This window comes from Stegodyphus dumicola, chromosome 8 (assembly GCF_044657685.1).
Source record: "Stegodyphus dumicola isolate Sdum_Otavi_A_Nest chromosome 8, ASM4465768v1".
NCBI classification, from domain to species: domain Eukaryota; kingdom Metazoa; phylum Arthropoda; class Arachnida; order Araneae; family Eresidae; genus Stegodyphus; species Stegodyphus dumicola.
Window position 1 is genome coordinate 85,579,791 of NC_140775.1, and position 288,358 is coordinate 85,868,148.

Sequence of the window (288,358 nt, forward strand, 5' to 3'; positions counted from 1 at the left end):
GCTCAGAATTTCTTTATTTCGTATTGTAATTTTTTCGATCAAAATTTCTGTTAGTTTGCAGATATTTTCTGGATGCAAGTGAGGGATTTCATTATAAGATTTACAATTATTTTAAAACCTTAAAACAGACTTTCTGTTTAGTTACCGGTTTCTATTCGAGGTTTCGTATTATCTTCTAAAATAGGCTGCGTCCAGGAATAAATAGCTGTCCACAATGATGATTATCACAAATTTATCTCGGGTCAGTAGTGTGAAAAATAAAGATAGTTAACATACATTTTCAGATGTGTAGTCTCAATTTTTTTTACCATTAATTGGTAAAAAACCATTTTGTATTCATAAATTTCTCAGAAGAATACATTTTACGCTAATAGTTTTGCCTTTATGTATGCAAATAATAAAATTACCTCTCTTTTATGCGTTCTCATAAAATTTTACATATTTTATGTATTGTACTTCGAATTTATCAAATTAAATATAACTTCTTGTGAAAAAAGGAAGTGCATTCTCAATTTTCGGAGTCACTGTTTAAACACAAAATAATGTTTCAACTCGTTTTGTTGAAAGGTATCTCTTAAAGGTTGAAATAAAATGCGGTGAAATTTCGCACACCAACCGCCGCTCGTACATACTCAAATAAAGTGACACGTATTTTACTGAACGTAAATAAGCTTTAGAATTAAACTTCAACTCTTTAAGAAGATCATATCTGCAGAACACCAAAATCGTCTGCAACCCTTGGACGGATATCTTAGAGAAACTATTACATTTAATACCTGAAAATAAATTTCATTGTTTAATTTAAAAACGATTATCGAAACACATTCTGGTCCTACTCAGTTCAAACACTGCAATTTGTTTTTGTATTTGCTGAATTTTGCAGTACGATAATGGTAACTCTATTCTTTGTAATTTGTATAGCTTGTGTATGGCAATTAAGTCACGTCCTCCGCTTGTTAGATTTTAGCAGAAAGAATACTTCTGCATAGAATGTTAATGAGTTAAAATTTCCATCATATTTTGGTTCTAGTCGCCCTTTTGCATATTAGAGTACGTAATTAATTACATAGCAATACGACTCATTTCTGAGTACCTTCATATTTCCCTCATTCTACAACAAACGTTATTATCGGTGACGTAAGCGCTGAAAGAACTCACCCTTTCATTCTGACCTTGATTTCGACTATAATACAACTTTTACCAGCCAAATCGTCTTTTTTCTTTTTCTTCTTTTTCTCTTTCTTTTTTCCCCCTACTTCAGCAACTTGGCCTTCGTTTCCAACTAGCTCCCGCCAACACGAAAGAGAAAGAGAGAATGATGTTTTTGGTTGTCGGAGCAGGTGGATGGAGAATTTCTTTAAACGGATTTTAACATCAAATATTGTGTTTGATTTGTTTGACAACAACGATTTTCAGTTTCGAACTTTATTTACGAAGTATTTACGAAATGATACTACATTTTGGATTTAATAGGTTACCATGGATTAGGTTATTCACCGCTACGTATGTGATTGTGTAACTGCGAGTAAGTATTTTTAGATTTGTTTAGTCAGTATTTCTATTATGAGCCTTTCGGTTTACGAAAATCTTACTTAAACGCTAAAGAATATTTTCTTTATTTTCAATGCATGAGCAAACAAGAATTCGCATAAATGCGAAATCAGTAAACTTTCAGATTTTACCAACTTTATGGTAAGTTTAACGAAGCAAGAAATGGGATAAATCTAAGGAGGAAAATAAATGAGAATTTGAAAAAGGAGACGTATCGTAACATAAATTGTTATAGAATAACAAAAACGTTTCTACAGTTAAATGCGGGACAGAACGGTGCCTTTATGAATTTTTTAATAACTTTGCTAAATAATTGAATAACTTTGCTTGATACATTAAGACATTTTATTCTAAATACTAATAATTGGTATCCGATCAATGCTTTACAATTCAGAACACATAGGGACTCAAACATACTCTTCTTTTTATCATTTTTGAGGATTTAACCTAATATTTATATGCCTTTTTGAGAAATCTTCGTTTACATTGAATAATTCGTAAACATGTTCTTATGGTTCAGAAATGCTAAATTTTATAATTATGGTATCCTACATAAAGTCGACTTTAAAAAGAATTATTTCAGTTATCTTTATTTATATAACATTTCATTATGGAAAATACCCTTTGAATTGCTGAATTTGTTCCTAGCAAACATAGGTTATTTATTTATTTTACAGATTTCGAGTAAACGTGATAACTCTGAAAATGGGAAAGAGGGTTTCGTCCATATCGTCTCAATTTCTGTTTCATTCTTCTGTTGAAATTATTTATTTGCAAAAAATTATTTTACGTTGAATATTGCATTAAGTAATATGTTATCAGGAAACATTATTAAATTATTCAATATTTCTTCCTTTCTACAGCATTTTTAGGGGACTCGTACACCTTAAAACCCATAAGATCTTCGAATAGGTGACTGTTGCAAGAATTGGGATAACTTATTTATTTTAAAAGCAATTACTTCCAACTTTTTACAGCTGACTACATAATATGGCTGCTTTCTGAAATAGTCATCAGAAAGTTTGTGTTGCCACAAATATTTTTATAATTTAATCCGCTTTGTGACAACATTTTTCGTCATGTTTCCACCTTGCGCGCACAGTTTAAAATATTCTGTTGCATAATTTAATTCCATATTTAATATATAGCTTTTATAACATTTGGAAACTACTGTGAACCTAAAATTATAATCATTTCTTGTTAACTTTTTATTTTATTTGGAGTTGAGGTTATAAAATGTATTTTATTAAAAAAAAAATTGTAATGCTTTCGTCCATAAAATTTTTCAGTATTAAAATATTTATCATACTTTTGGTTCAGTTAGAAAATAGTGCCCATATAAAGAATTCCATCCAATTTCAAGTATGTACCATTAGCCATTTTTAAAATATCATGCGCGCAAGGTGGAAACATGGCGAAATATTTTGTCACAAAGCAAGGAGGTTAGAATAGAAGGAGGGAAGGTTCAACTCAAACGGTGAAGCTTGGCAGCCATGTTTCTGTTATCGCTGTGACTTGTGCAAGGAAGTCTGTAATTGCAATATTTTTTTTCCTTTCCTTTTTGAAGCATGTCAGCTTGTGTTGTATATGGATGCACAAACAGATTTCGAAGAAGATTCCTTGGATTAATTTTCACGCGTAAGTATTGATTTTCTTTTTTTTTATATAATTTGATAACTATGGTAAAAAATATCTCAATAACATGTTGTTTTCTTTCCAGATGTGAAAAAAAGGACTTAATAATAATCAAAATATGTTAAATACATTTTAATGCTTCTGTTTATAGCTGGCATCTTTGTTCCTTAACATACAATGATGTATGCTAGCATTTAAACTATATAATTTGGAAAATTTTACAAAAACGTTTTAGGTAATTCGTTTGATAATTTTCATGAAAAGTAAGACACCAATTGTTACTATTTTTATGAATTGTAAAGGTGTTCAATAAAGTAATGCTGTTCTTTATGTATTAATTATTATTCATTTTTAAGTTTTTTGAACTGTTAAGAATATAATTTGAGCATTTGATCAAGATAAACTAACTTTTCTGTTGTCAAAATTTTTTTTGGCATAAATTTACAAATTTGTGGGCAGTATAGCGATAAAAGTAAGTAAAATATTTACACAACTGAACATGCAGAAAGATGTGTCCAAAAATATAGGTATAGATATATTTCTGTAATTCAGCTTAATTCAAGGCAATTTCTTTGAGATTCATAAATATGAAACGCACATAAACTGAAATCACTGAATTCACATAAATCTGTTTTATTTTATTAATATTTATAATCTTGTTGTTATAAGGTTGTTGGTTGTGAAAAGAATCTATTTAAAACTTTCATTTAAAAAAATGCAACCTGTGACTATTTTTTTAGATAATTATCTGCTAATAATTTCAGGTTAAATATATTTTAAATGATTCTTTAATAAATTATAATATTGTGAATAAATCAGAAATATCACTTCTTAAAGGAAAAACTGGAAAGTACACCCAACAGGTTGCTAATAAATCCTAAACAAATTCTTGAAATATGCAGAAACATTATTTTTAAAGGCTTAATGTTATGCACATGCATTTAGATTTCGAACTATTTCTTAATGATTTTCTGTACGTAGTAAATTACAGATATCATCTTTATAACTTTAAAACAAAAAACTAACAATAGCGAAGTATTTCATTATAAATTTAACAAATTTTTAGTGGAAAATACATTCATCGAACAGCTTAAAAACACGTACTATTCACTGCCGTAATGCAATGTTTTGAAGTTATAAACATGGACGCCGCTTATTCGGGGGAGTTTCATTCCCCGATAGTGGAGAAAACTGTATACCCCCCTCCTTCTATTCTAACCTCCTTGTCACAAAGAGGATTAAATTACAAAAATATTTGTGGCAATGTAAACTTTCTGGTTACTAGTTTCCAAAGCAGCTATATTATGTAGTCAGTTGTAAAAGGTTGGAAGTAAGTGCTTTTAAAATAAATAAAATATCCCAATTCTTGCAACAGTCACATATTTGAAGATCATGAGGGGTTTAAGGTGTATGAAAGTTTGTTTTAACGCTACAATTGTTCTTTACTATGGCTTATATTTGTTTTGGGACAGCTGTGTTTTTCATTTTTATTTGCAAATATCATTTACTAATTATTAGAGGAATGGCTTCTTTTTTCTTTCATGGTATATACACTTTTGATCGCCTTTTTTAAGCTCAGCTTGTTTTGAAAAATGTTTTGCGAAATGTTATCGGTAAAAGAAATTTATTCAAAGCGTTCTGAATAAGAACTCACATAAATAATCGGACACTTTCAATAAACAGTTTATATTTATTAAAAACATGAAAATAACTGGTCCTTCAATATTTCCTTGAGTATCCTTTAGCTGGAATTACATTTTTCGCGCGTTTTGACATCGATTCAACTAATAGTTTCATGTAAGAATACTCCATTTTTTTGCCATTCCTACATACAAAATTGACTTTTAGTAGAGCTGAAAAAAATATCAAGATTTCTTACTCTTCTCTTCAACTCGTTCCATACACTCTGAACAGGATTTTTAAGTCGGAAGAATGTGGAGGAGTTTTGATAAATTCGAGACAGTTGTATAATAGCCACAAAGAAATATTTAGGGCAATAAAGCTTGAATGTATTTCGCATTCCAAGTTTTCTTGCAGATGCTGCCAAGTTTTCATTAAAGATATTTATATATTTAAACTGATCTATATTAATTTTATAAAGACAAAATTTCCCATTCCTCAAACAGCGAAAAATTCAGAAACCATTATACTTCCACCCCTGTGCTTAATAGTAGACAAGATATTTTCGAAATTCAAGTCGTCATTCAAATTGCGCCTCATAATAATTGGTGTATCGAACCCAAATAAATTAAATATTGATTCGTCTGCAGATGTAACGTTATTTCAATGTGATGCTTACCATATAATTAACGAATTCCAGGCGTATTTGCCTTGTTTTCTTGTTGACGAAGTATTTACTTTTTGCTTATAGCCCGACTTATCCATATATTCTAACGCATTTATAATAGTTTTAGGGTTAAATTTATAGCAAACCATTGTTATAAGTCCGCTGTTAGTTTTACAGCACCTAGGGTTTGGGTCTTATTTGATTGTTTTGTAGGATAAATCTCCAATTTCTTGGGGTTCGCTTGGAATGTTGTCCATTTTAAGTATAGCATCTCTACATATAATAAAAGAAAGAGTCTGCCTGTCTGTGTCTTTCGTTTGCGCTGCGCGTAAGCTAATAGACCCACGGCTACGAAATTTGGTACATAGGTTCATCTAGACAAGAGCCAATGCACCTCGAAGCGAGGTTTTCGAAATTCGAATTAATTTTTTTTTTATTTTATGTTTTGTGATGAAATCGCGTCATTTTGAGACGTAACGGGCTATAGGAAAGCGAGATTTTACTCTACACACTCCATTTTCACATCGTCATGAAACGTACGCACTTAGCTATTTTACAAACTTAAAATAAATTTCGTGTTTCAATAAATCGATTCAATACAAATTTATTTAACAAAGGGAGCTTAACAACTTTTCAACGGGATTTTTCCTAAAAAAGTTTATTTTTAAAAATGTACAGTTTATTTTTCTTTGATTTTTGGACACGTTAAACTTTCGTCCTTGCGACTGCTTTTACAAAATTTTGGAAAAATGATAATATTTTGTATTTAAAAAAAATTTTTAAATGAAGCTTCCGAGTACACTTCTCACATCTCACATCTTTAAAAATGTGATTTTGGCAACAATTTTCCTGTCTTATTGTTCTTGATAGATTTTTGATGAAATCGCATCATTTTGGATAGTTTCATTCTTTTAGAAATATGGGTTTAGCAACAATTTTTCATCGTATTTCTTATGTCACTGTTTTTAAGAGATGGGCATATTTCATTGCCATTTTTTTATATATATAATACATTTTGATTGATGTTTTTTATAAAGTTGTTCTGCAGACTAAAATTGTGCGCGAATTTTTTTTGTTTTTTGAGTTTCTTTCATGTTATTTTTTGCTTATTTCACTGTTTGTAAGATATTGAAAAGTTTTGCATGATTTTTTTTCTTCAACGGAAAGTTGGTTAATTTTTTTATTAGGATAATTAATATTTGTATTAAGGGATATAGCTTATTTCATTGTAATTTTTTTCTCTTGAAAATAGGAGATAAAATATCATTAATTATACTTTGCTTTTCAGAATTTTTTGTTTTTTGTATTCTTTTATGTTATTTATTGCTCATTTCACTGTTTTTAAGATATTGAAATGTTTTGAGTGATTTTTTTAGGAAACAAAGTTCTTAACCTTCTTTATACCATTTGAGTTCTTAAGATTTTGCAAAGGGAAGTTGGTTAATTTATTTATTAGGATAATTAATATTTGTATTAAGGGATATTGCTTGTTTCATTGTAATTTTGTTATACATAATGACTTCTTTTTATGAAGTTGTTCTGCAGAGTAAAATTCTACGCAGTTTTTAAATTTAACGTTTGGTGTTCCCTTCAGCCATTTTTCCGGTACATTTAAAAGTCAGACGAAGGCTGGCAGCGAAGCTGCTAGTAGTTCATATACGTTCAACCAGTGTAATATTAATTTCCTTTTTAGCTTTGCTTGAGTGGCAGCAGCTGTAAAATGTTATTATTTTTGTAGAATAAATTTGTCTGGTTATATTTAAATTTTTGAGAGATTATTTAGGTAGAAATGAATTGATGACTGGACAAAATGGTGTACATTTACTGTCGTATCTAACACTTGGTGACCCTCAGTACGTAATTAAATATAAGAGGTGAGTACTTTATCTAAGAAATAATTAATTTGCAAACCAAAATTATATCTTCATTGCAAACCAAAACCAAAATTCCTAATTGAATTTTGGTTTTGGTTTGCAATGAAGCATCTTGTTAAGAAGCGATCTCCGTTACGAACATCGTTTACTAAGACATATAAAAGTTTAATGTCTCTGTTTGATGAGGAAAATGTAGAAAAAAGTGATGTTAAGATTAAATTAGCTACTTTAGAACGCATTAGTGCTAGTTTAATGACTCTTGATAACGAAATTTTAGAACTTGCCTTAAGTGCAAACGATAATGGTAAAAGTTAGTCTGATGAATTTGAATCTTTAGAAGAATATAAAGTCAAATTTGATAAAGCTATAGTTTGCGTTAATTCTTTTATAGAAAGTAAATCACAGCCAACCAGGAATATATTAAGTAATGAGAAATCATAAATAAAACTTCCCAAACTTGAACTAATGAAATTTAGCGCTGAATTTAAAGAATGGTTGTGTTTCTCACATCAGTTTAAACGAATTCACGATCATAAAGACATGGAATTGGAAGTCAAATTCTAATATTTAATACAATATATGTCGCCAGGTACAAGAGCGAAAGAGATTATCGATAGTATTCGAGATTTGCAAGAACTACCCGTTCTCCTTTCTCCTAATAAACTTAAAATAAAATAACTTTACATATAAAATTCTAAAGCGTCATATTTATTTTCAAAATCCGTAGAACTACAACAAAGATCAGATGGTTGCCACTCTTGTAGTGACAAGCTATGAAAAGAAAATAACAACTGAGGTTGGGTTCTAACAATACTCCCACCTTTTGATTGATGACATATACTTAATCAATCAAAACAAAATATAATAAAAAATGCTGTCCATACAAATATTAAGGCTAAATAGTAAACAAAAGAAAAAATTAAGTTCTTAAATTTCTACTCTAAAATAACTCAGGTAGTGTTCAGGTTAGAAATATAGATGGAATTTTAATTTGTCGTCCAGTTCTAGTCACGACAGTCTTAATGTCCTTTGATAAATCTGCAGCTGAATTATTCTTTGGTAATTTTGAGACTGAACTGTCTTCCCCCTTTGTCTCAGTTTCCTTTGCCTCATCGGACTCCAAAGATGAAGATATTTCGAGAGGGAATATTCTCTGGATTGGTCGAACTAATTCTCCAGACATGGTTTTGACACGAACTACTCGAATGTTGCCGTCTTTTCCGGGATATAGTTCAATCACTTTTACTAGAGGCCACAACACCTTGCGTTTGTCATCACATTCGATAACAACTATATCCCCGATTTTTATCTGTTGAGAAATCGGTACTGTATATGGACATTGCATTAGCAGGCCGAGATATTCATTTCTAAATCTCTTTCTCAAGAGCTCTCGTAAATTCTGTAAATGTCTCAGTCTCTTCTTGAAATCAACTTTATCAAGATGATCCAAGTCAGGAACTCCAAAGACTGGAATTTCACCTAAAAACAAGGACGGTGTCAAAGGAATGAGATTATCAGAGTCCTCTGACACATAAGTGAGTGGTTTGGCATTCACAGTTGCTTCGCAGTCGCGCAACACACTCATCAATTCTCCATAATTCAGACATGACTGGCCTAGGACTCGACGCAAAAGCTTCTTAATCATTTGAACAAGTCGTTCCCAAAGGCCACCCCAACATGGTGCTGCGGGTGGACTGAGCTTCCAATCGATCTTGTTTGTGGTAGCTTCTGTCTCGATGGTATTCCAATTAATCGATCTCAAGAAATTATTGGATCCGACAAAATTTGCTTCCCTTGTCGCTTTAAATTATCGATGGCCTCCCTCTACGGGCTAGTAAATCTTCTAAGGCCAAGTAAAAATTCTTGAGCTGAAAGGGACAAAATCAGTTGCAAATGGACTGCCCTGAAAACAGCACATGTGAAAAGTAAAATCCAAGCTTTTCTTTTATCCTTCAAAATTAATGGGACAGCTAAATCAACGCCGACAATCTCGAAAACACGAGCATCTCTAAGTCTGTTTTCTGGTAGAGTAGCAGGCACAGTCTGTAGTCGTTTACCTCCATGTCTCCTGCACCTGACACATGCATATAAAGCTTTTCGAATCGTAGCTCTACTTTTCAGGATCCAAAATTTCTCTCTAAGTGTTGACATCGGTACGTGAATTCCTGCATGAGACATAGAGAGATGTTTATCAATTATCAATTTCTCCACAATCTTATGATTCATCGGAAGTAACATCGGATAAATAAAATTTTCATGGTCTTTCCCTTCAGTCAACACGTAAAATGCCTTCGTCATCTTTGAACACACTTATTGACTTCAGCTTCTTAGTATCATCAGATGAAAAAGAATCATGTTGAATAATCTTCACGATAGATTTCTAAGCCCTTATCAATCAATTCATAAACTTTTAACTCTCCTGATTCTCTTTCTTCTTTCCTCTTTCGGGTATTTCCTATGAATCTGTGTATCCACCCAATCATTCTAAGTATTTTCTTATACTTTGAAAAATAGCCAAAGAACTGTGAAGACATATCACTAACATTGCTTAAAGAAACTATAACTGCTTTACGTTTTTCAGTATTAACCTCTTCTTTATTATCGATTGGGATAGAACGAGGCCGTTCTTCTTCCGGCAGTGCCAACCAAGGTGGGCCCTCCCACCATCTTGATTCAATGAGTTTCTTCACAGAACATCCCCTTGATAGCATATCGGCTGGGTTTTCCTCACCTGGTACATGATGCCAATTTTCACGATCCGATAGGATTCTAATTTCTGAAACTCTGTTATTCACAAAAGTGCTCCAAACTTCTACGTTCTTTATCCAGAACAGTGCTGTTGACGAATCGGTCCAGTAATATTCCTTTGAAATTTCGACCTTAAGGTTCTTCTTGAGAAATGATGCTAATCGCACCCTAATAAGACAAGCAATTCAAGTCGTGGTATACTTATTTTTTTTATTTTTTTCAAGGGAGCCACTCGTGCTTTGGCTTGCACTAGGGTCAGTTTGACTTCTTTATTTAGACTTCTCAAATATACTGCACTTGCATAAGATACCTGTGAAGCATCGGCAAACGTATGCAAACTAAAAGATTGTCCTTCTGTCAATGAAAGTAGAGTCTGGAATCTTCACAGAGGATAACAAGGGAAATTCTTTGACCCACTTCAAGAATTTTCTTTTAATATCTTCAGGTAGCTCTGCATCCCAGCTCAATTTAGTTTCCCAGCTATTTTGCAAGTATAACTTTGGAAGGAGTGCAAAATGGCATGTGAAACCTATTGGGTCAAAAAATCTCTGTACAATTGATAGTACGTTTCGTCTTGTCACTGAGAGATCAATCAAGTTGATATTAGGGATGTCACAAAGCAAATAATCTTCATATTTATCCCACAGAAGACCAAGTACTTTCAATGGTTCGCTCATTGTAGATTTTCCACTGTTCAGTTCTGTTTGCTCCCACTCTCTTAAATCAAAGTTAGCACTCGCCATTAACTGAGTTGATTTTGCAATAAAGTATTCTGCTTCTTCATTCGAATTCACTCACGTGACACAGTTGTCAATATAGAAGGAATTTTTGAATTTTGTTGCTACTTCCTTCAAAGAAGGTTCACATTGGTCTAAATGAGAGTTGATCACTGCTCCTAAAAAAAGGACTGCATTTTAGTCCAAAGACTACTCTGCAATGACGAAATTTTCTTATTTCCTTCTGTTCCGAGTTTTTCCACCATAGGAATCTTAGGAAATCACGTTCAGATCTTTGAACAGATATTTGAAGAAAAGCTCTTTTAATATCTGAGATAATCGGTATTTTTCCTTGCCTAAATTCAAGAAGCAATCTAGGTATTAATTAAATTAAATTTTGACCTTTTGCTAAACAGTCATTAAGTGACAGGAAATCTTTTGCTTGCACGAAGCGTCAAATACAGGCCTTACTGCTGTTGTACAGTTATCTTTAAAGACCGGTCTGTGGGGAAGATAAAGATTGTTAGCTCGTTCCTCTTCTTCTGTTACTTCTTCTATTACTCCAAATTCGAGCCATTCTTCGAACACTGCATTGTATGTTTCAAATTTATCTTTCAACATGAGCTTCTTTGTCGTTAAATCCATCGCTTTTCAGCAACTTCTCGGTTACTTGGTAAAGCTTCTTTATCGTTGATCCAAGGTAAACTGACTTCATAGCGATCATCCACCCTCTTCAGAGTCTTGTGAAAGTGATCCCACACTGCTTCTTCTAACTCTGAGTCAGTTTTACTTTCTTTGACATCTATAATTCCCAGTGTTTCTAGCTTCCACAAGTTTTCTATGTCACTGCTGTGAGTCAACATCTACGTTATGGTTGAAGACATGGACAAGGAGTTTCTATCTGAAACGTTATCTTTTATCTTTCCCATGATTGTCCATCCAAGTAGTGATTCCACAGCAGTCAGCCCATTTTCTAATTTCTGAATTCTTCCGGTTAACAGAACACCTGCTACGTCAGCTCCAATAAGAACTTCTATTTTCAAATTCTTTTTTCCTACATCAGATGCATGGATATTCTTCTGTCTTAGTTCTTCTATCCATGGTCCAGGCTGTAAACTGACTACTGGTCCACAAATCTTCGACTGTTCCAACAAGAACTAGAAAAATCACCTCTTAAGCTTCTAACGTTCATTTCATAGCGTTTGTGAATTTCTCTCTTTGTTGTTACTCCTCCAAAAAGTGCATGGATTAAAGATTCAGATCCAATTGCGTGGCACCCTATGTCTACAGCAGTCTCCTTTAATATGTATGAACGTTGCGATCCTGTATCGATAAGTGCCCTTACTGTCTTCTGCTTTTTGTTTGCGTCTATAGTGTTTGAAAAAACACTTCATCTAGGAAATTAGTGCTCGCAAGTGATAAGTCTTGTGTTTCCTCTTCTTTATTCTTTTCAACATCATTGCTCTTTTGATTGGTGGGCAAATCCGGACGCATGACACCCCAATGTCTTTTCGAGCATATCAAACATCGTACATTTGTCTTGCTTTGTTTGGCCCTGTGCCCAATTTTGAGGCAGAAGAAGCAACGCTTCTTTTTCTTAATTTCATCATTCTTTTGACTCAGAGGCATCTTCTGAGCAACACAGCAATCTCTACTTTCATGAAATTTTTCACAAAATATGCAAGAATTCTTCTCACTATAATTGGTTGCTTTGTTTTGGTCTGAGAATAAATCATTTACTGCAAGCACGAAATGTTCACTCTGGTACTTTTTATCTTTTCTACTTTCTTTCTTGGCACCCGAATCGATTAATTTAAATCCAGCTTTTGCCAAAGAAATTTTCTGCTCTCCTTCCACTTCATTTTTTAAAAACAATAATAATTGTTTCAATTTCTCAGAGTAAGAATTTTCAGCTGTAATTATTGATGCATGATTTCTAATCCAAACTCGTAAAATTTCCTCAGGAATGCAAGATTCCACGAGCGGAAACAGCATTGCAGCGTATTTATCGCTTGTCATTCCTATTGACTCCAACGAACGTAAATACGACTCTAACTTGTCATACAATTCTGATATACTGCATTTTCTCTTTTGATCAGTGACATTTTTAATAATCAAACCTAATAATTCCCGAATATAGAATTCTACCAACAAATCTTCCCTGCCAAACCTATTTTTTAAGCTATAACTTTTTCATAATTTTCGGCAGTTGCAAGGAAACTGTTTACAATATCCCGTGGTCTCGTACCGGGTACGGTCGCTTGAATGAGATAATGCATCTGATCCTCGTTTTGAATTTCTTTATCTTCATGTATTCGCCAAAATTGTCCCCGAAACGGTAACCGATCTTTAATTTCGCTACCGAATTGTTTTAACTCTATTTTAGGTAATTTCAGTTTCCGTTTGTTCGAATTCGGCAGAATACTGCTAGTAGATTGTATCATTTGGCGATTAAAGAATAATTCCGTTTTTTACTCGTATTAAATCGAATTTTTCTTTGTATTCTTCAATTTTCGCCCATTCATTTTCAAACTGATCATTTGAAGAAAATTCTGAATTTAACATTTGAGTATCAAATGCATTAAGTTCAACAGATAATAAATTCTAAAGTAACAAGTTTCGTTTTCAAAAATTCTTCATCAGGAATTTCCTTTTCTAATTTCTGAAAAATTGCATTAATTGTTCTTGTAAAAGCCGCTCTGACAGGTTTTCGTTTCTCAATTAACGATTCCATTTCAATAAAAATAAATTCAATAAAGTCAAATAGAATTAAATTCTATAAAACCAATAAAATTACCTTGACTTGTTTTACCAATCACTTCCGTCGTCACCAAAATTGTTCGAGATTTGCAAGAACTACCCGTTCTCCTTTCTCCTAATAAACTTAAAATAAAATAACTTTACGTATAAAATTCTAAAGCGTCATATTTATTTTCAAAATCCGTAGAACTACAACAAACTACAACAAAGATCAGATGGTTGCCACTCTTGCAGTGACAAACTATGAAAAGAAAAATAACAGCTGAGGTTTCTAACAGATAGCTAATCCACCTACGGCAGAAAATTATTCAAAAGCGACTGAAAGCCTCAAAGCAAGATTTGGCCGTGAGGCATTGTTAGTGGAATACTATGTTCGTGAACTATTAACTTTGGTTTTAAAAATGCAACCAAATCAAGGCTTAGTATCACTCAATTATATGATAAACTTGAATCCCACCTCAGATCATTAGAATCCATTGGGATGATCTCAGAAAAATATCCTGCAATGCTCTTCCCTCTGGTAAAGTCGTGTATTCCAGGAGACGTGTTGAGAGTTTGGTTGAGAAATTCAGTAAATGAAGAGAAATCGTATAGTGCAAGACTGAGCCAACTTTTAAATTTTCTAAGGCCTAAGGTCGAAGGGGAAGAAAGAATAACTCTAGCAAAGTCAGGTATGAAGCAAAGTAATCCCTATAAAAAAGTCCATAAGGATAGAGAAGATATTACTATACCTACTGCAAGCAGCTTGGTTTCGGAAGCAAAAGAAATGAATAACAATAATGTTGTAAATTGTATTTTCTGTTAAAAATCTCATCAAATAAAAGATTACTACAAAACACAAAATTTAAGTCATGATGAAAAATTGAAAATTATGAAAGAGAAAAATGTTGCTTTACATGTTTGAAAACAAACCATCGAGCTAAAAATGGTAAAATTAAAGTTCTATGCATGTTTTGTGGCAGGAAGCAATACATTGTTTGTTGTCCAGAATTTAAGCAGAAATGAAATGTTCCTGTCGAGTGCAATCAAACAAATTCTGAAATTAGCTCTCTTTCTTCACCAGGCACTTCAGGAAGAGTTTTGCTTTAAACTTTAGTGGTTGCCATTCAGCATGAAGGAAAGAAAGTTCATCTTTGAGCGTTGATAGATACTGGATCTGAATATTCCTATGTTTTAAAATCAACAGAAGAATCTTTAGGAATAAGATCAGAAGCTCATAAATTTAGCACATGTTGTGTTTGGAGGAAGGACATCTGATATGAATCATACATGTTATAAAATAAATGTTGAGAATCTGCATACTGGTTATAGCTGCAAAATTCCTGTGTTAGATCAGCCTATAATTTGTGGATCTATACCTAGTCTACAGAAAGGACCTTGGATATCAGAATTAGCTGGAAAGGGAATTCATATCACAGATGTTGATTATGTCAACCCACGGATTAATCTTTTGATAGGCTCAGACTTTGCAGGAAATATTTATACAGGAAAAATACAGAAATTAAGTACAGGCATTTTTGCCATGGAAGCACTGCTCGGATGGGTTTTGATGGGTAAATCGCCAACAACTGGAGGTGAAAATTCTATTGCTGCTGTTGTTACCTCCTTCTTAACTCACAATGAAGGTGTCAGAAACCTTTGGTAATTAGATTACAGATTTTGGATTGGGATTATAGATCCTTTTGCATTGAAATCTAAAAGTGAAATTGATAAGGTCGTAAATGATACTTTTATAGGAAATTTAAGAGAAGATGAAGATGCTGATTATTTAAAATGGTCAAGAAAGAGAAGTGCCAAAAGATGTTAAGAAAGAAATGTCTTTTTTGAAGAAGTTTAGAAATGATCCAAACCTGGATGAGAATAAGAAAAGTTTAAGAGATATTACTCGTATTTTAGATAAGAAGTGTAAAGGAAAATATAAAAATGGTGAGATTCCGACTTATGAAGAAACAGATATTGCAGTGTCAAGTGATGATGAAAAAGATATGAAAAGGCAAGAATTGTTTGAACGTAAGTATATTTTCCAATTTGAAAACCGGGATTCAAAATTCATTAAACGATATCCAAAGATGATTGAAGATTCTCTTAGACGTATTGATAATACACTTTAATAACAAAAAAAAAAAAGAAGAAGCGTGAAGAATACGTTGAAAGAATAAAAAGGAAGAAAAAGCAGAAAAGAGAAGATCTAAAACATTTGAAAGATTTAATGAGAAAAGACCTTGAAGACAAATTTTTAAAGCTGAAAGAAGTGCCTGGTCAAAATGAATTGAACCTTAACGAAGATGATATTGAAAGTGATTTTGATCCTGAAAAACTTGACCAGATAATGAATAATGAAAGAGCTTTTTAATGATAATTATTATGTTATTCAAGAAGAAGAATGTCCAAAATTTCCATATGATGAGGAATTTGATAATGAAGATTAGGACCATTGGATTGGACCAAGTAAAAGTGACGAGTGTGGTGAAGAACAGCTTGAAAAATGTGCTTCTGAAACATCAGGTGTTGAGATTACAAATTCCAAAATTTATTCTAAATCACAGGTTCAGAAAGAAATAATTGAGTCAACTCACACAGGAAGGATAAAGGTTAGAAAGAAATCCTAATTTCATAAAGTAATTTCTAAACCTAAACCAGTTTGTGATTCAGATGGCAAAACGTTTGATGACTCTTTGAATGACTCTTTGAATGAATGCTGTAGATTAGATGATGAAATGATCGAGCTATAAAGATGCCTTCTAGATTCAAGGACTTTTGAACTTTAAAATAAACTTTTAAGTGTACTTTAAAATAGACTTTTAAGTGAACTTTAAAATAGACTTTTAAGTGAACTTCAAAATGGAATTTTAGGTTATATTTTAGTTTAATTAAATATTTGTTTTGATAAAATCCTGTTATCAAAAGGTAGGAGTATGTTAAGTATAGCATAGTTCATATACATTCAACCAGTGTAATATTAATTTCCTTTTTAGTTTTGCTTGAGTGGCAACAGCTGTAAAATGTTATTATTTTGGTAGAATAAACTTGTTTGGTTGTATTTAAATTTTTGAGAGATTATTTAGGTAGAAATGAGTTGATGAAAGTACCAAATGGTGTACATTTACTGTCGTATCTAACAGTCCTCACTTTAATGCACATTCAAGAGTTCTACACAGTTTAAATTGTTTTATAACAAAACAAAATGGTTGAACGCTTTATATTAAGAATTAGTTGGATATTTTTAGTATTTTACCCATATTTAAAGCAAAAATTATTAAAATTTTAACAGAACTTATCGCTAATTAGAGCATTCTTCCATGTTCGTTTCTAATATGGAACGGTAATATATTTTGTTAAACAAATAATAATTCCCAAATGCAGACGATAATTCTTTGTGATGTATTTTCGTTTAAAACAAAAAATTATGACAAGAAACATTGTCTACCAAAATATCTGTGCAAAAGATTCGAGTGTCCGAATTGCTGTCTAAATTTCTGATTTACACTTTTTGCATATATTATTTTATTACAAGGAATATTTTTATGATACTTTTAAGCAAGGCTTAAACATGGAGGGAAAATAGTATATTAGGAAAACATTTGAAACTTCAACCATTTGAATGTTTCAATATTTAGTAGTTTCAATATCTGGTACAAGATCTATGCAGATATATTTCAAAAATACAGATGTCCGAAAACAAATGTGAACCACTCTAAATGATAATTCGTAAATTTTCCTGTTGTAAGTTTATTGTGGTAATGGAATTTTCATTTCCTTTCAAATTGAAATGCTTTTGGGAAAAAGCTCAGTTAATTTCGTTCGTCACCGCATTGTCAATATTTAATTCTCATTCAGCTAATTGTAAATGGAATATAGTAATTGCTGGTCAATATATAGATTGAAACGTCAAGTTTTAAAATTAAAAAAATGCTTATTATGACACAAACTTCGATACGAAAAATGAAATTTTATTACGGAAAACAGAATATGTGTAATTCGTTTAAGAGTCCAAAAAATTATTTATCTCCTATCTTATACTAAAATAGTAATAATAATAATAAAAGTAAGCTTCAAAAAAGTGTCTGATGTATGGAAGAAGTGCTTATCATAAAAAAACAATAAAACTTTTTGAATATGAAAAATTATACAATTAAAAAACATGAAAAATAAAAACTTTCCTTTTCGCTACTTAAATAAAATATCTAGTTTTGCCGATTCGTCAAACCAAATCTTTCTTGCTTAAAAAATTAAAACTCAAAGAATTTTATTTTTAAAAACTTGCGGAGGTTTTTTTATGCATTTCCTTTTTTATTGCACGTAAAATAATATAACCAAAATTGTATTTAAAGTATTAAAAACATATATTATTATTCGCGCAAAATTAAAACTATAAATACAAATAAAAGTCTTGCAATATATACTGTGTTACTACAAAATTCCATCATAGCCTTAAGCTTCTATTCCAAAATCAGACGACAGCGCTCACAGATAGTATCTGTAGAGTTAGAAATTTTGTAATGACAGCATATAAGAAATGCATTTTATTTATGACATTCAGCAATAAAATAATTATTGTAACAGATATTGTTAAGAAGTACAAGTAAAATGAATTTCAAAACGATCAATTTAAGATAAAAGAAGCAAAGATTAAAAACAAATAATCGATTGGCAACAGTGTCGATTTATATCTATCATGATATTATTTAAAGATGAAAACAATAAATACTTCAAAAAGGAAACTGAGAAGAAAAGACTGCTTACCTTCGAAGTTTTGATAACATTGACAATATGAGGTAAAACAGAAAAAATGGACCTGTTTGGAATTTATTACTTTACCAAGAATTTTTTTTAAAAAAAAGTACCAAGAATATTGTTCAAGTAAACCTTATTAAAATGCTTTGCAGTGAAATGAATTGAAAAAAAAAGCCTTTTATTTTTAAAATATACCAATGCTATTTATAATACGCATCTAGGTGTATATAACAACTGATGTTTTCAGAAGTTAGAACTTTCTACGTTCAGAACAAAAGAGAAACAAAAGTAAACATGGGACGGTTAAATATAGATAATGTTTTGCTCTAGTTTTCGTATTTCTTAGATTTTGCTCTTGACTGTGTTAAGTAGAAAAGTCTGGGAACATAAATAGTGTGAAGACAGAAGGTACGTTAAGGACGAATAGGGAAAATAAAGTCAAATTTTGATTGTCCACATCTACAGACATTTAAAGCACATATACTTTTGAATAACTTATGTGCAGCCTTAATTCGATTTATTTCATATCGAAACGTATAAAGATTTTTACAATCTGAAAAGCAAATCTCTTCATCATTGCATTCAGTTTCTGAATAGACGTCATTTTGCTACCTGCATTTGCTCACTTCGTCTTTATGTAATCTAATCTGATAATTGTCAAGGTATTTGAGACATTATTATTATATTGAAATTATGATAAATAATTTTACAATAACTTAAATACATTCTGTAACTGATATTGTATTTATGGTACTGTTCTGGACCTGATCCAGAAATGTATGTATGTGTGCATGTATGTATAGGTGCATGTGTTCATATATGCATATATATATGTAAGCGGGGATGTATATGTGTGTGTGTATACATGTACACATATATGCACATGCATGCATACCACACGCGCATACATTCATACATTTCTGAATCCAGTTCTCCTATTGTTGGATTTCAAATGAATGTAGTTTTTTTTAATACGTGCTTCAATTTAACTTTACTTACTTTCCTTTAATTTTTTAATTTAATGTCGTTTGTCCACTAATAATTATTGTTAGTTTAATTTCTTAGAAGTGGCTACAAAGCAATTCATAGAATTAGGAAAATATGTTTCTGTAGTTAAGTTAGGTTTATTAAAGAATAATGGCATGTTATTTACATGAGTTATGCTTTACTTGAGTTAATAAATGATTACTTTAAATATTTTTAGTAGTCTCTTAGAGTCCGTGATACGCTGGTAGCGTAATTGTTTATTGTGACGCGTAAGCGAGCATTTTATTGGTACCCTCGGCGGGACACAAGACACGTAAGTTTGGAATTCTAAAGTATAATTCTAAAGAAGCTATTAAAATTGAAACTACATTTAAATTTCCAAAGCTTGAATTACGAAAATGTTATGGTGAAATTACGGAATGGTTATTTTTTTGGAGTCAGTTTGAAAAAATTGCAATATTTATTACAAGCGACTGTTGAGGGTTCGCGTGCAAGGGAGGTTATAGAAAGTTTTCCTCCTACAGCTGCTAATTATCTCAAGGCTATAGAATAGTTGAAGGCTCGTTTTGGTAGAAATGACTTGCAAGTGGAAGTTTATGTGAAAGAATTGTTAAAATTGGTCATGAGAAATGCAAATTCTAGTAGTTCCTCTAGTAATTTATGTGCATTATATGACAGTTTGGAACAACAAATTCAGGTTCTGGAAACCCCTGGTGTCACTACAGATAAAAGTGCTGCACTTCTTTATCCTTTAGTTGAATCTTGCTTGCCTGAGGATCTTTTAAGAGCCTATCAAAGAAGTGCAAATGTTGACCATGGTTCGGACCCAAAATGTAGACTGGACAGTTTATTTAAATTTTTGAAATCAGAGGTAGAATCCGAAGATCGCATAAGTTTAGCTATGGCTGGTTTTGGTTTGAAGAACGAAGTGACCTGTGAGATTAAATCCAGTAAAACGGTTCACGAACGACCAATCAACGGCAGCAAGTTTGTTGAGTGCTGTTTTCCAGGGGAAAACGTGATTCATTTAATTGTTTTAAAGCTCAAAAAATGCCATTTTCTGAGAGGCCAAAGACTTTTAAAAGATAAAGGGCACTGCTTTCGCTGTTAAAAGACTGTCACTGGGCAAATATATGCAGGAGTTTTATTAAATATGCAATTTGTCATAAAAATCACAGCGTAATTATGTGTTTAGAAGTACTTAAAAATAAAACAAATGTTAAGAAGCTTATGTTAAACAGCAATGAAAACGAAACTAGCAAGGAAGAAAGTTCTGTGAATCTTTCTAGTGTTAGCAACACACCACAAGCACTTTTGCAAACCCTGAAATTAAAATTAATTGGAAATAATTGTACACTTTGTGTTCGATCTTTATATGGCACAGGATCGCAAAAATCGTATTTAAGGAAGCATTTAATTCCTACTCTAGGCCTGATACCTTCTAGACAACAGACTGAGCCACGCCCTTTTTGAAGCAAAACGAACACCCGAAAATCTGTATAATGTCTACAAAATTAAGCTAAAGAGTTTAGACGATAATTTTACTTGTACTCTTGATATTTATGAGCAAGATATAATTTATGATGCTGTACCTTCTGCCTTAAATGGGCCATGGATTAAAGAGCTTCACTCCATGAATCACCATTTTATTACATTAATTGGCTGTTTGACGTTTCACAAACAGAAAAAGAGTACTTTATAGTGGTATTGTATAGAAACTTACCTGGGCTGGATACTAATCGGTAAAACACCAGTGAATGCTGAAAGGGAAGATACGGCGGTGACGATTGTAACAATGTTTGTGAAAGATGCCAATATTTCTGACCTTTTTTCGTTAGACATCTTAGGAATATTCGATCCAGTCGAAGTAAAATCCCGGAAGGAAAAAGAATTTCTTATGAAGAAATAGTTTCAAGAGACTCTAAGAATTAAGGATGATGAGCGGTACGAAGTTGCCTTACCTTGGAACAATGATCATTTGCCTCTCCCCACCAACAAAGATATAGCGATAAGAAGACTTGAAGTCAGAAGAAAAAGGTTTATAAGGTATTTTTCCCACTTCCCAAGCGAGCCTTCGTGGTGTAACGGTAGCAGGCTGGGCCGGTATTCCAGAGGTCCGTGGTTCAATTCCCGGGGAAGGCGGTTGCATATTTTTCATCTTTTCTGCTTCCAATTAACCTGATGACTCTACAAGCGGCGCCCGAACTAAAAGGGTTGTGGATAATGATTCTCCGCACCCAGGATTTGGCGACTAGGTCCCCTGAAACCCTAATCGCCCTTTAAAAAGGGGAGTATATAAGGTATTTCTCCCACTTCCCTAGCGTGCCTTCGTGGTGTAACGGTAGCACGCTGGGCGAAAAGAATATAATTCAGTGCCTAAAATGCAAAGTATGTGTACACGACCTATATGCTGGAGTCGACAAGAAAGTGTAAAAATATCTTTGTGATCATTGTTGTAATTAATTGCATAAATAAATCTAATCGAAAATTAACTGTAATTGTATAAATAAATTTAATTAAGAAAAGCAATTATAATAAAATTTATAATAAATTATAAATTTTATTATTAAAATTTATAATAAATTATAAATTTTATTATCACTTTCCAATTTTAAACGTAGTACGACTTAAGCTATAGATGGTACGACTTAGAATATTGGTTGTCTAAGTTGTATTGAATTCGTGTTCATAAATTTATTAATTTTATTCAACAGAGTAGAAACAGAGTAGTTTTGAACAAATGTGAATTCAGTCAATTTGATAATTAGTTTCTTGAAAACGAAAATAACATAATAACAAAGACGTTGGCCTTATGATAGCTTTAAGTATAAATGCTAAGTACTTCTCCCGCTTCCTTAGCGTGCCTTCGTGGTGTAGTGGTCAGAACAGTGAGCCGGTATTTCAGAGGTCCGTGATTCGATTCCCGGCGAAGGCAGTTGCATATTTTTCATCTTTTCTGCTTTCAATTAACTTAATGACTCTACAGGTTGAATTCAGAAAATTTATTTGATGCCTATGGATGATCGAAATAATAGATGATGTCATAGATGCGCATTTACACCTTCCTGGGATCCAAAATCCAGCTGATGTGCCTTCTCGAGGATGTTCCGATAGACAACTGTTATCAAGCAAATGGTGGAAGAGGCCCACTTGGATATTAGAATCATCATCTAACTGTCCCGTCACAGAACAAAACTTTGATGAGCATTCTATAGCTAAAGAAGAGAGAAAAACAAAATTTGATGGCCATTCTTCTATCTGTTCTTTAAGTTACTCAGACACTTGTAGCCGCAAAACTGATGAAAAGAAAAATAATGGATACAAATATCACGTATCAAGTTGGCACAATTATTATTTTTCAAGCTATGACAAAGTGATACGGTTGATTGTTTGGATAAAAAGATTTATCTTTAATTGTCTAAATGCAAAGTCTTCGCGAATTATTGGCGAGTTTCCTTTGGATGAAAAGACAAAGCATAAAGTCAGGAAAAAGAAATTTGGTCTCATCCAAATTAGTTGAAATGTATTTTGCTTTTGCTGAACAAACACATTTGCTTCCTGGTGCCTTCACAAACTATCCACATGACCTTCCTATTCGTTTTCTGAGTGATGGATGTGGTAGAAATGTGACTCTGTTTCTTGTTATGAAGAGATACAGTTGCAATTTAAAAGAATATTTGAAAAGAATAAATGTTTATGGTCACACAGTATTGCTACTGTTTACTCAGCTTTTAGAAGTTTTAGTGCTCTTTCAATAACTGACTTTGGATGCTGTCTTGAAGGCCTTTAATTGGTTTACAATTCATATAATTCTGAGAAACGTGGAAATATAGCATCAAAAGCACCACCAGTAATACAGAAATTGCTCAGAAGTTTCCTGCATAAAAACCAAGAGTGGAAGAAAAGACAGGACTATCCAAAGACTAGACTTTATGAATATTTGGACTTTAATTTAGTTCTTTAATGTTTTTCTTTTTAATTTAAGTTTTTTTTAACATTTTTAGTAGAAACAACTTAAGGTAGGAGGATGTTGGATTTAAAATGAATGTAGTTTTTATTTTATTACGTGCTTCAATTTAACTTTACTTACTTTCGTTTAATTTTTTTTATTTAATGTCGTTTGACCACTAATAATTATTATTAGTTTAGTTTCTTAGAAGTGGCAACAAAACAATTCATAGAATTAGGAAAATATGTTTCTGTAGTTAAGTTAGGTTTATTAAAGAAGAATGACGTGTTATTTACAGGAGTGATGTTTTACTTAAGTTAATAAATGAATACTTTAGAATATTTTTAGTAGTTTCTTAGAGTCCGTGATACGCTGGTAGTGTAATTGTTTATTTTGACGCGTAAGCGAACACTGATAACAGCAGTATTTATTACTCCCTCTACTATTATTACTTTATTACTTCTAATATATTAAAAACTGGAGTAATAAATACTAGCAGTACAGTATTTATTACTCCAGTTTTTAATATATTAGGATATAATTTTGTCTAGCGTTAAAACTGCCCTTTCTGCATAATATTAAAGTATTTTTATGTCGTACGTTTAACAGATAAATATTTAATTCCAAAAATATTCCAAGCTTTTCACTAATATTTTATTGAATTTAAGAATTCATAATTCAAGCAATTCATAATGCTTGAACGTTGATAGAAAAGATAGGGTGTCATCCAAAAATAACAGTCATTGTTCTTGCAGAAAAGGGTCATATTTTGCACTTTCTGTAAATGTACACTGCGAAAAAAGAGGGGGACAGTTCTATACCTCCCGTTCTACTGGGCCGATTGACGAAATTCAAATTGCTTTTTCGTGACTCGAAAGCGCGACCGAGGATATGTATAAGTTTATTGTTCAAATATAGGTATTTGGACACAAAATCGAACTTTTTCTAAATGACAAATTTTTTTCCGTATTTCGATTCTACGACTCAAAGTATGCCAGACTCCCAAGTTTTGTAAAAATCGCAAGAGTAGCTTTTAAAAACTTAGCTCCTCAATGCTAATTCAATTTGGTATGTACATATTAATATCTTTTTTTTAGACACTTATTTGATTCTTTCCTACACAGTGCGAAATTTAGGTTCATTCCAAATAAAATTCTCCCATTTTTTATAATTTATTTTTAAAATTGTACTTTAAATAATGTTTATAAATTTTTCGAAAAATATTTTGAATTATAACCTATAAAACGTTTACAATCATGTTAAAGTAGATGTATTTCTAAGCATATCTGCAAAAACATTTAGCCTATTATTCAAAATTTCTGAAAATATACGTACTATATTGGTGCGTTTTGCAATTTGGCATATTTATTGAAAGCGACAAGAAAAATGTGGCTTTGTTAAAAATTACTTGAAAGTAGCAACGATGTAACTTTTTTCCTGCTCATTCACAATTGGAAGGGGAAGGAAAATAGGTTGCGATATATTAAGAAGTTCACCAAGTGAATTATTCTTGGCTCAAATTCAAAAAATGCGCAAAGTTAAATTTTAAGATTTCTCCTTAAATTTCACACCATATTTTACGAAATTTAATATTTAGGCATAATTTGAGTTTTAGAATTGAAATATGGGAAAAAATTGCTATATTATTTCAGAAAAAATCCCACATTGTGTCAAAATGCCTGTATTAGAAAAAAGCTATATAGAAATCTAATATATAACCAAAGTCGCACTTTCGATACATGGAAAACGCAGTTTGAATTTCGTTAATCGGCCTAGTAGAACGGAAGATATAGATCTTTTCTGCCCCCCCCCCGTAGTCTACATTAATAATATAGAACTCGATATATCGATAACATAAATTTCCCTTTTGTGTGAGACCCTTGCTAACAGGCATTTCCAGTCAGTCTTAATTTTTAACTCTTGGCAGCTAAACTGCGGCCCTTCTATATTATGAGTTTATGACTTTCGTTCAGTTAGCCGTGTCTAGCATGGGGCTCGTTGGACACCTCAGAGGAGCCCCTTAGTTAATCCCCTTCATAATAAGGGACTTTATAGTTTATTACTTTATTAAGCCTCTTTTTTATCCCTTAGAAGCATGCAGGATGACCATATGTAGAACGCCATTTTTCTGAATAGTAATTTTCATTAGATTAGTTGAAAAATGTGATGAAATATCTTGACGTGACGAATTCGTTTCAACGTTTTTAAGTTTAACAGTATAATGATTCTTCAAATCTAAGTTATAAATTTTGGATTAGAATCTGAGGCACTAATTATTCCAGACATCCCAAATAGAAGCATTTTCTGCTAATTCTTGTAAAACACAGTCTTTCAGGTGGCACGCCTTGTTGCCTAAATGTATTGGAGCTTAAGCTATTTTTTTTTAAACTCTGCAGTACGGATTAAAATTCTTTTCAATAAATTATCACCTTTTAATACTAAACATATAACTAATCCATAAAAAGAATAAGAAAGATGGATAAGAATACTTTTGAAAAAATATTGTATTCTGTTTTGGAATTACCATCCAAGCAAACGTTAATCCAGACGCATAATAAGACTTGCATCACCAATGAAATTATGAAACTTTATATAAAAACACACCTTTTTAAGAATGGAATATTTCTTTTGAACTTTAAAACATTCGCGAAAATAAAGGGCAAGTAACTTCACCCACCTGCCAAATTTTTTCTCTTCTCTGCTGCGCTTTGTAGTTGCAAATTCGAATCAAATTGCAAAACATAAAGTGAACGTGTTTCAAATATACTTACTGCGCATTTTTATCTTAGTAATTTTAATATAAAAGTAGTTGTTTTAAAAGAAAATAGAACACTTTTTCTCCCACATGCTTTGTCTTATTATATTCAAGTATTTTTAAAGTGAACAACTGAATTTGGATGTTCGCGTTCGTAAAAAATAAAAATAAATCTATTGGCACTAGTTTCTAGTTTGTATGCCTTCATGATATTTGAGAATATGTAATATGGCAGTGTAGCTCGCTGAATCATCTTTTTATCTAATAGATTTTCTATAAGATGTGCACCAGCAAATTTTAGACGAAGTTGTGTGATAATAGATGTAATTAGAACTGCGAAGCGTAATGTTTTTAATTTTCTGAAAGCACAGAAATTATCGATTATTCAGTAGAAATATTTTTAATTAATACTCATATCCAAAAAATTTCTTAGTATTAAAATAAAGTTATTACAAATGTATAAATAAGATGATATCTCAGCAGAGATTTAGTTCTGCAAATAAGTGTTACCTAACCGGAGACTTAGTTCTATAAATAAATATTTGATTTAATATGTTATGTCTTCTAAGATTTCAAAAATGGTTTTTTCCGCTTAAAAATATTCAATTATATAATATATTCATTGCTAATGCAATGAACTATAATTTTCAATATGTGCATGAGTAAAATCTTTTCATTCTAGTTTTAATGAGAAACTGCTTAGCTGAATGAAAAAATATGCGGAGTAATGGAAAAGTTAAGTAGAAGCCAACGAACTAATCTCCATTTACGTTAAACAATTAATAAAAAATGGCTTGTTGTTTTATAGTATGTGAAATATTTTTAAAACATTAGATTTATATAATTAAGTAGAATATGAGAAATCCTTATGTTTGTTTGTGCTTGGTCGCATTTCTGCGAGGTATATTTCTACTGTTGTGACTTATCTTGGTCTGAAAGTTATATCATATCTGTATGAACGTAACATCAGATCAAATATACTAATTTTATCATGGCTATCATATTCCTTTATAATATTTCATTTCCTCCTAAATACAACATCTGCCGATCTACCGGGACTCTATAGACGAATCTACTGTAAACCCTTTGTAGTATTCCATTTTCTCCTAAATAGACGATTCAGCTATTTGACTGAAAACTCTAATCAAGGAATCAACTGTACAAGCTTTGTAATATTTTATTTTGTCCCAAATAAACACTTGTTTAATTAGGCTTGGGGCCGCGATTCGCAGTTATATTTCATTTTCTCCTAAACAAACTTCTCCTAAATTAGACTGAGGATTCTACTGACGAATGAACCTTGTACGGTTTGTAATATTTCATTTCCTCTTACGTAAACGGCATAAGAAACAAGGCCCTGCGGTTGGCCTAAGCTCTAGCACTTTAGGATCACATAATTTTAAACGCCTCTGTGCACTTATTAAAATTATGCCAAAACGCAAATATCCATGCTTTCTCCGGGATTCGAACTAGTGCCCAAGACTATGTCAACGATTTCTCTACCACTGTTTTGCACAACAACAGGGCAACGGTGTTTCCCTAAATTTTGTATAATGGATATTTGTCTTCATATTACAATTGAATATTAATTCTAAATCATATTGCCCTTTGATCAATGGTAAATTCTGGAAGGAATTTTGATAAAGTTTTAATTTTTATGTAAAAAAACTTCAGTTTTACTTTCAAACAGATGTTGTTGTTAAGTGTTGGAACAAATTCTTCTGATCTGCATATAATTCAAATCAATTTCACGAATTGGTTACAGGCAGATGTTTGCGCAAGTCATTGAGTACGGTTTTAGGTATCTTATAGGCGACTAGAGTCTTTTATTCTTTGCTCCTTCCCCTAATCTCTCGCGAAGGCTTTCGATACGACGGTTGTATAAGTTCTATACCGCAAAGATACTACATTTAAAACATCACAACTTCTCCGTAAACTAGATTCCAGCCCAATGATATGGCAGCTTGTATACTAAGGTGCACTATACCTATCAGAGTACAGTTATAAATAAATCAATGGATATTATGTATACTAACTTTTATTTAAAAGGTAATGCAGCTCACAGTGGAACAATGTATCTTATTTTAGAATATTTAAGTAATAAAAATTAGAAAAATTGCATCATATGACGAATAGAAATTAGAATATTTATTTATGCATTGTTAATAAACCTATATTTGTAAGGAGTGTTGTTTTAAATGTACACTGGTTTATGGCTGAATTTCTACCTCTATCCTGCATATACATTTGCAAACAATTTTTTCCACGAATGCAAATTACACAATCACTAGAATTTTATAATAAATTTGTTCTAATTACTTTAAAATAAAAAAAAAATTACAGGTTTCGGAATTTAACGATTGCTGAAAAGGATTTGTTAATTTTTCTTACGCTCTTCCTGAGATCGCAATCTATCATGTTGCTGTTGCGCTCACGCCTGCTAACCCCATTTTTTTCTTTTTAGCTTTATTTTAAGCACCGCATATACAGTTCAACAGCAAAATTACAAAAATTTTAAAACAGCATACCAGTATATATTTAGGATTCCCGATGGAGCATTAAATATTGCCATATTTTTCCTAATTGTTTTCAGTCTTTTCTCAGTTCATCATATCAATACTCAGTAGTTTAATAATATAATTTCGAAATTTGTTTTGGCTTTTTATTATCAACGTTTTGTTTGTTAACTTTATTTATTAAATATCATATTCTTCCCACTTACACCCCATAAAATTCAATTCAACTGCAAAATAACAATCTATTTAAAAACAACATATCTTCAGAATTTCCGACAAACAGTCTCGCACGCTGGAGATAAAAATATTTTATTCTGTACAGTGGGATCACTGCTCACCTTCGTTGAGTTCGTAATAAAAAATTCATTGAAGGTTTACAAAATATAAAGTATAAAATTCGAAATTCAAAATTCGGGCTTCCAGGTGCTCATGTTCGGGGAGGGAGGACAATGTTATTCAAAATTTGATTTTAGTTTTATCACAATGCAAGGAACATACATAATACGTATAATACAGATTCTTCATTATTTAATTTCTTTAAAAATAATAAAGGGCAATAAAATTTGTCGGCAACAATTTGACAGGGGATTCACATTTATTGAGAAACGACGCAAAATCCTATTTCGAGACTAACAGCCCCTTTTGCACTGAAAATTAAATTGTTTGACACTCGATCCAAAGCTTTGCACAGAGCAACTGAATCGTGGACGCTGTTTTCATCGATATGAGCTGTCTAGGCAATATCTCCTTCTCAAAACAGTATAAACTAGTTACATAACAGTTCTTCAAATATGGACTAGATAATCATATATTGAGACGAATGCGCTGTTAAGCTCTCAGTATAGCAAAGCTTAATATTCCAGTAGAAAGGAGGAACCTTAATACGAATTAAAACCGAAATATTTTCTTACATTCCGAAAGTTCAATCTTTCGTGAACAATCTTCTTTAAAATCAGGAAATAAAATGCCGCAGACCAAATCCTTCGTCTATTAAAACAAAATAGAACTTTCTCCAGTAGGTCACAATGTAAATAATCACAAGAAAATCACTTGCCTCTTTCCCATGCTCTCATTTTGAAAAAATAACACATGTACAACTGATTAAACAATGTTTTCTTTTCTATCCGTGGTGCGAAAATATGTTATGGATGCTTACGTATCTCGTGGTAAAAATGGTTCATGATATTTCCTTAAATTATTTAATATAAAAAAACCTAGAATAGATAGTTATTGTGTTTCAATTAGCAGATTTCGCGTCTGCAAAATAAAAGGCATAGAGAAAGAAAGACATTTATAGAGTAAAATAGAATTCAGAGGTGTGGTAAGAAATCTCTTATTCAAGTGATCCAGCGAAATCAATACACACTATGTGGCATTAATTTACGTTAAAATAATATAGCAAATTTTTCTTCCTGTCATTTGGCTTTGTAGTTTCAAACAGCTCAAGCTAAACTTAAGTTTGTATGTTTTCTTTTACTTGTTTTCTAGGAATTCATTTTTTAATTAGTAAGCATATCGTAGCTATTTAGCTCAAAATTATTTCAGATGTTGAACCGAAATCCGCGTATCAAAATCAGATGACATTTTTTATCTTATGGGATTCTTATTTTTTAATTTCTTAAAACATTTGTTTTCTACCCTTTGGGAACCTAAAATACTAGAAGAAATTTGAGATGTCAGAAACTTTCAGATATTTAAAAATTTTTAATGTTTATTATGATTTTGTGTCAGTTCTTGTATATCTTTCTTAATAAAAAGCGCTAAAAGTTTAGGCTTCTCGTAAAAGATGCACATTATATCGCATAAAAACTTCTATTGTAAGGAAATATTTTTCACTCTGCAGAAATGACAACTAACCCCCCCCAAAAAAAAATATGATGGCACTAACTGTCTTAGAGAATTTATCAAACCCTGGAAACAAGAATATAGTATCGCACAAGGAGAAATTTACACGCTAATACGAAGCTTTATATAATCGTTATGTCCTTCCTATGGACCTCGTTGAGGGCATTCTCTGGTGGGAGGTGAATGATAGTATTTTGAACCGGATTCATATCATGGGAATCAGATTCGTTTCAAGGATTATCATGGTTTTATACTTGAATAATGTTTAATAGGAGTTAGTTACCTTTAGAAAATCCTCCACAAAAGCTTTCTTTTCCTTAGGTAAATAGCTTTGGCATTTTTTGCCTTACCCGTTGAATCACTTGGATCTCTGTAACATCTAATATTCTGCATCTCACACAAGTTTAAGAATATTATCATTTTGGAAAGGTTTCTAGACTCATTTATATTTCAACATTTATCTATGAAAGAACGCATGTAGAGCCATACAAACTGTTCAGAATTTAAAAAAATGTGATTGTTGGTGAATCTTTTAGAAATCAAACGAAGTTATTACGCCTTATAGAATTATTGCCAAAGCAGTATGAAAAATATATTACTTCCTTTTTATACATGCAAATCTTTTCTATTTTTGTTTCATAAAGAATGAGGGATATATCGCTTGAAGAAATGCATTGACTTCAATGACTCTTTTATTGAAAAGTACTGAATAATAACTACTCTCTAAAAGGAGATCCGTTTACTATTTTTTATTATGAAATTAATCACTAATTAAAAAGAAGAGCTGATTAAAAGGCTTAATTAAAACGACCTTTGGACTACACCGCAATTTCTGACAACGAAGCTTTTTCTTCTTTTTTAATTTTATATACAGTTCCTGAGTTTATCTCATATCATTAAGGAGTCAGTGTAGTTAAGTTTCTGAAGTAACTAGAGATATCTTCCGCAGTAACCAAGCTCATCTTTTATGATGATTATATGTGATATAATACTATTCTCCTTAACAAAGAAATACCACTGAGATTACATTAACAAGAAAATTCAATTCGACCGTAAACAAAAACGTTCTAGACCAGCTTTAACAAAGCACTGCTATCATTATTTAGTTCTTCTTTCCTTATTCTCTTCGATGAGAGATCAATAATAGTACTATATTTTACAGATCGATAAATTAAAATGTATAGTAGATATCAATTGTCAAAGTTCGTGTTTCAAAATAATGCTAAGAAAACGAGCTATTTTGTTGAAATGGAATAAAAGTTTGATTATGCTTGAGAAGGGAAATTCTATTTGGTGAGAAGAGCTACATTATTCTAGATGTTCCGCATTAGATAAAAATGGTTCTTTAGAACTAAGAATAATAGGAGAAGGAAAATAGGCAAATAACACGAATTACAAACTATAAAATATTTAGATAATGATAAAAAGTTACTGAATAACTAATTGTTCTTAAACAATAAAAAATTGCAAATGCAACGTACAGTTTTTTAAATCAAACAACGACAACGTAACCTCCCCCCAATTCGACACATATCACTTTCATTATATGGTCTTAATATTTTATCAAAAGTTAGTCAAAATGCTTATAAAATAAAATGTTATATCAAAAGTTTTAAAAACATGGTAGGCCAAAAGTTATATAAAATTTATTTATTTAATTATCAAGAGTCTTTCATGTTCTGCTTAAGAATATAATTTTATTATTTAAGTGTTTTTTATATGACATTAAATGTTTGACTTCAGATTAACCATATTTCTTCTACAGTATCGGAAGGCAATAGCTTCTAAAAGTGTCAAAAGTGTCAAAGACAAAAATTGCTAGAATTGAGGTATATGTTTTCGATGGTCATGTTTCGAGTAAATAAATGTGTTTATCTGAAATTATTTGTTTTACAGAGGTTGATATTTTGCTGTATTTAAAAGTACACCATCCTGCCTGCAAGCCAGTCAAACACTGCCACAATAGGTGCAGTAACGTTAAATTAAAAAGCAGAATATTTTTTAACGTAAGGACAACACATCTCGAAAATATGTAGTACGATCATGAAGGTTGAAGTAGAACTGCTTCAAATGGTAAAGCGTGTAAAATAGAGGGACATTTATCGAATTAAATGAGGATTCTGCCTTGTTTATATGCTATAATTAATGATATTCTTATCTCCATGCAGATAAAAATATGCTTCACTGTGCCACAAAATATTTTAAGGTCGATAATCAGCGGCTTTAACAAGAAATTATGAAACAGATAACAAAAATTTTAACAAGAATCTACCCAAGAGATGAAGAATGTTGGGAGATGTGCCAGAAGATTTAACTCCGCCTTGTGTGCTTAAATTACCTGTTTCATTTGATATCTTTTCTTACAAAAGTAAGACTTTAAAGAAGCAATTATTTTATTTTCAAAGCTGTCTTTTTCTCCTTGTCAATTCCAAGTGGCTTTCCATCATTTGCCTGCTGAAAACCCCGGTCTCTTTAGTCTTGAAGATAATTTTTCTCAATGCCCATCACTTAAATTCTGAAAGGGCTCAGATTTTAATGATCGCGCAAAAGGCTTAGTTAAGGTTATTTTACGCTTGATGCCGCAGTCTACCAGTCTGGTGTTGCACTCACGCCAGCTAACCCATTTCTTTTTTCTTTTTAGCTTTATTATTGAGCATCATTTTATTCACACTTACGCCTTATACAGTTCAATAGCAAAATTACAAAAGTTTTAATAACAGCAAGTGTTTAGAATTCCCGATGAAGTATTACGTGTTGGCATACATTTTTCTATTTTTTTTTCAATTTTTTCTCAGTTCATCATATCAATGCTCAATTTGCTAGCTAAGATGGCTTTACAAAACGTTTTTTTTTTTTTTTTTTTTTGGTCTTCTTAACATTAACGTTTTGCGTGTTGACTTTATTTATTAAATATCACGTTCTTGGCTCTTGTCCCATAAAATTCGATTCAACAGCAAAATAAGAAGATATTTAGAAACAGCATAGCTTTAGAATTTCTGGTGGACAGTTTCACCCGCTAAAGATAAAAATGTTTTATTTCGTGCAGTGTTGCCACTGCTCACTTTCAGATCGTTGAGTTTGTGAACAATTCATCGAAGTTTTACAAAATATGAAATATAAAATTTAAAATTCAAAATTTGAGTTTCCGTATGTACATGTTCGGGTGGAGGACTAGGTTATTCAGAATTTGATGGCCTTAGGTACCATCCTTTTTTCACAGTATGAGAAACGTACATACACTCATGCAGATTCTTCATTATTTAATTTCTCTAAAAGTAAAACAGGGTGATAATATGTCGTGGCAGCAATTTAAAAAGTGATTCTGACATTTAAAGTGATACGCCGCCAGATCCCATTTCGAGACTGATAGCTCATTCGGGTTAACGTCTTTTGGGGCTGAAATAAAAAAATGCCACCACAGAGTTTGTTAAGGCATTTTATGCTCTCGCTGAGATCGCAGTTGCAGTTTATCAAGTTGCTCTTGAACTTTCTCCTGTTAACACACGTTCTTTTTTGCTTTTTTTTAAAATTAAATATCGCTTTTTTTGCACTAATGCCACTTAAAATTCAACAGCAAAATTTCAAAATTTTGAAAAGCAGCATATTTTTAGAATCTCTGATTAGAGTGTTAAGTATTGCCATTATTTTTAGTCTTTTCTCAATTCATGATATCAAGGTTTAGTTTTCTTAACGAGGCGACTTACGAAATGTTTTCTGTATTTTTAAATTTATCATTAAACATCAATTTATTCTCGCTTAGGCCACATAACTTTCAACAGAAAAATCGCAAAATATTTAAAAACAGCATATCTTTATAATTCCTGATAGTGTACTAAGCGTTACTGTACATTGTTGAGCATTCACTATTTTATTTCTTTAAAAATAATACATTGTGATAACATTTGGTAGTAGCGCATTTGTATTTGAAAAACTATATGGACAAAACGTTACGATCGAGACTAATAGCACCACATTTTGTGCTTTAAAAACACTTCAGTAGTGTCTTATAGTAATATTATGTCGACGTAATATCTTTGGTTTGGCGAATAAGCTTTACAAGAACGGCAAATCAAAAATAGCCAGTAAAAACCTTAACAAACCGTTTTGGGCGACCGTTAAAATATGAAATCTTTCAGATTTTGTTCTCTAAATCTTCTCTTTTGTATTTTTCTACTGAAAATATAAGTTTAGAATTTTTTTTTTTTTTTTGTTGTTGTTGTTACTCGTAACTCTACTGTCATACAGCAGCTTCTGTGAAATAGTATCCTTTTATATATACATTCATTCTTATTAGTTTAAAATTCACGTCCGCGCTGTAAATCGTAAAAATAAATTTAACATCTTATCTGTGATTCTTATCTGTGATTTATTGCTTACATTCTTATCTGTGATGTGGAATTTTGGAAAGTAACATATAATGCCAAATATATTATTATTGACAAGCAATCCACTGAGATGAAAGTGCTACCATGGCAACGTTATTGCTATTGACGAGAGCTTAATATTTTTTAGGCATTGATAAAAAAATAGATGGAAAAGAAGCTCATTAATTTAAGCTTTAAAATTAGGAAAAACTCAGTCGGAACTTGTATTGATTTTGAATAAAAGCCTTGTTTATTTGAGGGACATTTATAGGAATCTTTGGAAGTGTATAATCCTTTTCTGTTAAATTACCCTGAATATGAAACTAATTTTTGTATAATTTTGAAACATTCATAAAATATTTTTAAAAAATTAATTTAAAGCTGAAAATTTTATATTAAAATATTAACTATTCGTTCATAGGTTGAGTCAATTGCTACAACTAAAGCAAAGAGAAGCAAGCAACTTTTGCTGCTTTTTATTTATATCATTTAAATGTTTATAGCCTATTAAGATTCAGTTTTTTTTTCATTAGCTATTTAGTTTCCATTATTCTTAATTGGCAGCATTTATAAAACATTTCTTTAAATTAACTTCTTTTCAAATTTTCATCTTTGGTTTGGCAAAAAATTTAATATATTATTATTTTTTCCTCATTGTTTCGAGAAATTTTAGACTATTTACATTTCCTTGTAATTTTTTATGGGTATTACACGAAAAATTCAGATACACTGTTATTTATTAAAACAAACAAACAAAAAAAATAAGAATAATTATAAAATAAAGATATAAATTGCAGCAACGAAATTTATTGCAAGAAAATGTATAATACTAGGTATAATTGCAAGTTTATAAGAAAGATAAATAAGCCGATGATGATTTATAAGAAAGATAAATAAGTATTCTGTATACCCTCGATTGTACATTGCATAGAAATGACGCTAGATTGAGGAATCTCATTCCATGTAACGCTTACAGTTCTTGAATTTTGACTGCAGGCAATTAAAATTAAGTCGCTTCCATATATGTCCTGTTAACGAGAAATCGAGCTAATAAGCAGGCCATTGAAGAAATGCTGTAACTTGAACCCATAGGCAGCAAGCAATGGCCAATAAAAGGAAAACATGAAGGCGTCCACTGTTCTGTAGAAAAAAAAAACACAAGGATTGTCTTTGTAAAGATGGTTAAATATTAAATTTCCAAGATGCCCTTTTCGTATTGTTTTTTATTCTCTGTTCCTGTCCTTTACTTTTACCTGTAATATGAAAATGAAAATAAGTCTTTAATCATTAGTCCCCCAAAACAACAGACCGATTGTATGGCCAGTACGACCTCGTGAAATGCTTCCTTCTAGACATCATTTGTCACTATAACTATGAACAATAAAATGACCAGCATAATGCATGCTATTTAGAGTAAAAACGGGCTCCAAAATATCATTGGCTGCCTTTCAGCTTTCCCAGCAGTTTTATTTTTATCATCATCGCCACGTTTGATGTTTGCTTTCTAGAATGAAGAGTAATTTTCAGCCAATGGCATACATGTGTTTTACCTAAGGCGACTAGGCATGAAGAAAAATTATAAGCCTTTTTAAGACGATAGCACATAGACAGTGGTTATGGTCGTCTTAGAAAGAAGAAATTCAGTACAAGTGCGTATGTTCGCAGAAATACTGGTTTTTTTTTTCAGAATTTGTCGTCTTAAGATGGTAGTAATTCTTTTTTATGTGGCAGTGTCTATGTATTTTGAATATGAACATTAGCGATGTTATTTGACTATTCGTAAACATTGTTGCGCGCGTACGGGTTCGTAATAGATTGAATGCACAAGTCCCATAATAGGTTAATAAAATTTATTTTTATTAAAAAAAATATTTCAGAACTCTCGAATTTTCTACAGAAATATTCGTACAAGTGTTCACAGTATCACACAGTATAATCAGTAGTTAACTTCAATCTACTAAAAGCGTTAAACGCAGCGCAATGCAAAGCGCATCTATAGAGAAAGCTAACTGGGATTTATCTCATTTCAATCGAAAATACAACTCGCAGCAACAATAACTAAGCAACTGGGCACTCAGATGTTGTCTCTCCGGCCTTTTATAGTTTTCAGCCGAGATATTTCTAGTACTTTTGCTCCTCGAAATTGCTGGAAAGCAATAAGAGTGTGGAATTACAGTTACAGCTAACATAGTGGTCAATTACATTTATTCAATTTCAATATATATTGCGGTGACACAGGGACCGAAGCAAAATGCCTCCAAATGGTCGCCAAGAGTTGCCCATTTAATCAATGTTAAATGCACTTGCCCCTGTATTCTTACTTTTTCGGCATAGCATTCTCTTAAAATATGTCTCGCGCTATATTACACAGAACAATTCAAAAACTTTTACGTATAATTCTATTAAAATTACCTATCTAAGTACAAAATTCGTAACACTACAATAATGGTTAAAATGCTCTGAAGAATTTGCAAAAGCTGGTACGAAAAGTCAAAATCAGCTTACTGTGATAATCTCTCTCTCTCTCTCTCTATATATATATATGTGTGTGTGTGTGTTTAATCTGATGGATGTTATAAAAATAAATAATTCGTTATTTAAGCATTTTGTCTCAAATAGAAAACAAGGCCGGCAAAATGGATTACTTCATATTTAGCAGATCATTAATCCTTTTTGAAATTATGTAATATTCCATTTTGAAATAACGGTTATGATGTCTCTTGCTTATACAAATGAGACCGTGTGAAATAGATGTAACTTTTATCATTATTTTTGCATCTTTTGAAAATATATTATCCTAAACAACATGATAGGTAAGCAATCGAGACAGCTGATGAATGCGTTATCATAGATCTCATTCAGAAGTTGATTGAGCATGCTGCCTAATGATTTTTTGTGTGAGGATTAGTTTTCCGTACCTCTTTTCTTTCCATAGTTTAAACTTGAAATTATTGCATCAATATAGTATTTTACTTTGCATTATTTCACATACCTAAGAAGCCTTTTATGAAGACTAACTAAAAAATATAGCTCTAAATTTTAGATTAATTTCTTTTATAAGAATAATGAGAAAATTAAAATTTCTTACGACCCCCCCCCACATACCCTCCAATGCAGTTAGCGGAACACCTGAAAGGCAACTAGTCGTTCTCGCATAGAGTAGGTGAGAGCGAAGCTGCTCTCCAGTCCCACGAAAACTTGGCTGTACTCAAATAGCGTGCGGTTTCAGAAGAAGTAAAATTGTGTTTCGATTAATGCTTTTGAATATTTCTTAAAATTATACTTGAAAGTGGAAGCCATGAAATGTTAGGAAACTAGTCCCTCTTCTCCTAAGACGACACGCCACTGGTCGTAGAATTGAATGGTGGCATATAAGCCATCATGCAAAATCCGTTTTGAACAAACATTCCTCTTAATTGTTGCTTTCTTTGTTGTAAAACTATGTGGATGTAAATGAATGATTCATTATAATCATGCAGAACTGGTAGTTTAGAGCTTTTTGCAATGGGTTATGTTGATAGTGTGATATCAGTAGCACAAAATTAGACTAATACACTGGCAGAAATTTTGAACAGTTCCATATTTCCTTTCTGTTCTCCCAAAGAATCCAGCTTCTGTTGATGAATGAACACATTCAATTTGAATATGCGTTGAAATTATAATAATTTGCATCTTCCGCGATAGTTTATCCATCTTCTTACCAAACGTTGCAATTGCAGTGAACAGTGAGCTTTCAAGGTGCTGCAATAAGAGTGAACAATGATTTTTTATTCCTTTGATCTTGCAATGAACTGGGAACACTCATGGCGTTGCAGTGAGTGTGAACATTGAGCTTTCATGACGTTGCAATTACAATGAGCAGTGAGCTTTCATGGTATTGCAGCTGCAGTGATGACATTTCAGAAATGAGAGTTATGCAGAACGAATGCACTCATTTTCGGGAATGCAAACGTGAATTAAACAATGTTCTGAATTTAGAACTAAAGAAACTATTCAGATTCTCTTAATAGTTATGCATTGCTTCTACCTCAAAGTGACCTAGATGTTTTCGAAGTTAATGCACGAAAAATCAATTTTGGCGAATTTAAAGAGAAAATCTTTGAAGCAAAATTTTATTCTTTCAAAGAATTAATGTTTTTAGGTGGCCCGGTGGCGCAGCGGTTTATATGAACATTCCGGTTTATATGAGGCTCGGTGGCGCAGCGGCTAGCGGATCGCGCAGCAGCACCACAGGTCTAGGGTTGGATTCCTGGGCTGGGTAAGGTAGACACAAACTTTCATCCCTTGATTTCCCTCACTTGGGTCGATTAACTGAGTAGCAAGTTCGCTTGGGGACTAAACACTGGGGGTCCTGTGACAAGATGACCACTTGTTCAGGGCATACGCTTACGCACTCCGAGGCCCACGGTCAAGAAAGCAGATTTCGGGCACTGCACGCCTTGTCCCATTAGGGCTGTTACGCCACTGAGTTTAGTTGCTTTTTATTTTCATCTACATATTATATTTTCACTGAACTACCCAAAAAGATACATATTATAATGAATTTTCATATTATAATATAATGAATTTTCATTATATTATAATATGAAAATTCATTATAATATGTATTTTTTATATTATAATGAATTTTACATATTATAATGAATATTTTACATATTATAATTAATAATATGTAAAATATTTTATACATATTCTAATGAATTTACATATTATAATATGTATTACATATTATAATGAATTTTCACTGAACTACCCAAAAAGACCACATAATTTTAAACGGTTTCTGTCTTTTATGAAAATGTTTGCCTTAGAGAATAGGACTTCCGGTGGTATTCAGTGCCAGTGTTTATTTATGGGTCAGAAATATTATTTACTTTTAGAAGTAGTCGTCATACAAAGTTTCACGTCATTTACTGCTGCAATAAACACTGTTTTGTTGCAGTTGCTGTTGTAAAACGCCTGTAGAGGGCGCTCTACCTTCTCTATTTCTTCGAGTTATTGAATTTTAACTAGATGTACGTAACTAGATATATAGAATGTTTGTAAGGTAGTCGTCGGCCGAACAAAATGACAGGCAAGAGAGCATTTATGATTTATTTCAGTAATATTAACCATTAAATAAATTAATTGTTGTTGTGTCTCTGAAGTGAGATTTTATCGTCTATTTTTGTAAACCTGAATTACCAAAGAACTTAACCGACTTTGATATTAAATCATCTTTATTGGATTTGCCTTTAGTTGCTCCCAGTAAGAGAAATTCAATTGTTAATGCTACGAATTAGAAAGAAACATAATTTTTTTGATCATTGGAAAATCCTCTTTCCATTTTTCTAAATTTCAGTTTTACACTTGGATATTCCTTTAATTTGTTCGGTACTTTATAACTTTTTAAATACAAAATATCATTGAATAATTTATTATTCTTCTAATAATTTATTATTTTATTTCTTATTCGGAATTTATTTCTTATTCTAATAATTTATTATTTTATTTCTTATTCGGAATTTATTTCTTATTCTAATAATTTATTATTTTATTTCTTATTTCGGAAGTTAAGCTTTCCTTCACGTGTTTACATTTTACAATATTTTTCAAACAGATCTTCGTTTAAAATTCTTCAAACGACTTAATTTCTCTGTCGATTTTCCAAGTACGAAATAAGAATTTCTGGAATAGAAATCCAGAAATGTATTCACAAACCACTCATTTTATGGATTTTGCGAGTTCTGAAAAACGCATATCTAAAAGGTACGATTATTTGTTTATTGAATATATTTCTGAACCTACAAAAACATCTTATGCAGTGGCATTAACAAAATTCATGTCAGCTATATTTGCAAAATCCTAAAATATTTACAGTATGCGGAACATCTTCTAGAACATATCCTGAAACTGAAAAATGCATTGAAAGGGAGGTTTATCTGGCCAATTTTGGGATGTCTGCTCTATTCTAACTGTGTAGATTATAATATAAGAAAGAATATGAAAAATAAACAATTAAATAAATTTCTAAACTGGCTGTAATTGAAAGAGAACACGTTACCATATTGCTGAAATACACGCTGAACTGAATTTCGAGTAAAAGCATTCTTTTGAAAGTAATCAATGTGGACTTGAATTATGTGTGGTTTCAGAATGAATCTACGTTTGGGATAAAAATGTTTACAAATGATCGCTAATTCATACATACAGTTTTTGTTCAAATTTTTGAGAATTCGTTTTAACTGCAGAATGTTGCCCTTTGACTTTCCCTCCTACACAAAATCGTTTACACACCCTTCCATCTTACTGCCTAAGTCGATGACGTAAAGCGTTGCCACGAAGTCGGAAATGGTTCAAGCAAGTGGAGTTTGGAATTTAAATAAAAAGAATTGTCCATAATCTCCCTATTCATTTCTCTGATCTCGTCGTACGTTCTTTAAATGTGATAGGAAGTCCTTGAAATACTACATTAAGCTTCGCGAAACTTTCAAGTGCTATTTGCGGAAGTTTGTTGCGTGTGTGGGAGAGAATATTCTAAAAATAAATAAAACTATATTCAGAAAGAAAAAGGATATGCAAATTCGAAATGAGATTTTAAAATATGCAACGAAATGTAGCCTGGAATTCTTCGAGCTCAGTGGTATGAGAAAGAGCTCGGATATTGGATCTTCATACTTTTTAAATCATCGGTTTAAAGTTACCAAGAACACTGAATTACTTATGTTATTTAAATAAAAAATTATTTTCAAGTATTAATAGTTGTTTTGTTATTGAATCATATATTTCAGGAATATAATATATGAGCAAAACGAACAAAAACAAATAATAACATACAGTGAGTTTTCTAACATGAAATTTTTCTGAGTTATAATCATCTGCTAAACCATTTGTTTTTTGACTTTTTCTGGAACAGTTGTTGAATTGGTCTTAAACGAAATCGTAATTTTTTTGTGTAAATTCAAATTTATCAAAAGCCTGTCCAATTAATAGTATAATTAAAAACATGCTAGAAATGTTTTAAAGGTGTATTTTTAGCTAAATATATACTTTCAAATATAGACCTTTTCTACAACACAGATATTCCTCCATTATCTGGAAGCTGCGTAAGGTTTTTCTCTTTTCTTATTGCGTGGCTTTGTGGTGTAAATGGAAAGCATATCGAGATAGCAATTGGAAAGTTGAGAATTTGTGTCCCGTCTAGGGCACTGCGCATTTTTCAAGCCTTCTGCTCGAAATCGAAAAACTAATGATTCTACAACTGAGTATTTCCTATAAATCCGCTCATGAACCGAATATGGATCAAAGAAACAATTACCCGAGCGTCTCCTTTTCTAAAATATAAAGTGTCAAAAAGTGCTTAGATATTAAAAAAACTAATGTGTAAGATTATTAGGAATATTGAAGGAGGTTGATGCCTAGTCTGTGTTGAGTAGGAATAATTTATGAAGATCCCAATTTCGATTTTCCAGTACATTTCACAAAACGGGGCTCAAAACAATGTACTCGCATCTTTCAGATTCTCACTCTGAGGCTATTAAATTTTAATATTCGCATATTAGGCTTAAAATATTCAAAACTGAGGCCAGTAAAGTTGGTATCACACATCCATTTATTTCAGACGAACAACTGTTTCAAACATTTTTTCTACCTGTTGATTAAAAGAAAGACGTACAATTTTATCCTTTCTTTAGGAAAAAATTGCAAGTTATCCGTTTTCAATAACCAGTCAGCTATTAGCATCAAGCTTCAGTTATCAGACATCATTTGTAATTTAGTATCCCTTTACAAGGTAACCCCAAGATGATCCACGGTGATTGTCTGTTTCATGTCAAAATTAACAATCACCTAGATTTCGTTGAAGCGTATTCAAACAATTTAATTTATTGTAACACAGGTTATAAATTTCGCCTAAGACCGCGACTGTATTTTAAACTTCTAAATTCAAACCCAAATTTGTCCTTGCTCTATTCCACTTCATTCGAGACCAGAGTTGGAATCGCCAAGACAGACAAACTTTCCTTGATAATGCAAAGTCGACTACCAAAAAGCTCTCACGCATAATATAACATTTCGCATAACTATGCGCAATTTTTCTAAATTTATAGTAAAACTACTTGTCAAATTCTGGAATGAAAACACTTCTCGGCTAATTTGGAAAATAGGAAAAATGTAAATTAAACAAGCATTTGATAATTTAAATTTAAACATAAACACCGCAATTCTAATAAATACCCTATAAATTATTATTTTTGCTCCGAGCTGGAGACAAATTTCAATAGTGCATATGCTTAGCGGTTATTCAATAACGGAACTAGGTTAAATTTTATTGGCATCAAGATGGGCATTGTTTGAATTTCATTCGCTGATAAATCGTCAACACTAGTCATCTATTAATAAAAGGAGAATTTTCTACGTCATCCGGGTTAAATGTTAGAAAATGCTGATAGCCTAAAGACATTGGCTGCGTTTTTGAAGAAAGAATAGAAAATCCTTTGCCCATTATCTTTTCTGTCATTACGAATTGTAAAATAAGGAATCAAATCTCCACTTCAACTTCCAAAAGCACATGTATTATCCTTTTCTTTCCTCTTCGTGCTTTATAGCTGAAGTCTCATAATGGAATGCATTAACCTCATGGCTGATTTCACTGCAGTTGCTATTTCCTGCAAAATTAGCTCCTAGGGAGCAAATCTTTGTAGACGTGGATGCATTTAGAACCACTTCGCAGAGCTTAAACAGGCTAATAAATCTCCTTATCAAATATACAAGCCGTCAATAATGGTGGAGTAAAGCAAAGTTCAACTTCAAAGTTTTCCATTATTATTATTTTTGATTTATTTTTCAATTACAGCATACACATATGCAAGAAAATATTTAAATCTCATAGTTATATGTTTTTCCTCCCGGTCTGGTTCATTTTTCTTTAAGCCAAATAACCGAAAATATATTTGTCGTTTTAATGAGTTATATAGGAGCCGTGAAATAGGGTGCTATACTTGATCATTCAGACTACCCTTTCTCGTCTTTCAAAAACCTTTGAAATGATATTTCGATATCGATACTCCTTTACATAAAGATTATTCTACATGATTATTAATGTATACTGCTCACCATCCAATATGCAATACGGCGAAGGACAATAGATATCAAACTCAAATTTTTTTCATAAATTACACATAGCACCACTGTTAATTGATTTGAAATAGAACTTTCTTTCAGGTGACGAAGACGAATGAACCACTAATGAGCAGTAATCAGTGTTGCTTCCACGTTTGTCAATAACCATTGCTACCGGCACTGAGTGGAAACGGCTTTGGATGTGTTGCTGGGGGATGTCAGTTCATGCTGCCTCCAAACGTAGCCAAAGTTCATTTGGTGTACCCACGGGTGTGGCAGGCCAGGCCAGGTATTATTCAGTTATTGTCCAGACATGATCGATGGGTGATAAATCTGGGGAAAGACAACATAGGGTAACAATACAATATGGTGAGAAGAGAGCTCAAACACTGTGTGCCATGTGTGGTTGCGCACTTTCCTGCCGAAATTTCTAGAGACATTAGGTTATTTCGAAACAGGAGACTTGAAAAATAAGCCATGTCCTCACCGGGAATCGAACTACGGACCTCTCGAATAGCGCCGAGCGTGCAGACCACTACACCACGAAGGCATGCTAAGAAGGTGGGAGAAATACCTTATATACTCCCCTTTTAAAGGGCGACTGGGGATTAGGGGACCCAATCGCCAAATCCTGCTGATGGAGAATCGTCGTCCACCACCTTTTTTTTTATTTCGGGGGCACTGTAGAGTAATTAGGTTATTTCGAAGCAGGAGACTTGAAAAATGAGCCATGCCTTCGACAGGAATCAAAGAACGGATCCCTTGAATAAGAGCCGAGCGTGCAGACCACTACACCACGAAGGCATGCTAAGAACGCGGGAGAAATACCTTACAATGTGGCTGCAAGCAAACCCTGAAAGTAAGGACGGATAACAGTTTGCGAAACCTCAGATATATAGCGTTGGCTGATAAGAGTGCTGATAAGGCATACTAGGTGATGCAGGAGTGAAACCCAATACCACGCCACACCATAACACTGAGTACAAGACTAGTATGACGATGCTTAATATGAGAAGCTGTCTCCAAGCTGTCTCGAAACGCTAACCCGACCATCGTGGCTCTGCAGTCAGAAGCGTGATTCATCCCAAAACTGACCGTCATGCCTTTCGGATACTCATGTCCGCCGTTCAGTGCATCAAGGCAAACTCAAACGCCTGTGATTTAAAGATAAGCGACGAATGAACGCCTAACGGGCAGTCCAGTAAACGACAACGAATTGTTCGTGCAAACTGTTGTGTTGCAGATTGAATTCCTTTTTGACGTGGTAGCATTCCTTGTGATATGAAAGGGGGCAATGCGCTCCATCAGTGCCATGTGCACAAAATGCTCTTGTGGAGCCATGCGAGGAGGCGGTTGCAATCGCTCCTGTCCGTCAGTTGTTCCCTCCTGCATCCAGTGATTCCACCATCGCATGATTGTTGCTTGGTTACGTACGACACGATGGCCGATTTCACGAAAGACATAATCTATATATGTTACGATTGCGCTTCGATCGAACTCGAAACTTGTTCGAATTATGCTTGTGTTTTTCTACAAGGCATCCTGAGGCTGCACACACAAAAATATCACGAGAGAACAATTCACGTTATTAAAAACGGCAGTTTTGCTTCCCCTTATATACGACTGTAAAGAGGACTGCAGTCACCCATGATGTGCCTGTGCGCTGAAACCATAATCAACTGAATTTTCCATCGCAATATACATATGATGTAAGTTGCATACTGTTTGGATGCTTCCTTCACTGTATTGTATTTTGTACGGCCAGCAATTTATTTCTATCTTTATTATGCAGTTCACATTTGAAACATTTTTTGTTAGTTTCTATTAGACGTTTTCTATTGGTTTAACCTATAAAAACATGTTCTCCTCAGTATGATTGATACTACAAAAAAGCTGAAACCAAATACCTTGCTTTAAGACACTTCATGCAGAACTTTTCATGTACATTAATAATTCGCAACTTATCTGTTAAATCGTGTAGTTATAGAATACGAGTGGTGATTTTTGAGGACCGTTTGATAATAAAAAACAAAAGAAAGAAAATTTTCAAAATCCAAATTTATTTTCAGATTTCACATACGTTTTTCTAATTTTCAACATAGTTGTCAAGTTTGTTTAAACACTTATCATACCTTAGAACTAGATTTTGAATACCCTCTTCATAGAAATTTGCCGCCTGCTCCGATAACCAAGAAGTGGTTCCCCGTTGCATGAAGTCGACCAACAAAGCACCGCACCTATTCCAAAATACGGACGCCATGATCTTGCGCTCAGACAGAGTCTGTTTGGCCTTGACCCTAACAGGAGAGAGTGCGTGTCTCCACTCCATGCTCTGTTGTTTCCATTCTGGCGTGACATGTGAAACCGAGGTTTCTTCTTCCGTTACAATCCGACTCAACATGTCGTCACCTTCTTCGTTATAATGAGTCAAAAAATTCAGCGAAAGCTGAAATCTTTTGTTTTTCTTGTCCTCCGTTAGGAATTTAGGAACACAACGGGAGCAAAAAAAATCTTAACTTTTCAGACACAATCTTGTACAGCACTGACCTAGATACTTGTGGAAATTCGTTTGAAAGAGTGCTTAACGATGAAGCGTCTGTTCTCAAGAATTTTTGCTTTAACTGAAGCCACCAATACCGTCTGTGATGACAGATAGGTGACTCATGGGCGATCACAGATGGGCAGGACGTTGTTGCAGCCAGCTTTGAAGTCTCTGGCCCACTTACACACTTTGCCTTGCACTTAATATATTTATATATTAGTCGAAATAGTCTATTCATTATTATTTTTTGTGGAAATTCTTGTGATTTCTCGCGAAATTCTGCAATTGCAGATTAGAATTAGGATTATTTAAATTATAGCAAAACCTCCGATGGCTCTCCTGTCTGAGAAATGGATATCTTCTTGGGCGACTTTTTAAAGGAAAATGGCTCATATTTACATGACGTATAGAAAAAATCCACAAAAAGTCCTATGCAGCCAGTCCGTTTGCTAAGATATTGGAACTCAAGTCGAACTACCAGTATTTAGCGGTTTTTTTCCGCTCGGTGCCAATAAAGGTCATCGCCATATGTTAATTTTAAAGCAATAATTTAGCGAATATGAAAATTATAGAACTTATATGAATATGAACTTAAGCTCTATTGGGAATTTTAAAAATCAATGTGCCGTTTTAAATGTTTTGCAATTTTGCTGTTTAATTTTATGTGGCGTAAGAGCGATGAAACTGATATTTAATGATAAAGTTTAAAAAGATAAAAAAAAGCTGTGTATGCCATCTTGTTAAGAAAGCTAAACGTTGATAGGATCGACTGAATGGCAACATTTAACATTCTAAAATACGCTGAATTTAAAATTTTTAATTTTACTTTTCAATTTTATGTAAGTGTAATGAAAGAGTAAGTTTGTAGAGACATTAGGTTATTTCTAGGCCGGAGAGATGAAAAATCAGCAATCGCCTTCGCCGGGAATCGAACCACGGACCTCTGGAATATCGGCCCAGCGTGCAGAACCACTACACCACGAAGGCAGGCTAGGAAGGTGGGAGAAATACCTTATGAGTTTAATAATAAAGTTAAAACGAAAAAAGGGGACAGTTTCCAGGAGTGATTCCAAGAACAAATAAGAAACTGCGAGCTGAGCGACAGCATTAAAAACTTTAACAAACTCTTTGGTGCGAGTTAAGATCTGAATCATTTCAGCCATTTTTTTCTTTTTTTCACTCCCCCCTTTTTTTGTGTTTGTGTCTGTGTGTGTGCAAGATCAATAATGATTTTAGACCATTTTTATATGCAGCGAAACCTAGAATGTTCAACTTTCCAGAGAGAGAAGTGGTATATGAAGAATTATCAGTTGCATAAAACCAAAATCGTTATTTTATGTATTAAACGGTGATTGGTTTAATTTTATTTGTAATGATTTTCTTCAATTATTCATTGCAGCTCCCTCTATATTTACCGTTTTCATCATTACAGAACTCTTGTAGGACTAATGGTTATCTGTGAATGCATCTGCGCAGGCGTTGAATTCGTCTTGGTCCTATCGATATTTAATTAGCCAAATCGGTGATAAAAGTAAAAGAGCAGGACACGCTTGGATGACGGCAAGAGAACTTTGATCAATATTTCCTTTTAAGCAAAGGATTCCGTGCGTCATAAATGAAAAAAAAAAATGAGTCAAAAAGGAGAAAAAAGAGTAACAGAACAAGATCAAACTTCACTTTATCGCGTCATTGTCACAAAAGACATAAGGCTAAACCTTATCGGTTATTCCTTTCCTTGTAACAATGAGGAATATTTTTCGTCGCCTTCCAGAATTGATATTACGACAGGGGTAACTGATTGATTGGGTATCATTTTCTTTGCGAAGTACGCGACATATCTGAGTGCATACGTCTTTGAAGCTAATGAATGAGACATGTTTTCTCATGACTGTGAGATTTAATTCTGTAGCTCTTAATTTGTGAACAAGTCAACGATAACCGTTTTAATTAGCTGCTGTAATAATATTAGTTACTACAACTAATATTCTTTCCTTTCATCATTCAACTTTCAATAAACTTGTTGTTACTTTATTAGTTTCTCTAGTCTTAGTTACAGCTTTCTATTTTAATGAAGAGAGATATTTTCATTGTCCTTTATTTAATTCATTTTGGCCCTAATTTGGATTAAGATTTTGAAACTTAGGTCTTATATAAAACTGCCGGTGTGTTTAATGTTTCGTAGATTTTTTATTTTCAGAGGAACATGATAAATAATTCAAAAGATAATTTCTCTAATCAATTTTTAAACGTTTCTTTGACTGATAATAATGAAATTTGTTTTAATCTAATTAATTAATTTTAATAACCATGAAATTAATTTCAAATAAATTAATTAATTTTAATAATCCTGAAATTTATTTGTATCATAAATGAAAAAGAATCCGAATTTTTCAGTCTAGGACAGCAAGTCCTAAGTTCTTAGAAGCTGAAATGCATTCATCTTCAGATTAACGCCATTTTTACAACAACACATATCTGAAGAGTTGTAGAGTTTCCACTTATACAGTGTCCCTGGAAACCATTCTTTTAGCAGTTTTTCATTTATAATAACGTTGTATTTTTCAATTATTACATGCTGGAAAAACGATAAACTGAAATTCGCCGCGCCAATTTGAGAACAGACATAATCTGCTTTGTCTGCATTTCCGAAACAAAACTGCATAGATTACTGGTGTTTCCCAAGCAGACGTTAAGGGTTCTACGGCAGATTAGAGAACAACGAAATATTGTTTTCTTTTATATACGTATTTAACTCTGTTTGAAACAACTTCTAAAATGAATGTAAGTTCAAAACATAAAATAAAGTGGTTTAAATTGCACGAGTAAAACATTTAGTAATGTAACACGACACCAGATAGATTACGCTGCCAACGAAACAACAGAATGTATTTCTATAATGTTTCTGTTTGTGCTCAGAAATAAAGAGATATTTCAGTATCAGTTATATATTTTAAAAGTGCTGGTTCTCTTTAGAATTTTGTAAATCTTTTTTGAAAAAAAAAAAAAGAGCTCAGATTTTGGGAAGAGGTTTTGAGCCAGGAATATTATGTGGACAGGAACACTGCTGTGAATATTACAGCAGCTTCTCAATCCAAAGTTGAGATTTATGATATAAATAATGCGAATTATGTCATGAGCATTTCTAGTTTACGTCAAAAAGAGTATTTGTGGTTTCTTAATCGAAATAAACATTTAGACACAGACTAACTTTTGTTTTGTGTTCGTTATAGCAGTGTCCAGCAGGATTAAAATAATGTCAGACTTTAAAAGAAGTATTAATACGAAGTTTGCTCTAATTTTGAAGTTTAAATTTGCTCCTTTTCTACCAAATAATTTTTATTCCTGTTCTTGCAAACCTCAGATACAGGCTAAAGAATACTATTCAATCAAATTCTGGAACTTAAGGTTAATAAGATGCACCGTTGTTGAACTGACGCTGTTTTTCCTGAAAGATATTTTGCACTTCATCTGAACTAAATGATTCTCTGTTATTTGTACATTTTATTATTTGGAGACTGTTTATCTACAATCTTAACTGTTACCTCTGATGCAGCTGCTCCCTACTATCCTCCAAGAACCATTTAAACTGTGATTGATTAACTTTTTAAAATTTTTTTTTTAATCGTAGGATAGTCGTATGAAGATTTAATGAGATAAGCAAAGCAAAAGTATAAGTCTAATCAATTTCCGGAATTTAATGCTCTTGCGAAACGAAACTTATACGACTAATTATACCACTCATGAAAAATGGGCTTACATTACGCGCCAGCAACTACTACTACATTATGCGCCAGCAACTAATAAGAATTTTTTGGATCTTTAGCGAGCTATAAACAAAATCCATAATTTTATTTAATAATGCGATTAATTCCCTTGAAACTGTTCTGAATCGAGTAGATAATTAAATACGTTTTTCAGCAAAGGCTTTGAATATAACATTCTCGCCATTTCTCTGTATGAAACGCTTATCTTAAATACGCCACGTTACTTTTTCTGTGATGAGAGAATGAAGAAATAAAACCAAGAATTGCTAAATCTTTGTCAAATGCGCATCATTTTTAATTATTTTTTAATTCTAATTTTTTATTGTTTGACAGGGAGAAAGCATAACATAGAGAAAGCCGGTATGCTTCATAACAATTTTTGTGACTTCTTAATGGCAACTAGGCTGCTAATAAAATAATTTCAGTTTGAACAACTTCCATGTAGCGGTTTCATCATTATTTATAAATATGACTGTTTTATTTTAGATATCAGTATTCTAAGTTTAGAGCCACAAATCTTCTAATTTTAGATGGACGTGCTGGCCACTTACACCCCCAGAGGGTGTATGAGGAAATGTGAGAATTGCTTGAAAGAAGGAAATTAAACTGTAATTAGAATTATGACAAAGCTGCGCAAACAACCAAAGGGTCAAACCTTGCCTAGCATGAAAAAAAATTCTTAAGATGTGCAAAAATATACTTAGTTGTACATGAATCAAAATTTCAGAAAACAAATTTTGAGTGTATTACTGTTGGATGCATATTTAATATTTGCATTCCTTTTTTTTTTCTTTGTATATTTTATTTCCTCACTGCTTAATTTTATGTTATGATTTTTGCAATAATCTTGTTACTGGCAACGTGCTTTATTTACTATTAAGTTTGTGTGAGTGGCAACAGTTGTTCATGTTTATGTTTCAGTAGAATAGCGTTCTTAGCCGCACTGCGCTGCAGGCAATTTTTCTCTTAAATATTTCATCTTTTAGAATAACAATAAAGTTTATTATACAAAGCTGATGCCTTTTAGTTCAAGGCAACTATTTGGTTCCCCAGGTGAGGCATTTAATGCTATTTAATGTGTTATTATTATATGCTTTAGAACTGTGTTTAACGAACTTTTAAGTACTGGTACTGTGATCGTCTGCGTGACGTCAGAAAGATAAGCGGAAATATTTTTTGCTGCTTAAGTATCTTGTTGAAGTTATTTGTGCTTATTAATCATTATTCATGGTAATAATGACAGAATTAAGTGAATCTGATCTTAAAAGATTAAGAGGACGAACGAAATCTACCCTAACGCGGCTTCACAATAGTTTCAGTAATCAGTTAAGTTTAACGGAGTTAAAAGCACGATTAGAAAGAATTGAACAAATATTTAAAGAATTTGATCAATATGATGCTGCTTTACCCGAAGAAGCTTCTGAAATTGCTGAATTCGAAGCTAAATATTTTGAAACGAAAGTAATGTATCAATCCGCCATTGAATCCGTAACGGCCAGAAATGTTTTGATTTCAAATCCCACTGCAGTTGAGGCTAGCTTTAAACTTCCGCGTTTAAACATTCCGAGTTTCAATGGTAAATATACCGATTGGCTTAATTTTAAAGATCTGTACATGGCGACAGTTCATACCAATCAGTCATTAGCGAAAATTCAGAAATTCCAATATTTGATAGGACTTATAAAAGACGAACCAGCTGCTATTATTAAGCACATTCCGATTTCCGAAACTACATACGATGAGGCTTGGGACAAACTGATGAATCGTTATGATAGAAAAAATCAAATTGTAATGTCGCTTGTCAGAACATTTCTTGAGCAACCCAAAATTACTAGCGCTGATTCTGTTAATCTAAGAAAACTATCTGATACATCTGATGAAGTTATCCGTGGATTAAAATCTCTTGGCGAAAAGGCTTCGTCTAGAGATGTTTGGCTAATTTATTTTTTGTTAGAAAACGTCGATCCGGAAACGCGCCATTTATGGTCACAAAAAAATGGTGGTGAAGAATTTCCTACCTTAGAATGTTTTTTGGAATTCTTAAACTCAAGGTGTGTTTCACTTGAAATGTTAAACACTCATAATAATGAAAAGCGAGTATCGCATAAAAATCAGTGCTCTGTTTCGAAGAATGTTTCACATAATAATAAAAATTCTGTTCTAAAATGTCAGCATTGCAATGGTTGTCATTTTTTATCAAAGTGTTATAAATTTAAAGGTGCAGATATTACGACTAGGAAAAATATCATTCGCAAGAATTTATTATGTTTCAATTGTTTCGGAAATCATCATTTAAAATTTTGTTCATCGCAGAATGTGTGTTCTATTTGCAAAGCAAAACACCATACTTTACTGCATGAAGATATTAAAAGTAATAACGTAGTTGTGTCAAATTCATCTCCATCTGATGAACAAATTTCTAATTCAGACGAACAAAATAATATTTCGAGTTTTTCTATTCAGGGTCAGAGTACTTCATTTTTATCAACGGCGGCAGTAATAATTTACGATTCTGCTGGTCAAGGTCACGAATGTATCATTCTTTTTGACAGTGGAAGTGAAGCTTCTTTCATCAGTGAATCATTTATTCGACAATTAAATATACGCAGACAAAATGTCCGTATTTGCGTAAAGGGACTTAGTGATTCTGAAGCAGCTTTGACTCGTGGTTATGTAAATGTAAAATTGTTTCCGAAATCTGAGTTGAAAAAAAATGGTATTTTAATACAAGCATATATTCTTAAAAAATTAACTTCGCATTTGCCTTCAGTAAAGATTGATAGCAAGGACCTTGATTATTTGAATTCAATTAATCTTGCAGATCCGAATTTCAGTACGCCCAAACAAATAGACATGATAATTGGAGCTGACTATTTCTTTTCTCTGCTTCAGCCAGGGCAGATTGTTGGCTATAAAAATGTAATTGCGCAAAATACTATTTTTGGTTGGGTTGTATCAGGCAGAATTAAAACAGAAGGCAATACTCCGCATCCCATTAGTGTTAATCGCATTAGTTTACATATTGAGGATAACGTCGATGCAACACTTAAGCGTTTTTGGGAGTTGGAAGAATTAAAGTTCCAAAATCATAAATCAACGATTGAAGAAGAGTTTTGTGAGAAGCATTTTAAAGAAAATTATCGAGTAAACGGAAATGGCAGATTTGTTGTCCGACTGCCCATTTTCAGTAATGCTGAAGAGTTAGGCGACTCCAAACCTTTGGCTATTTCTCGTCTTCTATCCATGGAAAGAAAATTTGATTTAGATAAAGAACTTGGTAGGCAATACAAGGAGTTCATGCAAGAATACGAAACTTTAAATCATATGGTTCCAGTTGTTGAGAATGAAGAAAATAAGCAAGTATATTATCTACCGCATCATGCTGTTGTTAAACCGAGTAGCTCTACCACTAAACTTCGTGTAGTATTTGACGGTTCATGTAAACCTAAAAATTCAGTTTCTTTGAACTCTGTTTTAGGGGTAGATGCAACACTACAACGAGATATATTTTCAATATTGCTCAACTTTCGTATACATAAAATAGCTTTTTCTGCTGACATAGAAAAAATGTATCGCCACATTTTAGTAGATACTGAGGATCAACATTTACAAAGAATTGTTTGGAGAGAATCTGTTAATTCAAAAATGCAGACATATAAATTATGTACAGTTACATATGGCACTGCATCTGCACCATTTTTAGCAACACGCTGTTTGTGGCAAATTGCTTTGGATGCAGAACAGGATCATCCTCATGTATCTTCCGTTCTTAAAAATGATTTCTATGTAGATGATTGTTTATCTGGAGCAAACAATTTAGAGGAAGCAGTTGACCTATGTTCTAAGCTTTCACAGCTATTAGAGAAACGTGGATTTAATTTAAGGAAATGGAGATCAAACTGCTCAAAGCTTCTCGAAAATTTATCCATTGATAATCATGAAGAAGATGACCTGGAAGTTCACTCAGATGAATGTGCCAAGACTTTAGGGCTGTTTTGGAACTCTACAGAAGACGTATTTTTATTTAACATTTCTATGGATTTTGGGACTGAAATTACTAAAAGAAGGTTCATTTCTCAATCTTCTAAAATCTTTGATCCTCTTGGCTTGCTATCACCATGTACAGTCAAGTTGAAAATGTTTTATCAGCAATTGTGGTTTTTAAAACTTGACTGGAATGCCCCACTGCTTAAAGAATGGGAAGAGAAGTTGCAGCGACTTCAAGAAGATCTTAAGGCTCTCAAAAATGTTAAAATTTCGAGGTGGCTTCAAACTACGTCTAACCACATCTATCTGCATGGTTTTTGTGACGCGTCAGAATCTGCTTACGCTGCTGTTATCTACTGTGTTCAACCAACATCTCACAGAAATGAAGTCAATTTGGTGGTTGCTAAAACCAAAGTTGCTCCCATTAAACAAGTGTCCATACCTAGACTGGAACTCCTAGGTGCATTGCTCCTTGCCAGATTAATCAAAGCTGTCCGTAAAGCCTTCTCCAGTACTGAAATTTCCTTTCACGCTTGGACTGACTCTAAGGTTGTTCTCTGTTGGTTAGCAGCTCATCCTCGAAAATGGAAGCCTTTTGTGGCAAACAGGACTTCAGAAATATTAGATGCTATTCCCTATCAACAGTGAAGCTATATTTCGTCGAAACAGAATCCTGCCGATCTTCCTTCTAGAGGAATCGATCCTAAAGTTCTACCGAACATATCCCTATGGTGGCATGGGCCATCATTCTTAGCGTTCGACAGTTCAAAGTGGCCTCTACAATGTTCTGTCAGTAATGAGACTAACAGTGATGTTAACTGAACTGTCTTAACTGAACAAAGGACAAAATCAATTTTTTGTACAACAGCTTATTTGACTAATGACACTCTGGACAATTTATTTCAGAACTGTTCTTCTTTATCTAAAATAGTTAATGTAATTTCCTTTTGTTTAAGATTTATTTCTAGGTGCAAAGAACGGGTCTTTGGTTCTGAAGATAATAGGTTAAAAAGTCCTGCAGTAGTACCTTCATCTAATGAAAGGCAAGCAGCTATGAAGTTGATCATTAAATGGATCCAGTTTGTGCACTTCCATAAAGATATAAAGGATCTCAAAAATAATTCATCTTTAAGTCCTAAAAGTGTTTTAAGCTCACTTTTTCCTTTTCTAGATGATGATGGTGTTTTACGGGTGGGAGGTAGGCTGCAAAATTCTGACTTGTCATTCAATGCTAAGCATCCCATAATTATACCAGGTCAACACAGGATTGCTTTGTTGCTTGTTAAACAATATCATGTAACTTATATGCATGCAGGGCCCAGTTTACTAGCTAACATTTTAAAGCAAAGCTATTGGATTGTAAATGGTAAGAAACTTATTCAGTCTTTTATCCATAAATGTATTGTTTGTCACAGATATAAATTGTCATCTAATAATCAGTTAATGGGAAACTTGCCAAAACAAAGAGTAATACTTGAGAGACCATTTTTAGCACAGGTATTGATTATGCCGGTCCTGTAATTTTGAAATGTTACAAAGGTCGTTGCTTTAAGACCACTAAAGGTTATATAGCTTTGTTTGTATGGCTAGCTACCAAAGCTTACCATATTGAGGTAGTTAGCGACTTAACTGCAGATTCTTTCATTGCTGCTCTTAGGCGATTTGTATCGAGGCGTGGTACACCTCGATACTTATTTTCGGATAATGGTACGAACTTTGTTGGCGCAAAAAGAAAATTGTCCGACTTGCAAACTCTGCTACTTTCACTTAACAGCAATTAATTGATTTTAAATTATTTGGCTGAAAATACTATGGAATGGAAAATGATTCCACCTGCTTCTCCCCACTTTGGTGGTTTGTGGGAATCAGGGATCAAGTCCATAAAATTTCATTTGAAAAGAATGATAGGAGAGACAAAGTTAACATTTGAAGAATTAACTACTTTACTAACTCAAATTGAAGCTGTGTTAAATTCACGCCCCTTATCTAAAACTAATCACAATGATGTAGGTAATTTAGATGCTTTGACTCCATCACATTTTTTAACTGGGGATGTTATTACTAGCATCCCAGAGCAGGATTTTTCTAATATTCCCAAGCCCACTTTATTAAAACGATGGGAATTATTACAGCAAATGAAACAAGGCTTTTGGAAGAGATATTATAAGGAGTATTTAAATTCCTTACAACAAAGATACAAATGGAAGCAACAGCTTCCAAATTTGTCTGTAGGTGATATTGTATTAATTAAGGAGGACAACATGCCTCCTGGTGTTTGGCCTTTAGGTCGCATTGTTGAAATCCATCCAGGAAAGGATGGCAATGTTAGAGTTGTTACAGTAAAAACTGTTAATGGTTATTTTAAAAGACCTATAGTAAAACTTTTACCATTGCCATTGCATCGGGAATGATCTATTGTTAATGCAATGGCAAGGGTGGGAGTTAATGTTGGATGCATATTTAATATTTGCATTCCTTTTTTTTTTCTTTGTATATTTTATTTCCTCACTGCTTAATTTTATGTTATGATTTTTGCAATAATCTTGTTACTGGCAACGTGCTTTATTTACTATTAAGTTTGTGTGAGTGGCAACAGTTGTTCATGTTTATGTTTCAGTAGAATAGCGTTCTTAGCCGCACTGCGCTGCAGGCAATTTTTCTCTTAAATATTTCATCTTTTAGAATAACAATAAAGTTTATTATACAAAGCTGATGCTTTTTAGTTCAAGGCAACTAATTACTAATGTAGCTCATTAGACGTTTAACTCTTTCATTGCTACGGACGAGATATCTCATCTTTCAAGAATATTTCCCGAGCGCTAGAAACGAAATAACTATTTCCGTATAAAAGCTTTTTACTTCCTTGTACAAAGTAAAAAGGAAGCATTCTAATCGCGAAAAGTTTCATTCATCATATTTCAACGAAAATATCCATTTTGACGGCTATCGAATGCAATTTAACGATGCTTCTGCGTGACAGCTGTACGTAAGGACAGAATAAAAGACTCTTTTTTCCCCCAAAAAATTATAAAACTGATTTAAAATGAATTCTAAAGATAATTTTTCGTGGCGTCTGTACGTATATACATACGTATCTCGCATAACTTAAAAACGAGTAGCCTCAGAACTTTGAAATTTTGTATATAAGACTACTATAACATTTAGATGTATACCTCGTATTTTGGTTGCAATCGACCGCACCAAAAGTATATAAATAACCGGCTCAGTGATCTCAGTTTCTTTACTCTTGCATGTTTGTAAGTTGTGCATTTTTTGCTTTAAAAATGATTGAATTATGTTGTTCTGATCTTCCGGCTAAGGTTTTTATGCCTTTAGTAAATCTGCATGCAATATTTGTGGAGTTATCAATAATTTAAATTTGTTTAAGTGCAGCTAATTTTGCGATGGCGGATATGTTTGTTTACATTTTAAACTTGGCAAAATACAGGATTTGTTGCCAATCTAGAGAAACTAAGCTTCGCAACAACAAAGATAACGCCTTCTTTTATTATTTCGAATTAAATCATGTTTAATCCATTCTGGAATTTATTCGAGGAAATAAGCGCTTAAAATTTGTTTCGTAATTTTTAATATATTTATAATTTATATTATAATTTTAATATTAATTTTGAGTTTTTATGTATTTTTGCCTTGTCAGGAAGTGAGAACTGAATTAACTGAATGAGAAATATTGAATCGTCTGTAAAAAATTGTTTCTTTTTTGTTTTGTTTACTTAATTTCTTTTATACATCGGTTTAGATTTATTATAGTATTTGAATAGAATATGTGGCAACGATTAGATAATTCTTCAAATGATATAAATTTATATGCATTCTGATTTATAATATGAACGAAATGTAACGCTATTAAGTGAAGCTAGCGCCAAGGTGTCGCTGTGGTAAACAATTATAGTGAATTTTAGAGAGTGCATTTAATCTATTGTGGTTTATGCGCTATTCGACGAAGTATATATAATTCAATTCAATACGCTTAAATGAAATGCAAGAAAAAATGCGCATAATTTATTATTCCGTGCAAGGAAGTCATGTGGTGTACACATCAGATTTTATTTCTTGTGTTATTGCAGCGTGTCCAGCGACTCATTTATTAACTTTACTATTTTGTTTTCAGAAAATTTACAAAAAGTAGAAAAAAGGCATGCCATCGCCTCCATTAATCTGTTAAAAAATAATATACGTCTCAATTTGTCATTACTGTTAATAAAGAGTGCGACAAAACAAACGTTATTTTTACTATAGGATATTAAAATCTTAGATTATATGCGATCGTAAATTGAGATACGAACAACACGTGGTTTTCTTTCTCACATAGAAATCGTAAATTATGATAAAACATTCACGTGCTCACATGTCCATAAATTATGGCTAGAAGTCAAAGCGTGCTATAATGTTATCTAAAAAATTAGTAATTACTTATCATTTGTTAATACCGAAGTAAATAAGTGATATGATAGGAGAATAAATAACTGATACTTAATTTTACACTGTTTAAATAGCCTGCGATATGAAATTCATTTTCGATATTGTAGGCATCTTGCCAAAATCACGAATATCATTGAATATCGTCTTTGCACATTTTTAAAATATTTTTTTATATTATCCCCCAAAATGAGGCATATTTCCTCAAAAGTAAAACGGCAACGTAATTTCTAAAATATTATTTAAAAACCAGAATTAAATTTGAATATAAAATTATTAAATGGGGTTTTCGCGAATCTATTTGAGGATTTGGTGCACTGCTGATGGTTATATGGAATCTTAGTTCACTTATATAGAACGTATGTGTGTTTGTTTGTACATCTGCATGTACGTTTCTATGCCAAATTTCTGTGTGAAAATGAAGCAGGAATTTAAGATGTATAGCTATTTAACAAAAACCTAAGAAAACTCTATTAAGTGTTATAAAGCAGACATTGTGAGCATTTAAAATTTTATTTTAAAATATTAATTATATATTTTAGATCATGAATGTTGCTTAAAACAGTTAAAACATGTCATAATTTCAAACGGGATTTCTAAAATAGTTTACGAAAGGAAATAGAATGATTATTTACTGTCTTTTAGCCTAAATTTCTTTAAAAAAATGTGATGTAGACACCGCTTGACTTCCTTGTATGGCCTATTAAATTATGCACATTTTTGCTGCACTTCGTTTAAACTTATTTCCTCGAATTATTCTAACTTGATTAACCGATCTATCAAGTCAAGTTGAAAATGACATTAAAAATTATAGATTTTGAAATTAAATATCCTGTTAGTTTTTGTTGTATGATGTCAAACCTCTTGTAATTTTATTTTTTTCATACCGAGTGTAAAACTTTCCTGAATATATGTATGGAAACCAAGAGACCGCATTTAAAGTTAGATTTTGTCATTTGTCGAAAAGTACTTTTTTACGTTTAACAGTACAAAAACATTAATATTTTTATCCTTTAAAACAATTTTGTAATTGGAAGTATATGACTACGAGCAACGATTGCGAAAATACAGGAAAGGCAAGTACCTTTAAACTGGGTGAATTTATATAAATTTGGTACTGCCGATTGCAGTGAAAAAAGGAGGTGCACAGCTAGATGTTACAGCAGTCCCACATTCAAGATTTCAACGTTCTACTGCTGAACGTTGAGTAATTATTTAGGATGCATACGTACGTACAAGGTCACGAAAAAATTCCTTTTAAATCCATCTTATAACACGTTTTGGGAAAGAAAATTCTTTTATTCTGCCCGTACTTACACACGTCCCGCAAAGAAATAGTCAAAATGGATATTTCCTTTGAAATAGAACACCTGAAGGTTTTCTCGGTTACAATGCTTCCTTTACTTCGTACAAGGAAGAACGAAAGAATAAATTCAGCATTTTTCAATGCTAAAAACTTTTAGGAAGCCCATCTTCCAGATTAACATGATACTCAGAGTCCGGTCCATGAACTTAAAATAAGCATTCAATTGTCTTGGCTTTAGGCCTTGTAGAACTAATTATCCAATCAAAAACTAAAATCAGATATCATTCTTGAAACGGGGGCGACCAGCGGCCGAGCGGTAAAGTCGCTGAACACTGGTAGTTCGGTCCGAGGTTCGAATCCCGCGAACGGGCGGGCTGCATGGGCGTTTTCGTGGTTTTCCCCATGTGTAACGTGTATACGAGCCAGTTTCCCTTAGAAAGTCCTCCACAAAGGGAATCCGTCCCCTTAGGCAGATAGCTCTCATGTTCTTTGCCGTAATTAAATTAAATACACATTCTTGAAAAGGATGCTTATTTTGTTCTAATCTTAATGTTGCCACTTAAAAGATGTTAAATTGTAGATATAGGACTTAAAATATGTTAAACTATAGTGCTGTTAAATTTATCAATAATTTTAATGTTAAATCAAGGAATTTTAAGCTGTGGTAAGTAGGAGAATGTCACGCAGTATTTTGACCTGAAGTAAAACCCTAACTTGTCTTTCGCAATTCATAATTTGATCTTACGTTTCTGTATCATCAGACGATGCAGTTAGTAAGCTAATCTCTCTATGGGCGAAAATCTGTTTATGTTATTTAACCTCTTTAGTTGGTAGGAGAAGAAAGAAAAGGGAGAAACGGATCGTTGATTTAAAAGATTATTCACCAACAGCAATTTTTCAATACTATGGCAAGCACCTGGAATGAATGGAACAGAAATCCCTGAGTATTTCTGGAAGATAGTTTTGTCTGATGTGGAATATAAATATCTCGTATGATGTGCATAAGTTTACATCGTTTTGAAGTAATTATGCTGACTCTTCCTTGAATGATACTGGTAACTCAGAGTACTGTGGAGCAGCCACATACTGTGTAAGTAGCTGAAATATGTTCACACAAGGAGGGGCCGCTCAAGTGGCACGCATTTCTATCGTGGATATCGATAACAGCTTTTAACCATTTCAAAATTTATTAAACATACATAATTACATACATAATAGTATAATAACCTTTAAATAATTGATTTCAACCATTACATAATTTTTAAGAATAATTGTGAAAATTATTTTTAAGTTCTACTAAGAACTAAATTTAAATACAATATTTCCTTCCCTTTTTTATATTATTTTGCTCTGTCTAAAAATTAAGAGTACGCGAAAGAGGCTAGATTAACTGCAACTCATGCGTATTGCATTGAAGACGGCATGTTGCCTCGGAAAGTTTACTACTCATTTGTATTTGTCGTAGATAACAGTAATTATAATTTGCTATTCGGGTTGTAAAGATCTTATTTTGTTGTAACCAAATATTTTTTATTTTAAGAAACTTTCCTTTCCCTTCTGATTTCAATTTCCTGCTAGAAGGCAAATTTAAATGACGTATATGCAAACCTGAATGAGTTCGGAAATAGTATTTATGTAGCAGAATCTAAGAGTTCGTAGCAGGAGAGTTAGTTCTCAATTTATGCCGCATGTTTGAAAGTAGCTAAAAATTTTGTGATAGCCCCTTACTTTAGGCTTTGCAGTGGTGCAGTCGATTTAGTGGTTTAGATCAGTGTTTCTCAACCGCCGGTGACAAGAAATATTTGCCGGTCGGCGAATTTGCTGGTTATTTTTATTTTCATAATTTATTTATGTGAAAAAATTGTGCCAGTGGGTCGAATTATTAAACTTACCGGTCCGCGAGAACGTACCGAAAGATTTTACCTGTTCTTGGAGTAAATCCAGTTGAGAAACATTTTTACAGATTGAATAGGAGCTAGTCGTGTAGTGTTTTGTGCTCAAGTTACTTAGCCACATGTGGTGGTTAATTTGTGAGCACCGAATGAGTATATGTGTTCTGTTCAGTTTAGTAAAAAAAAAAGGTTGTCATTACCTTTCTGAAGTCATCTATTTTCTTTCAAGACATAGCGAGAATTCGCTACTTCACTTCAGTAGGATCTACAATTTATGCTCCCAAAAAGAACAAGAAGACTCTACAGGGTTTTTTAGTAACTTTAAATGATTAGTTCATTAGGTATAATCAGTTGTAATGTTTACAGAAAATTGTTTTTGGTAACTGGAATATTACAATACAAGTCACCTTGTATTTAATATTTTAATTTGACTCGAACTTTTGTTCCGAACTTTGCTCAAGCTACGGAAATTTAGTTTACAGTTACCATTATCAGTCCTGTGTAACCTTCAGGCCGACGTTTTAGTAAAAATGATCATTAATTAATTTTAAACATTCATCTGAGTTTTTGGTTATTCTACTCAGAAGTTACGACGGATGACAAGTGTCTGTACGGTTGTTCTAGGAGGGAAAGATAAAGTAATGCAGAAAGCCTATTAGTTCACAGTGTTAGCCGAAAGTGAATAGAAGTATTTTGTATTGTTCTTTCCATATTTTACTGTTATCCGCCAGGGTGGGAACATAAAGTGTTTTTGAGATTTTAAATCGTTCATGCGTGCAAGTAGATGTTAGTCAGGATGACAATTTGCCAATACCAAAGAAATAACTCTAAGTGAAATACCGTTAGGTAAGCATATTTGCAAGGCAATAACATAACAAGAACTGTTGTCCATGTCACAAGCCATGATTACAATGGTATCGCGTTATACGTTATTAATTCATTCCAGAACCTTGGCCATATACCAGACTGGACGTATACCAAACGAACGTTTCTGATATGAAATAAAAGAAAAATAGTTAATCTGTTCTTATAAAAAGGCGTATTGTTATTATTGTAACAATGTTTAATGCTAAAATATAGATGCAATGGATGAAACTGTAATCTACATAAATGAACTACTGCATATGACACTGTACATGAATGCTTTCCTACTATCCAAGGCTCTAACGTGTCTGATCTTTTTTCAGTAACTGATTTCATCTCCTTCGCAACGTTAGCCGATTTAGTGGCGTTAGCCGTTTTTTGTAATCATAGACATCTTCATAATCAGCCTATGGTATCTAGTAGCACTGGATACGTGTGTTTTCTTCATACTTTTTAGCAATTACCTTTTTCACCTCCATTGTCATTCTGGCAATTTTATTCGTTGCTTGTCTCTTCTCATTAACTTTCCTGAATTTAATTATTAATATATTTAGAAAGGTATACGCAAAAAACACAAATTCGCTTCAGAATTCAGATTTATAGCGCGGGTTGTTTAATGAACAATAGCAACAGGTGGATTGTCGCTCATGGTCATTGTCCCGAAAGAAGTAAATAAGTGTATTACGTGCAGTCGTTACTCATCGAACTCGAGTCGTATTCCAAACAAATACTATATCCAAAAAACGTCTTCGCCTCCAAAATAGGACGTGTACCAAGTTGGACGTATTTCAAAGAAGACGTGTATCTAGGAACTACTGTATTTTATTTTTGAGGAATTATTTGACAAAAGACCTTTCCGTAACCAACCATGATTACAAGAAGATTTAGTGTATAATAATTCTGGCGACATTAGACGCATGATGTGACATTACATCATAGTACCAAAAGCATGTGTCGACATATATTATCCCTGGAGGTAGATGGGATTCACTTTGTGATATAATGTAGATTTTTCAAGATGAGACAAGGCAAAATTCTGAATCGGTGATTTGTGCAAAGAAAGAATAGGTGATTTGTGCAAAGATTTGTGCAAAGATTCGAAAAAAAGTGCTTTTCATTCGAATTTGAATGCAATGTTTATTCACAATGAAGGGAAATTAGTAGACTAATGCAAACTGTATACACAGAATGTTTCAAAATATTTTCATCACTAAATAGCTCTTGAGTGATCGGTGGTAGACCTTTGATTCTAGTTTAAAACTGGAAAAAACAAGCTGAATCAACAATATTCCAAATTATGATTAGACGTGGGATATATTTTGATAAAAAATAGTAAACTTTTTATTCGAGGTCCGTAAAAGAAAAAAGTATTTATGAGTATAATATTTTTCATAAATGAACAGAAGAAATTTAATACGTGAGCAAAACTTCTTGATACATCCTTGATTTGAATTTTTGGGTACCATATGTAAATACGTTAAAGATAACTATGTACGTTAATTTTTTGTTTGCAGGCTTGTAAAACACATTTGTCAAAACAAAGCTTCATATTATGCAAAAATTTGCAGAATTATAAAAACTCTGCGATTTTACTATAACCTATGTTAATGGGAACAGAATAATTAATTGAGACAAGTACATAGGTGATGCTATAAAATATTACTATTGTAGTCCAGCAATACACAGCCACAAGAACACGCACTCATTCAATAATGTAGTCATCTTCATGGTCAATGACCATCTGTCAAAGGTGTCGGAGGAGGTCGATGCTTCGCTTGTAGAAGTGTTATATTTCTTAGTTCATGAAACTGTTTAAACTCAAAAAGCAGAATGTTCCGGAAATATTCAGATTCGTGCACTTGACATACCCTCTTGTTTCATCTGTTAAATAGATAAGTTCAAAATTAAAATAAAAAGCATTTTCACGCACGTAAAACTATAAACTAAGCAACTACACGGGAAAAACGAGAGATAAATTCTTGGCAATTAAGAGCAAACCAATAACAAATCACTAATAATTTAAGCGCTTATCCGTTAATATAAACAAGTTTGAGTCTCCTTCAATAAAAATGCTACCTGAATTTTACCTATCATAAAATTCAAAATTAAATGATTCCTAGAATCAATATTTTCATTTTGTGTGACATCAGCTCAAGTTATATTAGTTTTGACAATTTCTATAGGGATTAGACAGGCATTTATAGTTTTTTTTAAATATCATAAGGAACAGTTTGCTGATTCTGAAACTCATAGGGCCTATGACAACATTTTAATTCTGCATAGTTTCACTAAAAGACGTCATGTGACTGATATTGCCACAATGTGTATGTTATTTGATTCCTTGCTTAATTTTGTACCGGTGGTCTGCAACTTATCGTTAAAGAGAAATTTATTTGTGCTATGTTTACTTGTATCCATTGAAGAAATGTCCTGTATCCATTGAAGGAATTAGCGGATGTTTCCAAATGCAACGAGGCTCCCATATGTCATTTTTCTTTGCGTATCGATTTGCTTTTTAACATAATGACGGAGTAAATCAGCAGCAAATTAACTTTGGAAATATATCACGAAGAAACTTCTGAAACAAAACTAGACTCAATACACTCTAACAGGAAATCTAACATAAATCTCTAACATAAACATTTTAAAGATTCTAAATATCGTCGATTAGTACGTCTAGAAAATACGTTTTATTTCTAAGAATATATGCTGAGAGATATTTACAAAATTAGCGCCACGTGTTATTTAAAGAACTTATGCAAATATTTATTTCATTTATAATTTTCTGTACTAGTTAATCTTCTACAAAATTCGACTAACATAGTGGAACTTTATACTCTTGCAGCTGTGAGGACGATTTCAGATGAGTAATTTGAGATTGTATAAAATCTATCACATATGAATCGTTGTGATTGTGAGTAAATTTCTGCAGTGTTAATTGAGTAATTTGAGTCAGCACCGAAGACTTCAGTCTGGACTGAATCTTTGTTACTGCGTGGAAGATTTGATAAGATTACATAAGATCATCCGAAAATGTGAGGAAAATTTGGCAAGGTTCATTTGAGACTGTGAGGAACGCTCCATGGTGATGTTTTGGGTCTGCGAAGAAGTTCCACTGCGTTAACTGAGTTTTCTTTTGAGGGGGGGACATGGTTCCATAGGCTAACAACTAAAATTGTTGAGCCTTCCTTAATGTAGTGGAGTTTTATTCAAATGAGGCCCGGTGGAGCAGTGGCTAGCGCATCGCGCAGCTGCACCACAGGTCCAGGGTTCGACCCCCAGGCTGGGCAAGGTCGACTTAGCCTTTCATCCCTTGATTTTCATCCCTTGGGTCGATGAAATGAGTACCAAGTTTCATTGGGGACTAAACGCTGGGGCTCCTGTGACAAGATGACCACTTGTTCAGAGCATATGCTAACGCACTCCGGGGCCCAAGATCAAGAAAGCAGATTTCGGGGCATTGCAGGCATTGGCCCACTAGGGCTGTTGCGCCACTGAGTTTTTTTTATTCTAGCACTTAGATCTGAATTATGCAGCATTTAGCGAATACTCCCAAATCAAGTTTCGGTGATACGATGCGATTTGTCGATGGTACCTTTAAAGCAATAATGTTTGATTTAAATGATTCATCTCTTTATTAAAAATTGCAATTTCGCCAAAGATTCAATGATGTAAGGTAATGCAAAAATTGCACTCACAGTTATAGAGCTTAAGGAAGTTATTTACTTTATTTCAAAATATACAAAATTTTCGTAAATCCTGTTTGTTTATGACGCTGAACACTAACTGTTGATCATAAAAAAATCAAGATATCTTTCTGATTAAAATTAAAATGTGGTAGAGTTCAATTATTCACTGCATTTGCTTAGAAACATTAGTTTATTTTTGCTGTTTCTAAGTTTTCCATTGCATCAATTTTTGTTGTCTTAAAACTGCGTTAATAAATTAAATTATATTATATTTAATAAATTAAATTATAAACTAATCTTTTTACAAGTAATTAAAGTTATGCAATTCAAAATCAAAAATATAAAAACACTATTCGTACGTAATTTTTGTTTCTTTTATAATTAAAAATATTCAGAGAATTTTAAGTCATTAATTTAATACTCTGCATGCTGAGAAAGAGGCTCGTTAGTATTAATAATTAATGAAATAATCAGGAAATAGTAAGGCTAACAACGCCATCAGTTTTCCGTGTATCACGTATCCTTTTTTATCACGATATTGAAAACATGGTTACTTCATTAACTATTTAAGGAAATAAAAATTTCCTTTTCTTAATTTATTCTGTCAACTTGATTAATCTATTTACTACGTTTCACGTAATCTGCTTCTAAAGAATAGGCCCATTTCAATGAGAATCTTTAATGGCTGTTTCAACTCTTTGAATTGGCGCTATAGAAAGATAAAATAAAGAATTGTGTATTTCAAATAAGCGTTAGAAGTCGAACTACTCTAACTATGATAGAACAAATTGATTAAAAAATTATATTAACGTCTTCCTAGAATTAACTTAGGATGGTAATAATGTTATCATGATAATTAATAAAAAACAGGCTTGGGAAGTTTATTTATTAGTTTAACATTCAAAGTAATATAAATTTTTAAACTTAATGCTGTAATGGATTCACATTAATTATCAAACTGTATCATTATTTATTTTACATGTTTTAAGGGGAAGGCAGAATAAATACGTTTCGAGCAATAAATTAAAATTCAAGCTGCATAACTAACTCAGAAAATCGGTAATTCAAAAATAAATAATTAATTCCTTATGAATGTATACTATGACGGGCATTATCTTACAATTTATAATTTCTCAAGCATGTGTAGTACATATAGGTTTATAATTTTACTTTATGCATATAAAATATACTATAGTATTTAAACATTATGCATAATATTCCATCAAATAATACTATTTTGCAGAAACTAATCAAAATGAAAGCATTTTCTAAGCGATAATAGTGCAAATTGTTTAAACGATCATATATCTGAATTGTACAAAACGGTCTGATGTTTTAAATTCAAGTCCATACTCTGGTATATGTACAGAAAATGGTCCGAATTCTGTACATAAACCCAGATTTTGTAAATAGTCAAATTGAATACTTTTCCACATAAGCATGGCGATATGTGTCCTCTGTATAAGTATAGAAATTTATAATTATGAGGATCCTGTTATGCAGTCAGAATAGAAATACCATCAATAATCAAATAATCGTGCTTTCTAGAAAGCATTTCTTACTAAACTCATACAGTTAGCATGAATGGTTTGTGAATGAAATTTTGTTTTTTCGTTTAAAATGTATATCATATTTAAAATCAAAATGGACTGTATAATTCAACCAGCAAAATTTGAATGGATCAAATTCAAATACGTGGAGAAATAGGAGGATGTACTAAAAAAGTTTAAAACTTGCTTTTTTCCTATGCCGATTTTTCCTATTCCTTGTACCAGGATGTTTACTCCTTGTTTTCTTTTCTCTCACGATGTTTTTTTATCACGTTTTTTTATCACGATGTTTCCTTCTTGCGTTGTTTTCTTCGCGACGTTTTTGTCCGCGTTGTTTTCTCTTGCTTTAAACTACAAATTTTGCAGTTGCTAGCTGAAGGAAGTTTTACTTATACCATGAGAGCAGGCAAGGAATAATTCTATGATTCCTTTTAGAGTGATGAAGTAAATTAGAAGGTCCAAGAGTTTTAATTATGCACCTTATTTGCTGATTTTCCTTTTCTTAATAAATATTGTTTTTTTTTTTAAATAGCGTGATTAATTTGTTTCTTATTAAACGTAGATTTCAAAATTTTCTTAAATTATATACTTGTGCATAAAATTATTTTTTGCTTCTCATTGGTATTCGTATATGAAAGATCCGAGAATCTTTTATAATTGAGACTCGTATTGGAGAAAATTTATATAACATCTCATATCTGAATTCTTAATATTATGCGACAGACAACCGCTGTGTTTTGTGACTGATATTTATTTCCTTGCAGTATAAAATCTATATTTCTCAGAAATATTGAAAACATGTGGCCGACTTTTTAGTTGGCCACATATTTTCAATCAAAACAAAAACAAAATCACATCAGAATTTTCGTCTCTGCACGAAGTTCTGAACTATATATAAAGGATGACAGTATAAAGTATGCATTTATTCTGATATTCTTGTCTAGTTTATTATTATTTCATTTATAAAGAAGAAACGGAAGTAAAAGATGCGTCAGTCTTAATTGACAGATTTTTTAGAAGCAATTTCTTAGTATTCACTGCTGATTTGTCTGGAAAAAGAGGTCAATAAAAAATTTCTTGCGTGTTGAATGCAATGATTAAATATTCAATACACAGTCGCGATTCTAGGAGTGTCAACGACATTGGGTGACATTTAACCTTGAAGGAAGCTGAGACAAAATTGTTATCTCATTCTCAGCAGGCTTTATCTGCATCTTTCTGTTCATTCCAAAGTCTCAAATAGCAGTCAAATTTGTGGGTAAAATAGGAATATTTTATTTCCATAGATAAAGTTGTCGGCTTTCCACTTCGTTTCTACAATATTCTGTTTGTACTGGAAGTTTGTTTATTGAATTTGTCTTTATTTTGTGATGGCCAAATCATTCAAATATAGTTTTATTGCGTAACAAATGTGCTAAAACAATTAGTGTGCAGGTAATAATCTTTTCTTTTTGGTTTGAGTTATATTGTTTCTGACACTATCTATATTATTCCGATGGCTTCGGGATTCAAATTCACTTTCTGAACTATCAAACTCTTCACCAAATTAGTTATTACAATTATTATTAGTTTCCAAGTGAAATTTGGTTTTCATTTCTAGGCTTTAAGATATTGAAACATGTTTTCAATAGTCACTTAAATATCACTGTACTGTATTTATTTGTGTTTGAGCAAAGACTGAAATCAAAAAGCAAGTCCGTTGTAGATTTTCAGTTAGCATACGTTCACTTTTAGTCACCTCCCACTTTATTCGTTCTTTAAGGTAAATTGACAGTTTAACATCACATGTACCATACGGTCAATAAGAAAAAGGGAAGAATGCTTTCATATAGGATTTTCCAAACGTAACTGAGTCCTTATTCACATTACAAATGGGGAAAACTACGAGAATTTCACCCAGCCAGTCCATTTGCCTGACATTAATCTGTTGTAGAATTAATTTCCTGCAGTTCCTTCAGCGCTCTTAAATTACTTGACTCAACGTGTAAGCTCAACGTGAACCTGCTAAGATTGGATTTAAATTTAATTTTATTAAGTCATCACAGAGTATGTTAGGGCTATCTGCCTAAGAAAAAAGTCTTCGTCGAGGACCTTCTAAGGAAAAATGGCTGGTATTCACGTTGCTAATGGAGTAAACCACGAACAACAGCCCGTTTAACTGGGAATTGAACCCAGGTCGAACTCTTAAGTTTTCATAAGAAAATGACATTTTTTTCTTGAAAATGTCATGTCAATAGGCACATATAAATTATAAATGATAAAGCAAAAATTATAAAACTAATTTAGTGTGATTTGATTTTCCCGTGAATTTACGTACTTTTAAATACGATTTTATTCGCTAATCGCAATTTCAGTAAATACATTTATAATTCAACTTAAAAACTTCATCAGAATATTAAATATAATTTTATGAAAGAAGTAGAGATGACTCAATTGCAGATCAAAGATATTTTTAATAACTATGTTGCTATTCGTATTTAAATTTTCAAATGTTTAACCCAGCTCTCATTTCTATGTGTAGGAACCATTCTTTCTCACATCTTTTATAGCTGCATCTAAAATTTACCATATTTGATTAACAGTAGCTACAAATTTTGCCTTTTAAACTATTCTTCCAAAATAGTTTAGAAAGCAAAATTATTCACGAAATGTTTTAATTAAATAAGGAAAATACCATATTTTCTCTCATGACCTGAATTGAATTATATATATTTGTTACAACTTCAATATCTGTATCGCAGTTTCACGACTGCCTTGTCTAAAGGAAGTACTGATAGACCGAAGTAAAACTATCAGCCAAGCATTTCCTGAATTCTTCTTAGAAAGCAGCATATTACTTCCTTCTTTCGCAGCTGAAGGAAGTGTAATAACGAAAAGCTCGGTGAATTTGAAGAAAAAGCTTCTTGACCTTCAAAGATTTTATCTTGATTATTTGTCAGTAGCTATATGGTATTCGAGGAATGTGTTCGTAAACAAAAGCTACTTACTAAATTCCGAAAAAAATTATACTCCTTCCAAGTACTGTATATCGTTCACAATGCACTTTTGACAATGTCTGTGCAGTTACTCAAAACAGCGAGCCAGATCTTGTTTCGGTATCACATGGAGAGCTCTTATCACGTTGTCTTAAATGCCTGTAATATCCAAAAACTGTTCTCCTTTTAGAGATTCTTGCAGGTATGGAAATAGAATGAATCAATATCAAATAAAAATTATTATTATAGACGAACACAAACATCCTTACATATATGATGATTTCATCATACATAAAGTAAAACACTTCATGTATGATGCTCCATACATGAAGCTTGAAAACATGATAGAGTTAAATATTTCTTTTATTTTGACTAAACATTTTGCGGCCACAATAAATCGGCATAATAATGGCGCCCGTTCCAGAACGTAACATTTACAATTTTGATACCGTTTTGTTAAGAGACAGCAGCGCAACAGCAGTTAGGCCGAAAAGCACACAGCAACTGCGAGTGTTTTTTTTTTTTTTTATTTGAAAGCACACAAACTTCCCGTACACCACAGATGTATAACACGGGGCTTACAGAAGTAAGTTAACTAAAACATCAAAAGTTGCATGCAAAAATAAGACGAACAAAAACAGAGAACAACAGTCTAGACTTCACGTAAACAGATAAGTTAACTGGTCAAGTCACTCCGAACATTTTCAAATCGTTCTGCAAGCATAATCTAGGGCCATCAAATGTAGGGCATGAGAAAAATGTTCTACATCCTGAGGTACTCTTTTTGAACATTCACATAAATTGTTTGATCTTAGATAAAAACGAAACAGGTAACTTGCAAATTTACGATGACCAGATAAAAACTGAGAAACTTTAAAATTAATAGAGAAGAAAGACTCTGAATGCAGTCTCTGGTAAACAGAAGGGAAGAACTTTTTGGTGACATCAACATTACAAGATGAAATATATTCCTCATTCCACTTAGCTAAACGCTTCTTATAATGAAAGGACTTCCAATAGCTCTTTGGAATGCCAATGTTGATATTAATGGGTAAATTTAAGGCATCTTTAGCTAAAAAAAATCAGCTCTTCCATTTCCATGGAAACCGTGATGAGCACACACATAAGCAAAGCGGATACCAATTCCTATATTTATAAGCGAACTGCCAGTTAATAGGGTTTCGATAAATAATTTGTCGCAGCTGATAATACTGCTCAAAAGGTGAAGAGAAGAAAGAGAATCAGAACAAATAAGGTACCTTGAGGATGCTGTCCCATTATCCTTGATCCATCTGACAGCAAGATAAGTACACAGAAGTTCTGCTTGAAAAACTGTGCATTCATTCCGTATACGGTGTCTAAAATAACAAACCTCGTAATGGCCTTCAAAAAGAACAAATGCAAAGCCAATCTTGTTGCTCGTCTTGCTGCCATCTGTAAAGCAAACCAGATGAAAACTCGTTTCAGTAGTCTCTTTATAATCACAGGAATTTATGGGCTCTACAGTAGCTGGATGAGGAAAATCAGGGTAGGGAACAATTCCATTTATGCTGTCTTCCAAAGTATCAATTGCCAAAGACTCGAAAATATTATTTTTACATTCAGTTTCAAAATCAATAGGCGGAACTCCTGCAAGAACAAAATTAGCCTCATAGCTTAAGGTTCTATAACCACTTATAAGGTATTTCTCCCGCCTTCTTGGCATGCCTTCGGAGAGTAGTGGTCTACACGCTGGGCGCGTGTATTCCAGAGGTCCGTGGTTCCATTTCCGGCGAAGGCGTTGCTCACTTTTCATCTGTCTTGCTGCAAAATACCTAATGTATCTACAGTAACGCCCGAACTAAAAAGGTGGTGTATGATGATTCTCCACACCCAGGATTGGACGACTGGGTTGCCTAAAACCCCCAGTCGTCCTTTAAAAGGGGAAGTATATAAGATATTTCTCCCGCCTTCTTGGCATGCCTTCGTAGTGCACTGGTCTGCACACTGGGTGCGTATTCCAGAGGTCCATGGTTCTATTGCCGGCGAAGGCGTTGCTCACTTTTCATATGCGTTGCTTCAAAATACCTAACGTCTAACAACTAATAATACGAAGAAGAAATCTCCTTTGAATTTTTCTCAAATTTCTTTTGTTAATCTTCTTTGCAAGAACATATCCCCAAGCACGACAGTCATAAGAAATGCACTGCTTATACATCAGTTTCTTAACATCGTAGTTTACTTCAAAAGTATTTTTGGTAATTCGGTGAAAGCCATTAATGGTTTTTTTCGCATTTAGCAGAAAGGAATTCAGTGTGCTTCTTCCATGTTAATTTTTGGTCAAGAATGATACCAAGATACTTAACATTTTCTACAAATTCCAACAGAGAATCAACGAGTATCAAAGGAGCAATATTTTGTTCACTAAATGTGCTGGAAACAATCATAGCTTTACGTTTTGAGGGATTGAAAGTGAGTTTATGAGAAATCGCCCAGTTGGACACAAACTCTAGCACTTCTTGTATTCTCAAAAGAATGTTATTCAAAATCTTTCCTTGGAAAATTAGAAATACGTCGTCTGCAAATGCAATTTTTAAACAACAGTCGAGATGACTTAAAAGATCATTTATAATTATATTCCAAAGAGTAGGTCCGGACACAGAGCCTTGAGGACAGCCTTTTTCTAGAGAATAAACTCTAACTTCGGTCCCAAGCTGCATTTTTAAGATAGATGGCCTCCAAGCATTATCAAAAGCCCCTTTGAAATCCAAGAAAATAAGAACTGTTGTAAACTGCATTTTCTTTCCATCCTGCAAGATATTACAAAGACGAATAATGGCATCTTCAGCAGACTTCCGAGGAGTAAACCCGAACTGATAATCATTATAAAAACATTTCTGTCTCAAATTACCAATTTATTATGTTAATGAAGAGATTTTTCAAAACATTTTTCCAAAATGCAAAAGACTAATGCATCTAATATTATCAAGATAAGGAGTTCTTGTATCTAAAGTTTTAGGAATCAAAACAACCCGAGCCCTCTTCCATTATGCTGGAAAAATTCCTAATTGTAAACAAAGGTTAAAACGTCTGTGCAGAAAAGTGCTGTCGACCGCATGAAAGGTATTCAGAAAGAAATATAAATTCAGAGTTGGTTAGTTTGGCTTTTATTGGATAATTAAAAAGCATTTTAAAATTATTATTGGCTGTTTGAGTTGACATTTCTAAAAGAATGAAACTATCATCAGAGAGCAATAATCAATCAAAATTGTGCTTTGCGGATGACATCGTTCAAAGTATACAAACCACTTTACTTTTAGCTAATAAAAAGAGAGAGAGAGAGAGACCGGATTTCTTTATGTCAACTGCCCTTGGGCCTTAATTCTGGAACCAGCAACGTTGCTCTTCGCAATAGCTCGGTCAATTATAAAGTCTAAGAAAAGGGAAATTCTTTCTGTTGGGTGGCTTCGCGAAACATATGCGCGTCAGAATAAGGAGATTGCAATGTGCGTGCTGCTTGTATAATTAATAATATTTTATCTTTTATTTTCAACAGTCAGCAGTCCAGTATACAAAGCATTGAATGAAAAACTGTTGCTAAAACCACATTTCTAAAAGAATGAAACTATTCAAAATGATGCGATTTCATCAAAAAGGATAAAATTTAAAAGAACCTGATTCGAATTTTGAAAAATCGCTTCGAGGTGCCCTGGCTCTTGTCTAGATGCACCTATGTACCAAATTTCGTAGCACTGGGTCTGTTATCTTATGCGTAGCACGAACGAAAGACACACACACACAGACAGACTCTTTGATATTATTATATGTAGAGATTTTATACTAGTTTGTCTTAGAGTTCATAACTTATAATATTTAGTAAATTATAATATATTAGTTCATAACTTATAATTATTTTTATTTACAGCAAATCATATATTAATTTTCATAAAAATTTTTTGAGAAAAGAAGTTGTTGGAAGAATATTTCATTTGATGCGTGAATAACTGACACTTGATAACCAAATGGCTATGTTATCAAGCGCATCGAAAGTATAACTTTTTCTATTACGAAATTAAAATAGCGTGACGAGAAATCTAAAGTCACGGTATATGTCAAGCTAAATATAGCATGACCTATGACTGCAAATATACTTTCCGTGCGCTTTTCCTTCATTTCTGTCAATTTACAGTGCATTTTCTATCACATAAGTATATCTCGCCACTTTATTTTGTGAATTATACTTTCTTTAATTGCTGTTTCAGCTAAAGCCGAAATAAATTAATTAAATTAAATTCAAAAGATGTTCCGAATTACACGGTTTTAATCAAAGCACTCAATAAGTTAAAAATAACTTTTTAACTATCATAAAATATTTCATCATATGAAACTGAAATTAAAGTCGTAAGAATCTGTCGGTTATGTGCGTAAGTTGTATGGTTGATTTTTAATGAAAATTGTCTAAGAGAAATTTTAATGAAAATAATCGTTCTCACGTGTGTATTTCTAGATTATCCGTCTGCCTTGAAATTATGTAATAACTTAATATTTCGTATATTGACGTCTACAATTTTATTTTGAGTCTCCTTTGGTTAAGAATATTATCATGGTTAAAAAACTATTTTTGTTTTTATCGCACATATTTAAAATCGTAGAGTTAAAAAAAACCACCTTTATGTATTTTTTTATACTTTTAGTCGTTAGAATGCGGAAAAATAATAAAGAAATAAAAATCATGGCCTCTGAGCGTAGAAAAATTATTTCTTCTTATCAGTATAGCAATGATGTACTCTTGACATCATCATATATTCAAGATCTTTCGATTGATTCGATAGCTTATATTTACGTACAATTTGTTTAAATTTAAGTTTTATTTAGAAATACAATCAAAATAATAATAATAATAATCAAAATAATGTCATAATCAAAATCAAGAGTATGCCATTATCGACAGATTAAATATTTTGATTAAAATAACTATTATTGCAAGCAGCCGCAGATGGAAATCGAAAGATTTTTGAAACACCGTCAAAGTTTGTGCTAGATATTCTCAAGAACTGTCATTTCTAAGAGTATCTTTTGATTTAAATGGTTTCGATTAGGTTATGAAGGTAAAATCCAGCGACACTTAGTTTTACCATTAAACAAGGATATATGAAAAAAATTAATCACTAAATAAAAGGTATTTTATCGAACTCTGAAAATATTCCTAGCTAAACAGTCTAATATTCCTAGCTAGACATACCCAAGAAGAGGAATACCTTTTCCTAACGGATCAGTCTTAATATTCCTAGCTAGACATACCCAAGAAGAGGAATACCTTTTCCTGACGGATTTTCTAAAGGAAACTGGATTGGATTCACATTCTACTTGAGGAAAGTCACATAAATCCCAGGCAGCCAGCTTTTTACGGAAATCTGAATCCGGATCGAGCTAATAGTGTTCAGCAATCTTATCTGCTCGATTAGGTTAGAGCCGGAAATTCTCCTGTGGTGTATCGTTTTGCCATGTCAAATACGTGCGTTTGGAAAACTGAAAAAAGTTCGGTTCGATAGAGTTAGGATCAAATATTCATAAGCTGACCCGTTTCAACAAACAAAGGAGAAGTTAAATAAAATAGTTTAATAATAAGCATGTTCTAGTTCAGTAATAAACAGTTTTATGGCCCGTAAAAAGTTATTTACTTAGCAGGATCTAATCTCTGACAACTCTAACAAATAATTGAATTATTTCTACAAATTTATAGATAATATTTATTCCATTTAGTAACTTCAGTTAAAAATATGAAAATTGGTTGTTCAAACCACTCTGGCCGGTTATGCCATCCGGCGATCGTTTTGTCATATGGGAGCTGTTAAAGCTTTTTTTCTGCAAAATATTAACATGAACCAATTTTTAACCGAAAATCCTCCGGCAAGGTACTCTTTCTAGTACGACAGCCCTCGTGTGCTGTAGTTAATTATTCAATTTTTAATTAATTTAAATGATTACAGTGTCAGATGCTGTCTAAAGTAGTTGCATGACAACTGAAATTTTAAGGTATTTATTTTTTCCATTACTTATACTTTACAGGAAGTGTTCCAATAATATGAAACTCTTAAAGATCTAGTATTAAGTCTTAGATCGGGGGTTCTTATGTAAGAGATGAATCAAATAAGGTAAATTTTCAGTCAATGAAAGTTTTCTCGTGTCATGATTCTTAGAAAAATACACAAAATTTAAATCTTTACATGCGTTAAATTCAATAAGAAAGTCTTTGAAAGATTTCTTTTTTCAAAAGAAATTTGTGTTTGTTTTAGCAAGGCTTTAGAAATAACTATCAGTAAGATATAAAATCTAAATATCTATTTTTCATCTTTTTTGTGTGTGTGTGAGTATATATTAAAATATTTTCTAAACTTTTCTTATATTATAGACATAATATTTGAAATGCAGATATCTTAAAATATAATGGCCTCAAAATGCGAATTTAACGACACTTCCGATCATCACTATTCCCTGCAGAGATATATTTAACTGAAGGGCACTTCACGACTGGAAAACTAAAATTCACCTACGAATCGGCAAACACCTGTCATATTCCCCTGAAGCAATTGGTTCTCAATCATTACGTCATCAAGGTCGAAACATATTTACTCCTAATCGCATTGGTGCAAATGTACTTGCTTGCCAGTTCAGCCTTTTTCCGAACTACAGCTGATTTCAACAGGCTTTACGATGAAAAATAAAACTGGAAACGGAAAAAAGTACTTGTGTTGGGAGATCTTTTTTAGAATTTTTATTTATTGACGTGATAAGATATTCAGTTTGAGTGCAATCGTCCTAGGTTTTGTTTATTTGAAAACATATCTGAAGTTTTAGTTGCTCTTGCACTGAAGTGTGTTGCTAAAATGTTCTATAAAATTATACATGTTGAAATCTCAACATTAATTTAATTGAACTGATTTACCATCTAAAGTGCAATTATGATTAAAAATAAAACATTTAAAACTGTTAATCATTACTGTTATTATTCAAAAGTGACTCAGTTATGCTGTCGTATTCTTTATGGTAAGTGTGAAAACATTAAATAAATTAAGTTTCATATTGTCAGAGATTTTTGCAAGGAAAATATATGTATTCTATACTTGTATTTATGTGCTGGCAGCAGATTTTTTATTTAACGTAAATAACTAACATACATTCCTATTTTTTATGCATTCAACATTTGGAAATGATCTTATATAATGAATATGTTTTCCTACAAAGTATTTATCTGATTTTGAAAATGGGATTTTTCAAAATTCTATTGAAATGAAATCATAAAAATTGTTTATGTATTCCACTTTTCGATTTTGTTATTATATTACAATTTGGTGCAATAGATATGTTTTATTTAGAAGCCATCACAGAAATTGTTAATGAATTCCACATCTCAATTTTGTTACTATAAGTTTCGCAATGGATACATTTTAAGAATTCATAATTAGTTTTATTATTTTTTGCAGTGTATTCCAAGATTTCTTGGAAATTTTAATGTTAGAAAAATGCACGATTGAGCAAAGCATTAACTCATTGAACTTTACTTTAAAAGCAACCATCAACTATTTTACTTAACGTACTTATTATCGGTGTTTTTTTTTCAATTTTATAATTATAAAATTATCACTAATCGAATCAGTGAGTCCAATTATAATTAGTCACATTGATTAAGTGTTCTTATTTTTTAAATTCTATGTTTTGTATTTTGTACTTTAAATAAAAATAAATTTTATAGTCGACTTATGACATTTTTGTCTCACTTTTTGTTTTGTTACAAACAAATGAATTATTAAATTGTTTCTTAATTATTTGAAAATTTCAATGATATTAGTATCAACGAAGTATTTTGCAAAATATTTAATACACTTGATGTTACTAAAACGGATTTAATTATTAGTATGTCTCAAAATATTTTACAGTGTGTAACTTTTATGGAATAAAACTAGAATTAATTTTTCCCCACCTTTGGGTGAAATAAATGTTTGCTTTTGTTGATACGAAGATTAGTACTTTAGTGTAATTACTAAATTAAATGATAGCATGAGAAAAATGATGGCTTTCGTTTTATGAAGTAAACCAATACCATGTAGGTAACAAATTCCACTGAATATGAAATTTCAGATATGGCTAATCATGTAGACATTTAAACAATAAATGCATATTTTAACTGAAAAAAAGATGTTTCAGAATTTATATTTTAAAATTTCTGTTCTCTTTCCTTTTTCCGATTCTTTTCTTTTTTCCAGTAAGCACTACTTATCTTTAAGAAGAAAAACAATTCCGTTGCTCCACTTCTTGAAATTTTAACATGTGTCTCAAGATATATTGTCATATAAAATAAGCATGTTTTCTTTCATTTACGACTATGATTAGCATACAAATTACTTTTTTATCTTTAATGTAGTTCTAAACTCTGCAATTAACTGCACATCATCATCATCATGAAGCAAACCATGAATCCCTTCAACATATAAACTATATAGGATATGTAAGAAAGAACATTCAAAATTGAAAATCAGTTTTATCTTTCTCGTTATCCAACCGATAAAGGAAAGGATTCGTGAGCTTACGTGATATGAAAGCAGACACGATATGACCGTCATGCATTTTTGATGCGAAAATGAGACCCCCCCCAAAAAAAAAAACGTAAAAGCAATGACACAGCAAAACGAGGCCACTCCTCGTGGTCATGCAGAAAAGGGGTTAACCGAAGATTCGTCAGCAAATTTATATCGCACCCTTAGAAAGAAATATTTTTAGAAATTATAATTTGAAAACATAACATGTTTCTAACTTTATAAAATGCAACGAACTCTCATCTTCTGAAAAATGCATTGTATGAAATTAATCCAGTGTTCGAACATTTCGTAGAAAATGCTTGTAGAACAGTTTTATATAAAATGTTTAAATTATTACCTAATCAGTTTCTTGGTAACGTTTATCAGAACACACATATTTGTTCCAATAATCTCGCCATTCCTGGAAACACAGCGGTAATGCTTTTTCTTCTTTTAAACAATTCTAGGTATTCGAATGGCGAGTTCATGAAGAACTTGTAGCTTTACATAGATTGAATTGTCCGAAACGTTGACCCCGTCAAAACATTTCTATGACAGAACAGTAAGGAATGATAAATTAAAGAATGAGAAATTTCGCAAATAAGATTGTTTTGGACTGCAAGTGATCTCGTCTTAATGAAAAATATCCAAAATTCTTTATTGAAAATGCGACATCGAGCCAAATGCTTGAAAGATGCTTTAACACTATTCACTCTGCAAGCACTATATACAAGAATTATACTGTATCAAATGATATCACTTTATAATTTTCTTCAACAGCAAATACGCTAACGCCCTCTAACAGCCATTCAATTATTGCAATTATTGCATGTTTTACGAACGTGAGATGACTGGAACTTTTTAAACCGAGGGATGTAGAGATTTCTCTCATAGATCGTGAACGTTCGTATGAAACTTTTCAAAAATCGAAATGGCACAAATCATAAAAGTATCTACCATTAATTTATCTAGAAATATTAGAGCGTTTGAGGCCTTCATTAATTTAAAAAATAACTAACGAAGCCTAAAACAATACTAATATGCAATAAATCATGATAACTATGTAAAATACTTAGTATAGTTTTCTAAGGAATTAAAGGAATTCCTCCAATCTATTCTTGATGTAATGATTAGCATATCGGTTTTTCATCTGAAGATCTCATGTTTGATTCCTGTGAAAGCACACTGTATTTTTAGATTTCCTACTTTTAAACTCCTAAATTTACGATTTCAGCTTTCACAGGGATGAAAATGAGCGTAATCTAAGCATAGAAATTGACGCTAGTAATGATGATGTATTAAACGGAGTTGGCAGAGGACCTGGAAAGTACATAGGAATAAATATTTGCTAGGATAATATAATTTTGTCAAACTACGCTAAATAATTTATCAAAGGGAAAGAATTGTCTTCGTGAAGGTTTTCCCAACAAAAGCCTGCGAAAGGAAACAGGAGAGATTCCCTAAGATGACTATATATAAAAGTTTCAGTATTTTCAAGAACATTATTAAATAGCCAATTCATGGTTTTTAAGGTGACAATTCTCATATAAGACCAAAATAATCTGAAAACGTATATTATCATTTCAAGAAGTTTCGTTACATTTTATTCCAAAAAAAAACCCCTCAAGTTGGCGATTTACTAATCTTCAACAATTTTGTTGCTCCGCAACTGAATGGATCGATCCATTTCATTCAACAAAGAAGGATTCAAAAATAAATACGAAATTTTAGTTTTACAAAAGATGTACATATCGATAAAAATCAATTTATTTCTGAGGGTAAGGAAATATTTCCTATGATTCTATGTAAATAAAAAGAAAAAATAAAATTTATTGACATAAGATTCCAAATAAAAAATTACTTTTTCATATCTTCAAACTCTTATAGAAGCAAATGTACACAGATAAACAGTTTCGCCGCATTTAGATTTCCGAGAACAAGACTAGCCACACATTTTACAATAATCTTAAATATCTATGGCAAACAATGAATGCTTGAAAAGAATCAGCGTTTAGTCTCGCCTTTCATATGAAATTCGAAGACATTAATTATATCTTCTGTTTATAGTAATCTAACTTAATGGGAAATGATGAACATTTTATACTCAGTCTGTAGAGACATTAGGTTAATTGGAAAAGCCGAGGATGAAAAATGAGCAATCGCCTTCACCGGGAATCGAACCAAGGACCTCTGAAATACTAGCTCAGTGTGCTGACCACTACACCACGAACACACGCTAAGGAAGCGGGAGAAATACCTTATATACTCCCCTTTTTAAAAGGCGACTGGGGCTTTTTTTTAGGGGACCCATTCGCCAAATCCTGAGTGCGGAGAATCGTTATCCACCAGCCTTTTAGTTCGGGTGCCTTTGTAGAGACATTAGGTATTTTGGAAGCAGAAAAGATGAAAAATATGCAACCGCCTTCGCCGGAAATCGAACCACGGAACTCTAAAATACCGGCTTAGTGTGCTGACCACTACACCACGAAGGCACGCTAAGGGAGCGGGAGAAATACCTTATAAGTCTACACTCAGCATTTATACTTAAAGCTATCATAAGGCCAACGTCTTTGTTATTATGTTATTTTCGTTTTCAAGAAACTAATTATCAAATTGACTGTTTACTTTTGTTCAAAACTACTCTTGTTGAAAGCTACTCTAATTCTACTCTGTTGAATAAAATTAATAAATTTATGAACACGAATTCAATACAACTTAGACAACCAATATTCAACTTAGACAACCAATAACTTAGACCATCTATAGCTTAAGTCGTACTACATTTAAAATTGGAAAATGATAATAAAATTTATAAATATATTTTATTATAATTGCTTTTCTTAATTAAATTTATTCATACAATTAATTCTCGATTAGATTTATTTATAACACAATTAATTACAACAATGATCACAAAGATATTTTTACACTTTCTTGTCGACTCCAGCACATAGGTCGTGTACACATACTTTGCATTTTAGGCACTCAATTATATTCTTTTCGCGGTCTTCCTTACAAATATTACAGGAAAACGAGCAAGATGTGAAAAATATAGCTGACTAGAGGGTAACTCCTTTTGCCAGAGGAGGCGCAGTTAGCGTGATCTAACACCTGATATTTAAAAAGTAAGATTTAATCGGTGGTACAACTTGTGCAACCTTACGCCATTATGGTTATTCCATTATTATATTGTAATTATTCTATTACAAATATTTAATTCTAATTTTTTCCAGTTTTTTGATACAGTATATTGAGTTATTTAGATTAAGTACTCAAGGGTTATTTGCCTAAAACGAAACATGCTTACGTGGAGAACGTTCTGAGAAAAATTTAATTGCATCTTCTTTACACATTTGGGAAACCACGTAAACTCCTGTGCAGCCAATCCGTGTGCCAGGATTTGTACACATATAAAACACAAGGTTATGTAGCTATTATTATGATGAATTCGATTTAATTTAAGGGCACTACACCGCAAATCTGAAGCTTGCATTAATTTTATTTTCATCTTAAAATTTCTATGTATTTGTGTATTGCTAGAAATCACAGTATGAATACTCATCATGTAAGAAGAGACGGAGCAAGTAAGTTATCTTGAAACCTATTCGAATTTTTAATGTATTTGGAAGCTCTAATGTGTTTTGAATCTTGAATCTTTCAAACCCTGATGTAAAAATAATAAGAAAAATAAAAAAAAGACATTACCCAGTTTTGAAGGTCATCAATTAAAGCAAAATTCGAAATCTGCGGTTTATGAAAAGTAAATCTAAGAGTACAGTTTAAAAAAATATTAAAAAGATACGAACGAAATTTAATTAACGAAAGTACTAATTAAAACTCTTGAATCTCAAGGTTCATTTTTTAATATAATTTGATAAGAATATTTGAGTGACAGTCCAGATGTTTTACGTGTTTTTCGACTCTCTTTAAGTTAAAATAAATGTAGAGAGGTAAGAACATTGTTTCAAGAGTCAAGATATATAAATGTTAAATTGGAAACACTATATTCTCTGTAGAAAATTTCAGGACCCTCATGAGATGTTATTTGTGACCCAGGTACACTGAAATAATTCTAAATTAATTCTTAAATACAATATCATTTGGTTAGGACACTTGATGTATCAGCCTATATGTGTGCACAAGAGTTTAAATAAAAGAAAAAGTTTCCTACCAATTTAAGGAAAGTAAATACTGTATACCCCCCAAAAAAAAATCTATTGAACAAAATTCTGCTCGTACAAAAAAAGAAACCACCGATATTTTTAAAACCTAAGCTTGGAAACACTTGTAAGGGTTTCCTTCTCTCGTTTTTTATGTTAATTGTTTGATTTTGCAATAAAATTGTGTTTTTAATAAACTGACGCTGTAGCCAAACTCTAGAGTTATCAAGTATATTTTGAAGCAGAAAATGGGAAGATCAGCTATGTCTTCAACAGGATTCAAACAGCGTATTTTCCTTTTGCTAACTAGTCATGGTACTAGTTACACCTCCACAGCACTTGCGAGGCATTCCTCGTATTCTTTTCCACTTAAAGGGTGACTGAGAAAGACAGAAAAGAGACCCATTCTGCCATGTAGGCAAATAATTAAAAAAATTTTGGAGTGAGAAACGTGAGACAGCCATTATGCGCTCGTCGTAATTCCATTATGGATATTCGGATTACTAGTCGGCGTGCTGTCATTTACATCATGACAGTACATGCAGAAGAAAGGAATTATTCCTCACAAAATATCGATGCGTAACAATTTACATTCATCTTCTGGCCGAAGTTAAACATTTAAAAAATAATTTTTTCTTGGCGTCTTCGTGATATTTTGCAACAAGTTTGAATGCTATTTTAAAAAATAAGTTTTTAATATTCTGTAGTCTCATCAATCGCAAAATTTCTGATTCTACTTATTGTATTCGTTATCATCTGCATCCAGAATAAAATTGTTTTGTGACAATTATTCTTTTGTATAGTTTGCAGATTACAAACCTTTTTTCATTTGTATTTTCCCTCGTTTTTTGGTAAAGAATCGAATCTCGAGAAGCAAGTGCTCACCTGAGCTAGTTTGGTACCTTCTGCAGTAACGAAAGTTAAGGACGCCGCGGCGGCTTGGTTAGATTTCTAAATGGGGAGCATGTACTACGTGTACGTTAATGTCTTAACGCTCCATTTCCAGTGTAACCCTGACAAAGAACTTAAAAAGTAAAACGGAAAACAGAATTAAAGCCACCGTGGCCGGAATCAAGTGCATGTTTTTACGGGTGCATAACTTTTTTTTATGGTCCAAACTTTAACGGGAAGAGAGCCAATGTGATTTGATGAAGCCTTTTGGCAGACAGCCCTGCAAAAGTGCCTTCCTCGCGAAATCACGAATTCGAAGAATAAATTTAGTACGACGGCAAGTAGGACTTTTACGAATCTATTTATTATGGTGAATGATTGCTAGGCAATTGAAAAATCAATATCGATGTGATTATAGATGAGTGGGATTTATTAAAGTTATAGTGCGTGTGTGTGATTATGGCAAAGCCTCGAGGGCTATCTGCCTAAGAGGAGGGATGCCTTCGTGGAGGACTTTCTAAGGGAAAATGGCTCGTATACACGTTACACATGGGGAAAACCACGAAAACGCCCATGCAGCCAGCCTGTTCGCAGGATTCGAACCTCGGACCGAACTACCAGTGTTCAGCGACTTTACCGCTCGGCCGCTGGTGGGCTATTAAAGTTATAGAAAATGAATTTCATGTGCTATTTGATTTTATTCTATTGGTTTAAACTGTAACTTGAATATTTTTATTCACATCAGAGATGTTAAATTACGGAGCTCGATGAACGCTACATCGTATGCAGAAATTGCAGATTCTGGGTAAAGTTACCATTTTCTGAGTTAATTTTGGGTATTTAACTAAAGATTAATTTCAACATTAGAAACAATTAAAACTTGCAAGTTTATTCTTGCTCCCTGCATAACAAAAAAAGTTATTGTGGTGAAACAGAATGGAATGAAAATGCAAGAAGCTCCATCAATAAAGTATTGAAAAATAGATGGCGATCGTTCTGCACGAGGTCCGTATTGAAGATGGAATTATTTTTAAATGTATTTGCAAAAATTTTCACTCAGATCCCAAATACTATCTGGTTATATCCGAAAGTATTAGAAAACTCAGAAAAATAGTTTCTATGTTTTTATTGCATCTTCTTTCTCTCTTCCTCGTTACTGAACAGGAGTCATTCGACTCCTGTCCATATCTTGGCAAACGGGCTGTCTGTATGAAAGTTTTCAAGTGTAGCATAAATATGTTTTTTCCGTGCGTAATATAAGTACGAGAAAGTTCTCTTAAAATGTCCTCCACGAAGGCATCCTCCTCTAAGGCAGACTTTGTAGTGCTTTGCTCTAATCTAAAAATTCCAGTCTCCTTTTTCTTCTATAAATTAGTAGTATTTTCAACTTTAATAATTACTCTTTTAAAGCTCCCGGACTTTTTTAATCCAGGATACAGCCTCTCACAAGACTGCAAATCCAGGACTGTCCATGACAATCCCAAATGTCTAGTATCTCTAAACTCTAGGACCATCATTAGATTATAATTTAATTGATTCACCTTTTTAACTGAATTTTGGGATTAAAAATTCGAAATTACAGAAATTGTTATCAGGTTTTACAAATCAGTTCTTTTTACGTTGTTAAATAAAAGATAAATTTTAATTCTAATTCAGTATTAGAATATTAAGCAATTATATAATCATATCAAATAATACCATATTTATTAGCGCAATTCTGACAACTGAATTTTATCATGTTTAGTAATTAGACTAGACGCGGGATTTTTTTTTATTATTATTATTTTATTTTTTGATACAATAAAAGAATTTCAGATCAATGAAGTCAGAAGACTAAATAAAGCTTTTCACATGTAATTAATATCAGTAATTTTTTGTACTAGAGATACTTTTCTAAAATTAAGCAACAAACGGAAAATTGATGACAACTCAAGAAGTATGAAAAAAAAAAAAAAAAAAAAAAAAAATAGATAAAGCTAGGTGATAATATTTGTTATACCCTTTGTAAGGTCTACTTGTCTAACTTCTAAGCGAGACTACTACTAAACTACTACTTACTTTAATTTGTAACATATTCAAATTTAAAGAATTTTAAACTAATTTTAGCCGATTTATTGCGAGTTTTCAGTTTGTTTCGAAACTTTTGGAAATCTTGTAATTGATGGGTGACAGTGATAACCATACTGAGCAGAATAATAGTTAGCAGTGCCAGCTGCCATATCGTTTACCCAGGCCTTTGTCCTGGAAAAGAAAAGGCATGTATGCATATTTGTAAATGTATAGTGCGTTTAAAGGCGTACTTAAACTACCGTCAAACTGAAAGTTCCCTGAAATCCTTGTTAGTATAGGACCTTTGGATTCGTTACTCAGAATGTTCTCCTTCAAAATTTCGGAGCGAACTTCTACTGTCACCTATAAGATGCCCAAGGCCTTGCATAACGGCAGACGCTACCTTCTCCCTTTTGTCTACAACGAATTCGTAGACCTACGTTATTGTGAATTATCTCATTTGTTTGACATTGTTATTAGACAAATCAGGAATTTTGTCGAAAAAGTCAAAATTTTCGCTTACAGCCTGAGCATCTTCCGATTTGCCCATCTTCATCCGAACTTTGTAGTAGAATTCCCCGTCTAACTGAACTTTGAATTTCCCACTCCTCTTCCTTTTTAATTAACGTCTTTAGAAGTCTTTACTCAATTATATTTTAAGTGCTTGCTACAAAGATACCATACACTCACAAAAATACATGCCTTTTCCGAAAGTCGAACCTGGACCCAATTCTATGCATCCAGCTTCTCTACCCCTGTACGAAAAGGTACGTATTCATAGACTTGATCTGCATTTTATTCTGTTAAGGACGATTAATAATAACAAGGAATGGGATAACAAGAGATAAATGCATTTCAAAGCTTGTTTTCTTTATTTGCCATATAAAATATTTCGCAAGTAAGTGAGGCAATTATTTAGTTACCAGTTTGAATTCTGATAAAATTCATCTTATTATACTTGCAAAATGAACATTTCCAAAGAAATGAAAGAAAAAAAAATTACTTCCTATATCGTATTCCATGGCCGAAATGTAGAAATTGCCAAAATGAAATCCTAAAAAAATTAAAAGAAAGGTTAATTAAAAAATTAAATCATTTAAATGACTTTAAAAGAGTTCATTGAACTAAAGCAAAAAAATGGTTCCGAATTTAACTTGTTTCACGAGTTAAGGAGTAAAATTAATGTCTTAAAGGTAGGTATGCGTGCCAAAAGCGTGTTCCTTTTATTGTTTTCAGAGAATACTTTCCTTTGAAATTTGAAGATTCAATAATGAAAAGAAGTTAAATTTTATCTTGTTGACGAGATGTACTTTCATTAAAAAAGGCCGACAAATTAGAAAGGGAAAATAGAATATTACTTTCATATTACTAGTTATGATAGTAAAATGTTTATTAATGTAGTAGAACTGCAAGTAAGCGAAATAATTCTAATCACACCTCATGCAGGCATTCGAAAAATCAAGCTAATTTGATTATCTTTTATCTGGGAGCCAAACCATAATCATGCAACGCAGGAGAGAATTTTATTTTCTCCTTAATTGTATTTTATTGAAAAAAGAATTTATACAGTCAAAGAACAAAAATATTTTTATTTTTGTAAAACAAAGTTTAAGACATGTTTAGCACACTGTTTTCGATAAAGCTGAGTAACGAAATTATTTTTATTCGGCTTAGACACAAGTCATTTCTTCGATAAAGCTGAGTAACGAAATTATTTTTATTCGGCTTAGACACAAGTCATTTCTTTTTCAGTCTAAAGAAAATAAATGTTATTTATGATGAACTTAAAATTAAACACATACCATATATTTCCGTGTATAAATCTATAATTTGAAATGTTTTTCAGCTACACTTTAGGGATATGTACCAGCTCAGAATGGTTTATTTACAATCTGATCTCAAAAAGGATATTAGGGTTAGTAAAAAGAAAAAGTGACTTTTGTTTATTTAATCTTAATATACTCGTATATTAATCAAATTTCTTAATATAAGTAACCAACAAGATATTCTCCGAAGCTTTTGCTTGAGGCAATGCGTACCATGAGTCACTTTCCTTTAGAAATACTCGACAAATGCATTGCTACCGTTAGGCAGACTGCCTTGCGTGCTTTGCCATATTCAAATAGCATAACCTTGACTAACCGTATTAATTTTACTCTACTGATTTAATGATTAGCTATCAATTGACTGCCTACTAAGACTGCCTAAGTCAAAAATTATTTATATAAGAACAAAGAGAATTGGAGATAATGTTATTACATATTTAATGTCATATTTGTCATTCTAAATAGACTATTGGGTAAATAAAGAAGCATTAGCCTATTATTATAGCTTTTTCTATTAATTTATATAATTGTGAATATTATGTTGAATAGGCTTACAATACTTCTTGAAGAGTATTGTAAGCCTATTCAAGTGTCGCACTTACCTAAACTAATTTCATTACTTCTCAAAAAATGCTGCTTAAACTGTACATTCTTAAGAATACTATATAAGGATTTATCGCGTTTCCGCATGCGCACTTTCATGATGTAAGTGATTAGAACGTTCATTTAGCAATATGAAGATACATCGTTTGAATCTCTAGAGGACAGAGCTGATTTCTCACATTGCTTTGGCTCTGGAAAAGTAAAAAATGCTCTGCCCTCCGAAGTGGAAACGGGAAGGAAGGTAAATGCTCATCATCTTGATAGGGACGACTGGATCTTGCTCCTCTTTCCAATAACCTTTTAATTGGGGGAGATTGTAAATGTAAATTTTACAATGTAAAATTTTTACGTAAAAGATTATCATTCCCCCCTGCATGCTGTCAGGGTATAAGAGGGTAGCAGGTCCAGCTAACAGTTGAGTAAGATCCGGTATTTGAATCCCTGACATGTTCCCTGGTTCGAAAAATCTAATAGTTCTTTAAAATTTTACCGTGTACTGTCGCCCTGCATAATCATTTGATTAACTTAAAAAGGAGAAACATTTCAAGATACAAAGAAATTAAAACCTATATATTTCTTTTACGCTTTAACCTATATATTTATTTCTTTTAGGCTATAAGTTTCTTTTATAATTTAATTCATGTTATTTGTTCTCAGATACATATTTTGTAATTATAAATTGTTATGATGCAATGTTAAGCACAATCCTGTCCTTTGCGTTTTCATCAAAACTAAGCACTGCTTTTATACGTCAAAAGGCACGAGTGAGTATTATACGAGTACTATTATGCATATTTCGTCTGTAGTATTTAAAGATTATGTTGGTATTATATCATAGGTAGTATATCATAGGTTATAACTTCAAATTTCCTTTGCTTGCAATTAATGTTAGCTTTTCTGATGATGATTTCATTCATAGCAGTTATTTCTGTTTTCGACATTTATTAATTTCATCTGACAAGACAAAGACATGTATTCTTTGTGTCGCTTAACGATGCGTGAAGATTGACGCTTTTATCGCCTTCAAGAAACCGATAAATTTTATCTTCTTCACTTCTTAAGCTCGATGAAACAGTCAGACGCGGATATTTCCAGCAAGCAAATCAACTGCTATCAAAGTGTCATTGGATTTTGTTTCTGGAAATATCTATTATTCTCAACCCGAAAGCGATAATTTTGATTCCGATGCTGAACTGTACTTAAATCACCTTGTATTGAAAACAAAATTGAGATCAGTGGCCTCGTGAATGAGATGTTGAAACCCTTTTCTGTAAAAAAATGAAATTCAGAACTAAAATGTTGAAAAGTTTCTTAGGATCATTACGCCGTATTATATTATCGTGCAGGTTTAGTTATCCTTTCTGACCTTGCAAAAGTGGAATAACAGTTTCATTGCTAAACAAAATACCTACTCGATTGACCAGCAGTTGTTATTTTATTTTGAAACGATATTCTTTCTTTAAAAAAATCGAAATATTTTTTCAAGCTGCTTAGAATAGTTACTTTTATTTAAATATAGATTATATTTTGAGATATTTTGATTTATATGGAAGATATTTGGGTTTTAATTGCAGCATATTTGCTATGTGAATAGCAGCATATATGAGCGCATTGTTTCATGAGCTGAAGTAATATCATAGATAATAAATACGTGAATTGTGTTAATTTAAATTGCTTTGATTTCCGCAATAAAACTGAAACAAACTTTTATCGAAAAACAATGCAATTATATACAAAATAATTGTAAGACTTTCATTGCTATATTCATTACCTATTTACAGCAAAAATTAGTTTTCATAAGATCTATATTATTCAAAATAAAACTCTTACAGAGACAACTGATGCTTCTTTTTAAATTAAAATTAGTGTAGTAGAGACATTAGGTTATTTCGAAGCAGGAGGTATGATAAATGAGCAATGTCCTCGGCGGGACTCGAACCACAAACCTCTCGAATTCGTATCGAGCGTGCTGACAACTACACAACGAAGGTATGCTAAGAAGGTGGAAGAAATACCTTATATACTGCCCCTTTTAAAGGGCGACCGGAGTTTTAGGAGACCCATTCGCCAAATCCTATTGGTAAAGAATCATCATTCACCACCTTTTAGTTCGGGCGCCACTGTAGAGACATTAGTTTATTTCGAAGCAGGAGGTGTGAAAAATGAGCGGTGCCCTCGCCGAGACTCAATCCACGGACCTCTCGAATTCGCGTCGAGCGTGCTCACCGAAGGCATGCTAAGAAGAAATACCTTATAGTGTAATATAACAAAAATCATCGCAGAATTTATCTAAAATGTAACTGTAAATTCTATGAAAGAGTTGAATAACGTGCAATCTGTATACAAAGACACATCTTATTCTCCTTGAACATCCATCCATATCTTGCAATACTTTATCACTCTAAAAATCTGCAATTAATATTTCTTAAACATATTAACATTTAAGGCTCACTCGGCTGTATTTTTAATTTTTTATTGCAATTTCCACCGGCAGATGCGACATTCGAAGGCTGTTTGTTTCCACTTGCTCCCATATACGTGCATCATCGCCAAAGTTCATCATATAAAACTAAACATGTTGTTACATTATACACATGAAGAAAAGGGGGTTGAGATATTCCGAGATAGAACTATTATTGTAATAGAGCAGAGTTTGGCTTGAGACGCCGTGAGGGTAAGTCGCACTATTTGAGCTCCGTCTATTTGTTCAATAACTACGGATGTTTTACTAGCATCGACTTGGTAGTAGTTGCTATCTGTTCCTAAGATCAACAGGAACAATTTGATACCCCATTTATATATGTTGGTCAATTTGTTCTCTAATTATCATTTTTACAACAAATTAGCATTGAGCTGTGTTATTCCCAGCGGATATACCACCTTTGAAGTCCTCTAAGGGAGCTGTTGTTATCCGTCGCGACCTAAAAGTTACATCATCTTGTAGAGATAAATTCCCTCTTCAATTCAAGATATGTGTGAAGACAATTGGATAATTACAAAATTAATTATGGACAAATTACTGTAATTATATAGCAGCATTTCGATTCGGAAGACGATTTGACCGTTGAAGCTTCGTAACGGTCGCATTCCACCCCCCCCCCGTGAGCAGAGGAAGCTGTCAAGGCCAAATCCAACGGCGAATTTCTTCATAGTAGGCTTTTAATCAGGCCACTGCTAATTAGACCGCTAATTATTGTATCAACTTGAAACCTGTGCCATACTTCCAATAAGATTACGGAAGGTTCAAGTTTCTAAATTTGAAACAGATCCGTTAATTAGAAGCGGAGATACAAATTTTTGGACTTAGTGAAAATTGTGTTTTGTGACTCACTTGCGATTTGAAATGGTGTGCGCTCAGTGTGTAACACCTGAATATAACAGCTTTTGGATTACAGCAAGTTTTAAAACAGATGAAAAACAGAGAAGTTTAACGACCAAGTTTATTACAAGTTTTGGAGTGCACCCAACATTGTTAGGTTATTAAGTACAGTCTGCACCTTTACAATTGTTCAGTCAAAGAGTACTTTAAGCATTTACAGAATTCTTCTTTGAAATATGTCCTGTCAATCAGTTCTCCCGATTGACGGTGATTCAGCACATCCAGAAAATGGACTTGATCCTACATTAGTATTGGCATCTGATTTACCCTATACTGATAAAATTACTGCACTGTGTGACGACATTCGAAGAATTGCAACTACTAAACGAAGTTCAAAATTTTCGCTGCCCACGGATTTACGCACTAGACTCTTAAATTCTCTTACTGCTTTACAAACTCTGGCTTCAGCGGGTCCTGAATGTGTATTAAAGCCCGCCAAGGTTGATATTGGTGTTAACACCTCCACAGTACTTTGTTGCGAATTAGCTCATTCCTCGCCATCACTTCCTTCTGTTCCTTTGCTAAGTGATTTACCGGCGTCTACATCTTTGCCTGCTCCTCCAATACCTACTTTTGCGGAGATTGCTAGAAAACATAACAAGCCTCGTATATATATTAATCCCAAAGCGCATGTCTCAGAAGTTGAGCTCAAAGCTGAATTAAATGCTAAAGTTCCTCTCTCAAAACTTAAGGTTGGCATTGAGAGAATTATTAAAACCCGCCGAGGTGGTTTAGAGGTGGTGTGTAACTCTAATGATGACGCCAATGTCCTTGAAAAAGAAATCCAAAACCAGGACATCCCAGCGGAGATTAGCCGTCCCCGCCGGCACAGACCTCGATGCGCAGTTCATTACCTGCCCGAATCCATCAAGCCAGAGGATGTCGTTGCCGAAATCAGTGGTGCCACTGAAAATCAGTGCCACGAAATCAGTGGTTTGAAGATGTTACTGGCATGCCCAGTAACATCTTCAAGCCTCTCCATCGACTTAGAGAGCGCCGTAAAGGGCACGTTAAGTGGATCTTTGAGTGCGAGCCCCGAGGCTTCTGTGCACTCATGCAACAACACAAGATCTTCCTCGGCTGGCAGGCACATAGAGTCTCGGAACACATTGGAATTAACAGATGCTTCCGATGCCAGCAGTTCGGTCATCTACAAGCCAACTGCAAGAGTCGAAAACAATTTTGTTCCTACTGTGCTCAGGAGCACGGCATTCGGGACTGTACAGCGCAAAATCCACTGTGTATCAACTGCAGTGATGCCAATGCTCGATTCGGAACTGGTTTCGACTACGACCATCCTGCCTACGACTCAGCCTGTATCCAGTACCAACGTCGTGTGCAATCCATCCGAGATAAGACAAACTATGAGTACTAATAATCAGTCTTTGCCTTCTATTGGAAACGCATCGGCTGATACTATAAACATGGATTTTATCCGCAGTGGACTTTCAATTAAATGTATACAGATCAATCTTCAACACGCTAAGGCTGCTGTTGCTCAACTTACGCATTACGCAGTAGAACGTGAGGCTGATCTCATCTTTGTTCAGGAGCCTTATATTAAGGACGGACTTGCTGTGGGTTTCCCGCTTCAGTGGTCTATCTTTCAAGCAGGCGATTTGGAGAAACCACCCAGGACCATCATTATCAATTGCAACAAGGATTGGAAACCGACAGTCGTCGCAGCTAATAGAGACAATGTAGCCATTCTTCTTGATGTACAGGAAACCTCCATGCTTTTTATTTCACAATATTCATCTCCATCCGAGTCCATTCTTCCTTCATTGACTTTTCTATCAACTACTCTACAGCGCATTAAAATCCCTCTTCAGTTTATTGTGGGTGATTATAACGCCCATAATACAACTTGGGGTTATGCTTCAACGGATGAAAAAGGCCATTCTTTGGAGGATTTTCTATCAGCACATCATTTAATTCTGCATAACTCAATTGATGCCCCTCCAACTTTCGACAGAATACATTCATGTGGATGGCCGGATCTGACTATTAGTTCCACTTCTGCGGCTTCTCTCCTCCAGAACTGGACAGTTGAAGATGAAATAAGTCTTAGCGACCATCGCTATATTACATTTACAATAGCTCAGCCTACAACCATTCAAATTATTCGACGCTACAATCTGCCAGGGAAACGGATACGTGCCTTTACTGATCGTGTGAAAGCATTAGTAAATGATCTCGATGGTCAACTTTCTTCAGCCAATACTCGCGCTGATTTGGAGAATTTCACGGTTGTTCTACAGAAGGGTCTTCAACAAATCTGTAATGATCTTTTACCACAACGCCATGCCAAAAAGCTTAATAATATACAATGGTGGAACAGTGAACTTCGTTCCCAGCAGAAGAAATGCCGCGCTTTACGACGGCGAATCAAATATGAGCGACGAATGCATCTACCACCAACTTCGCTCCCTCTATATCAACAGGAGAGAGCAAAATATAAACGTTCAATTTTACAAGCGAAATTGAATTCCTGGCATGCCTTCTGTACCGAAACGCATGATACATATGGAATTCATCATAAGATAATGACAGGCAAATTATTCAAACCTGCTCAATTATTTCTTCCTCTTGGCTCAACAGCCTCACAAGATTTTACCAAAGATACTCTGACTCATATCTTGGATACTGTTTTTGGACCGTCTGATCTCTATGAGGGTACTTCCCATCACTCATCGATATCTGAAGAAGAGCTCTCATCCACTGCGTCTCCGGACAAAGAAATTACTTTAAAGGAATTAAAATTCATTGTTGCCCATTTGCCGAAACGGAAAGCTCCAGGCCCGGACGGCATTGACTATGCCATCGTCAAAACTGCTATCTTGGCCTCACCAGTATTTTTTGTTATATTTTTCAACAAGTTATTGGCAACTGGTACTTTTCCTAGGTCTTTTAAAATAGGCCAGGTTGTCTTGTTTTTAAAGAAGGATAGAAACCCGACTGAGGCTACTTCATTTCGACCCATTTGCCTACTTCCAGCGCTTGGGAAAATTTTTGAGAAGATACTGATGACTCGTCTGCGTTTTCATCTACATCAGCACCAAATTATTAGTTCTCGACAATATGGCTTTCGGCCCGGTTCATCTACATTACATGCACTGCATGATATCACACAAGACATCCTGAATAATAAATTCTCTGGCTACCACACCGCATTAGTCAGCTTAGATCTTAAAAGCGCATTCGACAGTTTGTGGTGGGTAGCTATTAAGCAAGCTCTTGTAAACTCCAATTGTCCGAGTAATATTTATAAAGTTTTAGAACACTATTTGCAAGACAGACGTCTTATTGCAGTACATCCAGCGGGAATTATCGAAAAAGTACAGACAAGAGGATGCCCGCAAGGTTCTTGCGCAGGTCCTCAACTCTGGAACCTCACTTTTAATAAGATCCTTCAAGCTGCCTGGCCTGATCATACGCATATATATGCGTATGCCGATGATGTGGCTCTTGTTATCCGGGGACATTCTCGCGAAGTTTTACAGCAAAATTGCAATGAGTCTCTTCAACTCTTTCAACAGCACTGTGATGATCTGAAATTGATTATTGCTGAAAACAAATCCAAGGTACTTTTTGTACCTAAGAAAGGAGGTTCCTTGGTCAGGCGACCAAGAATTGTCCTCAATTGCCACAGGTTGCAAATCCTCAGAGAAATCAAATATTTGGGAGTTATCATTGATGATAAGTTAACCTGGATCCCACATATTCTGTCCATTAAAAAACGGACACAGATGATTGCCAAACAGCTTCGTTATCTTCAGGGATATCGATGGGGATTAAACCACCATATCCAAAAAATTCTATATACTACTGTCACAGAAAAGATTGTTACTTACGCCGCTGCTGTTTGGGCACTCCCCATGCAGGGGAGAAAAGTCAAACATCTTTCAACCATCCAACGCCCTTTTGCCCTGAGTATAACTCGGGCATATATTACAACTTCTTCGGACTCACTAAATGTTCTAGCCGGTCTACTCCCTCTTCATATTAGAACTGAGGAAGAGGCTGTTCGTCAGTTACTTGTGCAACTACGCAGGCCTATCACATTTGATGGAGAACATTATTTGCCTGATGACTATGAAGCAAAATTGAAACCTTTTAGTATTCGTCCAGCAGACTATGGGGTTGGAGTTAGGCTCCATATTCCACCATCAGTGTTTCGTAATTCTTCAAGCCACGTGATATATACTGATGGATCAAAGATAGATGATAACGTAGGAAGCGCTTTTGTTGCTTTTCGTGATAATCTTCCTCTAGCCCACTGGAAGGGACATTTATCTATGCAGAATAGTGTTTTTCAAGGGGAAGCAGTGGCGATAGCACGCGCTATCCGCTACTTGCTGACTCAGAATATAACACAAGCGACAATCAATTCTGATAGCCTTTCTGTCATCCACGCCATTGGCAATCCTGAGCATTCCTCTCCAATTATACGAGACATTCAACAGGACTTACGTGCTTCTCCGTCTTTTACTATTCATATTGCTTGGGTTAAAGCGCATGTGGGAGAATATGGTAACGAACTTGCAGATGCCTATGCCAAGGAGGCGGCTTCTGGTGATGCTGATGAGAATATATCCATTCCTTGGCCACATTCTTTTCTCAAGCGAACTTTACGTCTTCGAGCAATTAGTAAGTGGCAAGAGGAATGGGACAATAGCTTCACCGGTCGACGTACTTTCTACCATCTTTCATATGTGTCGACAGATCGCTGCTGTGGCAATGCCCATCTTTCCCGTTACATTTCGGGGCATGGACCTTTTCCTGAATTCTTCGCACGCTTTGGCATAAGTGATACCAATGTCTGCAGTTGTGGTGAACTCGGCTCTCCGGAGCACTATTTAGCCAATTGTCCCCTGACAGAAGGCCTACACATACGATTTCCTACGCAAAATCGTCAGGCATTTTGCAAACTCTTAGTTAAGCAAAGACACCTGATCCGCAAACTAAATTGCGTAATGGAGAAAGTTTCCAGCATTGGGCTTGACCTATGTCAAGTTTAATCTAAATGATTTACAGGAAATATATTAACCATGTACTATCTGCTTTTTGTAGCTAGACTGTTAATAACAAATGAAATATAAGTTTGACTGCATCACGTTAGTTTGTGTGTATCGAACTCCATCTATCACCTTTTCAGGTTTGTTAGAAATTTTTATCTTTATTTATCTATTTATATATATATATATATATATATATATATATATATATATATGTCTATATATATGTTTAAGCTATGCTTTTACATAGTTCTCACGTTGGTTTGATTGTACTGTACTCTTCTATCGATAGTATGCTTTTCTTATTAAGTTGATTGTCTATAAGACAATCATTATTTTAATCATTGTATCATGCTTACAAGTATCTTCATTCAGTATAGTATTATTAGTAAATTATGTTGGTATGTTGTATTGTAATGTATAGTGAGCCTTTGTACTATAACAGAAATTGTAAATGTTTATTTGATGGCATCATGTTAATTTAATTACATTGAAATCTGTCTCATGTTGTAAGAATCTGTCTACTTTTTATTTAGTACACAATTTCAATATCATTGTTTCTTGTCTCATGTTAGCTATTTTCATTCTTAAGTCAGCAAGTATAGCATTATCAGTAAATAATTCTAGTCGATCTGCAAATATCGCATTCAGTCAGTAATATAGTTCTGTCGGTACTATAGTTATTGTTGACAATATGGATAGTTTCAGTCAGCAAGTATAGCTTTTTCCGCAAATTCTTTTATTTTGTATGCAACTTTCTGTCTTTGTATATGTTTTTGTTTAACTATTGCATATTTGAGCCTAGTATTTTACAGATGACTTGTTTGTTTGTTCCGTACTCTCCTACTGTTCATATGCTATGCATTTATTTATTTATTTATTTATTTATTTTTTATTTTTTTTTTACCTTCCAAACTGTGTATCATTGCAAATTATGTATTCATCTCAATTATGTATCATTGCAAATTTTGTATTCATTTCAAATTATGTATCTGTTTGCTAATATCAATAAACGACTGGGATCACGTAGTGGGGAGACGGCGCTAAACCAATTAACCAAATGGTAAAGGCGTGGTGCCCGTCTTCCCCGTTCCTAAATCCTAAATCCTATTCTAATATAGCCTGTCCGAAAATATCTTTAGCACTGAAATTCGCCTCAGTTACAATTAATGTATAATATAGTAACATGTGAATGCTGGAGATGCCTTCTTAAAAGACAAAGTTTTAAGCGAAGCAAATGTTATATAGGGTTATTTTACCATATTGTAATAAGTACTCAAAAGGGAACATTCAACAGGAATGTTTTTAACTTATTTCTATTTTTCTTTATTTCTATTTTTCAGGCTAATTTAAATGGTCATTTCTGTTCAAAATAAGGTCTTTGCTCTACTGAAATCTTTGTCAAAGAAGTTGTCTAGAGTTATTTATCGTTGTCTAGAGTTTTATACTTTTTGTTTACGATATAATCTTGTACATCAAGAACTTCAACCGTAATATTACGTATTCCTCCCCATCGTTTTTCAAATTCTGTGCCACTTGCCGTAAATTTATAAAGTAGAATATAATTACGTATTAGCTGAAAATTATTTAAACTTTTTACGCTTCGAAAAACTCTTATCTTTACACTTAGCTAAAATTTTAAACTCCAAGAACGTAAAGAAAATAAGACAATAAGATAATATCTTCCAAGTACAACTAAATTTTAATGTAACTTATTAACGGCTACGTCTGGTATCTTATAAATACCAATGCTTCAATATGTACAACACAAAAATCAATTCCTTTAAATATTCACCACCGACTACCCTAGATCTTTAGCTCTAAATGCTTGCAAATATAGGCAAATCGTTCACCATAGATTAGTGAACAGATGAATGGCTCACGAAAATTAACCACTGGATAGTGCTCTGTGACGCGTTCGCCTTCTGTATTTAACATCCATCTAGTTTGCGTTCTGGTGCAGTTTGACGGAAAAAAAATAGAATTACAAGAAAAAATAACAAAAATCTGAAAGGGCTCAGATTTTAACGGTCACCCAAAAGATTTTTGTACGCTCTCGTTGAGCTTGCAATCTACAACTCTGCTGTTGCACTCACTTCTTATAACCCATTTCTTTCTGTCTTTTTAGCTTTTTTATTATCATCTTTTTCTTTAATGAATATCAATATAAATGTTATAATAATGATATGACAGGAAATTTTAATTATATACTTTAAGGTAAAAAGGGAGACATTTAGTGCTGGTATTTTCTCTTAATTATTTGTATATTGTTTTAATAACTATGTTATGCACGTTAGATTAGAGCTTGAATTAACTTCAGTATGATAGGAAATCCAGGTATGAAAAAGGACTGAATTTAAATTTAAATCTCAATCCAAGTTCTAGAATTTTTCCAGTAGTTAAACTGAATTGAATGCGTTATTCTGCAAACGAAATTATTCAGAAGTGGAAAAAAAAACTCGTTTTCAGCAATTAGAGAGGAAAGAAGCTTAATAAAACAAGTTTCAAAAATGGAACATAAAACATTCGCTTGTTCGTATGGTGAATTGTAACAGCAAAGTCATGTTGACACTATATTCAATATTACTTACATATTACCGCATATACTGATTTTGTTATTAATTAAAAAACTAGAATGCAGATGTTCTGTGATGTATTTTATTTGGATTAATAACTAGAATTTGACAATCTGCTCTATTTAAACATTTAAAAAAAAAAAAAAAAAAAAAAAAACATATGTCAGGCAGCAAAGTACGCAGTAAAATAGCTCTGTTGTTTTGTTTCTTACCCTCATGTCTAAATCTGCATAACTATTTTCCCTCTACTTATTCATTAAGTTCAAACTTATCGATTGTTAAAGCTGTAGATAAATACAGTTCAGTTTTTTTTCTAACTTTAAGTAAACTGGTATTTGTCTCGTAGAGTTTCAAAGACCTTTTATTATTGACTACTGCAGAGGCAAACAGCCAAATGAATATTAATTTTTATGCAATAAAATGGGTAAAGATTTATGTTATTTGGTACTGATGTTTGAGCAAATTATTTATTATTCGAAATGTAATGAAGGTTTTCATGGCATTTTCCTAAATGAGTTAATAAGCTTATCAGTTTGAATTATTACAAAGAAAGGAATGATCTCAAACTGATACCAATTTTGGAAAGCAGAAAACTGGATTTAGAATTCTGCTTATTCTGTAATTTAAAAATATTCCCTTTAGCACTTCATATTGACCTGTATATTCATACTAATTGTATATTTTAAAGCATATGCGAAATAAAATTTGCATTATCTCTTTTAACTCAATTAAAGCAAGCATTAAGTCTTAATTACATTAGAATTTTGAATTAAAATATGATAAATTTTGCATGAGGAGAAGGAATTAAGAAATAAATTTGTAAGAAATCTGAAGATCTTACTTTTTGATTGCATAAATAGGATAGCTAGTGTCTAGATTGCTTGAATGTTGCATGCCCATGATTTTATGATATGTAGCAAAATTCTGATATGATAATAAAGATAAGAGTTCAGAATCCATTGCTACCTCTTTTTGAGAATGCATTTACTTTGGAATATTTTAAAACATGAGCATCGATAACAACATCAAAGTATACCGTTTTATCTTTTTTCAAATCTTGATAAGACTTGCACAGCTTTTAATTATTTTTAAGCAACCTTTGGACATTTTTGACAAGAGATGATAAAATAACTATTTTTGCAAAAGTTTTATTACTTTCATTGGTTATTTACCTTTTTTGGATATATACACTGTAGGGGGAAAAAGGACAGTTCTACTCCTCCCATTCTACTTGGCCGATCGACGAAATTCAAGTTGCGTTTTTCATGTCTCGAAAGCGCGATTTAGGATATGTATTAGATTTATATATAGCATTGTTCTAATAAAGGTATTTTGACACAAAATAGGCCGTTTTCTGAAGTGACATGCCAAGTTTCTTTCATACTTCGATTCTACGACTCAAATTATGCCAAACTGCAAAGTTTTGTAATAATCGCACTATTAGTTTTTAAAAAAATTAGCTCTCAAAATTTTAGCTCTTCCATGTTAATTGAATTTGATATATAGTTATTAATATCTCTTTTTTATTAAACTTATTTGATTCCTCCCTTCATATTTCGAAGTTTAGGTCCATTCCAAATGAAATTCGCCTATTTTTTATGATTTATTTTTAAAATTTGTATTTTAAAATAATTTTTATAAATTTTTCCAAAACCTTTTAAATTATAACCTCTAAATTTTTTGCCGTCATCTTAAAGTAGATGTATTTTTAAGCATACCTGCAAAACATTAGTTTTTTTATACAAAATTTTCTCTAAGATATACGTATGGCGCGTTTTGAAAACTATAAGCTAACTATAAGCGAATATAACGAAAATGTAGTTTACATACTTTGTTAAAATTATTTGAAAGTAGGAACGATGACTTTTTTTCCGCTCGTGGACAGTGAAGATAGAGAAAAGGAAAATAGGTTGATATAAATTAAGAAGTTCGCCAAATATATTATTTTTGGCACAAACTGAAAAAAATTCGCCAAGATAAATTTTTTAATTTCTTCATAAATTTCTCGCCAAAAATTACAAAATTTTATATCTAAGGATAAGTTGAGTCGTAGAATCGAAATATGGAAAACAATTCGTTATGTTATTTCAAAAAAAGTCAGAGTTTGTGCCAAAATACCCATGTTAGAATAATACTATATATAAATCTAACATAGTCGTGCTTTTGAAACATGGAGAACCCAATTTGAATTTCGTCAATCGGCCCTGTGGAACGGGAGAGATAGAACTGTTCCCCCCCTTTTTTTTTCCGCAGCGTATATTGTGTAAACATGGAGGCTAACGCCAAATACAAAAAGAAATTTAAATCAATAAGAATTAACCACTTCTATTTCTACATCACGTGGTAGTCATCTATCTGAGTGGATGAATCATAGTTTGAAATTTATGTCCGGAACTTACTTCTAACATTCTAATTTTGCATCCGAAGCTGAAATTTAAACAAGCTATTTTCAAAAAATTTTCCCTCCGTACAAAACTAGATTAAAAGCTTTTCAAAACTAATTTTAAAAAAATCATTTATAAAGGCGAAAAAAGCCCCTTTGGACTAAAAAATCTGAAAGGTTTCAGATTTTAAATTACATCCAAAGGGGCGATTTTTTAACGTTTTGTGTGTTACCTTAATTTATTAAATATCATTTTCTTTGAGCTTAAACCATAAAATTCAGTTCAATAGCAGTGTCGCAAAATAATTTTAAAATGAGCATGTCTTTAGAATTTCCGATACACAGTTCCGCGCGCTGGAGATAAATTTTTTTCCCGTAGAGTGTTGCCATTGCTCTCTTTGAAATCCTTGAGTTTGTTAATCAAAAATTCGTTGAAATTTTACAAAGTATGAAATTGATAATAAAACAAAGTCCAAATTTCAAATTTGGTCTTCCACATGCCCATATTCGTAGGAGGATTACGTCATTCAAAATTCGATGGCTGTATGTACCGTTGCTTTATCACAATGCGAGAAATATACATATATTTATGCAGATTTTTCATTATTAAATTTTTTTAAATATAATGCAGGACTCTAACATTTGGTGGCAACAGTTTGAAAAGTGAAACGGCCATTTATAGTGATTCAACGCAAAATCTCAAAACGAAAACTGTAGTCCTTCAGGGAAAAAGCCCCTGTTTATGTGAGTATCGTTTGCTTCATTTTATTGTTGCAAACAGCGTAAATTCCTTTTGTTTTTCTTCTTTTAGTTTTGAACTTTATGTGTGGCAACAAGATAATTGATTGAGAGAATTGTGTTTGTGACAGCCATGTAGAATGGCTCGCTTATTTTGTATCAATTATTTCGCATCGCTGACAAGTGTAATTTAATAAAAGTGTAGGAATACAGTCCATTTGTTGATTGATTGTTGTTTGTGAAACATATTAAGTTTAGAACACATATTGTTGGTCAAAAGTCTAGCCGGAGAGCTAGTGAAGACAGTGACTGTTCTAAGTGTATTCTAACAACGCAAATATGTATATGGTTTGTGAAAATTATCCACTTTGTGAGGTAAGTGGATTTTGAACAAAAGTTCGTTTAATTTGTTGTTAAATTTTAAGAACAATGTTGTAATACAACATAGAATTCGATTTCATTTTAATAATAGTGTTAAGTGATTTAAGAACAATTTCTGTTTTTGAATTGATCAATTATGAGTGAACTTATAACTTTTAAAACAAAAAGAGCGGTCTTACGCAGGAGTGTTACTAATTATGTAAAGAAAATTGAAACTATTTTAACTGCAGATGAAATTAATTTAATAGAACTAGAGGAATGTGTCGAATTATTGAAACAAAAAGAAACTGAGTTAAGGAAGCTTGATTCTGAAATCGAAAGTTTAATTACAGATACTAAAGAATTAGAAAACGAAATAGATAATGTTCAGGAGTACACAGATAAAATTTATTTGTGGAAATTTAAAGGTGAAAAAATATTAAAAAATCAAAATAATAAAAATAATTCTAATAGTGTAATTTCAGAACGGGTTCTTGACAATATTAAATTACCCAAGTTAACATTACCGACTTTTGGTGGTAATATTACAGAATGGATAGCTTTTAAAGATCTTTTCAGTGCTTGTGTAAGAAATAATACAAATTTATCTAATGCTCAAAAATTGCAGTATTTGAAGGCTTCGTTGAAAGGTGAAGCATATCGCATTATTCAAACCATTCAAATTTCGGATTGTAATTTTGAAATAGCATGGAATCTGTTAGACGAAAGATATTCAAATAAGAGAGAACAAATTTTTGCATTCATTAAACGTTTTTTAAGTTTACCAACTATTCAAAATGAATCAGCATTTGCTATTTTAAATTTAGTTGACAATATTAATGAAATAATTCGTTCTTTAGAAGTATTGAATCAAACCATTGATAATTTTGGTGACACTTTAATGACTTATTTAATTTTGCAAAAATTAGACCCTGCTACAAAATTATGGTGGGAACGTCAGTTAAAATCTAATGAAATTCCAAAACTTACGACTTTAATTGAATTCCTAAAAAATTATGCAAGAACACTTCAAAATAGCAAATCAACAAGTAATAAGGTACCTAAATCTGTGTTTCAAAATAAGAATAATGTTCTTGTTGCTACTTTGGGTTGTGGTTATTGTAAAGAAGATCATAGTTTAGCCAAATGTTCGAAATTTCTAAATTTATCGGTTCAGCAAAGGATAGAATTTGTAAAATCTAGTCGTTACTGTTTTAATTGTTTATCTAATATGCACTTGCTCAAAAAATGCAAGAGTTTAAATACATCTCAACATTGCTTTAAGAAGCATCACAGTATTTTGCACATTGTAAATAATTCAAAGAATAAAACTCAGTTAAACAGTATATCTCCGCCTACGCAATCTATCATTAAAAGTGATGAATTAACGAGTCCTAAGAACGTTTCAGCCACAGTTTGTGCCTCTCATTATGATTCGAATGCAAAAGGTAATCAAACCAGTCACTTTTTATTGTGTACTGCTTTAATAAAAGTTCAAAATTCTAAGCAACAATTTGTGAAGTGTAGATGTTTATGTGACACTGGATCTCAGAGATCATTTATTTCAAGGGATTGTGTGAAGAAATTAGGATTACGAGTGAAAGATAATTCCATTTCTGTATCATGTTTAGGAGAATTTAATACTATAAGTAATGGGGAAGTCGATTTAGTATTCACTTCTCATTTTAAAAGTGATATTCGTGTATCAACATCAGCGTTTGTACTGGACAAGGTGACAGATAACATTCCCTATGTATCTTTGCCATCAATCATCTTCGATAACTTCAGTGATTTACAATTAGCTGATCCATTATTTTACAAGTCACAACCAGTTGACATTTTATTTGGAGTAAATGTATTTCTGCATTTAATGACGGGAGAAATTGTCAAACGTGGTCCTGATCTACCATTTGCTCTAAATTCGAGGTTGGGATGGATAATTTCGGGTACTACAAATTTTGAATATACAAATTTTGAGCCAGTATATGTAAATCATTTGAATACAAACACAGATGAGTTAGTAAATTCTTTCTGAGAGTTAGAAAAGTTTCCAAATGTACAACCTTTAACAAATGAAGAAAAACTTTGTGAAGAACATTTTAAAAATTCGCATTTTAGAGACACATCAGGTCGTTATTCAGTTGCATTACCATTCAAACATAATAGAGATATTCTAGGTGACTCCCGTGAAATGGCGTACAGAAGATTTCAATACTTGGAGAAGAGACTGTTATCTATGAAAGAAATTTACAACCAGTATATTCAGTTTATGAAAGAGTACTTTTCACTAGAACACGTAGAATTAGTGCCAGACACAGATTATGAATTAGAGAATAAACACTATTGTATCCCACATCACTTCGTGTTGAAGGACTCTAGCTTAACAACAAAATTGAGAGTTGTTTTCGATGCGAGCGCTAAAACAACCACAGGTGTTTCTTTAAATGATACACTAATGATAGGCCCAAAAATACAAGATGACTTAATTTGTATTTTACTAAGATTTAGACTTCATAACATTGCAATAACCGCTGATATTAAAATGATGTACAGACAGATAAAGGTTCATGAAAAAGATAGAGATTTTCAGAGAATATTATGGAGAGATAGCCCGTATAAACAAATACAAGTTTGTCGTTTGAAAACAGTTACATATGGAACTGCAGCTGCTCCATATCTTGCAACCAAAGTGTTGAGTCAGTTAGCGATTGATGAAGGATTGAACTTTCCAAAGGCAAAGAATATAGTTTTAAGAGATTTTTATGTTGATAATATGTTAACTGGTGTAAAAAATAGTTCGGAAGGTATTGCATTGATAGACGAATTGCAACATCTGCTAAAAAGTGGTGGCTTTGAGCTTCACAAATGGTCGACAAGTGAACCGTCATTGTTAAAAACCTCTGGCTTAACAAACACAGATAGTGACAATATTCATCGTGTAATAGAAGACAAACCATTGAAAGTTCTGGGATTGGAATGGCATCCGGACAATCATGAATTCAAATGTAATGTCGGTGTAATAGAGTATCAAAGTGTTCCGACTAAAAGAATTATTTTGTCATTCGTAGCAAAACTATTCGATCCATTGGGGTGGATAGCTCCGTTTGTAATTCTCGCTAAAATGATCCTTCAGCAATTGTGGAAATTACAGTTATCATGGGATGATCCTGTAACAGAAGAGATTGATCGAAATTGGAGAAATCTATGTAGAGAAGTTAAACTTTTGAATTCTATAAATATACCTAGGAAAATTCTGCTACCTGATTATTTTCGATGTGAACTTCACGGATTTTGTGATGCGTCTGAAAGAGGTTATGCAGCAGTTATTTATATCAAAACTTGCAATAACTCTGACATTAATGTTAAACTCGTAACAGCTAAAACTCGTGTAGCACCATTAAAATCTATTACGATTCCAAGACTGGAATTATGTGCAGCAGTGTTATTGGCATGCTTAATTCAGTCTGTAAAAGCTGCATTAGTTATAAATTTTGATTTAGTGCAAGCTTGGAGTGATTCACAAATCGTGTTGTCATGGCTAAGGTCAGATCCTAAAAAATGGCAAGTATTCGTATCCAATAGAGTTTCTGAAATACAATCCATCTTACCACCTGAGAACTGGAGTCATGTTGATGGAAAGGAAAATCCAGCTGATTGTGCTTCACGTGGGTTATTTCCTGCAGAACTATTATCTCATCAATTGTGGTGGAATGGTCCTTCTTGGTTAAAGTGCAGTGAGATTGCCTTATCTAAAAATATTCTTATAGATGAAGAGGCATCACCAGATGCACGTAAAACAGTCTCATTTGTAGTTTCTGAACCTGTACAGGAACTTGCTATTATATCAAATATATCTTCATTTCCAAAGTTACAACGCATATTTGCTTGGATATTAAGATTCATATCGAATTCTAAAGTAGCATATCTAGAAAGAAATACGTCTTTTTTATCTAGTAATGAAATTCGAGCTGCAACTTTCTGTATTGTCCGAATAATACAGCGATTTCACTTTTTTAAAGAAATTCAATGTTTGGAGTTGGGAAAGGACTTACCTACAAACAGCAACCTCCTTAGCTTGTGTCCAATTTTAGATGACAACAAAGTGTTACGTGTAGGAGGAAGACTGAAAAATGCGCAACTATCAGAAAATGAAAAACATCCAATCTTATTACCTTCAAAACACAATCTGACAGAAATCATAATTAGACACTTTCATGTCAAATATCTGCATGCAGCACCGGAACTTCTTCTATCTTTAATTAGACAGCAATTTTGGATCATAGCTGCTAGATCTGCTATCCGAAAAGTAGTGAAATCTTGTATTACGTGTTGTAAACTTAGAGCTAAAACTGCAAGTCAAATAATGGCTGATCTACCGGAATCTAGAGTAACACAATCACGACCATTTCATCGAACTGGAATAGATTTTTCTGGACCGTTCATGATTAAACATCGTGCAGGACGTGGACAAAAATCATTTAAATATTACGTATGCTTATTTGTGTGTTTTGTAATCAAGGCAGTACATCTTGAAGTGGTAGAAGATTTGTCAACAAAGGCATTTTTAAGTGCATTGAAACGATTTATTGCAAGAAGAGGGAAACCATTTGAGATTTATAGTGACTGCGGTACTAACTTTAAAGGTGCAGACAAAGAAATCAGAAAATGTTTTTTGCAATGCAAGCAAAATCAAGAAATTCACAAATTTTTGTCTTTAGAGGAATTAAAATGGATATTCAACCCGCCATCATCTCCCCATTTTGGTGGACTATGGGAATCGGCAGTAAAGTCAATGAAATTACATCTAAAAAGGACTGTTAGTGATACTGTGCTGACCTATCCAGAATTTCAGACCTTGATAGCGCGGGTTGAGGCTTGTCTCAACTCTAGGCCATTGTGTCCAACTTCGGTTGATCCAAATGATTTAACTGCATTAACACCTGGTCATTTCCTAATAGGAACGTCTTTAACTGCCATACCTGAACCAGACCTAAATTATAGTTCCTTCAATCACATTGACAGATGGCATGTGAGACAGTTTATTTTTCAGCATTTCTGGAAAAGATGGAGTCGAGAATACCTGTCTCAGCTTCAACAAAGACCTAAATGGCAAAAAAGTCAAAACAATTTAGAAGTCAATGACTTAGTCCTCATCAAAGAAGACAACCTTCCGCCTCTTAAATGGAGGTTAGGGAGAATAATTGCTGTTCATCCGGGCTCAGATCAAAGAGTCAGAGTTGCTAGTATTAAAACTGGTCATGGTGTCATAAAACGACCAGTCGTGAAATTGTGTCCTCTTCCTATTGAGACTAAAAAACTATGAACTGCTTCGCATATAATATTTTGTATTATTTTTTCTTATGTTTATCTTTATTACAGACTAAGAAGTTTCAAAATGCTCCAACTGTCCAGGAGACGAGGGCCAGGATGTTTATGTGAGTATCGTTTGCTTCATTTTATTGTTGCAAACAGCGTAAATTCCTTTTGTTTTTCTTCTTTTAGTTTTGAACTTTATGTGTGGCAACAAGATAATTGATTGAGAGAATTGTGTTTGTGACAGCCATGTAGAATGGCTCGCTTATTTTGTATCAATTATTTCGCATCGCTGACAAGTGTAATTTAATAAAAGTGTAGGAATACAGTCCATTTGTTGATTGATTGTTGTTTGTGAAACATATTAAGTTTAGAACAGCCCCTTTGGACTAAAAATGGATTTTTTATCCTGTTGCTTGTTATTTTCGCTCATCTAAAACGATTGAGATTTACCATTTATTTCAATCGTTGCCACTCAGTAAAGTTAACTATTCAGATCAAAATATATATTTTGCTCAGAAAATAAACTACGGTTGATTCTTGCTACATAACTCAAATGAAAAAATGTGTAAGCGTAAACAAAAATCATTTTGTTTTTACCTTAATGAATTAAATGTTGCGGACGTGTGAAAAATTACTTCTTAGATTGAATTTTATACGTGTTAAAATGTGGTTTGTATTGTGTGCTTTATTTTGAAATTTCTAATCAGACTTCTACACAACTAAAGTGATAATCAATAAACACGTTTCTTGAACTGGAAGAGAGAAAATAATGATAATTTTCCTCTCATAAGAATTTCAATGTTATGCACTTTCTATAGCATAATGGTCACGCTAACAAAGTAAGTTTTTTCGAAGAAATAACGTACGATATATTTTCCTTCTCCTGAAATCACCTTGCTGTTTTCCTCTTTCTTGTTTTTATGAATTTCTTATCCTATAGGAAATAAAATACCTTTTTCCTGAAGTGTTAATTTTAAATTAGTTTCTAAGTTCATAAACAAGTGTATAGTTTGAAGGTAACATCGTATTTGATAAAATAAAAACTTCCTTGAAATGTATTTGTAATAAAATTTATTTTTAAAATAGTAATCATGATATTTTATTTTACCATGTTCAAGGCAAATATGCTTCATTGGATGTTACATGAACATTTTAACATGAGCTAAATCATAAATTCTGAGAGGTATTCTTATTATTAAAAATCCATACTATTTTATTACCTTAGATCTTAAAATGTTTTAAATCTTGCATGTTAAAAAATGATTGTATTCTGAAATGCTTTAATGTTTTTAATTCATAACTTTTTTATTTAATTTTTCCACAGAATATTTATTATTATTTTATATGGATTTTAAATTTCTTTTTTACTTTATAAAAATTGTTTTATAACTTCTAATATATAAATTAGGTTTATAATAATTTTAAATTTATGAGTTGTAATATTAAACTTATGCTTATTTGGTGCTACTTTGGTAGACGGTTGCACGGATTTTTGGCGATTTACATTGGCGCGGTTTTTACAGTCGTCAGCCATCTTGAAAACTGCAGTTTTTACGTATTTCACACATAATAAAATAAAGTATTCGAAACTTTAAAAAAATAAATATCGTTAAAAATAATGGATTAATTTTTTGTTGAAAACGTTGTTTTTTAAAATGGCTCGCAAATGTAAATAGTAAATACATTTACTAAGAGAATAAAATGCTAAAATGAGGTTAAATTATTATTTTCATATAATAGAATAAAAACACCGCTATAAAAACATGGCGCCAACATTTAATTGGAAAAAAATATTACGTAAATTGAATATCGAATTAAAAACATCATACTGACGTTTAAAAGAATTAAAATTTTTCAATTACTTAAATTCAAATCCTTTAAAATAAGTTTTATAAGGATATAATTATTTGACATTAAAACATATGTGGGAATAAATATCTCAGGAATTTTTGAAAACAGTGTATTAATTTTTTAATAAAAATTGAAGTATACATTTATAAAGTAAAAGAAAAATATGTACTTACATTTTTTTTAAAGTATTTTACCTATCCGTATATTGATAAGTACAAGAGAAAGAAAAAAAAAAAAAAAAAAAAAAAGATCTTTATCTGTGATTCACATCTCTCGCACTTCATTGAAGAAGCAATTAGCGAGGTTTCCTCCAAAAATTTAAAATAAATTTCCTCTGATCCTTGTAACAATAAATAAATCTTTGATTAGGAAAGCCAGGACGGCCAAAATAAGGTCTCAAAGGGCAATTTTTTTATTCCGATACCAATAATTCTTGGTAATTAACAATAACAACATTCATCTTCGAAACGGACACATCCATTCGCTTTGAAATCTGAGGAATTCAAAGAGATGAAGAATAAAATTTTAAAATGGCACGGTAATGCACAAATATTCAGTAACCAATCAGGGAGCTGATTACATCACGGTGCATAGAATTAAAATTATTTAAACAATCATTCATAATAAAATCATATTTTAAAAAAATTCAAAATTAAATTGTATTTTAATATTTAACAGCCATAAATAATGTTTAAAACATTGGATTAAATTTATAGATATTAAAACCAATTACTTTTAAAATAATGTGACGTCATTCATTACATCATTCACAGCATAAAATTCCATAAAATATCATAAACAATAAAATTTTTATTTCAAATAAAAATGTAAAATTAAATTCATTTTTATTATTTAGAAGTCATAAATAATATTTAAAACACGGAATTTATGCTTAATAAAACGCATTATTTTTTAAATAAAATGACAACAAAGTATCGGTTACCATAAATAACTTATCCAACAATGGGTTTACCATAAGTCGTATCGCTCGCCAAAAAAAATCGCCAAAATCCGTGCAACCGTCTACCAAAGTAGCACCGCTTATTTTACAAATTAATATTTGTATTAACGTTTGAAAGAATTAGTTAATAATTTATGAGATTGTTAAAAATTTTACAATAAGTAAGAGTTGGACAGTTTCTCCTATTTCAGCCATATTGTTATTTCACACATTACACATTTTAAATTAATTTGATTATTCAACAGTAAAAGTTAGCTCTGAACTTTAGTCTAATAAATTACATCGTAAGTGACAAAAATTTACTGTTTAAAATGTATCATTTTTGTGCTTTATGCCTTTGCAAATGCTTAAATTTATCTCTTTAGCATTATTAATAGCCAAACCTTACCATTTCATCAATTTTAACTAAAATTAAGTGCCTCTCATTTTAGAACAAAACTACTAGCATTCACCAAAGTTCAAATTTTAGATTGAAATTATTCTGCCTTTGTTTTTAACTACTCTTATGTATCTGTCGAAGTGAATTTTCAACTGCTCTTATGCATCCATCTAAGTGAATTTTCAACTACTCTTATGTGTCTGTCGAAGTGATTTTTCAACAATATCTATGCATGTTTACTAAATTTTTATTCAAGAGAAACGCTTATATTCATATAACATTCAAATTATGAGTTATAACCAATTACATGTTGCTCAGATTAGCTTCAGACAACTCAGATTTGTTAAATTTGCAACTGAATGTTTAGACTGCAATTGAATTAAATATGTTTTCACGTAATCAAAGTTCAAAAAGCGTAGAAATAAGAAACTGAAAATAACGTGTACTTCTGAGAGAAATCATACCAAAATTTTTATGGTGATTTAAAAGCAGTATTTCAAATATCTTATAAGCTGCCAGTTTGGTCTTGAATTGTCAAGTAGGCTTCTTTTTACATTGCGCAATCATGTATATATTATTTTTATTTAAGGATAAATTTGGAAACTGGAAACTGCATGTTGAAGAATATGATCGGTGGCTATAAGTGTTTTAGTTTCAGAATCTGAACGGGTCGAGATTAATTTACAGTGTCTTTTGATATTTATATTCAGGAAATTCTTAAATATATTGGAAGAATTTGACATTACATAAGGTAGCTGGTTCGTACAGCACCTTTCTTGACATCACCAAATTTATAAATTTGTCAAAAGAAGTGTCTATGATGTTGACAATAGAATGGCGTACTTCATTCTGAAAATGGTTGTTGATTAAAACTTACTTATCTTGAGGAATTAGGCAGCGATTATTCCAGGCATAATACTTACATATATTGTTGCGAGAATTAAACAAATGCTCTGGAATTCTGCTACTAAACTATTTTAAAAGTATGCCAACCTGACCGCATTTATCGCAGAGTCACATCTTGCTGTCTACGAGTTATGACTATGATTATAATCAATTTTCTCACATTACAGATTTTAAAATTCAATAAAAACTTCACTTTGGTGGGTTTCAACTAAAATTAGAACATAGAACTGAAACATAGATTTCTACTTAAGAATAACATTAACTACAAACAACCTGTCCTATAAGCTTTTCCTTCATTAGATGTGAGTTAACCATTTTAAGCTCTCTCTTATGTGCTCTTAATTAGCATTACTTTTTGGTCTAAGCGAATAATATGATGTGGGTCAAGAGAAGACAACAAAGTGTTTAAATTAAACTATCAGTAAAATTTTAAAATAATTGCCACTCTATTATAGGTTTTATACATCAAATTATAATGATAGCAACAAAGTGCAATGAAAAGTTAAACTAACATAATTACATTATCTTCAATAAATCTGAATCGTCTTCGAAATATAATTATTTGCAGAGCACTATTCTGTGAAATATTTAAACTATGGTTATTAAATACTTTGAGTTGTTTTATGATTTACGAAATGTTTCCTGTTATTGCTTTTTTATTGTTAGATTATCTTACTGGTTATCTGATATTCCCTAGGTTTAACACAGGAACAAATCGAATCAATTCAATTCACTCGGAGGCAAATACAAAGCATTTTATATCTGAAGAATTCTGAAGGTTATACTGGATGCAAATCAGCTAAAAAAGGAATTATTCAGCAACATTCCCAAGACTTGCCTAATTCAACGCAGCTTTTTAAAATATGGTATGTAGAGACTTTTCAGATTTTACTGTTTATAACACTTTTATTCAATTTATTTTCGACAAATTGATTCAGTATTACTATATTCGGGACATCAGAAACGTAACTACTCAAGGGAGTTTCATCATAGATTCTTTTCGTCAACCTCTGAAATCTTGATCTTAATTTTACATAAATCAATATTCTTTTCATGCAATGATATGATTTTTATCATTGCTCGGTTATGCATTTCTGTAAGCTTACAGCAAGAGTATTTATTTATTTTGCAGCTGTAATATCTTTCTAAGAAATAACATATACAGAAAATCCTATGTTTAAAAATTTTCAAAAATTACGAAATTTCGGAAGGTGATAGATGTAATACTAGTGGGGCGATCTCTATTCTTAAAACATCTTGAAAGATTTTAACATACGTCGTAAGCTCGTGTGCAAAATTAAGAGAATTTGCAAATTATATCTATTTTTGAGAAAAGTATTGAAATATCAAAAGTACTAATTATGCCGCCGAAGAATAATCCATATTCAGAATCGAGTTCGTAAGTGTGCATATGCGAGTCTTTGGAGTTGTGACTGTGGATGGGGTAAAAGCATACGAGAGTTTTTCGGCAATTTGTGTGCTCGTGCTCCTTCACGAAGTTCGCCAAGATTCTCACAAGTGTTGAGTAAATTTTATAAGGTAAAATGAATAGCCACGAACATATGGATGACGGAAGGAGATGGAGAATTGTAGGTAGATTGGAGGCAGGCCAATCACAAGCACCGGCTACAGAATTCAGTGTAATGCCAAGTGTCAGCCCTGGAAAAGGTTGACCAAGATCCACAACCACGAATGAGGATCGATATTTGGCACTTCTGGATAGCGATCCAGGACTGCTTCCCCGTCATAGCTCTCACGTGAGCTGTATGCTGCCACTGGAACCCGGGTTTCACAGTCTACTATTCCCCAAAGGCTTCATAAGGTAGGGATTATGCCAGAAGTCTCGCTGTTTGCGTCCTACTCACTGCAGTGCACAACAGAGCACATTTAGATTGGTGCGAACAATATGCGCCTTTGATCAAACTTTAGTGGAGCACTGCTCCTTTTACAGATGAGTGGAGATTTAGTCCAGACACTGCTTTTCGGCGTTCCTGTACCCGGAGAGAACGTAGAACGCGATACTATCCCTCCCTCATTAGGGAAATGGATCATTACGGTGATGGAGGCGTTATGGTTTGGGCAGGCATTGTATTGGACGCCCTCACGTATGGTCCTAAAATGTACTCGCTGTACCCCCTGCTGTGATAGCTGCTTCGCTACTACTGTTTAAAAGAATAAAGACATAACATAGAGCTTTATGTGTCATTTGTTTTGTCACGTGGTAAAACTTAGGATGTTTGTTAAGATTCTTCTTCAAAAACAATTTGTATAGCCCTGTAATAAAACATCTTTTATTAAGGTATCTGCCTACGTTCGGAGCACTTTTTTTTAAAAACATAGAATTCTGATGAAATATATATTTATTTAGTCAAAATATGATATCAAATCATTGAAAATAGGTAAATTTTTAGGAATATTTTTATAAATTTTTGAAATATATGCAATTTTATGCAAATTTTTAGGAGAATTTAACACTTACGTTAAATGCCGTATATTTTTTCTCACAGCATATATTTCAATTTTTTTTATACTGTATACTACTACAACACTTATCTGTGTTATGAACTAAAATGTATATGATATTTCTAAAATTTACTAAAATATGTGTAATTACATGAAAAAACACAGTTTTTTGTAAAATATTTCTTATCGTTTTATATAGAAATACTTATAAAACAATTAAATTAATAAATATTACTTAGATTGTAGCTTAAAACCTAATAAATAATATAGAAAACATTTTAGTGAAATTTAATAGAGATATCTTTAGAACATTTTGAGTAATTACATTTCTTGTATGTAAAAACACTAGAAAAATTAGTTTTTCAGAAAACGCATTTAAAGATTTCACATTAACAGAAAAACTGTTCTGTTGTATTTACACACTTAAAATTCTCCACATTTGTACATCACACCCTCCATATCTTTATATTTAAGTAATTTTGATTTCCTATTTGATTTTAATTTTTTTCTGGCTATTTTCGAAATGAGCGACGAATGAATTTTCGAGTTCTTTATTCTTTCGTTATCAATTCCAAAGTAATTTTTAATCATTTCTTGTTCAATTGATATACCTAAATGTTCAAACACAGGAAGTAATCCAAGATACCCTGAATTAAAAATTAAAACGGCTATATATGCACCCAGCAACATGGTCTTTATACCTAATCGCAATGTTGCCAAACCCAGTTAAAAAAACCACAATGTTGCCAGTCCCAGTTCAAAGAATTAAGGCAAATAATTATTGCCAGAAACAAAAAAAAAGTACCCAGAATTGAAATGAAATGTTTTAGCACAATTTTACACACAAACAGTTAAAAAAAAGCACGGATAACAACATTGTTTATTTTTAAGTTGAGCCTTTTAAATGGCACTTCCGGTCTTTCTGCTTTCAATTCCAGTGCAGTTAATTGGCTATACCTTCTCTTCTAATTATCACAAACGTAAAAATGAACCATTTTCGGAATCCTACAAAATTGACCTTTCAAATTGGGCAATAAAAAAAAATCGAATTTTTTCGCCGAAATCGTTTTTTTAACGTAGGCAGATACCTTAAGGGATGTTGGCCGTACAGTGGTAATGTTTTAATCCCTTAAAAATCAGTTAAAAAGTCATGGGATGAATTTATTGTACAACTGAATTAATTTATATATTAATATATATATTTATACTTTATGCATACAAGCTTGAAAAATACCAGAAATATCATAAATGTTTTCTCAATTTTTAATGCTTATTTTTTCCATGTTATTTGCATAACTTAGTATGCAGCTGAATTCACATATCCAAGACCAAAATTGAATGATTTTCGATATGTTATTGGAGACAAAGAAATGCTCCGCTTTGTCTTCACTTACCTCTTTAAAAGACAGACATCATTAGAAGTTGCTTTATATTTTCAAATAATCAAAAATAATATTCTTTTTCAGAATTTCAGTCCTTAATGTAAATGTTAACAGTATTCCATTTTATAATTTTGCTTTCAGTAAATATTAATGTACCAATGAAATGTTAAAACACTGAACCCTTCTTCCGCCAAAAAGTTTCAAAAATACAAAGGCAGTCTTGTTTTATTATAAAATAAATAAAAATATCCCTTCATGTCAAGCTCCCACTCCACAAAATTTGAATAAAATATATTTCATGCTCTTTCACATCTCCTGACTTTTGAAAAACATACGGCAATATTCTTAAAGTACAATTATGAATACTTTTATGTTCTAGTAACGAAATTTCCTTTACATCGTTATACATTTTGTTCGACGAAATTTCTCTTCCTAGTAAACATCTGTTATGTTGTCCAAATAAAATACTGCCAGCGTTTATTACTGAAGAACTCCGTGTTCTATATTATTTATCAGTTATACTTTTTAATGGTTTATTGTTAATTTCGAATTGTATATGATTACAAAGTTTATTTAGTTTTATCCAGTAACGAATAAATTACCTTTTACAACATGTTCCATAGTACGCTTCGGTTTCCATCGATGTCTTTCATGTCACATGACCAAACAAGTGACGCTATTACACATCAATGGGATCAGCCAATATTGATTCAGTATTTTCTCAGCAGGGGTACAACGAGCACGTGTTAGGAACATGACGCTCGCACACACCTTGACACACCTTGACAAAGGTTTCCCGATTGCTATGAGGTACAGAGAGGAGATATTAGAGCCCTAATTTCGTATTTTCAGGAGCGCAGTTGGTCCTTAGTTCCTGTTAATGGACGACAACGTTCGTCCACATAGAGATAAGCTTGTCGACGATCACCTTGAAAGTGAGGATATTCACCGCATGGATTGAATAGCTAGATCTGCTGAAATTTAACCCTATAGAGCTTGTCTGAGACTCTCTAGGAGAGGAATTTCCTCTTGCCATTTCACTTCGAGAACCATCCCGGAGTTGAAAACTTTCTTGCTACAAGAATAAGATCGACTGCCAGAGGGACTCCTCAACTGCCTTCTGTCCAGTATGCTGTCAAGCTGCGCGATCTGTCTGGCTGGGAGACAGGACCATATCCCATATTAGGCTAATTCTCAGCTTAATATAACAATGTGGATTTTGGTCATCCCCACCATGAGCTTTACTCATGGTGCAGGAATAGCTTGAATCATGCGCGCTTAAATTTTTTTAATGGTACATGTCTTTCTCTGGTATAAAAATATAATTCATCCTAAATTTAATTAAAATCTGTCCATTGGATCTTCAAAAATTCCACATAATTTGCTAATTCTTTTCATTTTGACACGAGTGTATAAACATGGTGTATAGGAAATTTTCATATGCCTTTAAATAAATAGTGAAACGCGTCAGCTCACCTACGAATGTAATGCCTAATTATAAAGGATTACATATGAAATGAAGCCAGTTGCAGTCCCCCTTACCCCAGAAATACAGAATTTAGCAATTTTGTCTCAAGCATTTTAAGAGGTATGGGGAAAATCTATTACATTATTGTAGTGAATCATTGATTTGTGCATAAAAATATGTATTCTGCAAGCGGATACGATAAACAATAGTCTCTGCATTTAAAAGTGTCGGAAATAAACATATGACATTTTGTTTGTGCAGGACAGGAAATTAAAAAACAATAATATAGCAATTTATTTTACAGTGCACAGAAACATCTTATTGTTTAATAATTGAACATGAAATGCAAAATATAAATCTCTTTATTTCTTTCCTGCAGATATCAATTATATTCATGTTGCTTTTCGTATGCAGTTGTATATTTCAGTATATGTTGACAGTACTGCTTATTAGGGCAAATATCCGTTGTTTCACTTTATTTTGCTTGTATTTTTATTGAAGAATTCAGTGATAGGAAATATAATGAACGTTCTGTAGAAATCATCATATATATCACTTTTGTATTAAAAGTCCTTTTTTCTTCCGAACTATGTCCCAGAGCCTGGAGAATCCTTCTCAAAGAAGCACGAAAAAAATGAAAGGAGTTTAAAACGATATTATCTCCCGATATAACACTGGAGGAACTAAACTCGTCTAATACGGAAAGTGAAGCATTTCCGTACGAATTATATATCACAGGTCCAGCTTGGCAAGAAAATTACATCTAAAATGTTTAAATTACAATATAACTAGACCGTCAATCCAGGAACGGCTGCTTTTGTTAGCTGGGCGAGTTCAATATACGCATGTGAAGGGAAATTTTCCGAAATGGCTTGCAAAGGAAAGTATTTACATCGTGGAATGTTTTCAGTGGTCATCTAGAGATGTGCTCGCTGGCTTATTCATAAATCGTGGAAGGACTTTCACTGCATATTTTTATGCTCTGTTTTACTGAGATTTTTGTTTAAGGACAGATTAATTTTTTTGAAGTCGTGAAATAAAAATAATATTTCGAAGAGAAATGCTTGTTTGAAATGTAAAATGTTACGCATTGTAAGCTTATTTAAAATTTTCTTAAAGCATAACTTTGGGCGAAATTACATAATCTTGTTTATTCCAATATTTACTAGAACTCTTATTTCGGTATAGTAACTGGTATAAGTAGTGTGAAACGGAGAGTTCAGGGGCAGGAGGCGGTGCGCGGTGCAAATTCAGAGGCGATGCAAGCGGAGGCGCAGCATATAAATAGGAAATGTTTCGGGATTCTTGATTTAACTGATAAGATGACGTCACACTTTGATAAGAGATTATCTTTTATTGATTTTATGGAGGTTCTTTGTTAATCCATGTTTAGACTTTATATTTTCCTTTGTATTCCAGCTATTTTACTAAGTATGTAATGGTTATTTTCTAGGTACCTTTAACGACGATTATTTTCGAATTTAATGATTAATTCAGAAGGCCTTAATTTTAGATGTAAATTTTTTTAAGACATCCCTATATACTCAGAATTTTACCTTATTTCCTAAATCTTCTGTTCATAATACCAGATTTACTTTCCGTAATCTTAATTACATTACTCATTTTTAGTATTAAATTTATTCTACCCAGAATTCCTTTTAATCAATACTTTTAACTTATCTGTTATATTTTACAAGTGTAATTACTAAAACACGCGTTTTTTATGTGTTATTTTATTCAATGTTAGATGCAATTTGTAACTTCTTTTGCTCTTTTTAAAGTTAGCGATCTTCAACATACTCTGTATTTTAACTTATTTGATGCATTTTGATCATATAGATTACCTTTACTTTATTTTAGATGTTACATTTTTAGCTTGTTTTATACATTTTAACCTTCATAATTACTTTTAATTTTAATAATTTAATTTAATTTAATTTAATTTAATTCATAATTACTTTTAATTTTAGTTTAATTCCTATATTTTCTGACCATATATATGAGCTTTATTTCATTTTAGATGTAATTTTTAACTTGTTTCGTACATTTTAAACCTTCGTAATTTTTAAAGTACTCTAATTTTGAACTTGCTTATTACATTTTCCTACCATATACCTGACTTATTTAATTTCTAGATGTAAATTTTAACTCCTTTTCTATTTTTTATCATTTTTAGTTTCCAACAAAAAGAATTTTAACTAATTTGTTATATTTTCACATGATTTTCATTTAATTTTTAACTACTTTCTTACGTTTTAACCTTCGTAATTTCAAACATATCCTTAATTTTAGCTTAATTCCTCTATTTTCTTACCATATATATGAACTTTATTTAATTTTAACTTGTTTACATTTTATACCTTAGTAATTTTTAAAGTACTCTAATTTTGAACTTGTTTATTGCATCTTCCTACCGTATACATGAACTTTAATTAATTTTAGATGTATTTTTTATACATTTCTGACACTTGTTTCTTTCTAGTTTCCAAAATACTCTAAATTTAACTCTTTTTTTTTATAATTTTCGATTGTAATCACGCTTTTGGTTTTACTATTTCAGCTAAGTTAACATGCTTTAATTTCTTAAACATAGAGATAGATTTCAATTAAGCATTTTATTTAACAACCTTTAACTGTTCTTCATATCCCATTCGTTGAATATCCCCTACTTAGTCCATATTTTATACTACTATTTTAATTTAGAAATTCTACAATTTATCATTCTGTAGTAAGTTTACCATTACTTATCCTACTATTTTATTTCATTATTAACTTCATTCGCATTTTCAAACTTTAACATTTCCTACGTATTCTGGTATTTCCTTTTAATTCTTAATACCCTTTATATCTGAATATATGTTTTTGAACTCTTCAATGTTACCAGTGTTCAGTTTTCAATCTTGATTTTCATTAAGCTAGTTTGATAGATTCCGAATTTTTAGAATAAAATCTCAACTTTCATCCATAATTTTAGAACCATATTCATTCTTTCATGTACTCATACAAAATTCTTATTATTTTGAACTCTCAGTACCTTTTAATTCAGGAATTTGTACTAATTGAATGCATTCTACGTCACTTTAAATGTCTCGACTATGCAAATTTTCACTTTATTACCTTTTTCCTACACTAAGTACGGATATTTCTGCCTTCACGAACGGCTTTCATGTGAAATTGATGAAATTTGACGTTACATGTATAAAAGAAATTTCTAAGATAAACATTTCCACTATCGAATAAGAGATGAATGACCATCGATTTTACCCATATGTTACAATTTCATCTCTTGGAAGTTTGTTTTATTGATAGGCATTTATTTCTAACACATAATGATAACACATTTTTTTAACTTAGTCCAGTTCCAACTTAATTCACTAAACAATTTCATACATACTCTATTTTTTAATTTCTTAGACTAAAGTATTCTTTTCGCAAATGTCAGTTTGCATTAATTTATTTACCAATTAATTTTCTTATGAACGAAATCTTGTGAAATATTTTACACAACATATATCATTACTATTATACCTATACTTACAGAAGGAACCAAAGAGAGAAAGAGTAAGAGACATTTTACCCAAATCTCCAGTATAATTTCGAATATTTTAACCTTCTTCATCACAAATACAGAAATTTCTTCGTATAATGCTCATCATAGTAGTTAAATATTCTTTACTAATACACATAAGGAGTAACACATTTTCAATAAAAAATTACAACCAAATAAGTGTTACGTTTTCTTTTAATTGTACATATATGTTTGCATTATAGGAAATTTCTATGCATTTTTGAGAACTGTAATTTGCTAAATATTACCTTTTTCCGAGAGATAAACTCCAAAGACCATCTAAATCATTTAACTTTTCCTGCAGTATTTCCAACGTATAACTATTTTTTTAGTATTAACAGCTAAATATGAAATAAGCATTTTTCACTGTAGAATATTTAAGGTTTTACCCAAATGAGGATATAACCTTTACCGAATTCAAGTTATTTACCCAGAATTTCCAACAAATGTTTAGAAAATGTGCGATAGAAGGCAATTTATTTACCTAAAAATGAGTCTTAACGGATTCTTGTCGGCTCCAGAATTACTATCAGTGGGAAAACCCGAAGTTCACTTTATCTACCCTTGTCAGTATACACAGAAACGTCATGAATCATTCTGTAGTACAATTAGCACTTTACATAAATTTACTACTAAATAATTTTAATTAACTTTCAATTAGGATTTTTAAAAGAAAAGCATATTTATGCGACATATTATTAAATTACTTCCAAGCGTTGTTGAGGAAAATGCAATTAAATATCCGCATACACATTAAGAAAATCCTACTCATTAGGAACAGTAAAACTTTACCAATACTTAAATGTAAAATCTTGTAATGCATTAATATAAAACCTGAGTAACAAATCATTTACTGTAAGCAGTATACGGTTAAAAAGAGTTTTCTTATAATTTATCAACTTTTAAAAAGTAAGAGTAAGGTAATGAACCAACGTTTTTAGAACTTTTCCTTTATTTTCTAAATCTACCCTTTTGTAGTGACGAGAAAATTCAGTGACACTCCTATTTTATTTTTATGTAAGCATGCGCATTTCTCCTAACAGACGAAAATCCGAAGATCTCACCTTTCCAAAGATTTAGCTTTAGACTTAACTTTCATTGGAAAAGGAAAATAATTTTACTTAAAAAACAGGATATCTTCTACTCAAAGAACTTGAAACAATCACGATCATATTATATATGTAGCACTCAGTGATTTAGTTTCAAACCAAATTTTGATATTGTTTAATCATGCAAGCAACAATTTTCATCTTCGAGGTAAATTTTATACGACTGCAACAGATTTTTCAATGGCTTCATGCTCACATTGTGTAAAAGACTTATAATTTTGACTATTTTAATTTCTAATATTGAGATATACATTGATTATTTTTAGAAAATGACATTTCAGAATCATATTTTACCACTGAAACTTTTGAATAACACTTTCTACCATAACGACAACCAGATACTACATTAGTTTTTTACAACAACATGAATATTTTTTTTTCTAATTCCTCTTCTAGAGATAGTAATAAATTCTGCTATAGAAAGAAAATTCAATTCCTATTATAACTCTATATACTATTTGCAAAGAGAAAAGACATTCTAGATGATAACATATCACCCATATATTTTTAAAAATTTAGAACAATTTCAGTAAGGCAAATTATCTACAGAGTTTTTAAATACGGATATATTTCTGAAAGAAACTGCCTAACATACCACTCATTTACTTCTAAATCAATTCATAAAATATTTGAATTTTCGATAAGGTTTAGTACATCTATACAGTTATTTAATTCATGAAGTACTAAATTTTGAAAATAATAAGAGTAAAAACATCACTATTTCAGAATTTAGGAAGAGATCTTCAATAATGAGAGTGACCATATACCGAACTTCATGCGAGATTTTTATCGTTTCATACCAAACATTTCACTATTTCGTAGATTATAAGAGTATAGCCCAATGTTTTTCAAAGAGTATATATCGTTTCACATTAATTAGAAAGTGCCATACGAATTTAATTGCAGATGCTTGCTGAATGACACTGAACATTTAATGGAAAAAATCAAGCATTTTTCATCATTCATGAAAATTTGTGAATAAGAATTATATCTCATAAGAGCTAGAAGACTTAATGCAATGAAACAGTATCAAAAATAGAAAACTATTTTAAAAATCTTAATTCCCATTGATCATTTTAGACATTCTTATGTAAAGTTATATCCGAAGTTATATTATTTCAGTCGAACTTGGAGACCAAGCAGATTTATTACATGATTCGATACATTTCTGGTATTTTTTCCGAAAATAGAAGTTTATAATTTTCATACGAAAACTATTACAACGAATTAATGACAATTTAAACCCATATTACTTACCGTTTTTTACTGCACAAAACTACTTTAAGTTCCATATTTGAAACTTACCATCCATAAATTTCACATAAATTTCACATATAGTTACACAATGCAAACTAGATGAAAAGCTGCATAATCTATATTACATACAGAACATAGCCTGCAATACTCAAGGATCTACTTAAAGAATACATTAAACTGTTCGAAATTTTTTATAATTCTATGCACATTTCATGTACTTTTAAGAATATTTCACGTTTTTAGAAATGTAGAATCACGTTTTCCAAGACAATGGCCATTATATCCAACTTTATGAAAATGAGTCATCGAAGGTAAGATGGAGTAGTTTTATTATCTTCAACTGGTAAGCAAGCGATTAGGAAAGTGATAGCCTGTTAAACTAGTTTAACAGGCTATCACTTTTAACAGGCTACAGGCTATCACTTTTAACAGGCTATCACTTTTAACACTATCACTTTTAACAGGCTATCCTTTCCTAATCGCTTGCTTACCAGTCGCTCGCTTGCTTTTCAAAAGAGATGAAATTGTAACATATGGGTAAAATCGATGGTCATTCATCTCTTATTCGATAGTGGAAATGTTTATCTTAGAAATTTCTTTTATACATGTAACGTCAAATTTCATCAATTTCACATGAAAGCCGTTCGTGAAGGCAGAAATATCCGTACTTAGTGTAGGAAAAAGGTAATAAAGTGAAAATTTGCATAGTCGAGACATTTAAAGTGACGTAGAATGCATTCAATTAGTACAAATTCCTGAATTAAAAGGTACTGAGAGTTCAAAATAATAAGAATTTTGTATGAGTACATGAAAGAATGAATATGGTTCTAAAATTATGGATGAAAGTTGAGATTTTATTCTAAAAATTCGGAATCTATCAAACTAGCTTAATGAAAATCAAGATTGAAAACTGAACACTGGTAACATTGAAGAGTTCAAAAACATATATTCAGATATAAAGGGTATTAAGAATTAAAAGGAAATACCAGAATACGTAGGAAATGTTAAAGTTTGAAAATGCGAATGAAGTTAATAATGAAATAAAATAGTAGGATAAGTAATGGTAAACTTACTACAGAATGATAAATTGTAGAATTTCTAAATTAAAATAGTAGTATAAAATATGGACTAAGTAGGGGATATTCAACGAATGGGATATGAAGAACAGTTAAAGGTTGTTAAATAAAATGCTTAATTGAAATCTATCTCTATGTTTAAGAAATTAAAGCATGTTAACTTAGCTGAAATAGTAAAATCAAAAGCGTGATTACAATCGAAAATTATAAAAAAAGAGTTAAAATTTAGAGTATTTTGGAAACTAGAAAGAAACAAGTGTCAGAAATGTATAAAAAATACATCTAAAATTAATTAAAGTTCATGTATACGGTAGGAAGATGCAATAAACAAGTTCAAAATTAGAGTACTTTAAAAATTACTAAGGTATAAAATGTAAACAAGTTAAAATTAAATAAAGTTCATATATATGGTAAGAAAATAGAGGAATTAAGCTAAAATTAAGGATATGTTTGAAATTACGAAGGTTAAAACGTAAGAAAGTAGTTAAAAATTAAATGAAAATCTTGTGAAAATATAACAAATTAGTTAAAATTCTTTTTGTTGGAAACTAAAAATGATAAAAAATAGAAAAAGGAGTTAAAATTTACATCTAGAAATTAAATAAGTCAGGTATATGGTAGGAAAATGTAATAAGCAAGTTCAAAATTAGAGTACTTTAAAAATTACGAAGGTTTAAAATGTACGAAACAAGTTAAAAATTACATCTAAAATGAAATAAAGCTCATATATATGGTCAGAAAATATAGGAATTAAACTAAAATTAAAAGTATATTTGAAATTATGAAGGTTAAAATGTATAAAACAAGCTAAAAATGTAACATCTAAAATAAAGGTAATCTATATGATCAAAATGCATCAAATAAGTTAAAATACAGAGTATGTTGAAGATCGCTAACTTTAAAAAGAGCAAAAAAAGTTACAAATTGCATCTAACATTGAATAAAATAACACATAAAAAACGCGTGTTTTAGTAATTACACTTGTAAAATATAACAGATATGTTAAAACTATTGATTAAAAGGAATTCTGGGTAGAATAAATTTAATACTAAAAATGAGTAATGTAATTAAGATTACGGAAAGTAAATCTGGTATTATGAACAGAAGATTTAGGAAATAAGATAAAATTTTGAGTATATAGAGAAGTCTTAAAAAAATTTACATCTAAAATTAAGGCCTTCTCTGTGTGTGTGTGTGTGTGATTATGGCAAAGCCTCGAGGGCTATCTGCCTAAAGGGAGGGATGCCTTTCGTGGAGGACTTTCTAAGGGAAACTGGCTCGTATACACGTTACACATGGGGAAAACCACGAAAACGCCCATGCAACCAGCCCGTTCGCGGGATTCGAACCTCGGACCGAACTACCAGTGTTCAGCGACTTTACCGCTCGGCCGCTGGTGGGCCCTAAGGCCTTCTGAATTAATCATTAAATTCGAAAATAATCGTCGTTAAAGGTACCTAGAAAATAACCATCACATACTAGTAAAATAGCTGGTGGAATACAAAGGAAAATATAAAGTCTAAACATGGATTAACAAAGAACCTCCATAAAATCAATAAAAGATAATCTCTTATCAAAGTGTGACGTCATCTTATCAGTTAAATCAAGAATCCCGAAACATTCCTATTTATCTGCTGCGCCTCCGCTTGCACCGCCTCTGAATTTGCACCGCGCACCGCCTCCTGCCCCTGAACTCTCCGTTTCACACTACTGGTATAATTGAAATTCGGTATAATTGAATTACAAAAAGAGCAACTGTAAGTTTTATTCATTTAACGTATTTTTGAAAATGTTAACTATATTTTTTATATTTACTGCTAATATGATACTATTTCAACAAAACTTGATTACTTAACTGTTTTTTTTTCTGGTACACAAATTAAATAATGTTTTTTAGTATGGTATATTTTGATGGAGCTTTAAAAGGCCTACCATTATATGAAAAGAGTATTGTATTCACTTGCGAAAGAACAATTTCAGTTTATACGGAATAAAATTTGTTTCATGAAATAAGACATATAAAAAATTCCAAGTCATAAAGTAGACAGTATTCTTTATTAAAATTAATTAGCATCAATCTTGTGCACTGTTTTCAGTTATTGATTTTGATACATTACCAATTTAGAGTTTACACATTTTGAAAATTAACTATAAAAGATATTTGGATGAGTTAGACCATTCAATCACTGGTAATCAAATTGTCTTTCAAATTTTATTTTTCAAATGCATTTATCCTACATACTGGGATATAAATGGTTATCTTAATGATTTTGCATTATTACAGAAGTGTCAAACAAAATTTATATTATGAAATACTGAGAATTAATAAAAGATTCATAATAAATATTTCTTACTTAAATTGCATTTTATAAAAAGCCATAAGGCACGCTTGTGCTTGCCAGGAGGGTGGACCGCGCCTTACCTACCTACTTATGTACAGTCAGAATGCTAAATAAAAGTAAGAAACCTCAGGAATAAAAAAACAAAATTTTAGAATACAAAATGTTTCTTACAAAACTTTTTGGAATAAAATTCTCTGAACTCAACAGAAAATTACAATTGTGGGCTGTGTTAAAGTGTGCTATGCAATGCAACTCTTTCATGCTTCTCCACTGAATTTAGATCATGCGAGTTAAAAGTGAATTTGTAATATAAAATATTGCATCCAATATATAAATGTATATAAATTTTATTAAATGGCATAAAACTAAATTAACATTCTTAATTAAATATTTCTCAATATTATTGTAATTTTCTGGTTCAAATCTTGCTGAAGGAATAGGTATGCGGATGTTTTGATTATAATATAATAGGAACATTTCAATTTAATATTCAATATTATGAGAAATACTTTATTTATAATACAGAATGAATAAAAAACAGTTTTTGACTTTCAACAGATATAGAGCACGGCTTTACATTCACTGACTTTACTTGTTGTGTCCACTCACTGTTTTATGTTTCAAAACTAAGAATACATATTATACTGGAACTTACTAATGAAAAATTTCCCCAGAAACAAACGGTAGCTGCATATACGTAGAAAGCACGCACCGAAAATGACAGCCTCGTCTTTTCCACATTCCTACTTTCAATTACCATATCTATAAGTCTTTGACTCTTCCAGCTAACAAAAGCAGCCGTTCCAGGTTTGAAGCCTTCTTTACAATATAATACCCTAAAAAAGGATTTGCGTTTAAAAATGTGAAAGATGATAAAAATAAAAGAAATATATTCTATTTCAATTATATTTATATGGCAGTAGAAAATGTCGTTGAAAAACTGTAAACAAAATTCATAAAATTAATTAGTTAGATACTTTATGAAATATAAATGAATTTTAATTTGAATCAGTCAGATAAAGAAGCGAAAAAGTTATTTTAAGAACTGCATTTATTGCTTTTAAATTGCTTAATTGATTAATCGATAACTATGAGATTAAATTGGAAAGATAAATCTTTCACTTTGTTGAATGGCAACAAATTCGCGCTTGGAAAATAGAAAAGTTTTATCTCGAACAATGACAACACACTGCTTTTAAATCGCTGAGTTTTTTAATAGAAAATTCCTTATATTCGTGTGACATAAGAAATAAATTAAATACAAATTTGAAATTTAAAATTTAAGTTTCAAGGCAGAGCTTACCATCCACGTAATCGGATGGTGGACTATGTATATTCGAAATCTGGAGCCTTTAGGTGTCGCCGTTTTTCGACAACGAGGAATAAACATACACTCATATTCTTTATCATTTTTTTAATAATAGTTGTTATAGATGGATCTGGAGACCCCAGAAAGCAGAGGCACGAGTTGATGTCCTGTTTGCCGTTGCATAAATTAGGTTCCAGGCATGCATAGAATATAGATGAACTTCCATCCGCATGAATAATATTTTCAAACTACTCAGATATAAAAAAGCATTATTCGACACCATTTGAGACCATTGATTATTGGAGGACCCTAGAAACAAAAGTTGTTATTCATAAAATGTGCAGATATGTCAGTATTAAATGTTTCAGGCTTAGAAACGATACCAATTCCATTCAGATTAATGCTACTTCTGACTTTCTGAAATTATTAGAAAGAGATGTGATAAGAATGCAGCTAATGGTACCTTTTCAGCAATAATTCATGGTTGATTTCATCGATTCAAAATTTATGCATGTCTGCATAACATTAAGATAACTATCGAGCGGATAAATCGCGTCAGTATTAATGTTGAAACATTACTTATGGTTATTTCTTGAGTACTCATATCCGATTTTTTAAATCGATGCCTTCATTTTATTTCCTTAGTTGTCATACTCTAAATGTACAAACAAGCTATAATAGCACCTAAGTACTTCCTGTAAGAAGACTTTGACTGATCGAGAACTGATAAAAGAGACGAAACATTCGGAAAGAATGTCTTTTTTATTTCAAGTTTGTGCAGAATTTTAATATGACAATGCTATTTAATTAATTACTTTGTTTTCTGCCGTCTTTAAATGAATTAAAATCTTTTTTCTTTCTACCGTTTTTCTTTAAATGAACTTTGTATTATAGAATTTAAGCGTTTTTAAAACTATTTAAAGAGATCGCAAGGTAGAGAGCTAGAATGACATAGCTAATAGCGAGAATGCCATCTGAAGTAATACGATAAAGGTCTTGTCTCTTAATGGATTTGCCACTGAGACAAGTAATTTATCACTTACTAAAACTAACTTCATATATTTTAGTGATTCAGATAACAGAGTACAGATTCAAGAAAGACTGTTTTAACACAAGAAATAGCTCGTTAATTAAAATAAACTTTTCACGTGCAAAAGGAAATATAACTCTAAACGATAAATAAGAAACTTTATTTGAAAGCATATAAACGCGGAATTTAAAATTCATACATACTTTATATTCCATAAAATCGAAATCATTTTTAAGGATATCTAATCAGCTTAAGGAAAAATAAATCTCTTCACGCTTCATGATCATACGCTCCTTTTTCCTTTTACTTAATATTCTGTGACGCGTGAATTGTTAATTTGTTCTTTATTTCCTCTTACGTTTTTCATCTGTCTAATTTTCTGAACATTTCTAAATAAATCTAATAAAAACGATTCAAAAAGTATTTTGATAACTTTATAATGTACAGTAAAAATAAAAGCTGAGTTTTTAGAAAATTATAGCTAATTTGGGTACAATAAAATCTGAGCATAGCCAGATAGCGAACTTGAATTTCATTGGAAGTGAAATAAATTCCAGATAATAATGTTTCTGCTCATAACAGATTCTTAGAGTACCAATAAATACACAGTTGAAGACACGGAACGTAATTATTAAAAATACAAAATACTTTCAATGTAATACTACGTAACATTGTAACTACTAAAAATCTTAACAAAAAAAATTCTTAGTAAAGGTTTGGCTTTTGTGTAAATGTTTCGGGGTTGAACAATTTTTCTGTAAAGCAGTTTTCAAAATGAATAGTTTAAGGCCAATATTCACAGAAGATTTTAAAGTGGTATGGAATATGTTAACAACTTCTTCTTCATAAACCATCATTTCTTATAATCTCCTAGTAATTCTCCTCATTATAATCATGGGATTTTTACATCTTCCACATTATCTGCATCTATTAAATTCTCGCATGTTGTAAATGATGTATTCAATTCGCAAAAAAATCTTGGAATGAAGTTTCAAGATTTAAATTCATATTAAAATTTTCCTTCTGTCAAAAGCCATTTTTCTCTACAGAATTTTAACGAGTTTGGTGGTTCGAATTTCTTCATTATTCCTTTTTTTAATTATAAATTTTCCAAGAAAAGCTCTTTCTTAATTATCGTCATTGTATTGCAAACTGAATATCACAGAAAATTCTTCACACGGAACTTTGTTGTAGACTTCGATATTGTGCCTTTTTAAAACACATAGAAATAAAAAATAGTCACCTTCAGCTGTGTAAAACGAGTCGATTACGGACAAAACGTCCTCAGACCACTGAAGCTATCTTGTATTAGGAGAGGGAATAGAGATTCAACAGCTTATTCACTGTTGTAACACAAAAAATCGGAAATTAGAGATATCAAGGATTTCAAACGAATTGCATCATGATACGTTTGAAAACTTTCTTTGGATTAATGCTGAACGTGCAGATAATAATTTTTAGAAGACATACCGAAATATTTGAGATAAAGAACTCCAAATGTGTATTTTGAGAATGCATCTTCTAAGAAAGAATCTCGTTCCGTTATAAGATTGTTCCATAAAGAAGTTTTAAATAAGCAGTATAATTGAAACTTTTAATATTTTTTCAAAATAAAGTATTTGTTTCTAACATTTTAAAGTGTTTCAAAGTTTACTAAATTTTCTTTTAAAATGCAGTTTACGTTTCCAGAAAAATTAAGATAAAATTTAATAAAAATGAGTATTTAAGGTGTTATAATGCAAAAAGAATAACTTAATATATTAAAAATTAAATCCTGACGCTTTTCCAGAAATTAGGCTTTTCATTTTGGTTGAGGAAAAAGAAGGAAGGGCAGTGTTTACTCTACTACTGGCTCTAAGCTCATGTGAGTAACCTATCTTAGGCGGAATCTGACATACCAACTTGGAAACCTCGTATGTAGAGTTATAAATATACCATCTATATTTGTGTATGAAAAAACATTTTCTGTTTAAGAAAGTAGAGTAAACAAGATCGAATTTTAACTTTCGGATCCATAAAAACAAATATTGCGGAGAACAATGTAACTTTTAACTACATCTAGCAATGAAGTGAAAATTGTTTAATTTTTTATTCCGAAATGAAAGAGGAAAACATTAAGTGTCATCATAAAATTGATTATATTATTAACAAAAAAGGTGAACCCCTTCTTTTTAAAAATGCTTTTATCTTCGCTGTTATTGTAATCGATAATCACTTTTTCAATAGAGGAGTTTTTATATTAAAAACAAATTTAATTCCTTTATTAATTGTAAACTTGTGGTTATTATTAATTCAATAAGCTTTCGATTTTCAGTTTTCTCTTGCATAAATGAGTTCGTAAGTTATTATCACCTATGAGTTATACATTCCTAAACGTCTGTTTATTCCCTTTTTGATGTAAGTGTTATATGTTTACTATCTTTCCCTATTTGTTGAAAATAGTAGATAAGACTTGATATGAATTCAAGTTCAGGAAATCTTAATTAATTTTATTTTTATAACAAAATAGATTCCAACTACGCAAAAGTGAGATTAATTTTATAGTAAAGCTACAAAGGGGATATGGAAAGCATAACCATTTAAAAGTTTTGGATTTTTGTACTTTTCCATGAATGGGCAGCTCGAAACTCGCGAAAACGGGTCAATTTACGGGCATTTACGGATACTTTAATTTTTGATTGTTCAGGATTACGGCTGAGCCCAAGAAAGCTGTCCACGAGGAAATTGGCTCTCGTTCACGTTAAACACAGGGTAAAAACCATGAAGACACCTCATGTATGAGCTGCTCCATCAGCACTGCTGTCAGCGTTGTCTAGTGGTGTAAATGATTAGCACATCTAACTGGAGATCTTGTGATTCGAACTTCTTAAGGTCACAATTGTTTGTTCAAAATTTCTTGGCTGTGATAAAATATAAAAAATTCTCATAAGTGATTAGCACGTCCGTTTAGGAATGGGGTATTTGTGGTTTGAATCATGATGAGCTCACAATTGATTTTTCGTGTTTCATACTCTGTAAAGCTAATTGTCTCTACAAATGTAGCAAACACTGCCAGGATTTGAATCCGAAAGAAACTTCATGAGTCTTTCCAATCTAGGAGAGCAAAGGTGCTTACTAGTGCGTGCTTTACATTTGAGTAACGTTTTAATCTGAACGAATACATATTACGTGAATCAAACGAAATATAGTACAATGCTAAACTTATTTTAATTGCTTGTAAAATTTAAAATAATTAACACAGGAATTCTAGATGCACGATAAATGTTTCTATTTAATCTAAAATTTCGATTCCGTGATATTCATTAATGGAATGTCAAAATTAGAACTTGAAGAGTGAGGGTTTAATTACGACGAAACATTTCAGATGTCTCAAATGAAGTTTAAAAAGAACACGAAACTGTTGCATCAAAAACTTTTACCTGTTAGCTGCAGCAAAACTGAGAAGCAGTGTAACTTCTGTTAAGTTTCATAACTTAATGAAAGTTTTTTTTTTTTTTTTTGTTAGCTTGAGACTGCTGAACAAAAGTGTCTGTTTAAGTAGTCAGAGAAAGATTTACGAACGAAGATGAGTAAAGCTAATATGTAAATAGTTGTTGCTAAGAGCTTTAAGAAATCTTTTCCGGGAGATCAGAATTAACGAGACATAATGCCATCTACATCTAAATTTACAGGATAGTGCACGAATGTTCCCACTTATTCCTGAGACTTTGATCATCTGGCACTCTTCTCCAACATTTACTTAACTATTGTTATTACACTTTTAGTATAGTAATAAACTGCTTAAAGTGGTTAACTATATCGTAAATTTTCGTTACATGTAGATATACAGTTCTACATAACAAACGTGTTTGCAATATTATGAAGCCCACCAAAGGCTGTCTAGTAAATTCGTTGAGCACTGGTAGTTCGACCTGGGTTCTATTCTAAGCGAACGAGCTGGCTGCATGGACATTTTAGTGTTTTCTTCATGTGTAACTTGGATATGAAACAGTTTCCATTGGAAAGTCCTTCACGAAAGCATACCTCCCGTTAGGCAGATAGCTCTCATGTACTTTGCCATCATAAAAAAAAAACCAAACTTATTTGCAACATCATGCCCAATGTTCAGTATATATTTTATGCTGTTACTGGACTGTTGGTTTTATGAAGACTTCGACTTACAAAATATCACTAGAGCATTAATGTATTCTAAAGTAAAAATGCGCCTGCACATTCCAAACCGTATTTCATACATCTTGGTCCAACACTCCTACAGTATTAATGCATCCTAATATTTTCCTCGAATAATTATTTTGTCATAATTTTTAAACAAATTTTTATATTTCAAATCTATAAAATATTCTGAATAATTTGAAAGAATTTTTCTATTATTACATAGTATTTAAAATGTTCAGAATTGCCTTTGCTTTTTTAACATGAGAATTTATATACTCAATATGCAGATTTACAGATTGCTGGAGTCACTCACCTGTAAACATATATTTGCAGGATTGGATTGGATTGTTTAGATTATGAAAAAACGTGAGGCTATCTGCCTAAGGGAAAAGATGCTTTCATTGAGTACTTTACAGAGTCATTAAGTTTCTCGAAGCAGGAACTATGAAAAATGTGCAATGCCGTCGTCATTATTCGAACTCCTAGACTCCCGATTGCTAGCTAGACGTATTTCAAGTTATACCACGAAGAGAAGCGGTAAGGATTGAGAAAATATCATATTGTTTTTTAAACGAAGAAGGTTCGTATTCACGTTGCTCATTGCAACATACACGTTGCAAGCCTTGCACATCCACAAAACTTCCACACGGTTGGCTCATTCAAGAGGATTCAAACTCAGATTGAACTATCAGTATTCGACATTTTACCTCTCAGCTTGCTAACGAAAGGATTGTTGAGATTGTAATAAGTCTTTGAAGCGTACATCGTGGTCAAAAGGATAAGACTATTGAACACTGGTAGTTTCACCAGGGCTCAAATCCCAATCAATGGGCTATCTATAACGCCGTTTTCTTCGTTTTTCTCATATGTAAAAACCAGTTTTTTTTAAAAAAATTACCTTCCATGCCAGCATCCCGCTCTTGCAGATAAGTCTTGCATACTTTGCCTTAATTATAAACAACTAACTTATGCATTAAGCTGTATTTATAACTCAGGCAATATCAGTATCCATATTTGTTTTTGGTTAATTTCAAGTACCCTATACGAAATCATATGTCAACATCAATATCCATTTTGACCGCTTCCAAATTTATTTTGACTTTTTTTTAAAAAAAAACAAAGACGTTAGCCCAGAAGAGCTATTAATTTTGTTTTGCATTTTACGTTGGTTCACTATACGTGTCGGTTCACTTTTCAAATTGTTTCCACAAAATATTAGAGCCCTGTGTTATATTTAAAGAAATTAAATAAGGAAGAATGAATAAATATATGTATGTTTCTCGCACTGTGATACAACGACGGTACCTAGAGCCATCAAATTTTGAATAACGTAATCTTCCACTGAATATGGGCATTAGGAAACCCAAATTTGAAATTTGGAATTTGTTTTATTATCGATTTAATATCTTGTAAAGCATTTATGAGTTTCTGATTAAGAAACACGACGGTTTCAAAGCGTGCAATGGCAACACTGTATGGGGGGGATTTATCTCCAGAGCGCGAGAGAGTGTGTATCGCAAATTCTAAAGATATGCTATTTTTTAAATATTTCGTGATACTGTTGTTGAATTGAATTTTATGGTTTAAGTGCGAAGAACATGATAGTTAATAAATAAAGGTAGCACACAAAACGTTAAAAAAACCGGATGTAATGTAAAATCTGAAAGCTTTAATCTGTACGTACGGGCAGAGTAAACGACTCTTTTTCCAAAATGTATTTAAAATGAATTTAAAATGTATTGTTTCGTGATTGTCTATACGTACGTATGTGCTCATGTATCTCTCATAACTCATGAATTATCCTTAAAACCTTGAAATTTCTAATAGGGGTCAACTATAAGATCTGGTTAAGCTCCTCCCTTTTTTATTGCAATTGGCAGTACCAAACATATATATAGGTGGGTATATATATATATATATATACACCCACCTCCTTACCAGGCTTAAAATTTCTTACCTGGCCTTTATATTCCTAATTGTTGGTCATAGTCATATATTTCCATTAACAAAAGTGTTTTAAATGACAAAAATATTCATGTTTTGAATTTAAGAAAAAGAAGAAAGAAAGAAAAAGAATTTAAGAAATGTAAAATTTAAGAAAAAATATTTAATTTCGTAATTTGCAATTTTTGGTCTTTCTCAACTTGACTTGAGAGATCGGCTAATTAAGTTAGAATAGTAGGAAGAAATAAGTTTAATAAATAATGTATATAATCTAATAGGTCGTGGAAGTAAGTCATGAGCTGCACAACAAATTGTTAGATTTGTTATAATTGCGATGCTGATAATTCGAAAGGCATTTAAAAATGCTGCATAAGCAATCTTATATCTAGTTTGATAATTAAAGTTAGTATCATGTCTGCTTTTTAAGACAGCATAATTATCTTGTCTACCTCCTGTCTTTAAAACACAATTAGATATCTTTGCTATGCCAAACAATTATTATATGAGCAATAAGAATTTTACAATTGAATTTTCAATTTTTATTCATAAAAAGTAAAAGTCGCAGTTATTAATGGAGGTAATCCCCATGCAAATATTTTTTCATCTTTATCACCTCAAAGCTTCATTGAAAAGATAGAAACATCTTATTGCATTCATTTGACGAAATGTTTCTTACTATATCCTTATTATATCTTAACTATATAAGTGTTTTTGTTTAGTTGCATTTCCTTGATATATCTTGAAATTTTATTGCATTAAGTTGAATATTTGAAGACTTCTGTGAAAACTTTTACATACATCTTTTGTGAATTCTTTCGATGTAATGCTTTTTCTTAAATCTTTTCATATATAAATGATGTACATGAGAACTGCACGTTTTTTTTATAATCATCTAAGAGCAGAGATTTTTGATAGTTACATACGGATACATCTTGTCTTGTTTCAGCATTAACATATTTAATTTTAACATATTTAAGATGATGTAATTAACTTTTTTTAAGCTTTCTAGCTATAAAATGTAGCTTTAAATTAAAGTTGTAATCTGTCATCGCTATTCTTAATTTGCATTTTAGTACAAAAGTGTACTGTAGGAAATTTGCATCATACAAGGGTTGCATATGTAACTCAACTTGGTGAGAGAATCTCGGCAAAAAGTAAGCATCTTTAACACTTGAATTGTTTTTTTAACAATGATGCCAGTTCCAAGTATAACAAACAGTATATGTCATTTAGATAATGGCTTTTGTAAGGACTGAATAAATTTCTATAGACTTAATCAACATTAGTTTGAAAACTGTGAAAAAAAAGTAAATTAAAAAAAAAAAAAAAAAAATCTCGTATCCATACATACAATTTTACATCTCAGTATGTTTAGGTCTAATGTATTTGTCTAATTTAAAATTATTTCGAAAATTTTGCATTATAATAATTGGCAAAATTTAACTTAAGATTAGACTTTTTCATTAAAAAAAGGCCCACGCGCTCCGAGGGGTGAATTCGTTGAACACTGGTAATTCGGTCCGAGGCTCGAATCCCAGCGAACGGTCTGGCTGCATGGGACTTTTTCTTGCTTTTGACCGTGTATAACGTGTATACGAACCAGTCCCCCTTAGTCCGCAAGGAAGGCATCCCTTCCCTAAGCAGATAGCCCACGAGTGCTTTGCAGTAATTAAATAAACGAAACAAAACCTTTTCATAAAAGAAGTCTAATTTCAAGGGAAAAAGTTGATTTCAACCAGAAAGGCTGAGTTTAAACGATTTTTTTTTTCGAATGATACTATCTCTCTTTATAACCAATCATGTGCAACGTTTCAAAACACAAGCACATAATATGTGTATCTGAAAGCCGGGCTGTCTATGTTGACAATTAATCATACAGTGAGTATTTTACTTGAAATCACTGTTGCATTAAGGATGTATGTGTTTGATTATGGCAAAGCCTCGAGGGCTATCTGCTTAAGGGGAGGTATCCCTTTGTGGAGGACTTTCTAAGGGAACTGGCTCGTATACACGTTACACATGGGGAAAACCACGAAAACGCCCATGCAACCAGCCCGTTCGCGGGATTCGAACCTCGGACCGAACTACCAGTGTTCAGCGACTTTACCGCTCGGCCGATGGTGGGCCCATTAAGGATGAATTTTAAGTTTTATCAGTATGTCGGTAAAAAATATCCAAGAAAAACTTATTAGATGGGGGAAAAAAACTAAAATAATCAAACCAAGGAAAAAAAAAATACTTTTGTATTTAACCGCGTTTGTGTATTAATCGGCTCCAGCCAGTATACCAGCAATCTATCGGCGCCTTTTGGCCATGAAATAAGTTTTCGACATGAATAGAATGCTTTAACCGAATTTCCGCCGGGTATTGTTTGCCAATTGCGTTCAAATTCTCATCGAACGTTTATTATTCTCCCCAGCTTGTCCTTCCTCCAGTATCTCTATCTAAAGTAGATGGGAAATGGCTTTGCTCGAATCAATCCCTAGTTCTTATTCTAACGCTTTATGAGAAATTATAAGCAGTACGTTTTTATGATATGTTTTCCGGCATATGCGATTTCATTGCATGAGAATTGCAACATTCGCAATTTTTTGGCAAAATACTACGTGCCTGTAAATACTAGATTGCTTCCGCTTCATTTAACAGCAGATCTTGTAACTATCAGTTGCAAAATTCAGAAAAAATAATTCAAAAAGGAAGAAGCATTGTCTCGAGAACCTTTAGTGAGAAAAGGTTTAATTCTCACAGAAAAGAAAATGTTGAATGAAAATGATGTCATCCCCACTCTACCGAAGTGTCACCCCTAAAAAAATAATAATTACTAACCCTCCAAAGAAGAAGAAAGAAACAAACAAATAGCATTTCTTTCCAGAAAAATTCGGAACAGCTTCTGTCGTTGACGCAACCCTCGCAGGGAAGCGTCCTGGATGGTATTGGCGGTGTTTCGCCAGATGCTGGCTAGTATCCAAATATTTATTTATATATCGCGATATAATCCAGAAACTTAATAACTAGCAAATGCTTATTTACGTATTTCAAAATTATAAGAGCGCAAATGGCCTAATGACTACCTATTTTATGCTAAGATAAAAATAATATTACACGTCTGTATGGTTTTCAAGTAAAAACATTTTGCTTCAAGTTCCTCTGTTTTCGAGGCTACCCTTAACACCTCTGTGAAGGCTTCCTTTCTATACATCTAGAATCGTAGGACGGCCGTCTCTTCCCCTTTTAGAAACCCACTGCTATTCTACATATTTGCTTTTTATTCCGTCCTTTGTTCCTCTTTTCCAACTCGACCCTTCTCTAAACTGTATAGATTTAGTTTAGTATTTATTAAGAAGAAAGCGCCAGAAAAAAGGTTATATAGTATTGAAATGTTGCGATAGAAATTCCCGACAGGCATGAGTCAACATGAAATTAATTTAAATTATAATTAATGTATAATAAATGTTTTATCAGAATGAAATTTTTGTACCATCGGCATATAATTTATGCATTTTCTGTGCCTGTGCTAAATGTCGTATTAATGTCTTGGGCCACAAGTTCTACAGAATGTCCAAATTTCAGCTTATAAAGAAAAGGTATTCACAGTTGTGTGTGGTTCACTTTGATGAGGCCATCGTCCACAATGGTGTATCTTTTGATGACTTTATGACATTAAAATGAAATGCTAATGTGCCAATTTGAAATGCTTGGTCAACGAAGCCATTAATATTTGGTTTTAATCAGTCTTCAGCGTTTAAATACTTCTAAAACCTCTCTTCCAACTATCGGATTTATTACTAAATAAAATTAAGGATCTGTGATGTGAATAAGTTGTCAATTTCAAGCTGGACCTCCTTGAAGTCAACGAAAATTTTTCTTGGGTCATATATGGTTAACATGGCGAAAGCGATGATACTTACTGGTAGATGAGTTCTAAGAACATAGCAGAGAAACAGGATGTTATACTGCAATTCAAGAGTTTGTTTTGTCTTTTGTATGACATATGAGAAGGCATTGTAATTCAATATTAAGGCAACATGTTCAGACGCCATTTAAGCGCCTAAGGACACGCATGTTGCATTTAATTCACATATAGCCTTAAACGGGCGTACTGTGATAGGTTAGCCTTATCAAAGAAGATGAGATGAATCATTTTACACATTAGAACACCATAAAAGCATCAAATTCTTTTGTGGGTGGAGGAAGTGCTTGGGTTGATGCTGTGCTTTTCGTTCATCGTTCGCCTATTTGTAGACCGTTTATGGTTGCTGTACTGTAATCAGTCTTCATTTTATCTGATAATTTAGTGTAAATTTCCTTTCAATTTAACCCTTATATACGCGAACTGTGGCTTTCAGAAAATGGGCCTTTTTAACCGGTAATAACACATGTAGCATTCATGCATTTACTTTTCTGATGGCATGGAAGCACGACTAACGACATTTAGGTGAACATCAAGCTTGTCACTTTTAGCCCGAATACACTGCTGAGAATTAGCTTCTACAGTATTCTTCAAGAGTTCATACAAATCTAAAAGAGATTAGTAGTTTCAAATCCTATTTTCAAGTATTGTTTTATCAGAATGAAATTTTTGTACCATCGGCATATAATTTATGCATTTTCTGTGCCTGTGCTAAATGTCGTATTAATGTCTTGGGCCACAAGTTCTACAGAATGTCCAAATTTCAGCTTATAAAGAAAAGGTATTCACAGTTGTGTGTGGTTCACTTTGATGAGGCCATCGTCCACAATGGTGTATCTTTTGATGACTTTTGCAATACCGGGCTTATAGTAATGTTGTGACGAAGCACATGATTTCATGGAGCTAATAATTGTGGTCCAGAGACGGTGGCTGCGCGATAGTTGCAATCGAACATTTCATTCGCCGCGAACCAATAGATCATTATAAAAAATTCCATACGGAGCAAGTTCATATCACTTACTCTGTATCTGCTTCTTCTTATCAGCATTCTTAATTAGTAACTTAAGAATAGCTTTGACATTGGGCTTGTAAAAGTTAACTGTGTAAATTTACTAATCAGGAAATTAAGCTATGAGAGCCACAGTCAAGCTAGTTAATCTGTAGCTCTTTGAATTTCCAAAAATGCTAAAGCTACTACATTTGCTTCTGTTGCTGGCAATGTAGTTTGTATTGTGCTCCCTACAAGTGTCTTTGTGGCATAGGGATACTTAAATTATCATCAAGCTGAAAGTCCTCTGTAGATGCTGATGTTAGAGAAAGATGTTAGGAGATCCTCTGAACCTTTCATGGGTTGCTCTCGATCAAACTCAGGACGAAGCTAAGCTAATTCATGCTGTTACCTTGTAAGTTGCCCAAGACATTGATCAAGGCCAGACGCAACCTCTGCTTACCAGCCACGAGGAATTCGTGGCATTGATCTTAATTATGTGCAGAGTTAGTCATAATAACACTCCTTACAAGTTTCAATATAAAGGTAACAGCGTGGACGATAAATCATCATCAAGTCCTGTTTATGATTTAGTGAGCTTAGAGTTAGGACGGTAAAAAAGCAGCATCATTGTTTTTTCTGTTACTTTTATTCTTTATAACTGGTCATTTCCTGTGTAAACCTAACTATGATTGCCTAACTGGTTAAATTTAGAATGTACCTATTTAGTGTTATCGTAGAATAATTATCGAAGTTTTGCAACATGTTAGCTAAATTTATGAAACTAGATATAAGCATTGTTCGGAACCTTTAAAGTATTAAATAGAATGCATCATTTCCTTACGAATTCAGCTATACGTGTGTTGGTAATGTCTGATTTTTTACCTGAAAGATAAAACAGATAAAATGAAAATTTCGCTCATTATAACTGATAACGTTTTTTTTAGCTAGATACAGATATAATATTCTTGATAAACAATATGACGCAAGTTCAGATAGCTAAACTTCATTTGAAGATGAAGTTCACTCGACTTCGTACCAGAAGAATTATCGTCGAGGTTATATTGTGACAGCATAGTTTTGTCTTTGCTTTCGCCTGAAGGTTGCTTCCTCCAAAATCTGTTGTTATCTGATTGGGAGACCAGAAATGTGCAAGTAAGGGTTATTCAGGTTTTTCCTATACTAACATTTTAAGTGTAAGTCCTTATCATTACATTCTATACTATGTAATGTAGCAAACAGAAATAAAAACATTAATAAAATATATTTTAATTTTATCTGTTTAGCGAAATGTAATCGTTGAATTTCTGTTTCCCCTTTCCTGCCAGTAGAAGCGATTTTCATATTTAAGCCAAATATGGAAAATAATTTTCAGTGTGTCTCAATAATTAGATAATTTTGAAAATGTGTTTTCTTGATATAATGAAGTTCATAGCATTTGTCATATAAACCTATTTTAATTTTTGGATGAGTACTTTTAATTTAGAACTGTCGAATATATGTAGTATACCCATGAAGACTTACTTGTTTCTAAATGAAAGACCTTTTCTTTGTGATTGCTGTATAAAAATTTTAAATTATATTAATAGAGTTTTATTATCTTAAAATTAATTTGAAATGCACTAATTTTAAATATTTTTATCGGATTATATACGCAATTTTTGCATGATAAAACAAAGATAACAGTTCTAAAACATGACTTGTACTAAGCAGTAATACCTTATTATATAGTTAGACGGGCAAATATTAATCTTTATTGGTTTCAAATCCGTGCAAAGACCGAGTCACCTGTTTTTCATATTCTTGCATAGCAATTATTTGAGGAATTTGTCGCATTCTTCCTTACGTTCTGTAGTAGTATGAATAGCTATCACGTTCACTTGGCAATTGAAAGATTCATGATTCAAATCCCGGAGAGAGCATAACCGGCTTTTCACATTTCCAGTTCCGAAAAACATACAGTGCCACAGTATATTAAATTTATGCAAATCTGCGGCAACAACCGATATATATTCTTTCTATAACTTCCTGACCTGAATCATATTTAACCGCAAACGATCTTGAACATCTTGAATTCTTTGACGTAAAATATGAATTTATATAGTCTTGTCCTTAGTGGTTGTTGTGAAGTGTGTTATGTAAAATGCCTGAACGTCGCTAAGTACATACCACTAAAAATACAGAGTTTTTATTATTGTGAAAAACTGTATATATTAATCATAAAAGAATAGCCATCGATTATGCAATACTGTACGCTATTTACGTTAGTTAATATTTAAAAGAATTTTGCTAAATATATTTATTGACAACAAAATATATTTTGTATATATGAAATGAATTCCGAGCTATCCATTATAATTTCGCATACTCTTAAAGTAGTTTTTAATTTCACTAAGTATTTAATGCAAGTTTTTGCCAGTTTTTGTTGACCTTTCTGTCAACTCCATCTATACAGATGGAGTTGCCACTCCATCGATATAGTAGATGGAGCCACTGTATTCAACACCAAGCCCATTCTTCACAGCCACTGTATCCAACACCTAGCCCATTCTTTGATAGCTACTTTGTTATATTATATAAATTTAAAGATAAGCATTCCTTCAATTTGTTACGTTGTTTATTATATTTCTGCCTGTGGTACTTTAACGTAAGTAAAGCTTCTTATTTAATGCTCTCTCCTATGTTTAAGTCACATACTAGAACATTTTAAGTTGTCTAAATATCTCTTGTATAGCTCGTGATAAGCCCATGGACTTGACTTAAAGAAGGAATCCCACAACGTATTATTGATCTACGCATTGTGATACTTCTTTAACAATTTGAAGTAAACTCCAATGCTGGAACACAGCAATAACAACACATTTTTCACGCCTCCTGCTTCAAAAAAGACCTAAAATCTCTACAATGGACCCCGAACTAGAAAGTGGTGGATAATGATTCTTCATCAACAGGATTTGGCGTTTGGGTCCCCTAATTTCCAGTCGCCCTTTAAAAGAGGAGTGTATAAGATATTTTATCTCTCCTTTCTGTATGCCTTCATGGTGTAACGGTAGCACCCTCGGCGCGTATTCTAGAGGTCCAAGTTCAAGTCCCGATTAGAGTATTGCTCATTTTTCATGTCTCCTGCTTCAAAGTAATCTAATTTCTCCACAAACACCTTAGTGCGAATTTCTTGCGCAGATGATATTTGCGGTGGCGGGAAACTCGTTAAACCCCGATATTTGTTAAATATTCCCCAGAAATTTTAATTAATAATATTTCATGTAACTTTACTCATATGAAGTTTTTTCCTTGACTAATTCAACCCTGAAGAATACTGTTGGCAGCTAGTTTTTTCAATGACGATTTTCGTAGCCGAATAAATCAGTGCCCAGAAATTGTTGAGGGAAAACATCTTATGGACCTATTTATTACAAGGTACTTAGAAAATTGATTTATGTTTTGTTACTGTCGGCTTTTACGTTTACAAATAATGGTAGCCCGAAGGCCTATCTTATCTGTTTCTTTTATTAAACAGAAACCACAGAAATGCAATCCATTATTTAATAGATATTTCGTCGCATACTCTGAAATTAAAACAACCTCTATAAACCTTTAAGTTTTATAGGAAAGTACCTCGCGATGCATTATTTACTATCTTCGGATACATAACCACATCCTGAATCTAAGATGAAATTTCGACTATTTTTCTCTTTTTTGAAAGATCTATAGAATGAGCAGTGGACATTTAAAAATATGATTTCTTAGTAAACATGTTTGGCCTCGGAGTTTAATTTTCAACATGTAGAATATATTTCTCAAGGATCAGAGCATTGCGTTTTATACAACGACCATTTTTTATTTGTCTAAGGAGTTTCATGCATATCCCGGTTTCGTTATCATTTTCAGTTAAAAATTGTAAATTAACTTTCTCTTAGCATGAAGTATTTATTCATGTATATTAGCTGCTAATTTCTATTGTCAAAACTGTTTTTAAAGTACAGTTTTTATTTATGTGAGTCTGTTAGATTTAAAAATATTTTCATGCATACTTAAAATTATCTCGTTGGCTCACGGAACTGTGACACAGTAGTCTGTGAGTCTGAATAAGCATCATTCTGTCATGAAGATTTCATTATATTTGGTTAAGCTTTATTATTTATTGACGTAAACTGGAAGAGATTAAAAAAGGATATGTAAATATCAAAGAATTTCGTAAAAATCTGATACTATTAGTATTCAATAAGACGGAATAATCTTCATTGACCTTATCATCTCGATGAATTCTCTTTTATCCGTATTTTACTCATCCAGTTTCTTTCTTGAGAGATTATCTGAAAACGGACAATAATCATACAAAATGAGGAAAATCACTGATAAATATATAGTTTTGTATTCCCAAAACATGAATCAAAGAATGAACTCATGCGTAAAATGAAACGATGGGTATGGTTTCTCATTAATACTAAGGTTTTAGCATGTTTTCCTTACTCTATCGCCTCCTCAATTGGAACTCAGTAAATTAATAAAAATTAGTAAAACTACAGTATTAATACCGTATTACGGCAAATTATCGGTTCATTTCCATATCCTTGGTTGTAACAATAATGCTAACTGATAACTGAAGTTATTTCACATAATTTCCATTCTGTTAATTTGATGAAATTTCTAAATAAGTTATATATTTATATTTTATTCAATTTCAATTATATTTGATTTATTTATTCGAATTTTACCTAAAGGCAATAACTCTGAAAATTTTATTACCCTTTATTAAAGATGTAAGGAATTTAAATCATTGCTTCTCTGGACTCTTGTAGTGTAACGATCAACAAATAAATCCGGCATTTCGGTAGTTCAAATTCTGGGTAGCACTATAGCTTATTTGTTAACGATTCCCCGTTTTCAAACTCCTCTCGCATCCACAAAGGATATCTACTTATGATGCTATTATGGCTCGAGTCAATATTGTCATATTATTAGATATTAAGGATATTATTATATATTTCTGAAGTGAGCAACGATACAGAATATAATAGAAAGACGAAACAGTTTTATTCTAGCTCTTTGCGGATTTCAACTGTTAAAAAAAGAACATTCACATCATAGAAAATTCAATAGGAATTTTTTTCGTCCGTCGAATAGACAGTTAATTAATTACTGCTATCAGAAGCCCAATTATACAGAGTGTATCAGTACAGCGTTGACAAACGTTCAGGAGAGATAGAGTACACCTAGACGATGGGAAATCTATTAAGAAAGTATGGTAAGAAATGCTTTCCTGGCGCGGTAGTGAGGACGCAAAAGTCAAGAAAGAAAGGACACGAACGTGGTGAGAAAACATGTTTATTATTAGAAGTGCAAAAAAACAAAGAAAAAACAGCATAAAGAGACAACAAAATCATCAAAGAATGTGTTCGAAATTACCCGGACCCGGACCGTGATGCAGGAACCGCTCGTCATGTATCTTCAATTCGTGATGCAGATCTTCCATACGAAAATGTGAGGCCTGCATCAACTGTCCTGGTTCGTAATTTCGAACACCTTCTTTAACGGCTAGCTTTGTTTGTTTTTGTTCTTATTTGTTGGTTTCTGCTACACTAAACATAATAAAACATGTTTTGTGTCACTGTTTGTGTCCTTCCTTTTTTGCTTTTTGTGTCGTCACTACCGCTTTAGGAAAGCGTTTCCGATCATGCATTACTATGTGATTTCCCATCCTCTAGGTGTACTCAATCTCTCCTGAAAGTTTGTCAACGCTGGACTGACATAACCTGTATAACTAAATATACATCCTTGTATACTCTATGAGCCTACTCAAGTTTTCGTGAGGGAATCACATGCTATGAAGGCGATATAATATAATATTAATATACATGTGTGACCTATTTTAGGGCCTCGGGAAGCACCATCATTTTTTAAATTTATTCTTTGTTTTGGGCTGATTTCATCTGAATAAATTCATTGAGTTCCTAGACAAAATGAGAAATGGGTTGAATTCACTCTGCCTCTCTAAGTCCTTTCATATCGTCAGCCGAAAATAGATCAATCTTTTCAACTAAAATCAGTTTGAAGCAAAAGATGGATCTTTGCCGCTTAGTAGTATTCAAGTTGACATATAACCCTTGCATCTTGACATAAATCTTATCTGTCAAGCTACCGGTTTGCAAGATGACGTAGTTACTGAAGCACATCTGATGAAACTTGTGACGTCAAGATTTACATCGATTACAATAGAGTTACCTTGCTTGTCTTGATAAACTTCACCCAAGTTGCTGATAAAAATTACCTTTTTTTTACATTCTCTTTTTGTCTCGAAACAAGTATTCTAATTCCATAATATCGTCTGCAGTTATTTTAAGGTTATTTATTTTTCCAGAAAGGCCCTCTTTTATTGTTTGAATACCAGTACTGTTGTTATATCGAATTAAATATCTGACGGGAAGAGAAGAAGAATTTATTTTTTTAATTAGATTTGACAATGAAATATTTAGCGCATATTTCGAAGAAATTTATTTTCCTTTGAACATCAGGACAAAATTGAAAAGCGCTTAATCATAGCTTGAAAACGGGAGATGGATCAATTTGAATATAGAAAACAAAATGACAAAATAATGAACATAAGCTTTATATGTCCCTAATATTCTTAAAAGAATAGCGATTTGGACATTTTATTTAAGTATTACTAACAGTTAGCTCTATGTCGGTTCTTTCCTCTGTGCCTCCTCTTATCATGTATTCGCTTAGTCCAGAAGTTTATGCATATTTTATGACATGCAGCGTAGGTTAAAATGACGAAAAAAAAATCGTAGCCGGCCTAATTCTTATTAGGAGCTGGCTATTTCCGCCATTCTTGCCCGCCTAGAGAAACCAACCGCTGATTAGAACAGACGTGAAAACCTGACGTAATCACGGTTGGCAAGTGCAGAAAGTTAACAATGATTTTTTTGTCAAAAGCAGTCGCATAGTGTTAATGAAGTGTAACCCAGCTTGAATCACTCAACCTTCTGTTTACAAAGGATAATAAATTTGTGTTTCATTATTTCAAGTTTTAATCTCACTGGACACTCGAGTAAAGTTTTACGTTACCCTGTATCCATTTTGTTGTATCTTGTATCCACAATCAGAATTGTGTAAAGGCGATAATTCGCCAATGCGAAGAACTAACTGTAAGGTGAGCAGTTAGAAGTGCTAAATTCTACAGTTAGACACGCTTAGTTTTTATCTGTTGACGTTCTGGACGTACACTACAAGAATAAACCTATACTTCGTTAGGAGGTCATTTCAAATTTGAGAATTTGTTATATAAAGAAGAAAATTCTGCTTTTTTTTTTTTGTAATATTGCGCTGTCTAAAAAGTCATGATGCATTTTTTCTATGTTCTTCAAAGCTACTTTATTTACATAAAGAAAAGTGTGCAGTCAACAGTATATACAGTCCGTTTTGTTCGATAACGTTTTGCTTTCTTTATGAGCTTCGTAATTTCTCATTCACAAAAGAACCTAGCTTTATCAGCGCAACGCTGAGCAAAGTGCTGATATACGGCCTGACCTGAATTAAATGTTATACCTCGAAAGAGACTCAGAAACGAGTGAAACAAGAGAAAGTCGAAGGCATAAGATCAAAAGAGTACGATACGCGTGGCAGCACGTTTCATCCATATTCCAATAATTTTTGTCAGGTGATGAAACTTCGTGTGGTCTCCCGCTATCGGAATGGAATGCAGCTCCTATACGATTAACGAGCGCTGGCATTTTCTGAAAAACGAATTCGTTGAAAGTATACATTTGACAACAGCACACATCCGAACTGATTTATTAGCTCGTCGGTAGGAGTTTGAAAACAAGACCACGCGCAAGTTTAATCACTGAAAAAAATTATTGAAGTTTGGATGAAAGGTGTTGCATGCGTATCATACTCACCTGATCTTGTGCCCTCAGACTTTCACAAATAAAGAACTTTTGAAGAACATAGAAAAAATGCGTCATGACTTTTCAAACAAACCAAACCAAATTATATTGTCGAAAAGAGAAATAGTCTGTATCTGTTATTGGAAAGCAAATGAGAGAAATCTGCGCTGTATCTCAGACATTACATTAAAGAAAGTCTTTAAACTGCAACAATATTTTTTGAAAGGCAACAACTAAGTTTTAATTGCAATCAAAGGCAAGTGAAAACGCTTTGCCAGATGGGAGACTTTTTAGATAACCGATTCATGAATACATTCAGGACAGAAAAAAGTAGCATATGAATTGCCGTGGCTAAACCAGGGATATTTTTTCTTAGTGGTGCGTCGTTAAGCGATACATCCTTTATTTTCGAGACTGTGATGTGTGCTTCTGACCGGTATATTTAAGAAAACTGTATACGTTTCATTAATGTGATATAACTTTCGCTTTCATAAGGTTTTGTTTACTGTTCCCCCCCCCTTCCGTAGATAATATATTTCATATTCTGACCCATTTTCAGCAGCTCTCAAATAATTTACATTGAGTTTCGCATTTTTCCTTTGCAAATTACGGGTTTATACCTAAGATTTATAAACCATTAATTCAACTTTCCTTTTGGTAGTTGTTAAATCTCTTCTGAGGAAATTTGAATACAAAGACCACATGACAGTCCACTACAACAATAAGGGTAACTTGATGAAACCAATCACCCTATATCTTCAGCGAGAATTGAATTAACTCGAGTGATATAAGTAGCCGCTGAGTTATTCCTTTAATATCAGCTTCATTGAAATAAATTTCACTTGTTATTTTGGAAAAACTAAGTTATTAATTTCAGCATTGCTCCTGCGTCCAGAAATGTTCATGGAAAAATCAAGTCACTTTCGGGCCACTTAAAATTAATTTACCTGTTAGGTGGTGGTGTGGTGTATTTAATTACGGCAAAGCACACTAGGGCTATCTGCCAAAGGGGAGGGATGCCTTTCGTGGAGGACTTTCTAAGGGAAACTGGCTCGTATACACGTTACACATGGGGAAAACCACGAAAACACCCATGCAGCCAGCCCGTTCGCGGGATTCGAACCTCGGACCGAACTACCAGTGTTCAGCGACTTTACCGCTCGGCCGCTGGTGGGCTTACCTGTTAGGTTGCAGAGAATAGGCATCTATAGAAAAAATGTGTGAGGACATCGAGAGAGGGCAGTGTGGTTCATTTTGTTATACAAAACAAATTTCAGATAATCTGACCTTTTAAACGCAATGTCGCCTTTGAGCAAAGAGCAAAGGCCGTTTGAACAAAGAAATGTATACTTCTTTTATCAGAAACTCATAATTATCATGCCACAGCTCCTTTATTTCTCATCCTGTGATCCCGCTGTTGTCTCTTATCAAAAAAATTCTACGAAATCAGCTTTTTCAGAGAGATTTAACGTTTTAAAGTGATACGATGGTAAGTCTATGATAGAAAGCAAAAAAGGAATTCTACACAGTATTTTCAGATAAATAAGGGACACTGGTGTAAGAACGTGTGTTTCGATGGCTATTACTTCGGTGATTAACTTTTTACATTTCAAAGAGAACTATTCTACAAATATTTTTATGACCATTTTGAATACTGGAATAATATAATATGAAGATTTGCATATAACTGTGCATAAGCACTGCGCATTTGTCAAATTGCATCTTTCACAAAGGAACATTTCCTTGCCAGGCTATATGCATTTAATTTTCACGTCGATAGCCGTAAAATGTCCACACTCCGAGCAAATCAATAAAACACTGTCTTATATTAGAAAAAAATGTGCATGGCGTGGGCGCACTCAGATGAACCATATACATGTTTACAGGATGTTAAGTATTGGCTTACTCCAGATTTCTTCGCCTGTAGAAACTGTTACTGCTTAAAGGTGTAAAAAATGTTAAAAACATTTATTATTATTATTATATTTTCTCTTCTGACATATTTATTCACAAAGTTTCTACGAACTATTAGCACACAAAAATATCTACTCTACTTATAAACACTGGAAAGTATCAAAATGTTTAATTTAATTATTCTTTGTATGAAGTTGAGAATGGCAATGACTTTTAAAGCAATTTAAAATGGAATCCTATGTTTTAAAGACTTTTGTTTTTGAAAACAGGCGAGATGTTACTTTTATGTATTTAAAATCGTAAATTTTAAGATTCCAGCAATACAATCAATAGGATGTTATAAGCCAAAAATTGTAATTCTTTCTGTGTACTTGGTTAGTTAAAATCAACACCGAGCACATATTTAGTGCTTTTTGTGCGCTCCACGAGTTAATAGGAATATTAACACATCAAAAAATTTTCAAGGCATTGAAAACAAGGGTTGAATGTTGTAGGACGCAGGTACATTGAGTTGATTAATTCAATTTAAAGCATTATTCGATTCGTTACAGCTGTGGCCTCAAACTGGCGGCCCCCGAAGCAATTTTATGCGGCCTGCGAATATTCTCGTAAATTAATTAGCATGATCATGACAAAAACTTTTAGAAATTATTTCAGATTTTAATGGCCTTGAGTGCAGTTTTACATTATTTCCATTACCAAAAAACAAACCTGAGTAGTTCTCCGAAAAATCTAGAAATGAATCTAATTAATTTACACTGTGAGACAAATCTTTTTCAAAGATTTGAATATACAAATTTTGATTAACTTTTATTAACAGTCAAAAAACAAATACCCTCAGTTAGGAGTTTTTGCAATAACGATAATCGCTTTGTTTGGGAGCAATTTTTACTTGTGAGCAATTTTTTTTTCTATTTCTATTTATTTTCCCCCTTTTTTTTTAATTGCGTTCAATTTGAGTTTGAAACGACTGCGAGAGGGAATCGGAGCTTATTAGTAACGAATAAACAATGTGAAATTGATTACTACACACACTTTTTTGCATCAAAGCTGTATGGTAAATTTTCTTGACACACATCATTAAACAAAGTAAACCCATTGAACTTTGCTGCGGAAGTTGCATGTGTCAATTTTCTATCCCCGAAGGAAACAGAAAGTAAATTATCGTTTTAGTATGTTTATGCAAGAACGAATTTCCTCATTGTGTCATAGAGTTTTAAAAGCCTATTAGACAATTTCTCCTCATCGCGATAACACTGAAGTACATTGAATGTATGTAGTCTCACACTGTTATTGTTCGGCATTTTAACTTTTGATGCACCTCAAATTTAAGATAATTAGAACGCCTGTTCACAGAAAAATTTAGTATTCGTACGTTGCATTTCAAATTATGAAATACAGTGTATATTTTTGAGCATTTCGAAGAGAGCTTCTTGTGGTGTTTATTATTTTCGATTCGCGGTTTTCGTATCTTGGTCAAATAAAGAGAATTTAAGAGTCACTTTAGGATATTATATTCTGCAAGTTTCTAGAGCAGGCGATTCAAGAAGATAAAGCACAACTCCGCCTTGAATAATTTGTAGAAACTTTTCCAAGTTTTTTTTAAGGGAGGTGAAAACTCAGCTGGTTCTTCGTCGGAATTTGAATCACATGTCTTCTGTTTGGTAGCGGACGTGGTAACCACTTACATCACGGAAGCATGCATGGAAAAATTCCATAGTTCCTTATATTCTCCTCCACTTAAAGACAAAACGAGAACAGGCATGAGACACAGTCAACAAATCCAAATGGTGGCGAATTATTGTCCACCACATTTTAATGCGGGCGCCAGCGGAGAGGGTTTCAGCCGAAAACATCGCGGCAAAAACATCGCGGACGAAAACGTCGCAGCGAAAACAACGCAAGGCGAAAACGTCGTGCTACAAAACATCGTCGGAGAAAACATCGCAAAGAGAAAACATCGCAGTTCTAAAACATCGTGGTACAAAACATCGTCGTCGAAAATAAAGCGGTTAAAGAACTTCGCAGTTTGAAAACATCGTCGTCGAAAATATCGTGGTAAAAAATAAAGTATCTACAAATCATCGCATGACGATAACATCGCAGACATGGTTTTTTTAGGCTTTAATAACTGTAAATAGATATTCCCATTGATTAACTAATAAATTTTTGCTGAAAAAGTAAGAAGGGAACATAAGCATAGAAAATTAAATGCAACTTATAAATTATACTTTTTATGAAAAATTACCAGTAAAAACTTTATAAAAATTTTTTATTAATGGTCTTTGTTAGTTAACTATGTCGGTTTAAAATTCTATTAAGTGCTATAAGTTGCATTAATTTTCTATGCTTAACTTTCCTTCTTATTTCCTCAGAAAAAATTAGTTAATATAAAATATGAAAAACAAATTATCCTACTTTCTATTTTGCGGTCACAAATTGTTATGGGAATATCTATTTACAGTTATTAAAGTCTGAAAAAAGCATGTCTGCGATGTTATCGTCACGCGATGATTTGTAGATACTTTATTTTTTACCATGATATTTTCGACGACGATGTTTTTAAACTGCGAAGTTTTTGAACCGCTTTATTTTCGACGACGATGTTTTGTACCACGATGTTTTAGAACTGCGATGTTTTCTCTTTGCGATGTTTTCTCCCACGATGTTTTGTAGCACCACGTTTTCGCCTTGCGTTGTTTTCTCTGCGACGTTTTCGTCCGCGATGTTTTTGCCGCGATGTTATCGGCGGACACCAGCGGAGAGTCATTTAAGTTTAAAAATCGGTACATCATCGCTATAATTCGAATCATGGATTTCTTTGTTTACTGGCACGACATGTTAAACACTTAACCACAAACCCAACACACAGGAAATAGATAATTCTTTATAATTTAAATATTTTTAATTATTAAATATGTTTGTAAATCATTACGAGGCTTTTTGTGTGTTTATTTGTGATGAAGTAATATCACAGCTAATTTCTTTTTCCGCGGTTCAGCTTGTAATTTTGAATAACGCATTTTAAACATAATATCGGATTTAAGCGAAAGTTTCCTGTTTTTATTTTTAAAGTTTTTTGTTAAAGTTTTTTTTAAATATATATATATATATTTTTTTTTTTTTTGTTTAATTCAATTTTGTGTGGCTTAAGTACGAAAAATATGGTATTTAATAAACAAAGTTAACACACAAAAGTTAATAATAGAAATAAAAAGTTTTGAAAACCATCTTACTAAGGTAACTGAATACTAATATGATGAACTCAGAAAAGACTGAAAACTTTTAAAAGTTTTGTAATTTTGCTTTTCAATTGCATGTGGCTTAAAGTGCGACGGAATGATGCTTAATAATAAATCTAAAAAAGACAAAAAGCAATGGTTTAGCAGGAGTGAATGCAACAGGTAAACTGGTAGACTGTGAGCTCAGCGGGAAACTGAAAATCCTTTTGCGCGATCCTTGAAATCTGAAAACTTTTAGATTTTTTAGTCCAAAGGGATTTGAATCCCGAAGGACTATTAGTTTCGTTTTGGCATTTTGCGTCGGACTTATAAATGTCGGTTCACTTTTCAAACTGTTGCCACAAAATGTTAGAGTCCTGCATTATATTTGAAGAAATTAAATAATGAAAAATCTGCATAAATGTATGTATATTTCTCGTATTGTGATAAAACAACGGTACATAGAGTCATCGAATTTTGAATAACGTAATCCTCCAACGAATATGAGCATGTGGAAGACCAAATTTGAAATTTGAAATTTGTTTTATGATCGATTTCCTATTTTTTAAAACTTTGACGAATTTTTGATTAACAAACTCAAGGATTTCAAAGCGAGCAATGGCAACGTTGTGCAGAAAAAACATTTTTATCTCCAGCGCGTGAGTCTCTGTATCGGAAATTCTAAAGATATGCTCGTTTTAAAACTATTTTGCGATATTGCTGTTGCACTAGATCTTGTGGTTTAAGTGCGAGGAACATGATATTTAATAAAGAAAGGTAACACACAAAATGTTAAAAAAACGCCCCTTTGGACGTAATTTAAAATCTGAAACATTTCAGATTTTTTTTTTTTAATTTACTTCATATTTTGTAAAACTTAAATGAATTTTTTATTTACAAACATAACGATTTGAATGTGAGCAGTGTTAACACTGTCAGACATAAAGAATTTTTATTTCAAGCGCGTGAGACTGTTACTATGCTGAAAGATTACCGTGATGTGTTCCACACACCAGCGTGTTGCCATTCAGTAAAGCCTGAGATACTTTCACATTTAATCCGGAGTGTTACTGAGTACGAATAAACTAAACGATTCAAAAGAAATAAACGCAATTCTTAATATTTTTTTCTACGTTTAATTTGAATGATTTATAAAAACATATATTAAAATCGTGAAATGTCTAATTAGAAATATTCAATATTTTCGAGAAATTACACTAGCTGGACTCATTAAAATCATTATATGGTGGCTGGCGACGCGAGCGGCTAGTTTTTAAAGAAATAATATAGCGAATATAAAAATATGTTATGGCAACCTTTAACACTCTATCGATGTTTCTAAAGACATCCTGTTTTTAAATATTTTATGAGCCTGCTCTTGAAATGAATTTTATATGTTGTAAGAGGGAAGAAATTAATAATCGATGTTTAATATAAATATATCGATGTTTAATAAAAAAAAGAGTGCGCATAAAAAGTTTATGATAAAATGACCAAAAAATTCGTTATTTGATCAGCTTACTAAGATAATTGAATACTGATATGATAAAGTGAGAAAAAACTGAAACAAGAATATAAATGTTATGCTAACACTTAACAGTGCATCGGGAGTTCTAAACATACGCTGCCATGCAGCTTTTGAAAATTTTGTGATTTTGTTGTTGAACTGTAATTTTTTTTGGGGGGGAGGGGAAACGATATTTAAAAAAGAGGTTAACAGGAGGGAGTGCGACAGCAGACTGGTAGGCTGCGAGCTCAGCGAGAGCGTAAAAAACCTTAACAAACCCATTTAGGTTCTGTTAAAATATACCTTTCAGATTTTATTTATTTATTTTTCTTTTTAAAAAAATATTTTTAAACGTTTTATTTAAACTTAGAGGGTAAAATCTTCAAAGAGCTAGACTTCCAATTTGAATTGTTTTTCATTCTTCATATTAAATAATATTCTAGAAATTAGAAAAGTATCCTACGCATCGCCGGCTGCTTCTTGCAGAGAAATTATTTATTGTGCGGAGAATAAAATAATTCTTTCATTTTGTGTTATTAAGTTTTTTTTTTTTAATTCGCGAGACATGTCTGCAATAAACTGGTTAGGTCGATGATATCATGTACTTTTTGGCCTTATCAAAGTCTTATTTTCCTTGTAAAGGGGCGGTTATTTTTATCATATTATTAAGTCCTACACTTTCTACGAGTCGTTAATGTCTGAGATAATATTTCGCTGTACTTGAAAGAAATCAAGTCTTGAAAACTTAAAATAGTACGAAATAGAATTGTTTAGTGTGCTTCTGTCTTTCATCTCCCTCCCCCCGCCCGAGTGTCATGGTATCTCTCTTTTCTGCTGATTTCTTTTCTAATCTTTGTTTTTGTCTTTAAAAAGTTTTCTATTTTACCTGCACGTGTGCTTACTGCTGCTTGATTATAATTTTTTATTACTTTTGATTCTTATGGACATTTAGTATTTTTCTGAACCTCTTAAAAGTACTTTTGATTTGAAAAGTCTTTCTTTTTGCATTTTGACATCTACTGTGCTTGGATTCTTTTAAAGGTTTTAAATGTCGCCCGCTGGCTTTTCGGTCAGTATCGAAGGCTGTTACTTTATTATGCTGAAAGAATTGTGTTCATATTTTCTGAATAAGTTATGAATGTTTGCGACTGCAATATATTTGTGGAATGGAGGCATTTAAAATGCATCAATACGAAAAAGTATTAGAAATGTTAGCTGTAGAAGAGAAATGATATTAGATTTTCATATTCCATTGCAACGTACTTTAAAACTAAACATTTTCGAAGTCGAAGTAAACATTTTTCTTTTCACTTAAGTACAACGTACGTATTGCGCATAATAAAGGCTGGCTTCAAGAAAATCAAGACCTAGAGAAAGGAGCTTTATTGTGCTTTAGATTTTTGCGCAATAGAACAGTAATTTCAGTAATGTCTTTAGACAAATTCGCGTAAATCAACTGTTAAATACTAAATCTCTTAATAAGGATACCTGAATTTATGAAATGCTTTCTAATAAGTACTTTTAAGACAAGATTTCTTTTTTGGGAGCATGAATTCGTTCGCATGTGACAAACATGGGAAAAAAGAAAAATAATCTTAATCGTTAGTTTATAATAAGCGAATAATGGAAATAGTAAGAGTAAAAAAATAATAAAAATACCTTGCTCAGTTAAGATTATGATAATTACTTATTTGACGATGGAAAAATGTAGAGGAAAAAAATTACCTTGCATACTTTTTCAATCTTTGATTCCATAATTCTAAGTATCGTTCCCCATCTTTCTATAAGCTGGGGACATTTTAAAGAAATGCAAACTGAAATGCGTTAATGAAAATAGTGTTTTGTAGGGGGAAATTTTATCATTTGGCAGATTCAGTTGAATTAGTTTAAATGATTAAATCTTAACAAGTACATAAATACAAATTTCTTCAAGTTTATTTATCAATAAAAGAAGCGCAAGATCTCTGATATATCATTATAAGAATTAATATTATAATAATTTACATAGAAACTAATTAATTATTAATTTTAGTAAAAATTGTAGAATGTTGAAATGCTAAATTCTATGTTTGAAATTTTTTAATATTGAATATTTTATTATTTCGGAAACAAGGAATAAACTCGCTTTCTTTTGAAAAAAATGCAGGCATGTCATATTAATGACGTAAATCTAGATATCTTCCTAGCTTATTTAAAATAAAAAGCAAATTTAATTAATAAAACTTGTTCTACTTTTTGGTAGCTAAATCTTTGTTTCAATTTGGAGTTAAAAAACGGCTACTTTGCTTTGAGTTTCTTAGTAAATTAAAATTCACTTTCAGTTGCTAACTAATTAACCAAATTCAAATGTTAAAGGACTAAATTTTCTTATTTCGCTTTCAAAAATATTAATACTTAATTATAATTAAATAATAATTTAAACACAAAGATTTGTTTACAAAATTGTTCAATATCGTATTCTGGAAACAAGAAGAAATGCAGTAAATGAAAAGATTAATTAAATATTTAATTAAAATTGCAGCATGAGATTTTTCGTGTGTATCTGGCTATTAATTCGTTTCTTTTCTTAAAAATATTCAATATCTGCCGAGAGTTTAATCCTCAAATGCCTTTTTTGTACTGAAGAATAGGTACTGTCTAGAAGTCATTCGTTGCGGAATTAATTTTATCCTAATTTTCTTAGAAATAATTGTTCAGTGCGAAAACTAACATAGTTGTGAAATTGTAGTAAATAACTACAATGAATTTCATGCTGATTAATGCCTAAATATGCAGAATAATTAGAAAACACGAAGAATCCAAAAAATGTCTTGTTTGCTTTAAAAAAAGAATTTTTCAAAGAAACGACATGAGCTATATTTATTAAAATGCAATCTATTTGAAACAATGAATGATACATCCATTTCCAAATTTCTTTTCAGAAAACTGGGGGATATTTCTATTTTTTCGAACATGTTGACATTCCTTCGAACAGGACAGGATAGGACTAAGTATGGGAAGCACCAACACATCGCCATTGGCAGAACTGGTGTCGCTCCTTCACACTAACCGTCTTGAGATCAACACCTCCACAGGGCGTACTTACGCCACGCATCGGTGTTAATTGAAACGTTAATCATTAGAGCATAGAGAACTTGTGGTACGTGAGATACAGTTGCTGATGACAATGACATTACAAATACAATACCATACATTACAGTTGATGGTGAAATTATAAATATAAATATCAGCGTATGTACACAAATAAACAAATAGAATTGAATGGAAAAGCATTAAACATAATTAATTAATAACTTGGTTAAGTTATTGTGATATTAAAGTAATGTTTTTGGGACAGTGTAGCAGTTCATAGATGATTCACAGTTCATTGACAGTTCATGAAAAGTTCATGGATTGAGTCAGAGTTCATACAGTAGAGTTCACCAGTTCCAGTTATGCCATTTTTGATGTGCATAACTGTGGTCGTATTGTCTAGGTGTTAAATCAGTTCTGACCTTGATACACTAAGATAATCTATTGCAATGACTATAAAGGCACCCCCATTGGAAAACTGGCGTTTGTGCCAGAGAAGAAGAAGCACTTATAACAGTTATGGTGCACACAAATTCCAAACCGTGACGATGGAGTGTGTCAATTATGTTTTTGATACTATTGTTGATTTTCCGGTGCTTTATCAGGAAGCGTTTGAAGTCTGTTCCTGGTGCTGTGGGATGGCGGATATGATTGTCTGCTGTTATTGGGCATTGGAATAAATAATGGTCTGGATCACCCGGATTACCACAAACGCATATTTCAGTCTCTGAAAGGTTTCGTTCATAGAAGTACTTTGGGTCCATAACCAGAGATATATGAGAGAGATAATAATTATAAATAGTGCGCTCAGTATCGACACATGGGAGAAGTGAATGCGCCCTTCTGCCTTGCGGTCCTTGGTCCCATTGTCTCTGCCACTCTTCTTTGGCTATCGCTTTTAGCGTAAACTTCAGTGTGGAGCGTGGTCATGGGATGTGGATGGTAGTGAATGACTGTTTGAGGGCTGCCTGCTTTGCCAGGAAGTCCACTCTTTCATTCCCGGAGCAATTGACTTTCCGGACTTTCGTCCATGTAAGAACGAAGTTCTTTTGGCTGGAATTGATAATTGTTTGTATTTGTTGGGCTATTGGTGAATTATTCAGGGATTTTTAATAGTGTAGATTGATGATTGGCTGTCACTAACGATATGGACTGTGTCCGTTGGTAGTTGGTGGAGCTCTTGCATACTGTAGAGGACTGCTGTCAGTTCACCTTGGTGCTCGCTGTTTATAATCTCTAAGGTGCCCTTGCCATTCTGTGTGTGAGCTAAGGTTGTATTGAATGGTTGCAGCGCTGCCAACCTTTTGTTCAATCTTTGAGCCGTCAGTGAAAGCCGTGTATTCTGTTGTGGGTGGTAGTTTGTCGAAAATGCAGTGCAGGTTTTGGAGATTTAAAGCTGGGTGATGAAAGTACTTTTTAGGCTGATCTTCGTAGTCTGTTGGGTGGAATGTGGTATCATTAAAGTTAGTTGTTTTCTTGAGTTGGAGGACTATCGCGGAGATTGCGTTCATTTGTGCTTGGATCGGAAGCGGGAACACACCTGCCAGTGTCTGTAGGGCGTTATTAGAGGTAGTTGAGAATGCTCGGGTGATATTTATAAGGAAAGGTCTTTGTATGGGGTTTAGAGCTCGCACCTTTCTGGTGGTCATAGGTATTGCCCAAATAGCGGCTCTCTATGTGATGATCTTGTTCACTACGGTTGTAAGTAGTATTTTCATAATTCGGTGGTTCAAGCCCTATGAGTAACCACGCATTGTCTTCAGAGCTTGTGCTATTTTCATAGTGATGAGTTTTTTTATTATGTAAGTGCTGAATCCAATTGAACAATGGTGAGGCTCAGGTAGTTAATCGTTTTCACGCATAGGATTCTGTGGTTGTCTAATTTAAATGTGGCATTTCGAGTTATAGTACGTCCCGGTTTGTGGACAATCAGTGCCTGCGATTTTTGGTGTGAGATATGTAGTTTTATTCTTTTGCATAGAGCGTTAAAAATTTGAAGGGTGCTATTGCAGTTTTCCTGGAGTTGTTCTCTGGTGCGGCCGTTGATGATGAAAGCTACATCGTCTGCAAATGCTACGATTTTTGTGTAGGCAGGCCAGTGATGGTCAATAATATTGTTAAATGTGAAATTCCAGAGGTTCGCGCTCATACACGATCCCTGTGGACATCTTCTTGCTCATTCCTTCGAACATGCGACATGCGAAGGAGGACGTGAGCACCATCCCTCTACCAATACGGTTAATCGGTATAGCACCACGACAAATTTCGACAATCTAGTAAATTGATTCAATTGGTTGCTACATAGTCTAAAAGTATTATAAATACAATACTTTTTATCGCTTTATCATTTCTTGGATTTCAGAATCTTTTGCTTTTATATGTGCGAGAGAAAGGAATTGTGCTACAAATTCAGCGCGCCAAATATTTTATTCACATAGTAAAAATTTTAGCGTTTTTCCTTTGAATATGTTGCGTCGTTACATTTAATTATATGACATTATGTTACGTTACATTACACTACCATGCATATATCATCCACATAGCTTCGTAAGTGCTACTTTTGTTCGACATATAGGATCTTCAATTTGTTTTCTCACAACTAGCATGTAAACAAGTGTGGTGTAGCCATTGGAGAAGTAGCCATTGGGTAGTTCTTTTAGTGTAGCCATTGGAGAAAGAAAAAGATTATTTTACCTTTCAAATGTAATGATTCTTCATAACAAATTGAAGTATTTAAAAGCAATGAACCCACTTACAATAATTTCAATCTTTTTATTTTATTTTTTCATTATCTATTTAATATGTCTAATTTAAAATATATTTCAGTTACAATACATCCAATTTTTAGTTTAATGATCATTAGCAAATTTGTTTTAATTAATAAAAGGTGCTCCTAACTCCCCACATTTTACATATTGTACATAATCGTTTTAATTTCATCATTTTATTCAATACTAAAATTAAAATGGCTTAATTGGGAAATTTATTAATTAAAGTGTGAAAAACCACTTTGCGTATAATATTTCGATATAATTCATTGTTTCTCATATTTATAGAAAAATTTGTGATATACAGGTAGGTAAGCTACATTTATTACCGAAGCAACATATTTTACTATTCTTAAAAACTTTTCTCTTTGTTGTATAAATAACATAATAATAATGCCCATAATAATAACAATTATAACTCATCAGTGGCTGAATGAATAAGACTATTGTATTCTGATGGTTCTACCCGGTTTCGAATACCAACGAACATGCAGGCTGCATACAAATTTCGTGATTTTCCCGATGTGTTATATGAATACAAAATTTTTTTCCTTGGGAAGTTTTCTACAGAGATTCTTTTTTTCCTTCAAATAGCTTTTGCGTATTTTTCCGTAATTGACTAAACAACAGTAAAAGTCTCTAGATTAAAAGTGCAGAAAGAATATCAATATTGTTCGAGGTAATATGCACATAAACTCTTTTGTTAGGTTTGTATAGTATTCGGTCTTGTTCTTGTTGTTCTTGCCTATTGTATTCGGCATAATCTCTCTCCAAATATCTATCAAGAGGTTTCATTTAAATTTACTTGTTTTATGAGCCTTCATGTGGCAATCAAAAACATCGTGAAGAGCTATGTACACTTAAGTGTAAATCTATCAGTATTTGGGGTTTAAGATTCAAAAGAAGCTAAGGCCTTCCTTCTTAATCATGCTCAAACCTTTCAAGAGCTGCTTAGAAGTGAGTTTTCTGAATTCCTCAACTGCATTTTTTCATCCATTACATGCTCTTGAAACTTTTGTAACTCCAGTTACATCGTTTCTCCTTCTTCATCTTCATATTGCGGCATTCCAAAAGAAAACCGAGTTTCATAAGTTATTGTTTGCAGAACGCTTCGTGAGAAAGGTCTGTTTGCAATACAGTGCTCTTTTCACTTCTCTCTCTTCTACGTACTGGAAAGCTCATTTAACACAAAGCAGAGAACTTTGACTTTGGACCGTTCTTTTTGCAAATGAGTCCCAATTCAACTTCACCTTCACGGCGCATCTTCATGTGAGAGAAATATGGATCCGCTACTTGTTTTCCAACATCTGAGCTAAAGATCAGTATGACAGCATAAATTTGGTGGTTTTGATAGACATCATTTTGGATGGATTTACAGACCTTCATTTTTTGACAAAGGCTCTGTGCCTGCCTTCGAAGTATACGGAAGAGATCTTAGAGCCCTTTGTTCGCCTTTTCAAAGTAGCTCTCACTTCATTTTTTATGGATGACAACGCTCGTTCACATAAGACTAATTTCGTGGATGACTTTTCAGGAAAGCAAGGATATTAATTGATGAAATGATCAGCCAGATCGCTATAACTAAATTCTAAAGAAGATGGCTGGGACGCTCTTGGGATGGCAAATATAGCTCCTATCTGACTCCGAGCTCGACTGGTTTGATGGTAGGGAAAGAGAAATGTTAGACTTTCGGACCATTTGTGTTTTGCCAAAGCTAATATTTAGACTAAACTTTACAGGAAATCCCTTCTTTCAAAATTATTTGAATTTTGCAGAAGTTAACATTAAAAAAATTATAAATAATATTATCTTCCCAATAAAATACCTTTCAAAGATGACCTGTCTATATTTCACTTTTAGCGTAAAATAATTCTTTGGAAAAAAAAAAAAAAAAGAAAAAAAAAAAGCTTTTATATTACACCCAAAAGTTTTTGTTTTACTTTTTGTGTGTTATCGTTATTTATTAAATACCATGTTCTTCGCACTTAAACCATAAAATTCAATTCAATAGCAATATCACAAAGTATTTAAAAGAGCATATCTTTAGAATTTCCGATGCACAATCTCGCCTGCCATTGCTCACTTTGAAATCTTTGAGTTTCTTAATCAAAAACTCATAAATGCTTTACAAAATATGAAATAGATAATATTGCTCTCTGGCAAAATTGGAGAGGAGCTGCACAGTTAGTGCAGTAGGACTGTACCTGTACAACCAATGGGGAAATTCTGGGATTTCATCATCTTGTGCCTCTATCTAGGAAAGAGGGCCATATATTAATTTGCTTTTTTTGTCCTATTTAGCAACTTCTCTTTTAGACCGTCTTGCGCCGATGACCCTACGCATGATTGGACGTATGTATTGCATGCATATGTACATGTACCTATCATGCGTGTGCAGCTGTTTCGTGATATATTTGCTTGTAATACATTAACTTATGTGAATATATCTTCATTAAATCTCTTCGTTAGTTTTAGATATAATCGGCCAAATGTGGAAATTCTCTTAATTTTGAATACCAGTGTATTTATTTGTATTGAATACATCAATTGCTGTATTGCTATTTGCTTATGTGATAAGATGCTTTCATAGAGCACTTTGTAAAGGAAATGTATGGTATGTAGTTGCATAGAACATAATTATACTGAACAGTAAAACCAAAAGTTTATCGCAGTTTTGTCCACTTGGCTTCAAAATCTGTATCAGACAGATAAGTAACTGAATATAAGGACTACAAATTATACAGCATAGAATCTAAAGAAATCTCCTAGAGAAAATGGGTAATGAAAATTAATGTACTCTTTCATACTTTTATTTTGAAATAAAACTTAATCTTCTGATCAGAAACTAGCATACAGCTCATAAACATAACTTCAATGCACGTATTTCTTCGCTTGAGTTGTAGTGTTCTCGCTAGATCTGAAGAGCTTAGAGGCCACTCGTCATACATTAGCGAACACAACTCATGTATAAAGTTGTTTTAATTTATTAGGTGTGAATCCTGTAGAAGTTTTTTCCATCTTGAGATGCTTAATAAAAAATCTGCCAAATAATAAATGAAAGCTCTGGGGGTTCATTTTTTTATTGTCGTTTAGCTTTATTCTTAAACATCAACAAATTTATAAGCAATTATGATTAGAGCATGTGGGTATTTATAGGTGTGATTTAGCTACTACTGATGATACGACGACTTTAATTAGGTTCATAAAATTTTAAATAAAAATGTTTTAACTTCTGCGTTTTAATAGACAATTTCCTTAGACCAGATATCGTAGTCTTATTATATCAGTAGAATCAAATAAGCAGCCCACAGGCCGCATGCGACCTCTGAAGTAATTTTACGTGCCCCGTGAATATGTTTCCCGTACATTAATTAGCATTATTAAGCAATAATTTGAAGAAAATGCTTTTAAGATTTTAATGCTTTGGAGTCATGTTTTGTGTTATTTTTATTACCAAAAACGAACATGAGTACCTGTTTGGAAAATCTAGAAATAGTGTTAATTAATTACACTATAAAATACATCTTAATCAAAAATCTGAAAATACAAGTTTGAATAACTTATGTTTTCATATTTTTGACTACTTTAAATAACTTATTTAAAGTAGTCATTAAAGTAGTTTATATTATTTTTGAATACTTTGATTAACTTTGAATAACTTTTATTTGTACTTGTCAGACGAAAATAGCTTCAGTTACGAATTTTTGCAATAAGAGTACTCGCTTTTGTTTCTTAATACATTTACACGAGAACAATTTTTTTCGTAGTTGAAAATTACTAATAGGTCTGCAAAAAGAACCAGACTGCCAGTGATGTGATTTTGTGATGATTAATTTTCCTTCAAGATTACAAACATTAGGAAAATCGAAACGTTTTGAAGTGTCAGAATGTGTAGAAGTGTAGTGAGAAACAAAGAAATTTGCAAAGAAAAATAATATTTTTATGTAAATTATTGCGTCGTAGGAAAATGTAATAACTAAAAGAAAGAAAATAGCTGTCATTATTTAGTCTCATGTTTTGTACCTCTTGGAATGTTTTCCTACTTTTTTCTTATATACGTTTCTATTATTTGAATAAATGATAATATGAAAATATCAATATTTAACTGTCAATGCGTTTGAATTACAAATTGTGACCAACAGAAATGTCTTGCAGATACCAACTTTATTTAGTTTTCAGGAAAAAAAAGTATGTATACCTTTGATTTTTTTTCTTTTGCGTTATTTTTATGTATATGTTTTGACAAATATGTAGTAAAATTTTTTAAAGTATATGTAGTATTGAGTATTTTAATCACGAAAATTTCGGGTACCACATTTCAACGAAAATATATCCATTTTTACCTCTCTCCCGTTTGGACGATTTTTTTTTGCGTGACATCTGTACGTACGGACAGATTAAAGAAGTCTTTTCTCAAGTTTTATCGTAATCGATTGAAAAAATAATGCTTAATATTTGTCCATAGCTGAATATGTTTCATAGTACCAATAGCAATGGATTAGAGCCTTTTGGAAAGTACAGTGTAACTGCACTCCAACAAATCGTCATAAACGACTTCGTACACATTATATGGAATAAAGCTTTAAACGGAGGGCTGTTAAGCACGGATTTACTCTCTTGATTAATATGCGCCTAAAGCATTCTTTACAATAGAATATGTATGTCAGTTGTGACGAAAAATTAGAATAATCCTTTTCATGCATTTTCAAAATTCAGTCCTCCTTTTAAAAAGTGTAAAAAATTCTGCGTCATGCTTACCTGCATTTCCTTATCGCAGTATTGTTTCATAAGCATGTGAATCAAAGGTGAATTCTTTATTCGTGTGCTATTTATAGGGCAGGTGTCTGTTGTAACATTTGTCTGTTATTATTATCTTAGAGTGGTTCTACTTGAGACATTTTTGTAATAATTTAAGTATTGTAATTTGAGCCTTATTTATCTCACCTGTTGTCAAGCAGAAGTAACTCTTAAATATTTATAGTTATATCTAATGTTCGATTTCTGTGTTCTATTACGCGAAATTATTTTAAGTAACGTGTTATAAGAAGAACGTGTATAACGTAAATAGCAATTAGTTCCAAACAATTCGCAATACTTTACGAAATAAGACTACAAAGAAACGCCGGTTGCTCAGCTCTCCTTAAAAGCCCTCATGGAAAGACGGAAAGAATTCCTTGTCAAGGTTACAATCTTCGCATACTATGTCTTAATTAACTAATCTGATCTCAGTTCGAAAGTTCGCCATTTTGTACTCATTGTATTTTTAAGAAATAAACTGGCGTAAAACTGCAAGTGATGTATTGAATACTAAGTTAACAATATTATCTGCGAAAGTGATTGCATTTGTGTTTTGCTAAAGCTAATGTTTAGACTAAACTTTACAGGAAATCTCTTCTTTCAGAATTATTTGAATTTTGTAGAAGTTCACATTAAAAAAAATTATAAACAATATTATCTTCCCAATAAAATGTCTTTTAAAGATGACCTATCTATATTTCACTTTTAGCGTAAAATGATTCTTTAAAAAAAAAAAAATAATAATAATAATAATAATTTAAAAAAAGAAAGAAAGAAAGCTTTCAGATTTTTTATATTAAGCCCAAAAGTTTTGATTTTACTTTTTGTGTGTTACCTTTATTTATTTAATACCATGTTCTTCGCACGTAAACCATAAAATTCAATTCAATATCAATATCACAAAGTATTTAAAAGAGCACATCTTTAGAATTTCCGATACGCAGTCTCGCCCACTGGAGATATAAAAAAAAAAAAAAAAAAAAAAAAATTCCATATGGTGTTGCCATTGCTCACTTTGAAATCGTTGAGTTTCTTAATCAAAAAATGATAAATGCTTTACAAAATATGAAATAGATAATAAAACAAATTCCAAATTCTAAACTTGGGCTTCCATATGCTCATATTCGGGTGAAGACATACGTTATTCAAATTTTGATGACTCTAGATACCGTTGTTTGATCACAATGCGAGAAACATACAAACATTTATACAGATTCTTCATTATTTAATTTCTTTAAATATAACACAGGACTCTAATATCTGGTGCAACCCTTAAAAATGTGATTCGCCGTTTATAGTGAATTAACGCAAAATGCCAAAATGAAATTAATAACCCTTCTGGGCAAATACCCCTTTGGGCTAAAACATTTTGCCACAAAAATTCCTCAGGTATATAAAGTTGCCCTGTTTGTTAGGCATAAAACGAAATTAGGACAAGAAATCCTTTGTTTCTATGGTTTATTGCTAACTTGTCTGTCATCACTCCCGTGCACCGATTTTGATCTCAGCTGAAAAAGAAGAAAGCTGTATGAATGAATTTTTGATTTTACGTAACATTTCTATTGTATTTTCAGATGACTGAAATATTCTAAACGAAATACAGTTACGTATTCGTTAAAGCGCCAGAGGTACAAGGAAATAAGTATTACTACAAAGAAGTCGTATTTTAGATTTAACAAACAATTTACTTAATTCAGTTTGTCTGATTGGCAGCTAAAATACCACTGATTAATTTAACTTGCAGAATTTGGAATGATTTCAGTGAAAGGCTTTAATTCCTGCACTATATTTGAATTAATACAATTCTGTAATATATGGCTAAAGAACAATCCTCACTGAAGAAATAGTTATCTGTCTTCTTCTGTTGCTAGAATTTCTAATAAAGATGTATATTGTTAGCATATAGATGCACACTTCTTACAGAAGGCTGCGGGGTTCACTTTCTAAATATTGACCTTGTAGATATATGCCTCCAAAATATAAGCAATGGGGAAAAACGAGGGCACCCGAATTTTCTTAAAAGAATTCTATCATTGATGTTAATGTGTTTCTTGGGGAAACTGAGTAATAGTTTTCTGGGATGAAAACCCGAGTTGCTCTAAGTAATTGAGTTAAGATATGCTTAATAAATATTTTCGAAATGGCAGTTATGAATTTGTTACACAAAACGAAACTTGATCCCGTAATATTTCTTGGTAAAAGGCGTGGGAAAATATTTGCTCTTAAATATGTACACGAATTTTCCATGTAAAAGTGTAGAATATTTTTCTTCTAATAAATTAAAGTGTAGCAAATAATTTATTAAAATAAACTGTTACTAAATGATCACCATTTGCAAAGCTTAATTTTATTCAACACTTTGGCGTTATTTTTTTCAGTTAACCTGTAAACTCATATTCTGGAAAAGTAAAATCCGCAGCATGATCAAATCTTCGAAACTGACCGACGAAGAATGTAAAAATGTAAAAACAATGTATACTCTTCACGTTCTTTGACAAGCATTTGCCGGAAAGTGAAGCATATAGACTTTTAACTTATCTTCCATGCATCTTCGTGCATAGTTGATTCTCATAATGTTACCTTTAAGAAAAGTATAAGATCTGTAATCGATCTTTCAAATTTAATTAGTCGGTTAATTAAAAACTACTAGCATTTAGAAACCATAAATGCAATTTTTTTAAAATTCAAATTTTTATTTTGCGTTTTTAATAATGCATATAGCATTGACATAAATTAAGAGACGCTTAATTGAAATGCATCCAACTAGTATTTTTATGATTAGGATATAACTATAAAAATGGCAGCGTGAACTAACTAGTACAACATTATTTTCTTTTTTAGAACTAGAGGTGCTATTAGTATCGGAACTCACTTTTTGTCCGTATTACTTTTGTGTTCGAACGATTTCTCAAATTGTTGCTACTAAATGTTATCGCAATGTATTATTTTAGGAAAAAAAAAAAAAAAAAAAAGGAAAAACTGCGGTTCATCCACTGAATTTTTAATACACATAGTCCTCTACCCGAATATAGGGACCTCAGAAGACCGAATTTTGAATTTCAATTTCGTTTTTTATCTTAACATTCAAATTTAGTCTTTCTGTTGAGTAACTGAAAGCAATTAATAGCAATTTAAGTGATTGAAAAGCAATATATGCAGTTATTCAAAATATTTTTTCTACATTTTAATATGACTGTTTTAAATGAGGAGATTCTTAATTAGAAGTATTAAATATTTTTATGAAATGACACTAGTTGGACTCATTAAAATAATTTTATATACATTTCTTTTTTATGATGACAATTTTAGGCGGCTGGTCGCTCCAGCGGCTAGTTTTCAAAGAAATAATGTAGTGAATATAACAATATGTACGGCAACCTCTAATACTCTATCGGATATTCTAAAGATATGCTGTTTTTAAACATTTTGTGATTTTGCTCTTGAATTTTATGCGATGTAGTTAAGTTAGAGGAAAACGATTCTTAATAATAAAATTAAATGAAAAAAATTTGTATTAGCAGGATTGAATCCAAGAGCAGATTGCTAACCTGCGATAAATCCTGCGATGCGATGTTAAAAACTGCATCTTTTCAGATTTTCTTTCTTTCTTTTCTTATTATTTTGTAATATTTTGCATTTTCAATTTTTTCTTCTCATTTTTAAATATTTTTTGAAATTTTTAATGTTACCTCATCTTTAAAACTATCATTTAAAATTTTGAGATTGTAATTTTTCCTTTTTTATTTATTTATTTTCCAATATTTTTATTCTCTCACACTCTCTTTTCGTTTCATCCCTCCCCCACACACAGTATTTTTCTAATCGATAAGATTTCTTTCATAAAATTCACTTACTCACTGAAGAAGTTTTGGAATTGTTTTAATTGAAAATGTAAGTTATGGCTCAATATCTAAAGAAAAAAATTTAAGAAAAATCTTTTTCTAATGTATAATAATTTTCGAGTACAGAAATTATTTGACTATTCCGATTCAGATCAACCAAATCATAATAAATAGGACTGAATTAGAGTGCATATAATGTAGATAACATAAATATTAAAAATCTTTTTTTACGTATATATATATAATTTTTATTTTAAAAGGACTGTATTAAAGTTTAATTTAATTTATTAGTAGAGATTATCGACAGAGAAGCGAAACGTTTTATAGGAAATTAGATGAATACGCATTTTGACTAACATGGGATCGTTATATATCTTCTGTATGTTTAAAAAGTGAAAAAATATGTAGTGTAATTCTATAAAAATATTTAATGTTTTTAATTAGATATATCATGAATTAAATGCATTTTCATTTAAATTAATCAGATTAAAAAGTAAAAGTATAATATTCTTAGGAAATGCATGTATTGCTTTAAAATTTTTGTTTGTTAATTAATGACAGACAGATTAAATATGAAAGGATTATATCTTATGTTTTTCCGAAGGACAACAGACTCAAATGAAAAGTGAGACAAAGCAAAATCGTGTTTCGTGACTAACAGCCCTTTTGGGCTCGTAAAAATGTTAATTCAGATTTTTTGAATCATCATTATTATTTATAAAGAATGAGTCCAAAACTTAAATAAGTTTTTCTTCTTGTAGAATAAAATTCGAACCTGTTATTTCAGCAGGAAGTATTATAGAATCATTATATTAGCTTTCTCGATGAGCAATAAATTTTCTTGCGTATACTGTTAGGATCATTAGTCAAATATATAAGTCAAATGTCCCAAAACATTCGTGTTGGATAAAAAGATGTCCAAAATTTTATCCGCAAAATATTGTCTGTCGTACAAAAATACCTTCACTTCCAACAACTGCAATTTCTGACGACAATGCTGAGTGTTTTATCTTTAAATTGTCAATGAACAGATGGCGCTTCTGCAGTTTGGGGTCATGGCAAAGGTTGGAATTGCTGTTATGAGCTGCGCCAGCGCCTGTCAGTGGTAGTTGTATTTTAGGAAGGGAAAGTTGGTTGCTCTTCCGTGTAATTCAAAATTTCATATTATGGAAGAAAATTTGGCTGTTGCAGTGCCTTGTTTTCGTAATTTTAATGATTGTGCTGTGCCCATTTTTTCCTGCATATGACATATTTATATAAAGGATGCTAATTGTAATAGCATGGAGTTTAACGTGTCCCGTTTATGTCAAGTACGAACAGATTTTCCTTAATAATAAAATAATCGGAGCATAAGCTTATACATTTAAATCCCGTAATAACTTATATTGATATATTAGAGTTTGTTATTATATATGCAGATGGCTTTTAATTTATTAGTCTTAAATTTCTCATTGCGTCTACTTTGTTTATTCTTAATTTTGCTTAGTTTTTAATACCTCCTTATTTTAATCAATGTAGTATTGATTTTTCACTCTCATATATCACTGTATAATTATCTTACTAATTATGATTTTTCTTTACAGAACGGAAAATGCTGCGAGCATCTGTTGTCACATAACCTGAGCTGAGTCACTTGATCATGGGACAGTGCATTAGCGTCCCGAATCGAAAATTGTCACTAATGCGCGAAGGATCTACAAAGCGTTTTTACCGTTCTAAGAATGGTAATTTAAGTGCCACTTTTCATGTTTTGGATTCCGATCAGAGATGGGATTTGTTGAATATAAATAGTGCCACGGAAGAGCAATTGATGACTTTGCCTGGAATCAATCGTGTTACTGCAGAAAATATAGTCGAGTATCGCCAAAGAATTGGTGGATTTAAAAAAGTAGAAGATTTAGCTTTGGTGTCTGGAGTAGGTGCTACTAAACTAGAACAGTTTAGGACTGAAATCTGTGTTGCACGCCGTAAAGGCAATGGAAGCTACAACTCTTCCGTAACACAATCATTAGAGTCATTAACAACAAATGAAATAGGTGCACGTTCCTCACCTTCTAAACTTGTGAATGTAAATACCGCGAATGTCTTTCAATTAATGAGTGTTTGCCGTATGACTCAAGAGATGGCTGCAAATATTGTGCACTACAGAGAGCGTAAAGGCCCTTTTAAAACTTTAGATGATTTATCCAAAGTGAAAGGACTACCTCCAGACAGATTAGCAATTGTAAAAATGTATCTTACTGTAGATTCATCAAAAGTAAATTATTCTTCATCTTTAAATAGCAAAATATCTCAAAATTGTGTATACGGTCGACGTCCAGTTGGCCATCGCAGAACAAACTCTGCTCCAAGTGGGTTAGAGAAAACACGTTCCTGTGACCCTAGTACAAAAGACTTCTATGAACTAGTCTCCTCTCTTGTAACAAGGCCTCCTGTAAGTGAAGTTTTTAATTTTAATTACATAGGACGACAAGTTTTAAGGTTAGCCTCCTGGAATTTGCAAGAATTTGTGGTGGAAAAAGCCAAAAATCCTGGTGTTCAAGAAGTCATGTGTAGAACTATTTTGGAAAATGGGTAAGTACATATTAACCTATGATTTATATAATTATGTGAATCATTTATGCTTCAACAGTAAACAAAGCATATTCTTGAATTACAAAATTTCTTCAGTTTTTATTCTTTTATATTCGTTTCTGTGATTTTACATGAGTAATTTGTCAAGTTTCGAATATGAACAAATGCCATACAAACTAAATATATTTTTACAGTTATTGAAATTTAAATTGTTGTAATAAATGTACCTGTATTTTTTTATAATTCTATATATAATAAAATAAATGTGTATTCATAAATGAGAAGGATTTATTTCTGAAAGCTTGAAAAGACTTTTAGGTTGTTACCCTAATTTTAATTTTGATTTTTTTAGAACATCTTAATCTAGCTGCAACAATTTAAATCATTTAAAGCTTACTGAAATGTTATGGTGATAACAATTAATAAAAATGTTTTATTGCTGATATAGGTAATATAGTTGAATGAAAACAAAATACATATGTAATGAATCTGTAGTTAATAATGAAAACCCATGATAATTGCTACTAAATTACTGTTTCAGTAAATTGTTTAATTCATTCTTTATCTTATTTCTGATTTTGTGATACTTTTCCATCTGTGTATAGTTGAATATAAATTATGTAATTTTAATCAGCAAAAATAAAATAATTAAATGGTATGGTAATTTTTCCCATGGATAATATGAAATGTACACTAGTTTTCTTTAGAAAATGCTTTCAAATGACTGTTTTTGTGACAGATAAAGAGGTGAATTTCTGGGTTCATGCTTGTCTTAGTTGTGAGGGGCCCTGCTTTAATAATAATTTTGAAAAAAAAGTAAGCATGCAGTGTGTCTCAAGACAAAGGAGCCCTAAAATATTTTAAGTGATATGGGCTTTCTATCATTTAAATCCATCACAGAACAGCTGACTTTCAAATACATTTCTGTGATAAACTATCCAACTTGCCTGCATATATAGTAAACTAGAGAAAGATAATTAATTTTTAAATGGGAAGAGGGAGAAAGTGCAGAATCACCCACTGCTTGGCACATTTTTAAGAATTGCACAAACTTGGTATCCAAGTACACATCGATCTATTTTCACTCAAAAAAACAACAGAGAATTGCACAAATTCGCCATTGTGCACTCCCTTGACTTTGTCCATGTACACATTGATGTATTTTCACATAAAAAGTTAAAGGAAATTGACAGAAATCCAATTCTTCTACTCTTGTAAAAAGTGCCAAATAAGTGGACGATTCTGCACTTCACCCTGGGAAGAAAATGTCTAAGCAAGAATTTAATTATGATCAAAATTTTTCTTACCCATCTTTGCCATAGCTTACCCATCTTTGCCATAGCTCCCTCTTCCCCCCCCCCAAATAAACAGAAAGAGGAAAACTGATGTCTAGAATCTCCTGAAAATATCACATTTCAGAATATTTTTTTTTAATTTAATATTTTTGTATTATAATTTTAGTAGAATAAGTAGAAAAAAATAAGTAGTAAAATTCATTTCAGTGACTTTTTCTTTTCCAAAGGAAAGGATGAAAAATTAATATTTATCTCTCTGATTACATTTTTTCATCCAGTCTTTTCCTCTTTTAAATAATGGATTTTTATTTTTTGCATCCTAAAATATATTTATTATTATTATGTGATTCATGTTCCAGATGTAGCAGGTTATCTATGCAATTTTAATATTTTTATTAGTAAGCATTTTAGTGAAATAATTTTTTTACATAATAACATAAATACATCATATACAGCTTGATACAAGTTTCATGTTTTCTTCATGATATTGTATTACTGAACTTATTTCCTTGACAATTTGAAGATGAGCAAGCATTTTGTGGCTTTTATGTAACATGATAATTTTTGTTACATGACTGATTTTCTTCTTGATTGTGAAATTTTATTCCATTTTATCACTTCTATTTTATTTATTGAAATTAAAAGTTTTCAGCTGAACTTCTGGTAATTCAACAAACAGCTTTAGACATGCTAAAACATTTCTTCCATGTTCACTGATCTTTCTGCAATAGTCTGTCTTTAAATTTTTTAAATTTTAAATTCCTTTAATTAGTCTATCCCTAATTAAACTACCTTTTAATTCTGCAGACTCGCAATTACTACTTAATTTCTTTAATTCTCAAATCATCAATGATTCACCAATTTGTAGCATTCAAGAGAAAAAGTGATACCAATGTATGTTTTCATTTGCTTTGGTGTATAATAATTTTTGAAAACTGTAATTATCTTATCAATATATTTTTCATCTTCTTTTAAATCTAAAGTATTTAACTTCTGTAGCATTTCTTCACCAGAAAATGCAGCAAAATTTCTGTTTTTATTTCTGCTGATTTAGTATTGTCACCAGGTTTTAACAAGTAAATCTAGAATTTTTGTTTCTGTTTGTTTCAATCAGTGGCGTAACCAACCAGAAGGGTGCCCTAGGTGATGGCATTATTATTTGCCTAAAATATTATTTTATGTGAATTAGAAGCCGAGCGGGAGTTAGACTTGATAATGCCCTAAGCTATTTAAGATATGGGACAAGTCTGTTATACTATCTTTTAATACTATATTTATATTATATTATTTGAGTTAGAAGCAGAGCTGGAGTTAGACTTGATAATGGCCTAAGCTATTTAAGATATGGGGCAAGTATGTTATATATTTTTTAATACTGTATTTATATTATATTTTAATTTTTGGGGCCCCTAAATTATAGCTTGTGCAGCTTATACGTAAATCCTGCACTGGTTAGAAGAATCATCGTAACAGGTGAAGAATAATTGGATTCTAAATTGCCATTTGGAATTCATTCAGAGAGAAAACATTTTTGCTCTAGATAAAGTATTTAAAGAAATTATCTTGTGATTTCAACAGCTACCTGCATTTGTTATCCAATTTTTGTTCCATCAAAAACTTTTGAATGCAAATTACGAATATGAACTAAATTATTTTCATGATGACATTTGCAAGGAAAAATTCTTCATTGAGGAAAAAATATTTCAGAATTTTATTTCCGTCATTCCTAGAGATATCAAAACAGAAGTGTAAAAGGGCAATTCTTTTGAATTTTTGCAGCTTATTACAAAATTTCCAGATATTTTAATACTAGTGTGATCTTTCCTCTCAATTGCTTAAGTATTGCTAGTTGTGAGAAGTTTTTTTCGAAATAATAATCATTTAAGAACTGCAAATGCATTTATTTATTTATTTATTTTGCATTTAAGAAGTCTTTCAATTACGTCTGCATAACAGCAACTGTCAGCATACAAAAACAAAATAACAACAAAAAATAATAATAATATAATTTTAAAGTGTTGAAATTAAAATTTTTCATCAAAAATAAACGTGGTTTTGATTTATTTTCCTAACACTTGTTTTGACATTATCTGTAGGGTTTTTTTTTTTTTTTTTTTTTTTTTTGTGTGTGTGTGCGTGTCAATAAGAGGTGGCAAATATTTATTTGATTTAAAATGTAGTTTATTGAGATTATATATTTTTATATAAGCCTTTACAAATTTACCATAATCATGCCTCAGGTGGCAAAAATTTTAGCTACAACACTGCTTCCAATTCTCATTTTTTTTTTTTTCTTCCAGAATTTAAACTGTTTTGTGCTTTAAGTGTCCATGTTTAATTTAACCCATTGACGCACAATGGTCACACTCTGAAAATTTTGACTGACAATTTTAATTTTCCCCCTTCTTCTTTCTAAAAATTCTTAATGAAAACCAATTGGTTGCTTATCTTTTACCTCTGCCTAACACAAAATGACTGATGCACGATACATTTTTGAGGTCTTAGCACTTCAGATCGGATGCCGGTAAAAATATATTTACGGGTACCCCATAACAAATTTTGGCAGCACATGGATACCGAGTTTGTGCAATTCTTAGACTTGTTATTTTGGCTTGTGCAGCTGTGATTTTTGTGCGAAAAATAACAAGACAAAGAATTGAACAAACTCTGTATCCATGTATACATCGACCTTTGTTGGAATGATTACACCAGGGGGGGGGAACTCAATTAGTTTGTTTCAATACTTGCCAAAAGAAACAATAAAAAACAGATATATAGTGTGGATGAATTGCGATGAAAGTGTCTATACTTGTAAATTTAAAATTTATATTGTAAAACCCAGGAAGTCAAAAAAATCTGAATTAAAAATGCTAGGTGAACCCTTGCATGGTAAAAATCATTATAAGGTGTACGTGGACAACTGTTTTACATCTTGTGAACTTTTCAAGGTTTTAGATACGAAAAATGTATTTTGTTGTGGAACGCCCCCGAAACGCTAATGATGATAAGAAATGAAACAGGTTTACTTTGACTGGGCAGTAAATGGAAACAAAAAAAAAGCTTGTCTAAAATGGACAAAAGATTACATTAGAAAAGATTACATTACCATTTTGTCTACCCGAGTCTATCCTATTATTCCATCTATGGTAGAAAGGTGGGGGGTTAGGAAGGACAGAAAGTTTAGATACATTGTCCAAAGGCAGTTATAGATTATAATAAAAATATGGATTATGTGGACTTATTTGACCAATTTAAAAGCTTATGTGAAATTGACTGAAAAAGTAAAACAGGGTGACATTGAATATATGTCATATTGTTGATGTCGCCATCATAAATACTTTCATTATATATCAACCGCTTCTAGAAAGTGATCCCAATTTAAAAATACTCAAGTTATTCTGAGTGGGTATAATCAGCAGTATCATATAAATGGGAAAGAAAGGATCCGTACCGAAGGGGAAAAGACCAAGCCTGGTATTAACATAAAAAACCACGAACTTCATGTGCCAAACAAAAAGAAACTAAAGAATGCAGAACATATACCAGTAAAATGCAAATCCCTGCAGTGTACATTTTGTAGCACAAGAAAGAAACCTCACAGAACAAGATACCTGTATTAAACATGCAGTGTTGGTCTCTGCATGAACAAAAAGGACAAAACACGTTTTGAACAGTTTTACAAAAAATAACTTTGTTATTTCACATTAAGAAAAAAGTTCTGAGTTTTTTTTATCTTATTATGCATGTTCTTATACTTTCACTGCTAGAGAAATATTACATAAAGGTTATTTTTTTTCTGACGATTTTTTCATAAAATAATGTAAAAAATTCATGGTAGTGTATTTTATCAGATCAAGGAAACTCTTAGATATAGTATATTTTTGTTTTCAATTTTTCTGTTGTACTTCATTAAAATTGCAGTTAACAGCAGTTTTATGTAAAAACATTTTTAAAAGATTAATACACAATATTAATATTTTGATATTTTTTCATTTATAGTATTTTACATTCAATTTTAAAATTAAAAATGTTGTTCAATAGTAAAGATTTAGTTTTATGATTAGGCAGTTGTATTTATATTTAAGAAGAGAAGAAAATATATAATGTATATAGTATTTAATATTTTATAATTTTTATTGTAACATGTTGTAAGTTTTATAAATTGAAGCTTTTTATTGAACTATTAAATTATAATCTGAAATTTTCTTATTGTCTTTTTTTACTAAATTTTTTGTTCTATAATATGAAAATTTTTGGGCAATATGAAACCAACATTTAAGGAACTCAACAGTCACATTATAAGGCAGCTGTTTGTCTAAATGGGTTATTCATGTGTGTTTTTAAATAGTAGGAAATTTATTTAAAAAAAAGACAGCTAAAAAACTGTCCTAAATAAGAGAATTATTTAGAAGTTTATTTAAAAAAGTATTTTTATCTTTGCTTGACATGGTCAGGTCCAAGCGTAGGCATCAAAAATGTTCTTGCAAGTGATAACTCTATAAAGGTATATTTTGCTTTGAATTATTAATACAGTCAAAAGTCGTTAATTCGGACACCCATAATCCGGACCTCAAAGCTAAAAACTTTCTGCGCATGCGCCGCGTTGACACATGCGCACAGGCGTTTTACGCGTGCGCGTAAGACCTTTATGACTGCGCATATGCATCTGCGCAAGCGCAAAATAAGTTTTCGCCTGCACGTTTAACGTATAACGGACGGTATAGGCTAAAATTATCTATTTCCGTTAATGTTGATGATTGCGTTCTTCCTTAATCTTCGATTTGGATGCGGCTTATTATTTTTTGCAGACTGTAAGAGCAATTTTATAAAAGTAAACTTGAACTTTTGATTATGTCAAATATAATTTCCGATGCTGGAGCTCCCAAAGGATCTACAAAATGAAAGTATGTTTCGATGTCCATCAAATAAAAAGTGGAACTGCTGCTAAAAATGGATAAAGACATGAAGAAGGTGACAGAGAGGTTAGTGAAAACCAAAAAATTTCGATTGACAAGTTAGTCAGTATTCTCGGCACAGCAATTACAAGACTTGAACAGCGGAACTTTGTAACTGAACAAGAAATTATGTCTGTTTATAGAATTAAAGAGAAAGTATTGTCACATAAAACGAAGCGACTTAAACAACTTACAATGAAAGAAATGTTTAATAAAGTAAACAACTAAATATTAAGCTTTTTTTTTTTTTGTAAATTTTGATACTCTTTAGATCATAATTGTTCTTTATTTCATAAATTACGGTTTCATATTTTTAATTTTAGAATTTCTGCATGCCATCTTACCAGATTTAAACTGATGATCTATAATCCGGAAAAATCGATAATACGGAATCGCCGAAGTCCCGATGAGTCCGGATGAACGACTTTTGACTGTATGTGTATTTAATTTTTATGGGATGTCAAGCATACGGATTGTTAGTGTGCGAAAATGTTGGAGCTGAGTCTGTATGCTAGATACATTCCACAATGTATTTGTGTCTTTTCTCCCTATTATTGTGTATTCCTACAGTTCATTGTTTGCAATGGGAAAAGCTATATTTTCATTTTCAGTTTTGTGCATATATTTAGACCATATTAATTCAGAAAATGTAAACTGTATTTAGCTCTTTGAGGAAAAAAAAAAAATTATCTAAACATTCTGCAATTTTCAAACCAGTAGTTTTCTAATGAATCTAAAAGATGGCATAGGATGATTTAAATAGTTTACCAAATTAATTGAATTTATGAGTGTTTTTAACCAAAGATAGTTTTTCCCTTTCATAAGATAATATAGACGAAAATATGTTTATATTTATAAAATAGTTTATGAATGGTAAAATAAATTCTGTCTTAAGATTTATATTTTGTATGTAAGTAATATCAGAGAACTTATTTTGAAGTAGAATGTATTCTGATATATCTATTAAAAGATGGTTATTTATCTAATGTGCCTAGCTAAATTCCAAAATTTGGCTTACAAAAGCTTCCTTATATATTATAAATATATTTCCTCTTGCAAAATGTTTTTATAAATAATTAACTTGTAATTTTTTTTATATACTTATATAAGCATATTTTAGTTTCAGTTTAGTTGCTGTGCAAGAAGTTGCATCTCGTGAAGCTCTTTCATTGGTAATTATATATAATTTGTTTTCTGAATAATGTAATAATTTTTTGTGCTTAACAACTGTTATTTTGTATTTCAATATCTAAAAGGAGGACAACATCTGTGTTGAATAAATGAAATGCTGTATAGGATAAATACTGTAAAGGTAACCCTGGTGTAAAACGATAGGTGAGTTCCTAGAAATGGCGTGTTGTATGATGTAAGAGCCAGTAAGTGGGGTTACGTTCCAGAAACTTACTAAGTACAATTTTTTTTTTAAATTCTAAGTAAAAACTTAATTTTTATTAAAAATATATGTACAACACAAAGTAAATATATATATAATTTTAATTTAGTGTAACTTTCATTTTATAAATATCTTCATTGTCACTGCTAATTATAATCAATCAAGAATTTTTTATTTTATTTTATTTATTTATTTATTTATTTATTTTGTTTGTTGGAAAGATATTGCCTTCACTTTCAGAACTTTCATCATTTAAAGTTCTTCCCTCTTTGAAAAATAAGTAATTTTACTTTGCTTGCTGCTGATTCTTCCCTGGTAACTGCAGATTAGTAAATGGAGTTTGACAGTCTGTCTTAATGAAAAATTACTTGAGATTTTCAGCTATAATCTTCATCAGTGCTAATGTCCTCAGAATCTATTTGATTTACAACTTCGGACGCATTTTCGACCAAATCCACTTCATCATCAGCATCTTCCACTAATATATCTTCAACATTCTCAATAGCTATATCCACAAAACCTTCACCTCCACTGATTTAGCAAATTCTAATGTTATCAATTTCATCTGATGATGATTCATGCACATTTCCTATTTCAACTAAAGAGAGCCATGTCGTCTTCCAACACACATTTAACATTGCTGTTTTCAGTTCTTTCAGTGACAAAGATCTACACTTGTACTTGTACTATGCTTGTACATATCTACACCTGTTGATACAGTACTTGATTGAAAATTTCTTTTAAGCTTTTATTACATTAATTGATTCTGAATGTCTGTAATGCTCTTTTTATTTAATATATTTTAAAGGTATATATAATATCTCTGTCCAATGGTTGGAGCAATGAAGTAGTGTTAGGTGGAAGGAATAGTATTTTGATGTTGGGATGATTCAAATCTTGTGTGTGAGATGGAGCATTATCTAATACAGTCAAAAGTCGTTAATTCGGACACCCATAATCCGGAATGATCTATAATTCAGACCTCAAAGCTACAAACTTTCTGCACATGCGTCACGATGACGTAACCTTACGTAAGACCTTTACGGCTGTGAATATGCGTTTGCGCGTGCGCAAAATACGTTTACGAATGCGCGTTTAATGTATAACGGATGGTATAAGCTAAGCTAAAATTATCTAATTCAGTTAATGTTGCAGATTGCGTTGTTCCTTAATCTTCGAATTGGATTTGGCTTATTATTTTTTGCAGACTGTTAGAGCAATTTTAATAAAAGTAAGCTTGAACTTTCGATTATGTCAAATAGAATTTCTGATATATATTTACTAATACGTAAAAGATCTACAAAGCAAAAGTATGTTTCGAAGTCCATTAAACAAAAAGTGGAATTGTTGCAAAAAATGGATAAAGGCATATCCTTTGTTTATCTAAACTTTAACGTTTGTTTATCTAAACTTTGTTTATCTTTAACGCAGGGGGCGCACAATGAATTGGAAGTTGATCTGTCAGCACTATCCTTATCTTCAGGGCAGATGTTTTTATTTTATGTGGCTTATAATTCCTTACTAAATGTAGTATTTCATCTCGATGCACTCCGTCTTTGATATGATTTAAATCAAATTCCTCGTCATTATAATTCACTTCCGATAGCGAAGAAAGTGACAGAGGTTATTGAAAACGAAAAAATTTCGATTGACAAATTAGTTGGCATTCTCAACACAACAATTATAGTACTTGAACAGCGAAACTTTGTAACTGAACAAGAAATTATGTCTGTTTATAGAATTAAAAAGAATGTATTATGTCATAAAAAACGAAGCAACTTAAACAACTTACATTGAAAGAAATGCTTAATAAAGTAAACAAATAAATATTAAGCTTTTTTTTTTTTTTTTTGTAAATTTTGATACCCTTTAGATCATAATTGTTCTTCATTTCATAAATTACGGTTTCATATTTTTAATTTTATAATTTCTGCATGCCATCTTACCAGATTTAAACTGATGATCTATAATCCGAAATCGCTGGAGTCCTGACGTGTCCGGATTAACGACTTTTGACTGTAGTAATAATAGTGTCTTGAAGCTCAAATTTTTCTGCCTTAAATAATGTTCAATGTTTGGCAGAAAACAATTTAAAAACCATCATTAAAAAAATCCCAGTTACCTAAGCTGTTAGATTCGCTTTCCAGTATACTGCTAAGGTGTTTTTATTTATGCCTTTAAGTGCATGAGGATTTAATGATGTATAAGCTAGCAAGGGTTTTGTCATAAAGTCCCCAATGCATTATTGCACAAAAGTAGTGTTTAGACACCTTAAATCTGGATTTTTCTTTTTTCAATATAAAGGTTCTGCTGGGCATTTTCTTTCACCAAAGTCCAGTTTCATTGGCGTTGAAAACTTCATCTGCTGTGTATCCATGCTTTTCTATAAAGTTTTTAATTTTTTTCTGAGTATGTCTTAGCTTCATGATCAGCCAGTGTGATTCTCCTTGAATTGCAAAATGCTTTTTGAAATTTTCGAGCCAACATTTTGGCCCATAATCTGGGTTGACAGAGAATTCTTAACGTTCTTTAAAGTGTATGTAAATTTTGAGTGCTGTTTTTAATGATATTACTATCCAATGGAATTCTTTTTTGACAGCTATCATCAATCCAAATGCTAAGTGCCTTTTCCATCTTCTCAATTATTTGTGCCCAGGGGCGAGCTGCACATATTGCAGATGTTGAAGATCCTGCATTTTTCTTAATAGTCATGACTGTTGCTTCATTCAAATTAAGACTTTTTCCAATGTGAGATGCTTTTTCTCCTTTTAAAAGATGATCCAAGATTTGTATCTTTATTTGTAAAGAAATAAATTTCCTCTTAAACGTTGTTTATTTATTTTATCGGATATGGCTTGGGATTTAAACTTAATGTCTTAAAGATGAAAAAGTTATTCTTTAACACACTACGGCTCAACACAGACTACCGACCAGCAGTGCGAGACACATATGTTTTCAGGCCACAGAGATGAGGATTCGAATGCTAGAAGCCGAACTTGCAGTTTGTGTGTTTTGGAGCTCTTGTGACCTCATGTTGTTCACCTTCTGTGATAGGGAGGTTTCTTTATTGTTATCTTGTGATTGTGCTGTCTTGAGACTGTGTATTTTTTTTTTTTTTTAATGTTATACTTTGTAGTTCGTGGAGGTAAATAATTTTCCTGCATTATCGGTTAAGAACTCAAGTCTTTTTCCACCGCGGAACTCGTCCCCCTGAGGACATTTGTTTTTGTGGAAGTCAGATCTTGGGAAAACAGTGGCAAGACTTATGCTTTGCTCAATATGGAAAAACTTAATGTGGAGTTTGTTAGTTTTTGGACAATATTCCTATTGTGTTAGACCAAAACTATGTTATAGGATGCCGTGCTGTGTGTGGGCTATCTGTACATAATATAGTACAAGGTCCATCCAGACATCCAATATCTGGAATGAACTAAGCCTTCAGACAACAAGCAATAAAAAAAAATAATAATAATAAAAAAAAAGAATCTGCTGTAAAAGGGATTCCCCCTTTTTTCCCATCTAGCTGAGGTCGTTATCTAATGCTTTCGAACACCTCCTTGCTAGGGAATCACACCCTAGGCAATGACAGTACATTGTAAACCATGCTTTTCCAGCTTGAATAGTTGTGGAGGGGGGGTTAATATTTTTCAGTCTAATCTAAATAATAAGTGAAGTTTTCTATCTGGTCTAAACAGTAAGTGAAGACATATTTGTTTGGAGTGGGATGTTACGTATACTGATTCTCATTGCATTCTTTCTTTGTTTTCTTATTTGATATAGCTTATTATTTTTTCAAGCAATTATTGTTACAGCATTTACCAAAATTAAAGCATAGATTTTTGGTTAATCCAAAAGGAGTTTCCAATTCTGGAGCAGTAGCAGGGTCTGCAAGGTGACAGCATATTTGGCATTTGCCTTCTATAATTGCTAATAGCCTTAGCGAGATAAAAGGACATTGGGCTTTAAAAAGTGCTCTAAAGTTCTTCGGAATTAGCCAAAATAGCAGCCTTATTTTAAGATTTTGACTGCTGTGGAAGACAAAATTAATTACTGGAATTTATGAAGAAATATCAAGAAGTGATAATAAATGAAGATGATATAAAAGAAGCTTTCCATCATGGTAACAGTGCCTCCAGTCAAAGTAACGAATAGCCAAATCTGCAGTATTGTTTTAAATATAAAATATATCACCACTAACAGTGAAGAAAGCAATTAAGAGGTTTTTGAAAATGAAAAGGTTTCAAATGACAGTTTAGTGGGAAGTGTCAATACCACTGTTATGGAACTTGAACAGTGGAAATTTGAACAAGAAATCATAACTGTCAATAAAATTTTAAAAAAAGAAAGTATTAACACAAAAATTGAAACAACTTAAGCAATTTACATTGTAAGAAATATTTGATAAAATAAACAAATAAAATAAAAAAAATCATAAATGCTTCATTATTTCAGAAACAACTATTTCATGCTTTTAATTCTATAATTTTTACATGGCCTCTTACTGGATTTAAGCTAATGGTCTAAAATGTGGAAAATTTCCAAACTCTGGAATTGGTGAAGTATGCTGATGAATCTGGATCTCGGACTTTGTACTATATAACCACATTTGTGAATCTGTTGAACATTTTGTAGCATCATTGTATAGTCTTATGTTTCACTAAATATATTCATTCAGTATATTAAACTTTGATTTGTAAATGTGAACTTTCTAAATTTGCCATAGTCTTATATTATTTTCAATAAATTTTAATAGTTTGCCATTGCCAAAGATAAAAAAAATTTTAATTATGTAAATGTTGCTTTACTTCAAGTTTTTAATTTTAAGCTTTTTATTGCATGAAACTTTACTAAAACAAAGTATTAAAACCTCTGAAAAGTATGCAAATCTTGTATTAATGCATATAAAAAAAGAGCTTACATTTAATTTGAATATTAATTATGGGGGAAACATTCATTTAGATCACTCAGGTCACTTTCTGTGATATAACGTGTCTATTTGTAAAAAAAATATATTCTTCTATAATGCAGTTTCTGGAATGTAAGCAACTTCTGCTAAAGTATTAATCTTCAATTCATTGTATTGTTAAGGAAATTTAAGCATGATGTATTCTGTATGTTAAATTGCTTTTAAACTAACGACTAAATTAAATTCCTTCTGTTTATTAGATTGCTTCTGAATTAAATGAACCCAAGTTATACCCCATTCAAGAATGGAAACGAGATCGTGGTAAATGGCATAGCTTAGTTCCTTCTATCCAGAATAATGGTGATAATTCTCATAAAAAGGTAAAATATTTTGATCTAACATATTTTTAATATAACATTTAAAGTTATTTATTTTATATGTAAATGAAAATTGGCAAGAATTTGCCAGTCTTATAAATTAGAACTGCCTATGTTAAAAGATCAGTGAAGTGCATGTTGTTGGGCACTTCTACCTTTAGTAATAGTTTGTGTTTTAAAAGGGTAGCACATTCTTTATAGGTAATTTTTACTTTGACAGCAAATATTATAGAAATAAAGTAAATATACTCAGTTCTGTTTTTAGTGGGTAGGTAGTTTCCTAAAACTACTGAGAGGGACAGGGGATTTTATGCAATGACATAATTTCAGTGCTTATATTTTCCAAAGCTTTCAAAATATTTTCTGCAGTACTATCAGTATATTTAAATAATTTTGCCAATTTCTATTAAAAAAAATATCATTTATGTGATAATATAATAATTGCATCTATTTTTAATGGAGAATTCAGAACCTTAGTAAAAATAATAATGCACCTTCTATCAAAAGCTTTATGCTTTGTATTCCTCCTCTGACTTTTGCTAAACAAATAAATTCCAAAGCACCATTATCATAAATTAAAACTCACTACTTTTTTGAAAAAATATGACCTGTCTCCAAAAACACATTTTCAGGAAATCCTCATTTTGTGTATTATTCAGAAAATACTGCGTTTTAAATTTCATTTAAAAATTATATTAAGCATGATCCATTGTTAAGTGATTTTGCTGAATTTCTCAAAAAAAAAAAAAAAAAAAAAGCAACATGAAACTGTTTGCTTGGCTTATAATTTTTAATTACTGCTGAAATTTTTATGCTAATTTTATTTGTTATTTTAATTGAAGCACAAGGAAACATTTTGGGTGGTTCATATTTGTTACACATAGTGAGAGCATCCATGCATACAATCTATCTTTCTATCTGGGATCAAACCCAGGATGAAACTGTTCAGTTTTGAGTTCAAATGAAGTATGTATTAATTTGCTTTGGTTCAGCAAATAGAGTGTGGTAATGTTTAGTTCAATGAACGAAATAAATTGTAGGGTTAAATATGAAAACAGTTTAAATATTTTAAAACATATAAAAAATTTTTGTGAATAAGAATAAATTGAAAAAGTTGATATCATTTTTAGAATGAAATGATGAAGTTTGGTCACAGTCACATAGCATCTAGAGGTGATACATGATCTTTTGAATTCATTGATAACAAGAAGTGTTGCATTGAAGATGGCAAGTGTCACTGCTCTTTTTCTTTGTGCAATGAAAGAGCATGTTATTTATCTGTTGTGCATTTCACTTCCATTGCTTATAGAGGAAGTTTCTGTCAGATCCTGTTTTAATTTGCATTCAAATAATTTTATTTAAATTTGGTTTTAATTATTTACTTTTGATACCTTTTGGAAATATTTGTTAGTGCTTACATTTAACATGTATTCATATTTTACTTGCAGCTTTTCAATCAAGTACACAAGCCACTGTTTGTCGTACTCTCTGAAATATTATTTTATGCCCTGAGGGAGTGCTGGTACTGGAAATCTTGATTTTAAGTCTTAATTTATTTGCTTTGGCAATTAACCCTTTCTGGCACATTACCTTTTAAAGTCAGAGTTTTGATTACAAAAAAAAAAAAAAAAAAAAAAAAAAAAAAAAAGGTCCAATGAGGACTAGAGGAGTACACAAGTAAAATTTTGTGAAGATAGCACTTATCATTTATTTCTGTGGGCACACTGATTGAATAGAGCTTCGAAAAGAGTGCTGAAATGAGCATTGTTGTCAATGAACTGACCGATGAGATGCGAAGAAACAAAGAATACAGATTCTCAGTTGTCCTAGATTATCGGTGAGCCTGGTCTGGGCACACCTAGAGTTCGCCGTTTGATTTTAGGCAAGATTTCAAGGCAAAAATTTTAAACTAATATAGAATAAAGAGATTAGCATACAGCCAATAAAATAACATAGAAATTTCTTTTCAAACAATTCCTTTTATACCCTAAAAAAAAATCTGGAAGATTTCTTTGAAAAATGAGGGTCTTAAAAAACTAAACAGGGCTAAAATATATGGACTGGTTTGTTTTGAGCTGCTATCTACTATAAATAAAGAATGTTCAGAGTAACCTATAGCAACCTATAAATCCTTTTTCATTCAATTTTTCTGTGCGTACAGAAGGAAATTTTTAGGTGTATCCAGACCGGAACTGTCTGTGCCGCAAAGGGTTAAAACTAATAAGCTTTTGGTACATGATATACTGGGAATACAGTTGAGGAATTTTTTTTCAAGTGCATGTCTATTCAAGTTAATTTTTTTGGCAAGTACTTAAAACATTTGAATGACTATTTTTATTTAGGTTTCATGTGAAATAGCTGCAAAATTTTCTGTGAGATTTTTTTTTGTTTTTACATGTTACATAAATACTAGTTATCTTTGGAATATCTTCCATGACATTCATTTTGTTAAATAAATGCAGGGTTTTTTTTAAATGGTTAGTTAAACTAACCAAATCTAGAGTTTTAGCTTGTATTTGTACAGAGTGTTTACAGGAATTTGATACTGTTGAAAGAATAAGATTGAATTTGAAAGTGTAACATTAATGTGTTTCTGACTGCAAAATAGTATTTTAATGCTAAACCATCACCAGTGTCTCATAAGCTGTGAGAATTTCAATACATGTTTCACTACATTAACTTTTTTATTTATGGATACCTGGCTGCTGCCAATCATGGTACCAACCAACCAGCTACATAACTTACAGTATTGGATGATTATAAAATTTCATATCCAATTTGAAAATAAAATCGGCTCTAAAAGAAAACAGGTTTTTAAATATGTTTTATAATATAACCACCATTTTTTTCCCAATAATTTCATTGTTTCCAGTATTTTAGATTTCTTATTCTGAAGTCTTCTGTGGTTTTTCTGCTCAGAAAATTAAAAAAAAAAAAAAAAAAAAATCTTAAGACCTTTGGCAAAATTAAACATTTTGCCTTTTTAGGTAGTTTATAGAGACTGGGATAAATGAAGCAAGAAGATCTGGAGAAGATGATGGTTGTTAAAGCATTTTACTTTTGAGTTCATATGATTTTTAAACTACCACTTGGGCAACATGGTCTAGTATTGTCACGATGGATAAAGACTTCCTTTAAGTGACCAAGTTTTAAAAGTTGCTTGTGGTACTTATTTACTGTGACTGTTTTATCTGGAGAAGCTTGGCAAAAAAGATTTTCCCGCTATTCCTGCACATAGAAAGCAATACTTTAATTAGTTGAAAGGCAGCTGTTGTCATGAGTTCTACAATTTCACCTGCTTGTTTTCAGCTTCTTTTTCATTAAATGTTTGGGAACAAGTTTGGAACAATAATATCCACTTTTCAGTACCTGTTATGACTTTGTCAAAAAATATTTTAATAACTGGGATGCTGTTAAACTTCTGTCTTCTAACCCATCTGTGTAAAATATTCTTTGTCTGTTGCTTGCATCTATGTGTCTAAAATAAAGATGCAACACCTTATTATATATTAAAATTTTTTCCTTGTATGTGGAGTTTACTGTGATAATTTTTCTTTACCTCATTTTATAATCATATGTCTTTAAATATTTTTACATGTGCATGACTTGATATAGTAATAGATGGGGTTGAAATTATCTGAATGATAATTTTATTCTCTCCCCTTATTTTATTTTAAAGGTAGTTGAAAATTGTAAATAAATATAACTAGCAGGCTGTGACCCACTAGTTATATTTATTTAATAATTTATAAGCAAAATTTATAAGTTCTATGTACACACGAAAGGAAAATGTGTAAAAACATTTCAATATGAATGAAATCATTTCTATATACACTTAAAAAAAAATTTCATGTGAGAGCTCCTTTAAACACCTTTTGTGGAGATATTTCATATTTAAATGAAAAACAGAAAATAATTTATAAATACTGAGTTTTTAAGAAAATTTTATAAGAAACATCACTGTTTAAAAACAAAGAAAAAGTGATGGAGGGATAAATGGGCCACATGATTCCATAAAACGTTTTACATCTATTTAGAAAACATGGATGACAGTTTGAAAATTGCAACCAATATGCACTTTGACGCAGCATGCCAAACAGCAATGAAGTTCAGCAAAAAAAGCAGCTTGCAGGATGCAAAAATTAGTGTTTTGAGAGTTTTTAAGTAATATATTGACTGAATAATTAATGTATTGACTTGCACGAAGATGAGAATGGTTGAAATGGCTTCCCACAAATCTTTGGAATCTGGGGTGTAAATAATTAATACAGAGAAAGTAGATAAATAACTATTTTTTTTTAAAAATACTGTGACCCAAACTTAGTGTGTCAGTGTTTACATGTTCTGTTTATTTTGTTCAATGATAAATTTGTGATGTTTGTGTTTTTTGTAGACACTTATGAATGGATTTCTGTATGACACAAGCCGTGGCTTACAGTTACAAGAATCCACAGTATTGTATATACCTCCAGAGAAACTTGTGGGTCTTTCCGTAACATGTCAACCTTTTCTTGGGTCTTTTAAAGTAAGACTATTTACCTTATATGCAGATTTTTTTTTATTAGAAATGTGATTCTAAAATTTAAAAGAAAAACAAAATTAGTTTACTGTTTCATTCAAGTGGATAAAATCCTCTTTGTAAAAATGTTTGTAAATACATTTCGTAATTTTTTGTATCTGACTGTGATGTGCTTCAGTAAGTTTAAAACTGCTTTCTGATTCATTTTATAAAGCCTGCATGATATTTTATTCAGTATATCTTAACTTACTAGATACTTGTCAAGTGCTTTTGTGGAACACACTTTTCTGTCTCTTTCCACTTATTTAATATAGTAATGCGTAATTCTAGCAAAAAAAAGTTTATTAGCTTTCCTATTTGATGAAACCTATTGCCCCCGCCCCCATTCTCACTATGAGTTTTTAAAAATTTTAACAGTTATTTATTATTTAATGAAGAAATTTTTGTGTTCCATTGCTGAAAACTAAAAGTTTTGATCTTTAGATTTGAATCACTGCAATAGAGTAACTGAGCTTTTTTCTCTCAAAGAAATTTAAGTATGCCAGAAGTTCAAGTCAAACTAGTACTTTATTTTGGGAGTATACACAGATACCTGAGTATATGTTATTCCTTCTTACATGAAAGAGAAGTCTGTTGCTTATGCCATAAAGCAGTACAATTCAGTTGTAAAAAGAAAGGAAATGAAAAAGCTTATGAATGCAAACATGGAACATCTGCTAAAATGGATCTTATGAATGAAAGCCTTAAGCACTATATAGTGATGAGACTCTTAGTCACAGTAAAATATGTGATTGATACAAAATGGTATTAAAAAAAAAGCATACATCAGCGCAAGATGATCCTAGACGAGCAAACAGAAGCCTCTTGCAGTTGCTCTGATGAAAATTTAACAAGCTGAATATCTGAATACTTGAAGATGGATAACATGTTCCCAATTTGTGGAACAGACCACATCTTTCTTTGAGAACTGTAAGCATAGTGCGTTCGACAGATGCAAAGAAAATTGCAAACCTGTAATTTGCAGTAGAAATACTTTAACTCAAGAGCCAGTGTTTTTATTGGTCAAATTTTTACCCATGATGAAGTTTGGATGCACCATTTCATCCTAGATTAAAAAAACACTCATCAAATTTGTAGAAGCATTAGGAATGGCTACTTAGCGCCCTTCAATCTACTCTAACCTAGAAATTATTTGTGTGAATAAAATACAGAAGTAAAAATAATTTATTATTTAATTCATAAACTTTACATAAAACTTGAAAAAAGAATTAATTTTAAATAACACGATATAACATTTCATAAAAATTCATTTTCACTGTTTGGAAAAAATGAATGTTTTTTCCCTCTTTGCACATGTAAATCTTTTTGAATCCGATCCTGTTAACAGAAGAGTACCCAAAAATGTGTAAAGAAATTTATTTACACAAAGACATTCTTAATATTTTTAAACATAAATAGAATTATTAATGTTAATTTTCTGTATCATGATATCATCATTGTTGATTGTCTGCGATGTCCATAATATCTCAGAAAAATGCAGCTTTAATTAATTACCAAAGACATTCTGCTTCTTCAAGCATATTGCATAATTTCGTATCTCATATGAGTTAGTTCAGTTTCAAGTTACTACTGCAAACCTTTTAAAGTCCAGATCTCAGTGCAAAGGAATTTTTCCTCTTTAGACTCTTAAAGAAACACTTGGAGATAAAACATTTCTGCAGTGATGCTGAGGTAAATTAATTAATCCATTTCATGGCTTTGGCTGATTGAAAAATCATTCTGTGCTTCTAGTGATTTATTACTGAAGCATTGGTAAGTGCATCATATAGAGGGAAATTAAATTAAGAAATATGTTTCAATTTCTTTTCGTTTGATTTTTCTGAAAAATAAAAATCCCAGTTTGACTTGAACTGTCTTTATATATTGCCTTACATGATTCCAGTTCATTGTCGGACTCTTTTGTGTGTAGAGAATGTCTATTCAGCATTCAATTTCTCAAACATTTCTTCAGTGATAGTAGCTAAAACAAGGATTATTCTTTCCTTCAGGTTTACATATCGGAAACTAGTTTCATGTGCATTTGATTCTTAATATGACCTCACTTAAAAATTAACAAAGGATTGTGTTGGATTTCATTCCTGTTCATTTAACATTTACTAAACTGAACTTGCAGATTTTGTTTCGTGTAGCTACTATATGCAGTTGTTATTTTGTTAGTTTGCATTATGTTAATTTTATTAACAGTTAAATATTGAGTTAAACTTCCTTTCCTATCAATTCTTACTTCAACTTACCACTTCCGGTCAGAACATAGTTTTAGAATCCTGTCTGAATGCTAATGAGGAAGAGTGGTTTATAACCACAAAGTTCTACAGTCTTAATGAGAGAGATACCAGATATTCTGGCTGCATGAGTCCGCCTTTTTAAGCTACTCTCTCGTAAGCTATTATTACGCTCGGCTGTACTTTAGGCCCTTGATAGCTTCGCAGTCAATTAGTGTTAAGGGGCCAACTCTGTTGGAATTTTGATAGCTTTGGCTATATCTCTTTAGTTTAATTCTTAGTCTCTTGAGTTCAAGCCCAAGTGTCAGCTTAATTGTACAATTCCAAGGTGGAGCTTTGTTAAACTTTAATTGGAATAATAAAAGGTTATTTCACCCTTCTTACTTGTTGTTTCCTGTACACAAACTCAAGCAATTATTCGCTTATTAGTTCTTAAGATTCTTCACTTTCAACTGTAACTTAGAATTGCGCAGTGGGGAATCATACATATGTTCTCCTTCATATGTAATTTCTTAAATAAGTATTGCTAGCATTAGTTTTATTTTGTTTTTTTAATGTCATCTGTACATCAAAAATCTAATAAGTTTATTTATTTTATTTTTATTTTATTTTATTTATTTATTATTAAAATTATTATTATTATTATTATATATTGTTATTGTTCTGAATTTTCTTATTCAGGAGAAAGCTGTATATATGTTTTGTTGCTTTCTGTAATACAGGTATGAAATAAAATAGTATAATTATGTGACTTCAGCAATATTTCATTCAAGACTTAATCCTAAAAGGCCTTTCTCTTTAGTTTGATGTGGTTTTGCAAAGTATTTGCATCTTTATATTGTCACCATCTAATGCAAACATCATCAAAATACATTCTTTCTCAATTTTTTTTATACAATTTTACTCTTTTATTTGAATGTAATTTTGGATTTATTGCCAAAATTAAAGATGCTTGATTTTTTTTTTTTTTTTTTTTTTTTTTTAATTTTTCACTAATCATTTAGTTTTTCCAAGGCAATCCTTAAACACGAATAAAGTAAATGTATAGAACCATTTTCATTAAATATCTAAAATAGAGTTTCTGATTATCCCTATAAAAAGTTGTTAATGAGTTGACTAATTTTTCACCAAGCTAAACCTTAAAGGCAATAGCCATTCTGAAAATGGCAGAGTGCTGAGAATTCCTTAAAAGAGCAATGAATCAGTAAAATTTAAAAGCAAGAAATGTCTGTAATAAAACACTTTTGCAAGGAATTATGTAATTTTTTTCACTGTGCAAATGTACACAATAATCTGTTTTCGGCATTGTGCATGCTTTTGTTCTCCGCATGTGCACAGTGATCTGCTTTTGATTTAAAAAAAAAAAAAAAAAATCAGTTTAATGTCACGTACAAATTTTAAGCCATAAAATTCAATCATTTAAGAAGTACAACTTTATGTAAAAATTTTGCATTCTTTATTATTGATCAAAATGTCATTTTCTGAAAAAAATGCAACTCTCTTTTTCATCACTTGACAAACTCCACAGTCCTATTGTGATTCCTGATGAGAGCAAAAACAAACATTAATCAGGAAAATTACCATTGAAATTTAAGATGGAAATCTTCGTTCATCTGCTGCATACCAATGCACTTCTGGGTTGTGAAATTTTTGTTGTCGCAGATTGCATAAATTAGTGATATAGTAAGTTGCCTTGTGAAGCCTTTTTGGGAGTTGTGGATAATCAGAAAGAAGCAATATTTTAATAATCACAGTGTATGAACTGTCTTCTAACATTGTATCTTGCATTTGAAACGTAATCATATTTCCTTGCAGGTTGAAAATATGGATTTTACTGTTGTCACTTTTAGTTTAATATCTGAAAGCTGTGTAATCAAGTTATTACCTTCCATATTAGAACAACTGAAAGAAAGAATACAAGGTATCGTATTGACGTTTTCTGCTTTTAAATAGTTGCAGTAGTATATCTATATGTCTGGTTTTCTACGCCGCGGCGCGCAATGTATTGGAAGTTGATCTGTCAGCACTATCCTTATCTTCAGGGCAGATGTTTTTATTTGGCTTATAATTCCTTACTAAATGTAGTATTTCATCTTGATGTACTCTGTCTTTGATATGATTTAAACCAAATTCGTCATCATTATAATTTGCTTCCGATAGTGAAGAAAGTGACACAGAGGTTTTTGAAAACGAAGAAATTTCGATTGACAAATTAGTCGGTATTCTCGACACAGCACTTATAGGACTTCAACAGCGGAACTTTGTAACTGAACAAGAAATTATGTCTGTTTATAGAATTAAAGAGAAAGTATTATCACATAAAATGAAGCAACTTAAACAACTTACATTGAAAGAAATGTTTAATAAAGTAAACAAATAAATATTAAGCTTTTTTTTTTTTTGTAAATTTTGATACCCTTTAGATCATAATTGTTCTTTATTTCATAAATTATGGTTTCATATTTTTAATTTTATAATTTCTGCATGCCATCTTACCAGATTTAAACTGATGATCCTTAATCTGGAATCGCCGAAGTCCCGACGAGTCCGGATTAACGACTTTTGACTGTGTACCATTAGAGCAGCAATGTCTTTTGCATCACATAAACATTTTCCATTGGGAATGACATCAGATTTTGCTTCTGTAAATGTTGACTTAAGCTATTCAGAGATTCAGATATAAATGTGTTTTGAAAAGTTTGATTAAATTTTTGCATAGTTTCAGATATTTTTTTTTAAATTAGCAATTATGATTTTTAAAAATTTTAAAATGCATAATTATATTTGCTATTCCTTAAAATTTTAAAAATGTACTAGTAGTTCATGTTATAAATTTTTTTGGAAAGTACATCTATTATACATTGCATATATCACTAATAGAACAAAATTACATTTTTTATGTCTGAAACAAAAAACTTAAATAATAATTTAAAGTCTTTACAGCATTAAATCTTAATAAAAACATAACCCAAAAATTAGTTTGTTATCTAGGTAAGCTTATATATGCCCAGACGATTTTACATGGGGTCAAATTGCAGGCTTGCATAAGGCTAGTTGGTCTTACTGTCATATTGCCGCTAAAATTCACATATGTGTATCCACTGTACATAGAATTAAATTTAGATGGATCGACATATGTGTATCCTTTGTACATAGAATTAAAATTTAGATGGATCATTGAAGGAAATGTAAATACTCGTGAAAGACCTGGCTCATCTAGACATACAACAAAACGCACAGATCAACGCATATGAAGAGAATCAATGGCAGCCCCACAATCGACTACTATGGACATTTTGCAGAATGGTGCAAGGAGCTTCGGATGCTGTAATATCTGGAAGAGCAGTTATCAATAATTAGCTAAAAGCAGCTTGCACATAGGCCACCCTTTGTGAAATCTGCCATCAACACCAAACCATCCTGACTCAAAAGATTATGATGATGTAATCAATGAGCCATTTGGACAACTGAATGCCACAGTGTGGCATTTAGCAACACGTCTCACTTTTGTTTGACTGATGATAGTCACTGGTTAAGAGTCTGGAGGTGTCAGGGAGATAGAGCTAATCTGCCTATTACTGCTGAACGCCACGCCGCTTGTCAGCGTGACATAATAGTTTGCCGTGCCATCTGTCATGATAGCAGGTCATCTCTGTTGCATATCAGAGGCACATTGATGGCACTGCAGTTGGTTGTGCTACCTTACCTGTAGCAGCTACAAAATTCTACTTTCAGTAGGACAACATTACCCTGCACACAGCCTTTGTTAGCCAACATGCCTTGCAGCATGTCCCATTGCTTCCTTGTCTTGCAATGCCCCCTGATCTTTCACCAATTGAGCATACCTGGGGCATGATTGGACGCTGCTTGTGTGCTCTGCATCAGCCATTATTGGAGGACAAACCTTGAAGAAGGGTTCAGAGTAAATGGGCTTCCATTCCTCAGATCACTATTTGAATCTGTACTTCATAGGATTGCTGCTTGAATTGTTGTGAATTCTATTGTTGAATGTTAATTATTGAATTATGAATGTAGCTTGAATTGTTATGAATTATTATTAGATGGTCACATATCTTACTGAATCCCGATATATTTGAGTACTGAATAAATTTATCTTTCTATAAATAACATAATTTATTCACATATGCATGTTCTGTCTGGGTATCAGTTCACATCACATTCCACCAAGTGTTTCATGATGCTGCATTTTTTTTGTTGGTCACTGTATATCTTTCTAAATCTGAGATCTAAGTTAAAGAATATATTCTTAAAAAGTGAGATATTCATATCTTAATTTTTGAAAAATAATTATTTAACTACAGTCAAAAGTCATTCATCCGGACTCGTTGGTACTTCGGCGATTCCGGATTATCGATTTTTCCGGATTATAGATTATCAGTTTAAATCTCGTAAGATGGCATGCAGAAATTTTAAAATTAAAAATATGAAACCATAATTTATTATTTTTAATTAAATTCTTTTACATGTATCGTTTATGATCTAAAGGGTATCAAAATTTACAAAAAAAAAAAAAAAAAAAAAAAAAAAAAAGCTTAATATTTATTTGTTTACTTTATTAAACATTTCTTTCAATGTAAGTTATTTAAGTTGCTTCGTTTTATGTGATAATACTTTCTCTTTAATTCTATAAACAGACATAATTTCTTGTTCAGTTACAAAGTTCTGCTGTTCAAGTCCCGTAATTGCTGTGCCGAGAATACGGACTAACTTGTCAATCGAAATTTTTTCGTTTTCACTAACCTCTCTGTCACCTTCTTCATGTCTTTATCCATTTTTTGCAGCAATTCCACTTTTTGTTTGATGGACATCGAAACATACTTTTGTTTTGTAGATCCTTTGGGAGCTCCAGCATCGGAAATTCTATTTGACATAATCGAAAGTTTAAGTTTACTTTTATAAAATTGCTCTTACAGTCTGAAAAAAGTAATAAGCCGGATCCAGTTCGATGATTAAGGAACAACGCAATTATCAACATTAACTGAAATAGATAATTAGATAATTTTGCTTATACCGTCCGTTATATATACATTAAACGCGCACGCGAAAACGTATTCTGCACTTGCGCCCACGCATATGTGCAGTCGTACGGTCTTACGCGCATGCATAAACGCCTATGCGCATGTGTCAAGGCGGCGCATGCGCAGAAAGATTTTAGCTTTGAGGTCCGGATTATGGGTGTCCAAATTAACGACTTTTGACTGTATTTTATTTTTAAAAAAAAAATTCACTTTTTGTGAAATTATTTTTTGCAGTAGGAAATATTACTCCTTAGATATTTTTTCAGTTGCAAATTTCCTCTTAAAGTAATTCTGGAATGCTTAAAAGATATATAATGCAATTTTCAATCAAACGATACATGTAAAAAGAATTTACCATCCCATAACTATAGAAATAAAGGGAATCAAATAATAGTATGAATAAATTATAAGAACAGTAACATTATAAAGACTTCCTATAATAAAGTGCCAATGGTGGCCTAGCAGTAAAACTCCTTAGCATTTGTTTGTTTGACATGGATTCAAATTCCGGTGAATAGGAAGTCTGCCTGTTCATTCTCCCCAGGTGTAATATGAATACAAGCCGTTTCTGCTAAAATGAGCTCTAGAGGGCTTTGCCATAATCTAAATAATCGTAATCCTTCATAGAATCATGCATTAAGAGTGTAACAGATTTCATAAAAAAATTTCATATAAAGATTTATTTGTGTTTATAGTTTTAATAAGCTAGCTTTTAAAATCACTATTATCTCTTTAATTCAGGGTCTTTGAATTTTTTTTTTAAATCATCTCTGTTCCCATAATTATAGATTTCATAGTAAAATTTTATAATTTTATAAGTGAAGCTTCTACAAAAATTAAGATATAAAGAAATATAATTTAATTATCTATATTAATTGTATTAAAGAACCATATTAGTTTCCTTATACAAATGATTAAAATATTGCCATTAAATAATCAAAATGTTTATGCTGCATGTAACAAAGACTTGGAATTTCTAAATATTTTCAGCAGTTGAAGGTTTTACATAAATTTATTTTTAACATTGTCAGTCAAATTAAACTTCTTCTAAGTTCATTATTTTTGGAAGTTTGAACTGCACCCTAAAAATCAGCTGCATTTTTTTATTATAATTTCAATTCTGCTTGTAATTAATCAAAATTTAAAGTTTTTAGATTTCATGGCTTCATAATATTTAACACAAGCTTTGTAACATTTAGCATATTGTTTGTTTATTTACTTTTGGGAAATATTAATATGTAACATAGTTAGCAAAGTTAATTTGTTAAAAAGGAAGAATATTTTGAGTGTTTTCAACATTTTAAACATTGTCTTTTCAGATTTGGGAACTAAATGTTGCATTACATTTTTGTTACTCTAATATATTTATTATCTGGCAAACTGTTAGTTCTGTGGTTGTCATATGATATTTCATTAGCTGTTAAAATTTAAATCTGTCGAATTTTAATAATAATTGCTTAAAATGAGAAGGTTTAAAAGCAGTAAAAACATTTCTTTATGAGTTATGTATTTTAATTTAAATTTTAATAATATCTGTAATTGTTGTAATTTGTTATGTATCCAACTGATGGTTGTTATAAAAATTTCTAGCATTATTGTAATTAATAAATTATGTTTAGAATCTGAAGTGACCAAATTTATTCACAGTCAGTCCAGGATAATACATTTTGGGGGATTAAAAGTAAAGAAATGTGTTTAAAGCATAATGTTATAATTCAAGCAATTAGTATAATCAATCATATCGACATTTCATTGTACAATGTAACAAAATAAAATTCAGATATGTTCCATTTCAATTTCAGAATAAGATAGTTGTTTATTAGTTAATTAATTGACTTTATGTATGTGAGGCTATCTGCCTTGAGAGGAATGTATCTGTGAGTATTTTTTGAGGAAAACTATGAAGCAGCATTACTCTTCTGGAAAAAACATGCAAATCCCACACAGGCAGCTGAAGCCAGGAAAAACTACCAATGCCTAACAGACTTATCATTTGCATGCTGATAAGCTTGGACTGTCATTTAATCTTCCAGATGTAGTGTATTGCTCTGAATATAGTAATTCATTGAATAATTTGTTCCCAGAAAATTATCACTCATCAGTTTATTTTATTCAAGTTTTTTTCATTCTACTATGATTTTTAGTGATCCGTTTAAAATACTGTATATGATTTAATTATGCTATCAATTTTTCTAAATATGAAATGCATTTTGTGCAGAAACTCTTACAATCTTTCTCAAACTCTTTTTTTTTTTTTTTTTTTTTTTTTTTTTTTTTTTTTTGTGGGTTATGTCAGTTCCCTAAAACTTGCTTTTAGAACACATGTTTGATTATTAAATGTGTCATTATTCTGATATCCTAGAATAAATTTTATGGAGCAGCATTAATTTTTAAATCATAGTTACTGTTTATGAAATCCAGGAATATTTACATAATTCTGGCCATACGCTAAAGAGGACATCACATGTGAAACTTAATTAGTATTGCATCACAGAATCTGAATGTCTGGTTACTTTCCTCTGAATGCTGTGTATTACTTACCAATTGCAAAATCTTGTTATCTAAGTCTAATAACTTAATTTCGTATAGGTGATCTGTCTAAAAATACATAATGAAACTAATTTTTAAGTTCTTATAGATACTGTCTGTGATGTTTTTTTCTAAGACCTTTTTAACTATTTCTAGGAAATAAGAATGTCTTCCTCATTGGAGACTTCATCTTACCTCCTGGTCATACTGGTAAGTGAAATGTACCAAAATATTATAATTAACAATATTTTATTTTTTATAATTTTGATATAAATAAATATACTGAAATACTTGATAATAAGTAATACTGAATACATAATAGTACTGAATAGTGTTTAATTTCTGTAAAATGTTTTATTTACATAAACTGTGTAAGATGCATTAATCCACTGTTTTGAATTCTGTATGTTCTGTATTCTGTAAAGAGTGCTTGAAAAGTTAAAAATTATACTCAGATTTTTGCAACTTTGAAATTTGGTTTAGCTCCTGAGTTATTCAAATGTTCATTTGTAGTAATATAACTTTTTTTTTTTTTTTTTTCAATTTCATTATGTTAAATTGTAATTCTAAATTCAAGCCCTTCTTTAATGAACACTTTAATAGTTTTTTATGGCATATTAAAAATCACTGGTCTGAAATTATGAAATGGATGCTTGAATTCCCATCCTTTTTTGTTTGTTTAGTATGCATTTGCTTATTTTGAAAGAACATAATAAAATTAATATTTTATGGCACATTTGAATCATAATTATAAAGAAATAATTATTAACTAAGGCATCTATGTAACATGTAAATTTTATATTTTTGAGAGAAGTAACTGTATGCAGCTTGAGGAACTAAAGTATATAGCATTCCACTGTGCTTAATTCACTGCAATAATGATCAAATGTAGTTTATTGTTATTGTAATTAATTAACTAAGCATTAGATTGTAAGAATTTGTGTTTTTTTAAATATTTTTTCAAGTCATCAGGTATATTCGTAAAGATGTTGTCAATGTGTTGTTTGATAGTCTGCAAAGAAATGAACTCCAGGTTCTTCAGAGATAGTGAGTTTGTCTGATGAGATGAAAATCTGAAGGGGCAAGATGTAGTGAATATGAGGGATGATGCAAAACTTCTCTAACATACTCAGTCTTTGATATTCATTAAAATGTGGGGCCACACGTTGTCATGAAGGAACACAACACATTGATGATTGGTCAGTTCTGGATATTTTGCTTTGATTTCTGCTTTTAAAATTGTCTATAGAAAACTTTTTCAAATTTATTGTCTGATTTGGTGACAACAGTTCATATTAATACAGTTCCTTTGTAGTCTGACCATATATAAAGCATTATTTTTTGGGGATGCAAATCTGGAGAATTTTAGGCTTATACTATGATCCTTTTCTTGTAACATTATTCTATAGTATCCACTTCTCAACTCCAGTAATGAGCCAGTTAAAAAATTTGCCTTTGTTAATTTTTTTCAGCAAAGAATCACATGCCGAAGCTCAGGCAGAAATATTCTGCTGTGTAGCCAAACATCATAGCAACTTGCATATCCAGTCTTTTCATATCATCATGTACTGTATTTTTTGAAATATTGAGTCTGATAGTTCCTGAGCTGTATAATGTGGATTTTCAGCTCTAACTTCTACAAGAGGGCAATCCCAAAAAAAAGGTCTCCTATTTTTTGGGGACGTAGAGAAAGTTTTAATACAGTTGTTGGCAACACTGTTGTGAGTGGTGCCTTCTCCGCTACCACATAAGCATGCAGGCGCTTCGCTCGGATGCTCAGTCTTGGCTTGGCAGCCATTCGAAATAGATCTCCCGATAAACGTTACCGCCAAGAGCGAAGTGCGCGCAGTTATTCAATTTTTAAACGCAAAAGGCGTTAAACCGGTTGAAATTCATCGTCTGTTGACAGAAGTGTATGGACAGTCGTGCATGGATGTCAAAAACGTTCGCAAGTGGTGTAGAGAGTTTACAGCCAGTCGTACTGAAATTCATGATGAAGAAAGGAGCGGGAGGCCGTCAATTGCCGACGAGAGTTCGTATTCGTTGAGTTTTGCGATTATTGAGTTCGTAAAATGCGTAAAGATCGGAGGATCATCTGGATGCTCCTGAAGCTCCTCAACGCTTCCTGAAGGGCATGGCGGCAAGCTGGTATGACATGGGCATTGTAAAACTGCCACAGCGTCTACCAAAGTGCATCGACCGAAATGGCGATTATGTTGAAAAATAAAGCATTCTTCAATCTTTAAAGTGATGTAGCAATTATAGAAAATAAATGGTTCTTTGTATATCTAAAAATATAGGAGACCTTTTTTTTTGGGGGGATTGCCCTTGTCTAGAATAGTCATAATCTTCACCATTAAAATTTCTACACTTCTCAAATCCTTTCAAACTGCATAATCAGAAACAGCTTTTTTTCCCCTATCGTAGCAAAAATTTTAGAAGTAGTCTGACTAGCATTTTTTCCTTTTCCAAAGTAAAAGAGCATACTATGACAAAAATAAACATTTAGGTTCACTATTAGCATTATTCTGAAACAAACATTATGAGCAACAACATACTCTAGAATTATATACCTTGAGTAGAAAAGACCTTAAACATCTGCTTCAATCAAGGTTACTCCATATCAGCAGTAACAATATAATTAGAAGACAATGTGCTTCATGGTGAAAACCCTCCGAACTTTTCAAATGACACAATATTTTATTTGTTTTTGTGTAGCTGGAGAAGGATTTATAATTAATCTGAAAATATTTTTGAAAGGTGAGTTTATGTTTATGTTTTTCTTAAAACAGCATATTGTTAGTTTTGCCACAGTAATAAATAAAATATGAAAACAAAATCTGATTTTTAGAATATTGGGAACTGTTAGCATTAACTAAAAATCTGAATGGTTGGCTTATTGCTTTCTTTAGAAAGTTTAATGTGTGCATTTCTTTCATTCATATAGAAAATCGCAAATTTATTGATTTTTGATATAGTAAATAAATGTTACAAGAACAAAATATTGAATTAAATAAAGTTAATATTAATTAGATAGTTAAGAGCTATTACATGAATTAGGTTATGCTTTGCAGTTTTATCACTTCTGATATGCTAATATTTTTTTTAATTCAAGTGTTCAGATTGCCATATTCTTTATATTTAATTGTAATGTCTTTTATATATGAAAACTGATTTATACTAAATATAATAAAGTATTGGAAGTTTTAAACTTTCATGAAACTATATTTTCTTGAAATTGAATCTTAATGCTGTTTAAATTTGTATCCCTGAGCACTTGAACAGTCATTGACTTTTATGTAATATTTTATTTGAAAATATTGAAAATAATATATAATTAAATTATCTTAGTCTTCATCTTTTAAGTATAAGATATTACTGTATTTTTGTATAGTTTTGTATAGAAGTGTGAAATGTAAATTTAATATTTGAAACAAATCTTGCAGTGTTTGAAGTGCTGAATAGTCAAGGCTATACCAATTTAATACCCATTGAAACTTCAGTAAATAATGGCAATTGGCAAGAAGAAAGTCACATATGGTCTAGCATGAATGTTCGAAAAATATATACCGGTAAATATATTTATTTATGTCATATAATTAAGATGAGAAACACAAAACTTTTTCATTTCTATCAGAAACTTTGATTTATGAATTAGAAATGAATATGTTTCATATTTTAAATTTTTGCAGTGCAAAATTGCTTTGAAATTAAAATTCTGTATGCTATCAGTGAAAAGGCAGGATGCAAAATTATGCTTCTTTTGCTTTAATAGTATTATTGTGATAGATTAAAAAAATTGTTTCCAAATGTATTTTAAAAAAAATCCAGCAGCTGCTTGCCAAATTCAAGTATCTTTGTCATAAATCTTGTTGTTTTTAATAAAGAGAATAAATGAAAAAAATAAATAAATAAAATTTGTATCATTTCATTTTGAAATTAATGATCCATGGTTATTTTTTATAGGTCCACTTTATCTATCCCATGCTTTTGAATCTATTTAAAATGTTTATAATGTATTATTAATACTTTTAACTGCTTTTTTTCTGAATTAGTAGTAATTTATCATTTCGTTAATTAGACTGTATAATTTATTTTTTTGACCGTTAAGACTACATATTAATTTACAAAAGTCAAACAACAAAAATCAGCATTATATTATCAATTTTTCACAGGACTAGTTCGATGGTTCCAAATCATCATTCTCAGCTGCAAAAGAGTCATCCTCACCTGCAAAAGCGCTTTTGCAGCTGAGGATGATGATTTGGTAAAACCATCGAACTAGTCCTGTGAAAATTTGAAAATATAATGCTGACTTTTGTTGTTTGACTTCTAAATTAATATTTGTTTGGCCTGTTATTGTATATCTTAATCATTAAGACTACATTTTAGGCTGTGAAAAGAACTGTTTGTTTATAGGCTTTTTCTTTGTCTTTGAGTTACCCACAAGTTCTTAAATCACTTCTTTTCATAAAGGGAAATGGAAAAACAGCTAACTCAAATATATCAGATGAGTTTCAAAATATAACTAATTTGGCAAAAATTAGAAAACACTTAGGAACCTTCTAAAAGTGAAAACTGTAATGTGAGGGTTGGAAATAATATTTATTTATCTCTATAATTTGACATTTGCTGCTATTATTGAATCAGATACTTTCTTCTGTACTACATCTTTCAACCACATAAATTCTTCTAAATATGAAGCTAACTGTTGGCAAGCCATTCCTCCTTTTTCTTTCGTTTCATCGTTTGGCCGTACACCAGAGTTGTTTGATTTTCTGTGTATTTGAGCCAGATGGATCTACAAAGTTGTATATATGATTCACTATAATATATTGAAAATCGTCTTTTCTAATTAATTGCTGGCCAGCAATCTGAATGTATTGCACTTCCTTCATTTACATGTTCTTTTATAATCTTCAATCGAATTTTGGTGCCTGTCTGGCATTTGCATAAGATTGAAGATTCTTCAAAACCTCATTGTTTCAATAAAACTTTGCTGGTGTTGTTGTTTCACTTAATCTTCATCAATCTTGATGATTTTTTTCAGGTCTGCTAATTTTCTGTTTCAATTGTTAGGTAAAAAATAAGCAAAAAAATTCTCCCACATAGCTGTTCCAATCAATTGCTGTTTTCACTCAAATTCAACTGTCTGTTGTACCATCAAATGATAATTAGTTCTTCAACCCAGCAGTAAATAAAGCACTAAGCAGTAAGGAAAGATATCCTGAAACATGATACCAATTACTGATATAAAGACAGTATCACTTCTTTTTCCTTGTGCATTTTTTCCCATTATATCTCCAGATATATTACTTTCCAATAAATAATTTCATTTCGTGGCTATTTGTTGCACTTTCTCTCAGGTAAAAATAAAGGAAAGTTATGAAAGAATGAATGATATCACAAAGAAACTATTGCTTATTTTCCATTGATTAAAATTAAAAACAGTGAGTGTTTTAGAGAGAAAATTAATGAATGCTATCCCATATTCTAAAGTAAGCATAAAAAGAAAATTTTTTTCACGTTATTGATATCACAAAAAATTACTGCTTCTTCTGTAGTTGATTAAAACTTTAAAATGGTAAAAATTTTATCAGAAAGAGAGAAATATTAGATCTATGATATGACCTGGATAACACCATAATTAAAGCAATCTGAAAATCAAATGCATTGCATGTTAAAAATCTGGTGATTAAGACTGCTGATGACTAATCTTCCAATTTTGACAATGGTCTAAGGTGGCTGTTGTAAAAAGAAAGTACTGAAATTGATCATAGTATTTGAAAATGGACCATAAGAACATTATTAGCAATTATTAAAATATATACTATTTTCAGTGACTTTTATTGTGGAGAAAAGGAAGGAAATGAATCCAAAAATCAAGGAACGGGAGCCCTTTGTGGTGAATTGTAACTTGAAAAACCAGTTTACCAGTACTGAATAATTAAAATTTCTAATTTTACTTGTATTTGTCATCAACCACTTATGTAAGACAGATGTCATATAATAATAGGTAAACAGAATGCTGACTGTAATATTCTGTGGAAAAAGAAGATGGAATGAAATCATTTTTCATACCTAAAAATGGATTTGTAATTTAATTTTTTTATTAACTGTGATAATAATTACATATAAATGGAGATGCATCTGTCTATTCTGAGAATCGTTTTGTCAATCAAGTTATAGATGTATCTATCTTTCTGTGCATCTCATGGATGGTATGAACTAACTAGTCATTACTACATTGCTTAAAATTTGTGTGTTGTAAAAAGTAACATTGTAGAAATTGAATGTAGATAAAATAATTTAAACTGCATATGACCTGGCAGATGATATGTAGCTGAAACCATTTAACTTTGCTAGTTCATTCTGGCTTCAGTTTCCAGCAGACAAAAAGACTTGACTAGATGGGCTTTTATGATTTTTTGTGGAATGTGACATAAAAATTTTCTTTCACAGACTTCTCCATAAAGGCATTCTTCTTAGATAAACAGGCATTTGCATACCTTTTCAGAGTTATTTAATCAAATTCCCAAATTATAGCTGTTATCCTATTTTCTAAACATTAAAATAAATTTTTTATCATTTTTTAAAATTATGTATTATATATAATTTTTTTAAATTTTAATTTTATGAGAAATTTATTTTAGTTTTTAATTTGATCAGCATGATATCATCCAACCCTAATATATTCCAGAAAATGACAACTTTATTAATCATATCTTTTTAATTCCAGTTGAGTTTTGTTTTGTTTTTTACATATCAGAAGAAACTAAAAACTTTCCAAGAATAATGTATTATATTTGGATTGTTTAGCATTCACATATATAATTATAAATTGTTTTTAAACAGGTCAAAGTGGTGTAGTTTCTGAAGGCCTTAGTCATTTAGCAATCCCTGATGGCTGGAAATGGGGTGGCTCTGTCAGCAAGCATTGTCCGGTGTGGGCCGAAATGTTTCGTGATGAGGATGCTACTAGTTCTGCAGTAGAGACTTTGTCAAATGGCATAACTAAAACACCATACACCAACTCTGAAATTATGGATGAAAGCATCAATGCACTAAATGAATCAAACAAAGAAAAGTCTAAAGGATTTTGGGAACGCAATTTTACGTGGAGGTATAATAATAAACAAAGTATCAGTTGTGAAAAAAGCAATAACATCAATAAAGAGAATGGAAGTCTGTGATGTGTAAGATAAAGGACAGTTTATAAATTTTCAATTTTATTTTATTGTGATTGGTGGATCCAGGTAATAGTGAAGGAAAGAATTGATATTTTAAAAAACTAGCATTTTAATATTGTGCTGCAAAATGCATTTTACTTACATCTACATTTATTGGACAGTTTCTGTATATTTATTGGATATGTATGTTTTACATAATATTTCAAATATGTCATATTTTGTTAAAATTCATGAAAGCGCCCACATCTGTTTTAAATAAATGTTAAATTGAAAAAAGAGAAAATTTTTAAAATAGTGATGTGTGAATTTTGCGTGTGAGATTTCTAAAATATGCATCCCGTACAAATTATGTTTTGCTTAAAAGATGAGATTTCATACTTTAAAAAAATCTTTACCTCAAGGTAACTAAAATATAGCTATTATTTGTTGCATAACTTTTAATGTAAAAATATAATTTCACAAACTAATAACCTTTACCTAATTTTGTAACCGTAATTTTATTTTGATATTGTCTCAGGTAAAAATAAAGGAAAGTTATGAAAGAATGAATGATATCACAAAGAAACTCTTGCTTGTTTTCCATTGATTAAAATTAAAAACAGTGAGTGTTTTAGAGAGAAAATTAAGTGTAATGTATTTTTTTGCATACTATTAAATTTATATATCTATATATATTACACATTTTTAATCTTCAGTTTTTAAATCATCACTGGTAGTTATAATGGTTTATATGACTGAAATATTGATGAATATAGTCTTAATCGAGTTATGACTTTTATTGCACAGTTTTGTGTTTTATGCCTTATTTGAGAAAAATATTATTAGGTCTGTTAGTAAATACTGTCATAAGTTTATGTAATGCAATTAAGCATGTGGGAACTTTCTCATAGTTCTGTTATGATAGATTAAATTGAATTAAGAAATTTTATTTAGCTTCTTTCTTTCAACTGGATCTGCTTATGCTCATAGTCAGTACTTAATATTTTAGATTTTGAGATTTTATTTGAATGTTAGAAATTTGATTAAGTTTTATTGATGTTTGATCATAATTATATTTGATTTATATATTATCCATTGACCTAAATTTTCCTAATGTGGCATTCCTTGGTCTGTTTGTTCAAGTGAAAAGATTTTAACTGTTATAAAATTATGTACTGTCTTATTACTAAGCCATATTTAGGTTATTTATTTATTACTACTCTGTGTGTCATCTGAGAACAGAAGTTGTTATTCAGCATTTGCACTTTGTTCTCTATCTCATATTTATTTGTCTTTGTCTTCCATATTTCAAACGCAGTTGCTTTAATTGCTCATAAGTTATATATCTTCCATATAGATCAAATTTCATTCATTAGTCATTAAAGCATTTGAGTAACTATTATGAATGTTGTAAAATTCATGTTTATATATATATTCTGCTTCAATTATCTGTTGTGTTCCCCCCCTCCATCAAAGTTTGATAAAGTCTTTCTATGTTGCTGATTTCCCTAGGTTTTGATTTTGTTCTATATTATGTAAATATTCTGGTCAGTGATATACATTGCTCATTTTTTAAGGACTGAATCATTAGTTATTGGTATTAAGAATGCTAATAATCTTTAATTTTCTAAACTGGTGTTTTGTGCAAAAAAAGTATTCTGAAAATAAAATTCATATTCAATTTTTTACTGGTATAGCTGCATTTTAAGTAATATCATATGATAATATTTAAATGATATGAAATGCTTTGAAGTAAAATTGCATCATAATATTTTACAAAGGATTATTTATTCTTTCTCATAAAAATCTGCTAAACAAAAATGTTAAGAATTAATTTTCAGTTACATTTCTGATGATTGATACATACATGGATTTGTGATTTTTATCTACCTGTGTTAATATGTATAATTAATATAATTTTTCCCATTATTTTACTTGTGAAATAATTATCAACTAATTATTTATTGAAATTTTGAAATTCATATATTTAATTTGAGCTCATGGAGTATAAGCCATTAATTGCTCTTTAACCATTGCATTTACTCAACTTAAAGTAAATAATATTTTTTTTTCATTTGCCTTAATGAATTCATATGTGGTTTAGTGTAATAAATACTGAAATTTGGTGAATGTGATGGCTGTATCAAAGTTACATTATTGCTGGTATTGTATATGTGCAGAAATATCAGTTATCTTTGTTCCCATTATTTATCATAATATATTTTTAGTCAAAACTAAATGAGAAGTTTCATATTTTCTTTTGTAACTTTTTTTCATAAATTTTACAAGTATTTGAAAAATTAAATCATCTTAAATAGCTTCCTATTATTTTTTTTCTAATTTAAAATTGTGTCGAAATATGTGAAAATTTGTATTGAATAAAGTTAGTCTGTGGAAGTTCTGCCAGATCAGCTTTAGTTTTACTTTTTTCGTAAGTGTTATGTATATATACACTATAACATTTCACAGCAACTCTCTTTTTAAGATGAACACCTATCAAAGTGATGAGTATTTCTGAAAATAATATTAAATAATTGCATTGAGCATTATCTAGAACACTGGATGATTATTTTAGAAAAACTTTTCTTGTTTTGAAATGTTAATAAGTTATTTCTCTCAAATTTTTTATCTACTTGTTGAATTATCTTAATTTGGTAGTTATAAAAAGTTTTTAGATTTAGTTAATAAAACCAGTGGTAAAGAAAGTTTTTGTGTGTTACATTGTCTTTCAGAACTTAGATCTTGACTATTTTTATATATCTTCCATGAATATAATTCAGTATTTTTACCAATTAAGTTTAATCCAGTTTCCATCCCTCCCTAAACAGTTTACATGCATTGTATTTCTCCAAATGAAAGTGAATATCAATGAAAAATGTGATAAACTTGTATAAACCTTCTTTACAAAATCATTTGAGTGATACAATTGTGCATTAGCTTTTGAAATAAGAAATTTAACTTTACTCAACATTATGTATTATTTTTGTTAAATTCTTTTATTTGTGAATAATTTTTTTTGTAGTGTGTGGAAAATAAAATTTTATTACACTTATTTCTTTTCTTAATTTAGTTTTTGTTATTTTTGCATGCATTTAAATTTTAAAATCAATTTGATATATAAACTCAACAATCTAAAATTGCATCATATATCAAATCTGTTCTCAAACTCATTTATATTTTAAACATTTTATACCTAACATTTAAAAGTATTACTTCCCCATTCATTGTTAATTGAAATAAATAAGTGAAATATAGACTAACATTTTAAAGTGGCAGATAAAACAGGTATGAAAGATGAAATGATTGGTTTGGGAAATAAAAATTAAGTAGGTGTTAATAAGTTAATAAGAGATCTGCTTGAGTTGAAACATTTTCTTCGAGTTCCTGTTTTGTTTATTGCAGGAAACAAACCTTTTTCTACTTAAAATTTAACCTTAGACAAGCATTATGTAATGATATCAGCAAAATTAAAAGATTTAAATCCCATTTTAAACCCTGTCGTTTTTCATTAATGTTTTTTTTTTTTTTTTTTTTTTTTTCATGCGTGTGTCCCATTGCATGTTTGGTTTGTCATATTTTTTTCCCTGTGAAAACTGAAGTCCATTATTTCCTCACCATAAAGCTCATTAATAAAATAAAAAGTAGTTTGTGGAATCTTATGTTGAAAGCTTTCATTGGTATTTACTGTGGCAAATATTCCGTTTAATATTTCACAGAAAATTTCTTTCTGCTTAACTGTTTTTTATGATTTAATGATGAGTTTATTGTGTTGAGTTCTTTTTAAAAACCACCAAATATATCACTTTAATAATCACAATATTCTGGCATGGGAAACATGCATATTAATCTATTAATCTCTCTGATTGTTTAAAAGGTTTTTATATACATTTGGGGATTATTTGTTGGTTTTCTATTATTTTACTAAAACTTTTACTTATTGGAAACCTATATAAAAACATTTATATATAATTTTTTCAAAAACTAATTTTGTAATGTTATGTCAAAATTATTATGTTTAATATTGTGGTGCTTAGAAATAAATGGGAATACTTTATATAGTCTGAATGATAGGACAGCATATTTATCATTTAGGAATTGCAAAATATATCTTTATAAATAATTCTTCATAATTTTATTTCTGTTTACTAGTTTTTTGGTATTTAATATCTGCCCTATATTATTAATTTTAAATGGAATAAAATTGCATTCACATTGAATTGTTTCTGCAACATGATGACTATAAAATTTGTTGCATAAACATGACTTTTGTGATGTAAAATTTGATCACAAGAAATATTCAGCTTCATTAAAAATGTATTTTTGTTAATTATTTTCATGTATTATATTATATGCTGCTTTCTTTTCAAAGGGAAATATATGATTATATGTAGTGAATATTTAGTGAATACATGGTGCTTTTTATATAAATGTTTTGTAGTTTAGCATAAAATATCTAATAATGTGTAATAGATAATACAAGTTGAAATATGTAAGTTAGAAAATGAAGCCTTTTATTAAGCAGTACATTTGTATATATGTACTGCTTAATAAACATAATATATAATAATTAACAAACATATAAAAACTATCCTAATTTCCATTTTTCGATTATATTATATATATATATAATTGTTATTTTATTATTTGTTAATTTAAATAATAATAAATTTTATTTTTTTATTTTATTTCATGAGATTCCTGCTTTATCTGTCTGTATATTGAGCCCTAATACAAAAGGGTTTTTTAAGTGTCTTTTTGCTGGTGCTCCATGATACCTGAGTAAAAAGATTTTGTAGCTAATGATAGGGATTATGTTAGGCATGAAATTTTGAGATTTGTATAAAATATTTATTTTGGTTTTTATAGATAATTTTCTTCCTTTATTCAAAAGCAAAATGGGAGATCTTCCTCCCCAACAATTATTTTGTTATAAGAATATGTGAATATTACTATTCATGAATGTAATATCTTGAAAAATATTAGGTTTCTTGATAACTGTCTGAGATTTTACTATAACATTACTATAAGCTAGTGAACTTCTAACAGTTATTAAAATAAAGATGTAATTCTTGGTTATTTATAAATTTTTGGCATTAGAGGCAAATCTTTACCCAAATTTAAGAAAAAATTAAGGAGTTGATATTTTTTAAAACATTTTAATGCTGTTATGCACAATAATGCATTGCATACAAGTAACGTGTATTAAGAAACGACTTAAAAGGTTTAGATGTTTATGCATAATTCATTTTATTATACTTTAAGATGAATGTATCTGTTAAAAAGAAAGCAAAATTTTTGTTATATTTTCATATCCTTGCATAGAACTCCATTTATGTGGTTCACATATAAAATTGAGCTTGTTAATTTGTTTGCATATTTTCAATTTTGTAGGGATTTAAAAATAGATAATGATACACGATCTACTTTTTTTAAGAATGTATTAAATTAATTTATTTGAATGTGTCATTCAGTTTGAGTTTCTCCTTGCCGTTCTCTGCTGGTTATTATTCAGCCATAAAAGAGCTTTTTAAAAAAGTAAACATTATAGTTTAATTTCATTATTTTTTGCAAATGGAAACATCTTAATTGTATTTTAATTGAATGCAAAAAGCATGTGCATGAAAATAAAAATAGTTTCTTTATTTAATTTTAGTTCTATAAAAATGAAAAGATTATATATTTAGTTTAAGGGTGAATATAGATAATAATTAATTTCATTATTTTAGTTGAAATCATAAGCATTTATATATTTAAGCAAAGAAAACAGGATTTCATTGTTTAATTTTGTTGGAGGATGTTTTATATTTTATTTTACAGAAATAAATTTATTTATTCTTAACTGCATAGTGTTTGTTAAAATAAAATATAATTAAAAAAAAAAAACTCTCACATTGGTAATAGGCAATGTGTACTTTTAGCTATAGAAAAGATGCAATGTTGTTAAATTTGCTTTTTTCAAATGTCTGAATGATTTGTGGTTCCAGTTCACCCATATATTTTGAGTTTTACTGTACTGGAAAAGTGAATTGTGTATTTACATTTAATGATTTAAAAATATATACTATATACGTTGTGCTTGAGCACTGGTTAGGCTTTATAAATCTTTAGATAATATATTATAATACTTCTAAAAAATTTTAATGCAATATAATGTTTGCAGCAATGTTGACTTATGAGTTTAAATATTTCACAATAAAAAAACATTTTACTCATAAGAAGCATAAGCATTTGAAATTATTTCATATGTAATGGGAATATATAATACAAAATGTATTGTGATAAAAATTAAGTTCTCACTTCTAAAATTAAGGTGGATTATTCCCAATAACAAAACAACGGAAATATGAAATGCATACTAAATGGCTTTTTTTTCATGTTAACTTGTGTAATATAATTTTTATACCATATAAAAGTATGCCTCAAAAAAATCATTTTTTGAGAGATTCTGCACTATGATTTATAGATACTGTTTTAAACAATTTTATTGTTTTGCATTTTATAATATTTAAATTCACTTTTAGTTTCATAACAAACTGTTTGATGGTGCTTAGTTTTATATATTTTGAACACAAAGCAAATATTTTTTATAACCATATTTACTTGTAGTTTTTTTAATATCCTTATTGATGCTTCATATCTTAATTATTTTATTATGAATTTTAATGTCATACTTACCTTTTATACTTTTTTTTTTTTTTTTTTTTTTTTTTAAATATTTGTTTGGATGAATTACTTGATTTTTGTCCTGATGCTGATATAATGTCTTAAACTTTCTGCACCTGGTATGGAGGAAGAATACAAACTCTATAAACATCATTAATCTGTTACTGCTAAAAAGAAATATTTTATTTATTTTATAATGATGTAAAATACTTTTAAAAATTACCACAAAATTCCCATGTATGGTATGGATTCTTTTGAAAACAACATGTGGATCATTATTATTTAGCTTAGATATAATTGGTGTTTGCATTAGTTCTACTAAATAACAAAAGCATTTTGAAATATGTCCTTTCACCCCCCGGTTGGGGTAAACATTTTCATTTGCATAAACCTCAATACAGTACAATCATTTTTATTGTTAAAAAAAATAAAGTAATCCGATTTATTCAATTAATTTGGGGTTATTATAAATATAGTAATCCAAATTAATTGAATATACTATAAATATAGTAACCGCAAATTAATTAAGCAAGTCAAGGTAAGTCGAGCTAAATACCTTATATACATTTTCTTTTAAAGGGCGACTAAGGATTAGGGGCCAAATCCTGATGGTGGAGAATCATCATTCACCACCTTTTTTAGTTCGGACACCACTGTAGAGTCATTAGGTTATTTTGAAACAGGAAAAGTGGATAATGAGCAATGCCCTCGCAGGGACTCGTACCATGGTACTCTAGAATATGCGCCGAGTGTGCTGACCACTACACCACGAAGGCATGCTAAGAAGGCAGAAGAAATACCTTATAGATGATTTTAGGTCTCTTATGTCATTAGGAAAAACAAAAACAAAAACAAAAAAACAGTTGTGTTGCATTATGTAAGAAGGTTTATTTTCTATACTTGTTTTTATAAACTGAATGAGGTGTTAATTAATAATCTCAAAATCAATATTTTGTTATATCTATTGAAATTGGAAACCTTTCATTTAGGAGGAACTTTTGGAGCTAAAGTGAATGTAGTTAGGAAGAAATGTTGTAGACTGCCCATATTCATACATTTTGCAATGAACTAGGCATTCAGAGAGATCTCTTAAATTATGTTAGTGCTTATTAGATAGAATCATCTATTTATATGAAGAAATGCTAGTTTGAAAGTTCAAATATTAAGTATCTTTTTTTTTTTTCTGATTAAACTTGAAGCAGTAGATAAAAGTTTGTAAAAAATATTGTTGCCTGGAATTTACTTATTGGTATATTTTGATAAACTATCTTTATTTTAGTACATTTAAGATTATTATGTCCATCAAAATTTTTTGTATTAGCTTTATATTCTACTCTTTTTTTTTTTTTTTTTAATATATATGTATAAATCTTTAGATCTCAGTGCCTTTTCCTGTAGAATAGTTTTATTGCTCTGATACTGCTTATGCCTTTTGAATTGTGTAATATGATGTTTATAGCATTGCTATATGAGAATCACTGCTACTGTACCTTCAAACAATATGCTCAACCTACTATTTTCAACTTTATATTTAATTTCTGAACTGGTCCAATCTTTGTCATAAAATAAATTTGTAATTTCTAGGATAGATTATTGTTTTGCTGATTATTTTGAAAAATGTATTTATAGGTTTAGTGTGTAAGAAAATGCATTAACTTTGGTGTAATGCATGTATGTATATATAATTAATGTTTATATCAAAATTGTGCACATCATAATAGGTAGGGTATTTAAAAATCAATTTAGAATAGCAACAGCTATTGCAGCTATTACTAGCCAAACTGTATGTGAATTTCTAATAAGGTGTGTACTTTAAGTTATTTAATTTGCTAAATGAATTGGTGGCTAATTTTTATTATACTACTTAAAAAATCAAAATTTATGTGATATATTATTCTTTTAAGGTTTCATAGAATTGAGTTTATTTGGTTTATTAAAAGGTAGTTTTGAATTGCAGAATGTAAATTAAAAAATTAAAGTAAAAAAGAATCGCTGTAGATTTATGGCTGTAATTATTTTTTAGTGAATGTTTCTGTTTCTTATTTTTTATAGCTGCTATTATTCATTAATTATGGCAATTATTAAAAAACAGGATTTTGAAGTAAATGAGTAATTACTGAAAAATGCTTATAAATACAGTTTTCATTTATTTTTCTTGGTGAATTGTACAAAATTTGTTACCATAATTTAGTTTCTGGATTTTATTAAATATAATAGATTTATATCGTAATATTTTGTGTGATCTGAAAAGTTATATCTAACATTAAATCTGCTCTTGTACAGCAGTTTTTCTGTAGATTCTGTAGATATGCTGAGCAGGTAAGACATGTTATTAAATAATATGAGTAACTTGTAGAAATGGAAGTAGTTTTAATGATAAGCATATGTTGATCTTTCATGATTATGTATATGGTACTCAAAATAGTATGTATTTTTCTGATAATTGTTAATTATAGTTGAATTGTTCAAGTGTTAAGAATAAATGTGAATTTATAATATATATGGAATAAATTAAAATTAAGCTAGGGCCAACATTTGATAAAGAACTTTTGCTGATGGTTTTCCCCCATTCATTAAATGTTAGCTTTGCTTTCTTTGAAGTACACTTTAGTAATAATAGCATTAGCCAGTTGTTGATTTTATGTGTATAAAGTTTATTGTAAATTTATACTTCACATTTTGAGAAGTATTTTATAATTAAATAAGGCCATAAAATTGTATTTAAGATTTATAATTTATTTTCTGAACTTCTGTTAATTATTTTATTTATAGAATTTTTATAAATAAATTTATAAGAAAAATTTTGATGCATGTTTTTTAAATGACAAAGTGTAAATTCTGGAATGTATTGCATATCAGAAAATCTTTTATTTTTGTTTTGAAAATGTATAAATTAGAATGTATTTTGTATTCTCAGCTTGAATAAAATGTAATTTTTTCCATTGAAATTACTTTAAATTTTAAAGTTTCAATTTTCATTTAAAGTAATATATTCTGTTTATCTGTATAAATGATAATTGATGAGATTTTATTTGAATTTAGAAAAGTATGATTTCACTTTTCAGATTACTGCAGAAATAGTTGATTTTATTAAGTAATGCTCATTTAATTGTTGCCATGAAAAAAATATCTTTTGATAAATTGAATGCAAATACCTCATTATAATTAGTTCCTTTTATGATTTTCTCATTGCTATAAATGTCATTTAGTAATTTAGATATATTTTGACATTAAAGGTATTATGTATAAAGAAGTTTGAAAAATATGTGACATTTGTAATAGTAGAATTTAAATTGAAATCATCAAAAAATATTTTAAGGAAATCAATATAAGTATTTACAATGTATTAAATACATGTATATGAAGGGGACTGAACCTTACCATGCAAAATGCTTCTTGAAGTTTTTTAAAGAGGAATATTAAGTTTCATTTGTTCAAGAATAATATTTGTAGATTTGGTATGTCTGTATGTATGTGCATTGCATGCAGAAACACATTATCTCTTTCAAATCTCCTGTTATTGCATCACTATATAAAACTTTTAAAGTTCAAGATGTAAAGAAAATTGAAATGAGTTTTGATGTCTCTGAATTAAATTGTAATTGAGCTTCTTTGTGTCATACATTGTTAATTCAAAGAAAAATAAGAATTGAAGGAAATCATTTTATATAACTTCCTTAAGAGCACGGATGCTGTTGTAGCAAGTGTAAATTGTTGCATAGATAGCAGGCTTAAAGTCGTTTGTTTTTAATTATCAATAATTAATTTTTACATTAAATAATTTAGTTGCATTATTAATAACAATTTGTTTAAAGAAAGTTGTTAAACTTAAGAATTCGCATGTGCAATGTTAAAAAAAAACTGCTTCAAAGGGAAAATTTACTTATATCAATCATATATATGCTAATCATCTGCTACAGCTGGTAAGTTCTGTAGGTGATTGTCATTTTGATTAAAAATATTACTACTATTTTAACATCTAAAGATTTATTATACATAACTATTTGGGACAATCAATCATTTAAGGTTTTTTTTTTTTTTTTTTTTTTCTGATTTACCATTTGAAAATATGTCTCTCTTTTTTTTTTTCTTCTTTCCACAATTTAAAATTTTGTAGGATGCTTATCTTTAACTATTCAAATATCAGCATCATACAAAACATTGGAATCCTACAGCTGAAACGAGTTTTCTTATACCTGATAAACCATTTGCAGTCACCAGCCAAGATCACAAGAAAGAGATGAAAAATTGCACCAATGTGCTGGTTATTCCAGAGTAATAACTACATGTGGGATACACAACCAAAACTTAGTTTTCCAGCACCCAGGGACAACTGAAGATTTCGCGAACCCTGCTGTTTGCCAAGAATGGAAAACATTACATTCTGAAATTTCGTAACTTCAGTTTTGCACCATCTGGATGCTGCTGGGAACTGCTGTATGTTCTCCCTTGCTATGCCACTGTTGCTTGATCCCAGATATGCCCCAGGTACGCCACTGGTGTGGTGATGACAGGGCCCTAAAGCTAACATCTTTAGATTTTAGAGCCAAAAAAATCACTATAATTCCTCATCATCTTATTTTTCAATTGTAAAAACAAGGGCATTATAGATCCCTGGGCTTAGTGCTCAAGATTTCTGTAATGGGGTTCTTTGTAAGGATGTACTATGTAATTCTTGATAGATTTAGCATGCAAAAACTTAAATCATTTATTTTTTTAAGTATGAATTTATAAAGTTAAATATTTTATTCAGTTTCACATAAAACTTTTATAGCAATGCATGGTTAAATTTTAGTCAATTGTAAGTTTATATATATATATAATTATCTGAATAAGTCAACTGTTTTGCTGTTTTAACTAATGACTTGCCAAGAAAACTTCTTGAGATTTATGGCATTACACTGACGAATTACAGTAATCTAATATAAGGAGTTCTTTCAGTAACAGTAAAAGATGAGCATTTTTGCTGAACTATCTGGGGAAATTTGATATGAATAACAAAATATTGCTAGGCATATAAAAAATTTAATATTAAACACCATTCTTTTTTGTAATCATTGTGCACATGTAATAGATAATGTATTCAAATTAATGGTGATAATAGTTAGACATCTTAATGTTATAACTGAAAAAAAATTGTCAAATTTTGAGTTGGAAAGTACTTTTACTATTGTATGTATTTAAAGATGCAAGCACAGTTCTCTTGGAACATATCTAAGAAAATCTGTGCACCTTGTTGAAAACAAATTAGAATCATGTTTTCATAGGAAAAGCTATTATTACTATTAGCAGAACAATTCATTCTAATCTTTCTTTGTTTCATCTCTGACATGGTCTACATGCAAGTGTATTTCCACTGATTCTATTGAATTTGCAAACAGCTATAGTAACTACATGCAAACTGTATTCCAAATTAATTTTTGTTGGTGATTGCGATTATTCTCAGCAGCCGTTAAATGTTCTGAAATTTATAAAAATAGTTTGCATTAGTAAATTAGTAATCGAAATTTATTCACATCTTTTGCCATGTGAAATACTCTTACATAAATCTCACACATTTTCTTCCTGTGATAAAAATAACAAAAGGAGATTTGGAAGCCAATCTGTAATCGATATTACTTTTACTTAATAGCTATATAATAACACTTATCAATGCCTTTTATGCTGTAAGTCATCCCATTGAATTTTGTATGCAACTTCATTATTTAGCTTTGCCTCATTCTTATAAAAGAAATGTATGGTTTCTTCCAATCGTGAAAACCCAGTACAAAACATAAATTGTGTTCAAATAAACTATGTCGAATGTTGTTAAAATCTTGATCTGGTTTTACTCTTTGAATATATTTTTCCTATATAAAAAATTTATAAAATGAGTGAATATAATTATTCTTCGTAAAGAAAATGCCATGTCTCTTAAGTCAAGTATAGCGATATCTTGGTATACGTCATTAATCTGTTCCAGATCATTGAATCCTCAGAAATTCTATAATAACAATAATCTTTCATTTAATTTTTAAGGATATATTTAAGTATATGTTAAGTTTATATTTAGTTGTACTAATAATAATAGGATCTTTTTATGCTAATAATAGTGTTAGATAGTAAAATACAAATGCAGTTCGTCAACTATGCAATGCACATAAATGAAGCACTGCACATGATGTTTTCCTGCTATCCAGATCAAATGCTATTTTTCAACGTACTTCTAACGTCTCTGATCTTTATTTGGCAATCGATTTCACCCCTTTAAAGTTAACCAATTTAATAGCGTGTTTGGTTATTGCAGTCATAGACCTACATTCAGCATATAACAGATTCGGGACTTGGCTGAATATGCATGCCATCTTCGTACTTTTTAGCAGTCTCTTTCTTCACCTGGAAGGATCCTAACAATTCTGTTCATTGCCTGACTTTTCTTATTAACCTCTTAAAATATACTAATTAAATAAAAATATACTATTAATTAAAAAAAAATTTACTCGAAAAAGTACAAATCCTTTGAAAATTCAGAGTTAAAGTGCGGGCTGTTTACTGGACGTTCATAGGTAATCATAACATTGTTTCAAAAGAGATGAACGAGTGTAATGTGAGCAGTCATGATTCATCAAGCTCGAGTCGTATTTTGAAAAAAAATTTCTTGTCCAAACGTATACCGAGTTGGACGAATGTCAAAGATGACGTATACTGGGATGCCGCTGTATAAAAGTATTTGCTACATGTAGGATTATCTATTAAATTTTATTATTTGGCTCTTTTCGCATTTCATTCTGAAAGAAATATAGCTGATTAAAGCAAGGTTTGTTAAACGAAGGATTTTTTTAATAAAATGGAAAAAAAATACTTATGTAATTATGCTAGTATAGTTTTTAATTTGAGGATTAAGTGCTCAAAATATGTATTTTGTAAGTCATAGAATTTTTAAATGTAAATTATTATTTTCTAAATTAGGTTTCTTAAAAAATTTAAATTTTAATATAAGGTTTGAAATCTGTAAGGTCAAAATAACCGTTCAAAAAGAATCTTTCCTTTAAATAAAATACCTAAGGGAGATCTAAGTAAATAAAATGTCTCTAAATAGGATTTAAAAAAAAACCGTTTGTAAAAGAAATTCCTGTATTTAACTGGGTGTATTTAATTACAAGATTTTTGGTTGCACATTGCTTTCTCGTAATTTGAGAATGCTTTTAAAAGTAAAAAAATATTTTGGTTTTCGACTTACAGGAAATTTATATAGTGTTAGAAAAATCTCTGGAAGTAGAAGAAAATTTGATTTTTCAGTTTTTATCATATATATAGAATATGTGCAGAAACTCAAAGTTTAAACTTTTTTAAGTAATTTTGATGAATTGATATTCAGGTGAGATATTTCCTTATAATTAATTTTTATAGAGTTAAAACAGTCAGACTAAATAATTGGGTCATTTACAAAATATTATTCTTTAACAAATTTGAGATATAAACAGTGGATCTGTAATTGGAAAAAAATTTTGATATTTTTGTATTTCAGTTTTTATCATAAATGTAGAATTTTTTTCAAAAACTCAAAAAGTCTTATTTTCTATGCAGTTTTGATGAATTAATAGCTAGGTGAAATATTTTCTTGTAATTAATTTTCATGATATTAAAAATGTCAGGCTAAATAATTAAAAAAATAACATATCAAAAACTCTACATATCCAAGAAATTCTTTGAAATGTATGCAAATGCTATTTAGTAAAGTTCATATACGACATGAAATATTTAAATTATAGTAAAAATGTATTATATGTGTGTGAAATAATGATAAAATTATACGAAAGTCATATTTATATGGATGTCTTTTACTGCAAATGTAGATTTTACGCAAAGTTATGAAACGGAAGTATATTTTGAATTGGAATAAGATAGTGAGAATCATTGTCTTTGTTTTAAAGACAGTAAAGTCTGTGTGCATACTAGTGTAACATTTAGGGTGAATAGATAAATTCATGTTAAAATGCAATTTCATGTTTAAAAATATTTCAAACTATGCATATATTAATGCAGTATTTCTGCAATATTTTTTTAATCTGTGTGTCGCATACTGAAGCTTCCAGAATTCTAAATGAATGAAAACAGTTATGTGCATTCAAGCAAACTTTGTCATGAATTTTTATCGCATATATTGCATTAAAGTTGTTATATTGTTTCTGTCATTGTCGATGGAAGTATATGTAAAAACCTCTGGAGGTATATATAATAATATTAACTTGTATAAACAAATAAATCATTACAAACATAAATATCGTGTTTTTACTGCATTCTGTCATCTTATTTTCTTACCGTTAACAATGTTCTTCAGGCGTAATTTGCTCCAAATGGCTTGTTCGTTGAAGTTCTGCCAAATTTATGTAAAACCTTAAAAAAACAGTCAATACTAAATTTACGAGAAACATAGTGCCTGGTTGGTCTCTTTTGGATTAATTTCCGCAAAAAAGGGTACCCCCTCCCTCCGAATAATGACTGCACAATCTGCAACAATAAGTATTGGTTTTGATCACATTCTTCACAAACTGTATAAAAAGTTTTACTTTTCTTGGATTTGTTCAGACTTTGTAACCATTACTCAGTGTTAAATAGACTTATATCCTTATTTTTCCGGTAGAGCATCATTTCTCTTAGCTCTTTATGTTTCATTTTGCAGGAAAATATGACAATGTCACATATGATTTTACTAAAATTATCTATCTATGTACAAAATTTGAAACATTGCTCCATTCCAAAGATCTGCACTTCCCGGGCAGTACAATCCCTGAATGCAATGAATCCATGCTTACAACAAAGGCAAATCAATTTTTATGTAGAGAATTTGTCTGATAGCGTTATAAAAACTATGAATGATTTTATGATTTATGGAAATTTAAATTTTATTTTGATTCTGAATTATTTATTTTAAGGCTTTAATTTTGGGGAAAGACAGATGCTTCTGGAAATATTATTTAGTTTAAAAGAATATTATTTATTTTCCTCTATTTGCAAATCTTGTACAAACTTTTATTCATTGTGAAAGAAGCAGGGAAAGGGAGGCAATTTTTGCCAAGTCATGATTTCGCGCGCTTTGTCCTTTAGAATGTTCGAGAAAGAATTTTCATTGTTAGTTGACCTTAAGAGAGGAAGTACGTGACGAAAAAGGTCAAAGGTTGCTACTTGTCTTTCAATGTAAGTCATTCAGGTTTTTGGCGATTGAGGGTCCGGTTGTTGGCTAAGTGAAGAAAGGCGCGCATGCGCGATCACCCTTATTTCCGCATTCTGGAGTTGAAAGCGCAAATTTTGCAAAAATTAAGGGGGCGATAAGTGAAGCCATAGTGGGAGCCCGTTTTGTGAAGGAGACGAAGGAAATTCGAGTTGGATTCACTCTCTTACGGACTCGCTGACTTTCGGGCTTGCTGGACTTGTGGACGTTGCTCTTGAAAACTGGCTTGAAGGAAATTCGAGTTGGATTCTCTCTCTTACTGACTGGCGGGTGGAACTTACGTGGGACGTTACTCGTGAAGCTTGCTCTTGGGATGAGTAAGAACAGGCGAGCCGTAATTGCCTAGAAAAAACGTTTCTGGCCTGAAGCTGAAAACCCTCTTCCTTGCGGCGTGCTGGTAAAGAGGCTAAATTTGAACGAGTTACCTGCGTGTTGACATAGGACTTTCAGGACCAAGCGGATAGCCGTCCTGGGCAGCAGTGCTTCTGTTTCTGTTCTACAGTGGGAATTGGCGCCTACATTTTAGAACCAGTGTCAAGATGAGCCCGGCCGACATCAACGCTTGATAAGATACGAGTCCTCCACTTCAAGATGTCCCCTCAAGATAAGTTTTATTTTTTTTGGTGTGTTTGAACTTTAAGCAAGTTTTTCAAAAACGTCCTTAGCAGTAAAAACAACGTCGAATCTAAAATTTAACTCTCAGGCCATAAATTGTTTCCCTTTCCTTTCTTTTAAATTACCAGACAAACCTTAAGTTTTTTTTTATGAATTTAAATGAAAAGACTCTCAGATGAGGTTAAGATTTTTCATATTGTGATGTAATTGAATAAACTGATATTTAATCTGGAAAACTATTACAGGATGTTTTCTTTATATATTTAATATGAACTTGTCCTTTATATCTTGTATATGTTTATGTTTTCGATCCTCTCACGGTGCGGTCCCGGGATGCATTTTTTTTCACAACGCAAAAATGCTGTACACGTTTCACTATACGATCACTAAAATTTTGTTAGTTGGCAAATTCTTAAGAGTTTAGTTTTCCTCCCTAAGAGGAAGTAGAAACCTTTTCACGGCAAGTAGTTTCATATTTAACATATAGGAGTTTCAGATATAACATGGTACCTTGAAGTAAGGCTATTTAACCATGGTCTCGAAACTCTCTATATAACACAATACAATATTTAAAAATAATTGTTTTTATTATATTTAAAACTAATTATGTATTATTATTAACAATATTTAAAAATAATTGTCATTTATTATATTAAAAATTATTAATGATTCATTTTGTCATTTATTATATTTAAAAATAATTGTAATAAATGACAAAATAAATCAAATGCTAAACCAATAAATAAATGCACAGATTTACAAATATTACCATGGGTCTTCGTATACTATTTACATTATATACACTATGAAGACTATGTACAATGGCTAAGGGGCTAGCCTGTCGTAATGAATGACTTTAGGCTTTGAATTTGACGACTTACTTATCCGAACTACGACGTCGTTCAGCCCTTTTAGAACTGTAATTACCATCCCAAGGTAAATGTAGTTTAGGAGAGAACTCTTTGCGTCGACCATAACCACAACTGGTCACCTTCATTGAACTGATGTCGTGTCGTATCGGTTCTTCATCTTCTCCGTCGCCAAGCTGACTCGCTCTCAAGCAAAACTGTGCCTGGAGATCTTGGATGTACTCCTCAGGCGATGAAGCCGATCACAATGCAGACGTATTGGAAGTTGATTGATTAGTAATATCAATTCCATGCTGTGTCAAACTGGTTCGATCTACATCAGAAGATGAGCGGGAGAAAACTTCTTGAATGACACGTTCTGCAGCATTTCTCTCTTCATCGCTTAGTTTTGAGGGTGTCCGATTACACAGAGATGTGCTCCGCTAGTTCTTCGGTGGAGTGGTGCGTTCGTTTCCTCTCGTGATACCGGCTTTTCATGAAGGGCACTGACACAGCCGTTCCTTCGCAGCGTTAGGTCTGTGGGCAGAGACGATATACCGACCGGTTGTTGAGCTGGCTACCGCTTGGTGAACTGTTGTATCATTTAATACAGGTCACTGGGGTATATGTTGCAAGCGCTTCTCCTTTCCTAATGATTCTCGTTTTATCGCTGACGTTGGTAGCACTCACCGGTATAACTGTCGTTGATAAGTCGATAAGTGCCGAGGCTACTAGTACTTCTCGCAGGCTATTACAGTTCTTGGGATATCCCATTACACCGTACCGGAAATTCTGGTTTCGGCTATTAGTTCAGGAAGTAAAAAATTCTGTTCTTGCTGTTCCTGTGCTATTGTCTTGAGCTATGATTTGGTGAGCAGACTTAACTCTTTCGACATTAATTCGGAGTAGGGTTATATCATCAGAGGCAGCATGCAATTCGTTATTTTTAAAGTACAAGGGAAAATTGTAATTCCGTAAAAAGGCTAATCGGAGTATGCAAGGGTCTGTAATATTCGCTACATTTGCTGTATGATGGTAGGCGGCACTTCCAAACGTGATGTTAACGTTTAAATTTCCGTCGATCGCGATTGCATCCCTGGACACAGTCTGGAGGGTAAGCAGGTCGGCGTCCAGATGAATTTAACTTTCAGTAGTTATGCCATATCTTTTCGGATGATAGTAGCATTGATTCCTGTGTTGATGGCCATATTGCTAGGAATTCCACTGATATGTCCCGTGAGGAAGAGTCCTTTATTACCGCCACTAACTGCAGAAATCGGAAGCGCTTTAAAATGGGGTTTCTTATTATCTGGCCCCCCGAGATGGCCACTAATTAGTTTCCCTTCTTGCTGAGCGGTCTTGGCTTCTATACTCTGGGATATTCTGCAGTTGCTTCTTACGTGGTCTTTAGCACTTAAGGGTCGGTTACTTGTCACTTTTATTCCGTCTTAAGGCACGGACCTTGTGTGTTTGAATCGTCTAGATGGACAGTCACTTGATCCACTGGCTTTTGAACTTAAACAGCTCTGATTGTTTCGCGGTTTCTACTAGTTGCTTGATTGGCTGCCTCGACTTTCATGGCGTATACTAGAGCACATTTTAAGGATCTCGGATGCCATCGATGAAGTACTGCAGGACAGGATTTTCCCTATTTCTGATGGACAGTCCGAAAAGGCGAGATGAGACAGCCTTTCAGCACCCGTGGCGAGCTCCTGGAGCGTATTCATGGGCTTCTGGCGAGATTTTAGCTGAAGCCTGCGATATAGACTTTTAAACACTTCTCGCCGAAACTCAGCTCTAGCTCACCAGTCAGAGCTTCGAAGTATAGCCTCTGGTTTCCGGGCAAAAGTTTGAAGAATATCCGCTATGTCTGCTCTCAGAGAAGCGGCGAGACGGCAGGCCTTAGCTTCAGAATCCCATCCATTTGCGTCCTTCACTATAAAATATTGTGTCTTATACACTTGCCAAGAGGTCTTACCATCATATGCGGATAGCTTGAAAGAGGAACAAGAAGGCATGGTTAAAAATTTTTAACTTTCAGAATTGCTCACTGCCGCCGCTATGAATTTCTTTAAGTCTTTAACTTCTTTGGCGACCGCAGAAAACTATGTAATCGATTTATTGTTCCACAGTAGAAACTCTTTCTTGAAGCTCTCCAACTCTATTTTCCTCCGTGACGATTCTGTCCTCAAATTCGTTTTCTAATATGGCAGTATTTTTTTTTTCATTTCCTCTTGACCGGCATTCATCTCTTCTCTAACCGATTCTTGGCCAGCCTTACAGTTTCTTTAACGGATTTGAGGGCTTCTTTCATTTCCTCTAGGCCCGCTTTCATTGCGTCTTGGCTCTCTTTCATCTCTTCCTTGAATGCAGCAAAGGCTGCCACCAGCTGTCTTAGTTACTGATCAAATTGCACAAATCAAATCGCTTATAATTTCAGAAAAATGCAAGGTAGTAACTGGGGACTTCGTCCTCACATTCAAAAAATTTAATTTATAACAGTAATTTCAAGTATAGTGAATTATGGGGCTGCAATCTGGGCGGAGACTATGACAGAAAGGAAGAAAAGGAAACTTTTCGCCATTCAGAGACCTTTTCTCCTGAGCATTTGCAAAGCCTATAGAACAACAGCTAATTTCTCTCTATGCGTTCTTACTGGGATTCCTCCACTTCATTTAATTGCGACGAAGGATTCAATAAAAGACAGAGTTGAAAGTAGATGCAGTTGAAAGTAGATGCTTACCTGAACGGCACCACCTTTTCTGCCTCAAAGTATGAGTCTCCAGCCATACCATTGATCTACCATCCTGCAAAGTATTGTAATTTAATTATCAATACGGACGCTTCAGCAATCAGTAGTAAAGAATGTCCAAGAGCATTTACAGACGGCTCTAAAATTCATGGAGAAGTGGGCGCAGCATCAATAATCTATTCTTCTTCCTCTATTCCAACAATATGGCAAGGAAAATTATCTCCAGAAAATTCCGTTTATCAAGCTGAGCTGTCAGCAATTCAATCTGTAGTAAATAAAGCTATATCAAATAATTTCAGGACAATATCTATCTATTCAGGCAGTCAGTCTGCATTATATGCCCTGAAGGACAGAAACAATAAAAACCAACTGTTTCAGGATATTCAAAATACAATAAGTGCCCACCCAGAAATCCAATTTATCCTCAATTGGGTGAAAGCCCACAACGGAAACGATGGCAACGAGGCAGCTGACCTCCTTGCAAAGGATGCAACGACTAACATCAACAGTGAGGTAATTCATGTCCCGTGGCCCATGTCCCATTTAAAATTTACACTGAATGCAATTGTCGACTCAAAGTGGCAAGAAGAGTGGGATTCTGCATTGCAAGGCAGAAGAGTCCACAATTTTTTTCTCAAAAACTGACAAAGAGGCACTACACTATGACCATGTTCTGAATCAGTATATCACATGGCACGGTCCTTTCCCCACCTACTTCCACGACAGAGGCATGTGCCCCACGGATCTCTGCATATGTGGCGAAAGAGGTGACCTCAATTACCTGTGGTACTACGGAGGTGCTGGCCTAGCTTCTACCTGTACCTGTCTTAGTTGCTCATCCATCGCTCTTTTCAACTGGCATTCAATCCCATTTTTGACACCAAAAATTTTTGTGTGCGTACGGGTTTGTAATATATTGAATGCACACAACTCCGATAATATGTTGATAAAATTTATTTTATCGTTAGAAACATTTAACAGTTCTGGTTCCTTTCGCAAAAATAGTCGTAAACTCTTCACAGTATCACAGTACAATCGGTAGTTACGCTTCAAACTACTAAGAACGTTAAATGCAACTCAACGCAAAGAGTATCTAAAGAGCGAAGCTAACTCGGAGATATCTTAGTACTCCTACTCACGCTGACAACTCGCAATATGGTTTCTATCCGGCCCCCGAGATATTTCTAGTGCTTTCTGCTTCCTGAAATTACTGAAAGGCATATGAAGGCCAAATACATTTGCAGTTATACATGAAATCATTTACAGTTATTCAAGTACAACTCTTACAGTGATACAGGGACCTTATCAAAGCGTCGTCAAGTTTGACGACTTTTGGCAATTTCTCCCTATATCTGTCACCGATACCGTTGCCGACTTGGCGATATCTTGCCATATTTGCGAGATAGCAATTTACTGAGTTACGTAGATTTGCTCCTGTATTCTTACTTTTCCGGTAGAGTACCATTTCTCTTAGCTTTTTATGTTACATTATGCAGAAAAATATAACAATTTAACATGTAGTTTCACTAAAATTATATATGTACGAAATTCGTAAGAATATTTATTTATATACGTTTGGTGCGGCCGACTGCAAGGAAAAAGGGATGTGCACAGCTAGATGTTAATAGCAGTCCCATTTAAATAAAAAAGACTCATGAAACTTGAGTAGGTAAAGAGAAGTATTAAAATGGAAAGCATTATAGTCTCTTCATGTTTTTCATCACCCCTTAGGAAAAAATTACAATTTATCCCAAAGTTTGATGTCCGTTGAGATCATTTTTTGTTTATACCTTTATATCGCATGCTTTGACTATTTTATAGTGGGCATTTCAAACATTTTATTGACTGAAACATTTCAATTCAAGTCGCCTTGATCGGTATAGTGGTTAACGCATCGTTGGATGCGGGTTCAAATGCCAGAGAAGGCTTGGATGTTGGTAAGTGTATAGTGTTAGAGCGGCACTCGAAATACTGGGTAAGCAAAGGTTCTGTCGAGAGGTTCGGAGGTAGAGGAAGAAGGATGGGAAATCCTTAGATCCGTCCCCTAGGGTGTTTTCCATCGAAAACTGGGCCGGAACTTTGCCTTTCTCGCGAGTATAAAATCGGTTCTCCCCTGTGAGAGGATGCACTGTCTCCCTGTGGTGCACGCTTTCCCTAACAAGAGATTTAAATGACCGATGGATATCGATTGTTCCTGGCGAATGGATTAAGTTGCCAAGTGTCCGGCTATTGGAAACAACAGCAACCTTTCAGTTCCATGTTGTAGTCTTATATTACTTTTATATTGCGTGAAAATAAATCTAGAATGCGACATATTATTTGTCTTGATTTAGGAATTCTGTAACAAATTAAATATATACGAAATAATTTGAATTTCGAAGACATCTAGATGCATAAAGTAGTAGTTGCAGTCATGCTTGATTTTAATATTTCTTTATTTTCTTTGATAAACACTTTTATGCCGACGCAAATAAATTAGAGCAGTAATCGCTCTTGATCTTGAAGAACTTTACATTAAGATGTTCCGGTAAAAAAAACAGCGACAGCACTCTTGCTAGACAGGGAAGCAGAGATCGAATATAATATACAGACAATCAAAAACGGATTTAGAATAACTTCAGATTTAATAATTATCAAATTAGTGTTTATATGTATCAAATTTTGCAAATTCAGGGCAGTTCGATGAATATGGAATTAATCCGTTTGTATCAAGATTTAAAAATTCGATACAAACAGATTAAAGGATTAATTCAATATTATATCTTGCATTAGAGATCCCAGATAAGTCTTTCACTTTTTTATGTCATATTATGTTACTCTGCCACCGCTTTATTCATCCACGTGTCGAAAGAAATGATAATTTTAAAAGTGGTTGCTTGTCTAGACGATATAGATTTTCAGTTCACCTTTTAAACTATAAAGGGGCATTGATCGTGATATAAAAATTAGATCAACGTGACAGACTGAACTATTCTAAAATATAATGTAAGCAACTTAGGTTTTTTTTTTTTTTTTGCTTTATTTTCTTTTTATCTTTTAAATTATGATAATGCAGTGTAAAAAGAAAATTGTCAGTAACAATATGCACCTAATTTATTTGTATAAACATCGCTAACAAAATTTCTAAATACTGGTTATGAAATTATATGAAAAATGGCTGAAGGGAGCATCAAACGTTCAATTTAAAAATTGCGTAGAATTTTACTCTGCAGAAAAACTTCATAAAGAAAAGTTATTACGTATAACAAAATTACAATGAAATAAACAATATCCCTTAATACAAATATTAATTATCCTAATAAATAAAATAACCAACTTCCCTTTGCAAAATCTTAAGAACTCAAATGGTATAAAGAAGGTTAAGAACTTTGTTTCCTAAAAAAATCACTCAAAACTTTTCAATATCTTAAAAACAGTGAAATGAGCAATAAATAACATAAAAGAATACAAAAAACAAAAAATTCTGAAAAGCAAAGTATAATTAATGATATTTTATCTCCTATTTTCAAGAGAAAAAAATTACAATGAAATAAGCTATATCCCTTAATACAAATATTAATTATCCTAATAAAAAAATTAACCAACTTTCCGTTGAAGAAAAAAAAATCATGCAAAACTTTTCAATATTTTACAAACAGTGAAATAAGCAAAAAATAACATGAAAGAAACTCAAAAAACAAAAAAATTCGCGCACAATTTTAGTCTGCAGAACAACTTTATAAAAAACATCAAACAAAATGTATTATATATATAAAAAAATGACAATGAAATATGCCAATCTCTTAAAAACAGTGACATAAGAAATACGATGAAAAATTGTTGCCAAACCCATATTTCTAAAAGAATGAAACTATTCAAAATGATGCGATTTCATCAAAAATCTATCAACAACAATAAGACAGGAAAATTGTTGCCAAAATCACATTTTTAAAGATGTGAGATGTGAGAAGTGTACTCGGAAGCTTCATTTAAATTTTTTTTTAAAATACAAAATATTATCATTTTTCCAAAATTCTTTTTGTAGAAGCAGTCGCAAGGATAAAAGTTTAACGTGTCCAAAAATCAAAGAAAAATAAACTGTACATTTTTAAACATAAACTTTTTTAGAAAAAATCCCTTTGAAAAGGCGTTAATCTCACTTTGTTAAATAAATTCGTATTTAATCGATTTATTGAAACACGAAATTTATTTTAAGTTCGTAAAATAGCTAAGTGCCTACATTTCATGACGATGTGAAAATGGAGTGCGTAGAGTAAAATCTCGTTTTCCTATAGCCCATTATGTCTCAAAATGACATGATTTCGTCACCAAAACATAAAATAAAAACAAAATTCTAATTCGAATTTCGAAAAAAATCGCTTCGAGGTGCACTGGTTCTTGTCTAGATGCACCTATGTACCAAATTTCGTAGCCGTGGGTCTATTAGATTACGCGCAGCACGAACGAAAGACACACACACAGACAGACTCTATCTTTTATTATATGTAGAGACATGTGAAAATCATCATAAATTAAATCTAGGCTAGAAATGCAATTTTTGAAATGTGTCGTTGTCTTGTCACATATGTATCTGTTTTTATATCAAAAAAAAAAAAAAAAAAAAAAAAAAAAAAAAAAAAAGATAAAAAACAAAATCTGAAATGTTTCAGATTTTAAATTACGTCCAAAGGGGCGTTTTTTAACATTTTGTGTGTTACCTTTCTTTATTAAATATCATGTTCCTCGCACTTAAACCATAAGATCCAGTGCAACAGCAATATCGCAAAATAGTTTTAAAACGAGCATATCTTTAGAATTTCCGATACAGAGACTCACGCGCTGGAGATAAAAATGTTTTTTCTGCACAACGTTGCCATTGCTCGCTTTGAAATCCTTGAGTTTGTTAATCAAAAATTCGTCAAAGTTTTAAAAAATAGGAAATCGATCATAAAACAAATTTCAAATTTCAAATTTGGTCTTCCACATGCTCATATTCGTTGGAGGATTACGTTATTCAAAATTCGATGACTCTATGTACCGTTGTTTTATCACAATACGAGAAATATACATACATTTATGCAGATTTTTCATTATTTAATTTCTTCAAATATAATGCAGGACTCTAACATTTTGTGGCAACACTTTGAAAAGTGAACCGACATTTATGAGTCCGACGCAAAATGCCAAAACGAAACTAATAGTCCTTCGGGATTCAAATCCCTTTGGACTTTAAAAAAAAAAAAAAAAAAAAAAAAAAAAAAAAAAAAAAAAGAAAAAGAAAAAACCGCTGTTATGTTACACGACACTTGCAAAAATACCTTGAAGGTTTCTCAAGTCTTATCTTGGAAAAATAATGTTTTAGAAACTCTCTCTTGCATTCTAAGAAGGGAGTGCGAAAAGCATAAGAAAACGCACTCCCTACAAAGAATGGAATCTTAAAAAGAGTAACGAGTCAGAATGACAGCAAGCCGGGAAACCCTTTTGTTTCTTCGATCTTTCCATTTTGCTAGAAAACGCAATGTTCCAGAATGCAGATAGCTCTGAGATTAATGGGGCGAGTTCTTCCCGCACTCCCCTCGAAAAGAACACAATAGGGCTCGAAAACGTCAAGCTAGCTGGCGAGCAGACATTTTTGATCGTTTCCTGCTCCATTCATTTATCGTATCAAGAATATCCAAAGACTGAGAATTTGCAATTATCAGATGCTTGACTGTAGTAACTTTTAAGCTTTAAATTCTTCGATGTATCCATAAATGATCTGAAGAATGTTTGATCCAAAACTGGATGTGAATAAAATACCTCCATTTATTTCGCGTTGGAAAACCTCCACTGTCATGCCTCTAATTTTCTTTTTTTTTTTTTTTTTTCCCCATATTGGAAATTTGTGGTAAGTTTGCAATGTGCAAACCACCATTTTGCTAATTATATTTTATCCGCTTCGTGTCTGTGTTATATTCTGGCAATTCGCAAATTATTTCGAACATTTTTATTACTTTCATACTGAAATAGTGCTTGGGCCGTAAAACTGCAGTATTGCCAAAGAAGGCTACGTGATAGAAGGAAAATCAAAGTATTTCTTAGAATTCCTCATAGGTTTTGCTGTATCCATTTATAAAGCTCTAAATTTCGAAATGCTTAATTAAAAGCAGAATAATTTAAAAAATATATAATTTAAGTTTCCTAAGCGCTGTTATTTAAATACAATATATGTCGTGCACAATACTGTTTTACATTAATTCCACTGCGAAATAAATGTGAAAAACCTGCTGCATTTGTTATTATTCTTTGAATGTAACATTTTTTAATAGTGCTATTTACTCAGTGTTTCGATATATATCTCAAAAACAGGAATAAAATTTGAGGTGCTTGATGATATACAACTTAAATAAACCCATTGCTTAACTACAAGCATTATTTTTGTGTCGATCTGTCAACTAGTATTTGCGTGACTAAGTGACGAATATCCAAACTTTAATTTTTAGATAGCCCTGGAATTAAAATAAATAACAGTTATACAACGGCCTGTAAGTGAATAATAACTAATGATATCCGTTCAGTGTTGTTCAACGAAAGTGTACACTTATAACTGTAGATAATTGTACTTATCACAAAAAATATTCTAGTATATATGCGGCCTTGCCGGTCAGAAATTTGTCTATCTCATGAATTTATTTCTTTTTCTGAATATTACACTATTTCTATAAATTTCATATTTAATAATAATATTCCTTAATTTGGACTGCATCGCTTCGTAAAGACATTTGCATTATCCAGAGGTATCAAAGCGGCAATGTTTTAATATGTCTAAATATAATATATCCTATAATTTGTGCAAATTATATATATATCTCTACATATAATAAAAGAAAGAGTCTGTCTGTGTGTCTTTCGTTCGTGCTGTGCGTAAGCTAATTGACCCAGGGCTACGAAATTTGGTACATTAGGTGAATTTAAACAAGAGCCAGTGTACCTCGAAGCGATTTTTTCAAAGTTCGAATCGGATTTTTTTTCTATTTTATCTTTTTTGATGAAATCGCATAATTTTGAATAGTTTTATTCTTTTAGAAATGTGATTTTGGCAACATTTTTTCATTCAATTCTTTGTATACTAGACTACTAATTGTTGAAAAAATTAGATAAAATATTATTAATTATACACGCAACACGCACATTGCAATCTTCTTATTCTGACGCGCACTTGTCTCGCGAGGCGCAACAGAAAGAGTTCCCCCCCTTTTCCACACTCTCTTTCTTTATTAGCTAATAGCAAAGATGTTTGTATATTTTGAATTATGTCAAAGCACAATTTTTATTGGTTAGTACTTCCTGATGATAGTTTCTTTCTTTTAGAAATGTGGTTTCGGGGAACAGTTTTTTATTCATTGCTTTGGAAACTGGACTGCTGACTGTTTTTCCTTGAAAATATGAGATTTATTGCTTATTTCATTGTAATATTTTATATTATGTTTTAATTATATATAATTTTAATTATATAAAAAGTTTTGCAGGATTTTTTGTAGGAAACAAAGTTAACTTCCTTTATGCAATATGAATTATTAAGCTTTTGCAACGGGAAGTTGGTTAATTTATTTATTAGGTAATTAATATTTGCGTTAAGGGATATTGCTTATTTCACTGTAAAAGTTTTATATCTAACACGTTTTTATTTTTTTTTTCAGACGAAGGTTATTATATATGTAAAAGCATCAAGCTTTGCATTTTTCTCCCTTAAAAGGATATTGTTATTATTATAATATAAATACTGTACTTATTATTATATGACAATAGACGTATATAACTTTTATCATAAAGAAATAAAAAGTATTATGTTACTTATTATTCATATTCATAAATTTTGCAAAGAAAGAATAAATGTGAGATAATATATCTTTTAATTAATTATATGAATTAAATATGATTTTAATGTTAAATATGTAACAGAGTAAGTATGTAATATGTAATCATTGGCGTTTCCGGTTGTCCAGTTAAAGTGCCCCCCCACATGCTTACTCCCGGATGGCAAGCATTTATTGACTCCTCCTTGAGCAAGCCCCACCGTTACTTCTTCTCTTCCCTCTCATCCCTTATTATTTCAATGCCGTATACCGATGACATGTGGTTAACAGGGAACTCATGATCATTATACTCTGTCATGCCCCTTAAGTGAGGATAATAACATAAAATCATTACAACCTGATCTGCTGGCATTCCAAAGATATCTAATTAAAGATAAACATGAGTATCCTAGGTTTAAAATAATTATGCAGCGTATTTCTTTCTACGGTCTAGATTTTTGTCAAATGTAAGTTCCACCTGAACTTGATGAACTTTTACATCCTTTGAATAAGTACAAAAGGATTCCACTTGTGTGAACTTTTCAAATCATTACAATTTGTCCCAACATAACATTATATGTGCCTTTTTTCAAAAATTTTGTTAGTTTTTTTGCCAAAATTATGTTTTGTATTCCAGGTTTTACATTTCCAAGTCCCTGGACTCTTAGATTTTTACTCTTAGTGTTTTTTGATGTTATTCTCAAACGATTTGACTTTGTGGATGCTTGCTTAGTATTATTGCTGCGGATCATTGTAACATTGTAATCCCAGTACTTATTATATCCTCGTGTATGAAATTAAGAGAACATGCCCATTATTTGGAATTTTTCGAAAAACTAATTACAGATTTTAACGAAACTTGGTATAAATATGCATTTAGATGTACCGTTCAAAAGTCATTCTATGTACTTATGATCAGCAGTAAAGCTCATAGTGCAGGGATGTCGAAAACCCACGCTGTGACGTCGAACTGAAAATGAGTGTAATGTGCGGTATGATACCGCCTTACAGCCAGACTGGTCACGCAACGTGAGACCGTACGAGATAGGTACAGGTACAGGTAAAATATGGGAGACACACCATCGATGTACCATGGGTCAACTGGCAGTGCCTTCCCCCACTGACTATTAAAAAAAAGAGAGAGAGTAGAGATAGACTCTTTCATACCTGAAAGAGGAAAAAATTAGACGTTTTATAAGAATTTACAAAGAGGGTTGAGGAATTGGGCAATTGAAGCTTGCAGTTGAGGAGTCTCTGTAGCAGGTCAATCCCTTATTTTACAGCAAGGCAGTTTTCAACCCCGTTGTTCTCAGAGGGATGGTGGAATGAAATTGCTTTCCCAAGATCGTTGCAGATATGCTCTATAGAGTTAAGTCAGGAGATCTGGCTGTCCAATCCATGCTGCAAATATCCTCACTGTCCAGGTAAATATTAACCAGTTGAGTCCTATGTGGACGAGTGTTATATCCATTTACAGGAATCAAGGCCAACTGCACCCTGAAATGTTGAACATAAGACTCTAAAATCCCCTATTTATAGCTCATAGCAGTTGTGGAACCTTTGTAGAACACATAGGGTGAGCAGTCGTCAAGCGTAATGCCTGTCCAAACCATTACACCTCTACCACCTTAATGATACTTTTCACTCATGAGGGAATGATGGTATCATTTCCAGGCTCTCTCCAGATACAGGTATGCTGTTATGGGTCCAATGTCTTTAAATTGTTTTCACAATTTGCAGACGACACTAACCGTTACAATGAGCTCTGGAGCCATTTGCGTCTGTGACTGTCTAGCCTGATCTGATGACTAATCTCCATCTCATTCCTTCATCCATACGGTCATCCATACGTTACTCTTTTACCTGAAAATTTATCCAAGTCTTTCGAGAAACACAGCTAATGTCGTGAAGGAGTACGAGCTCACAAATCGCCAAAAACCGCTCGTACGCGTACATCTCCTCCACAATACAGCTTCTCAGGCGCGCATGTGTACGCTTGTCTGTTTGACTTTGAATGTATGCATAATTTTTTGGCGGCATAATTAGTGCCTTGAGTTGGATACTTCTCGTAAAAATAGACATAAACGTGCAAATTCTCTTAATTTTGGACACGAGAGTGTTTATCTCATTATGTTTATCTGCTATTTTTGTCACATCAAACAAGTACCTTCAATTTGTGAATTTCAAAATGTATTGAAATTGTATTGTGATCTTTTAATGTCCTGAATCATTATTTTTAATAAATACTGGATGTGGAGTGTACGGTGGGATTGCCCGATGTATCATAACAGGTAAACTCTAGAGCGTTTGGAAAGCTACAGATACACATCTCTTCAACCTTTACTTTGTAAGCTCTTATAAAACTTGCAGTTTTTTTTAACTTCCTTGTACGAAGTAAAGGAAATATCGTAATCACGAAAGAATTAACATAAAAATAACATATTAGCTAATATTAACCTTTCAAATCGAGGAGTCGGATTTAGTTTACTAGATATATCTTTTAACAGTCATTTTTACATCGTACGAAGTAAAGAAATTATTGTAATCTTGAAATATTTCGGGTATCACATTTCAACGGAATTTGACCATTCCCGAATCCATTTGAGTTTTTTTTTCCTTAACATCTGTAAGTATAAACATAAGAAAGGACGTAAAATGGTTTTAAAAAATAGATTAAAAGTTTTTTTTTTTTTTCCGTGATGTGTGTACTTATGTATGCATGTAATACCTTGAAAAACTCAAAAACGATTAGCCGTAGAACGTTGAAATTTTCCATATGGAACTGCTTGTATTTTATGCAACTATGTTTTTATTGTAATCGGCAGTATCAAAAGTATATATATATACATATATAATTTATCAAGCAAAGCAGTAATAACAATTTTTGAAAAACCAATTTTGGTCTAGAAAACATCTTGCGCAATATGCTGCAAAATAAGTAAAATATAAAAATTGTAGAAAGCTCGCCTAAAAGTTACCAAGAGCTGCTGCTCCAAAAGGTTTAAAACGTTTTCAAAATTAATACACATGAAAAGCAAATCATTAGACATGTAAAACATAAAATTAAAAAACAGAAAAAGTTAAAAAGTAAGCGGAAAATGGTAAATTAGCCCAATTCGACTTCCAAACAGGCTTTTCAAGGGAAATTTCATTTATTTGAACGTCGAATCAAGCTAACCCCATTACGCGTTTCGCCGAAACAGACAATTGAAACTTTTTCGCTAAAAAAATTTTTTTGACAAAGTGTCTTGGAAATTTTAATAGTCTCAATTCTCTGTTCCAATTTCCCGACGCGTCCGCTCAGAATGACACATTAAGGTGTTAAAATATGTTAATCAAAATCAAAAATTCCATAAATCTAGTCTAAAATTAAAATCAAAACGAAAATAAATAGCGATGAGCTATTTGTCCTAAAAATACAAAAACATACGGGCTGGGCCTGCAAGCTAAAAGATTAACAATTTAATTTTAAAATAATAGATTTTAGAAAACTGTAAGAAAACCTGTAATTAATATAAAATAAAGAATAATTAAGAAAAGAACAAACTCAGTGGGTCTTGCTAAGACCAAGAAAACGTTTTAACAAAAGAAACAAAAAACTGACCTTTGGCGATGCAAAGCTGTCCGTCTGAAAAACTTGTTGAAAAATGGCTGCTAACTTCTAGCGTCTTATTTTGGATGACGTACGTAGGGGGGAGCGAAGTGCTGTGGGCGTTTAGCCAATGCGAAGTGATTTTCGTTATCTGCAACTCGTCTCCTATTATCGAAGGGGGCAGGAAACCTCGGAAACCGTGTAAAGATCTCAAAAAATGGCGCTTGGCTTGTAGTAGGATGGAAAAAATTTTTTCGAAGTGAAAATGGCAAATTCAGCTAAAACTATAAAAACTTGGCCATTAAAGCATGAGAAAAAGGAAAAAACAGTCATTTGTTAAAAAAGTCGTAATTGTTCAAGCTAGCGGGCGATCAAGCTACTATGAAAAATGAAAAAAGCCCGATTTGTTAATAAAAGCAGTAAAATTGGCCATTACAGAAATTTAAAAATTTAAAAATATGTACACATAGTATTTAAGATTAAAGTGCCAAAAATTTTTAGGAGGAAAGAGAATGAATAAACAAGAATTTTCTGTACATTTTTACAATAGATTCTCTGAATTAGCCATCCTTCTTAAACCGTCCGTAGCTTTAGGTATAAAAAATCATTATCTAACTCAAAAAATCTATAAATACGTAAGGCTAATGCCAGCTTTGGTAAGGGAATTTTTAATTATTTTATGTGGTATTTGGTTACTTTTTAAAATGGTTACGAAGTATAGTATTTCTTCTTGTAAGTGTTCCGCAGTATTGCAAATTCTTTTCATTCTAAGTAGCTGTGAATAAATTGTCTTAATTATTTTTTATTTTATATTAATTACAGGTTTTCTTACAGTTTTCTAAAATCTATTATTTTAAAATTAAATTGTTAATCTTTTAGCTTGCAGGCCCAGCCCGTATGTTTTTGTATTTTTAGGACAAATAGCTCATCGCTATTTATTTTCGTTTTGATTTTAATTTTAGACTAGATTTATGGAATTTTTGATTTTGATTAACATATTTTAACACCTTAATGTGTCATTCTGAGCGGACGCGTCGGGAAACTGGAACAGAGAATTGAGACTATTAAAATTTCCAAGACACTTTGTCAAAAAAAATTTTTTAGCGAAAAAGTTTCAATTGTCTGTTTCGGCGAAACGCGTAATGGGGTTAGCTTGATTCGACGTTCAAATAAATGAAATTTCCCTTGAAAAGCCTGTTTGGAAGTCGAATTGGGCTAATTTACCATTTTCCGCTTACTTTTTAACTTTTTCTGTTTTTTAATTTTATGTTTTACATGTCTAATGATTTGCTTTTCATGTGTATTAATTTTTGAAAACGTTTTAAACCTTTTGGAGCAGCAGCTCTTGGTAACTTTTAGGCGAGCTTTCTACAATTTATATATATATATATATATATATATACTTTTGATACTGCCGATAATGACTTTTAAGCCGGATAAACGGGTATTTATATATATATATATATATATATACCCGTTTATCCGGCTTAAAAGTCATTATCTGGCTTTTATTTCGCAATCGTTAGTCATACACTTCCAATTACATTAATTTAAATGATGGAAATATTTATGTTTTACAATGCCAAATTTAAAAAGATAATAATTTTGGACAAATAAGGAAATCTAACAATACAATCTCCCAATTCTTGAGCTTCGTAAAATGTTTTATGCGTTGTGAAAAAATAAAAATGCAAGAAGTGTTATGGTACGAGAAAAATCGACCAAGATATTTAATTTAAAAATTTGTAGTTTTTGATGCCATTTTTTGCTTCCTTTGATTGATTAATTAAGTTAGAATAATTCTAGGAAACAAGTTTAAATGACATTCGACAAACAGAGTGTATACTTCAATAGGCCTTACAAGGAAGGCGTTATCAGTAGACGTACATCGCTTGTTTCCCCTCCCCCCATAATTTTGTGTATTACCTGCTGTATCTTCCGCGTTATATTATAGTATGCCTTTCTGGCTGAAGTACTCGGCTTTCCTCGGGCTTTACGTAGAGTGGAAAAGCTTCGTTTAGGAGGATGGGGGTATTTTTTTTTTTCGAAATCTTACGCCAGACAGTTACTTCCTTTTATATGTTTCAATGTGAAAGGTGCAAAATTTTGCCAACCTCGGATAAAACTGTGGAACTAATAAGGAGCCATGTAACAGTTTTAGTAAGAACTGGTAATTGCTTTGTTAACCCGTTACAGCATTTTTTCTTTTCTTTTCTTTTCTTTTTTTTTTTTTTTTTAAATGAGCTTTTGAAAAATGTCATCCACATAAGCCGATTTCTTCATCGCTTTCTAAATATTCGCGGGAAACTGAAAACAGCACACTTAAATGCTTTTGTAAAGGTTCTACGCTATTCTAAAGAGTAAATGAACAAGGCCTCAGCTAATGGTTCTAATAAGAACCGTTCCGATATAAACGCCCTGAATGTGGACCCCGTAGATTGGTTTTTAGAAAACTTAGTAGATAGGGACCTTTCTTTCTCTTGTTCTGAAGCTCAAGTGCGCAAAATTTCATCAAGCCGGAATAAATCTATAGATTTATATGAATTACAGCCGCATAAAGATACAAACGAACTGTCTTCTTTATATATAGAGAGAGATGCCTTAACTAATTTAGCTACTGTGATTTCACGGATTCAATTAGTAATTAATAATAACTGAAATAAATCTGCGCTTATTGCTTTGAAATAGCTTAGTTTGTTAATTAACACCAGAATAAATTTGAAAGAAAAAATTAATTATGCTTGAAATTATCCTGCATCAGCAGAATTAAAACTATTCAGATATTTTGACAGTTGAAAGAGAAGTTCCATAAAGTAAGAAGACCCTGAAGTCCAGAAAGAGAAATTTTAAATTGGAAGAATGCGGGAAAAGAGATTTTTTTTCTTAAAAATTGTATTCTGTATTGAACCACTATAATGAGATCTACGAAAATTAATTGTCTAAGCAACTTTTGGTGGGTAGTCAATAATGTCCAGACATATGAGAAATCTTACCCTAAGCTAAGTTACTCTTTTTCGTATTTACGAGAATATTTTATGTGAGTCAATAATACAAATCCTTGACCTCCCATACCTCCATTTTTTTCAAGCCATTTTCACGGTTATGCCTCCAGAAATGCAGAACATGTTTTCACAATAACCCTGTGTGCTAGTTTGTCACCATTAATCACTAATGAGGATCATAACTAATGGCTTAGAAAAAAGCGCTTTTTGGACTGAGAATCAAAAGTACGCAACATTTTTTTTCTTTTTCGAACTTGCTCTCAGTTGAAGTTTCCATGTACATAACACGAAGGTAAAGTTTTTTATGTGTATTGCCAAGGCTGCCCAATCTGCATCACGTATATATATATATATATATATATATATATATATATATATATTTCAAAATATATATATATATATATATATATATTTCAAAATGCTGTTTCTTTAAAATTTAAGAATATAAATATAATTTAGGAGGATACCTAAAGGTCCTCTAAGGCTTCGTCCCCTATATGGCCGTATACCTTGCACACCCCTATTTACGCTATTTTCTCTAGTTATGTTTTCTGAATTTCTTCAATCCTAATAAATTACCAACCTTTGATCTAAATTTTCACTTTAGGAGAAAGAAAATAGTTTGAAAGTGTCAAATTTGGTGAACAAGGTGGTTGTTCCTTATTGCTTGCAATTGTATACTTTTTACTGTTGACTAAGTAATGCCATGATGTACCTTCCTTCCTTGCAAATGAAAACTCGTTATCCAATTTTTGGATTGAAAAATACTACCTCCCTTACCTATGTATATAGGTTAGCGGCAGGTAATAAAATGAAATATCCACACAGTTTTTAAGATTCGCTGAAGTCGTAAAAAAATAAAAATTAAAGAAACACCAGATTTCTAAATATCATCACAAACAAATTTAGCAACGAAAGAACGCAGCTTTTATTAGCAATCAAAATCTGATGAAGGGGGAAAAATTCTATAATCAGAAAAAATATTAAATGAAAAAAATTAACCATTAAAGTAAAGCAAGAAACAATGGATAAGGGAAATAAATCCTCAACTCAAAAGAACTGGTTCAAAAGAACTGGTCAAAAGCTGATGAAGGGGGAAAAATTCTATAATCAGAAAAAAATATTAAATGAAAAAAATTAACCATTAAAGTAAAGCAAGAAACAATGTATAAAGGAAATAAATCTTCAACTCAAAAGAACTGGTTCAGAAGCTTTAACGATCCAAAGTGAGGAAGCACCTGACAATAAACTTTTTAATATTATAATATTTAATCTTTTAGATAACACTTACCTTCTATACTTTAGATATTTTTCTATGCTTTTAAGAGCTATATGCTATCTCAGTTTTGATCAACATTACGTAAAGTTAGCTTTATCCAGATATATATCACACTTCTTACTGTACTCACTACTTACAAAGGCATCCTTTATTTTATAGGATCACGCTTTACGAAACCTAGAAATTTATGATTCATTTGTTAAAAATAAAAATTAAATTAGGGATCAAAATAGTAAAAATATGTTCATATTTTTCACCAAAAGCAATATGAACAAAAATACGTATATTGATGTAATGGCAACGCATTTCGGACAAAAATTTCCAATGAACAGTTGTGCCTTATACATTGCTGGCCATTCAGATTGCAACATCAGGACGAACGTTGAAATCACATGAAATGAAGAAGTTGGAATATGTAAATGATTAGTATTTCAGCGCATTTAGACGAAGCAGGAGGGAGAAATTACATCTGAAGCACTTCATAAAAGAAAAATTGTGCAGTGGATTTCTCATTCGGAAAGCCCTTTGTAAGGTTGCAGTTTGCTCAGAATATTGTGCTATGCCTCGAATAAGAAGACAAAATGCTTACCAGCAAGTGTCGGTATTCGATTGAGGCAGGATCGTTTCCTATCGAGAGTGAGAGTTATTGTTCCGTGATATTGCCCATGGCACTGTTCGACACTCAACCACTGTCATGTGATTTTGGAATCAGTGAGTTGCTGAAGGTCATAATGAACGGCATGCAGTATCTCAACGTCACGCCAGAAAGGACAGACATATTATGAGTTCAGGCTTGCAGAACCGTACGACCACATCGCGGACCATTAGCGCCAGACGACAAAGCTAGGTGCAGGAGTATCAAAATGTCGCCTTTTCAAACGAGTATCGGTTCTGCGTGTAGTATTCTGATGACCGTATACGCGTCTGGAGTCTCCGAGGAGACCGCACGTCGCCTGCTTGCATTTGGTATCGGCATAAGGGCCCTGCACCTGATGTGATTGTTTGGGCAGCCATTGGGTACACGACACGCACATCTCTAATTCGGATCGACGGTAATTTGAATGCAGATGGGTACATTTCTGACATCTTATGTCCAGGGTTGTGCTCTATCTTCAAGACCCCCAAACGCCATGTTCCAACAAGATAATGCAAAACCACATGTTGCACGTCGTGTCTGACCTTTCTCGATACACAGGATATACGACTGCTGCCCTGACCTGCCTGGTATCAAGATCTGTCACCCATCGAAAACATTTGGTTATGGACTGCGGAGAGAATGGCCCGCCACCCCTCTGTAGCTCATACGATTGATGAAGTGTGGCATGGACTTGAAGCAGTATGGAATGAGTTGCCCGTTTCTGTCATCTAAGCCCAGTTTGACTCCATGCCTATCGGGGTAAGGGCCGTTTTAGCTGCCAGGAATGGCAGCTATTTCTACTAATTTCCTACCTCTGTAAACGTCCAGACTGCTTATAAATTGAATCATTTTGTCTTCATGTCATACTGTTTACGTGCAATAAATATATATATATATATTTTGTATTTGTTTTCCTTCATGGTGCTGAAATTTTAATGGCCAGCAGTGTACTTTAAACTCCCGCTTTTTGAAGACATTTTTTAGCTTGCAAGCAATAAAAACGATTCTATCATGTTTGTTATGATAAAACATCCAAAGTATATCGTGGATCTTATAATTTATAAAATGTTAGGACTCATCCAATGTATATCGTGGATCTTCTAGACTGTAATTTGAGAATTTTATGAAGTGCTTATAAAGTGAAATATTTTTTAGAAAAAATTAGGAATTTTTCCCCGGATTTTCTATTGTTAACCTATTGTTTATATTTTAACCTATTGATTTTCTATTGGTGGAAATTTGCAGTTATTTTACGAACGTGCTCAAAAATAACACAATGGAATTATGTTTTACAAGTTAGAGCATATATTATACAAATTAGAGCGCCGCAAGTTAAATGCTTACAGTCATGGACTGAAACTTCCTGCCTTGATGTGAAAAAAAAATTATAAGTATTACAAAATAATATTCGTAGAATTATCACGAACTCGAATTATTTCATTAGAAGCAAGCTGTTACATGAAAAATATCCAGGGTGTAATTTATTTCTAAGTATTTTCAGAAGTGCAATGAGAAGTTTACTCACCAATGACGAGCGGTAAAGCTGCTGACAGTGATAGTTCGGTTCGTGGCTTAAATCCCGGCAAGCGGGCTGGCTGAGTAGGCTTTTTCGTGCTTTTTACCATGTGTAACGTGATTACGATCCAAGTTCCTTTAAAAAGGCTCCCAGAAGGCATACCTATTTTATTGTGTAGTGCCTAATGTAGGAATATGTAATAACAACTAGAGTACTGAAACGTGATCATAGAGGAAATTTCTCTAAGGGGAACTTTTGCTACTACCAAAACGAGAGATCAAAATTTCGTATCCTAAGCATGATTCCTAGTTGTATGTTTCATCTCCCAACTTGTTTTGCTTTAATGTTTTTTAAATTTCATTTCGTGGTGACTTTCTTTCACTTTGTAATATCAGTGCCGTATAATTGTAATATCAGTTATTAATTTATTAGTTTGTTCTTTAGTCATTTGTGGTTGTCTTTTTGTCAATATATAAATCAACATTTTATGAGACATACTTTCCAAAGGTGACGTGCGTTTCTGTCATTCTGATGTGACCTACTGATGACAGGTTTAACCGTATTCGTGAGAAAATAGACTCCATGTTATCAGCCTTCCTACTCTTCTTCCACACCGGGATTCTTTAGTTTGGTTATTCATGATGAGACCTTAGGGAATAAATTTCAAAGCCGATAGGAGACGAATCGACTCAATCATTTAATTAGAAGCATTTGAGATCAAACGTATTAGAGCATTAGAATAAAATGTGCTTGACCGTTTGGCTTTCGTTTCTGGACTTCATTGGCTTTGTTTCCTATTCTGGTCAACACACGCTACTAGATCATCTCAATATTAAATATTATATAGTTGTTAACTGGACCATTTGAAAGATACAGAGAAGTTGCAGTTGTCATTGTTTTTCTTTGAATTCTGAAGTGGTAGAACAAGAATTCAGATAGACAGAGATTATGAATCCTTGACTATATGTTGGATGTCATCAAGATATTTCTCGTTATTAACTGCCTGGAGACTCTCTTTGCTGTGCAATGGATTTTATAAACTTACACACATTCCCTATTTATTTCTCTTATCGTAACCTACAAAGTATCTGAAATTTTTCTTTCTGTTATTTTTGCTTATTTGTTTTGTTAACAGTAACACAATAAAAATATTTTAGTTGTAAGTAAAAAAAAAATCTAATGATTCTGTATAAGGATCGTATTCTATAACACCAAATACATCTGTTATTAATTACAATAATATAGCAAGAATTCATTAAGGTTATCAACTGGGTGTTTATATTAATTAAATATATTTTAATATATGTCAGTTATATATATTACTATGGAAATAAATAAGATTTAAGATTTTATGAAATACATTTATTGCTTTTAAACCGATTTTGAAGTTTCCGAAGAAATTACAGACTGATACAATTGGAAATAATACCGGGCTAAATTGCATCGACACCGGAAACTTGGCTAAGCGCGGCAGTGTAAATCATTTAAGGACCTTATATTTCACACAATGGCAATACTTTCCAAACGAAGGCAAGTAAATTATGTACACTGCGAAAAATAAATCTGAAAGGTTTCAGATTTTAAATTACGTCCAAAGGGGCGTTTTTTTAACATTTTGTGTGTTACCTTTAATTATTAAATATCATGTTCTTCGCACTTAAACCATAAAATTCAGTTCAATAGCAATGTCGCAAAATAATTTTAAAATGAACATATCTTCAGAATTTCCGATAAACAGTTCCACGCGCTGGAGATAAAAAGCTTTATTTTCCCCCGTAGAGTGTTGCTATTGCTCGCTTTGAAATCCTTGAGTTTGTTAATCAAAAATTCGTTAAAGTTTTACAAAATATGAAATCGATAATAAAACAAATTGAAAATTTCAAATTTGGTCTTCCACATGCCCATATTCGTAGGAGGATTGTGTCATTCAAAATTCGATGGCTCTAGGTACCGTACCGCACTCTTATACACTGGTGTGCAAAAATTAAGGACGAAGTCGAAAAATTAGCATATCAGCTGAACGAAGAGGCAGAGCGGACAGAAAGACCAATCAGGAGATTAAGTAAGGTGATGTACGGTAGCACATGCGCAGATATGCAGGTAGACGTAATGGGGGAGTGTCCGAGTAGTATAAAGCATGTTGTCGGTGTAAGATCAGTATTTCTAGCAAAGAGATTGCACCCCGTATAGCAGTTAAAATCACACCGAGTTGCTGCCTCAGCGAGAAATGGCGAATAATCAATCTGTTAGACGACATCTGGATGCTTTTACCCGAGGTTGAATCATTGGGAAGTTGGAGGAAGGCCGCAGTGTGACAAGTGTGGCTGCAGAGTTCGGAATTGCTCACAGCATCGTTTCACGACTTTGGAGACAATTTCAAACTACAGGAACAGCTATCCGGGGGTTTAGTAGTGGTCGTCCACGTGGAAGCACACCCGCAGATGACCGGTATATTGCCTTACAGGCCAGAAGAAACAGGCGGCAGACAGCGGGAGAAATCGCTAGACACACGACATAGGCGACTGGACGACCGATATCGCGTTTTACCGTGGCCAGAAGACTGCACGGTGGTGGTCTGTTTGCGCGACGCCCTGTACGGTGTGTACCTCTAACGCCTGCCCATCGGAGAAGGCGTTCTCTGTGGTGCCGGGAACACCGGAATTGGAGAGACAATGAATGGGGACGAGTACTCTTTACAGATGAGAGCAGATTCAGTCTGAGTAGCGATTCTCATCACATACTCATCTGGAGAGAGCGGGGAAGCCGCAATCATCCCTCGAACATCATTGAAAGGGACAGGTATGGAGGTGGCGGTGTTCTCGTTTGGGGAGGCATCATGCTTGGTAGTCGTACAGACCTTCACATCTTCGACGCAGGTTCAGTCAACGGGACCCGTTATTGTAAAGAGATTCTTCTTCCATATGTGCGTCTTTTTAGAGGCGCTATGGGTCCGCAGTTCCTTTTCATGGACGAAAATGCACCATGTCATCGCACAGTAGCTGCCGAACAGCTCTTAGAGAGTGAGGATATTGAACGTATGAATTGGCCGGCACGATCTCCGGATCTCAATCCCATCGTGCATGTATGGGATTTTCTGGGCAGAAGCTTGGCAGCTCGTACCTTACCACCAGTAACGATTCCGGAGCTTCGATTGGCGCTGCAAGACGAATGGGCAGCAATGCCTCAGCAACTCATTGACATCCTCATTCTCAGCATGGGCATACGCTGTGAAACCTGCCTAGCAGTCAGGGAAGATCATATCCCCTATTAAAGACCGGATGTTTCTTGTTGGACACCCATCACAGGGATGTTTCGGCTTTCAGTCGCATTGCGCTCCATGCTACTTTTTCAATAAAGCTTCTTTTTATCCCTCTAATTTCTCTTTTAGTAAGTGTTGCTTACATTACTCATGTCCTTACGTATTGGGGATCTTACGGTATTAAATGTGTTGATTTGGAAAGCTTTTGTACAAAGTTATATTGAAAAAACCGTCTCGTCCTTAATTTTTGCACACCAGTGTATGTTTTATCGCAACGCGAGAAATATACTATATAGATTTATGGAGATTCTTCCTTATTTAATTTCTTCAAATATAATGCAGGACTCTAACATTTGGTGGCAACAGTTTAAAAAGTGAAGCAGACATTTATAGTGATTCAACGTAAAACCGCAAAGCGAAAACAATAGTCCTTCGGGAACAAAGCCCCTTTGGACAAAAAAAAAAAAAAAAAAAAAAAAAAAAAAATGAAAAAGAAAAAAAGGGGGGGGGCAGTTCGATATTTTCCGTTCTGCTGGGCTGATTAACAAAAGAAAGCGCGATTTAGGATATATATTAGATTTATATATAGCATTGTACTAATGATTTTGTCACAAAATCGGACTTTTCCTGAAATGACATGCTAATTTTTTCCATATTTCGATTCTACGACTCAAATTATGCCTAAATGTTAAATTTTATAAAATTTGGTGACAAATTTGTGGAGAAATTTAAAAATTTATCTTGGCGTATTCTTTTCAGTTTGCGCCAACAATAACTCACTTGGCGAACTTCTTGATTTATGGCAACCTATTTTCCTTTCTTTTTTTATTTCCTTGTACGAAGTAAAAAGGAAGTATTGTAATCATGAAAAGTTGCTGGCAGCATATTTCAACGAAAATATCCATTTTGACCGCTTTCGAATGCAATGTAACGATGTTTTTGCGTGATATCTGTACGTAAGGGCAGAATAAAAGACTCTTTTCCTCCACAAATATTATAAAACTGCTTTAAAAAGAATTCTAAAGAGAATTTTTCGTTGCGTCTGTACGAACGTATGTACGTACGTATCTCGCATAACTCAAAAACGAGTAGCCTCAGAACGTTGAAATTTTGTATATAGGACTACTATAACATGCAAATGTGCACCTCGTATTTTGGTTGCAATCGGTCGCACCAAACGTATGTAAATATATTTATATATATATATATATCCACTCGGTTACCCGGCTCAGTGATCTCAGTTTCTTTACTCTTATATGTTTGTAAATTGTACATTTTTTTTTTTATTTAAAAATGATTGAATTAAGTTGTTCTTGTCTTCCGGTTAAGATTTTTATGCCTTTAGTAAATCTGTATGCAATATTTTTAGAATTATCAACAATTTTAAAGTTGTTTAAGTGCCACTAAGCCTAATATAATTTTTTTGATGGTGGCCATTGCTTGTTTACGTTTGAAACAGCAGAGTAGTGGATTTGTTGCCAATCTAGAGAAACGTAGCTTTGCAACAACAAAGATAACGCCTTCCTTTATTATTGCGAATTAAACCATGCTTAATCCTTTCTGGAAATTTTTCAAGGAAATAAATGTTTAAGATTTACTTAATTTTTAATAATTAGTAATTTAATTTTTAATAATTAGTAATTTTTAATACAGATATTTTGAGCTTTTATGTATTTTTGCCTTGTCGCGAAGTGAGAACTGAATTAATTGAATGAGAAATACTCAATCGTCTGCGAAGAACTGTTTCTTTATTTGCTTAATTTCTTTTACACATCGTTCTAGCTTTATTATAGTATTTGAAAAGAACATGTAGCAACGATTAGATAATTCTTTAAATGATATAAATTTTGTGCATTCTGAGTTATAATATGCTCCAAAATGCAATAGACTATATCTTCCCATGGTTTAACGTTTGGAAAATTAAAATCAATGAAAGCAAATCCACTACAATTTATTTCCAAAAGAACCCTTCCAGAAGACATCTCAACAATATCACAATTAATAATATCTCCATCCCAAATGAAAAATGTGTTAAATATTTAGGCGTTTATCTCGATCAAAAACTAACCTTCAAAAACCATATCGAAAATATCTGTAAAAAAGCCAACCAAGCAATAGGCAGTATCTATACACTCATAGGGGAGAAATTCTAAACTTAGTCTCGCTACAAAAAGAGTTATCTATCTACAAGCTATCCGCCCGATTTTACTGTATGCTGCCCCAGCGTGGGCTGCAACTGCAAGAACTCATCGTGAAAAAATACAAAAAATTCAAAACAAGGCCATCCGAATAATTACAAATGCGCCTTGGTTCGTACGAAACAGCACTCTTCACAATGACTTAAAAATTAAACCCACGGATTCTGAAATTCTAAAAGCTTCTCATAACTTTTTTATGAAATGTGACAGTCATCCTAAGAATATCATCAAAAAACTAGGAAATTATGATTTCACAATTGAACAACGCCACAAGAGGCCCGCACTATTCACCAAAAATAGTCGGTGGTAATGTATATATTTTCGTTTTCTTCTTAGTTAGCCAAGATTTTACTTCATTTTCTTTACTTATAGATTTACTTATCAAATTGCAAAGCGCTATGGATTTTGTTCCTGCCAAAGCGGGTAGACTTTGTGTGTAAATAGTTTTTACTCTTGTGAAATGTTTCAATGTATTACAAATTGTGTTTTTTATCATTTTACTTGCCAATTATTGCTTATCAAAAGAATAAATTTTATGAAATTTTAAAAATGCCTTACAATACATCCTGCAAGAGATGGCGCAACCAGAGCTCCAGTCAACTAAAATGCTTTTGATCACTACTAATAGATGGCGCCACATGAGCACCTGATTTGTTTATTTATTCTACGGACGGCGGCACAGGAGCCTCCGTCGCTAGTAATCTCTGAGTTCTAGCACAGCATGTGTACAAGTACTTCCATATTATTGGATATAACTTACTCGATTCTTCAAGCATTTAAAAGTCAAGTATCATATATTGGTAAAGGCCGTTAATGGTCGATTGCCTCTTACTAAGTGATAAGACATAGACTTAGACATAGGCATAGTTATAATATGAACGAAATATAATACTGTTAAGTGAATCTAGCGCCAGTGTCGCCATGTTAAATAAATAGAGTGAATTTTAAAGAATGCCTTTATTCTATTGTGGTTTATGCGCTGTTGGCGAAGTAGATTTAATTAAATCCAATAAGTTTAAACGAAATGCAAGAAAAAAATGCGCATAATTTAATATTCCGTACAAGGAAGTCATGTGGTGTACACATTATATTTTTTACATTGTGCACGAGGGGAAAAAAGTCCCTTCGTTCCTACTTTCAAATAATTTTAACAAAGTGCCTAAGCCACATTTGATGTTTTATCGCTTTCAACAAATACGCCAAATTTCAAAACGTGCCAATATATAAATTCACGTATATCTTTGTATATCTTTGGAAATTTTGAATTAAAAACTTTAAATATAAACTTATTGAAATTTTTTGCAGGTATGGAAATACATCACATCTAATTTAAGATGATGGTAAAAATTGTATAGGTTATAATTCAAAAGTTTTTCGAAAATTTTATAAATAATCATAAAATATGGTCGAAATTTATTTGGATAAACATATATTTCGAAATGTGGAAGGAAGAATCAAACAAGTTTAATAAAAAAAGATATATTATTAAATATATATCAAATTTAAATAACATTGAGGAGCTAAAATTTTGAGAGCTAATGTTTTGAAAACTACTCGTGTGACTTTAACAAATATTGGCAGTTTGGCATAATTTGAGTCGTAGAATCGAAATATGGAAAACAAAATGGAATGCCATTTCAGAAAAAGTTCGATTTTGTGTTATATTAGAACTTACTTATATTAGAACAATGCTATATATAAATTTAATACATATCCTAAGTCGTGCTTTCGAGACGTGAAAAACGCAATTTGAATTTTGTCAATCGGCCCAGTGGAACGGGAGATATAGAAATGTCCTTTTTTTCCCTAGTGTAAGTATGGTAGTATAATGTAACATAATGTAACAGTCTAAAAATCTGGGGGAAACAAATCAGAAGATGAATTTAGATTCCATAAAAATTCACGTATACCTAGAACCTAAGTATATATATTAATAAAAAATAATAACTATGCTATGCTCCAATTGAATACATTTTTATGAAAGTTTTATAGACTTAACCAATTTAGAAACGAAAATTTTACCTAGAATTTAAAGATTTAAATCAGGTCTGATTACCGTAGAGTCAAACAAGACACCAAGAACTTGATAAGTCCTTACAATTTAATTACTAACTACCCAAACTAGTTACTGTGGAACGAATATCATATCTTAGTAATTAGCTTATTTCGATGTGAGTATTTTTAATAATTTTTCTTTCTTATTTAAAAACATTAATGAGTATTGTATTTTTTTAATTTTAATGGACATCTTAGGAAAAGATAGCCTTCTAAAAATAGTGAGTATTTTTATATAAACTGGCATAATAATTATGAATAAGAAAAAGCTCTTATAGAGGAAACTGGAAAAATTGATCTTGTTTAATTTGCGTTTTCGACTGAAATTAAAACCAATAGAATTTTCAATTCTATAGAGTTAGAATATTCAGTATTCAATTAGATATATTAATCATAGTTATCATAATTAATTAATAGATTAATTACGCAGTAAATATATGATTGATTAATTAGAATAGCATATTAATTTATCTAAATGAATAGATTAATCTATTCAATTAAATGTGTAATTCTGTTAAATATTCTAATAGATTTGAATATCCTATTAGAATATTCAGTATTCATCTTAGTGAACAATCTTTTATTGCATTTGAAAATTGAGTAATTAAGCTGTAAAAAACTGCAGTATTTTCATTTAAATTACACCTTATTAAATCATTATTTATAATGAGGAAGATGACATGATATTTTAGACAAAAATTATATTTGAAAAGAAAAAAAGCCAATGAAAGATTAAGCCGAAAAAAAAGTAACTGAATAGTTTCGCATAGAATTTTGAAAAATTTTTCAGTTTCAAAAAAGTGTTTTTGTTCCTAACGAAGGAAGACTTGTATCTGATTGCTCACGAAATCGATAAGGTTTTACTCAAGATATACATCAAGTTGATTATTTTTATTGCCTAAGTTTAAATCCCAAAATCAGTTTTTGAAATCGTGAAGTCATAGATATCACGGAATAACCCATGAGAAGAAGTCATTTCTCCCATTTAAAAAAAAATTGAAATGCTTAAATCAACGTTTTATTCGCATACTTGATCATTGAATTAATAAACAGTTCAAATGGGTTACTTCAGTGATAGCTCCTAAATCTATAGTAAAACAAAAGGAATTTTGCATGCTGTTTCTCTTTTTTTTTTCCAGTTTCTTTCGGGCAGGAAAACAAAGTGCTGGATTAAAACATAGAAGTTTATATTTTACAGTGAAATCTAAACGGAATACTAAACTGAAATCATGAAAACAAAACTGAAACCATGAAATCATGAAAAAAGGAGAAATGCACGTGTTTTGTTTAAATAACTCTGAGTGAAGAATGTTGAGTTACAAGGTTATTTCACAAAATTCCTTTAGTAAAATATACTTTGCATAAAATGTAATTTACATCAGCAATGTGTACTATTTTGAAAACTTAAATGGGAGGGACGTCAGTAACAGGTTTTGCCCCTGGCCTTCAGTTTTGTAAAAAAGGGCTCTGAAGAATGTTAACGAAAGGTTTGGTATCTCAAGAACAGAGCAGAAGAACCCAAAATGGCGTAGGTATGGACTTTGGCTGAGCTTTTACGATATTAAAAAAAGGAAAAGAACGAGAGGATGGTTTATTACTTGCCAGAACCACATTTCACACAGCTGTCATCCAGTCGCCACCTTTAGCCGCGCATTGTAACAACGATGCCATGAATGGATGCGTGTATGTTTTTTAAGTTTCTTGTCTGCAATTCTCTCATCTTCGAACATCTGCATTAGAAAACATGGCGCTCGGGAATAATGTGTAACAGAAGCATTTCTTTAAGCTGAAAGTCTCAGTGAAGAAAAAGGGGGATTGGGTTTTATCAAATTGAACAGCAAAAGGAAACGCCATTCCTGAACTGAGTGAATGTTTTTGAGCAGTTACTTATTTGAAAGATTTTTCATCTAATGTAAAGCAGAGTGAATGAGCATTCAGTAGCAGAGAAACTGGAATTCAAACAAAAGCAAACTGCAGAACTTGCTTTTAAAATACTGGCTTAGACATTCCTCTTCGTAAATTAGAATGGCATTGAAAGGTGAAAGGATGGCTTCTGTTCTTTCGCCTTCGATGTTGGCTAGAGGCATAGTAAGAAATTTCTGATAGCAAAATCTTGTCGCTTAAAATTCTTTCCTGCGTTCATATATTCTGCTGTTTTACACTTTAAAAATTTGGTTCAAGGTTTCAGCAAATTATAGTACTGAAAATGTTGCAGACAAAAGATGGTGAAATCGATTATTTGGTGCTTTGGTTGAACTATTATTTGCTAATATGTTGAACCATGAATGGGGAATATTGAGACGCAAATTGGGGATATATGGAACCATGCATTGGTAATACGTTAAATAATAATTGGGACTATATTACACCATGGATTGGAGATACCTTAAACAAAGCATTAATTATAATTATCTTTTACCAGTACTATTGTAAAGTATAGGAAGTTATTTGAGAGTTTAGGCATACAATTTTATATTAGGCATTTTCTGCCTCTACATCTAGTACTTTTTTATTCAATTATTACTATGGCTATGACTTCTTCTGATGGTATTTTTCATTCATTACTGCTATGCATAAGCAGTTTGCAAACTGTATATGCAAATAAGCATACTTATATTAACAATCATTGGTTATTTGGCTTCCATGGCAATCTGCTTTATTTGCATAAGATTTTGGTTCATTTCTGAGAGAATGAAAGTACATAATATGTATCATTAAAATACATTCTTGCAATATATTAACATAAAAATATTTTTACAAAATAGAATGTTTTACACAGCAATGCAAATAAGCTAAAATATTACTGTTCATTGTAAGAGCTGAATTACAACAGAAATTCGTGTTTGATTCGTGTATCATTAAAATACATTCTTGCAATATATTAACATAAAAATATTTTTACAAAATAGAATGTTTTACACAGCAATGCAAATAAGCTAAAATATTACTGCTCATTGTAAGAGCTGAATTACAACAGAAATTCGTGTTTGATATACACTGGTGTGCAAAAATTAAGGACGAAGTCGAAAAATTAGCATATCAGCTGAACGAAGAGGCAGAGCGGACAGAAAGACCAATCAGAAGATTAAGTAAGGTGATGTACGGTAGCACATGTGCAGATATGCAGGTAGACGTAATGGGGGAGTGTCTGAGTAGTATAAAGCATGTTGTCGGTATAAGATCAGTATTTCTGGCAAAGAGATTGCACCCCGTATAGCAGTTAAAATCACACCGAGTTGCTGCCTCAGCGAGAAATGGCGAATAATCAATCTGTTAGACGACATCTGGATGCTTTTACCCGAGGTCGAATAAGCAACTTCATAAAACTTTAAAGCTGTTTTTATTCACAATATGCGATTTAAATGTATGTTTTCGGGGATAAAAATTGTTAAAAATTCCTTAAAAGTACACTTCTAAGTCTTAAAAATAGTTAAATACACAGCCATTAATCATTTATTTTATACTGACGCCTATCGAAATTCAAGAAGAAGATAAACAAAATCAAACAATAGGTGTACTGTGAAATAACAAAAAAATCCAGACAGGGATAGAAAAAAAAGGTAAACAGAAAAAAACTGTGCGCATGTGCTCTTTTTTTCCTATTAACAGAAAAAAAAGACCTCTTGCAAGTGTAGGTAAATAATTAATATTTTTCTGGAGTTATTCCTCTTTCCTCAGACAGATCGCGAATTTAAATTAATTTGCTATTTGGTCTTCGGTATAATCCCGATATTTCAATTTAAAATATCATACACTACTTAATTAAACTAATATGAACATTAAAATACTTACTTACGACGTATTGCAGCTGGAAATCTTATTCACAAAAGTATAGCTTTCGTGCTTGCTATTAAATGCATTTTCCAAGTGTCAGATTCCCCATCAATGTTTTTCTTCACTAAATTGTTTTACTGCACGGAATTGCTTTCCGTTTTTATTAAGAAATTTTAATACCGAATAAAGTCATTGACAATATTTTTGTTCACTTCATCCATACACGAGTAATAAATAATTGTTGTAGCAGCCATCATTACTGAATATTACCTGAAGATGAGTGAAGAAGTATGAACAATAGAAACAGCATTTATTTAGGGATCTTTGACACATAATGCCGAATAGAGACGTTTTAAATGGTGAACGAGATTAACCGATATCTAAATACGCATGAATTCAGGTATTCTTTTATAAAACAAATCACTTGTTTTCAGGTTTGGAGATTTAAAGTGTCACCCGTAATGTTGCAGATTTATATATATGCTTGTGTTTATTCGGTTGTATTTTGGTTTTATTTGTTTTTAATTCTATGTATTGTTTTCATTTACTTACTTGTTTATTTGATAAATTTTTTGTAATAATTTTATAATGTATTTTAGATTTGTAGCTAACATGTAGCGTTTGAAAATGTTTCGCTCATGCATTATATTATAGACCTTACAATTATAAATTGTTGACATTTGGTGTTGGTGTATTTAATTATGGCAAAGCACACGAGGGCTATCTGCCTAAAGGGAGGGATGCCTTTCGTGGAGGACTTTGTAAGGGAAACTGGCTCGTATACACGTTACACATGGGGAAAACCACGAAAACGCCCATGCAGCCAGCCCGTTCGCGGGATTCGAACCTCAGACCGAACTACCAGTGTTCAGCGTCTTTACCGCTCGGCCGCTGGTGGGCTGTTGACATTTGAAATGTAAATGCAGCTAAATCAAAAGCGGATACATAATCAGAAAATTTCCCACATTATTGGCGACATACGGAAAATTTGTAGCCAACTTGATGACATTCGGGTACCCTAAGAAACGCCTTTTCAAATATCTAGAAAAGATTCTACTTGAAACTGCTATAAGTACTGAGTAAAACTTTAAGTACGGCTGTGTTTGAACAGAAATTTAGTTCGGGAATTCAGTTCAGAATCATACAATTGTACTGAGATTTATATTTTGCACTGTGAGTAAATTTGGTGATGTGCGATATTCTTCGCTTGTAAGGAGAATTTGATTTATCTCTGTTTTTCTCCTTGAGCTATTTATAACTATTTATAGTTATTTGCATTATTATAGAAACGAAATTTACATTGTTAGCCGTTAAAATTGGTGCACCATGAAGCTGACATGCAACAAACTTCAAATTTTCCTGAAAGGCACTACATGCTGGTTGGTATATGGAAATGATTAGCTTTCCAACGCTCGCCTGCAAAGCTTTTATGAGTAACGCCCTCTACATTGTGCAAAACTGGCGGCAAGAGTGCCCAGCGGGCTTCTCATTTTCAAATCATATTTCAATATTCGAAAGTTGGTTCTTTGTCCTACCAGTATGTGTCCGAATTAGACAGCGGTAGAATTGTGGCTTATAAAGTACTGTGATTTATCATTTGCATTGCTGCTAGTGTTAGTCGAAATCATATGACTGCCAGACTAATATGGAATCGATGAGTCCAGAAAAGTCATACTAACACCATTCAGAACATCAGCGCCCCGGGCCATTAACGCCCAAGAGGGCAGACAGGTTGTCCTTCGGCTAGCGGGTCGTACAATCAAATCACGTCAGGAAGTTGGCTCGTGTCGGAAACAAGTGTCTGCAAGTGTCTACAACAACGTCTGTAGCATCATAGACTGTCAACACGCTGCGATCATTGTTGTGGCTTCCTTTGACGCTGCAACAAAGACAAGCGCTCTTAGTGTAATTGCGATGGAAGATTACGCTGGATAAAGGAGTGGTACCAGGTCCTTTTTTTCCGGAATACAGTTTCTGTGTGTAGTATCATGATGGTACGTGTACGTATACGCGTATAAAGGCATCGAGGTGAACGAACTTAGCCATCTTGCATTCGTCATCGTCATATGGGCCCATCACCTGGCGTGCTGGTATTGGATGCCAATTAATACACATCGTCGTCACCTCTTATTCATGCAGCCGATAATGTGGATAGTGGCAGTTACATTTATGACGTGTGAAGGCCCATGGCTTAGCATTTTCTTCGTAGCCTGCTCAACGACTTCTTTCGACAACATGACCTCATAATTTCCTGCGATACACAGAGTGCTAGACTGTTGTTCGGGTCAGCACGTTCTCTAGATCTCTAACCCACTGAGAACATCTGAACGTAGATTGCATGGGGACAAGATCGCCAGCTACTCTGATTGATGAACGCTGGCATAGTGTTGATCCATGTGGAATGAAATATCCGTATCTGTTGTCAAGTCTCATTTCTGCTCGATGCCCAGTCGGATTACAGCCGTTTCTGCGGTCGGAGGTAGCAGCTCTGTATACTGAATTCTGCATATTTTATACTCCAAAGCCCTTGCATCTTAATCATACATCAACTTAATTACATCTTCATCTCATTATACTGTATCATAAAATCTAACTTTTAGCCTTTTCCTAAAAGATAAATAATGCCGTTTCGTAACATGTTTGCATAATTCTGGCCTGCATAATAGTGATTTATTCAGAAGCAGAAGATTCGAAGTACAATGCCGTCTAATCTTGTAAATGTAATTAAAACAAAATTCGTGAAAATTTCTTTAAAAACCATAATTTTAAGCATATCTGTGAACACTTTATCATTATATTTCATTAATTCACTGCACTTATGTTTTCAAACGTTTACTGACTTGTGGATCAATCTTTATCTCACATTTTCATACTAAAGGTAAAACCACAAAGAGTGAGTAGTATATAAAACAAAGAATGCTGCTCAGGATTGTTGAGAAATTGTGCTTTTTAATTTTAAAAACAATAACTGGTAGATTAAAAATTTGGAGAAAATTCTTCCAATAAATGTTAGTAATCTATTGCTATATGATAAGTCCTGATAAAAATGCTTACTATGACCAGAGTTTAAAACGAAAATCACTTGACAAAGATAAACCGAAATTCACTCTTTAACTCTTCATTAACACTGAAAAACAAATTTACAATCGATAGTTTTACGGGAGTTCAACACAACAACACTGTTAAAGTTCTCTTTTAAATAGTTTAATGGCATTTATAACTGAGTTTATAACTAACCACTATATCGGCTGGGTGGAAGAAATGTGGTATTGCTTGGAAACAATGCTGGACAATAAATGATTGCTTTTAATTAGCGACTCCAAACGTTTTTTTCTTTTACTTACCTCTTGATAACACAAATTACAGAGTACTCATTTCTCCTTTGAAAACCTATGAAACTCAACTCCCTGTAATGTTTTAACAATATTATTGTATTATTTTAGTGAAATATTATAAATTGCAATGAAATAAGGTTTTCAAATGTATTCATTAAGTTTTATTTTTTCTTTTCTTGCAGAAAATGGTACTTTTGAGGCTGCTCTAAAGAAATCTGCATTCGAATGATGTCAAATCCATTTGTTCTTGTTACTTTGTTTGGAAAAGTAATATTTGAGTTACCCTTTTAAACTTTTTACGGGGATTATTATGTCTGTTTTCTTTGACTTGTACGTTGAAGCTTATTTTCATATATAAAATTGTAAAATGCTCGGCTATTTCTGTCCGAAGTTTTCAGTACTTAATTTCTCCAAATCTAGCTTTTCGATCATTTAATCAATTTTATCACACTTTGAGAACAGTTATGGAACTGTTCTGTAATTCTAAATTGAGTTTATTTGTTTCTGGAAAACTACTGAATAGTTACGCAAGTGTTATAAGCCATTCATAATTGTAAAATTTCAAGCTAAATTGAAATGGGTGGTTCTTGGCGTAGAAGCGAAATTAGAATTGTCCAGGATTACATCAGCACTATGCGAAGATGTATGTTTCAATAAATTATCCATTTTTTCATAAAGAAGATTTTAGATTTAACAACTTTGAAAGGAAAAAAAATCTCATGTGAACAAACCGACTTACTTGTACTGTCTATTAAATTCCACATTTTTTTTATCCACTTCATTTAAACTTCTTTCTTCGTATTGTTCTAATTTAATCGATTCTTCAAGGCAAGTTGAAAATGACATCAAAAATTACAAAGTTTGAAATTAAATATCCTGGTCAATTTTTTGCGGTACAGGAGTCAGACTTCTTGTGTTTTTATCTCTTCATAACAAGTATAAAACATTCCTAAATGTAAGTATAGGAACCGGGGGGGGCGAGGAAGGAATTTGAGCCGGGTAAGGGGTTTGGGTGTGTATATGTACTTTTTGTACTGCCAATTGCAATGAAAAAGGGAAGTTCAACTGTAGATATTATAAACAGTCCCATATACAAAATTTCAACGTTCTACGCCTAAAAGTTTTTTAATAATGCGAGATACATACGTACGTACGTACAAATATGACGTAAAATCTCATTTTGCAATCCAGTTTAAGGTAAAGAATAATTTATTCTATCCATACGTGCAGATGTCATCCCCAAAAACAGTCTAAAGGGATTCGAGAGAAGTAAAAATAGGCGTTTCTTTTAAAATCTGATAACCGAAATTTTTCGTTATCAGAATACTTCCTTTACTTCGTACAAGGAAGTAAAAAGTCAATTAAAAAAAACTCATACTTAAACAAATTTGAATGTTAGAGTTGTAAAGAAAGAGAACTGCGTAATTGATTTATGATTCGCCAGGTAGTGAAAATATGATTGGTTGTCAATCATTTTATACGATAAATGGTGACTGAGTAGAAAAAGGAATGATACATTAATGCATAAATAATCCAGTAATATGGTAGGTGTGTGCAGGCCTAGTTACTACAAATTGATTCGCTCTTGTACACGCTTTAACGGTCACGTCGTATGTCCTCTCAGTTGCTTCCTTTTTAATAATAAATTAAAAAAAAATTCCAAATATTAGTTTTTGTTTATTATTATTTATTATAGCACTTTGCAACGTTTCGTAATTATTGACAATTTTTTGGGTACTCTGACATACCATCGTGCCCCTCCGAAGAGTACCCGTACCACACGTTGTAAACTGCTGCATATACCCTGTGGCATATAAAAAAATAAACGCATCTTTGAGCAAATGAAAAGAACCGAGCGTATCCAGTTTTACATTATTATTTAAAAATGAAAAATATAAATGCACGCTGGGTTTCAAACAAATTAACTCAAGTTTAGAAAAATACTTTTCAGTGGTACAAAGTATATTCATATGGTGTAAGAAAATCCCAAAAGATTCAACTATGATGCTTCAAAATCGGTCTTAGGCATTGTAACAAGTGAAAAAAATGTAGATTTACTTCTATAAATCCGAAACGAAACAGCTAGCTGCTTTTCAGATATTTTCTAATGAGCAAAATTTTACAAAAATTAATGCGTACAAAATCGTCAAAGAAAATTACTGCTATGTATTTTGATAAACCATGCCTGTTAGAGCCATTGCTTCGAAGGATTCTAGAACATAAATGGCCATAGTTATATTTTTTACAACACTTTGACTCGAGAATGTAGTTAGAAACAAAATATGATATGCTACATTATTCTGCATCACAACAGCACAAGTTTATACACTGCATATCAAAGTATCATTTACTTAAAATATGATAGAGACGATATGAGAGGTCACGATCCTTTTTTTTTTTTTTTTTTTTTTTTTTTTTTGTCTAATTTAGCACTTGATAATTTGTTTCGTTCTCAACAATCAAAGATAAAGTGCAGCAGCTCAGAAGAAGCTTTTGAATACCACCTTTTTAATTATTTCGACATTTCCTCAAGAATTTCTGAATAATGAATTTATTTTGAAAATTGATTTATACGAATGGAAAGCTGTAATAGCGTAGAAGGCGAATACTTCCGAACGACTAAATGATCTACTTCCATACAAAGTATTTTGTTCGCTCCCCTCTCCCTCCGCAATATCTTAAGTGCTGGCTTACGTATTATAAAAAGTATTGAAAAAGGCACAAAAAATACATTATTTCTATATTTAACTTCTAACATTTCGGTTCAACATTACTAAAACAAGATTTTAGCGGTATTGTTATAATGTGTAAGATCCATGGGAAGGCCTATATATGGAGATACTCAAGAGCGTTTCGAAAATTATACTAATAAATAAAAATCAGAATTACATGTATTATTTGAAAGACGAATATAGTATTTGCGTATTAATGTGTTGTTAAATATTGCATAATATGAAAAATAATTAAATACACATAACAAAAATTTAAAATTTTAAATTTTGCAGACAACTTGCATCATAATTTAGTTTTTCATTATAGGAGATCGCACTGTAATATATTTCCAAGTGTAATTTGCGAATAAATTATATTAATTATTGATACAATTTTATATTAATCATAGATAAAATCTGACGAGTGATAAGGTTAATGCTGATATTAACTAAATCAGTAAATCAATTTTATAAGTTTCACTGATCATGTTACGAATACTTTTGGCATTTATAACATAATATAAATTTACCTACAAGTTTATTATTACGGACAGTTTGAATATACCTTGTGTTTTTATCCTTATAAACATATTCTTCTTAAGTTTTATCATTTGTATTAAGTTAATTGTATTTTTTAGAGGACCAAAATCCATTTATCGATTGAATAAAGCGTTTAATTATTAAAAATTTATTAAAAAGCCCATTTGTTTCCTTTCCAGTCATGCTTCAAATTAAAAAGAAAAACAATGTGCTTCACTAAATAATTCAGGTTTCAGAGATTATCACTGTGGTCTCAAATCCAAAGTGCATATGGGCTAAATGCTCACGACCTGAAAGTAGCAGATGGACCGCAATTTAAAAAAAAAGAAGAAAAATGCTTTTTATGTTAAAAAAGGAAATTTGTTAACTTGTATAGACATTAGATTATTTCGAAGCATGAGAGATGAAAAACGAGCAATGCCCTCGCCGGGACTCGAACCTCAGACCTTTCGAATACGTGTCAAGCGTGCTGATCACTATACCACGAAGGCATGCCAAGAAGGCGGGTGAAATACCTTATATACTCCCCCTTTTAAAGGTTTAAAGGGCGACTGGGGATTAGGGTACCCAATCGCCAAATCCTGGTAGTGGAGAATCATCAACCACCACTGTTTAGTTCGGGCGCCACTGTAGAGACATTAAGTAATTTCGAAGCAGGAAAGAGGAAAAATAAGCAATGCCCTAGCCGGGAATCGAACCACGGACCTCTCCAATATGCGTTGAGCGTGCTGACCATTACACCACGAAGGGATGCCAACAAGACGGGAGAAATACCTTATAAACTAAATATTAATCTTTTTTCTAAATATTGCCCACCAGCGGCCGACCGGTAAAGTCGCTGAACACTGGTAGTTCGGTCTGAGGTTCGAATCCTGCCAACGGGCTGGCTGCATGGGCGTTTTCGTGGTTTTTCCCATGTGTAACGTGTATACGAGCCAGTTTCCCTTAGAAAGTCCTCCACGAAGGCATCCCTCCTCTTAGGCAGATAGCCCTCGAGGCTTTGCCATAACCACATACACACATATATGGATATTTTCTAAATATTTTTCAAAATGTACGTATGAAAATAACGAAATAAATTATTCATATTTATACTTATGTTCTGTCTGAAATCCAAAAGCTGGTACCTGGAAAAAATTTCTTTTTGTAACAATTTTTAATTCTCACTCAGTGACAGCAAAATATGAAGCTTTTCAAATTGACGTTTATTCAAATAATTGTAATATATTGAAGTTACTACTATATAGCTTACATTTATTTCAAACTAAAAAGAAATATAGGGAAACTTTTTAAAAGGAACAAAACTTGAGAATAAGCAATGAAATCTACTCTGTTTCTTTTACTTATTAGAATTTTATGACGCATGCAGAAAAAATAACACTTGTATGTAAACGATTATAAATTTCTTTGTATCTTACTATCCTGTCACCTACAACCTCTCATGGCATTTAGATTTTCAAAGTATTTTGATTTTAAAGTAAAGTTAATAGAAAGTATTTTCATCACAAATTGTAAATACTTATTGTTAGTAGAATTACTAATTTTCAACTATGAAAAAAATGTTCAAATGTAAATGTATTCCGAAACAAAGTTACTGTAAAAAAATTTACTGTAAAAATTCGTAAGTGAGGATGTTATCTTTCAACGAGTACTAATAAAATAATTTGGATTTTCAAATCTTGTATAAGATTTATATCCCAATGTCAGTTTATTAATTCCATTTCTAGATTTTCAGGAGAGTTTCTTTTATTTTTGGTACTGAAAATAATGTAAAATTGGACTTCAAATCATTGTAATCTTTTTCTTCAATTCTTATTATAATAATGCTAACTAAAAGGAAATGCATTCGCATGCTGCATAAAATCGGGAACCGCATGTGGCTCGCGGCCCATCAGTTTGACACCTCTGCAATATTACATAAAGCTTCCAAAGAAGCCAATAAATAAAAAAGCGAACTTTAAACTAAACGTATAATACAACGTACACCTTCGAAATAAAATACTTGTCTCTACTTAATAAATGCCTAAAACGCAATCATTGCACCAAATTCGGTGCTTGGAAGTGTAAGTAACGACCACTCACTTTCTCCAACTAAAATGCGATTAAAAGTACCACATGTATTTGTGGAAAATTCGAATACACTTTCATATTGCGGGAGGAAAAAGAAGGAAAAGGTTTACCCCTTTGGTCCTTGTAAAATATACTGCTTCATTAATGATGCTGGATTTTCACACAGCATGCAGAGGCAAAATTAGAGAAGACACGACAGCGCACAGTTCATTTTGTTTTAAATTTCTGGTTCTAAATAAAATAGATGATTCAATACAAGGCTGTGCATTAAAGTAATTTAAAAGTATTTTATCATTTGATTGAGTTAAAAAATAGCAATTCCTTTTCTTGCTATTTGAAATTTATTGGCATGCGTTGCATGCTACGCATGCCCCAAGACGACGCCCTTGGAGAACTAATGAATTGACCAATATTATTAAAAGATTTCTTATAAATTATTCACACGAGTCCAGGAAGTTAATTAATATTTAACTAACATTTTATGTATTATATTATTTATTTTTAAAAGTGATTTAAAAAAGAAATAAATTATAATTATTCAAGAACATGAACTTAGTAATTTCCGTACATAATTTGGCATTGTTCTTACCTGAGGAATCTGGAATAAATGCCTTGTTTTATTCACTTTTGTTCGGCCCTTATTTTATTTATTAAAGAAGAATGTCTATGTAATGCTCCAGCCTATAACTTACAGCTAAATGTGTGGAACCTTGAGAACTGGTAAGCGAATAATCGCTTTAGTTCAATAGACAGAGAATAGAACTCAGGAAGGATTAAACACCCTTTATTTCTCAAAACAAGAATTTAAAAAATAACTTCTCCGAGTTTACAGCAAAGCCTCCATTTGGACTGGAACTCAGGAATACTAAGATATAGAGCTTTACTAAACTTAACTAAAAAGATATAGCCGAAGCTATCAAGATTCTACAGGAGTTGGCCTCTTAACGCTAACTAAACGGCGATGCTATCAAGGTCCTAAAGTACGGCCAAGCGTAAAAATAGCTTTAGAGAGAGAGCAGCCTAAAAGGCAAACGCGCTCTGGTCAGAATCTCTCGTTCTCTAATGAAATCAATAGAATTTCAAAGTTAAATACTTTCTCCTCCTTCATTTGCATTTAGCCGCGATTCTGAAAACACGTTCTGGCCGGGAATTGTAAGCTGAAATTAAGAGAGATGGGACAGTGGCTTTAACTAAAAATAATTATTAGCAACTTAAAATAACCTTACAACAATTATATTGTAGTTATTTCCAGTGTTCTGTACATTAGTTGGAAAATTTTTCACTTGGAAGTGTAAGTATATAATATGCATTTAAAGAAAGAAAATTTTATCTATTTTTCCTCGAAAACTTTATATATCTTGACAATATTTTCTGGTTGTGCAAACTTCACAGAAACTATTATTCTATTTCTTTACCAATACTTGCTTCAGAAGTCTGCGGATATAGCAACTACTCATACTATGAGTTTTATAAATGGTATCCGAATAAAATATAAGAGTTATGAGTCAGTATATACTTCCTATTTTCCATGTAAATACAAATTATTTGATAAATGTTAAACTATTGATGATCTAAATTAAGTACTGGTCCAATCTAATTTCTCGTTTTGGTTCAAGATGGCGTCTACATCTCGACTCATGTTTTGATCTTTCAAAATGAAATGCTGACGAGTGTTGTGAAGTGGTTGCATTTTAAGCGAACGCTCCTCTTTTCATTTCCCTTCTCTTCCTTTCCCCCTACCCGGAATTTACATTTGAAGCGAACGAGGAACGAAATTCCTCTACACTTTCAATAAAATAAAACGTCCGGCAGGAAAGAATGTCGGCACGGAATATATTATTTGTCAAAGGAGAAAGGGGGAAAAAGGTTGAGGCAATGTTTTGGACTGGAACCAAGTACAACTATCTCTGTTTTATTTAATTTCTTTCCCTTATTTCGTACGTGATTTACTCCAATACTTGACGCCATTATGTTTTTACTTTGTTCTATGGAACGTTTGGCTCGTTTTTGTTTCTTACATATACTATGAAGAAGTACTAACAAAATTTCACTGCACTGACGTCTTCGCTTATGTTGTTGAAACGTATTTATTCCAGTACGGAGCACGCAGCAATTATTTAAAAAAGTAACCTGACTGGGTGTTGTTTTACAGTTTGGTTAGCACATAGTCCAAAATTCTTAAGATATTGTAATATTTCTTGGACCATTTTTTTCTAATACGGTCATTAGTCGCAAAATCATCTGCGAGGGTATACATCAGTATACGAAATTAAAAGACAGCTTGAAAAATTCCGCATTAGTTGTGTGTAAAAAGGAAAAGTTCTGTACTTTTACATTTTAAAAGGAGCATACGTAGTGCATCTACAGAATTCAGGAATGGATTTGTAAAAAATGAATATATAAATAAACTAACTTATTAACTGCTTAGTCTTCTGTATATTTTCTTTATGATGTTATATATATCTAGGTACTTTCACGGACCTTCTAGATTGCTTAAGTAATTATTTTTTTTCTCGCCATTATGGTTTCAGAACTTATAAATTGCTGTGGGAATAAAGGCCTTTAAGTAACATTTCACTTTACGAGAACGAAAATGATTTGCAGGTGTAAGGAAAACCGTGGCAACATAAATTTTCACATGAAGCAAAGAGATAAATCCGCTTTCCTCTTCGCAACACAAGATGTTCTGCCATTTCATGCTAACAATAATAAAAATAAATAAATAAATAAACAATGAAAATGGGAGACATTTTAATTCCAAATTAGAGCTTTTCAAAAAAAAAAAAAAAAAAAAAAAAAAAAAAAAAAAAAAAAAGGCTTTTGTTTCATTGAAAAGCGATCAAAACTTAATAACAAAAGGTAAGAAAAAAGGAAAAAAATATCTGAAAGCTTTGAGATTTTATATTACGCCCAAACGGACGTTTTTTCCGTTTACAGACACATACAAGTTTCGAGAGCAATTGGGCTAACGCCACATAAGGCTAAAAATATTTAAAAACAGCATATCTTTAGAATTTCCGATAAACAGCCTAGCGCGCTGGAGATAAAAACGTTTTATTCTCTATAGTGTTACCAGTGCTCGCTTTCAAATTGTTGACATTTTTAATCAAAAATTCGTTAACATTTACAGAATGTGAACTATATAATAAAACAAATTCCGGCTTCCAGATGCCCATGTCCTGGTGGAGGGCTATATTATTTAAAATTTGATGACTTTAGGTACCGTTGGGTTTTCACAATGCGAGAAATATACGTACATTCATGTAGATTCTTCATTTTTTAGTTTAAATACAATACAGGGCGAAAATGTTTGGTAGCAACAATTTGAAAAGCGATTTGGGCATTTGAAGTGATTCGACGCAAAATGCCGTTTCGAGACCAATAGCCCTTCTGGATTAACGCATATTTGGGCTAATAAAAGAGCGTAGAAGAAATGTATAATATATACACGTAATGCAAGTTAACTTTACATTTATAAAAGTTTACATTCATTAAAGATAACTATTTCAATTTATAATACCATAACTCTTGCAATAAATTGTGTTCACAGTTTTGTATATTCAGAAAAATGACCTAAAATAATAGAAGCATTCCTTTTTGATAGGTAGCATATAATATATATATGGTAATATAATTAATATGAAAAATATTGCTCTAATTTTTCAAGCATTTTTAACTGTCAAACTTCTTGTCTTTAATGAAAGAAAGATCATCAACATATTTTTTAAGATCTACATGATCACTTAATTCCTGTTTCATGCAAAGAATGACAAAAAATTTTCGTAACCTTATTCATGATATTAATTTTTTGTTATTATTTTAAATTTTCTGAAGCTTCTTTCTCCAGCGACAACAGAAACTGATACCGTTAAAAGTATTATTAACGCTGTTTCGAAACTCGGATACGACGAACTAAATTATATTAGTGAATTATTTTGAAAATATTTAAGCTTGCACCTGCTTTAGTGTTCGTAATTATTAACAAAACGAAGTTTTCGAAACTAGATATTTCTGACTGAAATTCTTCACCATTTGTATTATTCGGATATTTAAATGCTAAATTAGAAACAGCTGCTTTTAAATTCTTAAATTCAATGACATTAATACTTCTCCGTTTAAAGACTAAAAAATTAGAACATGTTTCTTTTAATTTTTCATATTTGGATTTTAGTTGCAAAATCGAAAAATCTAACACTTCTTTAATATCCACTATGGGAAAAAAAAACACTTTTCTGAAAAATTTCATTTTCTCATCAATTCATTCTTGAATAATCTGATTTATTAATATCTCCAATTTGTTTCTGTTCAAATTATCAAGCATATTTATCTCTAATGCCAAAAGCATACAAAAAAATTTAACACTGATTTTTTCACATTATTTTCACTCCATCGCGATGATATATCATTTGATGCCATATCTTTTAGTGACTGTTGTTTTTCAGTTATTCCTTAACAGCGTAAATATTAACAAGCTCGAATGAAATGTAACGGTTTTCAGGTTAATTTTTTTTTCGTTCTCTATATAAGCAAAAGTTTAAAACTAGTAAGATTTAATAATACTTCCTATTTTACCTTCAATTTTCCGTCACCTCATCAATTAGCCGAGAGAACTTCAAGTGAGAGCGGGTGGTTTGTAACACAGAATTTTAAAAATTTTTCTTGATGTGTTCCAAAGTTAACAATCATAATTTTTTAAATACATTTCTAAATTTCTGTAGCTAATTTGGCGATAGATTCTAAAACCTCAGTAATATTTTTCTCGTAAGTAATATTTGTTTGATCAAATTTTCTGTGAGCTGGTTTTGTAGAATTAATTTTAAACACCTAGGCATATGATGCCTTTACAATTACCAAAATAATGGAGCTGTATGCTCTTTTTAATAAAACGTTTGGAGTTTTAGAAGCATTTTATATCAGTGTATTAATGAAATAAACTGCCGCTTCTTTTATCGGAAAGCAGAAGCTTTCATGGATGATTTTGCATGATACATCAGCTAGCATCTATATCCGCTTTCCATTTATTTGTTGAGCAGAATGCTCTTCGTTTCCGAAGAAGGGACATAAAATGTTTGTTATCAATTATTATATAGCATTACTTCATGTTACATTATTATACAGCAGTGATATTCAAGCTATGTGAGTCGCGACCCTTTGCAGTTTTGAAATGAAAAGATATAAAAATTTACTTTTTGATAAATGGCATATAACATTTTTAACGAAGCAAAATCATCAATAATTTTTCAAAATCTCTTAATCTCTTGATTCATGTTTTATAGAGAAAACATCCAATTTTCAAAGTTTTATTGACTAAGCGAAGATCTTGTATAATTTCCAATATGTTTAATGCAGCTTCTTTCACATGTTAATGTTTTGCATCTCTATTTCATTTTCGAGATTAAAACATCTAACACTTCTTTGATTTTTAATAAATTGTGGGGGTTTATTTAATTTATTTAGCAGCTAATTTTATTTTGAAGCAAATTTACCTATTGCTTTTGCTTTCAACACACACTTTCTTGTCAGAATGATATTTCTGTTTCGCGCATTATGCAAAGTAGGGGAGATAGATACTATTTAAGCTGGTGTCTGAGTTACTTCAGTTAGAGCGTGACCTGCCTTTTGGTCGCGTTGTTTTGCTGATATTCAAGTTTGCTATATTACGCCCCTTTGAATTAATTGCCGGTTTGTCTACGTCAGTCGTAGGGCTAAGAGCCAACTCGCGTTAATCATCCCTGTGCAGCTTCGATGGATTACTTAGTTTAAATTTTATATTTCTATTTTTTTTTTTTAGTTACAATTAAAAGTATTAGTTGAGTTTAAACGTCAGCAGTTCCGACTGTAAATCCTTTCTTGAGGTGAATAAAAGGGTCTTTTCACCCTTCGTATTTTTGGTTATTGATACAGTATGTAATTAGCGAATAGTCGCTTCGCAGTTCAAGTAAAGATCTATTCAACAAAAGTAACTTTAGTTATTTTTGTTGATTTATTTAGCAATTTTATTATTTAGCAAGAATCTTTTCACAGTATAAAAATAGTTTTCTTACAAATCTGGTTCTTAAAATGCTTTCTTTTCCATTCTGTTAAATTTTTGTCGGCATATTTATTTTTAAAGTTTAATATTTCACAAGAATTCTCTGAAATAGTTTCTTTCATCTGCTGTAAAGGAAAATCTGCACGCTCTGTTAAGCGTGTGGCTCGATAGACGGTTAGAGGCTTTGACTGCAAGTTTTTATTCTGCTTTTTGTAGTATTAAATTCCACACAAAAAAGCTTTTAACTGATTTGTTTAAAAATTCCTACTGTTTGCATCCCACCATAACAATTTATCTTTTGATGCCATATCTTTTAACCGCTAATGTAATGTTTTCTTTTTTTTTAACTCTAGCACCAACTTCTCGAGTTCAGCAAAGTATATGACGAGGCTTAACAAGTACATTTTGTTGCTAATACAATAAATGAATAAAAAGTATAATAATACTGAAAGAGTTTCTGACATTCGTTTCATCAGTTTTTATACTTTTATTTTTTAAGTACTTTGGTTATTTGTAAAGACAGTTCTTTAAGAGGTTTAGTCTTGATACTCACTGAATATCCGTGTTAATTGAAAACAAGAGTACTGATATAAAACTGGCACATCACTTTGTACAAAACTATTCATTTCGAGTTGATCTGTAACGGATAGAATCCTGTGTATCAACACAGTCTGTGGTTTTATTGCAAAAACTGGGCTATACATTTTTGCTAAAATGAATTCATTAAAGCACAAAGCTCATAATTTCTCTTAATTGACGCTAATACGTCATACGCTAATCGTCTTTGTAGATCAAAACATTGATGTTAATTGAACGTGATTTTTAAAATTAAAAACATTGGCTTTAAACTATTGTCCTAGCATGTTTCCATCGTGTCCTCGTTCGTCCTTACCCATTAAAATTCGTGTCCTCAAATTTCCTAAATGGGTAATTCTCTAAGCTTCTCCTGGTACGGTTTACCATAAATGTATTGCCTGAATGTAGTTTTCAGATTTTTCACATATGTAACTTGTATACGAGACAGTTCCCTTAGAACATCTCTGCGCGAAAGCATCTCTCCTAAAAGGAGATAACTTCACTTGCTTTATTTCAATCGATTAATCAAAGAACTATAATATTCGCTCGCCGTTAATCAGTCAAGTGAATTTTTCTGCAAGAAAGGCTTATTTGAGCTTAGGTAAAATACCAAGCATAAATGAACCAAATAATACATTATATGTCTGCTAGTTCTAATTTAAATATAGCGGTAGTATGGCTGCCAGATAATATATTTTTGCTACGGTTCTCATCATATCCCTGCAATATAAGCAAAATTTAAAAAGCAGTAAGATTTAATAACGGTTCATGGTTTATCTGTATTTGTGCTTCCCATCTATAAGTACAAGGGGCTTCTCTCTGGTAAGAAAGGCTTATTTGAGATTAAGCAGAACGACAAGCTCAAATGAGCCATTATTATAATATTATTATAATATTACATTGTATGTCACCTAGCTCTAATTTAAATATAGTATCAGAATGGATGTTAGATGTTTTTTTCTTGCCGTTCTCTCTATATTTCTGCAGTATAAAATAAATTTTAAAAGAAGTAATATTTTTAATATTTAATATTTTTACTTTTAAAAAGAAGTAATATTTTATTTAATTTAAAAAGAAGTAAAGTTTAATGATGATTCATAGCTTTTATTTGCGCTCGCCATCTGTCAGCAAAGGAAGCTTCTTTCTTGAAAGAAAGGCCTTTTTGAACTTAAGTAGAACACTGAGCTCAAATGAGCCAGCTAATACATTTTATGTCAACTAACTCTAATTTAATATAACAATAGAATGGCTGCCCGATAATACCTTTTGTAGTTCCTATCATATCCTTGCAACATGAAGACAATTCAAAACGAAGCAAACTTTAATGATGGTTCATGGTTTATCTATATTTGTGACTCTGGGAGCTTCTTCTTACAAGAAAGGCTTTTTTGAGCTTAAGCAGAAAGCCAAGTTCAAATGAACCAGCTAATACATTATATAGATGCGGGTTAAGGGATGGCTTATTTTCTATTCCTGCCTATCTGGACTCACTATTTAGATTCCAGATAGGCAGTAATAGACGAATAATTTATTAGGAAAATAGGCACAATAAATAGCCCACACTGCGCAATAATGGCTGGAAATAACACAATTAAGACGCGTAAATTCTCCTTAGCACACGAAATAACTCATAAAATTCAGGTTCAAGTTCTTCTCAGGCTAAGCCTAACACGTAGTTCAATCACACATTCGTAACTGATTCATAACTATTTAATTCTCCGACTCGTATTTATATTGTGTGCTAAACGTTACACCACGAAGGCATGCAGAGAGAAGGGAGAAAATACTTTTTACACTCCCCCTTCTAAAGGGCGACTGGGTATTAGGGGACCCATTCACCAAATCCTGGTGGTGAAAAATCATCATACACCACCTTTTCTTAATTGGGGCGCTACTGTAGAGACATTAGGCTATTTGGAATCAGGAAAAATGTGCAATACTCTCGCCGGGACTCGAACCTAGACCTCTAGAATACGCGCCGAGTGTGTTAACCGTTACATCCCGAAGGCACGCTGGAAGAAGGGAGAAAATACCTTATAAAATCTTAAATTAACAGCGCTATCGAATTCATTAGTTTCTCTTTCTGCGTATTTTAGTTTCTATAAAAATTACATTTTTAAAAACTTTTTAAGCGAGAAATATATTAAATATATATACAAACATTGGTTACTAATATCAACAGAACGAAGAGAAAATTTTTTTAAATATTGTTTTTAATATTCATATCAGTTTCGTCAGAATTAACTAAATGACTGCCATAAGTTTTTCTAAAAAAATTGAAATTTTAAATCTTTTTTAGTTTTTTCATATCAAGCAATTCATTTTTTAATTTTATTATATACAATGGAACAAGTTAAAAAGAAAGAAAAAGAGCAGTGATATCCTACTTTATATGTTTAGATTCCAGTCCTGAGACAGTCCTTTCTATGTTTAGATGAGACAGACTAATGTGACGAGCCTATCAATACGCATAACTGGTGCATAACCATAAATAAAACCAGACGTTCTTAGACTTCTGATGCTATTTCAATGAACCTTTTATGCGCAAAGTCTGCTGCAATAAGCTTCAGGCATTTGCATCGCCATTCAGACTCAGTTAGTGATCTTTGGAAGAATTATTATGGCGAAGTAGGAGTTCTGCTTCGCATTAAAGGAAAATTGTAGTGAATTATTAATATCGAGAGCATGAAAATTTCTAAGCTAATTTAGTTAATGTAGCTGAATACGTCAGTGTAAACAAGAATAAATTTACTTTAATACGTTAGGTGCAACAATAAATTTTATTGACAGAGAACAGTATATATACTACAGTGAAACCTCATTAATTTTAAAAATAAATTAATGTTATTAATTCTTCTCCTAGCTCACGTAGATTCTTATAACACAGAATTCTTTTGATACTTGAGATACTCTAAAGGTGAAGGTTAACAATCATAATTTCTTTTATTTAAAGGAATTTCTAAATTTCTGTAGTAAATTGAGCCAACCAGCGACAAAGCGGTTAAATCATTGAACACTGGTATTTCTGACCTGGGTTCGATTCCAGGTTAACGGGCTGACTGCATGGGCGTTTCCGTGTTTTTCCCATGAGTAACGTATAAACGAGCTTTGCCATAACCAACTAAACGAAACCAAACCAAAACCATAGCAAATTCAATGTACCTTCTAATCGTTCACCTGAGATAAGTGCCCGACTTGCCACTCATTTATCCCGACTCAAAGTATAAGTAATACTTTGTTTTGCAATAAGCTGCTTGTCAACAGCTGCATTATACCAAAAAAAGAAAGGTTCCAGATTTTAAATTACGTCCAAAGGGTGTTTTTTAAACACTTTGTATGTTACCTTTATTTATTAAATATCATATTATTTGCACTTAAACCATAAAATTATAAAATTCAGTTCAACAGCATTATCGCAAAATAAGTTTAAAATAAGCATATCTTTAAAATTTCCAATACACAGTTCCGCACGCTGGAGATAAAAAGATCCCCCCCCCCCGTAGAATGTTGAAATTGCTTGCTTTGAAATCGTTGAGTTTGTCAATGAAAAATTCATTAAAGTCTTACAAAATATGAAGTAGATAATAAATCAAATTCCAAACTTGGGTTTCTAGATGCCCATATTCAGGTGTAAACGTACGTTATACAAAATTGGATGCCTCTAGGTACCGTTGTTTCATCACAATGCGAGAAACATACATACATTTATGCAGATTCCTCATTATTTAATTTCTTTAAATATAATACGGGGGGATAATATTTGGTGGAAACAATGTGAAAAATGAATCGGACATTTATAGTGAACCAACGCAAAATGCCAAAACGAAAATAATAGTCCATCATGGCAAATTGGCCCTTTTGGACTAAAAACAAAATTGCCGTGTTTCTTTGTTGATTGCGATACTGGCATAAACATCTGCTTAAAATTCAAGCAAATAATTTCGTTCAAATTTCTTTCAGTAATTGAACTAGTTAAAATGATTAAGTTATCATCGCAACAATTTATCATTTTGCATCTTTAGCAAAGTTTGCCTAATATATTAAGCTTTCTAAACGTACTGCATATTAAACAGTTTACATGCCATATGTCCACAAAGCAAAATTGTTAAAGAAAATAAACGTTTGATCATATTGCTTTGTCCGCAAACATCCTTACCCATCCTTTACTTTCAAAACCGCTGGTCGTGGACATATACTTCCAATTACAAAACTACTTTAGGTGTCGTAAATATTCATTTTTGGCATTTTCAATAGCAAAATGAATTTTGTAAAAAGTTACGAACTCTGAACATTTTGTATGTTGCCTAGTCACAAAGCAAAAGCGCAAAACAAAGCCCATGATTCTCTTAATGTAATACTTTTAATACGTAATTTGACCGATATATTACTTTTAAAACTGTCATCACATTCAGGGTCAGTACACAATTTGAAGTGCGAGGTATTTTAAATTTTACTTAATTAGCAAAAAAATATCAGTTTACTAAAGATTTCTGGTATTAAAAAGTAAAGACCACTTCAAAGACTATTATCGTGAAAAGGTTTGATCAATATAATTTGTTTAAAAAAAAAAAGAGCTTATTCCTCGATTTTCAGTATGGGTTTTAGATTACGGTACTAATATTAAAAGTACTTAAGAATATAAATAATGTATTAAAAGTTAAATGATTGAAAAGTTATCAACTATTTGTGTAAACATTCTTTTGACAAACTAGTTGTAATGAAACATTATAAATTCAATAACATTGGACACTAGTAAATCGCAAAATAATATCATAAATGGCATTTAAAGATAGCAAAAGTAACCTTGGATGCCTGATTTATTTGTTAACCGACTCCTCGAGGCAAGCAGGAAATATAATCAGAAATTGTTAAGATTTAAATTACATATTTCATTTCATTTTTGGTCGTAATACTTTACGACCAAAAATCTCCAATGTACTTGAAGCGGTCTTTACTTAACACCTATTAAATTCCATATGTTAGTTTTTACAATGAGGGCAAATTTTCCTAAGCATACGTATGATTACTGGGAGACCACATAAAAAGTTAGATTTCATAATTTGTCCAAAACTGATTTTTTTGACTCGAAAGTGTCAAAATAGGAACATTTACATTATTTAAAACATTTTTATAACTGGATTTACATGTCTACGACTAATGGTTACGAAAATAAAGGCACGGTACAGAAAGAGCACATCAGATGCGACCGTTGCGTTGCAACTGACATGCAGACATACCAATGTCTTTACATTAATTTAGTTAGACTGTGAATTACATCCTGTAAAATATATTACCATTCCTCTACCAAGAATAATCTAAGAGCTAAAGACTTTAATGATAGGGCTCTCATGCGGTAGCCCCGCTGTCATACATCTCAGTCAAGTTTAATTGGATTAAATTTCGGAAAATTTTTGGTCAAACTAACCTAATTCCTTTTTCAAGCTCAAATTATTTTTTCATCAGAAATAGATAGAAGTGATGAGCCTTCACCCTACTTTAAAGCAAACTTTAGGACCACAGATGTCATAAAAGCCTTGGGATTACAGGACATAACCACATGCCGAAAGAATGGTTCTTCTCCAACCAAGCATTTGGCATGGATAAAAGTTCATTGAGTTAATCAGTAACTCTGCTTAGTTTTGTACTAATGACCACTGAGAGAGCATATGTCAGTTTTCTTGCAGTTGGGTCAGCGGAGATTTACTTGTCTTAAGCTGCACTAATAGCATTTTGCTTTTGATTTTCTTAAATAGTTTATCTGCAAATGATACAATAATTTTATCTGTTCATTTTTAGAGATTGGAGATTAATTTAAGATGACATATTGTTACGGATTTGGTATTTAAATAGCTAATGTTAGTAGAATTATAAATTAAAAGATTTTATTCCCCGTGAAGTGTAGCGCGTGATGAATATTAAAGGAAAGCTAAGCCGGAAAATTAAAAATACAAGAGCACGTGCACTTAACATTTAATAAATAAATATCTCTTTTTGATTTCGAGGAAGTGCTAGAAAATTCTTGTGCGCGATTTAAAAGCGTATATAAGCGGCATGAAAACTCTCAGTTCGTTGTTTGTAGTTAGTTAGTTTGTTGTTGTTTTAAGAGTTTGTTTAGAAAACTGTTCTTGTTGACTGTAGCGATAATACATTTTGTTGATTTTCATCATTTCCTAACGAACCCGTACGCACGCAACAATATTATGCAATAATCAAATCTTTCGACTTGTCCAAACGAGATTGTGCAGCTTGTTAAGAAATATCAGTTTTACGAGCCTCTCGTCACCACTGATATTTGTCTAAATAATATCCGTGAGACAAAGTTGTAGTATCTAAGTGCTTATTAACAGATAAAATATTTCGAAGCTGGGATACGTATGTTAATACTAATAGCAGTTTCATACATTACTTGTCCACGCTCTTTCACGTCTACATATTCTGTACACTAATAGAGTCGAACGTACAACTTTATAACATCTGTGACTATAAACGAGCTTACATACTTACATTCATAGAACGTTTAACCCGAAATTGTGAGTACAATGAAGGTAATAGTCTTCACTCTGCATAAAATCAGTTTTTCAAATTTATTTTTAAAAATCGCATTATTTTTTTAAGATTGATTTTCAGCACACCGTATCAAAACATGATGAAAATCGAAAATTCAAAATACAGTGATATAAACTGTATGCATATTTTACGAATTGGTCTAAATCAAATTTCTCGGTTAGCTGGTAGTTTTAGCAAAGTTTTATGATGGGATAAATAACCTTACATACTCATATCTGCTTGGAAAAACAGCTTGATAAAAGATTTTGAATGGAAAAGAAACCATTTTTCTTTTACTCTATATAATTATACAATTCTTAAATTTAATTTAACATATATATGTGTGTGTGTGTGATGTTATAGAAATATTGATAGAGTAGATGTTGATCCATAATGACAGCAAACTTGTCAGCAGAGGCTGATTAAATATTCATTTTAAAATTTGAATTGACATTTGCTACGACAAATAACTGTGATTATGCCTATTTCAAAATATTTAAATTTTTGATAGCTTTGTGGTAAGAAGAGAAGCAATAAGTAGCAGTCTATCTACACCGAAAGTGCAAAAAGCAAGTACTTATCCAGTTTGGAAGCTAATTAAGAGAAAGAAGTTCAAATTACGAATTAGCTATATCACCCTTCTTATGTAAAATTGGTATTATTCTGTTTTGAGGGCCGTAAGAAAATTGCAGCGAAAATGTATGCGCAAAAGCAAACGCGCCCATTCAACAGCGGGCAAATCTAGCGTACGCGTTGATATCAGATTGCGTAAGTTTATATAGTTCTATATTTCTTAAGACGCCATTGAAAAACTAGTTTAATTTTTAAATCCTTTTTTTTGATTTTAAGTCCTTTTTTGATATCCTATAGATTTAACAATTTGTGAATTGCCCATGACGAAAAGTCGGCAATGGAATTTTGGGTAAAGTGCAGAATCACCCACTGCTTGACGCGTTTTTAAGAATTGCACATGCTCGGTATCCATGTGCACATCGACCTATTTTCACTTAAAAAGATCCTAGAATTGCACAAAAATGGCACTGCGCACACCCTTGATTTTATCTATGTACACATCGACCTATTTTCACTTAAAAAGTAAAAGAAAATTGACAAAAATCCAATTGTTTTTACCCTTGTAAAAACCGGCAAACAAATAAGTGAGCGATTGTGCACATTACCGAGAATATTTTCAAAGAAAAGGCATCATTCATTATAGAAAATTACGTTTGAACAACCAACGAGCAATAAGTCGGTATACTTTAGCAATAAGTCGGTAGCGAAATAGCGATGCAGGCATCCATTCAGTTATGTTTAGCAATTTTTATATAAATTATAATAATGATTTGAAATAGTTATTTACTCTTATGCTTCCATTCAGTCATGTTTAGCCTTTTTCATATAAATTATAATAATAAAAATGTATTATATGAAATTAACCTTTCATCTAAATTAAAACATCAATCTTAGATAGTTATTTACTATTATACTTCCTTTCTTGCCGCAATTATTAGGGTTGCCGCAATTCTTTTTGGCAGCATTGGCATCAACAATAATTTGGCGATTTTTTACGGCCCTCGAAACCGAAGAGTACCGTAAAATCATATGATATGGATTAATCTAGAAATGACGCAGTTCAGAAAAAGCTATGAACCAGTTGCCAGTTTTAGAATAGAAAGGGGAAATAGCCAAATTAAAATGAAAAATTAAGGGATTATTGCTAATTTAAATTCTAATTCTGATTTACCTATCTTTTACCTTGCATATATGTATATACATATATGTGTATTTCTGTTAATATTTTGAACAGATTCTTTAAACAATACATCGATTTAAATTTTGCCATACGAAGAAAGGAAAATTACATGAAAATCCTATACATTACATTTGCCCAACAGACCGGCTGCGCGTAACTCAGATGTTGATAATTTCAATCACGCTAATACTTCTCGCATGCCTGTCTTTCCATTTTGTAAGTAATTAGTTAAAGCTCTTTGATGTTATAGAATATATTGTATATATTTCCACGAAAGAAACTTTTTTGTAAAGACTGTTCTGTTAAAATTTTCGAATCCAAACACAAAAAAAATAAACTGCGTCTTCGACAGTACTCGAATCTCAGATTTTCCAGTTGTTAGTTGAACGCATTAACCACTTTCTACCCGACAGAACGGTAGGACTATGCCATAATGTCTTAGACTTAGAGCTTTTGTTAAAAGATAGTGTAAGGTAATTTATCGAGATATTAGGAACGAAAACTGGTCACACTTGGAAGAACAAAGTTTTCAAAGCAACATTTGCTTACAAGTAAAATCGCCTGCGTTTAGTCTTATATTTCAGATGTTCACCAAATTAATAGAATGAGAAACAAATCTGGAAATGTAACATTAAAAAAAAAAGATATATTTCCAGGAAACTGAGACATCTAAACTTCATTCTTATTGATTTAAAATAATTAAACACATATTCTGTCTTTAAGCGTTTTTTTTTTCTTTTTTTTTATTGGTCAGTCTCAAATTTTTTAAACTGATTGCATTATTGTAAAAAAGTTACCATCGTATGTCAGTATAAATTTATACATGTATTAAAATAATGAATGTGCATGAACTAAATATTTTTAAAGTTTGATAAAAATAGAAATTTGTAAAAATATATTTTTGTCGATTTAATAATAATTTTCAATTATGCCTTTATTTTAAAAGTGCTAAAGGAATTTTTATGGTTTAGACTATGAGCGTAAGGACTTCTGAGATTTATCATTTCTATACATTTCAAATTACATCAAGAGGATTACTGAAATGCATTATTGAAAAATGGAATGAAGATAAAAATTATTAAGAAACGCGCTACTTCTTTCGACCTTTTTTTTCAAAAGGGGCTTTGCCCCTGAAGAACTATTGTTTTTGTTTTGTGATTTTGCGTTGGTTCACTATAAATGTCTGTTTCACTTTTCAAACTTTTGCCATCGAGTCCTGCATTACACTCATGTCCATAAATTAAGGATAATTCGGAGTCACGCGGAAATCGAACTCTAAAATAAATATATCACCTGTAAAATCACTACACACATCTTCAAGAATCATATGCAAATTTCAGAAAGTAACCAGATGACACCGATGGTACATCACAATGACGAGAGTGTAAGAGAGTGATGTATAAGGAATACAGGCAAAGAAGTAAAATTGTTCGCAGGCGCTTTATAAGCATTTCAGTGCAATAACCGAATAGTTATGACACAAAGATCATTTCAATTATTTTTTACGTGGTAGAATTATTGGCCGTCTGGTATGTGGGCGTACCAAACTGGAAGTATCAGACGAATTTGGAATTGCCCAGAGTGTCATCTCCAGGCTTTGGCAACGATTCCAAGATGATGGTAATGTGAGTAGACGTTACAGCACAGGTCGCCCCAGAGTTACAACGCCGAATGAGGGCCGGTATTTGGCAGTTACTGCCAAAAGAAACAGGCGGAGCACAGCCTCAGACTTGTCTCGTCAGCTCTCTTCAGCTACTGGTACGACAATTTCAAGGCAGACCGTATACAGACGCTTAGGGCAGATTGGTCTATATGCTCGTAGACCTGTCAGATGCGTTCCACTTACTGCAACTCACTGTCGCCTGCGGTTAGCCTGGAGTAGAGAGCATACATTGCGGACACCGAAACAGTGGGCTTGTGTGATGTTTTCCGACGAGTCCAGGTTTATCTTGCAGTCTGATTCTCGCCGGACTTTCATATGGAGAGCTCCAGGTACACGTTAAGATCAAGAAAACATCATTTTAAACGACACCGTTACGGTGGTGCAGGAGTGCTCGTTTGGGGTGGAATTATTCTGGGTTCCAGAACTGACCTGCATGTTCAAATTGGAACCATGACAAGCCAAGTCTCTCGGGACGTCATTCTGGAATAACATGTACGTTTGTTTCGGGGCGCCATGGGCGCACAATTTGTGTTTATGGATGACAACACCCGTCATCAGCGTGCAAACATCGTAAGCGAATGCCTTCAATCGGAGGATATCACCTGTATGGACTGGCTAGCATTCTCACCGGACTTGAATCCAGTAGAGCACGTGTGGAACATGCTTGGCCGACGAGTTGCAGCCCGTCAACCTCTTCCTACATGTCTACCGGAACTTCGGAGAGCATTACTTTTTGAGTGGTGTTATATCCCCCAAGATCAGATCGATAATTTGGTACTCAGCATGCCTAGGCGTTGTACGGACTATATTGCATCGTCTGGGAGACATACAATGTGTTAACAATCATACCAACCATGCAATATTGTTTTTTTTTTTTTTTTTTTTTTTTTTTTTTTTTTTTTTTTTTTTGTAATTTGCTCCAGGGAGAAAAAACCGCTAATTTTTTTAATAATATCAAACATATAGCATCTTTTTTTTCTCTTTACCTTTTGTTTAATAGATGAGCTTTACAAATAAGTCAAATTTGTTTTGCTTCTAACTCTTCCTTTGCCAGATTTTGCATTATCCTTAATTTATGGACATGAGTGTATATTTGAAGAAATCAAATAATGAAAAATCTGGATAAATGTATGTATATTTCACGCATTACGATAAAACAACGGTACATAGAGCCATCAATCCTTGAATGACGTAATCCTCCTACGAATATGGGCATATGGAAGACCAAATTTCAAATTTGGAATTTGTTTTATTATCGATTTAATTATTTGTAAACTTTAACGAATTTTTGAATAACAAACTCAAGGATTTCAAAGCGAGCAAAAAAACAATGCCTACGTTTTGCTGCTATCCCAATTTGTTTTTGGTAAAATATTCCAGAGTCATTTCTGAAGTAAGTCATCATATCCGCCCACGGTATCCATATGCAAAACAAGCAGAATACTTGCACACGCCTAGTAAGAGTACGAAAGCTCTTCAAAAAAGAAATTTTATTCGATTTAAAATTATTAGTTAATTTATTTTAACAGAATACACGTTAAATTTTAATTACTAAATATGCTTAAGCAACTTGTTACGAAAACAGTTACTTATGAGTTAAATATAAGTAATCTACCATTAAGCATAATAATAATGTGAAATGTAAACTTGCGATTCTCTTGCAACAAAATGTTCGTTTACATCGCTTATTGCATAAATTTGACATCTTGCTGCGAAAAAGCTCGTTAGGGTATTCACAATTTATCTAAATTGATCTTTAGACAACATAATCTGTATTTCGTATGTAGATCATCGGATGATTTTGCATAGATGCAAACAAGGCAAAATGATTGTTCTCCACACATACTGAAGATATTATTTTGTTTGCGAATACCGCTCACGGAGATTCAACCTATCACCTCGCCTCATTATCCGCTATATCAGCTGAGGACAAAGGCTACGTGTTTAGAGCCCGGATGATGGCTTGGAGGGGGGAATGGGAACCTAGTCTCCAAGACAACCACCCAGATCCCAATATTCCCTCTTCGGTAAATTAACTCGATTAGAGCTGCCGCAACTGAAACTCCCTAGAGCATTTTTCTAGGAAAAGGGCCGGCTTCGAGTAGACGGATTAGGAGCGGCTGTTCCTGACAATTTGGAAGAGTCCCCATCTCGTCAGGGGAATGATTCGAATTGGTAGGTTAGGAGGAGAAGAAAGAGGAATCTGAAGTTCCGAACATGAGGAAAATTGGATGAGATTTCAAGCTAGAATCACTCGATTTTTATGTTTACAATAAACATTTTAAGGGAAGATGATGCTTTTGATGGAAGGTTAGCTCAAAATTACCGTGCGATGAAACTCATTTTGTGGTAAGCAGGAAATAAAATGCATGAGATGTAAGCACATTGCAAAATTATGTGGCTAATATTAGGAGCTATTCCGTTTTAGTGTCAACAGCATATCACTGCCCATTTTACATGATGATAGCCTATCAAAAGACAGAAACAGAGGTATATAAAAGAAGTTACTATTTTTTGTACTCAGAATGTATAACCGAGTTAAATGTATTAAAACATAAAACATTCTTTGATTAGTATTGTATCCGTCTAACGGCCAAACTAAGCCATGAATAGTAAGAACGTTTACATCTTAAATCTGTTCTGTGAAGTACAGAGGCATTTTTAATTGAAAAGAATATGTTGATATGTTTTCAAGTAAACTCTAAACCAAAGCAATTTCTGAAGTTAATTTCTTTGTATCTTCTGGGTTGATTTACGATCAGATGCAAGTTCTTAATACCGTAATAGATACATTTTTGGGGATTAGTTTCATAAGCATAATTCTATCTTATCAGATTTTTTTTGAATTTGAACCATACTGAAACACTGATATGAATGTGGAAAATTATTAACTATTTTATATTTTACATTACGACATTTATTAAGTCGTTCTTGAGGTTCCTGTTAAAGGATTCTCCTGGAATATACATAAATTACGACAGAATTATCTTATTCCGTGTACCTAAAGTTATTTTATAATCGGATTTTTTAATTTTTTTTACTCCAAATAGAGGTTAGGATGTTGGATCTATAGGTTAGGATATAGAACTATGCTATGCATAGTTCTATATCCTAACCTATAGATCCATATTTTCGTCATCTGCAAATATTTATAGAGGCTTGTAGCAAGTTATTTGAGAAACGAATAGTGGGTAATAGTTTGAGATTCTCAAACCTTGTGTTGATTCTCAAATTCTGTGTTAATATTTTGAAGCAGCTGCATGTTTTGAGTGTCTTGGCTAACTCTAAATTTTAATTGGCCAACTAGAGTTGCGTGTTGTGCAATACAGCTTCTTTAAATCCGCTTTGTAAGCAACTGCTGCAGTTTTGATACTTTTGAATGTTTCAGTAATTTCTAGGTATTCATAAATTAACAAATGTGATTATCTGGACATTATAGATATTTACAGTTTTCATATCTTATGCTTTGATTTGTATGTTATCTCAGCTCTGAGCTATAAAAAAACGTTCAAAAGAAAAATCTTGTATTGTGTTTTTACGAATGTGTGCCTTTGACCTTTTGCTATTTGTACACAAATTTAATGCAATAAACGGAAACCTTATTACAGAAGTCTTAGCCTTTAATAATAAAACATTTCTCAAGCGTGAGAAAACATTCATTAATACGAAGATCGAAATAAGCTAATTCAGACCAATATCAAGTATTTTATTTCAAACTGAAATTCTTCAAGCATTAAAACTTCGTATTTCTGAGCCAATTTACTTCAAAACAGTGCTTTAGGTTTTGACGCTTTAGGGTTGCAAAATTCACGGCTTCCTTTTCCAAGAAATCTTGTTTAATTAAATTAATGAATAAAATCCTGCGAAAGTAGATTTAAAAAGTGCAGTGAAAAAACTACGCTCCGGAGTGTTAAACTAACCGAAAATTAACCATACTTCCAATCACAACAAATATGTGCTTCTAAAGAAATGAAATTTGCAAAAATGCTCCAGGAATAAATTCCGTTATCCCAATTAATGCCAGAGAATTTCTGCAACAAAAGCCTCATTAACGAAACACTCTATGAGCTTTCCTTCTTTTGTGCGTGGCAATCTATAAAGCTTCTTAAAAATTCCTCGAACAAATGAAGCATTCTCATAGCTTAAATTTATACATAAGCTCTTTCTTACACATTTTTACCCCTAAATGTAAGATTCTCAATAAAGCCCTGTTTTTGTTCCTATTTTGTCGTAATTGTTCAGATTGCATATTTTTATAAAGCCGATAATTTAATCTGAACAAAGAGTAATTAATGTGTAAATCGGAAAAGCTTCCTGAAGCAAATATTGCAAAAACGGAAATTTTATCGTTTGCTTTTGTGAGAAGATAAAAGCAAGCTCCAAAATGGCAGTAAATCATGTTCCGTGAAGTCTAATGTTATGAAACATTTCTTTAAAGATTGCTTCGCTCGTCTAGAATTATTTCGATAAATTTTCAATCTTAGCGAGCATTTTTAAATTTTAAAAATAAGGTAATTATTGTGCTATTTATACACTTTTAGAATATAAACTTACGAAATGTTGGATATTGTAAAGAGAAAATGTAAAGATTTTGAATTAAGATATTTATAACCAAGGCCTCTAACAATATTTTAACTAATTATTTTCATGTATCTATCATTTAAAAATCGTAATTTTATTATTATTACTTTTTCAGTGGCACTGTAATTTCATATTCGTAATCAAATGCAGTAGATAAGTGTACTAGCTATTAATTGGTATGTTCTTTTCTAAGTCGGTCCGAGACTGTTATATGCTGGTAGTTTGTCCCGGTTTCGAGCCAAGGCGCACAGGCCAACCTTCTTTAAGAGCTTTTAAATTTCATGTTCTTAATTATTATTAAAAATGCCTGCTTTAACATCACGTTATGACATAAAAAATAGCTATCTTCATTTGCTAAATCACAAAATTTCACTTTTGAAGAACAAAACAACTTTTACGCACAGAAAATAAAAGAAAAAAAAGTAATAAAATAAAATAAAAACTGAAAGCTTTTGTATTTTACATTAAGCCCAAAGGGAAGTTCAAACCTTGTATGTTACCTTCATTTATTAAATGCTCTTTGCCCTTAAACTGTAAAATTCAGTTCAACATCAATATCAATGAATAATTTTTAAATGAGCATATCTTTAGAATTTCCGATAAAGGGTCCCGAGCGTTGGAGATAAGAAATACTTTTTCCGTACAGTGTTGCCATTTCTCGCTTTGAAATTATTGAGTTTGTTAATCAAAAATTCTTTGAAGTGTTACAAAATATGAAATCGGTAATAAAACAACTTCCAAATTAAGGCTTCTAGATGTCCATATTCGGTGGAAGATTACGTTATTCAAAATTTGATGGCTCCAGGTACTGTTGCTTTATCACAATGCGAGAAACTTACATACGTTTATGCAGATTCTTCATTATTTAATTTCTTGAAATATAACACAGGGCGATAATATTTGGTGGCAACAGTTTGGAAAGTGAGCCAACATTTAAAGTTTTCAACACAAAATGCCAAAACGAAATTAATAGTCCTTCTGAGTTAACTCCTTTTGGGATAATAAAATATGTAGAATTTATGAAAATTGTTAACTCTTTCCTGTTTGCAGCCGATCAAATATTCATTTGCAACGTTACTTTGCCTGCGTAAAATTGAGATAATTTTGCAAAACATCCATTTCGAATATCTCCCGCTTCTCACTCAGTCTACGCAAAATTCTAAATCGTTTCCTTAAATTTCAGTATTCGAGAATAGATTTAAATTGTTTCACTAATTTACAGAATTTGCTGCGTCTACAAAATTTGACTATTTGGCATCATTAGGTAAAAATGAAAAAAATACATTCATTATTCTCGCTGTCTTAAATTATTCGATGCTTTAGTAAGGTTTTTCTCTTCTTGACAGCTAGTATTAAGACTTCGACATCTATTTCAGATTAATTACAGAATCTCTTTTTCTGATGATTAAGAATACTTTGCTACTGACCATAAAACACGTTCTAACTATTATTAGAGGAGCAGTTCTACCGGAACGCTTTTGCACTCTCTTCATTAAGAAGCGAATGTGATGTTATCGAATACGTCAATCAGAACTGTGTTGTAACTTATTAAAAAGACTCTAAAAATTTTAATTAATACAAAACATTACTTATAACTACATAGTTAAATGATTATCTAATGCTTTGGGATAAATGAAGCTGCAAATTCCATACCTTGTTTGGAACGGCTTGACTGAAATGATAAAACATTATTAAAGGAATATAGGAAAATAACTCATAGTTTATGTGCGCAGACTTTCATAACTTATGAACATACACGCATATATATAGGGTGATTCAGAATTCATCATCAATATTTGGTAGGGAGGTAGGGAATAGGAAAAGAAGGAGATTTCACATAGGAATGCACGGGCGCATATGCCATTTAGTAGGCCAAAATGACCCCAGTTCAATGATGGAAAAATACATAAGAAGGAAGTAGTAAGGAAAAAAAACATTTATTATCTTAGATGTAACATTTCTTTGCATCGGTTTTATAGACTTACAAGAGGTGTTCGAACTGCTGACCATGTGCTAGAATGCATAACTCTCAACGGCGTTGCATGGACAACAGGACCTTCTGGAATATGCCTGGCATTTACATGCATATCTGCAAGTTCATTCCACGTATACCGGTTCGTGTTACTTCTGCAAAGTCACCTAGTCGAATGACGACTGGCTGCACACGTCAAACAGTTGTGCTTATGTATGGAAGTTGTGTACACACAGCTCCCTCTACACCATCATGCGTTCGTCTGCGTTCATACTTTCCCATGTGAAATCTGCTTCTTTTTATATCCCTACCTCCCCACCAAATATTGATGATGAATTCTGAATCACCCTGTATATATTCATGTAAGACCCGATGGCTACTCTAAGAAATAATTGGAAACCTCAAAATTGATTATTCTAAATTTTATGTTTTCCCACTAAGTTCATCTTTTCTCCCAAATTCGAGATCTTTCAAAAATCATATAACGCTAACATAACGCTGCTTGCAAAGAGAACTAAAACCTAAAATTAACCAAT

General features: G+C 32.0%; 1 protein-coding gene and 1 non-coding gene across 9 annotated transcripts; one reads left to right on the plus strand and one right to left on the minus strand.

The window, feature by feature from the left end:
* Positions 1-1,301: 1,301 nt before the first annotated feature.
* LOC118198187 (endonuclease/exonuclease/phosphatase family domain-containing protein 1-like) lies at positions 1,302-221,753 on the plus strand. 8 transcript variants are annotated; one of them, XM_085822068.1, is made up of 11 exons: positions 1,302-1,525; positions 108,747-108,802; positions 113,478-113,646; positions 171,375-172,365; positions 179,736-179,787; positions 185,175-185,294; positions 189,685-189,816; positions 193,908-194,013; positions 199,817-199,870; positions 203,107-203,232; positions 206,516-221,753. In XM_085822068.1, the coding sequence occupies exons 4-11, from the start codon at positions 171,431-171,433 to the stop codon at positions 206,851-206,853; spliced, it is 1,863 nt and encodes a 620-aa protein (XP_085678194.1). In that variant the 5' UTR covers positions 1,302-1,525; positions 108,747-108,802; positions 113,478-113,646; positions 171,375-171,430; the 3' UTR covers positions 206,854-221,753. The 8 variants fall into 8 exon arrangements, with proteins under 8 accessions (XP_085678194.1, XP_085678199.1, XP_085678200.1 ...); XM_085822069.1 differs by lacking the exon at positions 1,302-1,525 and adding an exon at positions 2,800-3,189; XM_085822072.1 differs by lacking the exon at positions 1,302-1,525 and adding an exon at positions 77,330-77,855.
* Positions 47,276-47,349, minus strand: TRNAI-GAU (transfer RNA isoleucine (anticodon GAU)). The gene has a single exon. It is a non-coding gene; the product is annotated as a tRNA-Ile (tRNA).
* Positions 221,754-288,358: the final 66,605 nt, after the last annotated feature.

What these genes read in the sequence shown, in the direction of transcription:
- LOC118198187 (XM_085822068.1), top strand. Translation starts at nt 171,431, where the DNA reads ATGGGACAGTGCATTAGCGTCCCGAATCGAAAATTGTCACTAATGCGC. An exon ending in CTTACCTCCTGGTCATACTG is followed by an intron (nt 199,871 to 203,106) that starts GTAAGTGAAATG and finishes CAAATCTTGCAG; the next exon opens with TGTTTGAAGTGCTGAATAGT. An exon ending in TGTTCGAAAAATATATACCG is followed by an intron (nt 203,233 to 206,515) that starts GTAAATATATTT and finishes GTTTTTAAACAG; the next exon opens with GTCAAAGTGGTGTAGTTTCT.